The sequence below is a fragment of the Microcebus murinus genome, chromosome 19, assembly GCF_040939455.1.
Source record: "Microcebus murinus isolate Inina chromosome 19, M.murinus_Inina_mat1.0, whole genome shotgun sequence".
Classification (NCBI taxonomy): domain Eukaryota; kingdom Metazoa; phylum Chordata; class Mammalia; order Primates; family Cheirogaleidae; genus Microcebus; species Microcebus murinus.
In genome coordinates, this window is record NC_134122.1 from 50,367,050 (window position 1) to 50,612,576 (window position 245,527).

The following is a 245,527-nucleotide window of genomic DNA, read 5'->3' on the forward strand; positions in this document are numbered from 1 at the left end:
TTGGACAACTAAAAATATATAGAAAAAATTAGCCAGGCATGGTGGCGCATGCCTATAGTCCCAGCTACTAGGGAGGCTGAGGCAGCAGGATCGCTTGAGCCCAGGAGTTTGAGGTTGCTGTGAGCTAGGCTGATGCCATGGCACTCTAGCCCGGACAACAGAGTGAGACTCTGTCTCAAAAAACAAACAAACAGCCGGGCGCGGTGGCTCACGCCTGTAATCCTAGCTCTCTGGGAGGCCGAGGCGGGCGGATTGCTCGAGGTCAGGAGTTCAAAACCAGCTGAGCAAGAGCGAGACCCCGTCTCTACTATAAATAGAAAGAAATTAATTGGCCAACTAATATATATACAAAAAATTAGCCGGGCATGGTGGCGCATGCCTGTAGTCCCAGCTACTTGGGAGGCTGAGGCAGGAGGATCGCTTGAGCCCAGGAGTTTGAGGTTGCTGTGAGCTAGGCTGACGTCACGGCACTCTAGCCTGGACAACAGAGTAAGACTCTGTCTCAAAAAAAAAAAAATGTGAAAAGAATTATAAAAGAAAGTATTTCTAGAATTAACTATATTAAATGTTCTGTAGATAAGCTCAACACATGGTGTTTGAAATTTAAAAAAAAAAGAAAATAAAAAATAAAAAAAATAAAAAAATAAATGTTCTGTAGATTAAGAAGTAAACAAAACTAAAAGGTAAACAAAAACTGGACAATAATTTAGTACCAAATATGACAAAGGATCAAATCCTTTGTATTATAAAATACTCAAAACTGATTAAAAAAAAAAAAAAGCCCTGACCTTCCATTCAGCCCCAGAGTCTTTGGAGTGTAGAATACATGTTTGATGTTATCATCCTATATCCTTATTTTATCTACTGTAAAATGAACACAAAGGTGACAGTGACATGCCCAAGGTAAACAAGCTGCCCGTCCTGTCGCCTGTTCTTCCAGGGCCTTCGGAAAGGGGGGCTAGAAGTCAGCACCACCCACCCTCTGTTACCGCCCTGAAACCCTCACACCACACATCTCCCTGGGTCTTGGCTCAGCCCGAACCCATATTCCTGTCCTGTTGGAAATTCTTTCTGCTATTTCAGATTCCCCTTTGAGGATGGATTGAGGTCTGTCCCCCAAAAAGGAGAAGCGCAGGTGCCAAGACGTCTCCAGAGTCTGCCACCCTGCATGTGGCTTTTGGATGGGTGGGGAAGCCCAGTCTTTGTCACATTTTTATCCAAGCTGATGTCACTGCCCCTCGGGCCTCACATGGAGAACCGCAGCGTGTCAGTGGCTGCTTTCTCTTCCCCTAACCGGCAGGGGCGGTGGCGAGAAACTGACAGAAGGAAACGGCTTCTCCAAAGTCACAGGACATGGGGCACGATTCCCAACCAAGCCAAACGACAGAGCCCTGGCCCGAAGACCCTCAGTTTATCAGAGAACAGTGACATTCGCCGAATTTTGAGAAAGAGTGTGTCTCTCAGACTCCAAATGACACCTTTGTTTCCACCACGGACCCTCCTTGGCCACCCAGCGTGGCAGGCAGGAGCTGAGTGAGGAACCGGGAGCCCTTCTCCAGGCCGCAGCCACAGCAGCCGCGTGACACTGGCCGGGCGTGGGGACGGCTGTGGCAGTAGCCCTCGGCCTCCCCCAACATCGTGCGGAATAGATGGGGGATCCCTCAGCGCACAGCTCAGACTGTCATCAGGCTGACTCGGGACAAGGGTGAATAGTGACTTTTAAAGAGAACAGTAGGTAAAAATTCACCATTAAAAGATCTTGTCATCCCTTCAAGTACTTATTGAAGTTTCCACACACACCAGGCGCCTAATGAGTGTCCAGGAGTTAGGCATGGACAGGTGATTAATGTGCCTTCCTTGCCCCGGAACAGGTGACGACTCCTGAGAACTAACTGTTCAGCGTGGTGTGGGGAAAGAGAACTACATTAAAGTCGGACAGGACTAGAGTTCTAGACAGAGCTCTGCTGCTCACTGGAGTAAAACCTGAGCACATTATTTAATCTCTCTCATTGTTTTTTTGCGGGGCAGTGGGGGGGTGACAGAGTCTCACTCTGTTGCCCAGGTTAGAGTTCCGTGGCGTCAGCCTAGCTCACAGCAACCTCAAACTCCTGGGCTCAAGTGATCCCTCTGCCTCCCAAGTAGCTGGGACTACAGGCATGCACCACCATGCCCGGCTAATTTTTTCTATATATTTTGAGTTGTCTGGCTAATTTCTTTCTATTTCTTTTTTTTTTTTTTTTTTTTTTTTAGTAGAGACAGGCATCTCACTCTTGCTCAGGCTGGAACTCCTGACCTCAAGCAATCCTCCTGCCTTGGCCTCCCAGAGTGCTAGGATTACAGGCATGAGCTATGGCACCCGACCCTCTCTCACTGTTTTTCTATAAAGTTGGCATAATAATGAAAATCTCTACTGGATTTGTGAGGATTAAATGAGATGATGTAATTGATGTAATATAGTGCCTGGCATAACATAGTATTGGGCATGCATTAGACAGTCAAGAAAGGTGTGAGGCTCCAATCTCCACCCCTCCTTCAGTGTCCTCATCTTTAAAGTCTGTTATTATGTTGGCTTTCCCTATCTATCCTCTATGGACTGAATGTGTGTGTCCCCCCTCCTAAATTCATATGTTGAAGCCCCAATCTCCAATGTGAGAGTATTTGGAGGTGGGGCCTTTGGGAGGTAATTAGCGCATGAGGGTGGAGCCTCATGGATGCCTTAGAAGAAGAAACATGACAACAGGTGTGCTTGCCCTCTCTCTCTCTACAGGTGAAGATAACAGCAACCTGCAAACCAAGAAGAGCACCCCACCAGACACCAGATCTGCACACACCTTGATCTAGGACTTCCCTGCCTCCAGAACTGAGAAATTGCTATTGTTTAAACCACCCAGTATGGCTGGGCGCGGCGGCTCAGGCCTGTAATCGTAGGGCTCTGGGAGGCTGAGGTAGGAGGATCACTTGAGTTTCAGACCAGCCTGAGCAAAAACGAGACCTTGTCTCTACTAAAAACAGAAAAAATTAGCTGGACATGGTGGCATGGACCTGTAGTCCCAGCTACTCGGGAGGCTGAGGCAGGAAGATCATTTGAGTCCAGGAGTTTGAGGTTGCTGTGAACTAGGCTGATGCCACGGCACTCTAGCCCAGTCAACAGAGTGAGACTCTGTCTCAAAAATTAAAAATGCAAAAATAAACCACCCAGTCTGTGGCATTAAGTTAAGTAGCCCAAGCTAAGACACTAACTCACAAACTCAGATTGCACCGCACATAAACACGACAGCACCATACACACTAATTTACTTATAAGGATTGTCAAATCCTTATAAGTAAAAATTAAGAAAAAAAATTAAGAAAAAATTAAGAATTCTATTTTTTACGATAAGTGGGTACAACTGGCTGGGAATATGAATATACTCTGCAAAGATGGATGATGCACCTTTGCTTAGATATGGAATATACTGGAGAAAACTAAGTCAAAGACCAAGTCCTCTAAAGGCAACCAAAGATATAAAAAAATAACCAAAATAAAACAAACAAAAAACAAAGACCAAGTCCCCTATTGCAGAGCTCAGCAAACGTTGGCCCAAAGACCAGATCCATTTCCCCTTCTGCCTGTTTTTCTCAGTGAAGGTATACCAGAGCACAGCTATGCTCAGTGTATTTTGATGGCTACTAGACCCCAAAATTGAGTAGTTGTGACAGAGTTTGCATGGCCTGCAAAGCCTAAAATGTTGACTATCTGGCCATTAAAAGTTTGTCAACCCCTGGTCTACAGAATACCTTCTATTCCTCTATCATAAGCGCCCATGGAACTGAGGCCGAATGCTGGAAACTGAACTTTTTAGCTCAGAGTCAGTTAAGGTTTACAAAGCCCAGTGGCTGAAATTGAGAAATGAATCCGAAGGAGGGAAACCAGAGGCCTCTCTTTGGGTTGCCTCTTGCGTAGTACTGTACAGTTCTAAAGCAAACTGTAGATTAAAATAAGGCTTTAAAAACCAAACCAGCAAAATAAAAACGAGGTTTTCAAAAATGCCTGGCAGCAAAACGGAATGGAAGCAGCACTAACCTGAGCGTTAAGACAGCTGTGCCCCAGCTCCTGGGCTGCCACCAGCTAGGTGAGCAGCAGGGGCGGTGGCTCCCCGGGAACTGTTACTTTATATGTGAAAGACGGTTCAGCCATTCATTGAACATCCTTCAAACCCCTCCTACGGAGGACTCGCTGTGTTAGACATGGACATTTGGACCAGATAATCTCTAAGATGCCTTTCCAGCTTTAGAGCTCGATTTAAAGTGTTCAGTGATACGGTGTGTAGCCTCGAGAGTGATGATGTGAGGCGACAGGAGCTAAGTTCACAGAGAGCTTCGGCTTGATAGTGTTTTAATCTATTCACCATGGTAGTAATTCATCGCAAGCTCTTCTTTCCAAATAGGTACCGTATTAGCGTAAGTCCAGGCCATTGAGTGAGCCTCTCCCATCTGCAGAGGGGGGAGGCAGCCCTCGAACAGCCGTGGACGAGACCTTCAATTTGAATTATGCAACAGTCGCAGGAATAGGCAGACTGGCCTCCGGAATTATGCTCCCATAGACTGGCATTAACGGGAGCTTACATACCCTAAACTCCCACCAGCAGACAGCAAGGATGGCTTCAGCCCTAGAGTGATTAATCCACGTAGCAAAGGGGTAGTGAGGGTGCTGCCAACAGTCTTGGGTAATTGAGACCTTAGGGGAAATAAACCCTGCAGAACTGGGACCGCTGTCACTATCCCAAAGCCCCAAAGTGAGGACCACCTTCCAAAAACTCAGCATCCAAAGCCTGTTAATCCCCTTTGGTGGCGAGCCCATCGTGCTGGACCGCACACCCTAGCCTCCTCCCCTGGAACCCCCACTCAGGGCGGTGACCCCAGCTGGCGACCAGGAGCAGAGTGGACGGTGGTCAAATGACACCCAGATGAAAACTGCAGCTGATGGCCTGGCCTTGCGGGGCAGTGGCTGCTGTGCACAGCCCTCTCCCTGCCGCCTGAAGTTCAAATGCCAGCCCGATTTCTCCCTGGACGCGGCCCAGCCCAAACATGGAACAAAAGTTCCCTCTGACAAGCTCATTCGGGTTCCAAAGTATGTTTTTATGTTTGTTGGCAAATGGAACTGTCACCAGCAACAATAACAACAGTGTTTTCCCTCGACTGGAGCTACTTCATTTCTTCACATTTGTTCCAGGGCTGGAGCTGGACAGAGGAATAATGCAGGCGAGGCGGCTGGCCCAGTCCTGACCTCGTGCCTCCAAAAGCAAACACAGAGGTGAAAACGGAGACTTGTTTGTTTGAACTCTCACTGCCTAATTTAAAAAAGAAAAAGGGAAAAGAAAAACAAACCTCCCACCATCCTATTTCATCAGTGTAGACACTGAGAGATTTTGTTTTGTTTTGTTTTTCTTTTTCTTTGTGTGTGTGTGTGTGTGTGTGTGTGTGTGTGTGTGTGTGTGGTGTGTGGTTTCACTTCTCACTTTTTGCAACGAGGAACGACAGCCCTCTACTGGCGCCAGGAAGGAGGCCACGCTCGCCATCACCGAGGCTGCCCTGCCATCTTGTGGCCATGCCAGGGATGCGCAACTCCAGACCAAATCACCTGAGCGTCACGAAACGCGGCTAGGTATGATGTTTGAAGGGTTCTTCAAAAATATTTAGACAGGCTTTCATTCAAGACATCTCAGAAGGATATGTTGTGCTGTTTGGGGAAAACAGGGGTGGGATCTGAAGTCAGAATGTTGGTTCTACATTCAGGCGTCAATCAACTATTTGTGGCATCGTTCTTGAGCAAACCGTTTCATTTTCATGACTGTGTTTTCTCCTCTATAAAATGCAGGTTGTAATAAAAGTTTGATTCTTTGAGTTGTGTGAAGTTTAAGTGAGATAATGCATCGAAAAAGTGACTCGGAAACTTTCAAGACATATACACATAAATATTAAGATTCCCTAGAGAGAAGTAGATGCTGGCATCAGACTTGGCAAAACTTGGGAGACTCAGAACCTGTTTTGACGCCTGACCTTGCTGTAGTAGAAAGCCCCGACCTCAGAATAAGCAAAGATAAGGACGTCACGCTGTCATCTGCTTTCCTAACTATACACACTGCCAAATTCTCTCAGTTTTCATTTTTCTGATTTAAGTCAAGCCAGTCTCGTTGGCCTTTCTCCACAGGGCCACCAAATGCATCATGAGGAACGTAGAGGAGTCTTGGGAGGTGAAAAGTTGGTTTACATGGAATCACAAAGTGCCCACCAGTGTTGGGGCTTGGATATCCGGCTACCTCGTCTACTGGAAACAGCCCAAGCCAGACCCAGCAGCCTAAGGAGCCCCGAAGGATGTCACGCTGCCAGTGCGGACGCAAGGTGACTCAGCGCACCCGAGATGGGTCTGGCCTCTGCCTCTGGGCGGCTGGTTGGGGAAAGCCAGGCATTTCTGGTCCCAAGCTGCGGGGGCATGTGGTGAACAACCCCGAATTTCCCAGTCTTCACACCTCTTGCAAAATCTCAATTCTGCTTGGGTCGGCGGGCCAGCCAGAGCTAGGCCCACTGATAAAATGTCCAAGGCACTATCTGAGCTCAAAGAGGCCTCCCACTCCCAGGCTGGCCCTTTTTGTATCTTCTGCTTACTGAAGTCATCGCTCATCTCACTGATGCCCGAGGTAGGCTTGGGGTACGTTTGGCAGCAGGATCAATAGTTTTGCAAAGAGAAAAGAGCATGCCAGCCAGGGGGACATCAAACCCTTAGGTGAATTGTGAGGACACATGACTTGGGTTTCCTAGCCATCTTCCCTCCGGGCTGGGCTCTGCTACCTCCACGCTCACCTGCCGTTTCAAGTCTGGTTCGCTAGGCCCGTCCCCGGGAAGCCTCCTGTAAGATCTGGAATGAGTCACCCGTAGCCCCGTGCATTTTAGCTGGTGAGGAATATAAAGGAAGGAAGGAGGCCAAGTTTCCAGGAGGTCCTAGAGCAGGTTGGGAGTGGAGAGTGAGAGGGTTCCTACCGCCCTGCAGAACGAGTGTCCCCTCAGTCCCCAAGAGGTGACATGCTGGAACTCCGAAATCAGAGCAGCCCCTCATTTCCTTCCACCTAACTATGACTGGGCTGCCCAGGAATCTTCCAGACAGACCAGCTTATGGACGGTAGCTGGGACTTTCTCCTCCTCAGGCCACCTCTCAATATCGAGGTTCTTCCTCTTTTCATCACGGGGAAAGAGAGAGAGTGCGAGAGAAGTCAGAGTGTCCCCTCAGGAAGGTAGTATAAGAGGGCGAGGTTTTTCTTCAGAGCTTCTTCATATAATTTTATAAACTACTTCCATGAGCCAGATGAGAGTGGGAATTAAAAGTATGGCGGCCAAATCTTCTAAGCTGAAGCACCTATGGTTCTGTAAGGGCAAAGACGATGATGAGCACAGCAAGACTGCCATCAGAGTCCTTAGAGTTTTCTGAGATATGTGGGAAAAGATAGGCCTTGGAATTCAACTTTGAGTGCTAGCCACGTGGTCAAGAGATTGCAGACTGCCAGGGACCAGGGTGTCTCAGAATGGGCTGCGAGACCGGACACCTTCATGGTGCATGTGTTCGACCACGGTTGGCAAATGCACACGCCTAAGGTTGGAAAATGTGATAGCAAAACAACAGAAAAAGGGGAGCTGCCAGCTTTTAATACAAATCGATGAATTAATTGATTTGGAGAAATCATCTTATGTTTAGGATATTCTTTTAGATTTATTTAGGACAAATGTCTTAATATAATAGTTAAATAGTTAAAATACCTGTCCTCTATATCAGATCTCACAAAAGTTTGAGAAGTAGGGAGCAGGGGAGAGGGGTCAGGGGCTGAGGTTTAGGCAGAGACTAGACTCATAAGACTTGGAGTTTTCTAGATCAGGTATAAACTCCCTTATAATGGGTAGTTCTCAGGTTGGTAACAGGCAAAGGTAACCCCCAGCCCCAGTCCCCAGGACTAAGTTGGCTGCACACACCCAGGTGGTGATTCTGGAGTCCGGCAATGTTAACAATCAAACAACTCTGCTGTTATTTATACTCTTATCCCCACATCTGATACTTGGGCTTTAACACCTTTCAATGCCTAGTGTTCATATTGTTAGCCCTGGTAATTCTCCTGCTGTTCTACAGTCTCTTCTAAGCGTGAGAATTAACTCACTGGGGGCACCCAAATTTTTTTGATGAGAAGAAATGCCTTAGTAAATGATTGGGTAGAAGGTGAGCCCCACTCTTCAGGGCCCAGGTGCCAAGCAGCCTCACCCCTGCCGAGGACGCAGCCACAGCTCTGCATAAGCAAGGGGGAGGACTGGGCGGTGTGAAGCAGAAATGGGAGGGAGGGAGAGGACCTCCACGTGGCACCATCCCAAGACTCCAGAAATCTTCAGCAGGGTCTTCTAAACAGTACTGCTTCATGTGAGTGGTTTTTATTATTATTATTATTATTGTGAAACCCAAAGAAGGAACCCGCCTCATGTCAGGATAAACATGGTCCGGGACCAAGGCAGACCTGAGGGAGGCCAGACCCAGAGGCAAAGGAGGCAGGGAGACCCATTCCCCTAGCAGTTAGCAGAAACCTTTAGGATTTCCTTTGGCTTCCAGCCATGCCAGAATTAGGGATTTGGAGATAACGTCACCTGGAATGTCACAACCTTGACTTCAGGGTTAATCAGAAATTAACCCGGGAATTGGTGTAGAAGGATGTTTATCACAGAATTACATATGACATTGAAAAATTGAAAACCTAAATGTGCAACAAAGATCTGGTTAAATAAATTAAGGGAGAGCTAAATGATGAAATAATATGTAGCTTTTAAAAATTAATTTTTTTAAAGAGTATTTAATAACCAGGGGAAAGCTTCTGCTGTAAGGTCAAGAAAAAAAAAAAGAAAATTCAGAAAGTTTTGGTTGCTATTAGTTCTGTTTTGTTCTTTTTTTTAATACATGCTCTTTTCTTAAATTAAAAAGACTAAAATTTTAACATAGATCATTACAGAGTTTGTGGGATTATAAGTGACTTGTCTTTTTCTGTGTTTTATTTCTACATGATTTCCAAACTCTCTGTGATGAGCAAAGTAATTTCAAAATCAGGAAAAATAAACATTACTTTTGAAGTAGTTTGTTTGTGTTGGTTGGTTTACTTGGCAAAGACACAAGAGATCAGAAATTAAAAAGGAGAGGCCAACTAATATACATAGAAAAAACTAGCCAGGCATCGTGGCACATGCCTGTAGTCCCAGCTACAGGAGGCTGAGGCAGTAGGATTGCTTGAGCTCAGGAGTTTGAGGTTGCTGTGAGCTAGGCTGATGCCACAGCACTCACTCTAGCCTGGGCAACAAAGTGAGACTCTGTCAAAAAAAAAAAAAAAAAGAAGAAGAAGAAGAAAGAAAGAAAGAAATTAAAAAGGAGATATTACAACTGATACCACAGAAATACAGAATATCATCCATGACTACTGTGAAAACCTCTACACACACAAACTAGAAAACCTAGAGGAAATAGATAAATTCTTGGAAACACACACCTCTAAAGCCTGAATCAAGAAGAAATAGAAATTCTGAACAGACCCATAATGAGTAGTGAGGTTGAAACAGTAATAAAACAATCTTCCAGTAAAAAAAGCTCCAGCCCAAACAGATTCACAGCTGAATTCTAGTAGACCTATAAAGAAGAACTGGCATAACTGTTCCATAACATTGAGAAGGAAGGAAACCTCCCTAACTCATTCTATGAAGCCAGTATCACCTTGCTACCAAAGTTAGAAAAGGACACAAGAAAAAAGAAAAACTACAGAGCAATATCCCTTATGAACATAGATGCAAAAATCCTCAGCAAAATACTATCAAACCTAATTCAACAGCATATCAAAAAATCCACCTGGGGTTTCACCCCAGGAATGCAAGGATGGTTCAATATATGCAAATCAATAAATACAATTCACCACATAATCATCATATAAATGGGGGAAAGTTGAAAGCATTCCACCTAAGAACTGAGGCAAGAAAGATTGCCCATTGTTGCCACTTCTATTCAACATAGTACTAGAAGTCTTAGCCAGAGAAATCAGGCAAAAGAAAGAAATAAAGGGCATCAAAATCAGGAAAGAGAAGGTCAAATTATCCCTATTCACCAATGACATGATCCTATATCTAGAAAACCTAAAACTGACGTGTGAGCACACACACAAGGGTGAGGTGACATCTCCTTTCCATGTCTCCCATGAATTCCCTGGTATAAGTAAGGACAAGCAGTCTGGGGAACCTGGACCCTTGCCCTCCCCACCAACCCCCACAAAATTGAGCAACTCTTGATCATGATACTTAGCAGATTATAATGTAATAGTTTCCAAATCTCCCTGCTGCCAGGGAGTTGCATGAAGCCAGACTTGACATTTTATGATCCCATGATCCCAAAAATATTTCAGGAATAAATTATTATCAGACAATCTGGTGGAGCCAGATAATGCAACCAGAGACCAGTGCCCCATCCCCAACTGTGGCGTCTCAAAGACACAGCTGATATTGATATCAACCAGACTAGGACTAGACTCCCAAAACATCCCACAACTGATTTGGGAGAGCAGGACACGACTTCGAATCTTTGCCTGCACAGCCCTGGCCAAGCTGCATCACCTCCCCAGGCCTCCAGTGCCTTACCTGTGGGAGCAGAGCTCAGGACTAGGGGATTTCTAAGGTGCTTTTGAGCATTAATCGTCTATGATTCTTTGATTGTGAAATTTACATGCAAGAGAATATGTGCGTGCATGAGTGTGTGTGTAATGCTTATTTGCCCAAATGGAAGAAAACTAAGTGCATAGATGAAAATGTCAATGATATTTAATCCTAAGGGCAAAAGGGAAAGAAATACCATTTGTTAAGCAACTCCTGAGACTCTGGGACCATCCTGGGTATCTTTACCAAGTTACCTCATTTAATTCTTAGAATAACCCAAGCGACTCTATGATGTTGTTACACATTTTGCAGTTTGGAGGTGAAATGACTTGCTCAAGGTCATCCAGCCATTACAAGCCACAGACAAAAAACAATATCCATACTGCCTACCCCCAAAACTGTGAATCCCCGGTTCAGTATGTTTGGGGACCCCTCTCCTACAGAGGACCCCTGGGTGCTGTGGGGCGGGGTCAGGCACCACCCAGCCTTGTCACTGTGGTCATCCTCCGCCCTGACGCGGCAGTGCTGAGCTCACACCGTGTCTGCCACCAGCCCATGCTCGCGGCTCTTGCCAACACCCCGCCCGCGCCCCACCGCAGCTGCTGCCCAGGGGCCTTCAGGTTGGATGAAGAGTGACCGCAGCCGCAGGCCCCACCCCGACGGCAGCCTTGTTTTGCTTATGAAATGTGTGCCCCAGAGGCCGGAAAGAAGGGGAGTTGACTGAAAATCACACTGGGGACTAGACGAATCAGCCCCAGCCCACGAGGCACCTGGCCGTGCTCCAGGGCCGGCACCTCCCCGCTCGGGTCAGCTCTCTGCTTCCTCGGGGGAGGCGCACCTCCTACCTCCCACCCCGGAAGGGCTGGGGCAGACTCTGTGACTCCGTCCACCCTTTAGTGACCACACTAACTGCCCTTGTTGAGAATATGCTTCCGGTCCAGGGGCAGAGCGCAGGCACGACCCAGAAGACCAGAGTTCCGTTCCCTTTCCTGTCCGCCTTGCCACGCCGCCTCTCTAAGCTAGCTGCACGTGGAGGAAAGTAAATTGCAAGCGTTTGACATATGCTTAGCCATTTAGGGAGGCTAAGCCATATGGGAAAAGAGCATTTGACTAGGAAACCACTGGTCATCCAATTGCTATAATACTTACCTGTGAGACTTTGGGCGAGCCACCAACCCTCATTGAGCCTGAATTCCCACGTCTACAAAGGAAAGGTATTAAGAAAGGGGATCTCCCACACCTCTTCTATGTAGAAGTCCATGATTCGGCCAGGCATGGTGGCTCATGCCTGTCATCCCAGCACTTTGGGTGGCTGAGGTGGGAGGATCACACGAGGCAGGAATTTAAGACCAGACTGGGTAAGAGTAAGACAAAAAATAAAACAAAAACAGACCAACAAAAAGAATTAGCCACACTTGGGTGCCTGTAGTCCCAGGTGCTCAAGGGGCCTGGGAAGCTGAAGCAGGAGGATAGCTTGAGGCTGCGGTGAGGTACAATGACACCACTGCACTCCAGCCCAGGCAACAGACTGTCGCAAAGAAAGCAAACAAAGAAAACAAGGTCCATAATTTGCCCCAGACCATCAGCTTTCACCAGGTGCCTCCAAATTCTAGAGCCTGTATTTCGTTGAGTAACTCTGCGTTCACCTTTCATGACTTTTCTGAGTTTACTTCCTCCTGGCACCACCGAGCTCCAGCCTCCTTCTGTCGAGGAGTGTGGTTCAATGACTGCAGCAGCGACTGAGAGCGGAGCTGGAGGACCGCCACCACCTTCCACGAGGCCCCGTCTTGCCTGACACGGGGGCTGCCTGCTGACCTGTCCCCCAGCCGCTGCCATGTCGCAGCCCTCGCTGGCAGCCCTCCCCAGCGACGCGCAGGTGCTGCCTGCCACCGGCTCCCCCCCACTGGCCTCTCAGACACCGCCTGCAGCGTCAGCTGGCCCTGGCGCCTTTGCCACTGGGAATACTGGCACAGCTCTTCGGCGTGTGTTGAGCTGCGTACCCCGGGGCCGTCAGAGGTGCCGCGCACAGACGAGCTCCCACAGGGCGGATAATCTCACCCCATTTCACAGATGGGGAGCTGTGGCCGCAGGACCTCCTTGTCTTCCAAGAAGGAACAAAGGGACGGTGTCAGCCAGAGCAGAAATAAAAGCTTCAGCACTCTCCTGGAGCAATGCAAGCTCCCGTAATCGGTCATGCGTCTTTTTACCTTTTGAAACTTTGTCGGATTTATATATAGCCTCCATCCTGTCCCTCTGAACTCGGCAGGGCTCGCAATCAGTCACTGGGCTGAACACCTGGAACTCTGCGGGGATTATCATTAGAAGGATGCGAGGCCAGGTGTGGTTTTGGACCAGAGACCTATTGGAATAGGGAGCATTTCTCACTTTCCAAGTTTGCTCTGCTCAAGTTAAAACAATTAACCTCCTTTCCCCTTCAAACAACTGTTCTCTGGAGCTTTCTACTAGCTGTATCCAACCCAGAGACACAATGTCAAAGGTGGACTGTCTGCCCTTCAAAACCCTCGGCTGGAAAGGCAGACGACACCTGTCCCTGGGGCTCCTTTCTGCCATCGCTGCCTTCTTTTCCCCACTCATTCCACCCGCTCTTTCTTCACACTGGAACCTCCCACGAGCAGGGGTTTTCTCTGATGCAGAGGCCAGGAAGAGATTGTAGCAAGAGGGGGTCTGGCCGCAGTTAGGACCCCAGGCTCATCTCCCAAGAGCTTGCCAGGCCAGCCAGCAGGAATCGAAGGGCGGGTGGCAAGGTCGTTCCCAACCACTTGGAATCTCAGCTTTTTTAATGATGTAGCTGGTATGCAGGGCTCGGTGGCTCACGCCTGTAATCCCGACACCTCGGGAGGCTGAGAAGGGAGGATCACTTGAATCCAGGAGTTTGAGACCAGCCTGAGCAACCTAGCAAGACCCCATCTCTATAAAAAATAGAAAAATTAGCCAGTCGTGGTGTTGCCCCAGCTACTTGGGAGGCTGAGACAGAAGAATCGCTTGAGCCCAGGAGTTTGAGGTTGCAGTGAGCTATGATATCGCCACAGCACTCTAGCCTGGGCGACAGAGCAAGGCCCTGTCTTTAAAAAAAAAAAAAAAAAAAGACATAGCTGTTGGCACATTCTCCTTCTTGGGCTGTAGTATCTCCCAGGACACACACACACACACACACACACACACACACACACACACACCTCTTCGTGACATTAATATTCTCAGGAAATCGCATAGCTCTTCTCACATAATATTACAGCTAGCGTGAATTGGATTCTTATTCCATTCTGGGCACTGTGCTAGGTGATTTTCATGCACTAATGACTTCATTTAATCCTCACAATAATCCTATGAGGAAGTAGGAGGGATGAACTTGAGGCCCAAGCACTGAAGAACCCAGGCCACACAGCTAGCAAGCGGCACAGCAGGGCTTGAGTCCCAGTCTTATCTAACAGATGAGCTTGCTGGTGGCCTGAGACCCTCTCTGTGATTTGGGGTCAGCTGGAACTGTCAAGGCACTTCTGGTCTGTACAAGGCAGCCCGCCCACCCCTTGGCACCTACGTGCCCCAGAGGGAAGCTCACACTCCCATCTCACACAGCCTGGCTTCTCATGCCGTCACAGGGAGGGCGGCAATGGCCCGCCACCCTCGGAAAACACTGCCCGGTGCAGGGCTTCCAGATGACGGGAAGTACCTGGTCATAGAAAGTTAACTGATCATCTTGCAGAAATTGTCTAACCCAGTGGTTTTCAGACTTTGCTGCACATTAGACAACTGGGGAGGTTTTTAAATCCTGAAGACCAGGCCGGGCGAGGTGGCTCACGCCTGTAATCCTAGCACTCTGGGAGGCCAAGAGGGGGCGGATTGCTCAAGGTCAGGAGTTTGAAACCAGCCTGAGCAAGAGCAAGACCCCGTCTCTACTATAAATAGAAAGAAATTAATTGGCCACCTAATATATATAGAAAAAATTAGCCGGGCATGGTGGTGCATGCCTGTAGTCCCAGCTACTCGGGAGGCTGAGGCAGGAGGATCGCTTGAGCCCAGGAGTTTGAGGTTGCTGTGAGCTAGGCTGACGCCACGGCACTCACTCTAGCCTGGGCAACAAAGCGAGACTCTGTCTCAAAATAAATAAATAAATAAATCCCGAAGACCAGGCTGTACCCTTGTTACAGAATGCGTGGCTGTGTCCCCCCAAATGTGTATGTTGAAACCATAGTCCTCACTGGGACAGTATTTGGAGGTGATTAGGTCATGAAGGTGGAGTCCCCATGATGGGATCCGCGCCTTAGGAGAAGAGGTGCTGGGAAGCTGCTTCCGTTCTCTCTGGCCCCTGCCACCTGCTCTTCTGCAACGATGGCCGTCTGCGAACCAGGAAGAAGGCCCTGGCCAGAAACCAGCCGTGTTGACGCTCTGATCTTGGACTTACTATGAGAAATAAATTTCTGTTGCTGAAGCCCCCAGTCTATATTTTTGTTATAGCAGCCCAAACTGAGTAAGACATACCCCACACCATTTAAATCAACATGTAATGGGGACCCAACCATCAGAATTTTTAAAATAGTATTGCATATTTTCAAACAATCACGAATTTACAGAAAAGTTGCAGAAACAACGCAAAAACCTTTTTCCTGAACCAACTGAGAATAATTTGCCAAACTAATGCATCACCTTCCTATGCATCCTAGGGTCTATTTTCTACAAACAAGGACGTTCTCCTGTCCATAGCCTCAATGCACACACCAACCTCAGGAAGCCAACACTGTTACGTCCCTACTCACTAACCCTCAGACTCCATTAAGGTTTCACCAGCCATCCTAACAGCATCCTTTACTGCAAAAAGGTCCAGTTCAGAAGCACAAGTTGCGGAGGTTGCAACGCAGGTGTCAGGAGTCTTTGGTCTCCGTCAGTTGAGAATCATTCCTCAGTCTTTCCTTGACCTTCATGACCTTGACACACTGGAAGATTATTGTGCAGACTGCGCCTCAATTTGGGTTTGTTTGACATTTCCTTGGAGCTAGACTCTGTTTACTCATCTTTGGCAAGACCATCACAGAAATGATGCCGGGCTTGCACTGACTCCCATCGAGTTGCTCGAGATTTTGGTTTGCCCCACAACTGATAATTTTCACTTTGGTCACTTGACGAAGGTGGTGTCTGTGAGGCTTTTCCACTGTAAAGTGACTCCTTTTTCTTTGTAAATGGATTGATAGTTTATGGCGGGAGGTCAGAGGTAAGAGGTAAGAGGGTTGCACGGTGGGAGACTGGCCAGCCATCACTTATTTTTAACATGATGTTTCCAAAGCTCAGGTGATTCCAAAGTGCAACCGATTTTGGGAACTGGTGGCCTAATTCCTTCCTGTGAGTTAAGCATCGGCAAAGACAGAGATGGAGGGGCCTCTGTGGCGTGAGTTAATTATAATGACAGTTAACATTTATTAGCTAACACTATTGAGCCTTTATCATGTGCCATCCACTGTCCTAGTTACTTTATATGCATCACGCTGTCATTATAGCAGCTCACAGTTATTGTACATTCATTCAACAAACTCTTATTGAGCACCTGCTATGGGCCAAACACTGTTCTAGGAGCTGGGGTGTAGCCATGAACAAGAAAGGCACAAACTCCCTTTTCTCGTGGAGCTTACACTCTAATAGAATGCCCTGTGCCAAGCACTGTGCTAATTACTTTATATTCACAGTGATGACGACAACAATAATAACCATAATTTACCTTTATTGAGCACTTAAATGGATCTTGGAAAACTAATACAGTCCTCCAAAAATATTGCTGAGTGGGAAAAGTAAAGGCCTACAGGATAAACACCTAAACCCCTTAGCATAGCAGACAGCATCATTTGGAAATTGGTGGTGGTCTCGCCCCCATGCTGAACGACGTGTGGCCCCAAGCATGCCCTGTCCTCTCTCATTCTCGCCTTTGCCCGTGCACTCTCCTCTGTCTGAGATGCTTTCCCCATCTTGACCCTGCTGTGCAAGGTGGTCCCCACCTGGGCCTCTGCGCACGAGGGCTCAGGGGAAATTCCAGTGTCCCAGGATATGGTAAGGAAATAGCTGTTTTGGAGAAAGGGCAGGCATGGACCCCCTGACCCTCCCACCGAGAGGCATGAGAGGGCCTGGGTGTCAAAGGGCCCACGGGGGAGGGACACTGGCCCCTTCTCTTCTGTCTTTTACGGGGCAAGCTTGAGAAGCTTGAGAAAGCAGGCCTGTCTGTGGACGTAAGTCGACACAGGTCATTTAGGGCCAGGCAGCCAGATGGCAGGTGCAAGTTGTTCACAGGAGCTTGTCTAAGTTGCAACCCCCTGCCAGGTGGGGAGTAGGGACCAAGGGGATGGAGGAAGCATCTCTGCCCTAGGACGTTGGTGCAGCGCCTCCTGCTGGGGGGAGGGGTGGGGCGAGTCCCAGCTGACTCTATCCAGGCAATAAGGGCTCCCGGCTGCCTTGGAAGAGTTGTGCTCCTCTCTTCTCAGTCCTCGGATGCCCCTCATTCTTCCGGTATCAGCCAAGCCCAGCCGCCTCTGGAGCTTCTCCCTGACTCTCCCCTGGGGGCTCCTTCCCCTCCCCCAGCACCCTGCAGGTATCTGCATTTGGAGCATTTGGTCTGGTGGATGCATTTCTCTCTCCACTGGATGACTGTCTTTCATCTTCGAACCCAAGACCCCTGGTGCTTTGTACTTGATAGATGTTGGATATATATGAATTTGCAAAGGAGAAAGACCAGAAGAAAGGGAAAAAAATCTCCCAGATGTTTTTTGTTTATGTGTTTGTGTTTTTTTTTTTTTCTTTTTCTTTTCTTTTTAGAGACAGGGCTCTGTCACCAGGGCTCAGAGACAGTTGCTCTGTCACCAGGCACAATCACAGCTCACTGCAGCCTTGAACTTCTGGACTCAAGCAATCCTCCCACCTCAGCCTCCTGAATAGCAAGGACTACAGACACGAGCCACCACGCCTCGCTAATTTTTCCATTTTTATTTAGTAGAGATGGGGTCTCGCTTGTGCTCAGGCTGGTCTTAAACTCCTGAGATTAAAGCGATCCTCCCACCTCAGCCTCCCAGCGTGCTAGGATTACAGGCATGAGCCACCGCGCCCGGCCAAATCTGTTTTCTTGATGACTTCTACGGTGGCTGACCCTTTCTTCCCTGGGCCTTAACGCCCACTGCATTCTGGCCGCTTGTTTCCATGCACCGTTGATGGGTAACTGACACGTCTCTGGGCCTCACCCTCTCCTTTCCTTATAATCTTCCACAGCTCCCCCGGCCCTCCTGGCTCTCCCTGGCAGTCACAGCCCGGGAGAGTACCCCGTCCTCCAGGACTCGGGGCTCCCAGGAATCCCCCCATGCATCCAATCACTTCTTCCACGAGCATTTTTGAATAATCACAGCCCGGCACTGTGCAGGGAAATGCAGTAGGAATAAATCCAACACGGGGCTTACCGGCTAGCAGAGGCACAGATGTTAGACAAACACGATAAACACAGGATTGCAAATGGTGAGGAGCTGCCTGGGACACTCAGAGGATCCCGTGAGAAAAAGTAAGGATGGACCCTCATTTAGGCAGCCAGTGGAGGGGAAAGAGAAGGTGTCTCTGAGGAAACGACCTCGAAGCTGAGCCAGAAGGTTAGAACACGCTGGATGGGGAAAGGGAGAGACAGTCAGGTGCAAGGGCCCTGAGCTAGGAAGGCGCTGGGTGTGCTTTACCGAGAGAGGGGTGATCGCGTGGCTGGAGTGACGGGGCACAGCTGGGGCAGATCTGCCAGGCCTTTCTGCCACGGGGTGAGGTGTTTGGGGTTTCACCCTACTGTAGGAAAGCCACTGAGGGGCGTCAAGGTGAGGAGTGTCTGAATCATGTTTTACAAAGATTGCCAGGGCTGCCAAAAGGAGAGGAGGTTGCTGGGGGCCACAAGTAGAAAAAGCAGGGTCCCTTCTGGTAACCCCAGAATCTGTGCGATCTCTTCCTGGCTGCATTGTGAGTTCTGTGCCTTCATCTGTCTTTATCTTGATTTTCGATCATGTTAAAAAAGCACTCAGTTTCTTTGCAGGTTAAAAAAAAAAAAAAAAAGCAGGGACGACAGAGGCATTAGCCCACCTTCCGTTAATGGTCTGAACAGCTGCCGAGACACCCCTGAGTGCAATAAAGACTCGCAACAGGATGGGAACAGGTGTGCCCATCTTTTCTTACGCAGCAATGGCAATTTCAGTGGGTTGGCACCGATTGGTCTAATTGGCAAGACGCTGGCTGGGGTCTTCTGCTGAACGGACAGCAGGCCAAAGGGCCAGACCACGGCACAAGGACAGGACCTCGGCGCAGCAGCCAGTGGCCCCGCCAGTGCTACCCGCTGACGCCTTCGCAGCTACGTCTATCTTTCACACGGCAAGCGAGCTTCTAGAACCCCATGGAATCATTTCCAGGTTTTAGAAGCACCTTCCAGCTGAGCAAGCTGGCTCACACCTGTAATCCTAGCACTCTGGGAGTCCGAGGCGGGAGGATTGCTTGAGGTCAGGAGTTTGAAACCAGCTTGAGCAAGAGCAAGAACCCGTCTCTACTAAAAATAGAAAAAATTAGCCGGGCATGCTGGCGCCCGCCTGGAGTCCCAGCTACTCAGGAGGCTGAGGCAGGAGGATGGCTTAGGCCCAGGAGTTTGAGGTTGCTGTGAGCTAGGCTGATGCCACAGCACTGTAGCCCGGGTGACAGAGCAAGACTCTGTCTCAGAAAAAAAAAAAAAAGGAAGCACCTCCCTTCCCTATTTCTGCCCAGCCCCCCCAAAAAGCTTCCCAGGACTTACCTGGGACCCTATGGCCTCCTCACCAGTGATGGACTGGGCATCTCTTCGGCCCGGGGCTCTGGCCAGCCAGTGGTCCACCTTCCTGTCTTCCTCCTCTCTGCCTCACGCCCACCAACTCCCCTGAATGCAGCAACAACGGCACTGCAAAACAGGGGTACGACCTGGAGGCACGGACTCCCCCCTGCCAGTAAACCAGGACAGGCACACACAGGGCTGGAGGCTGGCCTCACCAGATAGGCGCTCCTGCCGGCTGGTCAGAAGGTAGATAGTGGTTGCCCAGTGCTGGGGTGGGAGGACATAGGGAATAATTGCTAATAGGAACATTGGTGTCTTTTGGAGGTGATGAAAATGTCCCAAAATTAGATAGAAGTGATGGTTGCACAACTCCATGCAGAACCTAAAACCCATTGAATTGTACACTTTCAAAGGGTGGATTTTATGGCATGTGAATTCTATCTCAATGACGCACAGATGCATCCATGCCTGTGCCCAACCCCATCTCAATTAAATCAGAATGTCTGGGTGCTAAAGCCCAGGCATCAGTGGGGTGTCAAAGCTCCCCAGGTGATTCTAATCTGTATTGATTACAGAGGACCACTGGTCTGGTCTAACCCTCTGTTAGGTAGCTGAGGACACGGGGCTCTAAAAGTTGCAGTGACTCTCAGTGTCATTTAGCGGAGGCAGGACTAGAACCCAGGCTTCTAAAGCCGGATTATCTCCAGCCCTGCTTTGTGCTCAGTCCCCTGATTGAATCCAAAACTCCGCGGACAGTTGCCTGTCTGACACCCCTAACTACATGCTTTTGAGCCTCCCAGCCCCCTGCAATGTCTCTTGAATCAGTCTCTTTCCAAAATATCCAAGCTGCCTCACTTGTCAATATCACTCTTCTAAACTCACCACTACCACCTTAGCTCGTCCACTGGTTCCGAGCTATGGCTCTAGCCGTTGTTCACGCTCCACAGCTCCCACCTATTCTGCAGCCCAGCTTGTTGCTCTCAGCTGTCCTGTTTCCTTCCGGTCAATTTCTTACCCATTATGAATTTGCATGTACAAATGCCTGCATTTACATTTAACACACAAAATCGGTACTGTCTTCACCTGAAAGGTTCCATCCATTCAGTCTTTAGTCAGAGAGGAAGCTATTCATCACAGGAGGTTGGAGCCCTTAAGGAAGCCAGTGTAATTGGCTGTTCATAATTCCCATTTTGAGTTAGATGGCTGTTTAAAATTTAAGGAATCTTGACTACAAATGAATCTCCAGGGTAAGAATATAAGAAGCTCGCATCTGATGTCATTGTCAGGAATGACTGCTGTCAGGAAACCAGAAACATGTTGTAACCAGGCTTTATGGAGAAAAATAAAAACAGGCAAACTGAGAGCTTTCAAAAGGAGGGTTTAAAAAACATTTTTTGGGACCAGGCACAGTGGTTCACACCTGTAATCCCAGCACTTTGGAAGGCCAAGGTGGGAGGATCAATTGAGGCAAGGAGTTTGAGACCAACCTGAACAATATAGTGAGATCCCATCTCTACAAAAAATTTAAAAATTAGCCAGGCATGGTGGCATATACCTGTAGTTCCAGCTACTTGGGAGGCTGAGTTAGGAGTATCCCTTGAGCCCAGGAGTGTGAGGCTACAGTGAGCTTTGTGCCACTGCACTCCAGCCTGGGAGGCAGAGTGAGACCATGTCTCTAAAATTTAAAAAAAAAAAAAAAAATTTAATGTAAATTTTTGTTCATAATTTGGTCAGTAAATGCATAGAGATTTGTGCTTCCTAAGCACTAAGATACTTGTAATACCTTCTCATCTGTAAAAAGTAAAGACAAGGGTTATACTGATTTACATCTGTATCCTTTTGTTGCTTTAGGGCTTTAAACTTTTAAGGGCTCGAACTTTCTTATTAATCTTCCTATCTGCCCCTCCTCACTTCTTCCACTGGAATCCAGTGCAGACTCAGGGATCAACAAATATGCTTCGAATGAAGCCAGCACCGTGTATCTCAGATGGAGACCAGGTACTAGGAAATGAGGAAGGGAATAGTGTAATCAGTATATGTAGCATTATTATATTACATACCACATCAGTTCACATGTATCTATTGAGCTCTGTGGGGTGAGAGTAGTTGAGGCAGGCCAGCAAGGAGGTCAGCTACTTCTCCCCACAGAGCCAGGTCCCTAAGATAGGGGTCGCCACAGAGGATAAGGAAATTGATAGGCAACAGAGAGAAATAAAAGAATACACACAGACTAAGGTATAGTTTATAGTTTTATATATATAAAAAGATCACATATAACACAGCAGGAAGTACCTAGGGGACTGGCATATCTCCATAACTGCCAGCAATATGGTTAGATTCATACAGGTTTTTATAATCACAGACATCAATTACCAGTTGTCAGGGTAACATATTTGCATATTAGGGAATGCAGTTGCTAGGGGATACAGGTAGTGGGTTAGGGTCAAAAGTCCTCTCAAGGGGCTTCTAATCTATCTCGGTGAACAAACAGGTACAAAGTCTTTCAGGGGCTAGCTTCTAAAGAGGTAGTTGTCAGTTAACAAAGACAAAACAAAAGAGGCATAGTGGCTCTATATATCTTTGATTAGTTATGGTGGACTTAAAGGTAGACAGACAGGAGAGAGCAGGAAGCCCATCTCTAATAAACAGGTTGTTTATAACCACTGGGGCGCTCCTCTGGGCAAAGTGCACTCATTGTCTCCAGCTCCCATCCTGTGGGCCATGCTTGTCTTGCCTTGTCTTTTAAGACACAGGGAAGCTCACAGATTTTGAGATACCGGGAAGCCTTCCTGGAAAACATCCCTACCAGAGATTTGAGAGCTCTCCCATGCGAGCAGCCTCTAATAAGTGAACCATTGAGTCCACACATTCCTCCAGGGCAAAACCCTGCAAACTCCTGTTTCTGTCTTTGATATAGTAATATTGGGTTATACAATAAAATAATGATCTTATGAGCCACATCTCATTAATTCCTCAATCATATTTTCTCAACAGAGCTCACCCTGTATGCCAGGCACTATTGTGGGCACCAAGGTGAGTCACTGAACACAACCGGCCCAGCTCTCCAGAAGCCTCCATTCTACAGAAAACAAACCTCCCCGCTTCGGCTGCTGGGATGTACGGAGTCTGCTGGACCCCGGAGAGAGAGCCTAAACCGCAGACACTTACCCCACTTGCTCCCACTCGCCACGATCCTTTCATGGGTCTTTTTCTTCTTGTAATTGATGAGAAAGAGAAAATAAATGATACGGGGGAAAACTACTCTCTGAATGGCCGCATGAAGTGTGCACCACACTGTCACACAGTTTGTGTCATTTCATGTCACCACCTGCGGAACAGAGAGCATCATTCCCTCTGTATGAGGGAAGGAAGCCCAGGTCACGGAGGGCGTTAACGTGTTCATGGCCGCAGGGCAGATAAGATGCAGAGCTGGGAGAGAGTGGCCCAGGTCACCGAGGCGCTAGTCTGTGTCTTCCATTTTACCACACGGTTTCCCGGTGAGACAAGGCAGCTCTGGGGGCTGGGGGTGGAGGAGGGAGATAGTTCCTCCTGGCCCGAACACTGAAATGTCCCTCTCAGAAACGGAAAAGAACAGCTGCCGAGACAGCGTTGTATTGGCTGAAACACTGAAGCTCTGTCCTCAGCCTCAAAAGTGAGACTATTTCATTACCTGAAAGCTTGGGACTCTTGTGACTGACCAAGTTGTGGGCCCCACCCAAGAGATTGCCCAGGAGTGGAGAAAGAATAGCTGATGAGATATACTGGAAGGCAGTGGTAGAAAAAATAAAAATCTTAAAGTCGTTTTCTAATCGTAAACTAGCAAGTGTCCAGGAAAGGCTGATTTATAACAAGGAGGCTCTTATGAGTGGCTGCCATGTGCCACTGTCACCGCTGTGTGGCCAGGCTGGGGTCAAGCTGTGCTTCTTGTAAAGGTAGAAGAGAAAGCCCCACCCCCTTCCGCTCTCTGTGCCGCATTTTATGATTAAATACCTGAGTACTGAGCACAGAAGTGGGACTCCTGGGTGTCCCCAGGAGTCCCCAGTGGGACTCTGTGTGTGCAGTCTCCGCCTGCCGTGCAAAGACACAGGTGTGGGAGGCGGATACCCGGGTTCCTTCTCATCCTCATTGTTTTTGTTTCAGTTCTTTTCCCCAGAACTCAAAACACTCTCCTCCCTCTGCTCTAAAACCAGAAAGCCCCATGCCTCTTCTCCCATTCTGCTGGCTCAGACAAGACTGGGTCTCAGCTTGAGCTCACTGAGAGTTTGGCTTCATCCAGCAGACGACAGGAAGCCTCTGAAGGGCTCTGAGTAGAGAAGAAATCACTAGGAAGAGTCATCTAGGCAGGCGTGCTCAAATGAATGGGGCAGGAGCAAACTCCATTCTATCCCAGAGTAGATTCTGGGAGGGACCATGGCACACTGGCGCCACCTGGAGGCAGCCAGGCTCAATTACATAAGTAGTTTTCCTGAGAGCTGACCGACTCCCTTCTGAAACCAAATCTGCAAAACAGAAAGTCATCTGTTTATTTGGACTAGGCTGAAAAGAACAAAGCCTTGGGGAAGTGGCTCTGCTAGAGACACTAGTGCCGGCCTGGGCCTCCATGTCCTCCCTCAGGAGAGGCTGATTTTTAAGGTGGTTCTTGAATTTCTTCAGTACTAAAACCTCCTAGGATGGGCTGGGGAGACCCCACCACCACCACGGAAATCTGTTTTGCGACAGATTTGCAAATCAAATACCTTTGCCAATCATTTGCAAATCACCTTCGCAAAATACAGGCTTGTCGTTTCTCAGAGGCAGGCGAGGCTAGTTCCTGTTTCAAGGGACAGTCACATTGGAAAGAGAAAGTGTCCCACTGAGCACTGAGAGGGTTGTCACAGGTGAGGCTGGCAGTCAGAGCCTGCCCTGTTAGCCTGCCCAGCCTTCTCCAGTTTGGTTTGTTTTTACCTAATGTTTTTACCCTGTCATTTACAACCCAACCCAGGAATTAACAAAATAGGGAAAACTAGAAATTGAAATGAAGCAGCTTCGAGAATTAGGACTAGTCCCTGGAATCCCAGATTCTTTCTGCCAGACTCCACTTAGAGACTTCAGTATGTAATTCTGGTCATATCATGTAATTTGTTTCTCTCTTCTTTCAGAAAAGGGGCAAACTACATTCCTTATCAGGTTTCTCCAGGTCACTAAGTCATGGAAAGTTTATTATGGCTAAACTTATTTTTGCCATTGGAGCTACCTCCTTCCTAATATCTAATGTTTTCTTAAGAAAGTCGTTCCGTGCAGACAAACAAGGTCATTTCTCAGAGTCTTTGCCAAATCTGCACTGGACTTTTGCTTCTGGAGGAGTGGGAACCTAGAAGCAGCCCGACATCAGTCATCCTGATTCGCTCCCTTAACACTGGCTGCAAATTCCAGACGTTTCTATTGTTATGTGCATTTTAAAGGTGATGAAATAAATGCTCAAAGAATAACCTGCCTTAGTACATGCAGCTAAAAGTAGAAAGACTAGGATTTAAAATCCTAACGTTGTGGTGGCTCCTGTAATCCTAGCATTTCTGGGAGGCAGAGGCAGGCGGATCGTTTGAGCTCAGGAGTTTGAGACCAGCCTGAGCAAGAGCAAGACCCTCTCTCTATCAAAAAGTAGAAGGAAAAACAAAAAGCAGGACATGGTGGCGTGTGCCTATATTGCCAGCTACTAGGGAGGCTGAGGCAGGAGGATCACTTGAGTTCAGGAGTTGGAAGTTGCAGTGAGCTACAATGACACCACTGCAATCTTCCAGGGCGACAGAGTGAGACTCTGTCTCAAACAAAACAAAACAAAACAAAACAAAACAAAACAAAACAAAACAAAACACAGGAGTTCAAATATCCAAGGGTTGCCTGACTACAGATTCACATTGCTTCCTACAGCACCTAGCAGAGTTTGACTTCGTAGAAGTCTAGAAGTCTGAGGAGAAGAAACCTGAAGGGTTAAAGAGGGCAGTGGTATCCCAGGGTAAAAGAAAATGGGTTGGGTGTGGGCGTCCTGGGGCAGGAGATTGGCTGGGAGAAGAAAAGGCTGGGGGGGGGGGAGTTGGGCCTCTTAACACATTTAAGGTGGGGAAAGATCTTGCCCCAAGGTCAAGTGTTGGAGCAGGTGCTGGGAAGATCTTGCCTCAAGGACTTTCTGAGAAACCAGTCTAATTGCCTTAGCTGCTACTGTGACCCTTAACTTCCCCAATATCTGCCTCTTCTCTCTTTCTTTTTTTTCTTCACATACCAATCCACTTTCTTGCTTAATTGTGGATATTCTAATGGAACTTTCGGGTAGGCAGTTGTCTGTTCTCAGTTCTTTGTGTGCTCTTGGCCTAAGAATGATCACACACCAAAGGCAAGGCAAGCGTGAGACGAAGTTTACTGGGCAAAGGCAAGATAGGTGTAGAGAGGGCGATGGCGGTTCACAGAGCAGAAGCCAGATACGTGCACCGCAGATGGCGAAGGAGCCCCCTGGCGTAACAAGAGGCTCTGGTAATGGTCCGGGGTCTTGTTTTATAGTGTCTGGATGGGGCCCTCCTAGTGGTTCAGACAGCACCACTGAACCACTTTGCACAGTTAACCACATGACAATTAGCCTTAGGTTACTCTAGGTCACTTTTCAAGTCCTGCTGTGCCTGGGCTGCCAGGCTGGGCTGGGGAATTCCCTGCATTCCTTTGCAAACGGGCAGGGTTCCTCTCTCTTCCCAGGTGTGGCACTTGCTCAGGGCAGGATTAAGGTGGAGCAGCACCAGGATGGGCCCTGCCTTTGTCTTCCTTCCCCAGGTGGAGCAATCGCTCAAAGCAGCACCCAGGTGAGGCACCGCTTTTGTCCCTAGGAGAGGTGGAGGTCCCTTGCTATCTACCTAACGGAACCAGCAGAACCAGAGAGAAATTCAGGCCTCTCTTCTTCTGACTGAATATCATGTGATGTCTTTCACTTTGTTCTTCCATTAAAGGCAAAGTATGTGCTATAAAATCAAAGTTCACATTCTGCGGCTGACTTTCAAGACAGTTGAGCCAACTGTACACTATCTTTTCCACGTTTTTCTTTTAAACTGCTTCAGAGCTTGCTCTTCCCTTCTATACCTTCTCAGGGTTGTCAGTGTGTCCAGGGGCTGAGCTGCTGGAGGTGTCTCCTCAGAGGCAGTGACAAGCTGAGAGGTTGGTTACATAGACTAAATAAGTAAATTGGGCAAATAAGGAAATCTACAGAGGATAAGGGGAGCCAGGTTGGAGACAGGACCAGAAGAGAAAGAGGAAGGATGGAAAGAACCCTAAGGTATTGGACTATGATTAGAAGTATCGCATGAATGCATTGTTTTTAAATATAGAAGTAAATGTACACAGATATATATATTCAGATATAACTATATGTGTGTGGAGGTATGTATATGTATATATACAAACAAATCCTAGCTCTATCAGCTGTGCAGGGCTAGAAATAATAACATCTCAGTAGCAATGATGAAAAGGAACCAGGAAATGGCTGCTTCTAGGGATGGGACAGGAACAAGGTGAGCCTGGAATATCTTCTTGTGCCAGAAAATAAGGAGATACTTAAAGAATGATGGGGGCATGGGCCAGGCATGGCGGCTCACGCCTGTGATGCTAGCTCTCTGGGAGGCCGAGGCAGAAGGATTGCTTGAACCTAGGAGTTTGAGGTTGCTGTGAGCTAGGCTGACACGATGGCACGCTAACCTGGGCAACAGAGTGAGACTCTGTCTCAAAAAAAGAAAAAAAAGAATGATGGGGACATGTCGAAAAGACACGGGGACCACCTTGAAGGAGATCCCATTGGCTAAATCTGGAACAATCTACACATCAAAATAAACATGATAGTGCCAGATTTCAACCTATTAAATAAAATTTGAATTCACATTGCTAAATATATGAATAAACAACTAAATAAATAGAGGAGTAAATGAAAGCTCTTTCTTACAGTAAAATGCCAAGTTACAAATATAAAAGGGATGACAGAAAGAGAAAACCACCATATCACACCATTTTGGTGATGACTGACTCAGATAAGGATTGTCCATGAAGAGTAAGGCTAAGGGGCGGAAGTTGATAAGAACCAATTTATCAGTCATAAAGGGGGAAACGGCGATTGTATGGAGGAGAAATCTGGAAGACACCCACACGACCAGGCGATCGAGGGTGACTGGCAGCAGCGGGACAGGACAGCACCCCATGCTGGACCGTGCAGAGGCACGTCCTGTCCACAGCGCTCCCATCGAGGATGCACGGGAGGGCTCGCCAAAGTGAAACCCAGATGGACCCAGGTCTAGGGGCACCCTGCACGTGAACGGCCTGCACTCTTTGAAACTGAAGCGTGTGGAAGGCAGGGAAAGTTTGAGAAATTATTCCCCACTAAAGGAAACCACCTTCCTCCAATATGGACATGGTGGCAACTAAAACAACGCAAGTTCCCAGATGGAATCCTGGACTAGAAAGGGGCCTGAGCTGGCAACACCTGCACGGGTCTGCCGGTTGGGCGGCAGCGCTGTGCCAGGGCCGATGTCCTCCTCAGAGGGTTTGCCTTCGTTTTCTGCACTGCCGTAACAGACTACCACAAACTGGGTGTCTCGAAGCAACAGAAATGTATCCTCTTGCAGTTCGGGAGTCCAGAAGTCCGAATTCAAGGTGTCGGCCAGTAGGGTTGGTTCCTTCTGGAGACTCTGAGGGACAAAGTACCCCAGGACTCTCTTCTAGCCTCTGGAGGATGTTGGCCAACTATTGGGGTGCCTGCATTTGTGGCCTCATAACTCTAATCTCTGCTCCATCTTCACTTGCCCTTCTCTGTGTGTCTCTGTGTGTCTCTGTGTCTCTCCTTGTCCTCTCCTCTTCTTAAGGACATCAGCCTATTGGATAGAGCCCACCATAAACCCAGGATGAACTCAACTGAGATCTTTAATTACATCTGCAAAGACTCTATTTCAAAATGAAGTCACACTCTGAGGTTTCGGATGGACGTGAATTTTGGAGGGACACTATTTAACTCATCACAAGGTTGCATCCAAAAACACAGCCTGGAGTGTTTGGAGGGGATCGGGCATTATGATTGTAACTTGCTTGCAAATGGTTCACAAAATGATCGTGGGGGAGTCAAGAGTTCTCCGCGTACTGTCAAAAGACAAAACGACACAAATTTAGTTTAAAGGTATTAGTTGGCTTTTAAGTACAATTCTAGAATCAGGCAACACGTCGTTGTATAATATAGAATGAGTGCTCCAATGAGCTGAGCAGAGGAGTTTGGCTTTATAGACAGAAAAGGCCTGAGGAGAGCAGAAACAGACCATAAGAAGTGGGTTGGTGGTTACAAAGTTACTTTCTTTGTAAAAGTTGAGGGACAGGGAGCTTCCTTCCTTCCTCTGATGTCTCAGAAGGTCAGAAAAACAACTTAGTTTGGGTGGGTGACATGGAACTTCAGCGCGAGTGACTCCATTTTGGTCTGGTCTGTGGGGCCGCGCGGGAGCTCAGTCGGGCGATGGCCTCCTATGGATCTTATTTAACAGTACGGTTCTTGCAACTGCTCTATACACGTAAAGTTATTTCGAAATAAATCTTTTACTTTTTTTTTAAATTTTGAAATTATTTGAAGGTTTTCATGAGGAAATAGGAGAGAATAAGATGAGATTCCAGATGTTTGCCTTCCACGGGACCTGCCACCGTCCTCAGAGATTAGCGCCCCCTGTCCTCGACTGAGCAGGAGCGAGGGTGAACATCCCGTGCTCTCGCCTTGGCGCCTGTCCTGTCTCACGGTTCTTCAGGAGGATCCAATGTGGATCCGGGGTGGACGAGATACATCTTCAGAAGGGGCGGATTTAGAATTTGGTCATGGCCATGAGAGGCTTTGTTCGAGCCAGCTGTGGGATTCGGAGTGGCGGGTCTGGTCCGGGTCACAGAGCTCGGAGCCCAGGGCTGGCAGCCCTGGGGAAGCCCGCGGCCCGCCCGGTGCCCGCCCCGGCTCAGGGCTGCTTATTGCTGGACGCGCCGCACGCCTTCAGTATTCCATTTTCAAATCTGACTTTCGACTTATGTTTAGCCTTACCATTCTTGCTTTGTCTTTCCTGGTCTTCTCCTCTTTTTATTCCTCTAAAAGAAGGAAAAATGCAATTCCTTTTTGCCTATTACGTCCATTTCTAATCTCAATCTAAAATCTGTCTTCCCTTTTAAACCTTCCAATTTAGCTAATAAATTTTAAAAAGAGTTTCACCTTTTGTTTCTTCTACTTTAAATCTCAGACACTTTATCGTTTATTTTCCATTAATTATCAGATATAGTGGGTTATTTATTTTTTTAGATTTCACTCTGCTTTAATTGGGTTTTTCTTACATTTAATTTTTACCTTTAATCTTCCCCCAAATTCCCATAGTCCCTTCATTTGCTGACTCTAATTTTCTTTCTTTCCTTTTTATTCCTCCTCTCATACAGTGATTAGCTTTGACAATGGCTGCAAAGAAGCGTAGTCCCAGGGGCGGTAGGAGTCCAGAGCTGATGACACAAGAAGAGGTTTTCTTCTCGGGCCGTGTCCAAAGCCGCCAGTCTGGCTCCCACAGTGGCTCCAAAGCATATCGAATGATGCCCTAAGAATTGTCACCCTGCAATTGAAGACTTCATCTGTTCTAGGGCTATAATTCTCCCTGAAATATTGTTTATATCGCACATAATCCCAGCCTCTGTGTTTTAAAATCAGTGGCCTTCAATATTTAGCGAAATTTTGTTAAGCAAACCACATCGGTGACAGGTCATAAGTCACGAGCCAGAGGACGTAGCCAAGGAGGTCACAGCAGCCTGGCGTGGCCTCAGTTGACCCACCCGCCCTGAATCTTGGAGGGGGTTTCTGACAGTCGTCAGGCCTAAGGCAAGACTGGTTTTCCTTTCTGTCTCCACTCTGCTTACTCCCCACTTGCAACACTGGCGGACTGTAAAAGGATGCGGATGGGTGGCTCTCTTGGGCGTCCTTCCCTCCTTACGACAGTCCTGGGAAAACCGGCCAATATGGAGATTATTCTGAATGTATTTTTAAAATAACTACAAGAAGAAAATACAGATAGGTGGGGCTCAGTGTCTCACACCTGTAATCCCTGCACTTTGGGAGGCTGAGGTGGGAGGATTGCTCAAGGCCAGGAGTTCAAGACCAGCCTGGGCAACAGAGCAAGATCCCATCTCGGAAAAATAAAGACAGAAAGAAAATTTCCCTTTCCCAACTTTGCATTCCACCCCTGTGTTAAAAATGTACCCAGGATTTGTTTTAATCAGGTATGGCAAGACAGCAGACATGGAAATGACCGTCACGAAGGAAGAAGTTTATACTCACAGAGCCTAGAAACGGGAGGCACGGTGCACCATGCAGGGCCAGTAAGGAAGGACCAGGGGGGGTCGGGAGTCAGAAGAAGAGGGGGAGCATGGCCCAGAGCCTTTAACTGGGGTTTTCTCAGGAAGGAAAGAGTGAGGCAGGATAAGTATGCTAAATATGTGTTGGATTGGATAGTTTGAATAATTTCATCAGGCTCAGGGCTATAGGGGTGGTCCTCAGTTTACCAGTAACTGACCTTGGGTGATTGAGGGTAGGGGGATTATTGGCTTGATGTTTGAGAATTTTATTTTTAGAGATGAGGGTCTCAGTATTGTTGCCCAGGCTGGAATGCAGATTCAAACATTGCACATTACAGCCTCCCACTCCTGGGCTTAAGTGATCCTCCCGTCTCAGCCAGTTCCGGAGTAGCTGGAGCTACAAGTGCACACCACCGCGTCTGGCTGAGAGTCTGACAAAGAAGACGGTTTGCAGCGGGGCTCTGGCTTGAACAGGTATGTCAAATGCATGTTCACAGGACGGTTATTTGCCATCTCTAGGGATTGTCTAGCCCTGGGAGTCTCTCCAGGATTAAGGCCCCAAATGCCAGGCCATCAAGAGTAAGAAAAAATAGTCAATACACCCCCAACGTCCCTCCCTACCCCCACTCCGTGATGCGGGATCTCAGCACCCAGCTCCGAGTGTCCTCTGCTGGCTCCCGCAGGGGGTGCTGGTGGCCCGCAGCTCCCTCTGTGTGGCGTCCTTTTTCTCCCGGCCAGGTCTGGCACTTGCCCAGGTGGGTCACAGAACGCAGGTCATGGCCAGGAGGGCAGGTAGGGGCAGACGCTGAGGAGGGCGCCTCTGCCTTGGGGACACAGCCACGGCACTGTGTTCAAGCGGGTGGGGTGGGCGCCAGCCCTGACATGGGCGAGGAAACCAGTCACTCGGGCTCACAGCGTTCTGGGGAATTGGAATTTTCAAACCCATCAACCCAAATGTCCCAACTTCCTATCTCCAGATTCCATTTTTTTTTTTCTAATCAGAGCCCTGACCTGGGCAGAGCAGACTTATCTACGCTGAAAATTCACTGAAAATTCAATCCTTTCTAGAATTCTGCTACTCTTACGATCACGGATCCTCAGCTTTTTCTGCCCTCTGGCTACTGCAGAATGGGATTCTGTCCTATGCCACCAAGCTCTCTGCTTTTCACACCTAGCTTGTAAGTTTTCAAAGCATCAACTGCCCCTTGGGACAGTCATCCAATTCCATCGTCCTTCTATCCCCCCACACCCCATATTTCTCAAATGCCTACTACATTTCACCGCTACTGTATTTCCTTCCACTCATTTGCCATCCAAGGTCACTACTGGCAAAAGTTTTACCAGACGCATTGCCACGTTCCACGGGGGCTAAGCTGTGTCCCACCTACCAGCAGTTACGAAGTCCTCATTGCCAGCCGGAACCGCAGGTGATTCAGCTACAGAATCCCGTTTTAGCATCTGCTTTTGTGGACTATTCCTGTTATCACCAGTGATGGGTTGATTCCCTGGAAAACAGACTCTGAGATGGAGATTAGCATGTAGGAAGGTTATTAGAGTGCTCTTGGGATTAACAGCCCTGGAGAAAGGGCAGGGAGTGATCAGAATGAGAAGTTGGACTGTGCTGTGGTCTCAACAAAAGCCTCAGCTGACCCCATGGGGACTTCTGATACTGCGATGGCCCTTCAGAGTCGTCACAATTTGGGACGAGTCCTCTGAGCCTTTATACCCCTGCAATGAGCAGTCATTGGATACAGGCTGCCCCAGGAAGAGGACATGACCTTAGGCAAGGGGATCTACGCAGCCAAGGTCAGTTTCTGGAGAGGGCGGGCAGCTGAAGGCTCTCAGCCAGCCGCGCTCCCAGAGCCCAGGTCAGCAGGTGATGTGGACGGTGCACCATACCATCCCACACCTTGCAATCTGGACATGATTTATCTTGGCGTGCTCATGCCCCCATCAAGATGCATGCTGTTTGCTTGGACATATGGTCTCTCTTTTATGATTATTTAACTTGTATTTCCATTGCATCTTCCATGGCAGAATTATTTCACTTAAGAACCTTAAATACCAGGATTTGTGGTGGACTCAGAAGACAAGGAATGGGAATGAAAACATCATTTCCCCACGGGTCATGTGTTTAGAAACAAATGTTCTAACCTAGATGGAATATTTATCACACTTATTTAGAAATAGAATCTGGAAGTTCAGGATACAGAAGGTTGACTGCTTTGATTAGAAGTACTTGAGAACAATTTTTGGAAAATGCTACCCACTAGGAATCTGGAAGAACAATGTGACACATTAAGTTTACATTTCGCCTTTGTAGATATGCTAATCGCTTGATAAGTTAGTTACCATTTGAGGTTCTGAATGTAGGTAAAAAGTGAATGAGCCTGGCAGGGTGCTGTGTGTCTGTAGTCCCAGCTGCTCAGGAGGCTGAGGCTGGACGTTCACTTGAGCTCAGGAGTTAAGGCTGTAATGTTCTTTGATCGCACCTGCACTCCAGCCTGGGCAACATAGCAAGACCCCATCTCTTAAGAAAAAAAAGTGAATGAAACCACCCTTCGACCATTCCGGTTCAGTTCTTAGAAGAGTTTTATGGGGAGGGGTAGCTCCTTTGCACAGAGGGAATATATTAAAAAGCATTGCTCACAGAAAGTCTTTGCCACAAAGGAATCTGGTGTATGTTTTCCTAGCCCCCGATCAGAGTGTCCAGGTTGCTCAGTTTCATTTGAGCCAGGCCAACACAGATGTGAATAAAAATAAACTGTCTCTAAGTTCAGCCTAAACCCATGAGCTATGAGGCTGTAGGGCGTCATTTTGACTCCCAAGACCAAAACAATGTGTGTATGGTAGCCATGGTACATTTATGGTCTACGGAGATTCCAGCACGTGCAGTAGGTTGATGTTCCACAGGGCTCAGGGGCAGATAACATCAGCCTTGGGTAGGAAAGAGGAGGCCTGAGTTTGTGGTTTGGGATTTGTTTGTTTTTTGTTTTTTTTTCATTTTGCTTTTAAATCCTAAGAAAAATAAATCAATCTTCAATTAAATTTTATTATCAATACAGCAGTATAATAATCTGTGCTTGTTATTTCCTTCACTCCCAATGTTCTTAACAATAAAAGGACATTGGTTTTTTTTGTTTGTTTTTTTTTTGAGACAGAGTCTCACTTTGTTGCCCAGGCTAGAGTGAGTGCCATGGCATCAGCCTAGCTCACAGCAACCTCAAACTTCTGGGCTCAAGCGATCCTCCTGCCTCAGCCTCCTGAGTAGCTGGGACTACAGGCATGCACCACCATGCCCAGCTAATTTTTGTACATATTTTTAGTTGGCCAATTAATTTCTTTCCATTTATGTAGAGACGGGGTTTCGCTCTTGCTCAGGCTGGGTTCGAACTCCTGACCTCGAGCAATCCTCCCACCTCGGCCTCCCAGAGTGCTAGGATTACAGGCGTGAGCCACCGCGCCCGTCCAAGACATTGGTTTTTAAAGATAGAAGAGAAAGGGACACGGAGGTTGTGAGTCGCACATGGGCCCCCTTTCTACATTGTTAATGCCCCTGAGGTACAGGGGCAGCTGTATTTTAGGGTGAAAAGATCTAGCAAATAGAACTACAGGTGCCAAAATTTAATTCAAATTAAATTTGAATTTCAGATAAACAACGAGTAGTTTTTGGCACATGTATATGCCAAATAGCACGTGGCATCCTGTAAAGTATGTTTCAAATGTTGCATGGTGTCCGGTATTTTCTCTGGCAACTCTATTGTTAATTTCCAAGGGAAAACTCTTCAGTTACGCAAGGGGACTGACAAGGTGAAGGGGACCAGCAACGTGGCTGCCTATGACAATATGAAAAGGGGTAATGAAGCCAAGGAACTATGAAAGGAGGAGTGACAACGAGGAAACTAAAACAGAGTTAGACAGCCGAGCAAAATTGGACTGCCCAATGAATAAAAATACGTTCAAAATGGAGTTTACATGTCACAGTGGACCAGTAGAACGGGGTGGGCAGACGACTGAAGCCAAGTGCAAATGACAAGCCCAGCGTCACAGTCCCAGAGTATGGGGCGAGGCAGGATGGCATGGCCAGGTCGATGCCCAGAGAGAAGTGGAGAATGTTAGTGTCGATCGGTGGTTTTGGGGTTTGAAAAGCTTGGGCAAGCCTCTATCGCGGTGAACTTACTCTCGATGGGGAGGACGGGTGCTCCATGAGTGGGGCGCTGACTCCGGGAAATAGGGTATATGAGGAAAATGGAAGAAACATTTGAGAACTGACAGCCCTGAAGGAAGCAATCATGAAGTTCAACCTACAAATCCTCTGAAAATTTAAACTTGCCTTCCTAGGCCAGCATAGAGGCCAATGCATATTCAAACTCATCAAGGGTTTTCCTGATTTCTAAGTCCCTAAAAAGTCTCAATGATGCTCCCAGCTCTGACAAATTTCTTTTCTTTCTTTCTTTTTTTTTTTTTTTTTTTTTGACACAGTCTTACTCTGTTGCCTGGGCTAGAGTGCCGTGGCGTCAGCCTACCTCACAGCAACCTCAGACTCCTGGGCCCAAGCGATCCTCCTGCCTCAGCCTCCTGAGTAGCTGGAACTACAGGCATGTGCCACCATGCCTGGCTAATTTTTTCTATGTATTTTTAGTTGTCCAGCTAATTTCTTTCTATTTTTAGTAGAGACAGGGTCTCACTCTTGCAACTCCTGGCCTCCAGGGATCCTCCCACCTCAGCCTCCCAGAGTGCTAGGATTCCAGGCGTGAGCCACCGCGCCTGGCCCCCACTGTGACTTTTAATCACAAGCATTCAATGCATAGAAGAATATAGGGTCTAATTCAGAAGATCAGGCTTTGTGATCTTGGCAAGTCTCAGCTGTTTCCTTGGCTTCCGTCTCTCCTAACACACGGAGGATGGACTAGCTGATTACTAAGGTCGCTTCTAATGTGCGCCTCTATGGTCTGAGATCACTGAAAGTGCATCTTTTTTTTTTTTTTTTTGCTCAGTTATCAGATGCAAAAGGACTTAAATACACTTTAATCAAAGCAGAGAAAATGCATCATCTGATGGCCCAGTCTACATTTGGGAGAAGCTGTTCAAACTTTTTGCATGAAATAGTGTCGTTATCATTACTATCTCTGGGTAATGTTCCTGGCTCTAGGAAAACAGAAACAAAACTAAACAACCTTAACAGAAATGACTTTGAACTCTCTCTCTTCCGTCTCTAGATTTTCTCTGTCCCAGGCCTGCTTGGACTTTCTGGGTTTAGGGAGCAATCCAGAAAGACGGGAAGCATCATTGGTATAAAACCATAGCTCTTATATCAATCATCAGACAAGAATAATTTCTCACTTGGATTCTCTCCCTTTTTCCTCTTGCACTGGGGCCTCGTTGAACTAGTTTGCCCAGCTTTGGAATTATTAATAAATCTTTGATTAGTTCTTGAGAAGACATTCAAAGAGCAAAGCTGGAAAGATAGCACGAGGCCACCTTTAAGTGTGGAGAACATTCATGTACAAACTCTGTGGCAAGCAGAGTCACATTTGCAAGTAAGCTATTGAAAAAAATAATGAATCAGAGATGACTACTACAGAAGTACATTCACTTTATTCAAACATTTGCTTGGTGGCTTGCAAAACAAAGTTGCTTTCTGGTTGGAGAACATGCCACAACAATGACTCAAGCCTGACTCACAGCTCCCTGACCAGTTGACTTCAAGGAGAGAAATAAACAATTCAGGCTGGTTAAGGAGGCCTCACACTGATCAGGCTTCCAGAAACCTGATGAAAGCAGTTCTCCCACCACAGAAAATGTGACTTTTCTTCATCATTTCCTTACTTTAAAAAAAAAAAGTCCCGGCCGGGCGCTGTGGCTCACGCCTGTAATCCTAGCTCTTGGGAGGCCGAGGCGGGCGGATTGCTCAAGGTCAGGAGTTCAAAACCAGCCTGAGCGAGACCCCGTCTCTACTATAAATAGAAAGAAATTAATTGGCCAACTGATATATATATAAAAAATTAGCCGGGCATGGTGGTGCATGCCTGTAGTCCCAGCTACTCGGGAGGCTGAGGCAGGAGGATCGCTTGAGCCCAGGAGTTTGAGGTTGCTGTGAGCTAGGCTGACGCCACGGCACTCACTCCAGCCTGGACAACAAAGTGAGACTCTGTCTCAAAAAAAAAAAAAAAAAAAAGTCCCTTTTGTAGAAATTTCCAAAATTAAATAAAACATGCTCTCTATGCCTCAGTTTCCACATCTATAAAAATGATGAGGGTTAAATATTCTAAAACACACGAAGTACTAAAGAAAGCAGTTGGAAAAAGAAGAAACACCTGCTCTACCAATGTTTGCCATTATTATGATTATTATTATTATTTTATTGAAAATCTTGCCAAGGTCTCTTTCTGGTCTCCCTCCCCTCGACCCTCCACGCTGCAGGCTGCACGGATCAGCAGCACTGTATGCCCCGCATGCTTGTTAAGTGTTAAATTGTAAATTCCCCCTTCCCCCCTAAAATTCGTATGTTGAAGCTGTAACCTCCAATACCTCAAAATGTTCTCTTACTTGGAAATGGGATTGTTGCAGATGTAATTAATTAAGATGAGGTCGGTAGGGTGGACCCCTAATCCATTATGACTGCTGTTGTTATAAATGCAGACACACACATGCACACACAAAAGACAGTGTGAAGAGACACAGGGCAAACACCAGGTGAAGATGAAGGCAAAGATCCAGGTGATGCCTCTATCAGCCAAGGAACAGCAGAGTGCCAGCAAACCAGCAGAAGCCGGGAGAGAGGCGCCGAACCCATTCTCCCCCACAGCCCCGGCAGGAACCAACCCTGCTGCCACCTTGATCTCGGACTTGTAGCCTCCAAAACTGAGAAACAAAGGTCTGTGTTTAAGCCTCCCCGTCTGTGGTACTTTATTACGTAGCGCTAGCAAACTAATACACTTGTGTTATGCATGGCTCGAGTGTTCCCACCTTCTCGTCTCTACCAATGCTATTAATATAACATCTAATTGGCAAAACCCTGTCTTGCTGCCAGTGGAAAACCAATCCATATTTAGTATGGTATATTTCTCTGCTCAGATATCTGCCATCAGAATTAACTCAGTTCCTATTGTTCCCTACATAATATGTCACTAATAGCTCCTACCACGATCCTTGTGTATTACTATTTTTACCCCACTGGGACTATACCTGTCTACCCCACCAGAGTATATTGTAGTTCTTGCTGTATACATTGCCTAGATCATAAATCACAACCCAATTTTAAGGACAAATTTTTTAAAAAGCTAAAGTACTTTTTTATCGGTAAAACCGAAATATCATAGGACATAAAATGCAAGTTGGCAGAGGAATGATGTTCCAAATTACTTGCAAGGCAATCAGTACATGTAGGAAAAGTCAATATTTCAGTAAGCTTAGCCACGTAAGCAAAAATATGTAACGTAATAGACATACAGATCATTGTAATATGAATCATTAATGCGTGTGAGTCAACTCCTTCGCAGAAGCCACAGGGCATCCAGACGCCATGCATCTGCTGTGGCGCTTTGTGCAGCCACCCTTGACCACGAGGAGCCAGCACCCTGTCTACTGTTTTCTTGTCTTCTAAGTAGGGCAGACTTGTGGGCTTCCTTTGGTATTATAGTAAGATTCCCTTCCTTTTTCCCAGGGTATTTTTACATCTAGATTGCATGTCAGTATTTTTTGGAGTCACAAAGGAGACACAGTGAGATGACGTAAACTTCCTCTCGAGGTGAAGCCAGTCCTTCTTTTTACATCTTAAATGTGATCACTTTTCCTTTTCCCAGTGTCCACCCAGAAACCACTGCTCCTTCCAGAGCCAGTGATACCCCTCTTACCTCTGACCAACAATCCAATGACGGCCGGGCGCGGTGGCTTGCGCCTGTAACCCTAGCTCTCTGGGAGGCCGAGGCAGGAGGATCGCTTGAGCTCAGGAGTTTGAGACCAGCCTGAGCAAGAGCAAGAGCCCATCTCTACTAACAATAGAAAACTTAGCCAGGCGTGGTGGCACACACCTGTAGTCCCAGCGCCTCAGGAGGCCGAGGCAGGAAGATCACTTGAATCCAGGAATTTGAGATTGCAGTGAGCTATCACAACACCACTGCACTCTAGTCTAAGTGACAGAGTGAGACCCTGTCTAAACAAACAAACAAACAAACAAACAAACAAAAAGCTTTCCAGAGGACAGGAATCTAGAAGTGTTAAGGAGAATGAAGAGTTAACGAGGCAGACAGAGCTTGTTTATGTGTCTGCCTCCCTTTTTAAATTCTAAACTCCATAAAGACAAGATCTACATTTGTTCTTATTTGTATTCCCAATACTTAATAATTATTTAAGTAAGTGAATGAGTGAAATTTAACAAGTGGAAAATAAAACAAAGGTCATCACAAGCTGGAACAATAAAAGTATTGCAACAAACTTTACAATGCGTTCAGGAACTACAAATAGTCTGGTGCTCGTAGAGTGTGGTGTCGGAGCTGGAGTAGGAGATAAGACCACAGTGACAGCCAAGGAGTTTGGTCCTTATTCACCAGACAACGGGCTGGGCGAGGTGGCTCACGCCTATAATCCTGGCACACTGGGAGGCCGAGGCGGGAGGATCACTTGAGGTCAGGAGCTCAAGACCAGCCTGAGCAAGAGCAACACCCCATCTCTACTAAAAATAGAAAAATGAGCAGGGTGTGGTGGTGTACGCCTGAAGTCCCAGCTACTCGGGAGGCTGAGGCAGGAGGATTGTTTGAGCCCAGGAGTTTGAGGTTGCTGTGAGCTACTCTAGCCCGGGTGACAGAGCAAGACTCTATCTCAAAGAAAAAAAAAAACAGACAATGACAGACCCCAAAAAGGTGTTGCAGTATTCCTGCTTTCTACGTGGCTTTGCATTCTACAGTTCCTCATGGTAAACCACAGTCCAAAAATATAAGTGGAAAATTCCAGAAATAAACAATTCATGAGTTTCGAATCACATGCTATTCTGAGTAATGTGATGAAATCTCTTTCCATCCCATCCTGTCCCACCCAGCACGTGAACCTGCCCTTCAAGCAAGGTTTCCCTGCTGTCTGTGCCGCCCACCCAGCAGCCACTTAGGTCGTTGTCATCAGCTCAGCTGTCACGGTATCACAGCAACTGCGCTCGAGTCATTTAAGATGGCTTCGAAGTGCAAGAGTAGTGATGCTGGCATATTGTTATAATCTCTTTTGTGATTAGTTATCGTTGTTCATCTCCTATTGTGCCTCATTTATAAATTAAACTTTACATAAGTATGTGTGCATAGGAGAAAACACCCATAGTAGGCCGGGCGCGGTGGCTCACGCCTGTAATCCTAGCACTCTGGGAGGCCGAGGCGGGCGGATTGCTCCAGGTCAGGAGTTTGAAACTAGCCTGAGCAAGAGTGAGACCCTGTCTCTACTATAAATAGAAAGAGATTAATTGGCCAACTAATATATATAGAAAATATTAGCCGGGCATGGTGGTGCATGCCTGTAGTCCCAGCTACTTGGGAGGCTGAGGCAGGAGGATCGCTTGAGCCCAGGAGTTTGAGGTTGCTGTGAGCTAAGCTGATCCCACGGCACTCACTCTAGCCTGGGCAACAAAGCGAGACTCTGTCTGGAAAAAAAAAAAAATGAAAAAGAAAACACCCATAGTGTATGTAGGGCTCAGTGGTGTCCGTGGTTTCAGGCATCCACTGGGGGTCTCGGCATGCCCCCACGGGTCAGGGGCTGATCATAGCGGAGCAGCAGGCCGGTGAGCAGAAGCAGCCGCCTCCCAGCAGCCGCTGCTTCCTCTGGAGTGACCATGAGCAAGTAACCCCACGGGAGGGTTTCCTATATTCATTCCACAGCTGCAGCTAAAAAGTATTAAAAAAAATAATAATAATACTTTTAGCCTCACAAATAAAGAATGGATTAACTCTGCAAATACTTAAAACTCGTGAAGTCCTAGACAAGCCCCGTTCTTCTGCCTGGCTGAGGAGGCCACACCTGCGTCCCAGGATTGCCTCTCCCAGGGCGTCCGCGCACCTTGCGCCACGCCCGGCCCGGGGTCCCCGCCACGAGCTGGCACTGCGGGCTCCCAGGCGCAGACTTGTCTGTGAAGGGGGCAGGACTCTCTTAGACACTTTCTCATCGCCAAAGAGGCAATGCGGGAGCCTTGGGAGAAAACAGCAGGAAAGGACAACGTAAACACACGTCTCAGCCGGGTGGCTTTCTTGGCATTGGAGCCCCTGTGCGGTAGGTGTGGAAGGCGTCTCTACTGTACCACCTGGAATGGATTCTGCTAGTGGAGTGCTCCCAGTAAATCAAGAATTTCCATGACTTTATCATGAATAATGGACATAGGGATCTTTTTAAAAGCAAAGAATGTAACACTGCAGGAAAGGCAAAATAGGATTAAAGAGAAGTAACAATTTGCTGTTTTTCTTTGATGCATCTAAGTAGTTTTTTTTTTTATTTTTAATTTCACAGGGTTGCAAACTGATGGCTAATAGGACACACTCAACTCTATGCCTTGCTCAGCCTGCTCGGTGCCCTAGAATTCAAGAAAGATCCCATTAAAAATCGGTTTTCTCTTGGCAAATGGGAAGATCTCAGGATAATGGACCATTTCCCCGCAACGGCACCGACGGGTTAGGCCATCCCTATAGCTCACCCCCGCCCGGCTGTGGTCACCAGCCACCTCCACTCAGTTCAGCTAAAATACACATCGCCCTGGGAGAGGCTACACAAACCTGGGGTTCCGTTAGGACCCAGACAATCAATGTCAGCTTCTTTCCTGGACGCTGGCTGTGGTCCGGGAGCAAAGAGGAGGGCGAGAGACGGAGGGAGGGCAGCCCGTCCTCCCGGGGCTGGCCCCGTCTGGACTAACGCAGGTGACCCGGCAACTCTCAGGTTGCCTTCAACTCTCTCGTGAAGGTACTCACAGGCGTCTACTTTAGTGTTATGGAATTTTATCTCTAAATTGATGAATTGCATTGAGAACTCTAATGTTTTTCCGGAGGAGAGATCAAAGTTCTGTCAGGCAAGAGAATGTCCCAAGAGAACCAGCCTCACGTCGGGGGCACCGAGCCGCGCCCGCGCTTAGTCCTCTGATCCAGGCAGTTGCCATCTCCCTGCAGGGGCCAGAACAGCAGTCCAGGGACTGAGAAGCGAGGACTTGCCACGGGAAAGCTCAGGCCGGGCCACCCAGCTGGCGCCCTAGGGCTGGAGCTGGCCCAGCCCGCAGCTAAGCCATTCCGTCTCCCCTGCGGGTCCTGGGTTCCTTCTGATCCGAAGCAGAAGGCCGTTGACCACCCTGAACTCCACTCTCCAGGATCTCAGCAGGGGTGGGGACCTGCTGCATTCTGATTCCAAGATTGTTCTTTTTTAAGCATCAAAGGAGGCAAGAAAAGCTTCCTCTTTCTCTGTTACACCCCTTTTAATGAAAGGATTCGTTCTGTAAAATTTGGTTTCAGTGAAAAGGCCTCACTCAAGGATCCAGAAGGCCACATGTAGCCCCAAAGCTGCCGGTTCCCCACCCCCGTGAGACCTTTTTCTAGTCACCTCCAGCACTTCCCATGCCTCCTACATCCAGGGCCCCGCCCAGCCCCTTTCTGAGGAAGAGGAGGAGGGATGCGTAACATTTGCCACGTGCCTTAAACACAGCAGCCACTGACCCTGAACAAGTTTCTTGCCTTCTCTGAGCCTCAGTTTCCTCATATGTATAGTGCGATGAGAAAACCTACCTGACAGAGTAGTCGCACAGACGCCAATCTCACTGCCCTTTAACTTCCCGCATTTAAAAGCTTGTTTCCAGCCTGGACAACATAGTGAGACCCCATTTGAAAAAAAAAAAAAAACAAAAGTGAAACCTTGTTTCTCTGTCTGTAAGCCCAGATCCATTGTTTAAAACTGAGTTTAGGCCGGGCGCTGTGGCTCACGCCTGTAATCCTAGCTCTTGGGAGGCCGAGGCGGGCGGATTGCTCAAGGTCAGGAGTTCAAAACCAGCCTGAGCAAAAGCGAGACCCCGTCTCTACTATAAATAGAAAGAAATTAATTGGCCAACTGATATATATATAAAAAATTAGCCGGGCATGGTGGCGCATGCCTGTAGTCCCAGCTACTTGGGAGGCTGAGGCAGAAGGATCACTCGAGCCCAGAAGTTTGAGGTTGCTGTGAGCTAGGCTGACGCCATGGCACTCACTCTAGCCTGGGCAACAAAGCGAGACTCTGTCTCAAAAAAAAAACAAAAAAAAAAACTGAGTTTAAAAAAAAAAAATCCAACAAAACCGAGATGACCATTGCAGAGGGTTTCGCAGATGATATTGCTATTGAAATCAGTAAATGGTATTGTGCACAAAACAGGATACGTAATGTCGTTGTGGCGTTTGTTCCTCGTGGGGCGATTAGGCGACAGAGGCCCAGGAAGAAACCAGGGCGTTCGCTGGGCAAGCACATCCCGTGACAATGTCTCTCCTCAGGAGGGGCCTCACGCCACCCCGACAGGCTTCTCCAGGCTCCATCAGTGTTTTTCGTTGTTTAAAGACACACATTAATGTAAAGTCTCCTCCCATTCTCTCTGTAAATTACAGCATTCAGAAGAAGTGGCAGCTGCTGTAATTAAGACACAGTTAATTGCCTATCTCCTTAATTGCCATGATAGGATTTTGACAGTTTGGTAAATAAGAATTGTTTGGTTTCCTCTGGCAACCTCAGCTCTCCCTGCAAGTGCTGAGTCACCCACTGGGGACAAAGGGCTGCCTGGGGCCAAGGGAGGCAGGAGGGGAGGGGAACCGCAGGCCCACAGGCCGGGGCGGTAGTGTTTATGGTCGCCTTAAGTGTCCTCCCTCTCTGGGGGAACCTCCCCAACGTTGCCTACTTTGTTCCCCAGTAAAATCCTCCCGGAGTTTTCTCCCACATGACTCAGTCATCACGCCACATGAGCCTACAGACAGGGAACCACGAGCAGGATGCCTGGGTCACGGGGCGATGACCTGTGGCCGGTGGCACAGGAGGGCGCGACCAGAAGCCCAGAGAGATCGGACACACCCGCAGGCCGGGAGCTCCGTGTGCGGAGCCAGCTGGAGCCACGTTCCTCCCACTGCGCCACCCCCCCCCCCCCGCAGCCTGAGGGGACTGGAGGTGACACAGACCTGGGTTCAGAGCCTGTCTTTCCTTTACGGCCTGTGTAACTACCTGCGGATACTGGATGTTTCCAGGCCGCCCCGCACAGCACCACCCAGATCTTTGACCTTATGCTGTCCTCAGAACAACCTTCTTTTAGAAAAGAAAGTTCTAATCAATAGATAGTCTGGATTATTTGCCTGCATGATTTTCCTTTTCACCCTAACTTTTGCCCTTTCTTACATGGATAGCTGGGCTCTCCTCAGAGACCAAAAAGTCTCTGCTTTTTGTAAACCCAAAACCTGAAAGCCATTGCCTAGCAAACCTTTCTACCCCACAGTGCATCACAATACCCTTTGAAAGATGTAAAGCTGCAAGTCCTGCAACTCTGCAGTAGCCTCTGCCACACCTGCCACGCCAGGAGGCAGAGAGCCGCCCTCACAGGACTCTTCTAAGAACGGGGAGGCCTCTACCCACTGCAGCCCGCAGCCCGCGCAGGTAACGCCCAGTGTGTCTGTAACTCAGGTGCCTGGCTCTCTTCTCACTTAGCGGTTGTATTGCTAAGTAGTGGATTGCGTTTGGAGGGTTCTGGAGACAGGAACCCACAATTTAAGGAAACTTGGTGGCAAAACTCTTTGTCAAGCTAAAATTTCTTTTAGGAAGTGAATTTTCATCCCTCTCAATTTTGAATTATTGCAATAGTTTTAGCTTAACTTTTTTTTTTTTTTTTTTTAGAAATGAGGTACAAATATACATAAGATATCTGATTCCCTATGATACAAGAAGACTGAAGTTTCTTGTTTGTTTGGTTTTTGGTTTTTTCTTTTCTTGAGACAGAGTCTCACTCTGTTGCCCTGGCTAAGTGCCGTGGCACCAGCATAGCTCACAGCAACCTCAAACACCTGGGTTCAAGCGATCCTCCTGCCTCAGCCTCCCGAGTAGCTGGGACTACAGACACACACCACCACGCCCAGCTAATTTTTCTATAAGACCAAAGTTTTAAAACTGTTAACTTCATACCTAATGGGTGCGTCGTGCACCATCTGGGGGATGGACATGCTTGAAGCTCTGACTCGGGTGGGGCAAAGGCAATATATGCAACCTAAACATTTGTACCCCCGTAATATGCTAAAAACAATAAACCCTGTTAACTAAATTACCAGGTTACCTAGTTGGCTGATTGATTGATTCTTTCATTTATTCATTCATTCCAAAGTATGCATCAGGGACTTCCTGGATGTGGAACATTTGGCCACACAATGAGATAGGAGAAGGACAAGGAGGGTGAAGATAGTGGTCACCAAAACAATATGGTTGCCAACATCTATCTAGGAGCTTACACCTTAGCTGAAGAGGCAAAGTGCTATACGAAACAGATGTCTTGTCGCTTGAAGAATTTCTAGAGCCCCTCTAAGGCCCAGTGCAGAGTTGTCACTCATTAAATATTTTCTTAAATACTAATAATAAAATGAATCAATTAATTGAGAAACCAATAAAACAAAGAGGAAAGGATTCAGAACTGAAATACAAAGTAGTTCGAAAGTGTTGGGATTATAGGCGAAAAACAAAAATAAATAAAAAGAAAAGAAATAAAATGCACAGTAGAATTTATCAAGGGCTCTGGGAATTCAGAGGCAGGCAATGGACCATTTGGAAGTGAGAAAAAAGGCCTAAAGTCCCCTTGTAGGGGACATTATATAGGACTTGAATCCGGCCCTGAAGAGTGGGTGGGCTGTAGACTAGAGGAGAAAGGGAAGAGCATCCAGGCAGCAGAATTCACAAGAGCATTGGGGTGAGAATGGGCGGAGCGGGGAACCAACCTTCCTGAACTGAGAAGCCTGGCTTCCTGAGGAAACGGAAATAATAGGAGACTGTCAAAATAACCAGTTAGGAAACCCTCTTTTACACATCCTCTTACCGCACACGTGCTCAAAGGCAGCGGGGAGCAGACATCCCGGCTACAGAAGAGTCCTGCAGTCAGCGAGGCTGCTGTCATGGGCTTAGCCAGTTGGGTCATGTCAGTTATGTCAATTCCTTTTCATTTATTTATTTATTTGAGACCGGGTTTTGCTCTGTCGCCCAGGCTGGAGTGCAGAGGGTGCAATTATAGCTCACTGTAGCCTCAGACTTGAACACCTTTTCAAGTAAGCCTCCTGCCTCAGCCTCCCAAGTAGCCGGGACTACAGTTACGGCCACACTGGGTTAATTACTTAAATTTTAGTAAAGATGGGGTCTTGCTATTTTGCCCGGGCTGGTTTCGAACTCCTGTCCTCAAGCACTCCTCCTGCCTCGGCCTCCCAAAGTGCTGAAATTACAAGTGTGAACCACCACACTTGGCCCAATTATGTCAATTCAGAGAAGCACCTAGTCCATGTACCATCAGATCACTAGGGCATGGCTTTCCCCAGAGGCTGAGCTTCTGTCAATGCCATGGGCACAGATGTGACACTTCCAAGAAAAAAGCCATTTTAAAATGCCACTAAGCTGTGAAGTCATGTACAACATCTAGACAGTAAAGAAAAAATTTTTTAAAAATAAGAAAATTATAAAATATTTAAAAAACAATAATAATAAAATAAAATGCCACTAAGCCAGGCAAGGTAGCATGCACCTATAGTCCCAGCTACTCTAGAGGTTGAGGCAGGAGGATCACTCAAGTCCAGGAGTTCAAGGCAGCCTAGGCAACATAGTGAGACCTAAAAAAATGATAAAAATTAAAAAGACACTCTCTGACTATACCAGAATTTTCCATCGAATACCTGAATTTTCCAAATCTTACTAGATAAATAGTGTCAAAGTCTTGGTGTCCCTACTCCCCCCACATTGAAAAAAAAACAAAAACAAAATCTTGGGGCCCTGCCTCTGGTAACCTGCCTCTGCCCCTTCCCTGGACACATCAATTGCTAACTTGCTGGTTATCATTTCATTTGGGGCCAGAAGTTGATTAAATTTACCAGGTAATTGCTACTAGCTCCACTTGACATTGTATGGGGGCACCCAACCTTTGGTTTAACAATATTATTTTAAATTAGTTCCTACCATAAAAATAGATGACAATTTTTTAAAATTTCTTTTCAACCAAGTCCTCAGAAAACCCATCTTTGCGAGAAAAGCTTCTCAAACGCTTCGTTTCAGGGAAAATGTCCGAGTATTGTGAAGTAAATGTGACTTATCTGCTCTTAGAGCCTTTTCCTGTAGAACTCTGAAAGAAGAGGGGACAGCCACCCAACTGTCTGAAAAGTAACTTGATGCCAAAGGATTCTGTTTTAGCAGTTGCTGCACTTTAATTTTGTATTCACTTGTGTGGCTCTATGATCAATGTCTGACTTCATCTCTTCCACCAGATTGTAAGCAGCATGACAGTGAAATCACATATCTTTTGCTAAATCCTTTCCCCCTCGTTCCTGACAGCATCAGGCCTGGGTAGCTAGTCAATAAATATTTGTTGAATGAATCAGTGAATCAGTGGTGCTACAGTAGAAGGAGCTTGGGCTTTGGAGTCAGAAAGACTTGGTTGTGTGAATTTAAACATGCTATTTAACATATTCTACAAATTAAGAGTAATAATGGGCTAGGTGCGGTAGCTCATGCCTGTCATCCTAGCACTTTCAGAGTCCAAGGAGGGAGGATCGCTTGGGGCCAGGAGTTCAAGGCCAGTCTGGGCAACATAGCCAGACCCTATCTCTACAAAAAGTTTTAAAAATTAGCTGGGCATGGTGGCACAAGCCTATAGTCCCAGCTACTTGAGAATCTGAGGCAGGCGAATCACTTGAGCCCAGGAGTTTGAACTATTATGATGCCACTGCACTGTAGCCTAGGTGACAGAGCAAGACCCTGTCTCAAAAAAAAAAAAAAAAAAGGAGTAATAAGGAACAACTTGCAGGATTTTTTCGAAGACTGAATTAAATCATAAGTGAAACATCTGATAGATATTGGGTGTCAGCTGAGGTTCTTTTCCACCTCTCCTTCTATCAGAGGCTAGTTGCTTTTTTTCAAAATTGTTTTGGCTATTTTAGTTCCCTTGCATTTCCAAATATATTTTAAAATAAACTTGTTTATATCTACAAAAAAATCCTGCTGGGATTTTGATAAGATACACCAAATCAATTTAGGAAGAATTTTTATCTTTATTATGTTGAGCCTTCCAATCCATGAACATTGTATATCTCTCAGGTCATCTTTGATTTCTTTTATCAGCATTTTGTAGTTTTCAGCATACAGATCCTGTGCATCTTGTTAGATTTTTATGTGATATTTCATTTTTTAAGCAATTTTAAATAGTAGTGTTTTACATTTCAGTTCCAATTTTTTATTTATAGTATAGAAAGATGAGGGGTTTTTTACATGTTGATCTTATATCCTATGATCTTCTTAATCATAGTTGTTAGTTTTAGGAGTTTATTTGTAGATTCCTTGAAATTTACCCCATAGACAATTATGTCATTTGCAAATACAGATAATGTTCTTCCTTACCCATCTTTATACTTTTTATTTCCTTTTCTTGCCTTATTGTACTGGCCAGGACTTCCAGTACTATGCCAGTGAGAACAGTGAGAGTAAACATCCTTGATTTGCTCCTAATTTTAGGAAGAAAGCATTTAGTCTTTCACTATTATTGTATAATATAACGTTAGCTGTGGGTTTCTGTAGATGTTTTTTATCAGGTTGAGAAAGTTCCCCAATACTTTACTAAGAAGTTTCACCAGGAATGGCAGGATTTTATTAGGTCTTTCACTCTGTTATTGTATGTTATAGAAATCTGGTTTAATCCATACTATAATACAATACCAAAAACTTGCTGAGAAAGTTGACAAAATAAATCTTACCTATTTGTTCCTGAAGTTAGCATGTTTTTTTTTTGTTTGTTTGTTTGCCTTTTTTGTTCGTTTGTTTGTTTGTTTGTATGAGACAGAGTCTCACTCTGTTGCCTGGACTAGAGTGCCGTGGCATCAGCCTAGCTCACAGTAACCTCAGACTCCTGGGCTCAAGCAATCCTTCTGCTTCAGCCTCCCGAGTAGCTGGGACTACAGGCATGCACCACCATGTCCACCTAATTTTTTCTATTAGTTGGCCAATTAATTTGTTTCTATTTTTAGTAGAGATGGGGTCTCGTTCTTGCTCAGAGTGGGTTTGAACTCCTAACCTTGAGCAATCCTCCCGCCTTGGCCTCCAGAGTGCCAGGATTACAGGCGTGAGCCACCACGCCCGGCCTGAAGTTAGCATGTTGAACATTAACTTTGAGGAAGTTTGTTGCAATGTATATTTTAAATTTATTTACTTTGGTTTACCTTTTGAACACAGGCATAATAAAAAGTTATATTATTAAATTTTAATGTCTGTGCAGTGGAAGTTTAGCTCAATGGTTTAGGAAACAACATTAATCAATGGAAGTGGCTAAAATCCTCGTAAGTATGAGGCAATGAAGATATCCAAGCCTCAACTAATTCTGAGGAATGTAGTTTAAGAAATAAATTCAAAAGAATTAAATATATTCATACAGATGTTCAGCATGACCAAAACATCCAAAATTAGGGAGTTGGGTTTCATAAATTATAACTCATTGTTATTCAATAAATATGCATTCAATATCTTCCATTTATTATTTATTTTCTATTTATTATCTTTGACTTTATTTATCTGTGGATTTATTATCTTGCACTTATAGCCATGAACAAAACAGACAAATCTCCCTACCTTCATAGAGATTATTTCTATAGGGGGGAGGGGCTGACAAATATGAATAAGACTCATAAGTAAATGTACAGTATGGCAAATGGTGGTAAGTGTTTTGGAGGAAAATTAAGGCATAGACAGAGAAAGGGAGTTCAGAAGTCAGGGTGAAGTGGGGTCCTATTTTAGTTTAGTTTAGGGTCCTTAGTTTAGTTTAGTTTATTTTGGGGGGGTCCTATTTTAAATAGGGTGATGGGTGGGTCTCACCAAACATGCAAAACAACATTAAATATTAGAATTAAGAATACTGTGTAGCAATGTGGGAAGAGTTTCATGACATATTGTTGAATAAAACCCAAACCACGGCCAGGTGCACACCTGTAGTCCTAGCACACTGGGAGGCTGGGTGGGAGGATTGCTTGAGCTCAGAAGTTTGAGACTAGCATTGAGAAAGAACAAGACTCTGTCTCTACTAAAAATAGGAAAATCACCCAGGCATTATGGATGCATACCTGTAGTCCCAGCAACTGGAGGGGTGGGAGGGGCCGAGGCAGGAGGATCAGTTGAGCCCAGGAGTTTGAGGCTACACTGAGCTATGATGACACCATTACACTCTAGCCCAGGCCACAGAGTGAGACTCTGTCTCAAAAGAAAAAAAAAAGGTATCCTAGGATTAATTTGAAATTGAATGAACATTAGGATAAGGGTACAAATAGAACTCTTGTTTGCTCTGGAAGAATTTTACTTGGGGCACATCTGAATGAGAATCTTCTATTAAGGCAACTAAAAAATTATGTATTTTAAGGGAGATAAAAGTTATGTTGTTGCTGGTGCTGAGAACAACAGTTGTACAATACCGTGTTTCCCCGAAAATAAGACCTGCCCATAAAATAAGCCCTAGCAGGATTTCTAAGCATCTGCTCAATAGAAGCCCTACCCCGAAAATAAAACCTAGTGATGGGCGTGGCTACATAGGGCATCTGCACAACCCATGCATTTCGTGGCGGAGTGGTAAAGAAGATGAGCAGCCCTTCTCATCTGCCCCATGAGAGCTCTATTGCTTGACATGAGAGATTGGGGCCAATGGTTCTAAAGGAAATAGAGTCGCAAGAAATTCAGGATGGAATTCCGAGTTTAGAGAGTTATGATGATGTTCCAGAAGAAGACAACTTAACTATATTTGAATAAATGTAGATTGTTGTGCCCTACTTAAAAAAAATAACACATCCCCTGAAAATAAGTCATAGAGTATCTTCTTGAGGAAAAATAAATATAAGACCCTGTCTCATTTTCGGGGTAACATGGTACTGGCCGTGGATATGGAAATGATGGTAAATTTACCATATGTTCATATTTAAGTTACCACATTCAGATTTGGTCTGTGGCTACATTTTTAAAGATTGACTAAAGTACTGATACATCTCACTTGAACTACATTTTCTTATGTGTCCAAGAGACAACTAATGACACGAAGTGTGGTCTGGTATCCCTTTTATAAGTAGAGGAAATTCTCTAAGGGTCCGTAACCACTCCCAGACTAGGATCTGTGATTGTTTGGGGAGCTTAGGCCAAAGCATGACAACCCATGATCTGTTTAGTCCCCATGAGGCTGATTCAGAATTTCTAGGCACTGAGCAATCACGCTCATCAAAGGCAGAGCCAGGGTTGTCTTTGTTATGAGCTCAAATGTCCTGAATACCTTGCATTCCTCTCTCCAGCATATCAATTCTGGCGAAGTAAAATCTCAACGGTCACAAAGCTCTCTGAGTTTGGGGCATCCAATTAAGCTAGAGCTCAACTATGTTTACCCAGATTTTCTCTTTTGTCTGTTCCTTCTTTTTTTTTTTTTTTTTTTTAATAATCACAACAGTGAAAATACATTAAAAAGTACAAACACATTATATAATGAACAGGCTTGGTTGGATAACCAACCATTCTGTTATAATGCCGTGCTGTTGAAAAGTGTCTAGTTGTTTTGAAAAACACACTCAGAGGCAAAATAAAGCAGCTAGCCAGCTGGTGGGCAAGGAGTTAAGTTTTGACTATAAAAGGGAAGAGAGGGAGGCATCACACACTTTTGTTCCAGTCCTTTCTGTCTCCTGGTTACTGCTTCTTTTGAATAGTCCTACTTTTGTTTTGGCCGATGGTCTGGGTGCTTTGTGAGTGCTTCAACAGAGCACAGTAGTCGCTGCAAATGCTTCTGGAGCCAGCGGGTCCCAAGCCTGGTTCCTTGGTAACCTTGTACATGTTACTTGACTTCTTAGTGCCTCGGGTTTTCTTGGGAGGGAAATAGTAATAAAACTTTGTAGGGCTGCTGGGAGGCTAATAGGAGTTTAACACTTATTATCTGACACATAATCCATGCTCATAGTAGGAACTCATATTTCTTCTCTCTCAAAGGTGTTTTCAAAGACAAAGAACACTCTCAAACACGTTATTGCCTCATTTAACCCACCAGAAAGTGGCGGGAAATGGCTTATTGCAGGTCACATAGGGTCTGGTTCAATGTTCTCCTGTTGCACTATTAGCCATGTTTGTCATAATGTATACATGTAGTGCAAAATTGGTAAGGTACACAAAAGGCAAATAATGCAAGGTACAGTGCTCTCCCACCTCTGTTCCCCAGCCACTCGGTTTCCCTCCCCACTGCTGACTCTTTCTCCTGTGAATATTTAAACGTAGTAGTTCACTTGTGCCAAGCCCTATTCTCCAATTAATAATCAGATGTCATATGGCATTTTAGACTAGAAACAATACATAGTATATGTTTAAGTCCCGGGTCAGTATGGGAAATAGACAGGGGTATAATACAGAGAATGAGGTGCTTACAAAATCATCAGAAAGGCTAGAGGAGTAGGCTCTGGGTGGGGTCCCCAGGAAGCTTCTAGAACACCTCTACAAAAATGAACCATCACTGGCTGTAAAAAGAAACCAAAATCTCAGGGCCACCCCCCAACTTCTTAAGCAAAAGAGAAGGTAAAGGCCTCAAGCACCTGTGAAGAGCTGGCCCCACAGATCACTCAGGAAATTCCTTGCTGACCTCCCATGAGCAAGAACATGCGAATTGTACCTACGTCCAGCACCTGAAAGTGACCTAATAATGAATTAGGAGTTTATCTTTACAGGTAAAATCGGGACACACAGGATCAGACCTTCTTCCATGTACCCAGGGACATCTACATAACTGATGTTTCCTTCACTCCCTTCTTCTCTTCTAACATTCTCCTTATTTCATGTAAAATGTAGATTTCCTGGGTCTCACAAGAATGTCATCATTTTTCCTCCCCAACTCTCTCCCCCCTGCTTTTTTTTCTGTCTCTCTGTGTGTCTTTAAATGCTGAAGCTTCCAACAGCCACAGGTCTGCCTGTGGTTCATGTTTTTCCTGGGCGAATCCTCGATTTGGCTTAACAAACCTCCATTGATTGAGATTTTTGCCCCAGTCACTTATTTGGGTCGTATGACACAGCTATGTCTGCCCAAATCAGGAAGCTGCTTCCAGATCAACTGAGTTCGAGAACCTACCCCGGAAGCCACTGGCACTGCCACTGCAGCTCCCTGTGCACGCACAGGAAGCTGGGAATGTGAACCCTGGGACACAGAGGTCAGCCCTTGCCTTCACAGCAACTGCTTCCTGACACCCCCAAGGATGAGCAGCTGAGACGCTGGCGTTCTGCTGCAGAACACACCATTGCTTCTCAGCCTGGCCTGCCAGTAGAGAAGGTCAAAGCGGCAGGAAACGGCCTCTGCCTTGTTTCCACCTTCCAAATCCCAAGCGAGTACCGCTGACTGCAGGACTCTAATCCATCCCCGGAACTCTGGTAGTGAGGGACTCTGGGAAATGTAGTGCCTGGCTTGCACGTTGGTGCAGGAGGAAGACCCACGGGGAAGTGAGACTGCTCAACTATCACGCTGAGCGCAGTACTTTTGGTTTTTAAAGGTTTGGCTTATGCTTGCCATTGCTTCTTGCTTCTTTTCTTGTCTTTTATTTCTTTCCCTAAATGGTCTAGAAGAATCTATAGAGACTCCTCCACCATGTCAGTTTTCTTACTGTGATTTCTTTCAAGATGGACTTTGTGGTACTAGATAGCTGATTCCTGGAAATATGTATAAACTTGCAAAATGAACCTTCACGCTATACTTTGTTTTTGCAGATCCCATCCACCATGACCGCCATCCGACTACGAGAATTTATAGAGCGCCGCCCAGTGATCCCACCCAGGTAATGTTTTTCCAGATGCAGAACCTGCCAGAGCTGAGGCCGGCCAGGCAGGCTCCTGGGGAACTGGCATTGCTCCCCGGCTGCTCCCTGACTGAGAGACCACTGTCAGAGTGTTTTCTAGTGAAGCGTCACCGAGTTTAAAGAAAGTTTTTAAAAAAAGAAATCCCACAGTCGTTGCAGAGCCCAAGCAAACAGCCAACTTCAAATTCCCAAAAGATTGGAAGGATATTGTTTTTTGCTTGGGAAGGGTGTTAGCATGAAGTATGAGGGACCCAAGTCCAAATTTTGGATGAGACCCCTTTACTCTGCTTGGGGTAAAACCGGCCACTCCAATGCTTCTGCAGTGCGGAGCTGACTGCTCAGGCGGAAACTGGGGAGGAGTTTCACTCTTTCTCCAAGTTCATCTATGACACTAGACATGTTTTATTGTGCTAAATTTGATATTAAATGACAATCTGTAAGACCTAACCCCGCTCTCCCCTCACCAGCTGCTACGGGGCCTGCAGAGATGTGGAAGCTTTGAACCTGGAGGCCGTAACCCTTACACTCTGATTTCGGGGTCGGCCTCTCCCAGCCTCACTGGTTTTGTGAATTTGAGCAAGCCTCATGTTTATTTTAGTATTTATTTATTTTAACAGAGTTAGGTCAACAAAGAGAAGCCCTTTTGCTCCCAGAAACTGTTGAAGGAGTGAGTGGAAGGATGCTTCCTCCATAGTACGTTAAGAATCCTCTTTTCAGGGAAAGTACAGAGCCTTCCCTGAAACCGGCAGGAGGAGGAAGAGGAATAGGGGTTGATTCCAGTATTTCTTTTTTTTTTTTTTTTTTGAGACAGAGTCTCACTTTGTTGCCAGGCTAGAGTGAGTGCCGTGGCGTCAGCCTCGCTCACAGCAACCTCAAACTCCTGGGCTCAAGCAATCCTCCTGCCTCAGCCTCCCGAGTAGCTGGGACTACAGGCATGCACCACCATGCCCGGCTAATTTTTCTATATATTTTTAGTTGGCCAATTAATCTCTTTCTATATATTTTTAGTGGAGACAGGGCCTTGCTCTTGCTTAGGCTGGTTTCGAACTCCTGACCTTGAGCGACCCACCCACTTCAGCCTCCCAGAGTGCTAGGATTACAGGCGTGAGACACCTCGCCTGGCCTGATTCCAGCATTTCTTGATTCCTCCCTCCCCATGAGCCGTTTGCTTTTTCTGTGACTTGGTGCCCCCACCTCTGCCCGCAGCACTCGTTGTCCAGTGGCTCTTTGCCGTTCCTAACCTTGCCAACACGAGGTCCAATCCAACACCACGAGCCACGCATTCTCCCTCCAGGATAGCTCTCCCACTGCCGCCGCGTGGTCGGGATCACCATTGCCTCTCCCTGCTCATCTACAATGACCCCTACTCTCCTCCTCCCAAGATCCATAAGAAATGTAAATTGAATGATGGCCCTCCATTGCCTAAAACCCTTCAACCCATTGCATTTAACATAAAATCCACGAAACTCACTGCTGTGGCCTACAAAGCCCTAGAGGGACGACCTTGCCTGTCTCTCCAGCCTTCTCCTCGCCAGCCCCTTGCCATGGCCTCTTTTGTACCTCAGGCCTTTTGGACATGCTGTTCCTTCTCCCTGGACTGCTCCCTACTCCCATGCCCTCCAGCCCTGTCACCCAGCACATCTCAGCTCTGTTCTCAACTGCTCCTTTACCCCCTGGCTAGAGGTCTTCTCCTTCTGCAACCTCTGCACCTTGGTTATTCCCTATCTCACACCATTTTTGATTTCCTTTATGACCTTTATCACAGCTTCCAATTATTGTTTTTTTCCTGCCTATCTCACCCACTGGAATGATAATGGTTAACACTTCTGCAGCTGCAACTGTGTGTCAAGCACTATTCTACTCGCACATCAACTGCTCATTTAATCGTTACAACTGGGAGTTTCAGATGAGGAAACTAAGGCAGAGTGTGGTTAAACCAACCACAGCTAGTGATCGGCAGAAGTGGGACCTGCCAATCTGGCTCCACCGTCTGTGCCTGTGGTCGCTGCACTTTGCTAATCTCCAGGTTAGCCTGCCTGGAGCAGGCCTTGCTTGCTCTTCTCTGCAACTCACTGTCATAACCTCTGCAGATGGCCGGTCCTGGTAGGCCCTCCGTGAGCAGTTGATGACTACATTAAAATGAATGACTGAGCAAAATGTTTCTGTCATTTTTGTGTGGTTTGGCCTCCTGGTGACTGTTGTTACCTGGGCCTGCCCTTCTGCTGTTCTGCACAAGCAGATATCCAATGCATCCTTAAATGCCCAACCCTTAGGGTTATGCTAGGGAAAACTGAATTACAAACCAGTTGGGGCACCTAATTAAAGTAACTATTAAATGGTTCACAAGTAGTAGTGACCACATAAAATTCTTATAATAATAATCGCACTAGATGCAAACATTAACTGTGTGCCATTTCCAAGCTACATATTGGAGACCTACTCTGGGGCAGGGCTGAGTGGTGCATTGGTTTGTGGATTCCAGCCAGTATGCTCCTGAAAAGATCACTTCAAGTGGATTTAATTCAGTGTGCTGTGGAAGATAAAAGATACAGAATTTGTGTGCAATTTACAATTTAAATGGATTTAAAGAATTTCGTTACCAAAAGTTCAGTACTTTTCCCCATGGCTAAAGGAAGAACCGGCAAATGAGGAGGATGGCAGACTCTTGTCTTCAAGGACCACTGTCCTATCTATAAGCAGAAATACAGAGCTTTTAAAGGGAGTTCTCAGTTTCAGGCTACTGCCGTTTAACTATAGCATCTTCAGTGAAGACAATCTCATGATTTCTGCCCTGACAATTCCATCGAGCCATCTCCTGGGGTACAAAGAATGAAGGACACTCTCCTGCCCCTCTGATTACTGGCATTGGGCAGGAATTCAGGTTTTAATTCCCAAAACGAGTGGGGGCAGGGGTTTAAAGGGACAACTTGTAATACATTTTGTCCTTTTTCAGACCTTTACCTCTGTTCCATTTTGGTTGGAGCAGTCTCTGAAAGACCCAGAGGCAGTGGTGGGGTCAGCTCATCTTGCTGGAATGATATCAACACCTAACACAAATGGGATATATTAGTCACCAAATACAATTGTCTCCTTTAATCATTACAATTGTCTCATGTAATCATAAGGAAGGCTTATGAAGCTTCCGGCTTCCTGGAGGAGATATCCTGAAGCCAGTAGAGCCTGAGAGATAAGGCCCACAGCCCAAGGCTGTGGGCCTGGTGGTCTCCCAGCCCCGCTTTTAATCCCATCTTCTGTACTTACTAGCTCATGTATGTCCTTAGTTAATCTACTTATTCCTTTGAGGATCAGTTTCCAAAGTGGTATAGCACTCACCGTATTGTCTGATTAGTTAGTTGCCTGAATATGGTTTCTTGTAGGATTACAAATGCTTGGGTAGAAAAACATTTATCATCACTGTATCCCTAGCACCCAGGGTACTGAAGACACATCAGCAGAGCTTGCAATAAGTACTTTTTATTGAATTGAAAGCATCTTCCAGCTACCATTGCTGTGTCTTTACGGCTTTTCTTGGAAGGCAGCTCTGCTCACCACTATGCTACCAACTGCTTTTCTTATTCTTTCGACGTATGATATCTACTACTTGTCTGCCCATAAGTGGGAGAATCCCTGAGTCCATACAAAAATAACAATAACTCCAAACTCTTCTGGAAGAAAGAAATCATCGCACGCACACATTGATGACTCTGAATATGACATGGTGTTTAGAGAACTGGGTTTGATTCATGTTTCTGGCATTTACTAGCCGGGGGATATTTAGAAAGTCCATTTAACCTCTCTGAGGCTCAGCCTGCTCTTATAAAACAGAGAGTTAATATTTACCTTGCAAGGTAACTGTGAAAATTAAATGAGATCATCTCTGTAAAAATGCTTTGTAGAGCATGAGGCACGGCACAGATGTAACGGAGAAGAGCATTGTCACAGCAACCCAGGCTGCCTCGGGCTGTGGGTCTGGGCTGTACAGGGATGAACACCCGACCTCCCTGTGTGTGTTGAGTCATGTCGGAGGATAAGCCCAGATCCTGCTCCAGTTACACTCACCCTCCCTGGGGACAGGGGTGCTCTCCTGTGGCCTGAACACATCGCCCCAAAGAGCCAAGCTCTCGGGGACTTGTAAATAATGCAGGGTGGCATCATTCACAGCCGACTGCCTGCTCCCACCCAAGGGGAAGGGAAGGGCTTTCCACGGCCGGTTCAGCAACCTTGGAAGCCAGGGCAGTGGAATCAGTCTGGGCAGAGCCCTGGGCAGCCCTGGGGAGTCCACGTGAGGCCGGGCACGGCACAGCCTCTGGTCAGGGTAGGCATTTCCCCTTAGGAGATAAAAATTCTCTTCTGCACGTCTCCCAGCCTGCCCTCCCTGCACAGCCATGACCTTGCACACACTTCACTCACGCTCCACTCCTGCCAAAACCTGCCAAGAGACACTCCCCAGGGGCTGCGGGCAGGGAGTGTCACTTCGTGCTGGGGAAGGGCTTCTCCATTCTCAGAGCAGCTTTTACAGACTGTGTCTGAGGAGCTTCGCTCCCTCGCCTGTGGTCAGCAGGCATTGGTTGTGCGCATGCCAGGGAAGAATCCACGGTCAAAACAAGCCCACTGCAGACAGCACAGCACCTGCGAGAAACCAGAGCGTCCCCTTGGAGCTCGGTGGGTTCTTAACTGACGTGGCCCTGGGGTGATAGGCCAAGGCAGGGCTCCAGGAGCTGGACGGCTGCCTGAGAAAGCTATGGCTCAGAGCTGTCATTTGTTCCCCTTACGGTGCCAATTCCTCTTTCTTCTGATGACTTAATCCCCTGCTGTTATTTACTCCTAGTCACTTAGTCATATTATTCCAGCCGCTGGGCAGGCCCAGACAGCCTGTGGTTTTTCTGGAAATCTGAGCTCCCAGACGCCGTTTGCACAGACAGAGGCAGAACCGCCTGCTCCACACCTGCCTTCCGTACCCACGGCCAGGCCGGCTGCGGCCCTCGCACACTCCACTCTGACCCCGCTCTGTCCGGGTCTTAGCTTCTGTGAGTCCCCTCACCTGCAGTCTCTTCCCCATCCATTTGCCTGCCCAAATCCTAGATACCCTTCCCTCTTCAGTGCCCCCTTGACCCCTCTATTCAGATCACTATTTCAGCGTGTAAAGAGCATTTTGGGGACAAGCACTGCTTCTTAGCTTGTGTCTGCAGAACGCAGGGGAAGGCAGGGTCACTGTGTGCATTCGTTCGTGATGTTGGCCAGACGGAAGGCAGTCTAAGTTTCCATCCATCATCTAACACATATTCGGCGAGATACTTCATGCAAAACTATGTGCTACTGTCTACTGACTTTATTCCGTGTCTATGGCCTTTTATGGCATCTACTGAGCACTCAGAATCTGGAAGACCCAAAAAAGACACCTTGTATCCAGGCATCGCAAAAACCGTGAAGTCTTCTTCCCAGTGACGGTCACCTCCCCGTGTTCCCTCTCCTGGGGAAGGGCAGGATTCTGCCCGATGCCTGAAGCCTAGGCCTTGTCGTGGGCACTTTCCTGTCTTTTACCCTCAATCCTGTTGCCTAAACTGTCCCCAGTCAGCCCTCTCCTCTCCATCCACGTCCCCCCAACAGAGTCCAGAGCTTCAGGGCGGCGGCCCACAGACAGCACTGCACTCGCCTCCTGCTTTCTACCAAGTCCAAGTCCTGCTACTTCTGCTCAGATCGGCCTCAAATTTGTTTTCTACACTGCCAGCAGAGAAGATCTTTCTACATCATGCCTTGAACCTTCTTAAAAATCTTAGCTACATCAGTGGTCTTCAATCTTTCAGACATAACACCCCTTTTTTTAATACCAAACATTTTGTAATATCTGTACTACTCTTCTGAAATAAAATCTGTAAATCATATAAACCAACTACACATAATTTTTAAATAGCAATTACGATTGTAACTATACTATAAAAGGAAAAGTAATTTATTATAAAATAAGACCTTTTTTTTTGTTTGAGACAGGGTCTTGCTCTGTCACCCTGGGTAGAGTGCAGTGGCTGACTGCAGCCTTAAACTCCTGCGCTCAAGCGATCCTCCTGCCTTGGCCTCCTGAGTAGCTGGGACTACAGACACACACCACGAGGCCTGGCTAATTTTTTCTATTTTTGGTAGAGATAGAGTCTCACTCTTGCTCAGGCTGGTCTCGAACTCCTGACCTCCAGCGATCCTCCCGCCTCAGCCTCCCAGAGTGCTAGCATTACAGGCTTGAGCCACTGTGCATGGCCTGAAATAAGACATATTTCAAAATGTAAAGTCTGAGCACCACTACCCTCTCACCTGGTCTTCCCCAACCCAACTACATTCCACTTGTACCAACCTCTCAGGTTCGCACTCCAGCAGCACTCCTTCCTGTTAGTTCTTATTTATGCTTCAAAATGTCCTCACAACCCAGCCCTGCTAGGCAAGACTAGAGTCCCTTTCCCAGGCTTACAAGTGCCTTGTGCTTTGACATCACAGTGCTGCTTCTAAGGCTTTATATTCCTAGTTACTACCATTTAAAAAACATTATGAAATTTTGTAGGCATATCAAAAGTAGAAAAATACAGTATAATAAGCCCCCATGTATCCATTCCCACCTTCCAGCAATTATCAACATTTGCCCCAGTGGTTTTCTATATCCTCTTCTTTTTTTCTTAATATTTTGCACCTAATACCTGATATGTTAAATATTTCCATATGAATCCTGAAAATAACTGACATGTTATTACAGACGCCACAGGTTATGGTGGGGGAAGGGAGGCCTGCAACTTCCATAAACTCAGGCAGTGGAAAGGGGCTTGTTATGGATAAAAAAAGACAGCCCTCTCAGGAAATCCCACAGGTTTTAGGTGCTCAGTGCCAGGAACTGCGGACAAAGATCAAATATTTTTTTTCTATCATACTATAGCTGGTATTCTTCTGTAAAGAAATAATTGTAACAATCGCTTTTTTTCTCACGTCTTCACTTTCTTCACTAGTTTATTTGTTGCACGCCAAGGAAAGGACGTACGAGGGTACTACCCGGGGCAGCTGGCAAGACTCCACTTGGATTACAGAGCAAAGCAAGCTCCCAGGTGAGACACCTTCCTAAATCTTCACTTCCAAGAATGTTACTGAAGTTAGAATGGTAAATGAAAAAAAAAAAAAAAGGGGATACACAATTTGTAATAATACTAATGATGGCAATAATAATAAGTATTATTTAGTTGATAGAAACGAGTTAAAAAGAAATACACCCAACTGTTAATAACTTTTTTTATGAGTGGTAAGATTTTTAGCATTTTATTTTTAAAATTTTTTCTCTATTTTCCAGACTTTCTCTAAGGAGCATGTATGTATTACTTTTGCAATCAACAACAAATATAGAATTTTACTAAACCATCAAAGAAATTTAAGAAATACCGTGAGTTTAGAATTTCAACTTGGTCAGATAACTTAAAATTACTGAGACTCAGTTGTTTTTTTTCTCAGTCACATTATGAATTTAGCCTAAATGATTTCTGTTCTTGTAGGTGTGGTTTTAACAAAAAGAAAAACAAACAACAAAAACCATAGGCGCTTTTATCCTATTTTCTAGTTTGGATAGGCTAGAAACCACAGTAGTTAAAAGCAGCAATTTGAGTAACTTACAATTGCTTTCTCTTTGGCAATTTTTATTCCTTCTCTGAGTATTAGTTGCCTTATCCGTTAAAGAAAATAACTGACGTAAAATTCCAGAATATAGTAAGCACTCAACATATGATTGCTATTATTTGAGTTCATCATCTAGTATATTTCACCAATTTCTTTTCTCATAATTGCCTTCAATATAGTCAACTCCTGATTATCCTCCATGCAAACAGAAGGGAGCCGTGGCATCTATGGTTTCAAACAGCATTCGTCCGAATGTAACAGATGGTCAAACTGAAGTAGCTTTAGAGGTCATTCTGATCCAGTTAGATGAATGAAACGTAGCCCAGAGAAGTGACATGTCTTGCCTGAGCTCACACAGTTAGTTGGGATAAAAGTGGAGCTTAAATCTGATTCCCAGTGGAAGGCTCTTTGTTCTAATGCAAATCCATACTATGTTAAACTATTAGGGCTATGTTCTCTGCCAGGGAATAGACGAGGAAATGACAAAACCCCACTGCCAGAGATGCTCATGGCCCACCCACATAAAGGCTCCTGCCATGTTGTGCCCTTCATGATCTCTGACAATTGCCTGAGTGAGGCTCTGTCTCAAAAACAAACAAACCAACAAACCCCAAACCACTTTGACCAACATTCTTATAGCTAAGTCTTCACTGACATCTCTATTGCTGTGACAAAACATATGCACATTTTTAAGGTCTTAATATATCACCAAAATTGTACCACTGAATATATATTTACATTCATATCAAAAATAAGTTGTGCTAGTGAATGTAAGTGTACTCCTACAAGTATATGAAGATATTTTGCCATTACATTTTGGCTCTCTACTTTTATCTTCCAAGGGTACCTATCTGAGGAGAGGTACTGGAAGGTTATAACTGACTTCAGGTCCATCAAACCCCAAGACGCACAATAGTGGTTGGTCTGGCCAAAAGAATGCACTGGCTCCTTGAAGGGAGCAGACGTGCATAGGAAGGTGACAATGGGAAAAGGCACCAGGGAGATCAGGAGTACAGGCAGTATCCATGCATGGGCAGATCAAGTGGAGATTTTGACGCAGGTCACCTTCTGTAACCTGTGACTGGGGAGGAGGGATACTAAAGGGAAAAACAGAAATCTATTTGCAACTTTGCCAGGGCTGGCCTTGGAGCTGTGGGAGTCTTGCCAATTCTATTCCATCTTGTTGGCCTTGTGGCCACTTCCAGAGAATGCATTTCAGCTGATGAGAAAACGGAATGCTTTTTTCCCTACTGGGTGCTCAGCAAACTATTTCTATTTCCATTTAGACCACTCATAGACTTGACAATTCCACCCAAGAGAAAAAGTCAGTATCAGCCTCAACTAGACCAACAAACGCTCTTTCGATATATTTGTTTTCGAAGACATGCAAAGCCTGCCGAACCGTGGTACAAAGAAACCACTTACCAAAGAGACTATGGTCTGCCATTTTACGAGATTGGTAAGTCAGGCTAACTGCTCTCAGCTCTCTGAGCTTAACCTTTCCTGGGGCACAGATCAGCATCTCCGATGGGCTCGCCGTCTCGCCATCTCACTGGGACCAGCCAGGCTGGGGGTATGGATCCGTGCATGTGTCTGGGTGCAGGAAGAATGCCGAGTGCTGCCTGAGGCTCCTGCCTCCCTAGCTCCCTGTACATGAGACTTCAGGGACGACAAGACGTAATGTCCTGGTCAGGAAGCAGGTTCATGTCTGCCCACTCTTCACTGAGCCCCTTGTCATGTGACAAAATCATTATGGAGCTTAAACATACTGTTGAGGGTACTTTCTTTTTTTGTTGTTTATTTGTTTTTGTTTTTTTGAGACAGTCTCTCTCTATTGCCCGGGCTAGAGTGCTGTGGCATCAGCCTAGCTCACAGCAACCTCAAACTCCTGGGCTCAAGCGATCCTCCTGCCTCAGCCTCCCGAGTAGCTGGGACTACAGGCATGTGCCACCATGCCCAACTAATTTTTTCCATATATTTTTAGCTGTCCAAGTAATTTCTTTCTATTTTCAGTAGTGACAGGGTCTCACTCTTGCTCAGGCTACTCTCGAACTCCTGACCTGGAGCTATCCACCCGCTTCGGCCTCCCAGAGTGCTAGGATTACAGGCGTGAGCCACCGCACCTGGCCCAAGGGTACTTTCTTATTCCTAATTCAACCACTTCGGTACTAGTGTTAACTGTAGTCGACAGCCACAGATGAACACGCACAGCCGAGCGTCGACTTTAGCCGACAGCCGTGATAGGACTTTTCTAATTTTTCATTAATCAAAATAAAATTGTGAACATTTTAAAATAAAGTCATGAAAACATACATGCATATGTTACCTATTCTGATTTACGTGACAAGTAAAGCTGCCTGTAAAGTAAAACAAGCTTTCAGTGCTTTCAAGCTTTCCTCATCACTCAAGAGCAAAACAGATCCGGCGTCAATGCACGGCACAAACTGGTGCGGACTGTGAGTGCGGCTATGTGCAAGGGTTCGCGGCCGGTGAGCACCCGACCGAAGTGGTTAAATGACTTTATGATAAATATTTGACATTTAGAGGTATGTTTCAAAAACTCTACATTCCCCTCGGTCGTTTGTCTATGCTGCAGCATGCGTGACTGTACAAAAAGGGACTGAGGCTCCCTAACAGATAGGAAGGACCCTGGGGTTGACATGAGGACACCAGTTTAAATAGTCCTGTGCTCTTGCTGTCATTGGTGCTTTGAATTTTAGGCTTTTTTTTTTTTTTTTTTTTTTGAGACAGAGTCTCGCTTTGTTGCCCAGGCTAGAGTGAGTGCCGTGGCATCAGCCTAGCTCACAACAACCTCAAACTCCTGGCTCAAGCAATCCTCCTGCCTCAGCCTCCCAAGTAGCTGGGACTACAGGCATGCGCCACTATGCCCGGCTAATTTTTTATATACATATCAGTTGGCCAATTAATTTCTTTCTATTTATAGTAGAGACGGGGTCTCGCTCTTGCTCAGGCTGGTTTTGAACTCCTGACCTTGAGCAATCCGCCCGCCTCGGCCTCCCAGAGAGCTAGGATTACAGGCGTGAGCCACTGCGCCCGGCCTGAATTTTAGGCTTTTGACTGAATTACTTCATTGACAGACTTTCTAAATGAGCAAGCTCCAGCGTTTTAGGGGCTTCCACTGGGGCAGGCACATATTTCATTTTTCACAGCAGCTCTCCTAGGTAGGCGCTATTAATGTTATTTTCCCATTTTACAGTAGGGGAAGCCAAGTTGCAGAGACAGTTCATTAACTAGCCTCAAATCACACAGCTGGGAGGTAGAAGCAGAATTCAGACCCAGGCTGAATTTCACTTCCAAGTACTTGACTCTGAAGCTGCACTGCCGCTGTCACAGCTGTCACCTGTACAGCAAGTCACTTCCTTTTCACTTAAAAAAATATAAGGGAAGGTTCTACCCGTCTTTTCTTCCCAGAGAAAGGAGTGACAGCTCAGATGGAATGCCAGAGGCGGCGGCCTGGGCTGGGACCCAGGGCCTCAGGTCCCCAGGGATCAGCAAACAGCGGGAATCACAAAGAGTGGGGTGGGGGAGACAGGAGGATCTCGGGTGGGTTGAGCCAAGGATAATGGTGCAATAGATGAGGATAGGGGCCAGAGACTGACAGCAGGGGTTTGGGATGAGAGGTTACAAGTGTAAAGTTTTCTGGCCGAGAAAGAAACAGATGGCGAGAGAGAAAGAGTGGGGCCAAACAACGTGGGTTTATTTAGCGCTCCTGGGTGAGGTTCGAGGGCCCCAAGAGAGGGAGTCCCGAGAAGTCACATCTGTTTGAAGGGGGTGAGGCCTTTTATATCGTTTGGGCTGGGCTAGGGACTTTTGGTGGGAAGAGCCAGGGTGACCTTGGTTGGTCATTGAGAAATAGGAGGGGCTGGAGGTATCTGTGGAACCCAGGAGCCGAAATGTTCTTATCTGGGTGGACCTCTGGGTGTGGTTCTTCTCAGCGGGGCCTGGCAGTTTGTCCTTGGCAGGTCTGGTCTTGTGAGCCTTTTCTTTTTGATCTAGGGAGGGGAGGGGGCCCGCCACCAGCCTTACAACAAGCAGGGCAAAACCAGGTTCTGGAAGCCCAGAGAAAGTTGGAGCCCGAGAAGGGAGGGAGCTGAGTGACTGGGGAGGAGGCAGGGGCTGAGATTAGGGTCCTTAGAGAAGGAGGTGCTGGGCAAGAGTGCAGGGTGGCAGGAGTGGGGTCCCCAAGGGTGCCCTGGAGGGTGGTAATGAAGGAAGGGAGTTGTTAAGAGGGCCATAGGTTGGGGCTAAAGGAAGTGTGAGGCCCGGGGCGGTAGAAGCTATGCAGGCTAAAGAGGGGCTTCAAAGAGGTGGTTGAGAAGTGTCAGTGGGACTCCCGTCCTCACAGAACTGGCTGGGCCTCTCCTGCCAAAGTGACAGTAAATAGAACCTTCTTTGCAGTTCCTCTGCTATGAGGAAATCTTGTTAGACACAAAAGGTGTTCTCCCTTGCTTATAAGTTCCTTATTCTTTCCAAATCTATTAAACCAAGTGAATGTTTAGCAAAGCAATTAAATATTTACCATCTACTATGTACCCAGCATCATGCTTGGTCCGTGGCAAGTTCAAGCTGTGGTTTCAGCCCTACAGGCAGCTCACGGTCCAATTGGGAAGATGAGGCACGACACAGCAACCTCTCAGGGGATGACTGAATATACCACACAGAGGCGCAGTTGAAAGATGAGATCACAGGGGCCTGCAACAGCCAGGAGAGCAGCGTGCACAAAGGGGGGCTCGGAGCTGGGCCCTGATGGGTCAGGTTTGCACAGTGGAGAAGAAACAGAGGACAGCACGGGGTGGGGGGCACTGCAACTGAGGACAATGGGGGATGGAGAGGCTTGTGGGAGAGTGGGGAGGACTCCAGCGATGTAGATGTAGGCCTGACTGGGGCAAGTGGAAAATAAAACGTGGACTGGCAGAGTAGGATGAGAGAATGCCTGCAACCACAGAGCAGCTGATGGAGTTTGGGAAGTCAAATTTGGACAATCAGAGCCATTGGAGGATCATAGTCAAGGAAGTGACCCAGTCCGCTTTAGAGGATATGATTCCTGAAAAATCTCTTAAATCATTAAAGATGAAATTACATGAAATCATTAAAGTATTAGAATAAAGAACTTGGAATTCTCAGCAAGTTGGTTGAAGTTTCTCCATAGTTCTCAATTAATTCTTTATTTTTCAATCATGCCTTTTGAAGGAGTCACCACCACAAATCCACATGAACAGTAATTGTTCTTTGTTGAATGGCAAGGAAATCCAAATAATCATTTCACACATTCTTTCCATAGTATCCCCAATCTGTATAGCACATTTCAGGCTTGGTAACATCTGCTGTTCTCAGAACATTTCTTGTTGGCTACACCTGGTTTAAATATGTGTATAATTCAATTCTATTGTAAATCCTACAAGGATCACTAAGAGCTGTTGAGCAGGATTCCTTATACTTCTAAACTACATTAACACATTTCCCTGAAATACAATGTGATTCTCAAGAAAGCCATAGCTGCTCTTTGACTCGATAATAAACTTTGAGAAGTCATATGGTTACTGACTACAGACAAGGTCACACTTAATTTAGTTTGAAAATCCTCCAAAGATGGCATTTCCAGTCATACTTCCTAGGTTAATGAAATGTTATCCATTCTTAATATTAAGAAATGTTCATTTTGTGAAATGCTATTAAAATGTTAAGGAAGGTGGGATAGAACAGTGAAAAGATTAGGTACTTTGGAGCCTGATAATTCTGAGTCAGAGGTGGGCTGCACCTCTCACAAGCCATGCAAATGCGGGCAAATTAATTAATTTCACAATATCAGTGTATTTCTGAGAGTTACTGTGAATGTAAATAAAGCAACCAATAACATAAAGTTTTGTTAACAATGCTATCATTGAAACACCTTGGTCTTTGGTTCATTGAACAATGATTATTGTATTCAACTCAAGCCCTTGAATTCTTACATTTTAGATAAGCAGAACTGTTAGCAATCATAGAAAAGAGGTTATAGGCTGGGTGTGGTGGCTCATGTGTATAATCCTAGCACTCTGGGAGGCTGAGGCGGGTGGATAGCTCGAGGTCAGGAGTTCGAAACCAGCCTGAGCAAGAGCGAGACCCCGTCTCTACTAAAAATGAAAACAAATTAATTAGCCAACTAAAACTAAATACAAAAAATTAACCGGGCGTGGTGGCCCATGCCTATAGTCCTGGCTACTCAGGAAGCTGAGGCAGAAGGATTGCTTGAGGTCAGGAGTTGAGGTTGCTATGAGCTAGGCTGACACCACAGCACTCTAGCCTGGGTAAGAGTGAGATTGTCTCAAAAAAAAAAAAACAAAGAAAAGAGGGAAAAGAGGTTATGGAATATAAGGGAACTCCAATGAGCATGAATTTAGGGATGGCAAAAAGTGAAGTTTATACAAAAATGATACAAAGTGGTCCTTTGATAATGTAGGAGTAAAAGGGTTTGGGGGTCTAGAATTAGGATATCAAAATGCAAATTTGTGATTTCATTTTATTTATATTTTTGCATAATTCAATAATATGCCCCTTAATCAGAAACTGAACCAAAGAGACATTTTAATTTTTTTCCATGTTTTAAATATATTCCTTTGTCTTAAATCCCATCGATTATTTTTGTTATCGTGTACAATTGTTGACGGGATAGAATGAGTCATCTCAAAATAAATCATTAATTTGTTTTAAATTCCAGGTTGGGACCAGAAATTAGCCACCATTTCATCGAATCCTAGACCACTTAATTCGCTGCCGGAGCTCTACTGTTGTGAACAGGGAAGTGGCTTTAAGACGTGCTTTTAAACTAAAATAACCATGGCATTCAAACAAAATGACATTTGGCATTCTTAGGCGACTCATTTAGACTAAGTTAATGGAAGCAGAACTACTTTTAATCTAAGTGTGTATAGAGGTGGCTATAATCCTAAAATATTTACATGTTGCACATTCTTTTCAGATTAAGTTTGTCAGCCTAGAACAGGAAATAAATATCCAGCCTTAAGAGAACCTGTCATATGGTCTTAGCCCCACTACCAGTCTTGTTGTTGATGCTGGCAAATCATCTTATATTTAGTCCAGTGGTTCTATGTGGGGTCACATAAGAATATAATTGCACCGGCTTAATAACTGCATCACTGTTGGGGGGAGAAAAAAAGAACCTTCAGGACAGAGTCAAGGAGGAAGATGGTTGATACCACAGACCCTTGAAGGAGTTCTGGATGCAGAAACTCAGGTATTGCTTAGGGCTGTAGAGAGATGTGGGACTGGTCAAAAGGATTAAGTGAAAGTCTGTCTATAGAAGAGTTAACACCCCTATCTCGGCAAGAAGCAGGCCTGACAACTAGGCAGCAACTCCTTAGGAAAAGGCTGGAGGATCTTCTCTAAAGAAAGAAAATGATCCTAAAGAAAAGAATCTTATATTCTGGCTGCTAGGCACACCCCCTTCCAGCATACTAGTTGGCTCTCTATTTATTCACTCCAAAGGAAGCCTATCAGTTAACTTCCCCCAAGAACGCAGAGTCTCATATAGCTTTCCATTGCCTTAGTCTTACATGTGAAGAGTCACCCCATGATCGATTACCAGATATTTGAAAAAATAATGCAACATAACATTATAAGTGACTCACACCTACAATCACAGTACTCTGGGAGGCCAAAGCGGGAGGATTGCTTGAGGCCACAAGTTTGAGACCAGCCTGGGCAACAAAGTGAGACCATGTCTCCACTGGGGGAAAAAATAGCCAGGTGTGGTGGTGTGCACCTGTAGCCCTAGCTATTTGGGAGACTGAGTGAGAGGATTGCTGAGTCAAGGAATCTGATGTCACTGTGAGCTATGATTGTGCCACTACACTCCACCCTGGGTGACAGAGCAAGATCTTGTCTCTATAAAAGCAAAAAAACAAAGACCAAAATAAATAGAATAAATGACTCCAGGGGAAACAGAATTCAAGGAACACAAAAGAACACAAAATAAACTAATAAAACAACTTTTATTAGTTAGGGTTCTCCAGAGAAATGGACACACACACACATACAATTTATACATATGTGGATTTATTTTGATGGATTATTGGTTCATGTGATTGTGGAGGCTGAAAGTCTCATGCTCTGTCGTCTACAAGCTGGAAGCCCACGAAAGCTGGTGGTATGGTTCTAGTGTAAGTCCAAAGATCTGAGAACTTGGCGGGGGGGGGGGGGGGGGGCAGAATGGGTAAGTCCCAAGTCCAAGTTTGAAGGCCCAAGAAGTAGGAATGTGGATGTCAAAGGACAGAAGATGGGTATTCCAGCTCATCTCCATTTCCCTTACAGAGAGGGGCGGTAGCACTTCAGCTATCACTTTAAGATGGTGCCCACATAACATACAGAACCATCTGTAAACTAGGACCAAGGCTTCTTTTCCTATGTCCACTGACTGGGCACTTGCCATGAGGACACAGGTGCAGGCTGAGAGAGAGAAGGCAGTGAAACAGGAGTGGTGACTAGGGACATTCGGACCACTTCTTCATGTAACTTACTCCAGCTTTCAGGGCTTATTATGGCCTAATATGTACATAACACTTCTATTTGGTGATGGAATGTTGTCTTGCTGTACACATCCAACTTTATGAGTTGGTGAGTCAAATAATACCCAGTTCATGATGTTTTTAAATTTTTTTAAGAGGGTCTCACTCTATCACCCAGGTTGGAGTGCAGTAGTGCAATCATAGCTCACTGAAACCTTAAACACCTTGGGCACAAATGATCCTCCTGCCTCAGCCTCTCAGAGTAGCTGGGACTACAGGTACATGCTCCCAGGACTGGGTAATTTTTTTTTTTTGGTAGAGAGAGGATCTCACTATGTTGTCCAGGCTGGTCTTGAACTCCTGGCCTCAAGCAATCCTCCCACTTCAGCCTCCCGAACTGCTGGGATTATACCGGTAAGTGTGAGCCACAGTGCCCAACAAGAATGAGTTTTTAATATCTGTTTTTGACCCATAACAAAAAATAGATTTCAATAATGCAAAGTTTATAGTGAAGATAAGAATGTGGACTTTAAAAGCCCATTCAATTTCTATTAGGATAGAAATCATTTATTACATAGTAAATATAAATTATTTTTACATATAGGTCATTATTGATCAGTAGTGAGCTTATAGGATCACCTATATTATTGTTCTTTACTTACTGAGTCCACCGAGGCTGCTCCTATTTCAGAATTTTTCTTGAACCAAGTACTAATAAAAATATATAGTGAAGATAAAAGATACTTAGAACCTTTCAAAGATTCTATTTTTGATCTCTCCCTACCTTATCCCCACACACTGCAGAGATGAAGTTCCTTCCTACATAATAGTATTGACTATTACTTCTCTCACCAGAACAAAAACACAACACACAAAGCATACTAGAAATATTTGGTTCTTTTTAATCAGCTATTGATGGTATAATAAAATAAATTTAAATTATAAACATTTAAAATAGTTCATTGAAGGGTAATCTACAACACAGTATGTTAAGCCTAATTGTCAGAATAATATCTTTTTTTTTTCAGGAAAGGAGAAATAAAGGCATGATCGAAATTATGGCCAACAATTTGGGTTCATCTGGACACTTATAGATGATTTCGTAGGCATGTTGGCAGGCACAATGTTGAGAAACCAATCCAATAGATTTAGAAATAATAGTAAGATAAAAAAGAAAAGATATATTTTTCAGAGGTAATGTCTGAAATTAAAGAAAAATATCCACCAAATATCACAACAGATCTTTTAATGACTAATTACTTTTAACATTAAGATTGTTGTTTTGGGGGACATCTTTTCTCTTTGAACATTTAACTAAATGCCCAATGTATTAAATAATTTACAGAGAGAAATAAGTTCTGTGTTCTGTACAAATTAAAGGACCCGTGAATATAACCCCCTTCTCTCCCGCCCCCGCCAAAGCTCAATTTTGCAATGGTCTCAGCAGAAAATAAACAGTTCACAATTTAAACAAAATTTATAGCATTACAAAAGTTTACAGAACCCCTATCTTTTCATCATTTTTCTAACAACAACGAATACAATGACAGAATTGAATGATCAGAATGTAAAAATATATGTGCAAAACTGCATTAATTGTTCTTATCAGCTATTATAATAGGGGCAAAACCTAAGAACACACAATGACAATAATGAAGAAAAACTACATTAAAAGTAATTCTATGTTAGATCTGAAACAACAATGGATTATCCTATTACTAAACATTAAGAGAAAATGTGGCACCATGAGCAGCAGGAGCAACAAATGATTTGGCAATCATGCCAGCCAAGGAGAAGCTGACACTGGAATATGCCAAAGTTTACCTCCACAAGAGCCATCCATTAAGACTGGAAACAACTGTAGGGCTTAAAACTCACTTCAATGTCTTTATTCTTGAATTTGCAGGTCAGAAATGAAATATTTAAGGAAGTCTTTTCCCTCCCTCTCAAGGAGTGCTTCTCACGTTACTAGCAATCTTTAAAAGAGTTGAATCATAGACTCTCTGGATTTACCCACACCAATCCATTTAACTAGAACAAAACAAAAAGAATAAGAATAGCATTAATTCATTTATAATTTTCAATTTTGAGGATTAAGATAGGTGGTTCCCCACTTTTCTCAGCATCACCATTTAACTTTTCCCCACATGCCTTTTTGCTGTTTTCTATTCTGTTAGCAGACTCTGCCTATTTCTGCAGACAAGGTCTAAAACAGAGTAGTTTGCCTTACTGTTCCCTGTTTTAATTGCACGTTATTTTCAACTGCCTAATTCCTAATGACTAGAATACTAAAATATTGGCCCAAACAACCAGAGACCTAAACAGCCTCTGATCAAATTCCTGACAAGTAGGAAAGATAAGCTTCTTTGATAAGTGGATAATGCTAAAAGGATACTGAAATGCTTATGTAACTTTTATAGCTGAAAAAGGTAGAAATATCTAGAAGAGAATATGATTTGAATTTGTGTAGTCTTAGAAATTGCCCACTATACCAGTCTATGGGAATCTAATAACCCGTATTACATGGTTTTAGATTATTTACAAAATTACCATGTTCCATAGGTAATGTTAAGATCAAGCTGTATGGTATTTTACAGAGGTCTTTGTTAGACTCACTGCTGTTTATATTTCAAAAAATATTAACAGCAATAAGCAAACATGCTTACTAAATTTGACATCAACTTCGGAGGGGCAGCTAGCAATTTAGAAAACATGAGTCATGTTTGAAATGAACCACAAATACAAAATCAGAACAAGTACACAATGGATTTTACATGGAAGATACTTCCCACCCACTTCACTTTTTCTCATCTTTCAAATTTCCATCAATGCAAATAAAAGGAAAAAGCAATGTGTTAAAACAATGACTTCACATAACTAGATATAGCTATAACTTTGCTATGTCTAACTCCTTTGCCATCTTGTATTTGTTTTTTAATATAAAAGTTTTATCCCTTCTTTATTCTTTCCTCATATGTTTCTTTCTAGTAAGATCTCCAATTTTATGTACTTATTATTTTCTAATGTCTATTCAAGAAACTCTCCCAATTCTCCAGGGTGATTTAACTCAAATAAAAAAATCCATAAACCAAAATTTTTAGTGGTGGTGAAGATACAAGAGGATTTGTTATTAAGGAGAAAAGAACGAGAACGAACATCACAGGGTAAAAAAAACAGGCTAACAGAATTAAAGACAAGGTCAGAAAGGGTGAGAGGTAATTTATTTTCATTTATTTTCTTCTATTAAAGATGAACACTGTATTTACTCTAAGGCATAAAATTATTATTTTATATTTTCCTGGGCATTTATGAAAATCATGAGCATCATTGCAAAGTAATAATGATCTTTCCTTTATTTTATTTTAAAGGCAGATAGCTAAATTAAAAGTAGAAAAGTAAAGAATGTTTACCTGGAATTTGAAGCTCGTCTTCAATAAATCGAACGTAATTTTGTGCATTAACAGGTAGGTCTTTAAACGTTCTTGCATTGGATATGTCTGTGTTCCATCCTGGCAGGGTCTTATACTGAACTTCGACTTTATTTAAGATTTCTTGTTTTGCTAAAAGTTAAAGAGTGTATTTGTTCATGTTATGTACTGCCTATTATCAAAAAACTTTTTGATATAGCACATGTTCACAATCTCTTATCAAAAATCCTTATAGCCAGATGTTTTGGAATTTAGAATAACTCAGGTTTTAGAAAGGTTAAACAGTGCATATACCATCTGGGATAGTATTCTATAATCAAATATATTTCTGCAGCAACACATGTGATCATTCACTATAAGTGGATACAGATTATGTAATTCTAACATTAGTTCAAGTCACGTTTTGCCATCAAAGGAGTTTTGGTACCAAACTTAAAACTTCATTTTTAGAGCTTTTTGAATTTCTCTACTATCCATTAGAGATCAGCAACCACACAGAAAGAACTTGCATGCCTGCTTTCTTATGAGAGATCTTCTCTTATTTCAATTGAAATTTTCTGCATTATTCCACCTAACCATTTTCTCTGTATCACCTAATGGAAACTGAAAATATACTGTAGATGACTAAGAATCATTTCTTTGACAGACAATACAGTGGCTGCTACAGTACATGGTACAGATTTCTCTTCAAGACTGAGAGCTAGGGGAGTTTTTGTCTGCTGACCACTCACAGCTCAGAGCCTCCCCAGGACTCACCCTCCACTGAAGAGACTGCTACCCTGGAGCAGCTCATATCTAATAACTTGTTGATGTGGGAATACAAACAACCTGGCCACTAACCTTAATTTGGGACCAGTCTGAAGGGCTATTCTAGTTCCAGAGCTCACCATGGGATCAGCTGAAAGCTTTTTTTATGCAGTCTTGCCTAGCTAGGGAACTCAGTGTAAGACAGCTGGCACCAGGAGCATCTGAGGAAGATGGCTCTCACATGGGAACTAAGAGGCTCAATCACTGACCAGCTGGCTGGCCATGAGGACTGTCATTGGTAGTATGCAGAGCATGGACAGCCTCTGGCATGTTGTAGAAATACAATTTCTAAAACTTTTCATGCCTTACTGGTGGAAAGTAAGGCACTGGCAATATCTGAGGCATTGAGAAATGAGCGCAATGGAACAATGGAATTGGATGGTTCTCGATGCATTCACGAACTGGAGAAAGACAACAGAAGACTAACAGCCTTTCATCAGTTTAAAGCAAAGTGTGAAAGTCAGAGGGCCTTCCTGGCAGCATTTAGGGAGCCTCTCATCTTCTGTAGCAGACAGCAGAAAAAGATGATTAAAATGGGAAAGCAATCATAGATTTAGCAGAGCTCCCATGACAAGGCCAGGGCCCTAGTTAGGAAAAAGTGGGGCCCTGAAACTTTGGATGGAACAGATTGATGCACTTGAAAATCCTGAGTCACCAGATTCACTGAACCCTTTGGGTCTGCAGAGTGCCCTACTATTTCTTATTAAAGGCTAAGCCTTCCCATTGCTTTAAGATGATGCAGAGGCCTCTGCCTTGCAAGTCAGCACATGCCCATCTCAGATCTACCTTTACCTTTCTGCCTTGCTAGTGAATAGTATCTAAGGTCAGATCCCAACACAACCTGGCTAAGGAAGTGTGGGGCCTCTTAAGGGAAGAAAGGGACTATGTTCTAAAAGATCTGCAGGAGCAGGCCAACATTTACCAGTAAGCATCAAGAGAAAGGTAAAGAACTGGATCCTGAGGGGTCCTGGATCAAGGCGAACAGCAGGTGGTGGAACAAAGTTGAATCAGAGTGCATTGGTATGGGAGTATAGCACACCACGACACATGACAGAGATGATGAAAACATACTGCTAGGGGTGTTCTTGGCAGCTTCGAAAAAGTGATGAATCATACTAAGTGATATGCCAGAACTGCTGCAATACATGGTAGGAGAAATTCAGACACTCAGTGGGACTTCCATTTCTAGTCATGATAAAATAGAACAGTTCCAGACTAGCTCTCAAAATACATGACAGCTTTTTTTAGGAAGTTGACTATAGGCAGCACAAAACCATCGTCCCTGAGAGAGAAAACTCACAAGCATGTCCTGAAGTCACTGAACTTTCTGCCTAGGGACAATTTCCTGACCACAGTTCAGGAGTCAACAGAGAATGGCAGCTCCCTTGACCCGGGGATGTGGATATCTGGTTTCAGGGAGGCTGAAGCAGCTATAATCAGCAGGGTTAGGTATCAGAGAGGAGGGAGCTGTGAAGAGAGAATCCCCCTGTCCCCACTGCCAGCAGCCTGCATGAGAGTCCCATGGCTAAGGTAGGACTCTACATGCAAAGAGTGGGATTATTGGAGGCGTACTGGACATCAGCTGCTACACAGTTGAGGGTGGGATAAAGACTCAGTGTCAAGCAGTGTGGGTGGAAAGGAAGGGACAGGACACACTGGAGCTCCAGCGCTGCTGAACTGGAGAGATTTCATTAACGTATCTTGTTAATTCTCCTGGCATCCAGGTGAGACAACAGAAAGGCTGCTCCCTAAGAATAAAAACCATACCCTCGAGTAGAACCTACTACAAACTCCCCATAATGAGGTCTAAAACCAAGCTCTGCCAAAATCCACACAGGAGAGTGAATCTAGAGACTGATATTCCAGGTTAGGAAGGTTTGGGAACATCTTGGGTTTTCCACATAACCACACTAACAAAGCATAAAACCCCAAGCTATACAAATTCAAGATAATCAGTCAATAATTCAATTGTCCCCCTAAAACTAAACTACATTCAGAAGAAGAAAACAGAATCTGAGTCTCTATAACATATCATCCACAATGTCCAATAACCAACCAAAAGCCATTAGCTACAGAAACAGCCATCCAAACTCAAGGAAAAGAATAGTCAAAAGAAACCCAACTCAAGATGGCCCAGATGTTGGACTAATAGGAAAAAAAAAGTAGCTAAAATAAATCAAGAAGATTTGATTGTTAATGAGTGGACAGGTACATAATCTCCACAATAGAGAAATAGCAAGTACAGAAAAGATCCAAATAGAAATCTAGAAATAATAATTCACTGGATAGGTTTAAGGGTAGAAGAATGAGTAATCAATAGAAATTATCTAAAGAAAAGAGAAATGAAGTAAAATGAACCTCAAGGACTGATGGAATGCACGCAGGAAGGCCAAGGTGGTAGGATCATTTGAGCTCAGCCTGAGCAAGAGTGAGACCCTGTCTCTACTAAAAATAGAAATTAGCTGGACATCTAAAAATATATAGAAAAAATTAGCCAGGCATGGCGGTGCATGCCTGTAGTCCCAGCTACTCGGGAGGCTGAGGCAGGAGGATCGCTTGAGCCCAGGAGTTTGAGGTTGCTGTGAGCTAGGCTGATGCCACGGCACTCTAGCCTGGGCAACAGAGTGAAACTCTGTTTCAAAAAAAAAAAGTCTAACATAACAAAAGAGTCAGAAACTAAGGCCAGAAAACCCACCCAGTGATCAAAATAATATGGGAGTGTCTAGAAGGAACTCTTTAGCAAAGTGCTAACACTAGCACTGGTGAAAAGGGCAGCAATACTGTTGAAAAGCTCAGTGATGATTACCTTCTAACCTTGAAGGCTGATGGAAGGAGATGCCATTATGAGACTGAGATACCTGAAAAGCAATGGAGATGACAGGATCCCCAAAAAATAAAGGCTAGGCAGCAGCACTTAAACCTTCAGAAGCAAGGTGGGCTTAATTATTAATACCATCATAAGCAGCAGCAGAATGACAGCAAAGAAGGCTTGACTATCAGAGAGATAAGGAGTCAGCTAGAAGCAAGATAGATAGTAAACAAGGACATTAATCTGTAAATCAACTTTAGTAAGTTTCAAAATAAATTCAAGGATGAATTTTCAAGGGGCTGAGGGCAATGCCCCAGTGAAAAGTAATGACCACTTAACTAATTTCCAGACCTGAACCAGCTTTCCTAGCTGGGAATCAGTGTCCGAGAGACTAAATCCCCAGGAAGTGAGATTCTGCAACTGCACTGTCTACAATAGCAAGTGTATACAGTAATGATACCCCACTGTACTATCAAGGAAAGGAGAATACCCAATCATTTTGAGGATGTTAGACACAAAGTTCAAGCTGACACTGACACCATGGGACCCCTGTTAATAATGGATCCAAATAATAAATGAAACTTAGCCCAAGTCCAACTCATCATGAGTTCACTGGATTCAGATTCACCCAATAGTCGTGTCTCCAGTCACTGAATATAAAACTGGAATAAACATACTTGGTAGGTGCCAGAACCCCCATATTGGTTTCTTGGCCTATTATAGTAGAAAAGCCTTTAAAAAACACATTTCACCAGGAAAACCACCTGTACCAGTAGATGTGTTAGCTGAGGGTGAGGGGAATCTAGAATCAGTAGTAGAGGATGATAATCAGATAATCAGCATCAACTGGGGGTTTAGACCCACGTACTGAGGGGTCTGAGTCTGCTCCTCATGCCCTCCTCAGGCCTTGGCTAATTGTGATTCATTTGTTCATTTGCTGTCAGTGAAGGGCAGGTGAATACCAAGAGATGCCCAAGTATCATCTGGGTGCCAAACCATCCTTCCCCACTTACACTGTGGAAAAATGGCCCTAACCTCCTCTCAATTACCTCTTCCAGGGACTCCATTCCTTGTCATCTGGCTTTTGGTACACAAAATCCTGTATCCCAGGGCACAACCTTAGCTTAAAGTTTAATGAGACTCTTGCTTTTATTTTCCCATTGTGATAACCACAGTAGGGGTTAATTTCTACCACTAACCTTCCTCTTCTAAGTTTCCCTAGGAAAGACAAAAGCCAGAATCTATTTTTTTTTTTTTTTTTTTGAGACAGAGTCTCACTCTGTTGCCTAGGCTAGAGTGCCATGGCATCAGTTTAGCTCACAGCAACCTCAAATTTCAGGGCTCAAGCAATCCTTCTGCCTCAGCTTCCCGAGCAGCTGGGACTACAGGCATGCTCCACCATGCCTGGCTAATTTTTTTTTCTATATATTTTTAGTTGGCCAATTAATTTATTTTCTATATTTTTTAGTAGAGACAGGGTTTCACTGTTGCTCAGGCTGGTTTTGATATCCTGACCTCGAGCTACCCACCCGCCTCGGCCTCCCAGAGTGCTAGGATTACAGGTGTGAGCCACCACGCCCAGCCAACAGCCAGAACTTGCAGGAGCTATTCTCACATGGGAGTCAACTTATTTTATAGTGTAAAAACATCCAACAGGCACAAGAGTGTACAATATCGTGGTGCGGTACCCAGAATACCTCCTTTAAGACAGAGGCACTCCCCTGCTGCTAGGAGGGAATAATGCATGTTGATGACTCAGAGTTCACTGCACCACTCCAACCTGCACCCCTGGCCCCCAGGAACTGCCTTTGGCCAAAGGGGGCTACCTCATCCAAGGGACAGTCCTCATTTCCTGGCTAGCTGCTGAGAGGTATAAGTTTTGACTATCTGCCTCAATTTGGGACAGCTCTTATGGGCCATCCTAGTTCTATGGTTCCCCATGGAATAGGCTGTACCACATTTCAACTAGTCTCTCTGCTTGTTTCACAAGTGATATTGCTGAAAGCATTCTTGAATAAACTTCTCGGATGCAAATCTCCACCTCAGAGTGTTTCAGGGGAACCTGAAAAAGACAGCTAACTCAGCTTTAAAAACAAATTCTTAAAATTGACAAATTTTATCTGTTTTGTCAGCTTTTAATATTTTAATTAAAAGAATTTGCTGTCATGTTCTCTATGGTAGACCTTGCCACATGTCACTATATTTGGTTATACTATTCTCTTTGGTGTTTGAGTTCATAACTCTTGAAATACTTTGTAAATACAATTAAGAATCAGGACATAACATATACTGGAATAACCAGTTTTCTAAGTGAATATTATCCTATGATGTCAACAGAAATCTTTTTTTCTTTAAATGAAAAGGAAAAAGAACACACGTTTAATTCCTAAGAACTTACAGCTATCCTCAATTCCTAAGAACTGGCTGTAATTAGAAAGTCACAAAACCTACCAGCTCACCAAGTTACATTAAGCTAGTCAATATTCCTTCATTTAGCATATTCCTAGTCCTTATTAGATGATGAAACTAAAAAATTAACAGTCTCTAGTTCTGGAAGCTGGAAACATTTATATAACTTCCTGAATAACTGAAGAAATCATATAGCTAAAGATATCCCTGAAAAAACGCATTGTTTCAAGAAGGAAGTCTCCCTATAACCACCCACTTTAGGCACAGAATAGAGCTTAGAGAATTCATGGGGCTTGAAGAATAGGGTGAATTACTGTACTGAGCACCAGCCAGCTTACCAAGGCAGGCAGGGCACTTCCCCTACCCCAGTGTTCCCTAGGGAGGGAGAAACACATCCATGGAAATTACTTTCAAAACAGGGAAAATGGCCAGGTGCGGTGGCTCACGCCTGTAATCCTAGCACTCTGGGAGGCTGAGGTGGGTGGATTGCTCAAGGTCAGGAGTTCGAAACCAGCCTGAGCAAGAGCGAGACCCCGTCTCTACTATAAAATAGAAAGAAATTAATTGGCCAACTAATATATATAGAAAAAATTAGCCGGGCATGGTTGCGCACGCCTGTAGTCCCAGCTACTTGGGAGGCTGAGGCAGGAGGATCGCTTGAGCCCAGGAGTTTGAGGTTGCTGTGAGCGAGGCTGATGCCACGGCACTCACTCTAGCCTGGGCAACAAAGTGAGACTCTGTCTCAGAAAAAAAAAAAAAACAGGGAAAATGAGACTCAGGCACAGCACAGCTGTGCTCAGAGGTGCCATGTTCATTCCTTCCTAGTTTGAGTTTGAGCACATGCCTGTTGTGACCCAGCACCTAGATGTATAGTAGTTACGAATCAAATGCTAATAAGCAAACACACCTGCACTATTCACAAAGGGCATATCAAGCCTATAGCTATCTATATATCAGAAATTATACCAAAGAGCTTTATGAAATTGCTCTAATACATTCACTTTATAATACCCTTTAGATAATGCCTAAGTAAGTACCTGGGAAATGAGGTATGATTTCACCATCTAACTTGTAAGCAACTCCAACTTTGATTTCTGTAAACTTGTCCAAAATATCCAACTTGGTAAGTGCCAACCTAATTTTGGAAGAAAAGGCATTGTTAAAATAGCAAATTCTTAAAGGTCCTAACATCTAATTTGATTGATGAAGGAATAAAGAAAAATTCATGCAAAGCTAAAAGTTCCAAAGCAACTCTGAAAACTGGTTAGAATTAAATTACAAAGCGTGCCACACACAGAACACTAGAGGACAATGTACTGCTATATATTCTTAATAATAAAAAAGGGACTCAACTGACCCACCACTGAGTTACTTTTCTAGTAATTATAACAGATTTTCATTGGTGGATCCACACACTCTTGCTTAGCTTTGTTGTGACTGATTAAGGACACATATTTGTGGGAGGGCTGCCTGCAGTCAAGGATGCACTCTGTGGCCGTGGCACACAGCAGAACTCACTGTTCCACGTGGATGATCACAACATATATGTACATTTACACACATGCCATCATCCCTCAATTCTTCACTCTGGTTACCATCACCTCCACCCTTGTGGTCAGAAATAGTCAAAGAAGAGAGAGAAAACCACATCAAGGACCTCTTCATGATACATCAGAATTTTCCTGATTAACTGACTGGAAAACAGGTTTTTAAGGGAAAATCTGTGGAAATTAGATAAAACACTAGGTTTGGGATTCTCATCCATAAATTTTTATCCTTTATTCTGCTATTTGCTAGATGCTCAGCCTAATTAATACAGATATGAACACATTTATTTACATATTTATGTATATGTGTTAATAACAACTTTTACGGAGCATTTTCGGTGAGCCAGGCAGTGTGCTATAGCTCTCACTACATTTCTCAGCTAATTTTCAAAACACCCCTATGAAGTAGGTAATACCACTATCTAGATTTTAAGAATATGAAACTGAGGCACAGAATGATTAAACTCTCCCAGACACAAAAGCACAATGCATGGATCTGAGATTTGAATCCAGGAACTGAGACATGAAGCCTATGCACTAAATCACTGTGCTGTATTATTCCTCCCAGCCCCCATGTATGCACTGTGCTCGCTCTATCTACCCATCTTTCCATCCATCCATCCATCCACCTATTTTGCCTCCCTCTATAAACATGGAAGAGTATCATGATTGTCTCCTACCAACCTTAGCTGTCCAGGAAGATAACTTGAGGTCCCTCTCCTTGCATACCCTTTCCCTGTATCTTGGTCTACTTCTATCTGAATCTATAATTTCAATTTGGTGGATGAAGAGTGACATTTTCCAATTAGGGTACTACCTCAAGTTTACTCTCCACAAAATTAAAGCTGTGGTCATGAATTGTCTATGATTTCCTGAAATGAATATTTCTGAAAAATACTCACGCAGTAAATCCATTGATCATATGAGCATATTTGAGCAAAACAAGGTCCAACCAGCCACATCTTCTTTTCCTTCCAGTAGTTACACCAAACTCTCCACCTCTTTTTTGTAATAATTCTCCAATTTCCTAGAGAACAGAAATACAACTTTAGGATTAGAATACCAATGCTATAAATCTAATGGAATTATACTAGACATCATATCAAAGCCAATGTTTGAGATAAACATCTTTTAGAAAATAACTAAATTAAAGATAGAATCCCATAGAGATGATGGATTTTATCTGAGGAACGCATTATTTGGAATACATCTGTTAATGAACCCACAAAGGGGGTTTTTCTAGGCTTAATTGTTCACCGCATAGAAAGTTAATTATAGAGACAATGAGCATTGTCAAGGAAGAAAGAAAATTGTGGAGGAGGTCAACCAGAAGGTGGGAGGACCAGATTGTCTTAAATCTGTCTCTCTGGCTGATGGGGTCAGGATTCTTTTTAGAAGTGAAATGAATAATATGTGAAGTGAGTATTATATATTTAGGGTGGAGTGTAGGGCATTTAAGTGCAGTGAGAAATTATATTGGTACATATATTATATGACTAAAATATGGCATATAAGCCTCTTTTAGGGTGGAGATTTTAGTATTAAGAGTATAATGAGCTAGGGGTTAAGAATGGTTTGTTTTGTGGTCTTGTGTGTAAGCAGGATGTAGGGAGTAGGTTGTTTAGTGTCTTTGGGCAAGATTTGTGGTGGGGTATTTTTACTTCGTCTTTTTTTAAGAAACGGGTAGTGTAAGTCCTTGTAGTTATTTCATGGCTATAAGGAGGCTTTATCATTTTTGAAAAAAAATAATAATTTAAAAGGGAATAGATTCGTGAAATAGAAAGTTAAAAAAAAATTGATGTGCCTATTATAAAAAAAGAGTCATTAAAAAAATTTTTCCAGGCCAGGTGCAGTGGCTCATGCCTGTAATCCTAGCACTCTGGGAGGCTGAAGCAGGCGGAATGCTTAAGGTCAGGAGTTCAAAACCAGCCTGAGCAAGAGCAAGACCCCATCTCTACTATAAATAGAAAGAAATTAATTGGCCAACTAATATATATAGAAAAAATAAGCCGGGCATGGTGGCGCATGCCTGTAGTCCCAGCTACTCGGGAGGCTAAGGCAGGAGGATTGCTTGAGCCCAGGAGTTTGAGGTTGCTGTGAGCTAGGCTGATGCCACGGCACTCACTCTAGCCTGGGCAACAAAGTGAGACTCTGTCTCAAAAAGAAAAAAATCCCCTTTGCAGGCTCATTAACAGACCTATTTTGCCTTTTTTTACCAATGTTTTTTACAACGTTATGTGGGTAAATTCCTAAAATTCAGATTGACAGATAAAAATATCAATTAAATGCTGCCTATTAAGAATAAGTTGTTAACAAGTATTTACTAAAATGGACAAATCTAGCCAATTCTTTCGAGAACAACTATAGTTTCACGTTTTTCCTGAAAACAATAAGACAAACACATCTAATAAGTAGTTGCTGATATCATAATGCCCCTTAGATGAAAATTAAGATTGAAAACAATGCTCAAAGATCTAAGCTACAGCCACTCCCTACAACCTATTTTTCCTATCTATATCCACCTATTCCCTAATTTGCACCTTTCTTATTAAAGCTACCATTTCATTATTTCTTATACTCTGACATCATTATATCAATTTTTAAAAATATTGTTGTGATCAATCTTGCAAATGAAGCAAAAGACATAGGAGGTAAGAATTCACTAAGGAAAAAAACTGAACCATGAGTATTTACCTACCTGTATTTTTTAGAGACAGGATCTTGCTGTCACCCAAGCTGAAGTGCAGTGGTATAATCATAGCTCACTATAGTCTCAAACTCCTGCACTCAAGGGATCCTCCTATGTCAGCCTCCTGAATAGCTAGGACTATAAGCCTGTACCACTACACCTGGCTATTTTTTTTTTTAATGTAGAGGTGGGGTCTTGCCCAGGCTGGTATTGAAGCCTGGCCCCAAGCAATCATCCCCCTGTCTCAGCCTCTCAAAGTGCTGAGATTGCAGGTGTGAGCTACTGTGCCCAGGCTTGAATACTTATTTTAATACTTTTTGAATTAGATTTACTGAGAAATATACTTACATTGTCTTGCTCTGTAGGAAAGGCACCAATACCAACTCTAGTTGTGTAAACTTTCACAACTCCATATACTTCCCCAACATTTTGAGGGGGCATACCCAAACCGGTACAAACACCTCCAACAGTACAGTTTGAAGAAGTTACAAAAGGATAAGTCCCTAAAAATAGAAATAAATATTACAATACAGTATACATACACATCTTAAAACAGAATTACCATTGAAATTCTGCATTTGAATATATTCTAGGTATCTGACACATTTGAACATAACTGTTAACCACCCTCTCAAAACCTCAGTGTTTTCTTTTTCTTTTTTTCTATAATGAGATAAATGCGTAGGTGGTTAGAGCTTTAACTGAAATGCTTACACTGGAGAGGCTCCTTGACTGCACACACAGTCACTAACTCAGCACTATATGGAAGGTGCTTACTTAATGGACTATGAAAGAATTGAATGCCAAAACCCATCTACGTATTTTAAGTCTCATGTTAGTTTAAAACAAATTACTACCTGACATGAATATTTAAGGTGCCGCAGCAACCTGGAGTGGCAACAATACACTAAGAATTTTGTGGTATCCAACATTTCCCCAGCTTTTAATCTCTGTTCAGGAAATAACACCCACATTACAAGAGTAATTTAAGAGTGGCATAATTGCATAATTTTTTTGCCCCCAAAGGTCTCCTTCATACTTAATTATTCACTCTGCTAATCAGACATTCTGCTTTCTTTCCAGATTGGCTAGGCATATTATGGTATCCAAAAACACATAACTACTAAATAGAAATATGTTTTCTTTAATTGGTTTACTTGGAGTCATAAGCCAATCAACTGTCAGTAAGAGCTGAGAAAAAATCAGATTAATCATGAGAAAGCATGTTAAGATGAAATGGTCAACAAACTAATGGGGCAGTAGTAGTCTGAAGAAGTATTAACCTTTTGAAGAAGTAGGAAATGCTCTGAATCCATCCAGAGCGTCTCATGCCCAGGGAGTTATTAGGTTGGTGCAAAAGTAATTGTGGTTTCGGACCGTGAATTTTAAACCATTGTAACTAGGCTCAAACTCATCTTTATTAATCAAAATAGGAACCATTACAATCAACACATTTTTGCCAATGAGAAATAAGTTTGTTTATCCCTATAGCATAAAAATCTGTGCTTCAGGATTCGACGAGCTCTTAGAAGGCATTTTCTGAGTCCTGCTGATTGTGGAAGTGTTTTCCCTTGCAAAAATTGTCAAGGTGCTTGAAGAAATGGTAGTCGGTTGGCGAGAGGGCAGGTAAATATGGTGGATAAGGCAAAACTTCGTAGTAGCCCAACTTGTTCAACTTCTAAAGCGTTGGTTGTGCAACGTGTCAGGCGTTGCTGTGGAAAAGAATTGGGCCCTTTCTATTGACCAATGCCAGCTGTGGGTGTTGCAGTTTTCGGTGCATCTCATCGATTTGCTGAGCATACTTCTCAGATGTAATGGTTTTGCCAGGATCCAGAAAGCCGTTGTGGATCAGGCCAGCAGCAGACCAACAAACAGTGACTGTGACCTTTCTTTGGTGCAAGGTTGGCTTTGGGAAGTGCTGAGGAGCTTCTTCTCAGTCCAACCACTGAGCTGGTTGTCATACAAAACTCACTTTTCTTTCTTTTTGAGACACAGTCTCACTCTGTTGCCCAAGCTAGAATGCTGTGGCATCAGCCTAGCTCACAGCAACCTCAAACTCCTGGGCTCCAGCAATCCTTCTGCCTCAGCCTCCTGAGTAACTGGGACTACAGGCATGTGCCACCATGCCTGGCTAATATTTTTCTATATATTTTTAATTATCCAGTTAATTTCTTTCTATTTTTTTAGTAGAGGTGGGTCTCGCTCTTGCTCAGGCTGGTCTCGAACTCCTGACCTCAAGTGATCCTTCCACCTCAGCCTCCCATAGTGCAAGAATTACAGGCATGAGCCACCACATAGGCCTCTAAAACCCACTTTTCGTCGCACGTCACAATCCGATTGAGAAATGGTTCTCCACTGCACACAAGAGGAGAAGACAACACTTCAAAATGATGATTTTTGAAAATTTTTGGTCAGCTCATTATTGAGCTTTTTTACCTTTCCAATTTGCTTCAAATACCAAACAACCGTAGAATGGTCAACGTTAAGCTCTTCAGCAACTTCTTGTGTAGTTTTAAAAGGATCAGCTTTGAACATTGCTCACAATTGGTCGTTGTCAACTTCAGATGGCCAGCCACTGCGATCCTCATCTTCAAGGCTCTCGTTTCCTTTGCAAAACTTCCCGAACCACCACTGCACTGTTAGTTTCGTAGCAGTTCCTGGGCCAAATGCATGTTGATGTTGCAAGTTGTCTCAGCTGCTGTATGACCCATTTTGAACTCAAGTAAGAAAATCACTTGAATTTGCTTTTTGTCTAACATCATATTCATAGTCTAAAATAAATATAAAATAAACGGCAAGTAATAAGTCATTACAAAAAAACCATAAAGTGAGAAATGCACATTAAAATGATGTATAACATAACATTTATTTAAGAATGTATTCCAACATCAAATTTCAACAATGCTAAAACTGCAATTACTTTTGTACCAACCTAATAATTAATATTAATGTATTAATATAACTAGACTTGTATATATCTTAGAATATGTATGTTCAATAATAATGTATATTTTTAAAAAGTGTTTAATTAAAGATGAAGATTCTTTCATAGAATTCATCTTACCATCTTACAGTTCCAGGAAAATGAGGTCTGGAATTGAACCATGTACCAAACAATGAAAACCCCAAACCCATTGAACCCAAATGATTTCATTCTTCTAATGGACCAGAAAACTTAATACATGTATTGTGTTTTCCATAATATTCCTTTAAAAGCGACTGGCATAAGATGACAAACTTCCAGCATTCCTGAATAAAGCTTGTGTATTGTTTTAAAACTCCTTAATGCTAACATTAATTATTTATATCCTAAGTAGTTAGGGCTTAGTTAAGCTCCCTTAACTGTAAATCATGTCTCACTTACCAAAATCAATATCTAATAATGCTGCATTTGCCCCTTCTACCAAGATTTTCTTTGGTGGTCCATGTAGGGCCTCATATAGAAAATGAACTCCATCTCTCACCATTGGTTTAATCCTTTCCATATAACCCTATACACAAAGACAAAAAAAAATTTACAACATAACCAGTATAAATATAAATGACCTGACTTAATGACTGAAAACTGACAAATGCAAAAGTACTCATACTTCATAAACCAGCTTTCAGGAAAATAAAAAGAAATGACTATGTATACTATACATTATGCTTTTTAAACTCTGTGAGGTATCTGAAAAGCTGTATTTATAATCCACGTAAACATGAATTTTGAAACTTGCATCAGTTATTCTCAAAATGTGGCGAGGGCCACAAGTTACACTGCCAAGCATGTAAATAGCAGTGATGGATTATATTATTCATTTTCATTGCATTCCACTACTGAAATATCTCTGCAGTATTACTATATAACATCAAGTACTATTTTACATAGGAACATTATAAAAATTTCTCAAAACATATTTAAAGTGTTAGTAATACTACTTACTTTTAAAAATTCAACTTAAAAAAATATAATACAGGCCAGGCGCAGTGGCTCACGCCTGTAATCCTAGCTCTCTGGGAGGCCAAGGCGGGCGGATTGCTCGAGGTCAGGAGTTCGAAACCAGCCTGAGCAAGAGCAAGACCCCATCTCTACTATAAATAGAAAGAAATTAATTGGCCAACTAATATATATACAAAAAATTAGCCGGGGATGGTGGCGAATGCCTGTAGTCCCAGCTACTTGGGAGGCTGAGGCAGGAGGATTGCTTGAGCCAGGAGTTTGAGGTTGGTGTGAGCTAGGCTGATGCCACGGCACTCACTCTAGTCTGGGCAACAAAGTGAGACTCTGTCTCAAAAAAAAAAAAAAAAAAAAAATATATATATATATATAATATAAATAAGAGCTTCCCCTAAGGCCTATGGTATTTAACTGTAATAAAACCTAGTTTCAACTATGCTTAAATATTTAGAGTAGTATGCAAATTCTGGAATCCATTCATCAATCCACCTCAGTATGTAATTCCCATTTATGAATGTATAGTCCCTCCTTGGCTCTAATTTCTAATCACTTGCTTATTTCTGTTTTAGTTCTTTTTTGTTGTTGTTGTTGTTGCCTGAAATGACCACACCATATATCATGTCCCTTGCTCCCTAAGGTCCTGGTTAACATATATCACCTATAAGAATCTTATTACCCAATTCTGTTTATTATTCTTCATCTATCACTTTATATTCACATGGCACATTTATAAAATGAAATTAAAAAGCCTTACTCATACTTTAGCACATACAGATTTCCAAGTAGCTAGTAAGAAATTTAAAATAGGCCAGGCACAGTGGCTCATGCCTGTAATCCTAGCACTCTGGGAGGCCAAGGCGGGCGGATCACTCAACGTCAGTTCAAAACCAGCCTTAGCAAGAGCGAGACTCCATCTCTACTATAAATAGAAAGAAATTAATTGACCAACTAAAAAAAAATATATATATATAAAATTAGCTGGGCATGGTGGCACATGCCTATAGTCCCAGCTACTAAGGAGGCTGAGGCAGTAGGATTGCTTGAGCCCAAGAGATTGAGGTTGCTGTGAGCTAGGCTGACGCCACGGCACTCACTCTAGTCTGGGCAACAAAGTAAGACTCTGTCTCAAAAAAAAAAGAAATTTAAAATATTTGTTGCATAACACAAAGAAAAGAAAATGGCAGTCTATTCTAAGCAACAATTAGTGCATTGAAATACAAATACCTAATATTTAGAATGTTCCTTGGAAGCCATTATCTTTTAGAACTTAGTAAGCAGGCAGACCTAAGGTCTGCAAACATTCTAAAACGGCATATGATATTTGTAGATTCCTAGTCAGATGTGGAAATGATAGATGGAAGGAATAATAATCAGATTTGAGATTCACCACAAATAGTGGGGAATAGAAGGGTAAAGAAGACAGAAATTTCAACTGCTGACTAGCTTAGGCACCACTGACAACTAAGAGTTGCCAACTGGGGCCTAATCTTTGACCAATAACCTTATTTGTCTCTTAAGAGTATAGTGTTAAAGAAACTGACCCTATGGGGTATCATTTCTAAGTGGTCTGGTTAGCTTGAAAAGTTATCTTTAACTCATCTCTTTGTTGACCTATCTTCCAATTGCTATCAGTGATTTGTATGTAATACAAATCTAGTCTTCTTTCTGCTCAAAATTACCCCATAGCTTTTCATTATCTCTAGGATAAAAGCTAAACTCCCTATCATTACACGTAAGACGTCCCTTCTTGTCTGCTTTTATCTTCAAGTACTACTCCTAGTCCCTGCTCCCCACCCAGAATTCTGTCTAAGTCATATTGTGTGAAGTCACTCAAACATACCATATCCAGGACAAACAATTTCCTTTACCAGTTCTTACACAAAGCCTGAATAAATGAAAGATCTAAATGCCACTTTGGCAAAAAAGTGTTAAAAGAACATTAAAGAGGTCAGAAAGTATTACCTTCAGTTTTTGTAATTCACCTTCAATGTCTATTTCCAAAGTGGGGTATATAGATTTGTAATGGTTAGCTAGAACTTTGAACCTGAGAAATACAGATAAATCAAGACATTACCTCTCTTTAAAAAAGTATCTCAAATAATATTGTACAATTCAAATGATTTCTGTAGCTGATAAATGAAGCTAAATTTACCTTCTAAGAAATAAAATCTAACAAAGGAGATCAGCCATATGAATAAATGATACACTCAAAATATTTTTTACTCAAGTTTGGGAATATCAACAATATAATTAGGGTGATGTGTGTGTAGGAGGAAAGAAGGATGGAATGATTGCAATCTATAAACACAAAAGACTTAAATCTGAATTAATTATATTAGACTGTATAAAAAACAAAAAGGGATAGTCCACATGATGCTCATAAAAGAGTTTGTCTCTAATATTCTACAGTGGAGGTATCCTGCCAGTGCAGGCAAATATAAACACTTGATTGAAAAGGGATACAACATGTTATTATATCTTTGATGCCAACTTATTATTAAACACAGCCAACTAACTCCCTATGACTAAATCACTGTTTAGCTTTTTGATGATTATTAGGTTTCCCACAGAGATTTGTATACAGAAAGTATGTGTCAATGTAGCATTTCTATTTTTCAAAGTAAGCCCAGCATATAACAATTCACTAGTACCTGAGAGGCTAATGGGAGGACATAACGGAGTCTTTGGACCTGAAAATCCAAGGATTAAACTCCAAATGTAGTGACCATCCCAAAATGCTGCCATACCCCTCAGAATCATTCTATTTCTCAGTAAACCATTCTATATCTGATCCTTAAATATAACTCTGGCTTTGTCTTCCTAGGATACTACTATTAAATCATCATCATGTTATTTTTCATGAAGTTAATTTGAAATTAAGGACCAATAAATGTAACAAAAATAACCAGTATTTCAAATTTTAAAAAAGCCAACCACCACTATTTAACTAGAATACTGATTTTATCATCTTGCACTCTGGATTTTAAACATTCTAAAAACCCATTCATTCTTTCAACTTTGAAACACAACTTAGTTACCTCTCAGAGAAGCCATCAAAGTCATAAACAAGATCGCACATCCTAAGTCCACTTCGAGCAGCTTTGGAAGAATAAACTGGGCCAATGCCCTTTTTTGTGGTACCCAAACTTAAAAACAAATCAAAACAAACTGAGTCAGATGAGAAAGAAGTAATAGGTCTTGTGGTCATATCATCACAAAAAATAAAGTTACATATGATTATTTTCTGTTTATGCTATTTTCTATAAGCATATTTTCACAATCCTATTGATTTTCTTTAAAAGCTAAACAGGATATTCCAATACTTATTTTTCTTAAACTTAGGACCTAGAATTTAAATATAAGATCTGAATATGCTTAAACTGTACCCCCTCTCTCCTTCCCCCACCAAAAATCATACTTTTTTCCTGCCTGTTCTTGTCGCTGTTGTTCCTGGATGCCATCAGCAGCTTGATGAAAGTCAAACACTAAGGGGAATAAAATAAAATCACAGTTGTTGAAACAAAGATAATATAAGAAAACAAATCATATTGTATTTATTGTTGCATTATGAACAATTACATAAATTTTTAAAAGTGATAATGGCAGAAGATTAGATTGCAAATAAATATGAAAATATGCCTGATCTTTCACTCTGACTTAATGTAGTCTGTTATTTTAAAAGTGAGTTAATAAAGGCCGGGCGCGGTGGCTCACGCCTGTAATCCTAGCTCTCTGGGAGGCCGAGGCGGGCAGATTGCTCGAGGTCAGGAGTTCAAAACCAGCCTGAGCAAGAGCGAGACCCCGTCTCTACTATAAATAGAAAGAAACTAATTGGCCAACTAATATATATAGAAAAAATTAGCCGGGCATGGTGGCTCATGCCTGTAGTCCCAGCTACTTGGGAGGCTGAGACAGAAGGATCGCTTGAGCCCAGGAGTTTGAGGTTGCTGTGAGCTAGGCTGACGCCATGGCACTCACTCTAGCCTGGGCAACAAAGCGAGACTCTGTCTCAAAAAAAAAAAAAAAAAAAGTGAGTTAATAAGAGGGTAGGTAATTTTGGAACACCCTATCCTAAAATTCTATAAGTCTCAGTTTACAAAGACATCCTCTTTTCTTGTAGTTCTGGCCTCTATAAATCTAAGGATCATTTTGACAGCTCCTTCTTCTTCATTAGTCTCAAGCTTCCATCATCTCTCACCTAATGTAGTCTCTAAATTCTTTAACCACTTCCAGACCAACGTCCACTATAGTCAATAGTCACGGATGAACACGCACAGTGCCTTTAGCCGACAGCCGTGATGTGACTTTTCTAATTTTTCATTTATCAAAATAAAATTGTGAACATTTAAAAATAATGCAATAAAAACATATATGTATATGTTACCTATTTTGATTTACATTACAAGTAAAGCTGCCTGTAAAGTAAAACAAGCTTTTAGTGCTTTAAAGCTTTCCTCATCACACAAGAACAAAACAGATTCGTCGTCAATGCACAGCACAAACTATCGTGCGGACTATGACTACCGGCTGTGGGCAAGGTTTCGCGGCCGGTGAGCACTGTACTAAAGTGGTTAATAATGCAGCCAAAAGCACCTTTCCAAGACAGAAATATGATGTTACCACTCCCCTGCCCTTAAAACTTAATGGTTTTCCATTGCTCTACAAAAAGAGACAAAACTCTTTTATATGGCCTCCTTGCATAACCTGAGCTTTCATCTTGCACTATGCTCTGCTGTGCTCTCTCCCTCCACTCTGGTCACACTGGCATTCTTTACAGTCTTCAGCTACCAGGCATAATATACTACCACATGAACTACGCCTCCTCCTAAACCTACATGCACGCTCATCCTCTCTCTCCGAGCAATACTCTATTGGGACCGTGCCAGTTTAGCTTACTAGTTGATTTCCTGCGCCAACAATTTCTCAAATATTTCACTGATTGAATAAATAGCTAGTTTATAGATGAGGTGGACCTATAATTTTGGGTCTCTAAACTTTTATCCACGGTTTCTTGTTTCGTTTTCTTTTGTTTTTAAAAGGTTTGTGGGAATATAATTTACATACCATAAAATTCACCCATTTAAAATGAACAATTCAATAATTTTTAGCATATTTAATCATGGCTTCTTTTCACTAATAATGTCATTGTTTCCAAATAATTAAGTTGAAATGTGTAGATGCTAAACAGACTGATATAAGGTTCTTAGAATTAGTGGTAGCATTTACAAAAGAACTATTAGAATGGCCGGGTGCCAAGGATTGCACTCTGGGAGGCCAAGGGAGGAGGATCACTCAAGGTCAGAAGTTCAAAACCAGCCTGAGCAAGAGTGAGACCCCATCTCTACTAAAAATAGAAATAAATTAATTGGCCAACTAAAAATATATAGAAAAAGTTAGCCGGGGCATGGTGGCACATGCCTGTAGTCCCAGCCACTCGGGAGGCTGAGGCAGAAGGATTGCCTGAGCCCAGGAGTTTGAGGTTGCTGTGAGCAAGGCTGACGCCACAGCACTCTAGCTTGGGCAACAGAGTGAGACTCTGCACCCACACACCCCCACCAAAAAAAGGGAACTATTAGAACACTAATGTTGTCTAGATGGTGAAGCTATAATAGAAAGTATGATAAAACTACCCTTTAATTAACCCTAGCCCCTAACCCATGTAAGTACTCTTCCCTAATTCCCTCCTTTTGAGACACTACTATAACTGTCAAGGTAGTCCTCCCCCATTTGGCAAGGTTAGTAACCAAAGCTTTGGTTTTTTTGTGGTTTTGTTTGTTTGTTTGTTTCTGAGACAGAGTCTCGCTCAGTCACCCTGCCTAGAGTGCAGTGGCATCAGCACAGCTCACAGCAACTTCAAACTCCTGGGCTCAAGCGATCCTCTTGCCTCAGCCTCCCAAGTAGCTAGGACTACAGGTGCTCACCACCATGCCCGGCTAATTTTTTCTATTCTTAGTAGAGGCGGGGCCTCACTCTTGCTCAGGCTGGTCTCAAACTCCTTAGCTCAAGTCATCCTCCCACCTTGGCTAGGGAATCCACAGTGCTAGGATTACAGACATGAACCATGGCAGCCAACCAATAACCAACGAATAAGCTTTGTATGACCAACAGGTTTCCCTGGTGCTCTTAGCAGGGGAGTGTTGTCACTTTGTACACTGATTAGTTATATTACAGAAGTTAAATTAGTACTATGTAATTTAAAATTATCTAGTAAATTAGTATCTGTCTCAGTGCCACAGAACTAAATAACAGTAACATCTTTAAAATTATATTGGCATACTGTGCACCAAAAGACATCTACAAGAATGTTCAGAGCAACATTATTTATAATAACTCAATATTGGAAACAACTCAAATTTTAATCAATGGTAGAATGGATGGATAAATTATAGAATATGCATATTATGGAATACTATGTAGGAATAAAAAAGAATAAAATACTGTTCTATGTAACAATAATGAATCTCACTATATTTTAAGGTAGATAGTGATTAAATGGGCAAAAATTGTGCATTTTGTTTTATTAGGTAGTACTTTAACACGTTCACTTACTTCTAAAACATAGATTCTAGACCTTGGCCAATAAACAGCTATAATATGCTAGAGGGATTAGTTTATAATCATGTTCCCATCTTGTTGCCCAGACAATAACCTTACTTATTTACTTGAGGGGCCAGAATAGTTCATAAGAGCTGTTATTAACCCCTGACTTTGCACATCAGTTAGGACAAAATTGAGACCTTGGAGTATGTCATTTCATTTCTTGTGAATAAAAAGGCATTTGCATTTAAATATTCATTTTATTTTCTATGTTTAAAGAAGTTAAAAAGGCAACTGACAAGCCATAAATAAATGATAGAAAACAAGTGAATCATATTTTTTTAGAAATTAACTTAGTACCCTGGCATAAAGCTAATGCTTTCCTACATTTTTCTAGGCCCCAGAAGCTATCAGTGTAATCAGAATAATTACTTTTGCAGGGCTTCACCATGGCATGGAGCCTTAATGCTTCCATTAGTATTGTTTTGAAATAAAAGTCTTTCTCTGAAGTTGCTTTGAATATTTCTTCCATTTTCTACAGCCTAGATATTGAAAACAAAAAATGCTGCCTTGGGAGTTCAGTATAAGTGTAAAACTAAAGATAATTGTGATTAGTTGAGTATGGTGGTATGTGCCTGTAGTCCCAGGTGCTCAGGAGCTTGAGGTTGCTATGAGCTAGGCATATGCCATGACACTCTAGCCTAAGGGGAGGGGGAGGAGGAAGGGGAGAAAGGAGAGGGGAGGGGAGGGGAGGGGAGGGGAGGGGAGGGGAGGAGAGAGGAGAGAGGAGAGAGGAGAAAACTGTGCACCTTTAATAGTTAAATTTTATTGCCACCATTTTATTTATTTTTATTATTCATTATAATAGTTAAGTTTTAACATGATTAATGTTATACTATATTCAGTGTGAGCCTCAGAACATTTAAAATCCACTTTGCTTGCTATCTTACACCTTGGAGGTGCTTACTCAACTGTCACATCTCAGTGAAGCCTCCCCAACCACTTTACCTAAAAGTTGTAGGTCCCCACCCACCTCTTCCAAACTGCCTGATCCTGCCTAGCTCCTTCTCCGATGTACTGTATCTCCTCAGAACTTGTCACTATGTGCCACGCTACATTTTACATATTTGTCTTGTTTATTATTTCTTTTTACTACTACACTATAAGCTCCATTAAGGGATTTTTTTTTTGTCCTTTCTACTGCTAAATCCTTAGTGTCCAGCACCACCTGGCAGAGAAGGCATTTAATAGATTTATTTATTTATTATTTATTTATTTATTTATTTATTTATTTATTTATTTATTTATTTATTTATTTATTTATTTATTTTTTTTGAGACAGAGTCTCGCTTTGTTGCCCAGGCTAGAGTGAGTGCCGTGGCATCAGCCTTGCTCACAGCAACCTCAAACTCCTGGGCTCAAGCAATCCTGCTGCCTCAGCCTCCCAAGTAGCTGGGACTACAGGCATGCGCCACCATGCCCAGATTAATTTTTTTCTATATATATGTTAGTTGGCCAATTAATTTCTTTCTATTTATAGTAGAGACAGGGTCTTGCTCTTGCTCAGGCTGGTTTCGAACTCCTGACCTCGAATAATCCGCCCGCCTCGGCCTCCCAGAGTGCTAGGATTACAGGTGTGAACCACCGCGCCCAGCCTTAATAGTTATTGAATGAAAGGACAGACACCAAACAAATCTGGATTTCATATTTTTAAAAGTTTTATAATAGTCTCAACCATTTCTCAGGCCATATTCCCTTTATATTACAAATTTAGTTATGAGATTCATCAAAAGATTAATGTAATAGGTCCTTGCATAGTTGCTTAAGTATGTTAATGTAAAGAACTGGCCAACAACTTTTAAATTTCTCTACAAAAATTGACTGTTTTAAGCAAAAATGTTAACAATGTTATCATGGAGTTTATAACATAATATAGAGGTAAAATGTATGACAATAGCACAAAGGACTGGACAAGAGAAATGGAAGCATTCTATCGTAAGAACCTTATATTACAAGTGAAATATTATTAATTGAAGGTAAATCATGTTAAGTTAAAGATCCATATCATAAACCCAAGAGCAACTACCAAATTTCATAAAATAAGAGGTATAGCTAATAAGCTAAGAGTCAACATAATATTAAAAATACTCAGTCTAAAAGAAAACAGGAAAACTAAAAACAATAAGGATAGATGAAACATAGAAAACAAAGCAGATATAAATCCAACCATACTGACAATTAACTACACTAAAAGTAAATGGTCAAAATATTTCAATTAAAAGGCAGATTGTCACAATGAATAAAATGCAAGACCCTACCATACTTTGTCTACAAGAAAGGCACCATAAGTCTAAAGACACAAACAGGTTAAAGATTATTAGAGGATGGAAAGAGATTATATCATGCAAATATTAATAAAAAAAAAAAAAAAAAAAAAACTCTGGCCGGGCGCTGTGGCTCACGCCTGTAATCCTAGCTCTTGGGAGGCCGAGGCGGGCGGATTGCTCAAGGTCAGGAGTTCAAAACCAGCCTGAGCAAGAGCGAGACCCCGTCTCTACTATAAATAGAAAGAAATTAATTGGCCAACTGATATATATATAAAAAATTAGCCGGGCATGGTGGCGCATGCCTGTAGTCCCAGCTACCCGGGAGGCTGAGGCAGAAGGATCACTCGAGCCCAGGAGTTTGAGGTTGCTGTGAGCTAGGACGCCACGGCACTCACTCTAGCCTGGGCAACAAAGCGAGACTCTGTCTCAAAAAAAAAAAAAAAAAAACTCTAGTAGCTATAATAATATCAAAGTAAATTTCACAATATGAAATGTTACCTTAAAGAGGACATTTCATAATGATGAAGGGGTTAATTAAACAAAATCAGAATTTTAAACATGGATGTACCTATTAGAGCTTCAAAGTGCATGAAGCAAAAACTAATAGACTTGAAAAGAGAAATAGAAGAATCCATAATTATCATTGGAGGTTTCAATACTTCACTCTCAGTAATCAACAGAGAGTGAAGATCAAAAATCAGCTGGGATGTAGAAAATTTGAACACTATTAAATTATTTGATTTAATTCACATTTAAGGAACACTCTACTCAACAAGAGCAGAACACATATTCTAAGTGTATGAAAAATATTAACCAAAACAGACCATATACTGGGCCTTAAAATGAGTCTCAACAAATGTAAAGAGATCGAGATCACACAGAGTATATTCTCTCTTCACAACAAAATTAAATTAGAAATAAATAATAGAGTGAAATCATGAAAATATTCTAATAATTGGAAACATAAAATCATACTGAATAACTTATGAATCAAAATACAAATCACAGCCGGGCATAGTGGCTCACACCTATAATCCTAGCACTCTGGGAGGCCAAGGCGGATGGATTGTTTGAGCTCAGGAGTTCGAAACCAACCTGAGCAAGAGCGAGATCCCGTCTCTACTAAAAAAAAAAAATAGAAAGAAATTAGCTGGACAACTAAAAAAAAAATATATATATATATATGTGTGTGTATATATATATATATATAAATTAGGCATGGTAGCGCACCTCTAGCTCCAGCAACTCAGGAGGCTGAGGGAGGAGGATTGCTTGAGCCCAGGAGTTTGAGGTTGCAGTGAGCTAGGCTAACGCCATGGCATTCTAGCCCAGGCAAGAGTGAGACTCTGTCTCAAAAAAATAAATAAAAATCACAAAGAAATTACAAATTATATTGAACCGAATGGAAAGAAACATACAAAATGTCATTATTTGTGGAATGTAGCTAAAGTAGTGCTAGAGGAACATGTATAGCTTTAAATGCTTACATTAAAAAAGAAAAACCTACAGTTAATAATCTTAGCTTCTGAAGATGGCGGACGAATAACACTGCTAGACAGAGTGTCTCTGCAGAAAAGACAGATTCTAACAGAAATTAGAGGAAAGCAAGAAGACGAGCATACAGCGGACAAAGGCCGGAAGGAGGGGTACCTGAGACCCCAGGAGACTCCACGGGAGGAGGCTGCGGAGGAGAACTGGAGGCTGAGACCACCGGAGCAGCCCGGAGACCAGCGGCAAGGGAAGGTGGATTTGCTGTTTCCCCTCCCCTGCATTTGGGACTGCTGGTGGGCTCCCCAGCGGGTGGAGAGACCTGCGGACACCAGCCTAGAGACTGCCGCCGCCTGCCAACAGTGAGCCTGTAGCAGACGTGGCACCAGGTTCCCAACTTCCTCCGGGCACCTCCGTGCGCACAGACCCGAGCCGCGCGACAGGCGCCATATTGCGTCCTCCTCCCCTCCGCAGACCCTACCCGCGGCTGCCCAGAGAGACAATACAGCCACCAGCCGGAGGCACCTCCAGGGAACGGGACCTTCCCGTTTGGGACCCTACACCTGACTCAGGGGAACTCAGACTGTGAAATCCCTACCCGCCCGCCCTCCCAGGTGCTGCTGGCACCGTGTTCCCAGGAGAACGGTGCCGACTCAGAGGCTGAGAGACATAGACCCAGCTTGGGCTCCTTGTGGGTGAATTGGGACCGGAAATCCTCTCCCTGGTGGGGATACAGTTTGAACTCTGGGACCCAGAGGTCGGACCTGCAGACCAGATCCCCTGCACCAAGGGCTAGCATTGCCCGGGGCACAGAAGGGTTATATGTGAACAGCCTACTGAGGTGTGTGTGCCTCCAGGGGCGGATCGGCGTCCTAGAGGGCAACCCTCCTCCCAGGAGGAGGCCGTGCACCCAACCCAGGTGGCCTTCCTGTGCAGGGAACCTCCCCGCCAGCATCACAGTCCGGGGAGGCCTGGTGGCTTGTGGTCTGGCCTGCTGGCAGAGGCCCAGGAGTAGCTGCGGAGTTGGGGAGGGTGGAAAGAAGCCAGGCCCGCTCCAGACTGTGGGTCTCAGACAGCGCCACTCCCACACCCAGACTTTCTGGCTGAGCGGGACCATTCCAGCCCCACCCTGACAGCTTTCCCTGGAAGAAGAGAACAGAACTTTGACCCCTGCTAACGGCCTGAGGGCAGGCTTACCCAACCCAGCTCCGCCCAGAACAAGAGCTGATAACAGGACACAAAATCAACAGTATAGCCTGTTCCTCCAAGCAAACGCCACCTACTGACAGGGACGGCATCTTGCACAGCCTTTCCACGGCACCCACTGACTCAATATACAGGGAGTGGCCCAATTTCACCCACAGACACCACCTAACGCCTCAGAAACTAAACAAGGTGTGTGAATACCCAAACAATAACCTAAGGAAAGAAACAACAACTGATTGACATGGGAAGAAATCAGCGAAAGAACTCAGGAAATATGAAGAAGCAAACGGAAAACACACCCCCAAAGAGGATCACCAGCCCCCTAGAAACGGACACCAACCAAAATCAGGCAACCAATATGACAGAAGAGGAATTTCGTATGTGGATCATAAGAACACTCACCCAGCTGCAACAACAACTCAATAACCAACACAAAGAAACCACAAAAAGTCTCCAGGATATGGGAAAAGAAATAGACACAATGAAGAAAAGTGTAACCGAACTCCTGGAAATGAAGAATCAATTCAAGGAACTACAAAATACAGTGGAAAGTCTCAAGAACAGGGTAGATCAAACAGAAGAAAGAATCTCAGAGATTGAAAATAACACCCTCCAATTAAATAAATCAGTCACAGAAATAGAGCAGAGAAACAGAGAAAAGAGCAAAGCCTACAAGAGCTGTGGGATTATATGAAGAAACCTAATGTGAGAGTCCTAGGGTTACAAGAAGGGGAAAAAGACAACACTCAAGGGTTGGACAAGCTGTTTGAAGATATAATAGAGGAAAATTTCCCAGGCCTTGCTCAAAATCTTGATATACAAGTTCAAGAAGCTCAGAGGGCCCCTGGGAGATTCAACGCAAACAGGAAGACGTCACGACATGCAGTCATCAGACTGACCAAAATATCAACTAAAGAGGCCCTTCTAAGAGCTGTAAGACAAAAGAAGCAAGTAACATACAAGGGAAAGCCAATTCGAATAACATCAGACTTCTCTAATGAGACTTTACAAGCAAGGAGAGACTGGGGACCCATTCTCACTCTTTTGAAACAAAACAATGCCCAGCCTAGAATATTATTCCCTGCAAAACTAAGCTTCGTATATGAAGGATAAATAAAAACATTCTCAGACAAGCAAAGGCTCAGAGAATTCACCAAGACAAGACCAGCCCTACAAGAAGTACTTAAAACAGTGTTATGCACGGAACATCATAATAATAACCCACGAATATAAAAACAACCAAAACCCAAAGATATTAAAGGCCAGATATTACAATGGCTCAAGACAGAAATCATAGCAACAATATCCAACCCAACAGAATGATCAGTAATCTACCTTACCTATCAGTTCTCTCAATAAATGTGAATGGCTTAAACTCTCCACTCAAGAGACATAGGCTGGCTGAATGGATAAGAAAATACAGGCCAAGTATATGCTGTCTTCAGGAAACACATCTAACCTGCAAGGATGCATATAGACTAAAAATAAAAGGGTGGAGATCAATATTCCAAGCAAATAGAAGCCAAAAGAAGGCTGGTGTGGCAGTTCTAATTTCAGACAATTTAGTTTTGAAACCAACAAAAATAGTGAAAGACAAAGAGGGTCATTATATAATGGTGAAGGGCACAGTCCAACAAGAAGAGATAACAATTTTAAATATATATGCACCCAACTTAGGTGCACCCAGATTCATAAAGCAAACCTTACTGGAGCTAAGCAAATGGATTAATAGCAACTCCATAATCGCCGGAGATTTCAACACCCCACTGACGGCACGAGACAGATCCTCCAAACAGAAAATTAATAAATAAATAATGGACTTAAACAAAACTCTAGAACAATTGGGTCTGACAGACATCTACAGAACATTCTACCCAAAATCCACTGAATATACGTTCTTCTCATCAGCTCACGGGACATTCTCTAAGATTGACCATATCCTAGGACACAAAGAAAATCTCAAGAAATTTAAAAAAATAGAAATCATACCATGTACCTTCTCAGATCACAGTGGAATAAAACTAGAAATCAACCCTAACAGAAACTCACATTTCTACACAAAAACGTGGAAATTAAACAACCTCCTACTAAATGATTACTTCGTAAATGAAGAAATCAAGACGGAAATAAAAAAAGTTCTATGAAGAAAACGACAATGGAGAGACAAGTTATCAACTCCTCTGGGACACAGCTAAAGCAGTTCTGAGAGGAAAGTTTATCTCCATAAATGCCTATAACCAAAAGACAAGAAGATCACAAATAGACAATCTAATGAAACGACTCAAAGAGCTGGAAAAAGAAGAACAGACCAACCCCAAACCCAGCAGAAGAAGTGAAATCAACAAGATCAAATCAGAATTAAACGAAATTGAAAACAGGAAAGCTATTCAGGAGATTAATAAAACAAAAAGTTGGTTCTTTGAAAAAATAAACAAAATTGACACACCATTGGCTAAGCTAACGAAAAGCAGAAAAGAGAAATCTCTAATAAGCTCCATCAGGAATAAAAAAGGAGATATCACAACTGATCCCAAAGAGATACAAGATACAATTTATGAATACTACAAAAATCTTTATGCACACAAACTGGAAAATGTGGAGGAAATGGACAAATTTCTAGAAACACACAGCCTCCCTAGGCTCAACCAGGAAGAAATAGATTCCCTGAACAGACCAATCTCAACAGCTGAAATAGAAACAGCAATTAAAAATCTCCCTAAAAAGAAAAGTCCCGGTCCAGATGGCTTCACACCTGAATTTTACCATACTTACAAAGAAGAACTAGTACCTATCTTGCAGAAACTATTCCACAACATCGAGAAGAACGGAAACCTCCCCGACACCTTTTATGAAGCGAATATTACTCTGATACCCAAACCAGGAAAGGATGCAACAAAAAAAGAAAACTACAGACCCTAATGAATATAGATGCAAAAATTTTCAACAAAATCTTAGCTAACCGAATCCAGACGCTTATCAAAAAAATAATCCACCACGACCAAGTGGGCTTCATCCCAGGGATGCAGGGATGGTTCAACATACGTAAATCTATAAATGCAATTCACCACATAAACAGAAGCAAAAACAAAGACCACATGATCCTTTCAATAGATGCAGAAAAAGCTTTTGACAAAATTCAACACCTTTTCATGATACGAACACTTAAGAAAATCGGCATAGAAGGGACATAGCTAAAAATGATACAAGCCATATATGACAGACCCATAGCCAACATCATACTGAATGGGGAAAAATTGAAATCATTCCCACTTAAAACTGGAACCAGACAAGGCTGCCAACTATCTCCACTTCTGTTCAACATAGTGCTGGAAGTCTTGGCTACAGCAATCAGACAGGAAAATGGAATCAAAGGTATCCAAATAGGGGCAGAAGAGATCAAACTTTCACTGTTTGCTGATGATATGATATTATATTTAGAAAACCCCAAAGATTCAACCAAGAAACTCCTGGAACTGATCAATGAATTTAGTAAAGTCTCAGGATACAAAATCAATACACAGAAATCAGAGGCATTCATATACGCCAACAACAATCTAATTGAGAACCAAATTAAAGACTCAATTCCCTTCACAATAGCAACAAAGAAATTAAAGTACCTAGGCATATACTTAACCAAGGAGGTAAAAGACCTCTACAGGGAGAACTATGAAACACTGAGGAAGGAAATAACAGAGAATGTAAACAGATGGAAATCCATACCACGCTCGTGGATCGGCAGACTCAATATCATCAAAATGTCTATACTACCCAAACTGATCTACAGATTCAATGCAATACCTATTAAAATCCCATCAGCATTCTTCACAGATATAGAAAAAATAATTTTACGCTTCGTATGGAACCAAAGAAGACCCCGAATATCAAGAGCAATTCTAGGCAACAAAAACAAAATGGGAGGCATTAATATGCCAGATATCAAACTATACTACAAAGCTGTAGTAATTAAATCAATATGGTATTGGCACAAAAATAGGAATATTGACCAGTGGAACAGATCTGAGAATCCTGATATAAAACCATCCTCATATAGCCATCTAATCTTTGACAAAGCAGACAAAAATATACGCTGGGGAAAAGAATCCCTTTTCAATAAATGGTGCTGGGAAAACTGGATAGCCACCTGTAGAAGGCTAAAACAGGACCCACACCTTTCACCTCTCACAAAAATCAACTCACGCTGGATAACAGACTTAAACCTAAGGTATGAAACTATTAGAACTCTAGAGGAAAAAGTTGGAAACACTCTCCTAGACATCGGCCTGGGCAAAGAGTTTATGAAGAAGTCCCCAAAGGCAATCACAGAAACAACAAATATAAATAAATGGGACATGATCAAACTACAAAGCTTCTGCACAGCCAAAGAAATAGTCATGAAAGTAAACAGACAACCTACAGAATGGGAGAAAATTTTTGTATCCTATGCATCCAATAAGGGACTGATAACTAGAATATACTTAGAACTCACAAAAATCAGTAAGAAAAAATCAAATAACCCTATTAAAAAGTGGGCAAAGGACTTGAACAGAAACTTTTCTAAAGAAGACAGAAGAATGGCCAACAAACATATGAAAAAGTGCTCAACATCTCTAATCAGGGAAATGCAAATGAAAACCACAATGAGATATCACTTAACCCCAGTGAGAATGGCCTTTATCAAAAAAACTCCAAACAATAAATGCTGGCATGGATGCGGAGAGAGAGGAACACTCCTACACTGCTGGTGGGACTGCAAACTAGTTCAACCTCTGTGGAAAGCAATATGGAGATATCTTAAAGCGATACAAGTGATTCTACCATTTGATCCAGCAATCCCATTGCTGGGCATCTACTCAAAAGATCCAATGACACTCTACAAAAAAGACACCTGCACTCGAATGTTTATAGTAGCACAATTCATAATTGCAAGGCTGTGGAAACAGCCCAAGTGTCCATCAATCCAAGAATGGATTAATAAAATGTGGTATATGTATACCATGGAGTACTATTCAGCTCTAAGAAACAATGGTGATATAGCACATCTTATATTTTCCTTGTTAGAGCTGGAACCCATACTATTAAGTGAAGTTTCCCAAGAATGGAAAAACAAGCACCACATATACTCACCAGGAAATTGGTATTAACTGAACAGCACCTAAGTGGTCACATAGGTACTACAGTAATAGGGTATTGGGCAGGTGGGAGGGGGGAGGGGGGTGGGTATATACATACATAATGAGTGAGATGTGCACCATCTGGGGGATGGTCATGCTGGAGACTCAGACTTGTGGGGGGAGGGGGGGAAATGGGCATTTATTGAAACCTTAAAATCTGTACCCCCATAATATGCCGAAATAATAATAATAATAATAATAATAATCTTTGCTTCTAAAGAAGCTAGAAAAGAGCAAATTAAAACCAAGTAGAACGTGCAAAGAGCTAAAACCAATGAAGTAGAAAATAGAGAAAATCAACAACAAAACCAAATGCTTATTTTGGGTGGGGGGGAATCAATAAAATAGATACCAGGAATGAAAGAGAGACATCACATACAAAAGTTAAAAGGATAATATGCCAATATTATTGAAAACCTTATACCAATAATTTGACAGGTTAGATGAAATTCCTTAAAAAAACATAAATTATTAAAATTGACACAGAAAATAGGAAAATATAAATATCCCTATATTATCTCTCAGGATAAAAAACAGTACATTTTGACCAAGTTGGGTGGGGCACCTGAGTTAGGTGCAGGGTATATACATATATATATTAAGAAAACATATACAATTCTTTCCTTCACAGACACAACCTTATGTGAGATGTTGTTTCTGTTTTACTGATGAGGGAGAACAAATGCCTGGGAGGTAAATAACCTGCCAGAGGACACATAATAAAAATTTGGATCCAGATCCCTAAAATTCAGAAGCTTATAATTTTTTTCTATTATACTATATTCCATATCACCCATCACACTTTATAAAGACTTAATCTCACATTATGGGAAAAAATTTTAAATCCTTAGAAATTAATATTTTAAGCATCTATGTACCAGATCCCGTGCTCAGTTCTGAAATGAGTTCTAATGCCATACATTACAATGGAGCTTATATTAAAGAACTGTCCTTTCGGTCCTAGATTAGAGGACAAAGTCCCTGAAGTGGTTTTACAGCAATGCTTCTCAGCCAATTTTCCAGCTATTTGATTTTTTAAATGACACCATTCATTCCATGTCCCCATTATAGAATCGAATATATTAAAATATATGTTTTACAGGCTTTTTAATACTATACATTTTAAGGTATACACATATTATTACACGTTACTATTAACACTTAAATTTTAGTCTGAGCTTATCTTCTCTAGGCTCAGTTCTCTTCTATCAGAAATACTTTCCTTTAAGGATATACATTTATGAAAAAGAAAAAATAAATAAAATACTTAATGATAATATTAATTCACCTTTGTTATGGTTTAAACCACATTATTTTCCTGTTACTCTGAGCCTTTTGACCCCTTGGCATTACTACTTTATTTGTTTTTTGGTAGTCTAAAGTAGTTAAGTAACTTGCATAACCACCATGTTGTACCCAAAGATGCAAACTGTCAAGTGATGATCCAAAGCATTTGCAATGAAGAAGGAAGGTGGAGAATCCAGATGCGAACACAGATATGTCTCTTACCACAATGCTCTTTTCAACAGACTGATATCATCAGTATATATTTATATACAGCCAAACTATTTGATAATATACACAAATGCAATATGTTACTCAAAGGACAGATATTAGGTATTATCCTGTTTTGTAATCCTAAATTATAGTATGCTGATTATGATACTGAATTTCACAGAGCAGACAACAAAGGACCATCAGAAGATTCTGAAGATAAGTAGTTTTTATCATCTAACACGGTGGCTTATTTTATCTACAAGACTGGGGTAATGAATACCAAAAGACTACACATAAAAACCATGAAAGGAAAAGATGTCTATTGGTAACAGAATAAAATAAAGTTAATGAGTAGTGAGTGTAAACAGACAAAAATACCACAAAAGTACTTCATGAAAGTATTTTTCCTTACATACCTAAGAGACTGTTGGTACAAAAAAATACTAACACTATATTGCTTTTTATATCACAGCACTACAGTGAGACATAAAAGTTCTAAGATAAGCTAATAACCAAAAATATTTTTAAAATCAGAAGCTTAAAATGGGCAACAAAAATGACAACCTCCTTCCTCTGGAAAGCAAAACAAAACACTTTTGTCCTTATCCAAATTGCATGCTATTATTGGGACTGCAAAGCTTCTTTATTTCTTTTGTTTTTGCTCTTGGTTATGTATCTATGCTATTAATTATTCCAGAAATATAAAACATTCCATTTAAATAAAAGTACTACTGATAATATTTTCATAGTTTAAATACAGCCAGGTGAAATATAAACCACACACAAGCCTATTTTGTTTTATGGAAAATATGGACACATTCCACATTTTATCCAGTCACACTAACAAACAGCTATCAAAGTCTTGTGTTCAAGGGTAACCAGCCTACTCAGACAATATATTAGATTATATATATTAATATAAAAATGTTTTGCAGTAAAAATTAAAAATTGTTCTTTTCAGATTTTATAAAATAAAAAGAAGCCTGTGGCAAACAACGTAATGAAGAAGAGGACATTTTCACATAAAAACTTTATGTTAAATCCAGTACAGTTTACTTCAAATAAATGACTTTATTGGGTTACTAAGATTATGCACAGGATTTAAGTCTACAGCTCTTATCTAGATGCACTGTTATTTAATTTCTGTACTTGACTGAGAAATACTGTAAGAACCTTGAGGAGCTTGCCTTTTAAATAGAGGTCAGTTACTAAAACTAGAACAGCTATTGCCTCAGTACAAATACCTATTTAAATATAATTTAAGAGTTTGGATCAATCATATAGTTGGTTTATACTACAGCGTTTATACTTCTTATTTCTCTTCCCTGATTATTCCTGTGTATAATCTTAGCACCCCAATAAAATAACTTATTTGAAGTAAATAATCTCTTAACCATGACATTTTATAACTCCAGAAATAGGATAATAGGGAAGAAGACCCCAAATTTATTGGTAGTGGTTGAAATGAATAATTTTAGAATCCAGTTTGCTCTAACTAATGGAGAAGAATAGTCTGAATAAAGTCTGAATCATTTAAAAAGCAGTAATTATTACTAGGTGTTGAAGACTCCAAAGGTGGGTAGGAGGTAAGGGATGAAAAGTCACCCATTAGGTACAATGTACACGATCTGGGTGACAAGTGCACTAAAAGCCCATACCCCACTACTATATAATATATTCATGTAACAAAACTGTACTTTAAGAAAAACTATTGAAATAAATAAAAGCTAAAAAGCAGTAATTATTACATTTTAGGCACAGAATCATTATAAATATTTGCCAATGATAGACTTATTTTTACATAAGCATTACATGTTTAAATAAATGTTCTTTGCATTTTGTATATCTTATTTTTTAATAGAATTAGAGATGTCTCATGAAATACTGCTTATATTACAAATTTGCTTAGTTAACTTTTCTTTAGAAATAAGTAAATTTTAACCTGGCTAAAACAGAAAAAAGAAAAAATTAATAAGATTATTTTGTATTTGGAACCCAATTATTACAATCTATCCTACTTAGGTTAAATAAAAATAAAATACAAAACTGGTTAATAAATGCTGTCATTTGATAAATTTCTGATGAAAAGATAGTTATAAATAAATGCAATATGTCCTCCTTACCAATATGAGCTCTGTCAGATATAATAAGCCTTTTTTCCCAGCCTTCTAGTCCTAGAAGGAAGGGGGAAAAGATATATTTAATCAAATATTTTTGTAACAGTTTTTAAATCTTAATTCCTTCAGAAATATAATGTCTGAAATTGTTTTTGATGAAGCAATCATTTTTGTATCTTTTCTTCTGCACAGGAAACATCACATCTAACAAGAGTTTTCTTACTTATTCATTCTATATCCACATCGGTCACACATCAGTGTCTTGCTCTAAAAAACTCCAAACTCAAACCAGTCACATCCACATAAAATATTTCCAGGAATCCAAAAAGTAAATGGTGTGAAAATAACATTTTTTGCAGTTGGGGTTGGGGTGGGGGATTAGGTACCTAGCAGGAGCACTTTGAGAGAAGGGAGTTAATTTTAGGAATGGTAAGAGAATGGTGCCCTTTCTCAAAAGATAATTATAAAAACATGATTAAATAAAATACTGATATTCTCACTAATCTCTTCAAAGTACTGTCAATTACTGTACTTATTACACTGAATTGTAATGAGATATATCTATCTATTCCACTTAACTGTGAACTGACATGATTAAGAGATAGTTTACAGTATTTTGTAACTATAACTGCAGAGGCTATGAATTATCATAGCATGGGGCCTATTATCCAATAAATGTTCAAAAAAAAATGATTGTTACATGAATAAATGAATGCAAATGTATGTTTTTCATTAAAGACGGTACTTTAAAGCAGGCTATATGGATTCTAAGGATAAACCATCAAGCTCCAAACATTGTCAAAATTAATCTTGGGACATTAAAAATTAGTTGTTACCTTAATATGCAAAAATTTGTTTTGAAAATTTATTCCTTATGGATTAAGGTGGAGAATTCCCTCACTAATGTACTAAAGGTAATGTACTAAAAGGTAAACCTCTATTAAGCACCCTCCTCTACAGTTGTTATGACATGTAAATACATACTCTAAAGTTAGTGTAGGGGATATTATAAAGAAAATCAAACAAAAAAATCCAGTAAAGAAGATTCAGCAGGGTCAGGATAGACCAGAATGAAAAACGGAGTGGGGCAAAATCATTAATACTAAAAGGGATGAAGCAGAGCAGAGAGTAGCAGGGGAACCTCTAGTTGACCGATTTAAAAAGCGGAGACGAGAACATAAGTATAAATGCAGGGAGTACGACAAGAGATAGTAGCAAAGACAGGGTTCTGTAAAGTCAGATTTAGTTGTTAGGAACCCTTGAGGATAGATAGCTACTTGTAAACCTGAACAATAAACTTTAACAGTAATATAATTCAATATTTTAAATTTGAGCTAATCCAAGGGGAAACTATACTAATGATTTTCCTCAATTGTGTATTTTAGGTTGAGTATCTCTTACGTGAAATGCTTGGAACCAAAAGTATTTCAGATTTCAGATGCTGAAATATCATCATACTGGGGATGAGACCAAAGTCTAAGCATGAAATTCATTTATGTTTTATATACATCCTACACATGTAACCTGAAATTAGTTTTATACAGTATTTGAAATAATTTTGTGCATGAAACAAAGTTTGTGTACATCAAAACATCAGAAAGCAAAGATATCACTATCTAAGCCACCTGTGAAGACAATAATCTGTGGTTGTTTGGCAACACCATCATCCCTGACTTTGAATATATATGCTACCAATAACTGATCAATTTCTTACACTTACTCACACATAAGTACTTAACAGTAAAAAATATGACATACCATTAATATAGTGAAAAATAATGTGTTCAGGGTAGCTAGGCAGCACAGAGGCACCACCAGAATACCTGTATATCAGCTAATTGAACAACAGCAACAGAAACAATGGCAGGCTTTCAGTCTCTCCCTATAGTGCTGTCTTGTGATTAAAAGTTTACCGTATGCTGTATTTATTAATGCCGTTGGCGCATCCAGCCTGCACATGTGCCATTTTATTACCTTCGTGGATATGCCTGCATAGGAGAATCTGGGTGTGTGTGGAAAAGATATATCATAGCTAAAAGGGGCTGAGGTATTTTTTCCCTTGGGAATGCTGAATAAACCTATGTGTTATATGCCTGCATTTTGACTGCAGCCTATTGTTTGAGGTCAGGTGTGCAATTTTTCACTTGTGTTATCACGTCAGTGTTCAAAAAGTTTCGGATTTTAGAGCATTTCAGATTTCAGATTTTTGGATTAGGGATGTTCAACCTGTATTTATAAAGTCAAATTGCCCTCATAACCTAATGAGGTGGTCAAGTTGGATGTAAACAGAACTCTAAAAATTCAAGAGATCAGTTAAGGCAAGAATCCAAGGTTATTTCTTTTAAGGAGATGGGAATGGATATATTGCATAAAAGCAGTATTTCTCTCCTTTAGAAGGAGGGACTTAAACCCCTTTTTACCCCTGGTTTGTAGCAACCATGGGAGAGCTCTAGATCCTCTAGGAAACAAGATTGATAGTGTGCAACTCAGGAATTTCCTTGACTTTTGCCACCAATATATAGTAATCCTAACTACCTTAAGATAAAGTTTGCAGATGACCTACGTGTAAAAAATCAGGACTTACAAATGACATTATTATGTCTTACGTCTTGTCTAAAATTATGATTATAATGAATAAAATTTAATAACTGATATTAAAATTTTATCCTATAATAACCTAAAATTTTAAAACGTAAGACAAAGATGTTAAATTTGTTTGGCATGAGATGCTAATAAAACCTCACAAAAAATAACTGGTTACTAGACAGACTCATTCTTCCATACCTTTTCCTTTTTGAACATTTTTCTCTGCTTCTTCAAACAATCCAGGTAGATGAATTACCACACCATTTCCTAAAGGAAAACAAATTCCAACCTTAAACATCTATAATTATAGTGTAGCATATATAATTTATATGACATTTTGATTTATCAGGGAGTTATCATGGAAATGATTCCAAGTTTTAAATAGTAGTATAATATAAATATATAATAGAATATAACACAGAGAACATAAAACACTAAAATTACATTCAACATAATTTGAAATTTCTTTGAAACAAAGTGAAACATGTTATTTTGAAAGAAATACTTCGAAGGTTATGTATTTTTAGGCAAATGGAACCTGTTCACAGTAGACTGTAGATCAATGTTTTGGTTTTTTTTATTTCCCCAGAGATGGGGTCTCCCTGTGTTGCTCAGGCTGGAGTGCAGTGGCTATTCACAGGCACAATCATAGCTCATGGCAGTCTTAAACTTGTGCCCTGAAGCCATCTCCCACCTCAACCTCCCAAGTAGCTGGGACTACAAGTGTGTGGCACTATGCCTGGCTTCTAGATCAGTGTCTTTCAAATTAGGGAATCACACCCTATTAGTCATAAAATCAATTTAGTGGGTTGTGATTAATATTTCTGTGAGTCACAGCTAAAAGCATCCAGAAAACTGATTTGATGATGTAATACTTCTTTACAGAATTAAGACTGCCAATGATCACAGATAAATGCAAAGTAATCTTTCCAAAATGTATTACTGCTAAAAGATCTAAGAGTTACAAACAGCCAAAGTTAGGTATATTCTAGAAGGTATCAAGGTCAAAATTAGTAAGGGATTAATGAACCATTTGGTGAAAGAAATTGGTTTTTATAATAAAAATGAATATCATGATCAATCAGGAAGGGAAAATGAACAACCAGTTCAGTTTATATACTTACCAATGAATGCAGTAACATTTGGATTAATTATTCCACTGGGTAAAAGATGAAAGTCATATTCCACAGAATCTACAACAACTGTATGGCCAGCATTATTCCCTCCCTGAAATATAAGATAGGAGAAAACTGAGCATGGCAATAAATATGAAAAATAACATACCTCCTTACAAAGTAAATTAATCACTTCCTGCTAAAATGTCAATATAACTTAAGGAAGCCCAAATGTTTGCCATGTATACTGATTTGTTAAAGCCTTCATAATAGTTTTGCTCTTTCCTTTCCGTACTACAGTACTCTTGAGTGATCATCCTCGAGTATCTGGAAACTGGAGAATTTAGGTTTCTGAAAGACAGAAAGTCATGTTCCTTTTTAAAAGACAAAGAAAAGTAAAAAAACATACAGATAGCCATTAGTTGTTAGTCTGTCTTTAGCACTATGTAGGAGGTGCAGCAATCTAATTATTTATAATTAGATCATTAATTAACTGCTAATTGATTAGATTAGCAATCTAATTATTAATAATTATCCACGATATTTTATCTACAAAAACATGTCTCTAAGATAGAAAAGAGTAATCTATCCAGTTACCCTAACTTAATGTAAATGTTCATATAATTCCCATTGTCCTTAGAGTGTGTCAAACAACTGTGTGACCTGAAATTTGTATTCTTACATGGAAATCAATAATTAGAATCTCCCCTAAGTTACTTCCCCAAATATTGGTTATCCTGGGACTCAAATTTATAAATCAGCCTTGTGAGTTTGGTTACTGACAGAATCTGCTCATCTCTGGATAAAGTAATATATTGCTGGGTCAAGGAACCTCTAACACTGAGACTCATACCATAAACTCATGGTAAAACTTTCCACTCTATGAAGTTTGTGCCCATGTAGCAAATAAATAGTAAAATGTACACAGAATTAAATCATAAAAATTAGGTACAAAGGAGACTGAATATTAAGTGACCAAATATTTTTTCTAAGTTTACTTTTTTCTTTTTCTTTTTTATAGAGACGAGGGTTTCACTATATTGCCCAGGCTGGTTTCAATCTCATGGCCTCAAGTGATCCTCCCACCTCAGCCTCCCAAAGTGCTAGGATTACAGTCATGAGCCACTGCATCCAGCTCTAATTTCTAAGTTTAAAAAACTATGGAAGAAAACACAAGTCAATTGACTACATGTATGTTTAAACTTCTATACAATAAACTAACTCTTAAAAGTAAACAACAAACTAGGAATATATTTGCAACAAATAAAAACTTTTAACAACATCCTTATGTGACATTAAAAAAATACCAATCAAAACCGTATCTCCTTATCTCAAAGAGCTAAAAATAGAAATATCATTCGACCCAGCAATAGCATTATTAGGCATCTACCCAAAAGAGCATAAGACATTCTATTATAAAGACATCTGCACTTGAATGTTTATGACAGCACAATTCACTATTACAAGGATGTGGAAACAACCCAAGTGTCCGTCAATTCATGAGTGGATTATTAAAATTTGGTATATATTTACAATGGAATATTACTCAATTCTAAGAAATGACAGTGAGCTAGCACTGCTTATATTATCCTGGATTCAGCTTAAGCCCATTATCCAAAGTGAGGTGACACAAGATCAGAATAATGGGCTCCACATGTACTCACCATCAAATTGGTACTGACTGATTACTGCTCAAAGGGTGGTGGTGTTCACCAGGGATTCGGGGGTTGGGGGTGTATTCCCACATCTGAGGGATGTGGTGAGCATTGTGGAGGGGAAGGGCATACCTCTAACCCTTGTTAGGGAGAGGCAAAGATATAAAATGTAACCAAAATGTTAAAAAATATATATTTATCGAGTACCAGGCAGGTGGGAGGAGGGATGGGTATATACATACATAGTGAGTGTGATGGGCACCATCTGGGGGATGGACAAGTTTGAAGCTCTGACTCGAGGGGGAAGGGGAGGCAAGGGTTACGTAACCTTAATGGTTTATACCCCCATAATATGCTGCAATAAAAATAAATAAATAAAATAAAAGAAGTTGTGAATAAAAAAAAAAACCAGATTGCCTGAGAATGACTAGTTTAACTTGATCCAAGGTTGTTTTTTACAAACTGAATGTTATTCACTTTTTATTATACCAATTCATCACCAATCATGAGTTCACAAAAAAGCTAGAAAAATAGGTCCTGCTAAAAAAATCTTCAAAAAGCAAACAATTTACAATGTTTTGCACTGTATAAAGCAAAGAACTCTTTGCCTGAAGACTAATGTATATCATGTACATAAAAGAAAAAAAAAAAGACTGGTGAGCTATAATCTACAAGATGACAGGTGAGGGCAAGACACAGGAAGACAGAAGCAGGAACATTAAGCAACACCTTCATGTTATAACAAGGGGACAGGTGAATATATTTTACTATTGATTTTTTAATAGAAAACGTCCACCTATGATACAGTCTCCAAAAGGCACAGAAGCATGGTAAAATGTGAAGTCTTTCTCATACCCTTGCCACAAGGCAACCAGTTATATTCTTAAAAGATTTTTCCTGAAAGTTTGGAATGGGTTTCCTAAGTCAAAAAACACTTTTATAAAAAGGCTCATATTGCCATGAAGGATAAAGGGAAACTAAAATACAGGTAAGAATTGTCCTATGAGTCATTTTAAAAAGACTAAGTTAAGATCACTGTGTTCATTTGGTATGTAATATATATCTAGGATTCTGTCAGATTTGGTGATAAACTTGCACAAGCACATAAAATAATAAAACTATATACCAGGAAGTTTATTGCAACATTGTTTATAATGGCATTACCAGACCAGTTAAATTATTATATGTTTATATACAAAAGAAAACAATATAGCTCTTAAAAGAATGAGGTGATTCTGTTTGCAAGGTTATGGAATGAGCTTTAAATTTCGTTAAGTAAAAAAAGCAAGGGCCGGGTGTGCTGGCTCATGCCTGTAATCCTAGTCCTCTGGGAGGTCGAGGGGGAGGATTGAGCTCAGGAGTTGGAGACCAGCCTGAGCAAGAGTGAGACCCGGTCTCTACTAAAAATAGAAAGAAATTAATTGGCCAACTAAAAATATATGGAAAAAATTAGCCGGGCATGGTGGCGCATGCTTGTAGTCCCAGCTACTTGGAGGCTGAGCTAGGAGGCTCGCTTGAGCCCAGGAGTTTGAGGTTGCTGTGAGCTAGGCAGACGCCATAACACTCTAGCCTGAGCAACACAGTGAGACTCTGTCTCAAAAAAAAAAAAAAAAAAAAAAAAAGAATATGAAGCCAATTAAAATGTCTTTAGTCCCCAGGAAAATGCTAATTTGTTATTATCATAATCATTTAATTCTAAATTGTTATAAATTACTAAGTTTAATAAATTTTTATGAATTGTTATAAAGTATTGGTAACTTTGAGACAAACAATGAATAACATTATCATCTAAGCAAAACCAAGGCTTTCTTTTTTAAGAGTTGGGGTCTCACTATGTGGCCTAGGCTGGCTTTGAACTTTTGGGCTCAAGCAATCCTCCTGCCTCTGCCTCTCAAGTAGCTGGGACTAAGGTGCACGACACCACACCTGGCTAACACCAGTCTTTTAAAATCCATCATTTGTTTAATGTAAAAAACAAACTATCTACTCTGTCATTGTTGGAATAGGCCATTAAAGCCAAAATTATTTTCATAGATATACCAATATAATCATTTGGTGAAATAATCATTAACTTGGTAGTGCATGACAATGTTCTTGTGTAACAAAAGCCTACTTTCTTAGCTAATATTTTACTAAGGCAGTAATGATAGAAGTAACGATAAAAAAGAAATGATGGCTACCATATATATGTGTGTGTGTATATATATATGTAAATAAATTGTTTTAAGCAGATGGTTATGATAGATGACTAATTTTAGGAGGACAAATTGGCTTAATTCCTTAAGTTCATCCATATTTATGCATACCGTGTTTCTCTGAAAATAAGCCAGGGTCTTATTTTTATTTTTCCTCAAGAAGACACCCTAGGGCTTATTTTCAGGGGATGAATTATTTCCCCCTCAAAGCCTCAGCTTGCAGCATGCACAGGATGGCTGGGACCTGACAGGGGGAGCCGACCTTGTTGGTGGGGCTTCCCCTTACCTTTCCGGTCACCTCTAGGATAGAAGCTGTCACGATGGGCAGATGAGAAGGGCTGCTCATCTTCTTTACCGCTCTGCAACGAAATGCATGAGATGTGCAGATACGCTGCGTAGCCATGCCCATCACTAGATCTTATTTTCGGGGTAGGGTTTATATTGTGCAAATGCTTAGAAATCCTGCTAGGGCTTATTTTATGGGTAGGTCTTATTTTTGGTGAAACACGGTAGTTCAGGCTGGAAAAGTTCAGCTGTAAAACACTTGAAATCACTTTACTATAAAGCTTGTTCACTCAAATATTGACCAACATTTTGCAATAACCAATGTCACGTTAAAGATTATTATATAGTTTAAATATCATTTAAATTATTTCATTGAGTATGGATAGATGGTTAAATATACCCAGAAAACCCCTAGATTATCCTATGAAGGATTTAGGGAGAAAATTTAAGTGCTTATTAATATTTGGTCAGTAATGCCCTATGGGAGAACTGGAGCATGATAACTTTTAATCTTGAAACACACTGTGCAGAAGGGTCCTCAGGTAAACTGATAAGGTGCTACTCCTAAGGGGTTACTTATGAGGTTATCTATTCATGAATTAAGTTTTAATATATTGGATTTTATAAAATGCAACAGAGGGAGTCAAATTTGAAGTGTCTATTTGTATGCTAACCTAAATATTGTGTGAAATATGCAAAATTCACCTTGGGAGTGCCTGCAATTGTCCTCGAACACAGATTATACTGGTTCAAGGAGAGGTCACATATTTTAGCAGAGAGCAAAACAGGAGTTTCAAATATGAGCACCATTACTGACCACCACTTCACTCTCCCATCTATAAATTATAAGGGCAGATGGAGCTATTTCCCACATAGGCAACTCTATGCAGCATATGCCAGCATGAGCAACAGCAAGGATATGTTTGTTTAATTGTGTTTAATGATTCCCTTAAGTAGCTCTGGGTAGGCCAGATAGCACTAAATAAATGATGAGAGATATTTTGTTGTTGTTGTTCCACTTTCAATAGAGACATACTACTGCCTTCTCAATCCAAATTTTCCTCAATCCAAACTTGATGTTATCCCCCAAAACCAGCACTAATCATATATTCACATTAATAGTTACATATAATTACCTCCTGCTGATTTGCTAAATTCCCATAACACAATCCTAGTCACTCATTTAGTATTTAACAAGTACTCTTAATTATCACAGCCATATGCTTTATGTTACCTAACTAGAAAAATAGAATATGTTCAATTAATAGTTATACAAAGAGCTGTGAAGCTCAATGTTGCTTTCTGGATCCATTACATCAATAGGGAAAATATTTCTCAATGATTCTTGATGACTTAATTTTTCTAACAATTTTGAAATATACCTCCCTAAACCCAAAGAAACAAAAAAACAGTGAGTACGAAAGTAGCTGCATGTTATGTGGTAGGTTTCTTTGAGGAAAAACATAACGCTTTACATGATGTTCTTATTATATTAAATACCAAGAATAAATGAAAATTAATTATTTTAAAGTAAAGAATATATGAAAGAAAATTTAATTAGTTCTCATCACAGTCACAAAACATTCCCTAATATGGTATATATTAATATTTCACCAATTTTGTTTGACTATTATCCTTACATTAAGATTAAATACAAAGAAATATTAAAGAAGGCTCTTGATTACAAAAAAGAAAAGTGTATCCCACTGCAGAGCTATGAAATAAACTGGAACATTGGGATAGAAGAAAAGCTGAACTAAAAGTCTATGCTCTCAAAGCTGAAAGGCAAAGTTTCAGATGTACCTTTTTCGTTTTTTACAATCAACATACAGCTAATCTTCATTGCTTTAATTAAGGTTAAAATAGTAAGAACTAATTTAACTCCAAACATTCTTTCCCTCTAGAAAAGCACTAGAGGTCTACAGTATATCAGCCTGTTGGAAAACAATTTACAAATAAGAATAATCCAGAACGAATGTTTCCTCATACTTTATTTTCCTATATGAAATTAACTCCAGGTCAGTTACAGCTTTGCATGTTAGGTCCCTCTTCTTTTCCCTTTCTTTGCAAATCACAACAATCATCCCCCTGGCCACTGTGAGTGATCTAGATAAGGAAATCTCATCCAACCTGAGCCAATCAGCTCCTCTCCCTTGGGAATTTGATGTTGGGTATTAAGAAAAGCAGTTACTAGTTTCAGATGCCTGTTACCTAACACAAGCATTCTAAAGAGAAAGGCTGCCAATTCTAGCTGCTGAAATTCTAGGAGCAGCTTTTGTCTTAGGCCAGCCTTACGCTTGGCCATTCTGCTCTTTCTTCAAACAAATCCCCATTTTGCTTAAGATAATTTCTTTCCATTGATTGCAAACAAAGAATCCAAATGATTCACAAAACAAATTTATTACAACATAGTACATATATACCTTGCTCCCTGAGTTCACATCTTGTATTAATGATAACTGAATATAAAAATGATTAACTGCTAAACATTAATAACATTTTATACTATCAAGGACAAGACTTTTAGACATGGTACTGCAGGGTATAGGAATGATATAATAGTACTAGTTATTTTGTAACTATTCTCAGTTTCTCAATGCATTCTTTTCTTCCTAATTTGATGTTAAGTTTAAGGATGTCAGAAGACAAGTATTTTGAATTTTCTTTCCATGGCTTCTCAGAATCAAAGGCTGTCAAGCTCAATTCTAGAATAAAATTTTGGATCATGAAATGTTAATATGTGTAAGTTTCTAATTTAGAAGCTCCAAAGGTCCAGGGAGGTTAAAAAAAATTATGGGAGGGTATGAAAAAACATTAGTTAACAAAAGTGACTCTTAATTCTTAACTTGGTTTGCTATCAGGCCTTTTCCTTCTCCAAATCACCCCCTTCTTCACTGCCCCAAATAAAGGCAGTGGACACCTCTGGACAGTGTTATAAACCTGAAACAACAATATCTCTTCTTCAGCAACAGTAGAGGCTTAAGTGTCAAGGGCTAACCACTGCTTGCATATAGCCCAGAGGCATTTCTCAGGCCATTAAAATAGTCTGTGTGTCTTCTCTGTGTCCTTTTTGCTCTGAATACTTGAGCAATGTACTGTAAACACAGAGCCCAAATTGAACATCAATTAAGAAGTTAGAGTTAACTCTGTGGATTACAGCAGAGAGCAGCAATGCCTCAGACCCCAGGCATTTGACCTATTCCGCGACCAAAAATGGGTTGCCATATTTTATCTAGTCTTCAAGCTTTTTAAGACCCTAACAATCTTTTGAGTCAATGCTTACTACCTATGCTGCTTTCTTGGTAAAGACTGTAAGACCTATTTCTTCCCCCTTCCAGATGAAACATTTCCCTATTTACCAAAACTAAAGCACTTATCAATCTACAGCAATAAAGTCATTATAAATAAGGATAGAGCAGGTTAAGTTACTACCAGTAAGTTGATCAAATTAAACTATTCAGCAGTAACCAGACACACTAGACAGGAAGAGAAAACATATACAGGGTATCTGAATTTCTTTTTAGCAAAGACATTTAAGTGCACTGCTCAGTTATCTTTTAAAGGCTTAAAGATACCCACTTTACCTTACATTATTACAACTACCTTCCAGTTTCTTTCTTTTAAAAATAAAGTCCCTGTTGGTCAGGCGACGTGGCTCACACCTGTAATCCTAGCACTCTGGAAGGCTGAGGCGGGCGGATCATTTAAGCTCAGTAGCTCAAGACCAGCCTGAGCAAGAGCAAGACCCGTCTCTACTAAAAAAAAAATAGAAAAAATTAGCCAGGCATGGTGGCGCATGCCTGTAGTCCCAGCTACTCGGGAGGCTGAGGCAGGAGGATCACTTGAGCCCAGGAGTTTGAGGTTGCTGTGAGCTAGGCTAACACCACGGCATTCTAATCCGGACAACAGAGTGACTCTGTCTCAAAAATAAATAAAAAAACTAAAGTCCCTGTTAAAGCATGACCAAGTTTCATACACACATAAATGTCACACAAATAATGAAAATCTCAGGTACCTTGTATTTAATACCTTAAATTGCCATTATAAAACAAATTCTCACCATGAAAGCGGAAAGGTATTGCCTTGGAGGATCTTAGGTTCCTAATTAAGAAGATTTAGATTCTAGGTACCAAACTCTAATATACACACTTGCTAACCCAGCATCATAGATGGGAGTATGAGACATGCAACCAAAAAATGTATAAACCAGTGACTTTATACAGCTCTGTGTCAATGCTTGATAAAAATTCACCTAATCACTATATTCATGAAGGTATTTTCTTAATAACATACTGAAATTAAAGATCTCTACTGAAATTAAAGATCTCAAGTCAGAAAAGTTTTTTTAAATCATTAAAATTCTTCCTTTAAATGGATTTTAAACACTTAATATAAACAAAAATCTCATTTTTAGAAATTTCATGGGCCTCCTTTTCAAAAAGAATTTTATTATATTGAATCAAATATAATTAAAAGTTAGTTCAATGTAAAGAACCATCTCACCCTAGAGCCAGAGTAGCCATGGGAACTCCTCCTCTTCACTTACTGTTCTTTTCCTTGCTTTCAGCAGGCAATATGAAAAACATCTCAATGTCCCTTTTTCTATTGATCAAAGTCACCAATTTTCACTTATCAATATGTAATAGCTCATCCACACTAACCTTTGGTGTCAAAATCTGAACATATAGTTCCTGAGAAATAATATGTATTACATCTTATATTGTAACTAGATTTGTATCCAGTTACAATATAAGTAAGCTCTTAATATTAAGTACGTATCAATTTACTGGTTCACTCTAGATTTGTTCTAGGCAACAGTTTTTCCTAGAGATATTTGAATCTATCCAACTAATCCATTTGTTCCTACGAAAATTCAAGAAACAATAATTTTGATCAGATACTACTGAAATGGTCTCATATAACTTAAAAATTAATGCTTCAGAAGTAGAGATGATGGTATAACACATGTATTAATTGCAACAGACTTAAATAGTGAACAACATGGGGCACCTTCATTGACCAAACTTTGAGATTTACTGCCCTCAGCAGAGAAAAACTAGTTACTAGAACTGGATATGACATTCAGCTGAAATACGTTGAAGAGATACATGAAAAAGATACAAATATCAGTTGTCTATTTTCTCATAGATACAAGAGATAAGACTTAACATAAACAATTAAAGCCTTTGAACATAATGGTAAATGTAAGAAATACTAGTTAAAATACTAAATAACAAATGTTAATCCAAGGAATGCTGGGGATTCCACCTTAAAATCATGCCAACAGTCAAACTGTCCAGAGAGATGTTAAAATAATTGACAGAAAAGGGTTAAACTACTAATTTCAAAGGGATGATCCAGCCATCCAGAATCCACTAGTTGAGTATTTTCTTTCTACATCACATAGTACAGATGCAATGAAAGAAAACAAAAAAATGAACAAGCCCCCCTTGAGAAAACTTATATTCTAATAGGAAAAGCACAGTAACCAAAGAGAACAAGATTTAACCAAGAATAATATACTAGACATATGTAAATACTTTTATACTAGGGAAATACTATAAACTGTATAAAAGCAACCCTGACTGCGCTCTTCGGCAGCACATACACTAATAAAAAAGCAACCCTGATAGGAAATAGAAATAGCAATTGTTATAAACCTGGTTTACCTTAAATGCGAATCATTTACTACCTTTAATATTATGGGAAGTAGTCTGGGAGATCATTTTAGCAGTACAAGATCAAGGCCTTAAATAACACTAAAGTTACTTCCTTTTAAAGAGAGAAAAGTTTCAGTTTGCTGCTGGTACGTCTTTTTCACCTACTAATGGCTGGTTTCAGACCCTCAGCAGATACCAGCATCTAGCTACAAATTAGTAACATTTTTTTATTGTGTTTATTTTTATGGCAAGCTTGTATATACATATAGCAGTGATACAGTATAGGTTCCCTTATGATTAATTTTAGTTATTATTTTCAAAGCCCTGAAAAAAAACATGAAGAAATGGAATACTGCTCTAGCCTTTCCTAATCACAGGCAACTTCATGCCTGTCATCGTACCCAGACCACCAAATTTCTTTTCTCCAAGAGCAATAAATAAGCAATTGCTTAAGGCCTAGTATAAACTGCCACAGTTAAAACGTCACTGTAGTTTCTGCTCAATAAAATAAAGAAAACAAAGTATAGCATTTTACTTTGAGAGGATTTGAGGGAACAAACAGTAACAAGCTTCCTAACAAAACTACTTTTGTGCTGCCAAAAAGGAGCCTTCCCGGTGTTATACTTTTACCTCTTGAAAACCTACACTAGTATCCTTCTCCACCCCTACCCTTGCAATACTTGCTTACATAGCAGTTGTCCGCTAGATTGTGGGCAACTTGTAGGCACAATCCCTGCCTTTTTCAGCTTTTTGACTCTGGACCTAAGTGGTCCCCTGTTGATACTCAGTATGTGTTTACTGGATGAATGACCTGTATCTGGAGTTGGTCCTATACTTAATTCCTCTTTTTCTTAAAAGACATATCAATTTAATATTAAGTCATCAGTAGCAGCTGTCCTTTGATGCAAGTCCTACATACTTATTTATGGATCTAGAGTACCTACCAAAATTCTTCATAAATCCTGAATCTGAAAGACATAGGCCTTAAGTGCTATAATAATGAAAATGCCAATAGCTTTGCATCTATTCTTTCCAAAAAGACATTTTATATATTAGGATACATAGTTACATGCAATGTGTCAGCTTTTCTTTTTAAAACTACATTTTATATTGGGAGAAATTCTTTGATTCCACTGGTGAAATATGGATACATTATAGATATACTACTTCTGGACAAACAATGCTGTACAAAATTTAAGTTCATGACATGAATATGGTAAAAAAAATATTAAACTCTAACAAAGGACATAGTTTTAATAACACAAAACTTGAAACATCAAAGAAGGCAATCCAAGATCAAAATGTGTCCTTCGATGTTGACTTTTCCAGCTCTCTATATATACTTATTAAGAATTTCAACATTCCATAGCACATCTTATATTTTCCTGGTTAGAGCTGGAACCCATACTATTAAGTGAAGTTTCCCAAGAATGGAAAAACAAGCACCACATATACTCACCAGCAAATTGGTATTAACTGAACAGCACCTAAGTGGTCACATAGGTACTACAGTAATAGGGTATTGGGCAGGGGGGAGGGGGGCGGGTATATACATACATAATGAGTGAGATGTGCACCATCTGGGGATGGTCATGATGGAGACTCAGACTTGTCGGGGGAGGGGGGGAAAATGGGCATTTACTGAAACCTTAAAATCTATACCCCCATAATATGCCGAAATAAAAAAAACGAATTTCCATATTCTTCAAGTGTATAACCTAGGAGAACTTCATTAAACTTAATAGGGGTGACCAAATATAAAGTTACCAAGGTGAATCACAAAAGAGATATGCTTAAATCTATTCATTACTTACCTACTTTTCACTAACAAGACCAATAAGGAATCCTAATGATCCCTTAAAAGGCACTAGAAGAATATAAAGATTCTATAAGCAAAGTAGGATATTAAGTCAAAAACTTACAGGTGAGGAAAGTCTCCTCATTTGCCTGGCTACTATCTTCAGCTGACATTTTAAAGCCAAACTTGTTTCCCTCTCTATCACTTCTCTAAATTTTCCAAGAGCATCAGTTCGGATTGGTTCATGACTTCCTTCAAGATTATTTTCCCAGTAACAGTTTCCCATCTACAAACTAGGTCTAATATTTTTCAATGGAATATTAAAATTGAATAAATGCCATAATGGTTGTTCCCCAAACCTTCTTACAATCCATAAGGTAGCTCAACCAAGTAAGAAAAGAGAATGCCAAGAATGACAGCATGAAGGGGATAAACAGGCATCAACCTCTCTCCCCTTCTAGGCAGCAAAAGTTAGGTATTCTTTTTTTTTTTTTTTTTTTGAGACAGAGCCTCACTTTGTTGCCCAGGCTAGAGTGAGTGCCATGGCGTCAGCGTAGCTCACAGCAACCTCAAACTCCTGGGCTCAAGTGATCCTCCTGCCTCAGCCTCCCGAGTAGCTGGGACTACAGGCATGCACCACCATGTCTGGCTAATTTTTTTCTATGTATATTAGTTGGCCAATTAATTTCTTTTTTATTTATAGTAGAGACGAGGTCTCGCTCTTGCTCAGGCTGGTTTCGAACTCCTGACCTTGAGCAATCAGCTGGCCTCGCCCTCCCAGAGTGCTAGGATTACAGGATTACAGGCATGAGCCACCGTGCCCGGCCAAAAGTTAGGTATTCTTATCTGTCTTTCCACACTGCATGGCCAGATCTGATTTTGAGACAAAAGGAAGGTAAAGGATGGGCTTCTGGAGCAGCACCTAAGGCAGTGTGGGGTGAGAATTCAACAGTGTTGCCACTGCTTAACAGCACTTGGAAGTGCTATTAAGTAAGGCAGTATGTATGTTGCCAGAGAAGTGGAGGAATACCATGTTTCCCCGCAAATAAGACCTACCAATAAAATAAGCCCTAGCAGGATTTCTAAACATTTGCACAATACAAGCCCTGCCCCCAAAATAAGACCTATTGATAGCTGTGGCTATGCAGCGCATCTGCACAACCCATGCATTTCATCACATAGTGGTAAAGAAGAGGAGCAGCCCTTCTCATCTGCCCCATGGTGACAGCTACTATCCCAGAGGCAACCTGAAAGGTGGGGGCAGCCCCACCAACAAGGTCGGCTCCCCCTGTCAGGTCCCGGCCATCCCGTGTGTGCCACAAGCTGAGACTCTGAGGGGAAAATAACACATCCCCTGAAAATAAGCGCTAGGGTGTCTTCTTGAGGAAAAATAAATATAAGACCCTGTCTTATTTTCGGGGAAACACAATAGAAGGATGGAAAGGGAGGGAGAGGTGGTAGTGCTGGTGCCGGTGGTTATACTAAGAGGCAATTGGTATAATAGCTACCTTAGCCAAAAAATGGGCAGAGTGGATTTCTCCATGCAAAAAGAACAAAAAAAAAACAAGAAAAGTCAGAGAATATTTGCACTTGGCTTTTTGCATACCTGTGTTTTCTGTTTCTGCATGCTCAAATGATATTCAATTTTAGATAGAAGGCTTCCAATCAAGTGGGCCTACTAACTTTGAATATCTACAGCATGGCATCATCATATCATCAACAAGAAATATTCTTGCAACCTTAACAGACAGCAGTTAGCTTCAAAGAATAGATTTTGTTTTGAATGTGGTTACTGTTCATCTATTTCGAATTCTGAAATTGGATATTATCTGAGAGTCTTTACATAGGCCTCCCCTCTAGGCTGCTTCAAAGTAAACGACAAATAGGAAGAAAGTGTACACTGAAAACCGCGTGTTTACCGTTAAGAAGTACATTACCAACCCATTTCCCAAAAGTTCACTTTCAATGTGACCATAACAATGTAAATATTTCCAAATACCCAATTTGATGCCCATGTATCTACTTTCCTCACTCTTTTTAACAGAGCTGGCATTTTTTTCCTCTACGACCAACGAGTAAAAGTAATCTCCCCTTAATATTAATTTACAGAGTACGGAGTACCAAAAAAACAACAACAACAAAAACCACAAAACAAAAACAAAAAAATAAACAGGGCTCTAAAACCGTCCACGCCGAAAGGTGGGTTCTGATGTCAACAAACCAAGTGGACCGGCGGAGGCAAAGCACTGCATGCCACGGGCCTGCAGGTGGGGGAGTGGTGAGTCTAGATTTCAGGGCATTTGGGAAAATCCACTCCCACTCTGCAGCCCTGGGTGGGTGGGTGATGGGCAGGCAGGTCGCGCGGCCGCCTGGGTCTCTGCCCTCAGCCGGGAGAGTTGCGAGCAGGCCTCGGGCGGCAGCTCCTCAAACTCTGACCGCATCCCACCTCCACCCTGGCCTTAGTCCTGGGGCTGAGCGCCGATCCCAGACCGAAAACTGCAACTCCCCAGGCATCGCACGTCTCTCAAGGGCTCCCCGTCATCCCGCATTTTCCTTCAAAAGCACCCCAAGCTTCACCCCAGACCCCAGGTTGGGGGTTCCTGACCTCCCGCCATTTCTCCACGTCGCCGCAGCTCGGAGCAAGGAGAGAGCCTCAAGGTGACACCTCATTTTGGCCGGTGGGTCCCGGTTCTGGCCCGAGTTGTTGGGCACTAGAAGCCAGGAAGCCCGAGCTCCCAGCCCCGCTTCCCGTCAGGGCGCCGTCGCCTCACCTGGCAGCGGCACACGATGTCGGCGTCCTGCGCCAGCAGATCCACCACCTTCCCTTTGCCTTCGTCGCCCCACTGCGCGCCGAGCACCACCGTCACCCGGTTTCCTCCGGGCCGCGCCTTAGGGCGGCCGTAGTCGCCGTTGGGCAGGGAGGATGCCGGCGGGTTGGTCTCGTCGAACGACATGGCTCCAGCGACGCGAGGAGAGCCTGAAGGAGACACCGTCGGCGAAGAGTGCGCGAACTGAACCGCTCTGCGGCCGCCAGCCACATGCGGAGGAAGAAGAAGCCAGAGGCCGGCCCCGCCCCCGTCGGGCCACCACCCTCCAGCCAGGCCCCGCCCCGCTCGTCGCACAGCCCACTCAAGGGGGGACCATGACTGCCCCGCGCAGGCCTCTGCAGCACCGCCCGCAGGAGGAAGCCCTGGTGGCTGCAACCGCCGGCACCCTGGACCGAGGCCACGCCCCTTCCGCAGCCAGGCGCGCCACTCCTGTACGAACCTAGAGAGCGGAAAAGGGCAGGGGCGGGGCTTCGAGCACGCTTCGCCCTCAACGTCCCGCCTACCGGGTCTCCCTCCAGCTTTCAAACTGGAGAGGCGCGGAGCTGCGTGCCGAGCGTCGGACTACAACTCCCGGCATGCAGCGCTCCGGCTGCGGCGACCTATTCTGGTGCCAGTGAGGCGGCCATCTGCAGTTTTGACTCTGAAAGCGTTCGTGTGAGTGTTCGTTTCGTAAAATTTTTTTTAAGATTTATGTTTATTGAGGAATGAGATAGCGTGTCCAAAATACAAAGTGTGGAATTGCAAAATACAAACAGGATGGAATTTGAACTTATAAGTTTAGAATTGGAAATTAAAGGTCCAGAAGTAATAGAGATAGGAACAGGGATCAAAAAAGACAAACTCAAAAGTAAGGCTGTAAGGTAGAAGACGTTAGACCTGAAAAGCTATAGCTCAAGTAGAATCTTAACCCTTCCCACTTAAACATTTACACAAAGGCTCAGAAAGGAGTGAATTACCTATGTCATATAGTACATATATGCAGATACTGTAATGCACTTGGGGTTTTAATCCCCACACCGTATAAGGTAGGTCATCCTGTCTTGTCCTTATTTTATGGGATTTAAGATCTAGGTAACTTGCTCTAAGGAGGCTTGAATTAGTACCTAGACAGCCTGAGTCCAGAGCCCATGCCCTTCCCGTATGTTCCACTCCTCCTGTTGGTATTTCAATTGTGGCTAGACTGGAGTACACCTGTTGATGTAATGCTCTACCAACCGCAATACAAATTATAACTGACGTCTAATTCTAATAAAAGTTGCTTCGGAAGAAAGTGGGAGTAGAATCACATTATATGTGTCTCCCAAATCGTATATGCTGTTATGTTCCCTAATGGTCCCTGGAGCGCATTTTAATATTTTATTATTTCTATTAAATGTGTTACATAAATAAACATTTGAGAATTCACTATAACCTAAGGCTGACTGTACTGGACACTGATAACATGGGAGGAATAAAGATACGATTTCAGCCCACAAAGATTCCAATTATTTGGTCCATCAATAAATAAATATAATACTATATAACTGGTGTTTATCGTGACTTTATCACAAACCATTTATAAGCAAGAATACAGTCATATTTTATATTCTAGTGCCCAAGGTAGTGTTGGGCATATAGTAGATACTCAATAAGCACGTTACTATTCATTTCTGTTTAATTTTTTAAAAATCATTTATGGCGTGCCTTCTCCCAGGAAGGCACTGCCAGACAATGTATTTGCTATTGCAGTGTCTACATACAGTGACACGAAGATTGGGGCAAAAAGATAAACCTAAAAGTTTCACCTTCATTCAGGCAGCTCGGATTTTTCGAAGGGTTTTTGCTATCTCACTCCAGGAAAGCACGGTTCTGCTAGTTTACTCGCTGTGCAAAGGGCGACCCCGCCCAGCAGCGCCGGGGCCTAAACGCCTGCGGGCAGACGCCCAGCTGAGCGCGCGTGTCCCCGGCGGCCGCGGAGGAGGCAGTTGGGCCGAGGCGGAGCCAGCGCCATGTCTGCGTGGGGAGTGGCGGTGCTCCTGTCGTGGCTGAGTTGCTGCGGCTCGGCCTTGTGGAGGTAGAGAGACGCCAGCCGCGGGCGGGCGGACCGGGCGGGCATCGCCTCTGGAGCTGGGCAGGCGGGGCCTTATTCCCGCCTCTCCACCGCCAGCGTCCTGGGGCCGCTCGCCCTCGCCGAGCACGCCTCATCGCCTCCGCTCCCCAAACGCCAGCACCGGCGTCCCGCCGCTCCCGCCCGAGTTTTCCATGAAAATGAAAACTGAGGGCGGAAAATGAGGGGATGCTGTTAGCCCTCTGCTAATCTGTTCAAGTTCCCGCAGAAGGGTCGTGGTGCCCTCACACTGCGGTCCTCTGAACGACTGGGCCCCTCTGAATTGTTTCTGCCAGAGAGGAGCGAATGGAAACCAAGAGGTCGTCACCAGAGATTGGCAGGCGCTTTACTGGGGTAACTAGGTCGCTGGTGGTTTATATGAGGTAGTCGAAGCTGAGTGATTTGTGAGGAAGTGCTTTGTAAAATGTAAACACTGCACAAGTGTAAGGACATATAATCCCTGTATAAAGTGAGTTGATCTGGGGAATGAAGACGTTTAAAGTTCTGAGAGAGATCGTCGATGCAAGTTTGATTTGTGTTCGGTATTCGGTAACTGCTGCATTGGAAGGTGTATCAAAATATTTTAGGCTTTCGGCGTAGGTCAAACACAGATGCTTAACCAGAAAAATCACATTCCACGAATATTCTGTTTTTGTTACAAGAAATAATGATTACTCTCTAACATTTCTTCTCTATGAAATGGAAATAATAAAATCTGTCTCCTGGGGTGGTTGAGAGGCTTAAATGCTATGATATATAGACACAAGAATATATTTTTTCTATTATCTGTTCCTGTATTCCCATTCTACCACGTCCTCAATATTTAAGAGCATTCTTGACCTTTAACCCTTCCTTCATTTCCTAACAGATATTTAAGTCCCTCTTTGACTTCACTTTCCTCTCTCTACCCAGCGTATATTAATAAAATATGTTCTTTGAGTAAACCATTTTCTCTCAAATCCCTTACCTACTTATCCTCCTATACCTATCCAGGAATTGGTCTTCGATACATCATAGTCTTAGGCATCTGACATAAGCTGATAATTATTTTATACTGATTATATGTTGAATAAAATATTAAAAGTTAATTTCATTTCACCTGTTTATTCTCACACTTTTGGTGGCTACTAGAAAATTTGTAATTACGTAGATGGCTTGTATCATATTTCTGTTGGACAGTGAGTGCTACTTTAGATGGATCATATAGACAGAAATTAAAGTACCTTGGATAATTGTTCATTATCACAAAAGTGATAATGAACAAGGACTGACAGAAATTTGCTGTTTATTTCAGTGTTTAAAATAAGAAATACTGGTTTTTGAAGTTCCAGTCTTTTTTGTTTTTGTTTTTGAAATTCCAATCTTTATTATTCTTATTTTAACTCAGTTTGTAAGTGAAGGAGTTAGAGCCAGTGTTCTTCAACAGTTTTCAGCATACCAATAAAAGAATTAAAAGATGAGTACTTACTTCTCATCTCATTTTATTGTCTTCAGATACTGAGCAGACCCAAACACACCTAGAATGATGGGTAGAGGTCACTGATAGCCCAAATTTTAGCCCTGAGTTTACTTTCCAGGAAGGGACTTAGGCAGAAAGGTATAGCTCTTGGGAGCCCAGGTATGCCCTGACCATAATAGAATCACTCGTATTTAGAAAAGAAATTAGTTTTAACATTCGTATTTGTCTTTTTCCTCCACAGGTATTACAGTAACAGCCCAAATTATAACATTTTTAGTACCAGAAGTGCAGTAAGTATTGAATATTTGTACAAGCCATAGTTAAGTATTAAATTTTTTGAACTTGAGAGCAGAGTTCATCATACTCAGTTTTACAGCTCAGTGTCACTCTTTTATTTCTATCCCACTCATCATCCTTATATATTAATAGGTCCCCTCTTCAACACATGTCCCTAAATATGTGTGTAGCAAAAAGAGTGTTGTTTTGAGTGTTTTTGTGACTTACTAATAATATTTACAAAATATTGTTATAGATAGAATTACCATATATATTGTCTAGACAATTGAGAATGTGGGTGCTATTAATAATTATACACCATATATAAACTGGAATTATCTAGACCTATGGTCTCCAACTCCCTGGCCTCAGACCAGTACTGGTCCGTAGCCTGATAGGAACCGGGCTGCACAGCAGGACGTGAGTGGTGGGCCAGCAAGCTAAGCTTCATCTGTACTTAAGCCTTCCCCATCAGTTGTCTTACCACATAAGCGCTGCCTCCTGTCAGGTCAGCTATGGCATTTAGCTTCTCATAGGAGCGTGAACCCTACTGTAAACTGTACATGCAAAAGATCTAGGTTGCATGTTCCTTAAGAGTATCTAATACCTGATGATCTGAGGTGGAGTTGAGGTGGTGATACTAGCACTGGGGAGCAGTTTCAAATGCAAATTACCAGTAGCAGAGAGGTTTGACTGCACAATAAATGTAATGTGCTTGAATCATCCCAGAAACCATCCCCCATCCCGATCTGTAGAAAAATTATCTTCCATGAAACTGGTCCCTGGTGCCAAAAAAGTTAGGGACTGCTGATCTAGACAATTGAGGATGTATTGTCACACAAACTATAGACATAAAAGGCAAGAGTGTAAGCTGTTAGAACCAATGATATTGCAGTTTGCTTGAAAGCAATATTAAGAAAGAAATATTGAATGTACAGAAGGCCCTTTAGGAATTAAACTTTCCATGATTATTCTTCACAGAAAACATTAAAAAAATTCATCTCCACTCTACATGAATTGAAATGGTATATCAGTTTTCTGTTTGAATACCCCCAAATCACTTAAAACACTGGAAATTGTTAAGTATAGTGGAAACATTCTGTAGGTACTTGTCTACATTTAAGCTCATCATTATAGAGGTTTATACATAAGCTTGGTAATTTCCATAGAACTTATTCTCTGTTTTGAACTTAGATTTTTAAAATATTTTATTATGGAAACATTTAAATATATTCAAAAGTATAGAAATTAGTATAATTTAGACATACACAAAAGTATAGAGATGGATATAATATGTCCCTGTGTATCACCCAGCTTCAGTATTACCAACTCATGGCCATTTTTGTTTCATTGACTCTACCACCCATTTTCTCCCCTCTTGTATTATTCTAAAACTATCCCAGACATATCCTTTCATCCATAAATATTTCATTGTGTATCTTTAAATGATAAGGCCTTTCAAAAAAATGACCACAGCCATGGCGATAAGGCAAGAAAATGAAATAAAAGGCATCCACTTCAGAAAGGAAAAGATAAACTATCTCTAAGTGCAGATGACATACTCTTTTATATAGAAAGCCCAAGGAATCCACTACAAAACTATTAGAACTAATTAATGAGTTTAACAATTTCATATGGAAGTTCATAGAGAATTTCATATGAAAATTCAAGAGCACCAGAACAAACAATCTTGAAACAGAAAAAGTTGTAGGACTCACAGTTTCAGATTTCAAAGCTTACTTCAAAGCTGCAGTAATTGAGATAGTATGGTACTGACATAAGGGTAGGATTATAGATCAGTGGAATAGAATTGAGAATCTAGAAATAAAACCTCATGTTTATGGTCAATTGATTTTTGATAAAAATGCCAAGAAAATTTCAGTGGGAAATGAATAGTCTTTTCAATAAATGGTGCTGACACAGCTAGATATCCACATGAAAAAGAGTGAAGGTGGACCCCTACCTCAGACCACATTAAAAAATTAGCTTTGTGCAGTGGCAGTATTGTAGCCAATGAGGTTTATCCAAGGCGCAATTATTGCTAATTGAAAACTTTTCCCAATACCCTGCCATGACAACTTGAAATATAGTCGGCATTGGCAATTTTGGACAATCTCTATGGAGACTGAATTTAAAAAAAATTAACTCAAAATGGATCACAGATCTAAATATAAGAGCTAAAACTATAAAACTCATAGAAGAATATATAGGGAAAAATCTTTGTGGCCTTAGATTAGGCAATGGTTTCTCAGATATAATACAAAAAGCACAAGCAATAACAACGACAAAAATAGATAAATTCAACATCATTAAAATTAAAATCTTTTGTGCTTTTAAGGACATCATCAAGAAAGTAGAAAGTCAACTCACAGAATGGGAGGAAAAATTTAGAAATATCTGATAAAGAACTTGTATTTAGAATATATAAACAACTATTATAATTTAGTAATACAAAGACAAACAGTCCAATTTTTACAATAGGCAAAAGATCTGAGTAAACATTTCTCCAAAGAAGATATCCAAATGGCCAATATGTAAAGTCTTCATCAGGGAAATGGAAATCAAAACCATAATGAGATACCGGTTCACAGTCACTCAGATGACTATAATCAAAAAGACAGCCAGTAACAAGTGCTAGGTTGTGGAGAAATTGGAGCATTTATACTGCTATCAAATGTCAAATGTTGCAGCCACTTTGAAAACAGTCTTCAAACAATTAAACATAGTATTACCAATATGGTCCACACATTTTACCTCTAGGTATATATCCAAGAGAAATGAAAACATTATGCCTACACAAAAACTCACACAAAGAAGCATTATTCATAATAGCCCCAAAGTGGAAACAACTGAAATGTCTATCCGTGGATAAATAAAATATGGTATATTCATGTAATGGAATATTGTTTGTCAATAAAAATGAAGTACTGATAATGCCACAACATGGATAAAAATATTATGCTAAGTGCAAGAAGCCTTTCCCAAAGGACCACAAATTGTATAATTTCATTCATATGAAATGTCCAGAGGAAAATGCATGTATAGAAACAAAGAGTAAGTTAGTAGATGCCTAGAGCTGGGACGTGGGAGTTGGGTGGCGACTTCTAAAGGATGTGGGGTTTTTTTGTGAAATATTGAAAATGTTCTAAAATTGATTGTGGCAGTGGTTGTAGAACTATATGAAGATACTAAAAACCATTGAATTATACACTTTAAATTGGTGATATTTCAATAAAGTTTTAGAAAAACCATAACTACAATACTCATTAGCACACTAAAGATTAATAAATAATTCCTTAATATTATCAAATATATAATCAGTATTCAAATTACCAGTGTTCTTAGTCTCACTGTTCATGTTGGAAAAAAAAACAAATTACCAGTGTTCTTATAAATGTCATTTTTTGTTTGTTTATGTAAATTGGGATCCAGATAAGGTTTATATATTATGATTATATAATTTTTTAGTTCTTTCTGTGAAAGGTAGGTTTATTGAATTATTTACATACAATAAAATTTACTCTGTTTAAGCACATAGTTTGATGAGTTTTGACAATGCATATTGTGGCATAATCACTACAATAATGAAGATATAGAATATTTATATCACTCCAAAAAGTTCCACCATGTGCTTTACAGTCATGCTGTACCCTCCCCACCATCAACTATGGGCAGCCACTAATCTGTTTCCTGTTTCTATAGTTTTCCATTTATTAAATAGTCATGTCAATGAAATCATACAGTGTATAGCTTTTTTGGATCAGTTTTCTTTCACTTGGCTTGCCTTCAGATTCATCCATAATGTTGTATATATAAGAACTTTATTGCTTTTTATTGCTGAGTAGTATTCCTTTGCATTCATATATCACAATTAGTATATTCACTTGCTGATGGGCATTTGGATTATTTCCAGTTTGAAGCTATTTCAAATAAAACTGCTGCAAACATTCATGTACATATGTGGGAACATATGTTTTTATTTCTTTGTTAAATACGTAGGAATGGGATTGCTGTGTTAGAAGGTAAGGACATTTTTTTACATCAAATAAGAAACTACAGAATGTTTTCTGAAATAGCTGTGCCAAATGGTACATTCTCACCAGCAACACAGGAGAGGTCCCCTTGTTCTGCATCTTTCATACATTTGGTTTGAATTCTCTTTTATCTAATACCAGGCTTACAATCCCTGCTTGTATATTGATTCTTTTTGACAGGACCATTTGCCTCTTGTACCTTTGCCCATTCTTTATATTTTAAAAAATTTTTATAGTTAATAAACTTCATTTTTTAGACCAGTTTTAGGTGTACATAAAAAATGAGTAGACAGTATAGAGAGCTCCTATAAAACCTCCCCAGTTTCCCCTATTATTAACATCTTGCATTAGTGTGTTACATTTGTTACAATTGATAAGCCAATATTGATACGTCATTATTAATTAAACTCCAATAGTTTACATTAGGGTTCAGGCTTTGTATTGTACATTCTGTGTTTGGACAAATGTTTAATGACATGTTTCTACCATTACAGTATCACATAGGATAGTTTCACTGCCCAAAAAATCTTCTGTGCTCTGCCTTTTGAAGCTTCCCTTCCCCTAACCCCTGGCAACCACTGAACTTTTTATTAAATACTTTCTGCATAGTTTTGCCTTTTGCAGAATGTCATATAGTTGGAATCATACCACATGTAGCCTTTTCAAATTGGCTTTTTTCACTTAGCAATAGCATTTAAGGATCCTCCATATGTGTATCGATATGGCTTAATAGCTCATTTCATTTTAGTGCTGAACAATATTGCATTGTCTAGATGTGCCACAGTTTATCCATTCACATAGTGAAAGACAGCTTGGTTCCTTCCAAGTTTTGGCAATTATGGAAAAAGCTATAAAGATTCATGTCCAGGTTCTTGTGTGGACATAAGTTTTCAACTCATTGGGAAAATACCAAAGAGCAAAATTGCTGGATTATATGGTAAGAGTATGTTTTGTAAGAAACTGCCAAACTATGAAAGTGTCTATACCCTTTTGCATTTCCATCAGCAAGGAATGAGAGTTGCTGTTGCTCCATATCCTTGTCAGCATTTGGTATTCTCAGTGTTCTGGATTTTTGTGAGTCCAATATGTATGTATCATACTATCTCATTGTTTTAATTTGCAATTCTCTGATGATGTATGATGTTGAGCTGCTTTTCATGTACTCATTTGTCAGCTGTATATCTTCTTTGGTGAGGTGTCTGTTCAGACTTTTTGCCCGTTTTTTACATTGATTTTTTGCTATTGTTGAGTTTTAAGAGTTTTTGGTATATTTTGTATACCAGTCTTTTGTCAGATACAAGTAATTTTGCAGATATTCTCTCCCAGTCTGAGGCTTGCCTTTTCATTCTCATAACAGTGACTTTTACAAAGCAAAATTTTAAAAATTTATTTATTTATTCTTTTAACAAGTAATTTATTGAGTGGCTGCTCCTTACAAACCACACTAAAGGCATTGTTGTTACTCTCCAGGAGCTTGCAATTTAATTAGAGATAAACAACGGACAGAATGTCTATTTCTGGCACAGATAATAAGTACTATAAAATGTAATGTAAAGAAAAGTTACTTTGTGTAAGAATTGGGAAGGGCGTCATATATCGGATAATCTTAACATTAGAATAGCAACAGGTGACTGGGAGCTAAGTGATGAAAAAGGTAAGGACAGGTAGAAAAGAACAGGCTGTTTGGAAACACTGGGTAGAGTGGCTGGCTAGAGAAAACAAACTGAATAAGAAAAGGAGCATTCAGGGAAATTTGAATTGGGATGGGGCCTTACACAACTTCTATTTTAGGCTTACCTATCTAAATTGTATTCATCGCTTGTCTACCAGTTTAACCCTTATCTTCTCCAAGTGGATTCTCTCCATAGCTTTTGATCCCTTGGAATTCTCAACCTTCCCAGCACTTGTAATTGATTACAACCCTGAACACCTGATTATGACCATTTTTTTCAGGTAACCCAAGTCAAGACATTTTAAAAACTATAAACACCTGTAAAAATGCTAGCTATTATCATTATTCTCTACTTCTTTCACTACTGATCTTTATAAAACTTGTAAATCTGATCTTGCCACATCCTGCTTAAAGTCTGATAATGGTGTCCCATTTTTCTTAGAAAAAAGACATAAATCCTTTAAGTGTCCTGTACAGATCTTCCAATGTCTGGTTCGTGCATACCCTTGTGGTTTTTTAAGGAGATACACTTTCTCCTATCACTGAGCTTCTGCACGTGCTGTTTCCTCGGGAAACCTCATGCTCTGCTCCTATTTTGGCCTACTTACCTTTTACTTAACCCAATTCTGTTTTTACTCTCAAAAACTGTGTTCCTTTGTGTTAAGACAACTCATCTCAGTTTGTGTTTATGCATCGTTTGTTCGATTATTGAACTGATTATCTCTCCCACTAGAAAACTCCCTGAGATCGCGGACATTGCCATTCCTATGACTGGGAATAACAGGCACTCGATTGATACCTGTCACGTGAGTTAACGTGTCAGGTTGTCACTACATTGGCAGGCATCCTGTTGCCTGCTTTTGATCTCCTTGCATGAAAAGGCATTTTACTAACATGGGCCTACTAACAAGACTCCACAAACAGCTGAGAAGTGCCCAAAAGGTCCTCGAATTGAGACACGAACTTTTAACTTCCTAGAGACTTGCACTGGACTGCGCTGGGAGTGGCAGGAGAAAGGGGCCGGCGGGACTTGGAGGAACTAGCCCGCCAAGGAGATTCAGAATTCGAAAGAAAAGTTTTAAATCTGAAACCTTCCTCAAACTGCATTCAGCTTCTCTGGTCCCTCCCAGCTCAAGCTATGCTCTTAGGGGATGCTGGTGGAAGGCTTTGGCAGAGAAATGCAGACATGCGGATCCACACTCGCCCCCAGCGGCTGTCCGGATCCTGGAACTGGGTCGTCCCCACCGGACACCAACAGCTCCAAGCAGCTTCAGGTCCCGGAGCTGGATCTTGTGCGGCTGAATGACGCCGGTGCCTCGTGCCGAGTTGCCCGAGGTCACAAATGTGGCACTGCAGGGCACCCACGGACAGTCCCGCGCAGTGTACTTGAGCCCTTCTAGATGTGGCGATGATCTGAGGCTTCTCGAAGGCCGACCTGGTCCAGCCGATTTCCCCTCCCAGGCCCTGACAAAACACCAACCCAGAAACCAGACTCCAAACATTAGAGGAATTTTTTAATTTTAATGAAGTCTAATTTATCATTTTTTTGATAATTTTTTGTGTTGTATCAGCCAGATTAATTTTCTCTTTTTAAAAAAGTGTATTTCAGAAGGTTTGTACTTTTAGTGATTACCTTTGTATTTATACCTTTTGAACATGTTTAGTGTCTTGGTCTCTTATTTATTCTTTTACTATCTGGTTTCTTACTTTTTAATTTATCATTTGATTTCCACCTATTCCCTGGGCAACACTATCCAATCCAATATAGTTTGGATATTTCTCCCCTACCCAAAAACCTCATGTTAATATTTGATCCCCAGTGTTAGAAGTGGGGCCTCATGGGAGGTGTTTGGGTCATGGGGGTTGATCCCTAAATTCTTGCCATTAAAAATGTTTTTTTTAATTAGCCGGGCATAGTGGTGTGTGCCTGTAGGCCCAGCTACTCCAGAGGCTGAGGCAGGAGGATCGCTTGAGCCCAGGAGTTTGAGGTTGCTGTGAGCTAGGCTGACGCCATGGCACTCTAAGCCGGACAACAAAGCCAGACTTCGTCTCAAAAAAAAAAAAAAAAAAAAAGTTTTTTTGGCAGGAAATAAAATCTTTGGATCACACTTTATTTTCTTGAACTTATTGTTAAAAGATACTTCCTTATGACTTTGCTTTATATGTTGCTTTTGAGAAGTCTGATGCTGTCGTATCTTATTTGATCTTTTGTTGGGAGGCCTAAAGATTTTCCTTTATCTTTAAAGTCTAACATATTAAAGATTATTTTTGAAGTAAAATAAAATTAAAGGATTATAGTTTTTTGAGAGACTACTGAAGTGTCCCAGAAGGGTTAATTTACTTTTTGTTTGTCATATTACTTTGTACTATTTCAAAGGAATTTAGTGGTTCTTTTTTTTTTTTTTTTTTTTTGAATGATAATATTGAACCCTATGACTGAACACTGAGGGGAAAATTTTGGAGCATAGCTTTTGTTTGAACTCTTACTTTCTTTTTTAGATTAGGTTAGAGTATGAAGGAACATCATTTTCTGAGTGGAGTGTGCCAGAAACTTGTTCTATGGAAGATAAAAGGTAAGATTTTTGCCATGAATATCAATGTATGTGTATATTTACAAGTAGAAGAGCATTCACATAGTATGGACATTTAGATTCAAGGCTGTGATTTGATGTAAATTTCTTTCCATTAAATAAACATGAAAAGAAAGACAAAAATCACTTTGCACTAGGATTAGAAGTAAAATATTGTTATATTTAAAAATTTCTCTTTTCAGCAAATAATGGAAATTTTTAGGCTTAAAAAATAGAAGGGAAATTTTTATTAATCTCATATGCATCTATAGTTATTTCTTCTTCCCCATTTTTTTAAACACTAGATCACCCACAACAGAATTGCGTTGTTCTTCTCCTGGTATTCAAGCTATAAAACCAATTGTTACGGGCCCAGTAAGTTGATTTTAATGATAAGTTATTAAATCTTGAATAGTGATCTCTGTTACATTTTATTTTTCCATTCTTTGAGCTTTTCAAGCTAACTTAACCTGCTTTAAAATAGTATTGATTGTAACTCTAAGCAAGAACTATTTTTGAATTATTGTCAGTATGTCAATTTTTAGATATATCTCATATCAATTGTAAATTATGAAATGGTATACAATTTTTACCTTAGCCTTTTTATTAATAAGTATGTTAAAGTCCATAGCCACCACCTTATTGATAATAGTTCTCTCAGGTGAATGGATCATATACACTCCTATGCCAGTACCCAGGATCAAGAGCAATTTCTAGCAGATTTGTTTTTACTCCACTGTATTTTCTTCAGTTCTGGAAAACATGTGAATGCAAATGAACTACAGTGATATTGAATCCTCTCTAGTTTATCAAAAAAAGAAAAAAGAAAAAAAAGAGCCCCAAACCCCAAACCAAAGTAAAGTATTTTAAGACATTGGCACTTTAATAATTAGTAACAAAGTACTGGCCACATACCTCACATCTGATGTTCCTATGCAAGTGTGTCTGAAGCTACTGCTAAAGAGACTCCATGTGACAAATCCTTCCTTTACTTAGGGCTTGTGCCTTCTCTTTAATTAAAAAACTTTATTTTCAAGGCACAAGTAGACAGAGTGATGTGGCAGAGGCCAGATGAATATTAATTCATTTTTTTAATCCCTATGGAGTAAAAATTATTTGAATTTGTCTTTTTGAGTCTTTTAGTATTTACCAGTTTCAAGAACACAACTCATGAGGAAGTAGAGGACTCCTTTCCTTTTTATTTATGTTAGAAGCCCATATAAATGTATAATGTTATATTAAAACACACATACATGCATATATGTAGGAATATTTTTGTCATTTATGTACAGTGTCATCAGATCCTACAACCAGCTGCGGAGGTACACCTGACTCTTAAAATACACTCAAAAGCACTCGGTTATAACAACCAAAAGCATCTCTAAGCATTGTCACAAGTCCTGGAGCAAAATTACCCAAGTTGAGAACCGATGAATGAGAAAACGAATTGAATTGTATTTTAATGAGGAAGACAAATATAATAGAAACAAGGATAGCAAGCCATCAAAATGTCTTCTAAATTTGTCCCTCATGATAGTAAATTCTTAATTACAGAGAGTAGCTAAAGAATTGAACTAGTATTATATGTATATTTTAAAATTAGAATTATAAAAAAATATTTAAAAAATCAGAATTATATTCTGAAATTTATTTATTCTTCTTCCTCTAATATTAGATAAGTAACTTAGTTCTCCTGTGACTTTTATGCCCATATCCACATTTGTATTTTTTTTAAAGTTAATCTATCATAATTCTTTTGCATTTTATTTTAGGATGAAGAAGAACGCTATTTATATGTGGACAGTTCTAATACTTGCTTTATGTGGCATTATAGAGCTATGTAAGTAAAGCAGTGTTGAATATAAAGGTAATTAATGCTTTTCAAGAGTATTTAGCTTCAACTTTTAATTAACCACAAATGGATTATCTGTATTATGGTTTCCATACAAATTTTCATTCACCAACCAAGATATTCCCAAGTATATTACCAAAGAAATAACTGAAGAATAAACAGTAAAAATAACAGTGGCAACCATTACATGAACACATACTTTGTCTATAAGTTCATATTTTGGAGCTCTAGTGGCACAATCCATTAGCAGTACTTATATGTGTTCATATTTTTATATACATTATCTTTCTCAATTTTTATAATATCCATGTAAGTATAATTCTTTATAGATGAGAAAACATGAGCTTGGATGTTAAATAATTTGGAGAAAAATAAAAGGCTACTAAGAGACAGTATTGGGATTTGACTCTTGTTTTTCACACTACAGGGCTCTTGTGTTTCTATTCTAAACATTCCAAAAACACTGTCTTTGTATTGGGTAGCTCTTTAAACCCATTTTAACATGAGAGTGAATGAATATGACTAAGAAGGAAAAACTGGTACAAGAATACATAATTAACTGCATTATAAAATCATTCCATAAGTTAAGAAAGTGTTAATGAATCAGAATATTATTTAGTATCATAGTGAAGGAAATATTCCAAACACTGTGTAGGATATAAAGAAGTGTTTTATGTGGTTCCTGCCCTCCAAATGACTGGAATGTACCTATTTATTTTTATCTACTTAACATCCATTCCCTTGGGGAAACCATTCCTCCCTATTCTATGATAATATTGTTAATTTCATGTGATTTTTATGGTATTAACTCTCCAAACTCACACTCCATTGGCTATAGTTATTAGTTGAGGATTGGCACATGACACAGGCAGAACCAATCAGAATACTCATCTCTTCAATAAAGCATAGTTGTTATGGATGGCTTCATTGTCCTGGTCCGCATGTCTCCTTAAAGTCAGATGCTTCTGCATTGTATGTGCAGTTTTTGAATTGGAACTCCTGAGGCAGACTGCAAGTCCTGATAATGAAGACTCAGCAAGCCCAGCAAGGAGCCACATTGAGTCGTTCTTCTCTAATTTACTACCACCTTCCCAGAGTCTTATTGAGAAGCAAGAATTAAGTCTCTGCTACTCATGAAACTGTCATGCTTCTGTCCTTGTTGGCAGTTTCAGAAATGTCCATCATTAACTTTCTCTCTACGGCTTCCAAACCAGTTGAGAAATAGACAAAGAAAAATTTGAGGATAAAAATTACAGGTAGATCTGGATTGGAAATGCAAATTTGATCTCTGACTCACTTCAATGTATTTTTTATGTATGGTGTAAGGATGGGTCAAAAGTTTTATTTTTCCATTTATGTTATATAATACTTGTTACAGCATCATTTGTTGAAAAGACTTCTTTTCCTAAAAAATAGCTTTGTTACCCTTGTCAAAAGTCAATTGATGGGAACTAATTGATGGGCACACATGGACACAAAGAGATGTAAAGTTCATTGGAAGTCAAGAAGGGGAGAGCAGGAGGAGGAGAGGGGTAAAAACCTACCTATCAAGTACAATGAACACTATTTGGCTGATGGATACACAAAAATCCCTGACTTAAGTATTATAAAATGTATCCATGTAACAGAAACATTTGTACCCCATTAATAAAGTCAATTGACCTTGTAAGGTCAATTGTCTATGTCTGGGTCTCTATCTGAGTCTATGTCTGGACTCTATTTTATCGTTCAATTTATGTATTATTAATGCCAATACCACACACTCTTGATTATTCCAGTTTGTTATTAAGTTTTAAAATCAGGCATTGTAAGTCTTCTAGCTCTGTTCTACTTGTGAAGAATGATTTTGGCTATTCTAAATAAGTCCTTTGCAATTCTAGATAAATTTTAACATCAGATTATTAATTTCTACTAAAAGGATGCTGACATTTTGATTGTTATTCCATTGAATTTATTGATCAAGTTAGAGAAAATTGAAATTTTAATAATATTTGGTCTTCTAAGTCATGAACATTATATATATCTTCATTTACTTGGATCTTTAATTTATCTGTTCATTGCTTTATAGATTTCAGATTAGAAGTCTTATGCATCTTTTTTAAACTTTATTTTAAAGTAGTTTATGTTTTTGATGCAATTTTAATTGGTACTGCAAACTTTGGAATTAAAAAATATCTTTACATTCTTACTGAAAAAAATATAAATAACTTTACCTCCCAGTATTCCCTTCCTGGTTTATGGCTTACTCTTCTTTATTATTTTGGTGCTTTCTAGTTGTTTCATTATCCTTCAAATTGGACATTTTTTTCAGTCAATATTTATTTTGATTTATCCACAGGCCTTCCATTTCTTAGTTCAATAATGCTTCTTATATCTAAGAGATTCTTTCTCATATTACTTTCTCTTCTTGAAATATATCCTTTAAAGGTTCCTTTAGGGAAGATTTCTTAGGAATAAAATTTCTCTTATTTGGACCTCTGAAAATATCTTTATTTTATCCTCACTCTGGAAAAATAGTTTCTATGGGAATACAATTCTAGGTTGGTGGTTGTTTTCTGCCAGTATTTTAAAATAATTTTTTCATTGGCTTCTGGCTTCTGCTTGTGTGGAGAAGTCTGCTATTGTTCTAATGATTTTTCCTTTTTAGGTAATCCGTATTTTCTCTGTGGCTATTTTAAGATCTTGTCCTTATCTTTGGTGTTTTACTATTGTAAATTTCTTTTTATTTGTCTTACTTGTGATTTCTTGCAGTTCTTGAATCTGAAGATTGGTGGTTTTACTCAATTCTAGAAAATTCAGTCATTATCTTTTTTAAATACTGGTTCTCCCTCATTCTCTCTCTTCTTTCTTTCAATAATTTTATAATAGGAATATATGTCACCTTTTCATTCTATCCTTCTTGACTCTTAAAATCTTTTCATATTTCTCCATCTTTTTGTCTTATTATGATTCATTCTAGACATTTTTAAATGTTTCTCTCTGTTTACTAATTTTCTCATCATCTGTGTCTAAAATTTTTTAATCCCTAAAATCTTAGTACCTAGAGTAACTACCATACTATACAGTTCTGCCATTTCTGCATCACTGTATCCGAAATTGGCTACATTGTGGGGTCCAGTGCAAAATAAAGTGTGAAGCTCAAAGAGCAGGGGAAAATACTATTAAATGTATTAAATATAAAGCTTTTCTTTCTCCCATAGTTGCTTTCATTACCTGCCATGGTAGTTTTTATTTGCAATTGAACGTCATACTCCCTTGGGCACAGAAATACTCATGAGCCAAGTGCAGACCCTAATAGTCACCTGGTGATTCAGCGTGTGCACAAACCATCAGCTGACAGGTTTCCCCTCTCAACTGACCTATACATCATGACCCAGCCAGTGGTTGGGTCTGAAGTAGTTAAGCCATGTATCATCCCTTCATGAGCCTACCATCTCAGCTCATAGCAGATGAGCAACCCCCAAGGGTACTGCAGCCTCTGCACTGGAACCTGCTAGACACCTGGATTGGCGATGGGCAAGAAGCTTACTCTTGCCAAGATGAGTCCTCCATCAGTCACACCATGGTGCTGCCAGTCAGAAATGGGACAGCTACTGCTGACGATCCCCACACCTGACCCTAGGCCCTTGCCCAACTCAGAAGAAAAGGCGGAAGCAAAGGCTGATCAGGACCCACAGTGCTGGAACATGGAGGAATGGGTGGTAAAGAATTGTCCCAATGAGGCAGAGAGGAAGCAGGAGGCGGGACTGTGCCTGAGCCAAGGCTTCACATCCCCAGTGCATGCTCTGTAGTCCATTACACTTCACTTACAAGACAAGTCAGTTGAAAGATAAATTAAGAATTTCAAGACAAATACACTTTCTGAGCACTGACCCTCCCTGGGCTCTTTAAACCTATTGACTCTGTTAGAGAGGAGAATTCATGAAACAAGTATCATGTTAGCATCTAAACTCTCTTGGTTTCTTCTTTCTTTCCTTAATTCTTAGAATAGAGAATAGGAAGAGAGAAGAATCCATAAGGTCATGCTCAAACTGCCATCTTTCTCAAGTTCATGTGACACTTTTCTACTTTATCAGTCTATCCCACCACCATCTATTAATATCTGAAGTCACTGAAGTTAATTGCTAAATTTAATGGAATTTTTTTGACCTCTTACTACTTGACCTCTATACCACATTTAATAGTAAGTATCACTCATTTCTTCTTGAAACTCCTTCCTTCACTACTCATCTAATACCACTCTTACTTCTTTTGTCTCCTGGACAAGTAGCATAACACAAGGCAGGGCATATCAGCCCTAGAGCCAGGGGTCTTTCTGGTAGACTTTGGACTTTATTTGAACTCTGCACACAGTTTACCTATGAAGATTTATAGTACCTGTGTTTAGGAGTTTTCTAACATACCAGACTGAACCTATATTATGTTTACTATATGGTTTCATAAAATCACTGCATGCTCATTTACTGATTCAAAAAATATTTTCATTCTATTTTGTGTATAATAATGTACTGGGCACTGTGCAGCTATCAGCAAATGGAAGAATATAGTATTGACTTTGAGAAATTATATATCATAAAAAATACAAGTAACTTTAAAGTGAAAAAACCACTTTCTAAAAAACATACCACTAAACATACAAATGAATATCGTTTCTTTCAGGGATGGTGAATGAAAGATTTGTAGTGCTAAAAGATGAATTTGAATTTGACATAAATTAAAACATGTAGGATTTCTTATGTGGAATGATAATATCATTCAACTTTGATTATGTGGACTCGCAGTATTGTTAAAGAAGCATGCACATTCAAGCCACTCAGCCTTCTGTGATGAAAAATGAGAATCAATAAATATATTGATAAATAAATAGAAATATGTAGGGCTTTTTACATTTAGTCTTTGATTGTTTATATATCTGTATTGGAATATAAAGAGAATATTCAAAAGTTTAGAAACATGTATATTGAAAGTAGAATATTCAACTAATATTGAACATACTGTTCACTGAAATATGTTTCCTCTTTTTCCCAACAGACCGGTCTTTGAAAATTTAACCCACGTAAAGTATTTTTAAAATTTTGTATATCCTTCATATTTTGCTACTATATTTTCCCCCTCTTATCTTCCATATTTACCAGATAAGGAATTTTTCAAACTAATTTTACAATAAAATTTGCTTAGAATAGTGGTACTCAAGGTATATTTTGAGGACCCCTAGGGCTTCATAATACCTATTGGGGGGGTCCATGATATTCACCCTTTTCCAAGCACATATCTGTGTGAGGATGTATTTATTTCCCATATGCTTCCACCAAAACATACATACACTACCACCAGCTTGAATGCAGGAGCAGAGATGATTATTCATCTCTTTTATTAATACAGATATTAAGGTATTTTTAAAAGGATTAAACAGCTATTCTTATTAATTATTTTTTTTGTTTTGGAAAATACAGTTATTTTTCATAAAAACATGTTAGTTAAGGTATAATAGGTTTATCATAGTTTTAAAAATAAATAATTTTAAATGTTCTCAGTTTTAATTTGTGTACGGTAAATATCAATAGACCTAACCAACATAAAACAAAAAAAGCCTTGTAAGATTCCCAGTAATTTTTTTTTTTTTGAGACAGAGTTTTGCTCTGTTTCCTAGGCTAGAGTGCAGTAATGTCTGTTTTGGTTTTTAAAACAAAGTGAAATTAAAATACTAGACAACAAAAGAATGAATATGGAGGGGATTTGAGTTTGAAACTGTCTAAATGCTTGCAAATTTCAGGAGACGGATACTGACTAACTTTAGTCTATATTAAATATCTATGAAAAAATTTAAGGCTGTGCATTAAAGTAATATAAACAAATGTATAATTCCTAAAAAGTAGTATTCTAGAAGAAGAATTAAGGAAATGCTACCAATCTAATAGGAGGCAATAAAAAAGAAAAATGAAATGAAGGAAAATAAAAACATAGGAAATAGGAACACAAAAATTAAGAAATCATTTAAATTAAATCGGTAATTAAAATCAATGTGATTGGATTAAATGTACCTATTAAATGACAGAAACTTCAGAAATCTGATTTTATAAAAGTTACATACTGTAGTTAAAGAATAACACAAAATTTGGAAAGAAAAGGATACAGGGGTAGGTGTGGTGGCTCACGCCTATAATCCCAGCACTTTGGGAGGCTGAGGCAGGAGGATCACTTCAAGCCAGGAGTTGAAGACCAGCCTGAGCAACATAGTCAGACCCTATCTCTACAAAAAATAAAAAACATTAGCCGGGTGTGGTGGGACATGCATGTAGTCTCATCTACACGGGAGGCTATGTCAGGAGGATTGTTTGAGCCTAGGACTTAGAGGTTGCAGTGAGCTTTGATCATGCCACTGTGTTCTACCCTAGGCAACAGAGTGAGATTCTATCTCAAAAAAAAAGAAAAATGAAAAGGATGCAAACTATGAAAAGAAAACTGGGGTAACAATATGAATATCAAATAAAAAATATGTGAAGATTAAAGACATTAATAAATATAAAGAGGGAAATTATTTTATAATAAATAAAAAGTCTACAAAGAAGATGAATTATGATATTGTATGCACATAATAATATCTCCCCTCCATCATAAAGAAAGATGGATAGTTCCACCAATTCATTTTCTGAATCCAACACAACTTTAATACTGAAAGTAGACAAAGAAAAAGGAAGGAAGGGAAGGAGGTAGAGAGACAGGAAGGAAGGAAGGGAGGGATGAAAAATTGTAGACCAATACACTTATATATAGGCACAAAAACTCTACATAAAATATTAGCAAATGGAATCCATCAATGTAGCAGAAAAAATTCAAAAGGACCAGTCTGCCAAAAATGCAACATTGGTTCAATATCAAGAAAACTGACAAACCAGATACTTCTCTAAAAAAAAAGAAAAGAAAAGAAAAGAAAAAGGAAAACTGATAAAAATATCCATTATATCAACACAATAAAAAAATTATGTCAATAAATTAAAATTTCCACAGCCATTCCTAATGAATTGACTTAAGTCAAATAATTGTAGAAGGGACTACTTAATTCTAATAAAAACATTTATTTCCCAAATGGCTAATAATAATTATTATAAATTAAGAAATATTTCTAATTCAGTTAAAATCAGGAAGTGGACATATATGCTTACTATCACCATTGTTATTTAATGTTTTGAACATAATTGTGTTAGTAATAAAATAGGAATAAGAAATTTATAATATTATTAACTTTATAGTAACAATAAATAAAAAGAAAAAAAAACATAGAACCTGTATCAAGAACCACTCTCACATCTTTTATTTTATTTTTTGAGACAGAGTCTCACTCTGTTGCCTGGGATAGAGTGCTATGGTGTCAGCCTAGCTCACGGCAACCTCAAACTCCTGGGCTCAAGCAATCCTTCTGCCTCAGCCTCCCAAGTAGCTGGGACTACAGGCATGTGCCACCATGCCCAGCTAATTTTTTCTATATATTTTTAGTAGTCCAAGTAATTTCTTTCTATTTTTAGTAGAGACAGGGTCTTGCTCTTGCTCAGGCTGGCCTCCAACTCCTGAGCTCAAAGGATCCACCCACCTCGGCCTCCCAGAGTGCTAGGATTGCAGGCTTGAGCCATCTCCCCAGCCTCTCACATCTTATTGATGACATAAATAGATCTAGTTTATAAGACTTAATCTCACAGTATCACTTCTCTCCAAATTAATTTAAAAATTTAATGAAATTCTAACTGGACTCCAAATGGAGTCCAGTTTTTTGTTTTGTTTTGTTTTTATTTTTGAGACAGAGTCTCACTCTGTTGCCTGGGATAGAGTGCCATGGCGTCAGCCTAGCTCACGGCAACCTCAAACTCCTGGGCTCAAGCAATCCTTATGCCTCAGCCTCTTGAGTACCTGGGACTACAGGCATGCGCCACCATGCCTAGCTAATTTTTTCTATATATTTTTAGTTGGCCAATTAATTTATTTCCATTTTTAATAGAAACGGGGTCTCACTCTTGCTCAGGCTGGTCTTGAACTCCTGATCTTGAGCGATCCTCCTTCCTCGGCCTCCCAGAGTGCTAGGATTACAGGTGTGAGCCACCACCCCCGGCCAGAGTCCAGTTTTAATTGTAAAAATATCTTAACATTTATATGGAGTATAGCATAAAAGCTATCCTCCTGGAAGAAAATAAAAGTGGAATCTTCTCTTATACCATATACAAAAAATAAATTCCAATTGCATACAAGACTTACCAGTAAAAAGAAAAAATTTTTCAGGAAAATATTGAAGCTGGGAGAACCCTACATTAATAGAATCAAGGGAAATCCCAGGAGCTATAAATAAAATGTAGTCATAATTGATATTATAAAAATTAAAAATTTTCATATTGTTAATATACTATAAACAAAGTCAGTTTTGACAACAAGGCTATAAAAATATTTCACAACATAGATGACACTACACAGCTATTTTGAAAGAGCTGGTGAGGATGTAAATTCATGTAACCATTTTTAGAAATGATTTCACATTATCTTGTAAATTTATACATACTCTACTATTTAGGAATTATACTACTGAGCACAAACTCAAGAGAACTCTTGCACTCATGCATCAATAGCCATTTTCAAAAATGTCCATAGGAGAACTGCTCATATAATCCACCTCCCCCAAATAGAAAGGACCTGGTGCCCATTAACAAAATAGTGAAAAATTTGTGGTATATTCATATGATGAATTTAAAATAGCAATGAAAAAGAATGAACTTAGTTTTAGGCAATAACATAAATGAATCCTAGTTATATAAATGTTGAAAGAAAAAAACAGTTCCTAAGGGGCAATGTATGCGATGATCAAGTTCAGAAATAATTAAAATTAAATTACCTAGATAAATAAAAGATATTTGTAAGGTTTTATTTCTTGCATTGCGTAGTGAGTTCCTGGTTTCCATTTTAGTGTAACATTTAAATAACTGCATAATAGAGGGTCATGCCTGATAATAACAATGTGTCATGAACCAAGAATTGTGATTATTCTGATTCTGTATCTGGGTACCTGAAGTCCAACAAAACAAAGAGTTCTTACAAACATATTAGAAAATGTAAAGGGAGGGAGGGAGGGAGATATGGAAGGAGGTAGCTAGTGTGACAATATATAGGGACAATATACAGTAGTCTGTGGCAAATGGGTTTAATAGGATGAAGAAGGCTGCCATGTAATGATATAAAGAATAAAAATGCCAAAAGATACAAGAATGAGTTTGTATTTATAAGAAATAATGCAGAAACTGGAAGAATTACAAGGGAAAACTGAGATAATATCCTAAAACAAGGATTTTTTTTTTTTTTTTTTTTTTTTTGAGACAGAGTCTTGCTTTGTTGCCCAGACTAGAGTGAGTGCCGTGGCGTCAGCCTAGCTCACAGCAACCTCAAACTCCTGGGCTCAAGTGATCCTCCTGCCTCAGCCTCCCAAGTAGCTGGAACTACAGGCATGCGCCACCATGCCCAGCTAATTTTTTCTATATATATTAGTTGGCCAATTAATTTCTTTCTATTTATAGTAGAGACGAGGTCTCGCTCTTGCTCAGGCTGGTTTCGAACTCCTGACCTTGAGCAATCCGCCCGTCTTGGCCTCCCAGAGAGCTAGGATTACAGGCGTGAGCCACCGCACCCGGCCAGGATTTTTTTTTAATGTGGAAAAGTAAGTAAGCATAAAGTTTGATGAATTCTGTTTTTCACACACACACACACACACACACACACACACACACACACACACACACACATTTACATAACACCACACACAGATCAAGAAACAGAACATTTCCATCACTATAGAAAGTTTGTAGTCTAACAACTCCCTGTTTCAGAGATAAAAGATTAGTTTTGTCTGTTCTTGAACTTCCTAGAAATGAAATCTTGGAACAATTTTTTAAAAGCTTCATAGCATTTTACTCCCCACTAACAATGTATGAGAATTCTCTGGCTGTGTCAACATGATATGATAAGTGTTTTCAGTGCAAGGTTTTTTTAAGGCTTGCTTTTCTAGCAAGGATGTGTTGAGTTAAGCAGAACAAAAATTGATGAAGTTACAGTACATTTGCACAACACAATAGCAGTAGGTACTGGGACCAAAGGGGAAGTTCCCCAAACCTAATGAAATTAAATTATACATAAATGAAATAACAAAAGTGTTATTTATTATACATAAATGAAATAATCCAAAGTACAACCATATTTCTGAAAGTAGAGCCACACCTCTAGAATTAGAGCAAAAATCACATTCAAAATTACAGAAGATTTAGAACTGAACAATAACACAATATCAAAGTTTGTGAGGACTTAATATCATACTTTTTTTGAGGAAAAGAAAAGAAAAGTTTATTAATTTGCTGGCAAATGAGAAGGATGGCATACTCTTGTCTTAAAAAATTATCATCCCCATTAATATCATGCTTAAGAGAATTATACTTAGTATATTATAACTTTAATATGCTTACTGTTAAAAATAATAAAAATTAAAAATAAATAAGTAGAAAAGGAAACAGAGATAATCCAAAGAAAGCAGGGTAAAGATAGAAGCAAAATGTTAAAAAATATAAAATTTTTGAGAAAGAGATGATCATCCCTCCAAAGTATGTCTTTGAAAAGACTAATAAAATGAAAAAAATGTTTAATTCTAACTCACAAATGGATATTAATAATAAAAAGAGGACACAACTACAGATGACAGATAACTTTAAACTCATAAGAAAATATACAACATTTCATCTATAATTTTGAAAACCAACAAAATCTAAGAGAATTTGTTGCCTGCATAGCTCTACTGCAACAAATCTTAAAGGAAGTTCCTCAGGCAGAAGAAATATACCAGACATATGTAGATCTTCTAAGAAAAATTCCTCTGGAAAGGTAAAAATGGAAGTAAATATAAAAGATGCTTTTCTTAGTTGCTATAAAACATAATGGACAGTCTAAAGCCAAAATAGTAACAATGTATTTCGGCGATTATAACATTTATAAAATATACAACAATGGCAAAATGGATGGGAGGGACCATACTGCTGCAGGTTTCTTACAATATGTGTAAAATGGCATACATGGCGATACACCTAATATAAATAGTGATATAACTAATAAGCCACTAGTAGGAATGAAATGGAATTATAAAAATTACTTAATCCAATAGCAGTCAGAAAAGATTTTAAAAAATAGAAATGAGGAACAGATGTAACAACTAGAAAGCAACTACTGTATTTCCCCTAAAATAAGACAGGGTCTTATATTTATTTTTCCTCAAGAAGACACCCTAGGGCTTATTTTCAGAGGATGTGTTATTTTTTTTAAGTACAGTATAATAGTCTACATTTATTCAAATATAGTTATGTCATCTTCTTCTGGAACATCATCATAACTCTCCAAACTCTGAATTCCATCCTGAATTTCTTTTGACTCTATTTCCTTTAGAACCAATGGCCCCAATCTCTCATGTCGAGCAATACAGCTCTCATGGGGCAGATGAGAAGGGCTGCTTGTCTTCTTTACTGCTATGCAACGAAATGCATGGGTTGTGCAGGTATGCTGTGTAGCCACGCCCATCACTAGGTCTTATTTTCGGGGTAGGGCATATATTGCGCCAATGCTTAGAAATCCTGCCTGCTAGGGCTTATTTTATGGGTAGGTCTTATTTTCAGGGAAACACGGTAGCTATGCATTCAACCAGTACTGAATATCTAATCTCTGTCAGCTTTTAGCCTAGTTGCTGGCCACACAGTAGCAATGAAGAAGACAAAGTCCCTACTTTCATTACTAAAACTACTACAGGCCATTGAAGACATTATAGAAAGCTCCTCTTTCAACTTATAAATCCAGCATAACTTTAAAACCAAAAACCTGGCCGGGCGCTGTGGCTCACGCCTGTAATCCTAGCTCTTGGGAGGCCGAGGCGGGTGGATTGCTCAAGGTCAGGAGTTCAAAACCAGCCTGAGCAAGAGCGAGACCCCGTCTCTACTATAAATAGAAAGAAATTAATTGGCCAACTGATATATATATTAAAAAAATTAGCCGGGCATGGTGGCGCATGCCTGTAGTCCCAGCTACTCGGGAGGCTGAGGCAGGAGTATCGCTTGAGCCCAGGAGTTTGAGGTTGCTGTGAGCTAGGCTGACGCCACGGCACTCACTCTAGCCTGGAAAACAAAGCGAGACTCTGTCTCAAAAAAAAAAAAAAAAAAAAAAAAACCAAAAACCTGATATGGTTTCAAAAAATATTGACATCCCTTATTTTTGAAATATATGCAAAAATTGTGAATGAAATAATAAGTATCCAGAAGACTTCAAAAACAATGATATACCATGATTAAATGGTATTCCAGAGATGACTTAATTGTTGTGGATCAAGAAATCTGTAACTATCACCTGTCATCAAAATAAAGTATATAAAACATATTACCAACAATATTTAGGAGATCATGACTAAGATTTTTCCAAAAATGAAGAAATCCATATGTTTAAGAGACCCTAAGAAAGAACCACAATAAAAAGTAAATAAAAAGAAGTCTACAACTAGACTCATCATAATAAAGCTGCAGAGAAACAAAAAGAAGCTTTTAAAAAGACAAATTATCAGTAAAGGACAACTTAATAGCGTTATTAAGTTATATAGTAAATAGTGTTATTTTTTTTTAAGTACAGTATAACAGTCTACATTTATTCAAATATAGTTATGTCATCTTCTTCTGGAACATCATCATAACTCTCTTAAACTGTTAAAACTCTTAATAGCTGTTTTAAAAAGCAGATAAAAATTGGTAGGAACTATAAAATATTCAAATACAATTAACAAACTTGATCAAATGGATATACAATTGACCCTTGAACATTGTATGACTGTATCTAGAAAACTGCACTTAATATCTCAGAATATATATTTTTTCCAACACACAGCTTTCACAAAATTTGAACATATAAAGCAAATCTCAGCAAAAGTCAAAGACTGAAATCATAGAGAGCATGTTCTTTGACTACCATGCAATTAAGCTTGAAATCAGTAACAGAATTACCTAGAAAACCCCCATGTTAGGGAATTTAAAAACTTCTGTATCCAAAGGTCAAAAAAGAAGCCAAAATTAAAATTAGAATATATTTTGAACTAAATAATTAAGACCTCCAAGCAGATACACAATGATATAAAAAACATTCATTCCAATTTTAACAAGAAATCACATGATAAATTTTTTAAAACCTTTAAAGACTCACAAGAGCTGTGGATAAAATGAAATCTAAAGGCAGTATATTCCAGAAGAATAGGACCTTGCTAGGTGAGCAAAAACTAGAGAATGCTTTCATACCTAGGCCCAGTTGCTAAAGTTGGAGGTGAAGCAGATGAACAAACTTGCCAGGGATGCATAGACTTTGCTGAGATGAGGTGAAACCATTTGAACTTTTGACAACATGTGAGCTAGTGTATCTGGTTTGAATCTGAAAGAGTCCCAAAACAAAGATAATTGTCTTCATTTGTTAATCTCTCACATGGAAGTTTTACTGAATAAAATGTACAAGACCTGTATGACAAAACTTTAGAACTCTTATGAAGGAAAGGCATACTGTTATGTTCCTTAATAAATATACTCTACAACATAAAGATACAAATCTTCTTTAAGTTAATTTACAAAGCAGTTCCATCTTAATGTAAAAATACATTTTTCCAGAAGTAGACAAGGTGATTCCGGAGTTCCTATGGATAAACAAAAACAAACAAACAGTGTCCAGAAAAACACTGAATAAGAACAAGGATAGGGCACTGGTCATACCAGGTATTAAAGTGTACTCTGAAGCCTCTGTATTTATAAACTATGAGTTACTAACTCTTGAAAAGACAGTCAAGATCAATGGAACAGCATAGAAATCCAGAAATAACCAAAATACATTTAAGTCTTTACTAAATAATGAAGGTAGCATCTCAAATCAATGGAGAGAAGATGGACTAGTCAATAAATAATGCTGGGATAACTGGGTAGCCATCTGATTATTTAAAAAAAAAATATTGGCATCATCCTTCACATAGCACACCAGAATAAATTTGAAATGGGTTAACTATGTAAATACAATGAATCCAGTAACAACTGAAAAAAATGTAGAATTCTCTTACAACTGGAAAATTGGAAACCTTCCAAACAATGTCACAAAATCCAGAAAACAAACCAAAATATATGATAATTTTTACTAATAAATAAATAAAATGATAGATAATAAGGCAAAAACAAATACCAAAAGGTCAAAAGAAAATGGAATACAGGTGGAAAAATACAACCTGAATCAAAACCAATATCTTCTTAATACATAAAAATTTCTGAAAATATATTAATAAAAGACTAGCAACCCAGTAGAAAAATGGGCAAAGAAAATATAAGTAGAACTTGAACATACGGGAAATTGCTGAAACTTTCTCAAAAGAGAATTGCAGATTTAAACTACAGCAAAGTACCATTTTTCACCCATCAGACTGGCAATACCCAAATGTACAGTAACACATGATGTTGAGAAGGCTATGAGGAAAGAAGAAATCTCATACATTGCTGGTGAGAGGGTACCTTGGTACAACGGCTATGGAGAACAATTTAGTAGTATCTATCAAAATTACAAATGCATTTACCCTGCGATTCAACAATTACACTTTTAGGAATGTGCCCTATCAATATGCTCAAAGTTGTACAAAATTGCTCAATGTAGCATTGATTGATCATAATGGCAAAGGACTGGAAACATATATTTACCCATAGGTTACTGATTAAATAAATTATGGTTCTTCCATAATTTGGAATAATATGCAACAGAAAAATTAATGAGAATATGTAAATATCTCTAAGATTTTAAGTAAAACATAATATTCAGAAAAAAAACATATTCAGCATGCATTTGTGTCAAGGGAGGAAAAATATCTTTATTGGTTATGCACAAAAATTTTATAGAAATATAAGCAAGAACTCACTAATAATAGTTACCTCCAGGGTAGAAGTGGAACTGAGTGATGGAGTACAGGGTAAGAGGGACTATTTTTGCTGTATTTTTAATATAATTCATTTTAAACTGTGCAAAAAATGATCTATTCAAGGAAAAATAAACAAGAAAGAAAACAACCAGTTCTATATCTATTGAAATGGCCATGCATCAAGTGACAAATGTTAAGTTACAAATTACATGTATAGAATGATTTCACTTTTGTAAAAAGTATATGAGCTGCTGTATCTATTTATGGGTGTACAGAAAGATATGTAAACATTCATATGAAATTTTCACATTAGTTAAGCAGTGTAGAGGGATGTTACTCTTCATACATCTTTGAATGGTTTCACTTACAGAAAATTGCTTTTCATTTTTAAAAATGGGATAATAAAAATTTTTAAAGAAATAAAAATATTTTTATCATTATGTTTTGTCACAACTAAAAATGAAATTTGTACAAAATATAAAGAAATGCAAACACATTTTATTTTATAGGTTCTCATTATATGGGTATTCGATCCAGAAAATGCAGATCCTGACGAGTTGCTAGGGACTGCAGAAGCACCTTCACGAGTAGGTGGAAACATGATTACTGTCATAGATAAAATAGTGTGCTGCCTTTCTTTTCTAAGGACTGTGAATAATTTATAATCAGTAGAAAGGATTTTAAGCTGCCCAGAGCTAACTAACTACATTTTTGTTATCCATTTTGGTTTAGACATTATAATGATTTTGAACTTGTGCTTGATTGCAACAATTATAAAACTTTTTTTAGAATTCTTATTGAGTATATTTTATATTTTCTGTGAACCTTATTACTTATGAAGGAGGGCTGACCATTCCAGTACTTTAGAGATGTTCTTTGAGCATCTATATTGAAGCCTTCCTTCAAAAATCAGTCTAATCCCTGATTGACTCCTTTATCACTTGAGACAAATCAATTTTCTAAAGGTGCAACACAGTGAATGAATAAGTCATTTATTTATTTGTTACAAATTTACATCTTCCAAGATTTAAATTCTGTCTTCTGTTACAATTAAAATATATTAAAGATAAATCTAAAAAGAGCAGTTATATTAGCTTTTCATGGGACTTTTGACATCTTAGTGAGTCAAGATCTGTCTGATTTTTAATAGCATGTTATCATGACTCACAGTAATCCAATTCACAAGAGATGGACTGATAAATCAGAATGACAAGCAATTAATTTTTTATGTGGCAGTCAACTTTAGAAGGAATAAAATTAATTCATGATAATTAAATACTTTAAGCATGATTATAACTTAATTTCTAATCCTTTAAAGTGAAAATATGTAATTTGAACATTTAGTTCACACATATCTAATACTTTTCTTTTTTCCGTTTCCGTGTTTATCCATGACCATGTAATTTCCTTAAAAACTTTCTATGGCTCCCCATTACAAACAGCACAGATTTTTAACTCCTAGGCTCTTAACATGGAATACAAAGCCCATGATGTCTGTCTGTACCAATCTTCTCTGGCCTCAGCTCTCCACAAATCTTGCCTCCAGCAACTGGACTCTGCCCTCTGCACACACTTGCTGTTCCATGCATCTGTGTCTTTGCCTATGCTCTTCCTTCTACATCAATTGTCCATCCCTTTTCTTCATCTAGGTAACTTCTACTCATGTTTTAGGACTTCAATCAGGTATCACTGCCTCCAAGATGCCTGCCATGACCAAATCAGGATTTTTTTCATGTGAGCAATTTGAGGGAGTTATTTTGATGCCTCAGTTTTGATCAATCATCAAAAAGTAGCTCTGGCAAAATGTAAATTGTCTAGTAATGTGCATAACAGTTACTCAACCCCTAGTTCTATCCCTGTCTCTTCCTTCTTCATTCTCTTCCTTAACCATCCCTGACTTTGAACGCTAAATAATCTCTTCTCTTTAATGCATTCCTGTATTTTATTCCATCTTTGAACCTTAATCCATCCCTGCCTTTCACCTTATTAACTCTCTCTCTGAGCCTTACTCCATACCAAGGAAAGGAGCACCAGCAGTGGGATGAGGCTCAGAGATGAGGTACTGGATAACTGCTTTTTACAATCTGGTTAAAAAATATTAAAACTTTCAGAGCTTTAGTTTCTTTTGGCCTTTTCCTTTTATTACCATTTTTAATTGTGAATTATAATACCATACAGAAAAAAACATAAAAGCTAAGTATACAGTTTGAAGAATAATCATGAAGTAAATAGATATATAACCACTATCAAGAAATAAAACACGGTACACAGACCCGAGCCGCACAGCAGGCTCCATATTGCCTCATTATCTCCTCCCCTGTCCCTATCCATGGCTGCCTAGAGAGACAATACAGCCACCAGCCAGAGACACCTCCAGGGAACGGGACCTTCCCTTTTGGGCTCCTACAGCTGACTGAAGGGAACTCAGACGGTGAGCTCCCCACCCGGCAGCCCTCCCAGGTGCTGCTGGCCCGGTGATTCCAGGAGAATGGGACAGACCCTGAGGCTGAGAGACTTCAACCCACCTTGGGCTCCCATTGGTGAATTGGGACTGGCACTCCTCTCCCTAGTGGGGTTAGGGATTGAACTCTGCCACCCAGAGGCCAGACCTGCAGACCAGATCCTGTGCACCCAGGTCTTGCATTGCCCAGGGCACAGAAGGGATATATGCGAACAGCCTACTGAGGTGTGTGTGCCTTCAGGGGCAGATCAGCATCCTCGAGGGCAATCCTCCTCCCACAGGGGGGCCATGCATCCAGCCCAGGCGGCCATCCTGCTCAGGGAACCTTCCGGCCAGCATCACGAAGCCAGGGGAAGCCCGGTGGCATGAGGTCTGGCCTGCTGGCAGAGGCCCAGAAGATGCCGTGGAGTTGGGAAGGGTGGAAAGGAGTGAGGCCCGCTCCAGACTGCGGGTCTCAGATGACCCCACCCCCCAGACCCAGACTTTCTGACTGAGCAGGGCCATTCCAGCCCCTCCCTGACAGCTTTTCCCAGAAGCAGAGAACAGAAGTTTGACCCCTGCTAATAGCATTGGTGGTGCCTGAGGGCAGGCTTACCCAACCCAGCTCCACCCAGACTCACCCCAGACCAGGCCTCACTGAGGGGGAAAAAAGGACACACCTGAAAGACCCAGAGCCCCACTGACCACCTGAGGCATTAGAGTTCGTCTCCAGAGGAACAAGAACTAAGATACAAGACCCAAAAGCAACAGTGTAGCCTGTTCCTCTGAGCAAATGCCACCTACTGACAGGGAGGGCATTCTGCACACCCTTTTCATGGTGCTTACTGACTTATCATATAGGGTGTGGTCGAATCTCACCCACAAACACCACTTACCGGCTCAGAGACTAAACAGGGCGTGTCAATACCCAAACAAAAACCTAAAGGCAAGAAGCAACAACTGATCCAGATGGGAAAAAATCAGCGAAGGAACTCCGGAAATATGAAGAACCAAATGGAAAGCACACCCCCAAAGAGGAGCACCAGCCCCTTAGAAATGGACACCAAAATCAGGCAACCAAAATGACAGAAGAGGAATTTTGAATGTGGATCATAAGAAAATTCAATGACTTGCAAGAACAACTCGATAACCAACACAAAGAAAACACAAAAAGACTCCAGGACCTGGAACAAAAATTCACTAAAGAAATTGAAACAATGAAGAAAAGTTTAACTGAACTCCTGGAAATGAAGAATCAATTCAGGGAACTACAAAACACAGTGGAAAGCCTCAAGAACAGGGTAGATCAAACAGAAGAAAGAATCTCAGAGATTGAAGATAACACCGTCCAATTAAATAAATCAATCAGTCACAGAGATAGAGCAGAGAAACAAGAGAAAAGAGCAAAGCCTATAAGAGATGTGGGATTATGTGACGAAACCTAATGTGAGGGTCATAGGGTTACCAGAAGTGGAAGCAGACAACACTCAAGGGTTGGACAAGCTATTTGAAGATATAATAAAGGAAAATTTCACAGGCCTTGCTTAAAAATCTCCAGATACTAGTTCAAGAAGCTCAAAGGACCCCTGGGAGATTCAATGCAAACAGGAAGACGTCATGACATACAGTCATCAGACTGACCAAAATATCAACCAAAGAGGCCCTTCTAAGAGCTGTAACACACAAGAAGCAAGTAACATACAAAGGAAAGCCAATCCAAATAACACCAGACTTCTCTAATGAGACTTTACAAGCAAGGAGAGACTGGGGCCCCATTTTCACTCTTCTGAAACAGAACAATGCCCAGCCTAGAATCTTATTCCCTGCAAAACTAAGTTTTGTATACAAAGGAGAAATCAAGACATTCTCAGATAAGCAAAGACTGAGGGAATTCACCAAGACAAGACCAGCCCTTCAAGAAGTATTCAAAACAGTGTTACCCACGGATCAGCACAATAAACATTCACGAATGTAAATCTACTCAAAGCTAAAGATCAAAGCCCAGACACTGCAATGGCTCAAGAGAGAAAACAAAGCAACAAAATTCAACCCAACATAATGAACAGAAATCTGCCCCACCTATCAGTTTATCTCAATAAATGTAAATGGCTTGAGCTACCCACTCAAGAGACATAGGCTGGCCGAATGGATAAATAAAACACAAGCCAAGTATCTGCTGCCTTCAGGAAACACATCTAACCTGCAGTGATGCAGTTAGACTAAAGGTAAAGGGGTGGAGAACAATATTTCAAGCAAACAGAAGCCAAAAGAAAGTTGGTGTGGCGGTGCTGATTACAGATAACTTAGTTTTTAAATCAAGAAAAGTAATAGGCCGGGCGTGGTGGCTCATGCCTGTAATCCTAGCTCTCTGGGAGGCCGAGGCGGGCGGATTGCTCGAGGTCGGGAGTTCGAAACCAGCCTGAGCAAGAGCGAGACCCTGTCTCTACTATAAATAGAAAGAAATTAATTGGCCAACTAATATATATAGAAAAAATTAGCCGGGCATGGTGGCTCATGCCTGTAGTCCCAGCTACTTGGGAGGCTGAGACAGAAGGATCGCTTGAGCCCAGGAGTTTGAGGTTGCTGTGAGCTAGGCTGACGCCACGGCACTCACTCTAGCCTAGGCAACAAAGCGAGACTCTGTCTCAAAAAAAAAAAAAAAAAAAAAAAGAAAAGTAATAAAAGACAAAGAAGGTCACTATATAATGGTGAAGGGTACAGTTGAACGAGAAGACATAACAATTCTAAATATATATGCACCCAACCTTGGTGCATGCAGATTCATAAAGCAAACTCTAAACAAATGGATAAACAACAACACCATAATAGTCAGAGACTTTAACACCCACTGACAGCACAGGACAGATCCTCCAAACAGAAAATCAACAAAGAAATAATGGACTTAAACAGAACTCTAGAACAAATGGGCCTGACTGACATTTACAGGACATTCTACCTCAAAACCACTGAATATACGTTCCTTTCATCAGCTCATGGATCATTCTCTAATATTGACCATATCCTAGGACACAAAGCACGTCTCAAACAATTTAAAAAAATAGAAATTATACCATGTATCTTTTCAGACCACAATGGAATAAATGTAGAAATCAATCCTAACAGGAGTTCTTATTTCTACACAAAGTCATGGAAACTAAATAACCTTCTGCTGAATGATCACTTCATAAATGAAGAAATCAAGATGGAAATCCAAAGATTCTTTGAACTGAATGACAAAGATGACACAAGTTACCAAAACCTGTGGGACACAGCTAAAACAGTCCTGAGAGGAAAGTTTATTTCCATAAATGCCTATATCCAAAAGTCGAAAAGATCACAAATAGACAACCTAATGAATTGTCTCAAAGAGCTGGAAAAAGAAGAACAGACCAACCCCAAACCCAGCAGAAGAAGTGAAATCATTAAAATCAAATCAGAACTAAATGAAATTGACAACAGGGGAACTATACAGAAGATTAATAAAACAAAAAGTTGGTTCTTTGAAAAAATAAACAAAATTGACACACCATTGGCTAGACTAACAAAAAGCAGAAAAGAAAAATCTCTAATAAGCTCCATCAAAAACAATAAAGGAGAAATTACAACTGATGCCATGGAGATACAAGATATAATTTATGAATACTACAAAAACCTCTATGCACACAAACTGGAAAATGTGGAGGAAATGGACAATTTCTTAGAAACACACAGCCTCCCTAGGCTCAACCAGGAAGAAATAGAATTCCTGAACAGACCAATATCAAGTACTGAAATTGAAACAGCAATAAAAAAAATTCCTAAAAAGAAGAGTCCTGGATCAGATGGTTTCACACCCGAATTTTACCACACCTACAAAGAAGAACTGGTGCCTATCCTGCAGAAATTATTCCACAACATCGAGAAGGATGGAATTCTCCCCAACACATTTTATGAAGCGAACATAACCCTGATACCAAAACCAGGAAAGGATGCAACAAAAAAAAGAAAACTACAGACCAATATCCCTTACGAATATAGATGCAAAAATTCTCAACAAAATCCTAGCCAATCGAATCCAGGTGCTTGTCAAGAAAATAATCCATCACAACTAAGTGGGCTTCATCCCAGGGATGCAGGGATGGTTCAACATATGCAAATCTATAAATGTAATTCACCATATAAACAGAAGCAAAAATAAAGACCATATGATCCTCTCAATAGACGCAGAAAAAGCATTTGACAAAAGTCAACACCCTTTTATGACAAGAACGCTCAACAAAATAGGCATAGACAGGGCTTACCTAAAAGTAATACAAGCCATATATGACAAACCCACAGCCAGTATCATACTGAATGGGGTAAAATTGAAAGCATTCCTACTTAAAACTAGACAAGGTTGCCCACTATCCCCACTTCTATTCAACATAGTGCTAGAAGTCCTTGCAACAGCAATCAGAGAAGAGAGCAGAATTAAGGGCATCCAAATGGGAGCAATAGAGATACAACTCTCACAGCTGATGACATGATATTATACCTAGAAAACCCCAAGGATTCAACCAAGAGACTCCTTGAACGGATAAATGAATTTGGTAAAGTCTCAGGATAAAAAATCAATACACAGAAATAAGAGGCATTCATATACGCCAACAAGAGTACAAGTGAGAACCAAATCAAAGACTCAATTCCCTTCAAAATAGCAACAAAGAAAATGAAGTACCTAGGAATATATTTAACCAAGGTGGTAAAAGACCTCTACAGGGATAACTATGAAACACTGAAGAAAGAAATAGCACAGGATGTAAACAGGTAGAAGAATATGCATGCTCATGGGTTGGCAGAATCAACATTGTTAAAATGTCAATACTACCCAAAGTGACCTACACGGTCAATGCAATCCCTATTAAAATACCATCATCATTTTTCACAGATATAGAAAAAATAATTTTATGCTTCATATGGAACCAGAGAAGACCCCGTATAGCAAAATCAATGCTAGGCAATAAAAACAAAATAGGAGGTATCAACTTACCAGACTTCAAACTATACTACAAGGCTATAGTCATTAAAACAGCTTGGGACTGGCACAAGAACAGGGATATTGACCAGTGGAACAGAAGAGAGAACCCAGATATAAAACCATCCTCATATATCCAATTAATCTTTGGCAAAGCAAACAAAAACATACACTGGAGAAAAGAACCCTCATTCAATAAATGGTGCTGGGAAAACTGGATAGCCACATGCAGAAGACTGAAACAGGACCCACACCTTTCACCTCTCACAAAAATCAACTCACGCTGGGTAACAGACTTGAACATTAGGTGTGAAACTTTTAGAATCCTAGAGGAAAACATTGGAAATACTCTTCTAGACATTGGCCTAGGCAAAGAATATATGAAGAAGACCCCAAAGGCAATCACAGCAGCAACAAAAATAAATAAATGGGACCTCATCAAATTAAAAAGCTTCTGCACAGCCAAAGAACCTCTCAAGAGACCAAACAGACAACCCACAGAATGGGAGAAAATTTTTGCAAGCTACACTTCTGATACAGGGCTGATAACTAGAATTTATTTAGAACTCAGGAAAATCAGCAAGAAAAAATCAAACAACCCTATCAAAAAGTAGGCGAAGGACATGAACAGAAAATTTTCAAAAGAAGCCAGAATAAAGGCCAAGAAGCATATGAAAAAATGCTCAACATCTCTAATCATCAGGGAAATGCAAATCAAAACTGACTGCAATGAGATATCACTTATCTACAGTAAGAATGGCCTTTATCAAAAAGTCCCCAAACAATAAATGTTGGTGTGGGTGCAGAGAGATAGGAACAATCCTACACTGCTGGTGGGACTGACTGGTTCAGCCTCTGTGGAAAGCAATAAGTAATTACCTTAAAGCAATACAAGTAGATCTACCCTTTGATCCAGCAGTTTCATTACTAGGCATATACCCAAAAGTTCAAATGACACTCTACAAATGGGACACCTGCACTCGAATGTTTATAGCAGCACAGTTCACAATCACAAAGGTGTGGAAACAACCCAGGTGCCCATCAATACATGAGTGGATTAATAAAATGTGGTATATGTATACCATGGAGTACTATTCAGCTTTAAGAAACAATGGTGATATAGCACCTCTTGTATTTTCCTGGATAGAGCTGGAACCCATTCTCCTAAGTGATGTATCTCAAGAATGGAAAAACAAGCACCACGTGTATTCACCAGCAAATTGGTATTAACGGATCAACATTTAAGTGGACATATAGGAATAACATTTATCGGGTGTTGGGCAGGTGGGCATGGGCAATATGCGTAACCTTAACATTTGTACCCCCATAATATGCTGAAGTAAAAAAATAATAAAAAAGAAATAAAATACTGACAGCAGTACAGAAGGCCCCATATGTGCTTATATGAACACAATTTCTACCTCTGCCCTAGAGGTAACTGTTATTCTGAATTTTATGGTAATAATTGCTCTACTTTTCTTCTTAGTTTACCACATGCATTCCTCAGCAAATGCAGTTTAGGGAGTTTTGTTTTGTTTTGTTTTGTTTTACTTTATATAAATAGAATTGTGTTTTATATAGAGTTTACATTTTGCTTTTTTTTTTGGTCAACATTATGTTTGTGAGTTTCATCCATATTGTGTATATCTATATTTTGTTTGTTTTCATTGCTGTATGGCATTCCATTTGTTTCAGCATACCACAAATTATCCATTCTACTTCTGATGAATATTTAGGTTGTTAGAGTTTACAAATTTTAAAGCTTTGAACATTTTCATGTCTCCATGTTTATTCATGACCATATCATTTCCTTAAAACCTTCCAATACCTCTCCATTACAAATAGCATAGACTGTTAACTCTTACGCTTTTTAATGCTTGTAGGATTAGGCAGATTTTCCATTTCTACTTAAGTCAGTTTGGTAAGCTACTTTGGTAAGTTTTTAGAAATTTTTTCATTCTAAGGATAATGACATTGGGATTTTTTAGATTTTTCTAAAGTCATTGTGATACATTATTTATTAAAAAAACAGTTGTTCATTCTAAGTAATTTTTAAATTTTTGGCACAAGGTTTTTCATAATGTAATCTTATTTATTTATTTTTGAGACAGGGTCTCACTGTGTTGCTTGGGCTAGAGTGCAGTGGCAACACCATAGCTCACTGTAACCTCAAACTCCTGGATTCAAGCTATCCTCCTGCCTTAGCCTATGAAATAACCAGGGTTATTTAATTCAAGGATTCCCATAGTTTCAGATTATTCATTCAAGATTCTGATTGTGAATGGTGTTTTTGGCATGTTGGAAACTGTATTATGCCTTATTTGTAATTCATAAAATTCCAAAGGAGAGGAGGCTGTATGGTAGAAAAAACAAAGCTGAATCTTGAAAATGTGGTAAATTTACAAATATAAAAATATCGTAACTAAATTAATACGATGTAATTGCAGAATACTTTGGCTATGGAGAGAGTTAAAAGAAAAATTTTATTTTGTTTTTACAGAATTCCATAGTACTCTCCACACAGTTGGCTACGTTGGGACAGAAGCCTACAATATTTACAATTTTGAGGAGAAAAGTTTATATGGCAGATGCGAACATGAATGATGGGTATTTAACTTTTAAATTTCAAATATAAAATTCAGATTTCAAATTCAAAACAATAAATTAAAAGAGATTTGAAAACCCTTATGTAATTTTATGGAATATATCTTACATGTAATTTGCAAGTGCCCTCTTTTATGATATACAAAAAATTGTGATAATCACAATTAATTACCAACTCAGAAAATGGCAATCACACTCTTGGATTATAATTTTACAGTTTGTGTTAATACCTAAACTTCAATCCAAGAGCCTCATTTGGGATGGTGGCAATCCTGTCAATATCTCAAAATGTTTCCTCCTGGTTCATAAAAGTGAGTGACATGGTGTGATGGATGTCTCGATTACTACCGCACCAGTAAACATTCACACAGACTCACACACAAACACACACCCCACAAATTCTACCTGAGAAGTAACATCTATTACTGTTAAAATTGGTAGGTTATCACAAGGTGTGTTAGCCAGCTTTTCTTAATCTGTTGAGCAGCAAAGCAAAGGGCAAGGTGCTTATGACTAAAGATAAAGTCCTGTGCTCAGTGACCTCACAGTAGTGATAGAGAGAAGCAAACAAAGGTGAGCCTAAGGTTCAGTGAAACTCAAAAAGTGTGCACCTCTAAACTCTGGTTTAGAGGAGAGGGCATCACGGAGGACTTTCCTAACAAAGTGATATCTGCATTATTGAAAAGAAATAAAAGTTAGCCAAGTGGGGGAATATTCCAAGCAGAGAAGGTGACATACAAATAATGTTGTTTTTTATAATATTGAGGAGAAAAAAATCGATTTTCATCCAGGGCCACTGTCTGTATAGAGTTTGCCAGTTATCCTCATGTCTTCGTGGGTTTTCTCTGGGTACTTCAGTTTCCTCCCACATCCCAAAGCTGTGTGTGTGATGTTCACTGGCATGTTCACTGGCACAGTCCCAGTTGGAGTGATTGTGGGTGTGAGTATGAGTACACCCTGCCATGGAATAGCGTCTCGTCCAGAGTTAGTTCCTGTCTTGAGCCCTCAGCTGCTGCTCCAGTTACCTGCAACACTGAACTGGAATAAGTGCAGTTGGAAATGAATAAATGAATACAAATTATTATAAAATAAGATTTGTAAAGTATACAATAATCATACAAATGCACAACAATAAACAATGCAGTGTAAAAGCGTTCAGGAGCCACCATATTTGTGATTATTTTTGAACTACTAGGTGGTAGGTGGTGTCTCTTACAATTTTTGCTTTACGAACATTTATTTCTTGACTTAACCCACCATAACATTTGCAGAAATACAGACCTTTTAAAGGATGGGTTCTCAGCTTTAGGCCATTAATGTTTACAGTTGATAATCTGATCATCCCATCTCCACTGAAGACAATCTCATGACCTCCACCCAGGATCTCCCTTTACCAGGTTCAGCTAGGCCATCTCCTGTTGGACAAACAAACAAAAAATTTATCCTGTCCCTCCCAACCACTGTTGTGAGGCAGGGATGCAGGCTTTAGTTCTCAACAAGGAGTGGAGGATGTTTTTAACAGAGACAGAAAATATTTTTACCATTTTTTTCCAGGCCATTCCCTCTGTTACATCCCTAATCTACTATCTATCACGTGTGTGAAATAAAGATATTTTCAGATATTCAGGGTCTCCAAAAAATGTGTATTCATATACCCTTTCACAGGAAGGTACTGAAGAACATGCTTGAGCAAAACAAGAAAGATCAGTAAATGGTAGCTTAGACCCAGAGAGTAATGAAACAAGTAATAGAGTACCTCTACATTTACCACAGGGAAAATAGTAGAAACACTATTTTAACTACCTATTAGAAAACTTAGAAAACTAAAAATTTTTAATGAAATAATTATTAACTCGAGGAAACATTTTAAAAAGAAAACATAATCATAGTAGAACTGGCTCAGTAGTAAGCAATATTTACATAGTTGTAACAATATAAACACTCAGTTGATTTAACTAAAAAGTTAACATAATTAATTTGAGAAATGGGGAGAAAATGTATGGGTAGGCATGATATATGAGAGCTACACCTTCAACTGCCCTATAAGAAGTCTATAGATGATGTATTAAAATTCTATATTAAGAAAGAGCAGTATAAAAGTATTTATTTGATTCTGTGTGATTGCTATACAAAAAAGAGGGGAAAAAAGAGTATTTATTTTAGAATGTGGAGACACTGCAGAAGAAAGACCTATAAGAGTCAATTGTGAGGCCGGCGCGGTGGCTCACGCCTGTAATCCTAGCTCTCTGGGAGGCCGAGGCGGGCGTATCGCTCGAGGTCAGGAGTTCGAAACCAGCCTGAGCAAGAGCGAGACCTCGTCTCTACTATAAATAGAAAGAAATTAATTGGCCAACTAACATATATAGAAAAAATTAGCCGGGCATGGTGGCGCGTGCCTGTAGTCCCAGCTACTCGGGAGGCTGAGGCAGGAGGATCGCTTGAGCCCAGGAGTTTGAGGTTGCTGTGAGCTAGGCTGACGCCATGGCACTCACTCTAGCCTGGGCAACAAAGTGAGACTCTGTCTCAAAAAAAAAAAAAAAAAAAAGAGTCAATTGTGTTTGAAAACAAAAGATTGTTTTTCTTTGGGACTAAAGTGAAGAATGAGAAGAAATCTGGCAGTAGTAGCATTATAGTATTATTTTATTTGTTTTATCCATGTTTATGTTGATTAAATATTTTTTTAAGATGATAAATGTCAATACTGTGCAAGATGGATCAGAAGAGAGAGAGATCATTTTTTTTTTTTTTTCTCTTCATAGGACCTGGCGTATCACGGTCCCAATGACAATAGATGATGTGCTAAAGGAAATTAGAGGAAATCAAGTGACTTTTCAAGATTGCTTCATTGCAGATCATTTTTTCCTGCTGATTTCTTCTTTGCCGACCTTCCCTGAGATTCCTGGTTTTTTACCAATCTCTTCACAAGCTGGTAGTCAGTTAATATCTTCCTGGAATCCTTGTGTTCCTTCATATGCTGTTGTAGTAGCTGATACAGAGACCTATCAAACAAATGACTCATTCCGTACTTGGACTAGAATCAGAGTGCCTCCGAACATTCTGAGTGATGATGAAAGACAGAGTGTGTCTCATGTGACCCTGTTTCATAGTGGAATATTTTTTGTAATAAATGGCATTCTTTACCTAAAACATTTTCATGCATTTAGAAGACTAGGAAGAAATGAAAATATTCCTGATGATGGAATTATGGGCATTACAACAAGAAAATGGTGTTGGATCAATTATTTACTCAAGGTTAGTAAAAGATTATATATATGCATATTGCACATGCACATTTAGATATATTTACCATACCATTTATTCAGTAATATATCAGAGACTATGATATGTATCTTCTGCACAGTTATTTTATCTACGTCTATAAACAGCTCGATCTTTCTGACCCAGCTTCTCAGAGCCCTCTTTATAGTAGAGATGCACCTCCAACAACAAAAACTAAGATTAATCTTGTATGTTATTATGTAGTTCTCTCATATTAAGGAAGCTTTGTTTTTCCTTAATATGGCCAAAAGGCCCCCCAAAAATTATTTTCTCCAAAGACTCTAGGAGCTCTCAAAAATGGATTAAATCTTCCACATCCAACAATGTGGTGGATAAGATGTCTGGAATCTTTCCTATTACAAAACACCTAAAATGCTGTGTAAAAATTTTAAACCTTCTTTTAAGTACATTTCAGGGCTTGTGTGAAAGTAAGGGAAATCCTGGAAGAAAGGAAGATATCCTGAGCACTAGTCCACAGGCACAAGAAAATTCTAAACTCTCACCTCCTTCAGGTCATATGCTTATCCCAGGCAATTAGACCTCTGGTGCCAGGATATCTCTGTTTAGAATTCATGAGGAGATGCCAATTCACATGCACTTTGGAGCCCAAATTCATAGTACCTAAATGGTTAAAAAAAAAATCATGAAGCCAGGCATCAAGCAGAAGAAAACACAAATCCTATCTGGAAAAATAAATCTTCAAGTCACATTTTGAAGAAATTCTATAAAGAATGTTCCCACAAAATTGAAGTCACATTCAAAAATGGTAAAACATGCAAAGAAACAAGGTACCACGGGAGTCAGCAGAAATAACAAAGAGCAGAATCATTCCTGTAAAGACATCAGGTGTTGGAATTGACAGAACATAAAATATGTTTAATAGATTTAAATGAAAAAGAAAATGGATTAGCCAAATACGCCAGAAGTGAAAATAAAAAAAAAAAAAAAAAAAAAGAAAATGGAAAACATAAATAAGGAAAAAAATAGTCTATCAAATGGCAAGAGATAGTAAAACTAAAAGCAAGGAAGCTATTACTATAAAATTTAGCATAGTGGTTATCCTAGAAAGGAAAGGTAGTGATTGGGAGAGGGCAGAAGTAGTGATTTGTAAATTCTGGCAATATTCTATATCTTAATCTGTATAGTCATTACACAGATGTTTGCTTTGTGATAAATCTGAGCTGTATGCATTTCTCTTTGGGACGGTGAAGGTGAGGGGAAACTTCCCCTTTCCCACCAAAAATTCACTGAAAGATCAACTCAAAATTGATGCAGATTAATAAGAGAAAGAAGTTTATTTACTGTGCACACAGAGAGAGTCCCAGATTGATTACCCCCTATCCCAGTGGGGTCCAGAAATTTATCTACCCTCCTTTTCGAGGGGAGGGAGAGATGAGGAACATAGATAATTCTGTTTAGGGGCAATAAATGGTTGCTAGAGAGAATGAATAGATACTTGGGAGAATGAATGGATGGGGGGAAACAGACTGACTTGTAGTCAGTCTGAGAGACTTAGAATGATTTGGGCCAGCTCTGGTTGCATTCTTGATCTTCCTTCCTGCAATATATTGAGATAACAGGGAGGGGAAGGGAGGTCAATTGTTCTTATTGAGGGGTCCACCTGGTTTATGCAAATAGAGGAGAAGCCCCTTCCAAGGCCTGTTGATCTCTAAGAGCCTTTAATTCAAAATACTCTTCATACCAAGGAGTCATATTCTGGGGATTGAGGTCTTGAGTGCCCAATGTCTCTTTCATTCCCATCCAGGCACCAGGTCCCTTCCATGGAGCAGGCCATCTCGGGTTTGATAGGCCAGGGCTGGTCTCTGTTTCCCACCCCATCTGGCTCACACACAGCCCTGCAAGTGGGGTCACCAGACCAAATTGCTTGATGTTGGAATGCAAGATGAGAGGCCTTATTGGTGACCTGTCATTTTCACTGAGGGATAGGCATGGAGAGGAACCAGAGTGGTCAAGGTGTACAGCGTGCCCTTTAACTGTGGGCAAAACAGGCTCCTGCCCTAGTGGAGGACGGAAGTTACAAGAAATGTACAAAGTACTGGGAGGACAGATACTGGCACTTGCTGTCACAGGGCATGGGGGTTAGGAAGGCATTCCTTGGAAAGTATGGTTTGAACTCAGAGTCAGAATAACTAGGAGTTAAGCAGACAAAGGAGGTGAGGTGGTAACTGGAGAAGAAATAAATCTTTCCTGTGCTAGGAATAGATTACCCTATGCTAGGCAGTGCTAAGCCTGTCCCACATCACCCAAGGTGGGATAGTGGATGGATAAGACATGTGGGCTCTCAAGTAAGACTAGCAGATTTTGAATCCTGCCTCTGCCATTTTTTGGCTGTGTGGCCTTGGGCAATTTATTATACTTGTCTTTCTGATGCTTCTGATAGAAAAGGGAATGGTGAGAGTTGAAGAGAGACAAGGTTAATCCCATTTAAGGTGCTTTCTTTGGTTGCAATGTGGAAATTGGATTAGAGCAAGGGTTTAAGGAAGAGGAAAGAATTTTAGTGTTTCAGATAAGTCAAGGTGACTCCAGCCAGGTTAGAAAGTTTGGGATTTGGCTGGTGAGGGGATGGTCAAGGGCGACTCCCAGATTTCTGGTTATGTTATTATAAGTAAGACAAAAGAAGAATGGATGAACTTCATTAATTTACTTTCTATTTATTGTGATGTATTTCATACTGGCAAAAAATATTTTGTATATATTGAATTTGAAAAATAATAAAAATAAAACTTATTTACCCCTTAGGTCACTTGGGTAAAAGAATTTGCTAAGACATTTAAAGCCTTTGAGCTCCCCATCTTTCTCCCCAGAGGTAACCAATATCCTGACTTTTGATTAATCTTGCCTTTGCTATTTGTTATTTTACCATGTATGTATCTATTCCTAAATAATACAGTGATTGGTTTTATATGATTTGGAACTTTATGTTTATTATGTTTGGGGTTCATTGAACTTTTTCAATCCAAAGATTTATAGTCTGAATAAAATTTGGAAAAATTCTTTTAAAAAGCAGATCCATCAAAAGAACAATTAACTTACCTTCCCCTCCCTGTTATCTCAATATATTACAAGAAAGAAGATCAAAATGCAACTAGACCTGGCCCAAATCATTTTAAATATAATACCTGTCTCTCAGATTAATTTAATTTGCAAAGAGAATCATTTACAAATCAATCTGTTTCTCCCCATCCATTCATTCGCCTAGTTATCTATTCATCCTGCCTAGTAACCATTTATTGCTCCTAAACAGGATCACTGTATTTCTCATCTCCCCCACCCCTCTAAAATGTGGAAATATAAATTTCTATACCCCACTGGGACATTGAGTAATCACTCTGATTCTCCCCATGTGCATGGTAAATAAATTGCTTTCTCTTATTAATCTGCCTTATTGTGAGTTGATCTTTAATCAAACCTTCCAAGGCAAAGGGGAAGTTTCCTTATACCCACACAAAATAAATGTCTAATGAAGTTTATCAGGTGGAAGGGAAGTGGAAAATTTAAAACTTCAGGAATGAAAAAAGAGCAACAGAAATGGTAATGATAGATATCTGGGTAAATATAATAGAATAGCTTTATATCCTTAAGTCTCTTAAAATACATATTAGAGATGAAATCAAAACTTAAAACATAATACTTTCTGAAGTTTTTAATGTATATTGATATAATACATATGTCAAGTATAACTTAAATGGGGGAGAGTAAAGAAACCTATGGGGTAGTGAGGTTTCTACATTCCACTGGAAATGTTAACGTATTAATTCTAAATAAATTATAAAAAGTTAAGGGCATATATTGTAACCCTGAGAGCAGCCATTAAAAAAATTATACAAGATAGAGTAAAAAACCTAATAGATAAATTAAATTGGAATACTAAAAAAAATTTAATAATCCAAAAGAAGACAGAAAAGGGAAACAGAGAAGCAAAATCCAGAGGATACAACAGAAAACAATAAAATGGTAGAGCTCAATCTAAACATATCAATAATTATATTAAATGTAAATAGCCTAAAAACACTCATTAAAAGGCAGAGATTTTCAGATTGGATTATTTTTGAAAGACCAAACTATATGCTTTGTATAAGAAGCCCACTTTAAAAATAATGATATAAGTGGATTAAAAGTAAAACATTGTAAAAGGATATATCATGCAAGTACTAATTAAAAGAAGCTGGGGTGGCTTTATTAATACAAGCAGCTGTGGGACTGGGAACTATCCTGCCCAACCCATTGCAGCTACCAGTAACACCAACACAGACTACTTGGATCTTAGTAGGTAACTCCACCACCACTACTGCCACATCCCATATCACACCAGATGCTCAGGGGCCTGATAACCCATCCACCCATCCAGCTCTCAGCTCCAGCTAGTAGCATCTGAGCAAGCTACCTGAAGGCCCAAGAATTGTGTCCCCCACCCCAGGACACACTAACACCACTGCCAGTGTAATCTGCTTTGGGGCATAAAATCAGGTATCTCAGCCTACTGCTTCCACCACTGGAATCCAAAGACTTTCTCACCTGGCATTCAAATCCCCAGCAAAACTTCACCACAGCCTTAACTCATAAGTGATCCCTAAGCCACCAGGAAATCACAGGTACCACTGACCCTGTGTACTGCCTAAGAAGTCATACAAAGATCACACTACTGCAAGCACCCAAAATCAAAGTCAAAGTGTCCTACTCAACCAACAACATATATACATCCTCAGAAAAAAATTCTACCATTTGAAAGCAATTTTAAAAAACCAGAACAAGCAACTGCTACATCAGATGTGTAGATATCAATGGAAAGACACAGGAAACATGAAAAAGCAAAGAAATTTATGACACCACTAAGGGACCACAACAACTGCCTGGCAATGAATCTCAATCAAAAACAATTTTTTTGGCTCACACCTGTAATCTTTAGCACTCTGGGAGGCCGAGGCAGGTGGATTGCTCAAGGTCAGGAGTTCGAAACCAGCCTAAGCAAGGGTGAGACCCCATCTCTACTAAAAATAGAAAGAAATTAATTGGCCAACTAAAAATATATAGAAAAAATTAGCTGGGCATGGTGGTACATGCCTGTAGTCCCAGCTACTCGGGAGACTGAGGCAGAAGTATCACCTGAGCCCAGGAGTTTTAGGTTGCTGTGAGCTAGGCAGACGCCATGGCACTCTAGCCCAGGGGACAGAGTGAGACTCTGTCTCAAAAAAAAAAAAAAAAAAAAAGAATTTGTTATAATGCCAAATAAAGAATTCCAAATACTGATTCTAGAGAAGCTCAATGAGATGCAACAGAAATAAAGTTTTTAAACTGAATGAAAATGAGAATATAAGGTATCAAAATTTTATAGAATGCTGCTAAAGCAGAGCTTAGAGGAAATTGTAGCATTAAATGCTTATATTGGAAATATCTCCTTTAGTTAAGATGGAGCAACAAACAAGGACTATATTTACCTTCTTGCACAAAATTAAAAAAATGAAAAAAACATGAAACAATCCTTCTCAAAACATTGGAAATCAAGATGAACCCTTCAATTGCTCCAACTTAATTCCCGAGAGAGTTCCCAAATCATGGAACAGTAACCAGGGAGACCAGGACAGAGTCCAACAGATTCCCTGAGTTAAGGAGTCCCAGTCAAGAGAGACTAAGGTAGCTGGCAAGAGAGAATATTAGAGATGAAAGAGCTTCTACAGATAGAATTCCAGAGATCTGCAAAGGGCCCTCTTCATGTTTATGGCACAGTACTAGTATGAGTATGCATGTGACAAAACTCCAAGTTCAGGGAAAGAAACAACTGAAAGGATTGTGGAATACAATTTAGACCTCACACAGGGATGAGGATAATACCTATTATAATTAGCCAGATTTTAAAAACTCATAATGATTCATGAAGCATTAGGTAGAGTGCAAGGATGAATCTTGTCTCAGTAGAGGGAAATAATTATCACTAGAGTAAATGCTTCTTTGATCCAGCCTAATAAATCTCAAAAGCAAAACCCAAAAGGATCCAGCTGTTCTCCCCAGAATACTCAAGAATATTTATAAAAACAGCCATCACTTAACAAGAGAATAGTCAGAATTTCTGGTATCCAATCAAAAATACTAAGCATAAAACAGAAAAGAAAATATAATCCATAGTGAGGAGAAAAATTAACCCAATCAAAATTGAACCCAAACTGACACCAAGGTTAGAATTAGCAAACTAGGACACAAAAAGTTATTATATTTCATCTATTCAAAAAGCTACAGAAAAAAAGAACATGTAAAGTAGAGATATGGAAATATTTCATATTTAGAAATACCTAAATTAAACTTTTAGATGAAAAGGTCTATGCCTCAGAGTTTACAAAAAATGTTTTAAGATAGTGAATAAGATTACCAGGTGATTAAACATTATTGAAAAAAAGGATTAGTGAACATGAAAAAACCAGTAAAAACTATCCAAAATACAATATATAGAGAAAAAGGATATATATAAAGAGCATCATGATGAGCTCTTGGGCAATTTCAAGTAGCCTAATATGGATATACTTGGAATCCCTGAAGGAGGCAAGGAGGAACAGGAAAAAAGATTTGAAAAAGTAATGGCCAAAATGTTCCAAATTTGCTTGAACTAAAACCTAAAGGGAGTGATGTCAGCAAGATGGTGAAATAGGAGATACCAGCCTTCTTTTCCCCAACTAGAGAGCTATACACAAATAAAAGTAGCCCTGGGAATGATCAGGAGTCCAATTAAGAACCTACAGCAACACAGTGGAACAATAAATAAATAACTGCACAGAAAGGGTCACTGGAGAGATTGACTTAACAGAGAGATCTGGAGACAGCTACAAAAAAAGAAGGGTGGAGGCTATAAGTATTAGCTACATGGCAGGTGCCATCACAGTCCTTCCTCTGTGGAAGAGCCTGGCAGCCCTTGCCACTGAGGACCTCCACAGTTCCTGTGACAGCTGCAGACTCCCTGCAAGTTTCACAGTGGAAGATCCCTTTGTGTTCATTGGCACTGACCTAGAAGCCTGCTTTGCAGAGGACAGCTTTCACTGCTGAGGTAACCAAAAGCTATTGCCATAGCAAGCCTTCTGGAGAGGGAAATACTGCTATACCTCCCACCCCACAAGGGGATGCTGATGTGCTGCCCTGGGACCAGAGCTGCTACCATCCTTCAACCCCTCACATGCTCTGAACCCCAGTTCTGCAGCTGTCCAAAGGCACCCACACTCCAGGCCATGGCTCCATGGCAGCTCTGCCCATGCCTATGCTCTAGACCTGGCTGTAATGCTGCTCCACCTGCACCCAACTCTCAAGCACCAGAGTCTCCACCACTACAGGTTATCTGGTGCCCCAGACCTCAGAACTACTGTCTCTTGGTGCATGTCTAGTCTCCCGACCTTGGCTCTGTGGCTGCTCAGCATATGCCTACATGTCAAACACCAAAGCCACTGCTACTTCAGGCTAGCCAGCTGTTACTCTGCAAGCACCTGCCATCACAGCCCAGGCTACTCCATGGGTATTCACGCATCAGACACCAGTGCCACCACTACCACAAGGTCACCACCAACTGGACCCTGCACCAAAAGGGATCCCCTTGGGCATGACATTCCTTATGGAGAAAAACAGATCAGGAGATCCCAAGCAGGCTTCACCACCAAATACCTCAACAGTCCTTGCCACTACTATGGATATAACAGCCTTGTCCATTGATGACCACTGAAATCTTCACCAGTGCTGACAGCTGATGGAGCTTCATGGAGGTTACACCACTGGGCCTTTCCCAGAGCCAGAACTGCTACATCCCATCCAGCTGATGCCCTGGCACCCACCTGCAGTTGAAGGTCGCTCCCCACCAAAACCAGTCTGTAAGGCCCGAAAGAGGTAACTGCCCCCATCAAATGAAAAGACATTAGCACAAGGCTATAAGAAATAAATAAAAAGAAATTAAGAAAACATACCACCAAAGGAACACAATAATCTTCCAGTAACTCACTACAAAGAAATGAAGATCTATAAATTGATGGGAAAAGAATTCAAAAAAAATTATTTTAAGGAAGCTCAACAAGCTATGAGAAGACAACTCAACAAAAATCAGGAAAACAATATACAAACAAAATGAAAAGTTCAACAGAGGGATAGAAATCATAAAAAAGAACCAAACTAAAATTCTGGAGATGAAGAAAACAATGAATGAAATGAAAAATTCAATAGAGAATACCAACAGCAGACTTGATTAAGCAGAATAATTTGTGGACTTGAAGACAGGTCATTTGAAATTATCTATTGAGAGGAGAAAAAGAAGAAAGAATTTAGATAGAGTGAAGAACATCTATGGGAATTACGGAATACTGTAAAATAATATTATCATAATTAAAGTTGCAGAAGGAGAAGAAAGAGAGAAAGTGGCAGAAAAAAAGCTTACTTATAGAAATAATGGCTGAAAACTTCCCAAATCTGGAAGGAGATATGAACATCCAGGTACATGAAGTTCATGCTTCTCCAAACAAGTTCCACCCAAAGAGGACTTCACCAACACACGTTATAATAAAATTTTCAAAAATCAAAGACAAAGAGAATTTTGAATGTAGCAAGAGGAAAGAAACTGATCTCATACAAGAGAACTCCATAAGGCTGTCAGCAGGTTTCTCAGCAGAAACCTTGCAGGCCAGGAGAAAGTGGAATGATAGACTCAAAGTGCTGAATGAAAAAACTACTAATCAATAATATTTTACCTAGGAAAACCGTCTTTCAGAAATAAAGGAGAGATACAGACTTTCACAGACAAACAGAAGCTGAGGGAGTTAAACCTGCCTTATAAGAAGAGAGGTTATTCAAGCTGAAATCAAAGGACACTTAATTAGTAACATGAAAATATATCAATGTATAAAATCAACTGCTAAAGGTAAATATATAATGAAATTGAGAACACTCTAATACTGTAATGAAGTTCTTTAAATCACTTTTAAGCCTATTATAAATGTTAACAGACAAAACTATTAAAAATAACTATAGCTACAATAATTGTTAGTAGATACACAATATAAAAAGATGTGAATAATTACATCAAAAACATAAAATAAGGAGTAAAAAAGTAGAGTTTTCTATGTAATTGAAGTTAAATTATTAGCTTAAAATAGACTTTTATAGCTAAGCTTCATATTAACCACAAAGCAAAAACTTATAGTAGATATACAAAAGAGAGTAAGAAAGGGATCAAAGCATATCAATAAGGAAAAATCATCAAATCACAAAAGAAAATAGCAAGAGAAGAATATGAAATAAAGGTACTACATAGTAGTACAATTAACAAGATGACAACAGTAAGTCTTTACCCATCAATAATTACTTTAAAATGTAAATGTATGCCATCTGTATTGTATATCCAAAATAAATAAATAAATAAATAAAATAAAATAAAATGTAAATGTAAATTCTCCAATCAAAAAATAGAGTGGCTTACTGAATTTTTAAAAGAAACCTAACTATATGCTGCCTACAAGAAACCCTTTTCATCTGTAAGGATAAACATAGACTGAAAGTAAATGGATGGAAACAGATATTCCATGTACATAAAAACCAGAAGACAGTAGAAATAGCTATACTTCCATCAGACAAAATAGACTTTAAGTCAAAACAAAGATTATTGTATACTGATAATGGGGTCAAAATATCAAGAGGACATAACAATTATATGTGCATCTACCATCAGTGCACCAAAATATTAATATATTAAGCAAATATGAACAGATCTGAAGGCAAAAATAGACAACAATGCAATAATAGTAGGGGACTTCAATATCCCACATTCAACAATGGATCCAGAGAGAAAATTAATACAAAAATATTAGACATGAATAACACTTTAGAGCAAATAGACCTAAAAGATTAGATACAGAACATCCCATCCAATGTACCAGAGAATACAGTTTCTTCTCAAGTGCACACAGAACATTCTTTAGGATAGATTTATATGTTAGCCTACAATACAAGTCTTAACGAATTCAAGAATATTAAAATTGCATCAAGTATGTTTTCTGACCACATGGTATGAAACCAGAATCGGTAACAATATTAAATCTGGAAAACTTGAATATGTGGAAATTAAACAACATATTCCTAAACAATCGATAGATCAAAGAAGAAATCAGAAGAGAAATTAAAAAAAAAACTAGACATAAGCAAAAGTGAAAACACAACATACTATAATTTATGGGATGCAACAAAAGAAGTTCTAAGAGAGAATTTTATAGAAATAAATGCCTACAACAATGAAGATCTCAAATAAAAAAATGTAACTGTATACCTCAAGAAACTAGAAAAAGAAGAAAACAAAGCCTGAAGTTTGCATGAGGAAGGAAATAAATCTCAGAAAGGAAATGAATGAAATAGAAACTAGAAAAATAATATAAAAGATCAACAAAATAAAAAATGGGAGATTATTTTGCAAAATATAAACAAAATTGACAAACCTTTAGCTATACTAAGAAAAAAAGAGAGAAGACTGAAATAAAATAAAAATGAAAGAGGAGATCTTATAACTGATACCACAGAAATATAAAGAATTATAAGAGCATAAAAAACTACTATAAAAATTCTATGCTAACAAATTAGACAACCTAGAAGAAATGGATAAATTTCTAGTCACATACAATCTATCAAGACTGAGTCATGAAGAAATAGAAAATCTGAATAGACCTGTAACTAGTAAGGAGATTGAATCAGTATTCAAAAATCCCCCAACACATAAAAGCCTAGGACCAGATGGCTTCCTGGTAAAATCTGCCAAACATTTAAAGAAGAACTAATGCCAATCCTTCCCAAACTGTTCCAAAAAATCAAAGAAGAGTGAATTCTTCCAAATTAATTTTATAAGGACAGAATTACACTGATACCAAAGCCAGGAAAAGATACTTCAAGGAAAGAAAATTACCAACCAATATCCCTGCTGAACACAGATGCAAAAATCCTCAACAAAATACTAGCAAACTGAATTCAACAGCACAGTAAAAGGATCATGCAACATGTTCAAGGGGTATTCATCCCTAAGCTGCAAGGATGGTTCAACATACACAAATCAATAAATGTGATACACCACCTTAGCAGAATGAAGGATAAAAATCATATGATCATTTCAATAAATGTGGAAAAATTATTTGACAAAATATAATATCCCTTTATGATAAAAATTCTCAATGAATTATATATAGATGGAATATACCTCAATATAACTAAGGCTATATATGACAAGCCCACAGCTAACATTATAATCAATGGTAAAAAGTTGAAACCCTTCCCTAAACAGGAACAAGCCCCCTGTCACCACTTCTATTGAAGATAGCACTGGAAGTTCTAGCCAAGCAATTAGACAAGAAAAAGAAATAAAATATATCCAGATAAGAAAGGAAGAAGTAAAATTGTCTCTGTTTGCAGTTGACATGACCCTACTAGTTATAGGTCTATTCAGATTTTCTATTTCTTCATGATTCAGTCTTAGTAGATTTTATGTCCCTAGACTCTACCAAAGAAATTATTAGAACAATTAAATAAATTTAGTAAAGTTGCAGGATACAAAATCAATCAATAAAAAACAGTTGCATTTCTATACACTAACAACACACTACTCAAAAAAGAAACTAAGAAAATAATTCCATTTATTATAGCATCATTATTAAGAAAAAATACTTAGGAATAAATTTAACCAAGTGGGTAAAAAAAATCTATACACTGAAAATTATAAGACATCAATGAAAGAAATTGAAGAAAACACAGAAATGGTAAGATATGTCATATTCTTAGGTTGGAAGAATTAATTTTGTAAAAATGTCCATACAACTCATAATATCTTCTGTAGACTCTGATCTACAGTGTCAATACAATCTTTTTTTTTCCCCCAGGGGCAATGCTAATCTTCTCTGTATTGTTCCAATTTTAGTATATGTGCTGCTAAAGCAAGGACTCAATACAATCATTATCAAAATTCCAATGGCATTTTTCACAGAAATAGAAAACAATTATAAAATTCATATGGAACAACAAAAGACCTTGAATAGCTAAAGCCATCTTGAGAAGAACAAAGTTTGAAGTTTCACATTTTCTGATTTCAAGCTATTTTATAAAACTGTAGTAATTGAAACAGTATGGTACTGGCCTAAAAATAGACACATAAACCAGTGAAATGGAATAAAGAGCCCAGAAGTAAACCTATGCATATATGGTCAATAAATCTTTGACAATAATGCAAAGAACACACAATGGGTTAAGATAGTCTCTTTAAAAAATGGTGTTGAGAAAACTGTATACTCACACTCAAAAAAAAAAAAAAAGAAGAAGAAGAAAAAAAAAAAAAGAAACTGGATCCTTATATTACACCACTTATAAAAATTAACTCAAAATGGATTAAAGATTTAAATCTAAAACTGTCAAAATCCTAGAAGAAAACAGGGATAAGTCTCCTTGGCATTGGTTTTGGCAATACTTTTTTTGGATATAACACCAAAAGCATAGGCTATAAAAGCCAAAATAAATAAATGGCACTATATCAAACAAAAGCTTCTGCACAGCAAAGGAAACAATCAACAAAATGAAAAAGCAACCTATGGAATAGGAGAAAATTTTGGTAAATTATATATCTGATTAGGGGTTAATATTTAAATATATTAGGCACTCAAACAACTCAATAGCAAAAGAAACAATCTGGTTTTTAAATGGGCAAAAGACTTGAATAAACATTTTTCATAAGATGGTCTAGAAATAGTCAGCAGACACATGGAAAGTTACTCAACATCACTAATTATCATGGAAATTCAAATCAAAACCACAATGAGATATCACCTCACATCTTTTAAAATGGCTATAATCAAAAAGACAAGAGATAACAAATGTTGGTGAGCATAGAGAGAAAAGGAAACCCTTGTACAATCTTGGTGGGAATGTAAACTGGCACAGCCATTATGAAAAACAGTATGAAGTTTCCTTAAGAACTTAAAAATAGAACTATCATGTCATCCAGCAATCCCACTTCTGGGAATATATCTGAAAGAAAGGAAATCAGTATCTCAAATAAGTATCTGTACTCCCATGTTCATTGTGACATTATTCACGATAGCTATGATAGGGAAACAACCTAAGTGTCGATTGATGAATGACTAACGAAAACATGGTGTGTGTGTGTATGTGTGCACAATAAAATATTATTTAGCCATAAAAAAGAAGGAAACCTTGATATGTGTGACATTCACGAACCTGGATGGCATTATGCTAAGTGAAATAAGCCACACAGAGAAAGACAACTACCATATGATATCACTTATATGTGGAATCTAAAAGAAAAAAAGTTAAACTCATAGTAACAGAGTAGATTCATGGTTGCCAAGAAATGGGGAAATGTTGGTCAAAGAGTAGAAACTTTCCGTTATAAGATGATTAAGTCCTGAAGATCAAATTACAGGATGTGGCAATAGTTATGCACAGTACATCAATGGTTTGAGAAGTTCCATTCTGGTGATTTTAATCTTGAAAATGAGCCATGTGGGTGACCTGAGACCAAGGTGGACAATGATGAAAGCTGTAATGGAAGTGAATCCATTTCCACCTACGCAATAATTAGCAACAAGGTTTGACATTATTATTCCAACACTATTGAACCATTTGGAACAAATCGGCAAGGTAAAGAAACTGGACAGAAGGGTTCCATGTGAATTAAACAAGCATCAGAAGAGAAATTGTCTCACAGCCTGCCTTTCTTTTCTGTCATGACATAAGGTGAACCATTTCTATACCATATTGTTATATGTGATGAAAAATGGATTATTTTTAACAATCACAGACATTCAGCACAATGGTTGGATAAAGATGAAGTGCTGAAGCACAGTGCAAAACCAAATATTCATAAAAAGTCGCTAATGGTGTTTGTTTGGTGGTCCAGCACTGGTATTATCCAGTACGGCTTCATGAAACCTGGTTAATGTATGGATGTGTACTGCAACCAATTGGACAAAATTATGAGGATGCTTGCAATTAAGCAGCTGAGATTGGTCCGTAGAGACAGGCCAATCCTCTTGCAAGACAATGCTTGACCACATGTCAAACAAACAATGCCACTCAAACTACAGAGGCTGGACTTGGAAACTCTCTGTCATCCATCATATTCACCTTGCATCAACTGACTACCACTTCTTCCAGGCTTTGGATAACTTCTTGCAAGGAAAAATATTCAATTCTCAATAAGCTGTGGAAAATGCCTTTTGTGATTTCATTGCCACTCTCTCTCCAGGCTTCTTCACTGCTGGCACAAACAAGCTACTGTTAAGGTGGCAAAACTCTGTTGATAGTTTAGGCACATACTTTGATTAATTGTACTGCTTCTTGTTTGAGATAGAAGAAACTACACTTTTGATCTGAAATCAGACATTTCATATTTAATGACATAATAATAATAATGTATTGTATACTTAAAATTTTGCTAAGAGAGTAAAGATTATGTTTTCACTAAAAAAAAAGTAACTGTGAGGTAATAGATGTTATAATTAACGCGACTGTGATAACCATTTCACAATGTATATGCATACCAAATCATCACATTGCACATTTTAAATATATGCATTAATAAACCTGAAAAAAATAAAGTAAAAAGTAAATGTCTAAGTTGCTCAGTAAACCCCAATTACAAGAAACATGAAGAAAACTATGCCAAGTTAGCTCAAACATTCATGTCAAGAGGAAAAGAAAGGGCAGGGCATGATGGCTCACGCCTGTAATCCTAGAACTCTGGGAGGCCGAGGCAGGTGGATTGTTCAAGGTAAGGAGTTCGAAACCAGCCTGAGCAAAAGTAAGACCCCGTCTCTACTAAAAATAGAAAGAAATTAATTGGCCAACTAAAAATATGTAGAAAAAAATTAGCTGGGCATGGTGGCATATGCCTGTAATCCCAGCTACCTGGGAAGTTGAGGCAGGAGGATTGCCTGAGCCCAGGAGTTTGAGGTTGCTGTGAGCTAGGCTGACTCCATCCCATGGTACTCTAGCTCAGGCAACAGAGTGAGACTCTGTCTCAAAAAAAAAAAAAAAAAAAAAGAGGAAAAGAAAGAAGAAAAAAAAAGAAAACGATGCCAAGGCTCATAATTAAACTGCTCAAAACTAATGATAAAAAGGAAATTTTTAAATCAGCCAGAGGGAAAAAACCATGTTACTCAGAAAAGAACAAAGATAAATACGCCATCAGAGTTCATGTTGGAATCAATGCAAGTGAGAAGACAAAAAGCAATATCTTTAAAATATTTTTAAGCCTTTCAAACTAAAATTGTATAACCAGGAAAATATCTGTCAAAAACGATGGGCAAAATAAAGACTTTTTCAGACACACAAAAGATGAGATAATTCGTCACAACATAAAAACACTGGAAGAAATTTGTTAAATCAAGACCTTTAAACACAAGAAAAGTTATACCAAACAGAAATATCAATCTACACAAAGTGAATGGTGCTAGAAATGGTAACCACAGCTTACATATATTAATATTTTTTCTTATTATTTAAATTTCTTTAAAAGATAAGTAACTATTTAAACAAAAATAGTAACAATGTACTGTGGAGTTAATAATATATGTAAAAATGAAATGTATGGCACAAATAGCACAAAATGCGGGGGAGGAGTAGAAGTATACTTTTATAATGTTCTCATACTATATTTGAAGTAGCATAATACTACTTGAAGATCTGTGAGAGAATAAGGATATATACTATAAATTCTAAAGCAACAACTAAAATAACAACGAGTTATAGCTACATAATCATAAAAATGTTCAATTAATATAAAAAGATAAAAAGAGAAGAAAAAGGAAATGAAGACTACATGGGATAAATAGAAAGCAAATAGCAAGATGGTAGATGTAGACAAAACCATATAAATAATTACATTAAATGTAAATGATCTAAACACTTTAATTAAAAGGCAGAGGTTTTCAGATCTACTAAAAAGATCAAGCCCCAGCTTTATGTTGCCTACAAGAAACATTTTAGCCTCTTTCCTTCATGTGCGGATAAAAGAAGTTGACATTCTATAATTTGAAAGAGGGCTAAAAAACAACAACAACAACAAAAATAAACACATTTTAAATGTGAAGACACAAACAGCATAAAAGTAAAAGGATGGACGAAACTATACCTGATAACATTAATTAAAACAAAGCTAGAGTGGCTGTGTTAATATCAAAGTATTAAGTATATTTCAGAGTATAGAATATTGCCAGGGGTAAAGATGGTCATTTCATATTAATAATGTAATTGATTCATCAAGAGCACATAAAAACATAAATATTTATGAACCTAGTAACAAATCTTCAAAATACATGAAGCAAAAAGCAATGGAACCTTAAGGAGAAATAGATAAAATCCACAATTATAGTCAAATATGTTATTATCTCTTATCAATAACTAATAGAAAATCAGTAGAGGTTTAGAAGACTTAAACAACACTATTAGCCATGTAGATCAAATTGACATTTATAGAACACACCACCCAACAACAGCACGTTTTTTTCAAATGAACTCAGAATATTTACCAAGGTAGATGACGTTCTGGGCCACAAAACGAATCTTGATATGCTTAAAAGTTTTCCTAGTAATACAAAGTATGTTCTCTGACAATAATGAATTAAGTTAGAAACCATAACAAAAGATATCTGCAATGTCCTCAAAATATTAGGATACCAAATAACACTCTTCCAAATAGCCTATGAACCAGAGAACACATTTTAAAAGCTAATTAAAAGCGTTTTGAACTGAAAGAAAATGAAAACAAAACATGTCAAAACTTGTGGGATGCTACTAAAGCAGGACCTGGAGAGAAATTTATAATATTAATCCTCTATATTAGAAAAAAAGAAATGTCTCAAATCAATTATTTCCACTTCCACATTAAAAACTAGAAAAAAAAGGCAAGTTAAACCAAAAGTAAGCAGAAATGATGAAAAGTAAAGGAAAGTACAGGAAATGATGAAAAAATCACTGGGTAAATTAATCACATAGAAAGTAGAAAAACTGCAGAGAACATTAATGAAATCAAAAGATGGTTCTTTGAAAAAATTGACAAAATTAACTCTTTAGCCAGACTGATATGGATAGAAGGAGAGAAGACACAAATTACCAATATCAAGATTGTGAGAAATAGAACTACTACAAATTCTCTTGCTGTTAAAAGGATAATAAAGGAATGTTATGAACAACTTTAAATAAAAAGTTAAAACAAATTTTCAATAAATTCAAAACATAAATGAAATGGACAAATTTCTTGAAAGACACAAACTGCCAAAGCTTACTCAAGAAGAAATCGATAACATGAATATCCATATCAATTAAAGGAATTGAATTTGTTATTAAAAACTTCCCCATAAAGAAAACTGTTAGGGCTGGGTATGGTGGGTCACACCTGTGATCCTAGCACTCTGGGAGGCCGAGGCAGGAGCTCAGGAGTTCCAGACCAGCCTCAGCAAGAGTGACACCCCATCTCCACTAAAAATAGAAAGAAAGTAGCTGGGCAACTAAAACTAGGAAAAAAAAATAGCTGGGCATGGTGGCACAGGCCTGTAGCCCCAGCTACTTGGGAGACTGAGGCAGGAGGATCACTTGAGCCCAGGAGTTTGAGTTTGCAGTGAGCTATGATCATGCCACGGCACTCTAGCTGGGACGACAGAGTGAGAACCTATCTCAAAAAACAAACAGACAAAAAGAAAATAAAATTATTGGCATAATTTATTTTTATGATTATATGTAGTATGATATGTTTCTATTTAATCTATTTCTAGGCCTGAAGAATTTATTCAAAAATGCACTAAAATAAAAGAACCTCAGTAGTTACTACCTTTTATTTTTACAGATACCAAATTAGAAGACAGGAGTTGTTAGACTTGTCTCCAAAATCAAAGATATTTCTAATTGTTTTCAATTTTGTTACAGAATGAAAGAAGAAGAAGCGAAGTAGTACTCTGGACAGAAAACGAAGTTTACTTTGGATATTTTGCTCTTGAATTTGTGAGAATAATAACTACTGCAGAACTGAAAATACTTCTAAATCTACCACCATCTGCTACTCTGACGGTACACAACGTTGAGTATACAGGGCACCCTCTGGAACTTGCCGTGTTATTAAATTATTGCACTACATGTACTGTCACCAAAAGTATTTGTATAGTGATATATAATGAAGATTCAAGACAGTGGGCGTTCCAGGACTTTACATTAGATGTCCCTATGGACACTTTTTTAGTTCCACATTTTCTATTTGCCGCGTCACCAGAATTGGTACTACATGACAAACATAGGATCTACTATTGTTATCATAATTTCACTGTTACTGGGGTTTTACAAACACCTACAGAAAATGGAAATCTATCAATGTTATCAAATGAGAGTATTATTCATGAAGTTTTTGTAGGTAAGGCATTCTCATAATTCTCATTCTGCTAAAATTATTCTAGATTTTATTATAGACATCTTTAAAATTATGTAACAATTTTTAATGCACCAATATGTAGCGCTTTTGGTTGTTAAAGGTCAACTTCTTAGCACTGAAAAATGAATAGATTTTAAATTCAACTAATGTTAACTATTATCTCACATAGCAAAAGGACAAACTCAAGTTCTTTTTTTTTTTTTTTTTTGGTGTTTCAATTTGATTAATCAGCAAACTCTAACTAACCAACTTATACATACATCAGCAGTGTAGAAGGTGCTGTGTTATATTAGTCTCCCAGGACTCCCATAACAAAGTACTGCAAACTTAGGTAGCTTAACACAACAGAAATTTATTGTTTCACAGTTCTGGAGGCTAGAAGTCAGAGACCATGGTGTTTACAGGGCCATATTCCCTCAAAAACCTGTAGGGGAATCTTTCTTTGGTTCTTCCGAGTTTTTGGTGACTTGCTGGCAAATCCTTGCCATTCCTGGCTTGCAGCTGCATCATTCCCATCTCTGCCTTGTCATCTCATAGCCTTCTCCCTGTGTCTCTGTCATCACATAACTTATAAGGACAATAGTCATATTGGATTAGAGGTCTTTCCTACTCCAGTGTGACTTCATCTTAACTAACTACATCTATAATGATCCTATTTCTAAATGAGACCATATTCTGAGGTAGTACTGGGGGTTAGAACTGCAGCACATCTTTTGGAGGGGACATATAGTTCAACCCATAGCATATTTAGATAGATTTGTGTTGAAATCTACGAACAAGTCATTTAATCTCTCTAAGCTTCTGTTTTCTAATCTGCAATACAGGACTGGCATGTTGAGTGGATAAGGGATTGTATATAGAAAGCTTAAACATGCTTGACAGGTAGTAAACCTTCAATTAATAGTAGTTATTCTTGATTTTATTATTCATTCCCTCTTGAGTCCATTTTAGAAATTTTTATTTTCTAAGAAATCATTTATCTAGATTTTATAATTTATTGGCAAATATTTCCCTTGTTAACTCTTAGATTTCTTATGTGCCAGTAATTATATTCTCTTTCTCATTTATAATATTGTTTGTGCCCTACCCCATTGTTAGTTTGGCTTGCAAGAGACTGTTTATTATTTTAGGGGGTTTTGTTTTTGTTTTTGTTTTTTTTTTCCTTTTAAAAAGCTATCTTCATTTTATTTATCAAGTCTACTTTTTAATTCCTTAATTTCTGCTTTCCTCATTATTGATTCTTCACTTCTGCTTTCTTTTTCTAACTTTAGTAGTCTATTGCCTGCTCCTTAAGTTAAATGGTTAGTTCATTTATTTTTAGTCTTGTTTTCTAAGCATTTAAAGCTATAAACAAGCATAAGGCTATGAACTTTTTTCTGTATGTCTTTAGCTGCATCCCATGAGATTTTACATACAGTGATCTTATTGTTACGATCTTTTAAATCATTCTTAATTTTCATCTAACCTTCATATTTAATCCAAAGGTCATTTAATAATGTTTAATAATGTTTTTCACCAGAAATGTGATCAGCAATAGAGATGGTGCCATGTAAGTATATATAAGGAGCATCAAATCCAGGTTTATGGGATCAGAAAAATAGGTGTGCGGGAAATTACTTCTAAAATGAAAACCAGGGGTAGAGTATATATATTAGAAAAATGATTTCACTGGTTAGGATAGGAGATTGAGGTAGCATTCCAAGTTGAGAATGTAGCATGTGCAAAGCTCTGGAGATGGGGGAGAATATGGCAAGGTTAGGGAACTGAAATTAGGTCAGTATGACTAGATAATAGAGTGTAAGGCAAAAAGTGGCAAGAAATAAACCTGGGTAAGGAAAAGAGAGATCACATCATGAAGCAATTTGGACACTATGTATAATCCAGAAATGATATATTGTTTTGTTTCATGAGGTTTTACATTTTATATATCATTACACTGTATATATCCTGCAATTACTTTTTTTTTTTTTTTTTTTTGAGACAATCTCACTCTGTTGCCCCGCCTAGAGTGCTGTGGCTTCAGCCTAGCTCACAGCAACCTCAAACTCCTGGGCTCAAGCAATCCTCCTGCCTCAGCCTCCCAACTAGCTGGGACTACAGGCATGCGCCACCATGTCCAGTTAATTTTTTTTTTCTATTTTTGGTAGAGATGGGGTCTCACTCTTGCTCAGGCTTGTTTGAGCTCTAACTCCTGAGCTCAAACGATCCACCCATCTCGGGCCTCCCAGAGTGCTAGGATTACAGGCGTGAGCCCAGCCGGCAATTAGTCTTTCATTCAACATATATATTTTATTATGTCCTCCACCCACATGTTTCTCCCTTTCCACCTTATGATCTACTTGCATGTATTTCTGATTAGGTAAAATTGAGTAGAATATAATTTGTGATAATTTGTAAAGAAGTCACTGATTTATTCAGATTCCAAATGTAAGATGTGTAAGTGCAACACAACCTGAAACTCCCCGACTATGAATTCATCTTCCTCCTTTCAGCCAGTCCTCTCTGAGTGTTGTCTTTTGAAAATTCAAGAAGGTATACCCCTAGGCTGTACGCAGAGAACATCATATCTTGAAAGGAAGCTGTGAAGTCAGCTAGTCCAACTGTTCATTTTACAGATAAGGCAACAAAACCAAAGAGGTTAAGAGAGTCGCCCTCTATGAGCCACTATAACTTAGGCAGAACACTCTATTAAAGTGGGGAAAGTTGCTTATCTGCTATGAGTGAACGTGCAGAGGTAGGCTATGCCTCACACTACTCCCGCCCCCATCACCCCAATTTATTCATCCCAATTGTATCAGTCTACTAGGGCTGCCATAACAAAATACCAGACTGGGTAACTGAAGCAACAGAAATGTATTTTCTCACATTTCTGAGGGCTAGCAGTCCAAGATTAAGGTACTGTCAGGATTGGTTTCTGGGGTGAGGCCTCTATTCTGGTGTTTCTTCCTCTTCTTGTAAGGGCATATTGGATGAGGACCCCCTCCCACCCCCCCCTTACAATCTCATTTAACCTTAATTGCCTCCTTAAAGGCCAAATGTGGTCATATTGGGGATTAGGGTTTCAACATAAAAATTTGAGGGGGACACAATTCAGTCCATAACCAACACTTTCTAATAATACTATTCCTGCCATGCTCATCCTCATTATTACTTCATATACTTATTCTAGCTCTTTTCTCTATGTAAATTATGTGATACATAAAAGTGATATAATAAACATAAAAGAGAAAATGCATTCAATAAGAAAACTGAATACGCTGAAGTGAGAGAGAAGTTCTCCAATTTACAGTGAAGTTATAGGTTCATGCCTGCACACTCTGATTTTCTCGAAGAACATAAATACTTAATCATTATAAAAGAAATTCTTTTGGTTAAAAGTACACTTAAATAAAACAGTGTGATTTATGGTTAGTTAGAATAATACAAACTTTTCTCTCTTTTTTTCCAGATTATTATGGAAATATTATGGTGAAAATGGAAAATAATATAATATTTTATTTCAAGATGAGTATTACAGATGCAGTAAAGCTACATGAATGGGTAAACAACACAATAAGAACCACCATTCTCTTAAGTACATCTGGTCATATATATATCCTGTGTGCTCTCGACAATGACACGATATATGCACAGGAATATCCCTTAAAGCTGGAAGCACAAAGTATAGCATTCAAGACAGAAGAAAAATGCCCATACACTGCATTTAATAATGATATTTCTCGCATTTTTTACTTTTTGGACAAAGGAGATGTCCTGAGGTTGTGGACTCAATTAGTTTATCCAGATAATGTTGGTCTGTACACGATTGTGGAATACTATGGCCCCAAAATATTGAAAATAAAACGATATACTCACTATGAAATTGCCTTTGGACACTGCACTAAAACTCTGGTAATTTAATATTTTAAATTTATTTGATTTTATTTTTAATAAGTGAATTGATTTCCCTTCTAGGTTCAGCTGGGGAAATGTTGAGGACTGTATTTTTATTTTTTTACTCTTTTGAGGCAGAGTCTTGCTCTGTTGCCCAGGCTAGAGTGCCATGGCGTCAGCCTACCTCACAGCAACCTCAAACTCCTGGGCTCAAGAAATCCTCCTGCCTCAGCCTTCCAAGTAGCTGGGACTATAGGCATGCACCACTACGCCCAGCTAATTTTTTTACTTTTAGTAGAGACTAGGGGCTCACTCTTGCTCAGGCTGGTCTCAAACTCCTGAGCTCAAGCAATCCTCCTGCCTCAGCCTCCCAGAGTGCTAGGATTACAGGTGTGAGCCACCATGCCCAGCCTCTATGAGTTTTAATAAATAATGATGTAATAAGCCATTAATTCTCAGGCCACAATTTTTGTTTTTAGTATCCAAGCCCTCTTTGCCACCTAAAAACATATTCCTTCAAAACTCCTTGATTGTCAATTGCATTATTCATTTCTCCTTTTTTTTTTTTTTAATGTATGGCTTTTCTGTAGACTTTTGTTATCTCTTGTAGTATAATAAACTACCTCAAAACCTAATTATTTTACACAATGACCAATTCTGTGGGGCAACAATTTGGGCCCTGACTAGCTGGGCAGTTCTGCTGGTTTCATCTGGGTTCATTGATGTGGCTGTGGTGATCTGGCAATTCATCTGTAACTGGGTGATCTAAGATAGCCTCCTTTGTCTGAGGGCCTCGAACATAACACTTGTCTCTGCTCCATGTGGCCTCTTATCTCCAGACTGGACTGGCTTCTTCATGTGGCAGTCTCTTTATACATTTATGACATAACTTTTTCTTAATTTTTTTCAATATTTCTAGGCTACACAGTTTGTGAGTTTTTTTCCAAATTTTTGCAAATCTCCAAAAAAACTTTCTGATATATTTATTGAAAAAAAATCCACGTATAAGTGCACCAATGTGGTTGAAACTAGTGTTGTTCAAGGGTCAACTGTATATTTGTCCATTTGCAACTTATCCCTTCAAAATACTAGTTACCCATCAAAATATATAAATGACCAATGACTATGAAACATCAAAATTTGCATTTTAATAAAATGCTGGCTCTACCACTTATTACCAAATGACATTGAGCAAATTTTTAAATCTCTCTTTTCCTTAATTTTCTCATCTGTAAATTGGAGATAATAATAATAATAGTACCTACCTCATAAGGTTTTGATGAGGATTAAACAAGTTAATATACATAATGGAATTAGGAAAGCACCTGGCACATACACTATGCGTATCATTACTACAACTACCAACACTATTACCACTGTTATACTACTATCACTGTCACCACCATATTTCATCAATTCTAGGGCACATTTTTTTTTACATTTAACATCTCTGAAATCAGTATGAGTCTTATGGCATTTTAGATTTAATGAATCATATTATTATTATAGCACCTTGCTTAGATGATGCAGATTGGGTCACTATAACTTCACAGACCAATTATTACCTAGTATGATGATAAGCATCATCATTCCTTTTTGTAAAAAAAAAAAAATGAATGTAACACCCATATACAAAAGTGGATAAAACATTTATGAATAATTTAGCAAATTATTATAAACAAAACACCCATGTAATCACCATTCAAATAAAAAAATAGAATATTAGAAGCACCCAAAGGCCCCTTGTATCTTCCTGATCATAATCTTCTCCCTCTTCCAAAAGCTAAACACCAGTCTGACTTTTGTAGTAATAATTTCCTTGCTTTTCTTAATAGTCTCATCATATATTAATACGTATGCATCACTAAATAATATAGATTAGGTTTGTCTATTTTAGAACTTCATATGAATGGAATAATTACATATATGTTAAACACACATACATAAATAGTATACACATATATGTATTTATGTCTTCCTTTTTTTCTTTGAATATTATGCTTGTGAAAGTCCATGTTGTTTAGTGTAGCTGTAATTCATTCATACTCACTGCTCTATAGTATTTCTCTGTATGAATATACTATAATATATACTTATTTATTTTACTGTTGATGAACATTGGGGTGTTTCTATTTGGGGGCTACTCTGAATAATGCTACAATGAATATTTTAGTATATACCTCTTGACAAACACATACAAATATTTCTATCAGGTAGAATTACTAACTTTTATGTGAAATTCTTGGGGAGGCTGTAAATTCCGTTTATAATTCTATAACATTTTATTATGAAAAAGTTCAAGCATACAGAAAGTTGAAAACATTTTGCAATTAACACCTCTACCTAGGGCCGGGCACAGTGGCTCACGCCTATAATCCTAGCACTCTGGGAGGCCGAGGCGGGTGGATCGTTCAAGGTCAGGAGTTCGAAACCAGCCTGAGCAAAGAGCAAGACTCTGTCTCTACTAAAAAATAGAAAGAAATCAATTGGCCAACTAAAAATATATAGAGAAAATTAGCCAAGCATGGTGGCGCATACCTGTAGTCTCAGCTACTCAGGAGGCGGAGGCAGAAGGATCACTTGAGCCCAGGAGTTTGAGGTTGCTGTGAGCTAGACTGATGCCACAGCACTCTAGCCCGGGCAACAGAGTGAGACCCTGTCTCAAAAAAAAAAAAAAAAATCTCTACCTAGATTCTACATTAACATTGTACTTGCTTTCTTATATATCTATACATCTGTCCATCCACCAATCAATCTTACTTTACAAGTGTTCAACATTATTATATATCCTAGTGAAGGCATTTTGAGTGCCTGGATGTGGAAAACCCAATGCTACTAAAGTGAGATCCCCATCCTCAATTTTCCTGCTTTAAATAAACTTTTTAATTTTCTTTTTCAGACACTAACATTTTTTCAGAATATAAATTACGAGGGAGTAGATAATTACTTCCAGTTGCAGTAAGTATGACTTTTAAAATAACTTACTCAGTATTAAATATGCTACTTGGGTTATTGATTTGTAGGTATTTATTTAAATGGCCTTATATCTGTTTAAATATCCAAATTTCAAATTCCTTTAAACGTCTGGATAGATGTAAAATTAGTATTTGAGTGTATAGAATGTAAATTACACCTTGTAGTTTAATGGAAACATGACCTATCTGAAGTTTCTCATTCATCCAAATGAAGATGCAAAAAAATGGGCTATTTATTAATCCAATAATTTTCAAGCATGTTGTGTCACTAATTCCCATCTCAAAGTTTCTATCATTACTATGTACTATCATTAAGCAAAAACAAGAACTCTAATATCACAGAAAGTCTCTGTGAGTAAAGTCAGATAAAACATCATGTTTGACTCCTGGAATAAGGTAGCACTTAAGCATTTAATTTCTGAAGGAAGACAACCAACTTGGAATCCTGTGTTAAGGCATGTATATGGTTATCATTACAGCCTGGCAATATTTTCTGGGGAAATACCACTTTTTTTCCTAGGAAAAAGTTCCATTTTTCTTTAGTCTGCTGCTACTCCAAGTGAATTTGAGCTCTATGCCATGAGCTTTTTAGGTGTTCAAAATACATGGTGAACAAGGAAGATAAAGTACTGGTGTCATGAAACATATCTCCAGTGGGAGAAGACAAACAGTAAGTAATCAAATAAACAAAACAATTCCAAATACTGATAAGTGCTATTAAGAAAACAGAATGCTGTCATAGAGTCTGATCAGGAAGGGTAGGGAGAAAATGCCACTTTAGACACAGTAGTCTAAACTGAGTAGACTCAACTCGTTCCTTTCCCCTTCATCCATTGAGTTTTTGCTTTATACTTCTAATGGTGTGGGTTCCTTTGAGTATTTTTGGTTTTGTGGATATTTACTGAGATTTCTGTTGCTATAGAATGCACATAAAGTGTCCAGGATTTTTTTTGTGTTTGTTTTTCCCCAGTGTTTTCAAAAAGTAAAAACCTTAGCAGGGGTGGGGTATGAATCAAGCTTTCAAAATTTCTCCTTCTGTCATTTTTGAGCCCTTGCATTTTGCCTGAGCACAAAATGATTCATGTGTACTTTTTAGTTGAGAAAGGCATTATGTCTGACCTCCCTTTCAATTCCACTCAGATCAAATTACGCAGCTTTATGTAGTTCAGAAAACTAACTTTACAATTTACTCTTTATTGTTCCAAAGTTGTTATAGACAGAAGGGAAAAATGGTTCCCATTGTGCCAACCCAGTGGTGGCCAAAATATGGGGTACCATGAGGTGATAGCCACTTTACCACATGACCACAGTGCAGAGCTGCCTTAGCAGAAGCAGCGAGCAGTTACCGCCAGCACCAGGCCTCCAGGCTTCGTCATGGTGGTTCCGTCACATAGTGTGCATGGGACTTTTCATTTGCTCTGCAGAAAGGCAGAGCCATGTCTACTTGTCCCCTAATTCTGTAATAACCTATGTGAGTTGTTTTTCCTAGAGACCAGAACACAGGTCTCCTGCTTGTTCAACTTCGACCTAGTGCATATTCAAAAACGTGTACAAGAGCCCACAAGGTAAGTGACATAGTAGTAAAGACCAAAAATTTACTTCAAGAGTATACAGGTGGCAAACTAAATAATTCATATTATCTCCATACAATACCACTCCCCTAATACTTAGCCACGTTTTGTAATGTTTAACTGTAAAGATAGCATTATTTCATGTTGAAGACAGAAGATAAGATTTTTGCCTTCTGTGAGTTTATCATCTAACGTGGGATATATAAACATATACAAAAATGTAAAACTATTAGTTTTTGAAGATTTGAAGATAAATAAAGCTGTGTAAAGGAAAACTGAAATCAATGGGAACAATTTAAGTTGGATATAGTTTGTCATAGAAGACTGACAGTCATGTCCATATTTATCCTGCATTCATTCATTCATTCAAAATATCATTCATCCAAAACCAATGTACTGCATACCTACTATGTTTCCGTGTTTCAGTCTGGGTGCTGGGTAATGGGAGTTACAAAGATGAAAAGACAGACTACCTTTCCTAGAAGCAAACATAAACTGGCTTATGAGAATGTGGTATACACAGTTATCAAATTGCCCAGGGGAAAGTGGGAGCAATTTTCATTGGGTAGGGAAAGGTGAAAAAAAAGGGATACATAACATGACTATTGAGGAATAAGTGGAAGTTCAGCAGGCAGACGCAAAGGGAATTCCAGGAAAGGCACAGGCAAAAGCAGAGAGGCATGTAACAACATGAGGGTGTTAGGTAACTATGAGTATTATGGAATTAAACACAAATTCTTAACAACCCCTTCCTTTGAGTCTATGTTCCACATTTGGGGATGCCTTTTCTCTATTCCTTCTCAGCCTAACATTCAGTAAACATATATTGAGCACCTACTGTATATCAGGCATTGTGTTATACATAGGGAATAATAAGTGAAATAGGACTTAGTCCCTCTTCTCTAGGATGCCAGCACAAGGAACCTATTCCTACCAGAGCAAGGTTCCACGAGTTTAGAGGGAGCCTGAACTAAAGCATGTGTGATCCACCCCTGAGTACTGCTGACACACACCGCTTCCCCAGGAAACTGTCTTCAGTTGCGTACCCACAACTCCAGTCTGCCTCCCATGCCACTCATTGACTGTAACTGCTTAGGAAGCAAGAAACTGCAACCTCAGGAGTTCCTGCCCTAGGCTAGGTTTTCTATCTTTTATCTTTTTTTATCTTTAAGTGCATGACCCTATTTCTTTATGGATGCTTTCCTAAAGCACTGTGGTTTTCTTTACCCCTCTCTAATGTATAGATTTGTTAGGGATCCCTATTCACTCTATCCTGCCAGGCATTACAAAGGCAAGTTCATCTAACCTGAGTTCAGATCCAAGCCCTACCACCTACTGGCTTGGACAAGCTACTTAAACACTCTGAGTCTCTGCTGCCTCATTTGTAAAAAGGGAACCATAACATCTATCTTATGGAGTTATCAAGAGTATTAAATGAGATCATTCATGCCAAGTACCCAATACAGTGCCTGTTGCAGAGTAATTATCTAATATTACTTGTTTCTTCCTTCTTTTTCCTCTTTAGCACCCTATAGACAAGGATAGTTCAAATCTAGCCACCCTCTGGGCCCACTGCAGATGGTTTATATTGACCCACCAACTGAAATAGAATGGAGAAATATGCAATAGCCCTTTTAGGAAAATGTGGTCTTTTGGAGGCAGGTCCTCTAATTAGCCAAGGAAATCAAACCTGTAAATAACCACAAGGTATGCTTTCAACGACAGGTTCCATTCTTGGTGTTCTCATACTCATGAGTAAGTCATCAGCTCCCAGATAAATAGTATAGAGACACAGGGCCCAGCTCTGTATGTACACAGAACCATGGCCTACAGACTCCTTCTCCAGTTGGAAAAAGTTAGGCCCTTGTTAAATGTGCTGGATCAAATGGCAATGGACCGTGCTATCTGAATAAGAGCCCACTGTCTTTGTCACTTAGTCTTCATAGCCTGCAGCAGGGCAGCATATAGAACTGGCAGCTCCATCAAAGCTGCTTCTCACTTTTTAACCATGCACCAAGAACTGGAAATGCAGAAAGGTAGGCCAGCCCCCAGAGGGCCTTATTAATTCCTTCCAGGATGAATTTTCCCAGGAAGGGATGACTATAACTCTTGTCTAATACATTATCTACCAGCATTTGTGTGGAGGGACTTTAGAATCCCTGTCTCAGATCAGTTGTTCTGTTTCCTTCTGTCCAGTTAGAGGGAATTTGCTGTCTGACTCTCAGCTAAGGCAGGAGCTGTCCTGCCCTGTCTCTGAACCAAGGAGAAATGTTTTCATTTAGGCTATATGTCAGAATCTCTCTAATTAGGTATCCAGTCCTGGGGAGCATGTGTCAGCCCTGTAGCAGTAGGAACTCTAGAAAGCAGATTTATTCATACTTCCCACACTCTGTACCTACAACTCCTTTTCGATATCCACCTGCAGGCCAACTCATATTTTTAATCCTAGCTGTGGTTGTTGATTCTGAGGCTTGGGGTTATTTTTGTCAGTGAGGACAAGGAAGAGAAGAAATATTACAAATGAGGTCATCAGGTAATGGTGGGTCCTGACTATGAGAGATTGAGGACCTCAACCAATCCTGTACATTATATGGATAATTTAATAAAGATAAAGGGCAAGCCCATGTTTCTGAACATATTTCATGGGAAAGCAAAGGTTTAATGATAATGGGTGGTGAGGACTGTGGGTAGAGTTGTTAAGAGAACAAATCAAGTCCTGTGGGTACAATCAGGTGATTCAGGAAATAAAATCCATGAACTCCCACTGTGGAGCATGTTTTTGAAATGAAGCCTGAAAGGTCTTGGTGTAGCAGGGATGACTCTTCATATTCACTAAACTTGGCTGGATATTATTCCTCTATCTCCACCTTCCTGACTCCCTGGTCCTTCTCACAGGGTAGGGAGTATTAGGGTTCTTTTCCAGATTTGCCTTGTGGAAATGTGCCATATACAGGGACATGTTAAGGCAGAATGCAAGTGTCTAGACCCTACTTAGCCTAGTGGCGGGGCACAGGTCCTGGAGCCAGGTAGAAATAGAAGTAGGCACCCAGTTGAGGGGGAACCAGGACTGGTTAAAAAGAAATCATGACCCCCTGAGTGAACATGGGCAGTTCTTAAAAGTAAATCTAAAGCATTCATCCATCTTATTTTTAACTCTTGCTATCTTGGTGACCCTTCCTTTCATGTTTATATAGTAATTAATTGTATTTTTATTCTATATAACCTGTATATTAATTTTAAGCAAGATATATCTTAAACATTTACAGGCAGGATAAGACATTTGGCATTTTGCAACAGTTCATTTTCTTTTTTGTTTTCTTTTTCTTTTCTTAGTACTCACTGGTTATAGCAAGTTCATTTTCTTAATAACAGAGATTTAATGAAGTTAATAGTCTTTCAACTTTAGATTGAAATTTTTGCTACATTCCAGCTACCGGATATAACCTATCTTCTTAGCACAGCTACACAAAACTCTATTTTAATTTAATTTTTGTATGTAATATTCATTCTACTCTGTTCTTACTGCAAAAGTATTGAATTTGTTAAAAGAGAAAGGAAATATCACTACTAACGTAGAGGTGTATTTGGAGTTAAATGCAATAAATATACTTATTGCATCAGACTTCAGTGGGATTTTATTTGGTTGTTTTAATGCTAGCCTTTTCCACATTAAATGCCTTTCTTGGGCATTTCCAGCCCATGAAACAAGGCATTATGGCACAGCATGTCTATGTGATGCTATTGTTGGATTTTGTCCTTGCCTTCCTCACTGTATCCCCAAGCTTACTTACAGAGAAGCATGAGCTGTGTTAACAAGGCATCTCACCTGCGGCAGACACTGCAGGCTAATTTCTAACTTCTTACATGTTACGCTATATTGTCCAGGTAGTTTGTTTTCAAACAATGCACAGATGTGCTTTTCTTTAAAAAAAAAAAAAAGCAGTTGTGAGTAATGCTTAAAATAAATATCCATTAAACTAGAACAGGGGTTTAATATTTAATAATTGGCCTGCTGCCAGTGCTCCTTTGAATACAGGGTAGTGCTACTTAAAGCAGGGATAGCAAGAGTAGGATGCTATTTTACATGACGCTACTTAATACTCTGAAAAAATATTGGTCTATTAAAGTAGGGGAAAAAGTCAAATTAGTAGCAGGATATCAAAACCTGCGAGGAGTCAGAAGTGCAAGCCGGAAGTATGAAGCCAGTAGTCACGGCTGTAGAGGGGAGTAAGAGATGGGATTGGATCAATTCCCTGGGATAGATAAGAAAGCAGAGATCCAACCTTTGGGCCTCATGAGCAGTGAAGACAAAAGTAAGGTAGCAAAGAAAAGGCACTCAGAGATGAAGAAGCACAGATGCGACAGCACAGAGCAGTCGCATGATAGAACCCCACATTTAAAAGGTTGTTATCTCAAATCGAAAATGTAACTAGTTTTAGCCATGATAATATTTCGGATCATGTGAATCAGACCAACTGAACTCACTACCTAAATTACTTCATTTTAGGTGTTCCAAATCGCTATTGGATGTGATATGCATAAATACATTAGAGTTAAAGGGCAAGTATATTTTTTGACCTGTCTTATATGCTTTCAGTTTTAAAACAAATGGTGAACTAGATGATAATTACTAGTGACAATATTAGCCTAATGATGGACACATCCACAATGAAATCCAGAATTAAATTGACATTGATGTCCAGTTTCAACTTTGCCAAGTTAAAAACATTCAAATCACACTAAAAATGAAAAAAATAAGCTTTTTCTCTATTATCAGCATTTTTCTCCTCCTTTTTTTTTTTTTTTTGAGACAGAGTCTCACTCTGTTATCCGGGCTAGAGTGCCATGGTGTCAGCCTAGCTCACAGCAACCTCAAATTCTTGGACTCAAGCAATCCTCCTGCCTCAGCCTCTCAGGTAGCTGGGACTATAGGCATGCACCACCATGCCCGGATAATTATATATATATATATGTGTACATTTTTTTTAGTTGTCCAGCTAATTTCTTTCTATTTTTTTAGTAGAGACAGGGTCTCGCTGTTGCTCAGGCTGGTCTGGAACTCCTGTGCTCAAACGATCCTCCCACCTCGGCCTCCCAGAGTGCTAGGATTACAGGCGTGAGCCACCATGCCCAGCCCTCCTTTCCTTTTAATAAGCGAGTTTCTATCTTTCATCATTTCATCAGCTCTTCAGTGTATAGCTCATTCCCAGAGAAGTGAGAGGGAGAAACGCTGATCTCTGTTTTCCACCCTACTCAAATCACTTGTAACTTCACTTCCATCGGACAATTGCTTGCCCCCATATCAGAGGAGCCTCAGTTTTCTGCACCATTTTCTATGGGAAATTTTTTAGAGCAAGCCTAACAGAACCACCGGTGGTTCCTCCAGAGAACCCCAAGGTATGAATTTTATCGATCCTGCTATGGTTTACAATGAAGCACGTTGGATTTTGTGTCCTCCATTTGCCGTGGCGCTGTCTTCTACTTGGGAACGACACGGGCAGCATGTATATACTAATCTGTGTATCTGCAGTTAAATGTACGATGCAGACAGCAATTTGTTGTTATTCCTTTCGATAGGAGTGTGGTCGAGAGTGGGGGAACATTAACTCTTATCTGAGCATAAAATGGCTTGCTCTCATCCATTCCTCTGTCATTCTGATAATCTTTTGATTATTACTGAATTTTAATAATCACTTGCTAGATCAACAATTAAATATTTGCATCTCATTTACCATTTGCTAAATTTGCATTTCCTAACACCTTTGCACTCATAATTGCTTTTCCAGGAAACACAAAAAGGCTAACTGGGCTGGGTATGCTGGCTCGTACCTATAATCCCAGCACTTTGGGAAGCTGAGACAGAAGGATCACTTGAGTCTAGGAGTTTGAAATCACCTGGGCAACATAGCTAGACGCCCTCTCTAAAAAAACAACTGTGTGTATGTGTGTGTGTAAAAAGCCAGGCATTGTGACACACATTTGCAGTCCCAGCTACTCAGAAGGCTGAGGACCCTGGAGGATCACAAGAGCTCAGGAATTTGAGTTTATAATGAGCCTGGGTGACAAAGCAAAACCCTATCTAACAACAAAAAAAGAGTATACAGCCTGTACATCCTATTATCCTATTTCTGGGATTATTTACATTTTTTGCTCCTCAGAGTTTGGCCTGTGGACCAGCACTGGCATCATCTGAGAACTTGTTATAAATGCAGAATCTCAGGCCTTATCTCATACTTGCTGAGTCCTGAGTCAGAATCTGCATTTTTTAAAAATTTCCAGGAGATTAGTAGGGGCATTAATGTTTGAGGATATCTGCTGTAAGTAAGCAACATGTTACCAAAACCAATTCCCAGTACCACTGCATGCAGAATTCTTTCTCAGCCCCCTGATTTCCTTCCGGTGTGAGAGACAAAGCAGCTTGAACCAATCTATTTCTGGGAAGCTCCAGATAGTAATTGTCAAGCTTAGTTGCTCATCAGAATCACCTGGAGAGAATGTTTTAAAAACAGATTTCAAGACCTTACTCTAGGCCTCTTAATCAATAACCCATTGCTCTGGAACTCTAAAAACAGCTTTAATACCTTGGACTCAGGTTGCAATGGGCCTACGATTTTCATAGTCACCAAGGGAGACCTGGAACAGTGTGGGGTCCATGGCATTTCAGAAGAGTTGTCAGTGAAGGGGAGTTGTCATCTCTTGGGAGCCAATTTGGGTTCACAGTGGGGGATGGTCTAGACCTATAATATTGATCTAAAAATGATGGTGACTAGGGTTCTTTCTAAGTTACACTGGAAGCAGCTAGCTAAAGTGGTCAAATGAATAACTTTAACTAAAAACTGTATAATTTCATAGACCATTATATCCTCTGTCTGTATGAACCCTAACTAGAAATTACATGAATCCTTACATGCACAACTGAGTTTCTAGTAGCAACTAGAAATCTTGTTTTTAAAAAAAAAGAAAAAGTTTATGTAGAGTAAAACAGTCCAAAGAAATTTGTCTTTATTTTGTTAGATTTTCTATGAATTTTTATGTGTGTATGTGTATGTGTTTTAGAATGGTGACTTTTTAAAAATTGTAATGAAAGGTACACAACATAAATTTACCATTTAATTTAATTTATTTATTTGTTAATTTAAGACAGAGTCTCACTCCATTGCCCCGGCTAGAGTGCCGTGGCATCAGCCTAGCTCACAGTAACCTCAAACTCCTGGGCTTAAGTGATCCTTCTGCCTCAGCCTCCCAAGTAACTGGGACTACAGGCATGTGCCCCCATGCCCAGCTAATTTTTTCTATATATATTTTTTAGTTGTCCAGCTAATTTCTTTCTATTTTTAGTAGAGATGGGGTCTCACTCTTGCTTAGGCTGGTCTCGAACTCCTGACCTTGAGGGATCCTCACGCCTCGGCCTCCCAGAGTGTTAGGATTACAGGCGTGAGCCACCACGCCTGGCCAAATTTATCATTTTAAAGTGTACAATTCAGTGGCATTAAGGACCTTTATAATATTGTATATCTAATGCCACTATCTAGTTCCAAAGTATTTTCTTCTTCTTTTTTTAACTTAATTTAATATTTTTTTAAAACAGAGATGGGGTCTTACTCTTGCTCAGGCTGGTCCCAAACTCCTGAGCTCAAGTGATCCTCCCACCTCAGCCTCCCAGAGTGCTAGATATACAGGTTTGAGCCACCACACCTGCCTAGTTCCAAAGTATTTTCATGATCCCAAAAGGAAACTCTGTACTCAGTGAGCAGCCACTCCTCATACTCACCTTCTCCCAGCCGTTGGCAACTAGTAACCATTGTCTCTATGGATTTACCTATTCTGGATATTTTATATAAATGGAATCATATAATATATGACCATTTGTGTCTGGCTTCTTTCACTTAGCATGTTTTTGAGGTTCACTTGTCCTGCGGCATGTATCAGTACTTCATTCCATTTTATGGCTGAGTAATATTTCATTGTATGGGTAAACCATATTTTGTTTACCCATTCATCAGTCCATGAATATTTGGGATGTTTCCACCTGTTGGCTTTTGTGAATAGAGCAGCTATGAATATTTGTGTACAAGTTTTTCTTTGAGCACCTGTTTTCACTTATTGTAACTAGAAGTGGAATTGCTGGGTCATATGTTAATCCTATGTTTGCCTTGTTGAGGAACCACCAAACTGTTCTCTGCAACAGTGTAACATTTTACATTGCCACCAGCAATGTGCCTGTGTTCTAGTTTCTCCACATCCTTGCCAACATTCGTTCTTTATGTTTTGGGGTTTTTGTTTTTTAAACTGACAGATAAAATTGCATATATTTGCAGTGTACAACATGATGTTTTAAAATACATTGCGGAATGACTAATTTTAGCTAATTAACATATGCATTACCTCACATTGTTATCATTTTTGTGGCAAGAACACTTTATATCCACTCTCAGCATTTTTCAAGAATGCAATATATTATTAACTATAGTCGTTATATTGTATGATAGATCTCTTGAACATATTCTTCCTATCTAACTGAAATTTTGTATCTTTTGAGCATCCTCTCCACACCCGCCCCCCACTTTTCTACACATTTTAAATTTAATAAACATGTATCAAATACAAGAGGTAAATCAGCAGATTTCAATTCTGGTGTTTTCTGAAACACTAGTGAACTTGATTTTTTTTAAATAGAAATGCTACCCTGGAGATTCTAATTCAGTAAATGATTCTTTAATGCTCTCCAGTTGGAGAATGGCTTTGTTAAATGATTAAATGTTTATGTAAATACATAAGGAATGATATTACAAATTTATTATGTTTCATTTTTTGTAGATTTAGCAAAAATGAATGTCTCCACCACGATTTTACTTATGTGATTGAAAAGTAAGAAAATTTTTTTAACATAAGACTGAGTTTTATATTAATGCAGTACCAATTATTTACAATCATTACTTATTCGTTGAATTCCTATTAGCATCCTTGTGTTTGGTTTGACACTGTGCAGTTTTAGCATTAAGCAAAATGTGTAGACACTATAACTTTTCTGAAACGTGCAAGAGAGAGTCCTAGCTCCTCCTTCAATTTAATTGGATAAACAAAGGAAGCCTCATTTACATATGTGCCATAGCCTCAAATCCCATATTATTCCCTCTATTAAGGAAAACACACAAGAATTTTTTCCTATATATATTTCTTCTCAAATTCTTTATGACTATAGTTAAGCTAGTTAGAAGTTATAAATTTACCACGAAAGTCCTGACATCAAATATTCTACTAACTCATCTTTTTCTATATTTTATATTTAATCTTATACACATTTATTTTTAATAGTGCAACCTATTAAAGATGTAACTAAACAAAATCTGATGTTTACTTTTGTAAGATAAAGATCTTTATAAAAAATTTAAAATATTAGGCTGTCAAAAGTATAGAAGTCCATAGCCTCTGAAATATTTACAAGAGTCTTTGAAAAGCTACAAAATTGTCTAATTCTATTTAATTAAATAGAATTTATTTATTCCAATTAAATTATTTATTCTAATTAAGTCATGTTTAACCACTGGGTATATCCCTTAAGTAATTTTATTAAACTTCAAGGCAAGGTGGAGGGATGGAAGAGCCTAGATGCTCCAGACTGTAATGCTCGGTGAAGTCAGTAGGTGAAATAGAAGGGGTGAGAAGAAAACGTTTAATAATGGGTGAGGGCAGCACCTTTTAGTGTCTGTGTGGTAGCTGGGCCTGAAGATTAATAATATGAAAGAGACTATCCTCTATGGCAGGAATTTCTCGAGTGTGTGCCCTGAAGCATGATAAGACATATGGAGAATGTGGCCAGTAACAGTGACTCAGATTTGAGGACTGACAAGACAGGAAATTTGTGAGGGAATATTCTGAAGGGAATATGTGAAGGAATAAACCCTGCAGTTCATGAAGGGGAGGGATTCTATTATAGCGAGAAATCTAAATTAAAGTATGCATCCATTGTTACTGATTCTGAAGGAACTTATTCTTTCATCTATTAATATTCTGGAAAGAACTGCATTGGAATGGCACAATGAACCTGGGCTTTATGCTCATGCATCCTTCGTGGCAGTAAAGCAAAGTTTCTAGCCTTGAACAATCTCTGAGAATGGTTCTGTATCTACAAACAGAGGACAATAATTCACACTGTGTTGGTTTTGTAAGAATGCATTAATATATGTGGAAATATGTGTAGAAGGAAAGTACCTGAAACAAAGCGCTCAGTATTTTATAATTGTTTCTCTACTTGACTTTGGTGATACTTCCTTACCTAGCCAAAGTCATGGTTCTAGTTTTTCAGTTAGAAAAGAGGAAAGAGAAATAAATTATGAAGAATATCTTTTTTACAGGTCATATCTGAGGCACCGACCATCTGAAAACTTGGTAAGAAAATTATAATTTTTTTTTCATTTTTAGAGACAGTTTTGCTCTGTTTCCTGGGCTAGAGTGCTGTGCATCAGTCTAGCTCACAGCAACCTCAAACTCCTGGGCTCAAGTGATCCTCCTGCCTCAGCCTCCCGAGTAGCTGGGACTATAGGCATGTGCCACCATGCCTGGCTAATTTTTTCTATTTTTTTAGTAGAGACAGGGTCTCACTCTTGCTCAGGCTGGTCTTGAACTCCTTGAGCGATCCACCCGTCTCGGCCTCCCAGAGTGCTAGGATTACAGGTGTGAGCCACCACGCCCAGCCAGAAAATTATAATTTTTATTTTCTGATGCTGGGCACTAAAGAAAAAAAAATTTTAACAGAAAATTATAATTTTTTAATAGACCAAATATGTAAAATAACTAAAGCACTTTTTCTTTTCTAGAGAATAAGATATGAATGGGAAGATTATGGCTGCCCATTACGACTTGAGGCCACAGACAAGTTTCAACCTGTGATTCAACTGTAAGTCTATTCTCATCAAAATTTTTACCTGATTTTGAAAGTTTCAAGATGAAAGTATTAATTAATCATGCATTTATTAATACATTTTTGAGTACTTCATATGTTGGTTTTCAGTCCTAGTTATACCAAACTGGGCAACCATGATCTTTACATGTTGGGGGAGGTTGCAATTTAGCAGCCGAGACATAAGTGGGTAAGAGAGCTGAGGGCCTTCTCAGGCCTGCCCTGCCGGCAGCATCTGAGCACTTCCCTTACCCTCTCTGAATCTCTCCCCTAGCTCCTACCGCCACTCCTGCCCATTTGGTAGGAACTATCTTCCCCAAGTGACATGATTTTTCTTTCTCTGTGCCAATAATAAATGAAAGCTCGTAAGGAAAAAAAACTAGATTGCTGATAAGTCCATTAAGGAGATTCAAAAGTAACGTCCCTGACTTAATTCTTATAGACATTTCATAATAATAGTATGCATAAAATGCTAATAGGAAGGCTTTTCCAAGTAATTTTGTATTTGTTTGCTTTTGTCTCTGACTTTTTAATTCTTGGATTATGATTATAAAGGTAACAGGGCTCATTACAAAATTTAAAATATAGAAAAATATAGGAGATAAATGACCCCTATTTCTAAATTTTTTGCTATTATATTATCAAATATCTATTTATGTACCTAGTCAGACGCTGGTCTGGTTATGCCATTAGAATAAATTACTGGAAGTAAAATTTAGGTGTTAATTAATTAATTAGCTTTGCAAATCAGGCAGACTTTAATTAATTGAGCTTTGAGAATCAGTGGCAAGGCTGGCTTCTGGGAAATGAGTCTATAGTCCCGTCCTCTGGATTATAATAAATGCCTTACCTTTATAGGGAATGGCTCAGGAACAGGTTGGGCAGAATTTTTCACCATCAAAAGCTAGTAAGAGTGAAGCAAGTCCTGGGAGTGTGATCCAACTGGGAACATAAGTCCTATGATCCCAGTTGGGTCACGGTTCCAGGACTTGCTTCACTCTTATTCGCATTTGATGGTAAATCTATTTTTGTCCCATCCCAAACTAGAATTTGGTGCCACAGAAACCACCCCAGAGGAAACAGCGAAACACAATTGTTCTGTTACTATGCAGGGAGTTCAAGAGCAAGTATGATGGGTGTTTTAAGGATATCCAGGATTTGTTTAAATCAAGCATGGTAAGACATACAGACATAGAAATGACTGTCATGAAGGAAAAAGTCTATTATACATACAGATCCCTAGAAACTGGAGGCAAGGCATGCCACACAGGGCCACATAGGGAAACACCGGGGTCAGTCAGAGGGCAGAGGGAGTGAGGGGAAAATGCGGGCAAGATACCTTTTGTAGTTTCTGTGGGAAAGAATAGGCAAGGTACTGGCCGGGCGCGGTGGCTCACGCCTGTAATCCTAGCACTCTGGGAGGCCAAGGCGGGCGGATCGCTTGAGGTCAGGAGTTTGAAACCAGTTCTCACAAGAGCGAGACCCCATCTCCACTAAAAATAGAAAGAAATTATCTGGACAACTAAATATATATATATATATATATACACACACACACACATATATATGTGTATATATATATATATATATAAACAATTAGCTGGCATGGTGGTCCATGCCTGTAGTCCCAGCTACTCAGGAGGCTGAGCCAGAAGGATCGCTTGAGCCCAGGAGTTTGAGGTTGCTGTGAGCTAGGCTGACGCCACGGCACTCTAGCCCGGGCAACAGAGTGAGACTCTGTCTTAAAAAAAAAAAAGAAAGAATAGGCAAGATAGGATAAGTAGGTTTGGGATTGGCTAGTTTGAATAATTTCAGGGGGCTCTGGGAAATAGGAGCTATCCCTAGTTGTCTGAAATCTGGTTCTGAGGTGATATGGGCAGGTGGACAGCAGCCCAGATTATGAGAGCCCTTAAAGGAGGTGGTTGTAGGTATGGGCTCTGGACTGGTTGGTTTCCATATGAGAGGGGCTCCTGGAAGAGTTGTTTACTATCTCTAGGAATTGGCTAACCCAGGCAGTCCTTGTAGGGTCAGCAAGGCCCCAGATGTTAAAGCGTGAAAATGCATAAAGTAAAAGACGTGATTAATACAATGGGCTATCCGCAAGGATTGTGTCTAGTGAATTTGCAGATCAACAGAGAGTTCTCTCTTTCCCGGTTTCGAAAGTGGAACTGCCATGGTGAAGTTACAAATTGTAGGAAAGAGTTGCCAACTAGTGACATTTCTGAATTTCTCAAGTTTAATTAATATCATATCTTATATTAGTAAACATTAATGAAAATAAATTATGCTTACATAGATAGTATATTTGTCATATATTTTCAATGAAATAAATAAAACATTATCAAAGATGAATTATGAGTCATGCAATTTTTGCTTATTGCCACTAGATGACACTGTAGTTTATTTCTCTTGTGAGAGTTGAGGAAGATGCCAGTTTAGTTCAATTAAGATGTTTTTGTTTTTATTTTAAGTAAAACATATGGGTTGTAAGTAGTTCTTAATAATTCAAGAATTCAAGAGTCTGATGACTTTTGGAAGATGCAATAAAATATCCTGCTTCTTCCAAAGCTGCTAAAATTAGAGCTTTGCTAACCCTTGTCCCAATCTCTGAAACTACGAAAGTATGCGCATGTACACACACACACACACACACACACACACACACACACACGCGCGTACTTTTTTCTGTGGAAAGAGGGTGCAGAGCTCTCATTTGAATTTTAGCATTCTCTTTGGCCCTCCTCCCCCACCCCAAGAAAGAAGTAAAGCACTAATAATCCAGTGCCTGGCTGGGCGTGGTAATCCCAGCACTCTGGGAGACCAAGGTGTGTGCATCATTTGAGCTCAGGAGTTGGAGACCAGCCTCAGCAAGAGCGAGACCCCATCTCTACTGAAAAAATAGAAAGAAATCAGCTGGCAAATTTAAAAAAAAAAAAAATATATATATATATTTAGCTGGGCATGGTGGTGCATGCTTGTAGTACCAGTGACTCCGGAGACTAAGGCAGGAGGATCGCTTGAGCCCAGGAGTTTGAGGTTGCTGTGAGCTAGGCTGATGCCATAGCACTCTAGCCCAGACAACAGAGTGAGACTCTGTCTCAAAATAAATAAATAATAATCCAATGCCTACCTAGTCATGCCTGTGTGAGAACTCACATTCTGAGTGTATCTCTTTATAATTTCTCAAAACTAATTAGGATGGAAATAAAATAACTTCTCAGACACCACTTTTTGACACTTAAAATTTTTGTACCCAGTTTGGGAGATTAGGACAATAACTGCATCTTATAACCAGGGAGGGTTAGATGATAGCAAATAGTAGCAGACCTGAAAAGCCAGATACAGCTACTACAAGGGGAAGCAGAGATCTGGGCAGTGAAAAAAAAAAAAAAAGACAATGTAAAGGGCCTATGAGTTTTTTATGAATAGACACAGAGCTGTGAAACAAGAAATTATATCAGAAACTGGGGCAACAGTCCAAAAGTCGGCAGCCTAGAAGCATGTGCCTGAGACCAAGGTCCCAAATGAGAATTTCCTCCCAAGAGATGTGGGGGACAATTTCATTCAGAAATAAGGGTAGTAACGGTTCGGCCTGGTTAATACTTGGAAGGGAGAAATAAGGGTAGTAACTGATGGAAAAGGAAGATAAATAACCTTAACATATTTTAAAGTCACAAGTTCTGGTATGCAAAGGTATGACTTTATCAATAACTAAACTTTAGTTTTGGTCTCAAGCCTGTATTTTCATATGGTAGTAAGAAAAAATAATCTTATATGAAGTACCACATCTGTTTTAAAACTCACTGAGTTTAAGGTAAATACTCTAAGCTCAATGGGACTTACATATCCAGTCCCAGGATCATGGGAGGATCATTCTGTCCATGTTGCACTCTTTGCTGTTGGTAGAAGTCATCTTCCATTTTGGGAGCAAGGGCTATGCATGACTGTCGCTCCAGCGAGCTTACACACTACTGCTTCTCAGCCCCACCTCAACTTACCAAAGCTGCTCCTTTGAGACTCAGCCACATCTTCCATCTGGTTCCTCCTGGGGGACCTGCCAGCATCTCAGTTGTCACTGTAGTGACTCAGTGGTTTCACTCTCCAGTACATAATAAGCAACCAATGAATATTTGTTGATCAAATGACACCTTTCTCCATTCATCACATTCTTCCATCTTTCTTCTGGTGAACATCCAGAACAGCAGGGCTCAGGCTACCCTCATCTTATCAATACATGGTCCCTATCAAAGTGAAGAGAACATATGGTTCCAACTGTTTAAAAAGTGAACATTTTCTACTTTGTTACTATTAGGCATTTATTGCACCTATTTTGACACCAGTTACTCATTCAGCTGTCAAAATAGACCATACAGGCACTATTATTATTTGACAGATCAGCAAAATAAGACTTCCCCAGGGTCACAAAGTTATTTAGTGATAAAGACAGGATTTAAACTTAAGCCCATTTAATTCAAAAGCTGAATTCTTAACCCCTCTATTTTACACTAAACTATTATTTTTGTGATTGTTGTTTCTTTCAGATTCAACGATGATGGCTTTCTTAAAGATGTTCAAGTAAATTTCATAGTGTGGGAAATACATGGCAGGGATGACTATAGCTTCAATACTACTATGAAGGAGGTATGACATCTTTGAATATAACAGAATTTAGCATGCAGTTAGACATGTCTTTCAAATTTAAAACTATATACAAATGATCTAGAGAAAATAGAACCAGGCAGCAATAGGTAGAAAAACACGTTTTTTCTATATTAAATTATTAATATAGAAACCCCTATATTAAATTCTATGACTACTAAAATTCATTTATGAAAAAACAAGCCAGTCACATAAAACAGCCATAAAGGAGTCAGAAAAAATAAAATAATGTTTATAGTAGGATGATGCAATTATATATGAATATTTTATTTTCTCTCCAAACTGTATTTAATATTTGATTATTTATGATTCTGCCTTTGGCCTTAGAACATTTACTGCATGTGTGCTAAATCAGATGGACACCCTTTAGGCTTCATCTCACTTGACTTCTCTGTATCATTTAACCCTGCTGACCTTGGCTTCAATGTTCCTACTCTCTCCTGGTTCTCTTCCATTCTCTATGACTGGTTGATCTCAGCTTCCTTAGTGAATCCCCCTTGTTCTGTCCTTTCACATAATAGGACACAGCAGAATGTCCTTACCATTCCCAGTCACCACACTCAACCTCCCTATTTGGGCCTTTCTGCCCTGTGGGCTTCCCATCATGATGGCACCTCTCTAGAAGTTGCCAGCATTGATTCCTAAGATTGCCCAGAGATCTTACTCTCAAAACCAGGGATGTCTCCTTCCAAAGTAATGTTCTCTACCAGAGAACTTAATTATCCAAGAAGTATAACCCACCTAGGTGGCAGCCAAGAGAAATGAGTTCCACCTTCCACCCCCCAGAGTACTGCAAGAATTAATTGTCTTGGCCAGGCAGAGTGGCTCATGCCTGTAATCCTAGCACTCCGGGAGGCTGAGGTAGGAGGAGTGCTTGAGCTCAGGAGTTCGAGACTAGCCTCAGCAAGAGTGAGACCCCATCTCTACTAAAAATAGAAAAAATTAGCTGACTGTGGTGGCACAAGCCTGTAGTCTCAGCTACTTGGAAAGCTGAGGCAGTAGGATCACTTAAGCCCAGAAGTTTGAGGCTGTGGTGAACTCTATGATGACACCACTACACTGTAGCCTGGGTGACAGAGCAAGACCCTGTAAAAAAAGAAAGAAAGAAAGAACAAACAGAACTAATTGTCTTTGAATTATGTAACCAAATAAATCCATTCTACCACATCTTCCTCCTGTACTTGTTCAGTATGTCTGGTCTACTTCCTCCCCCATAGTCTCATCCCTGCACTGTTGTATTTGTGTTCTACCTTGGTCCAGATTGCCAGTACTCTGTTCCTTCCCAAACATTTCCATTATACCTTAGTGTAAATGTTCCTAGATCTTTCTTCAAGAAAATTCTGCAGAGGATATCTCATTTCATACAGTTTTATCAAACCAAGGGTATTCTTTCTCCCACCCCATAAACTTAAGGATGAGATTTTGGTTTGCTATTCTCCCTAATCCCTAGTATCATTTCCAGATCATTATCTATTCACTCTAAGTAAAAATTCCTTTGTTTCAGGTTCCTGCCATTCAGTCAACAACTGCCTCATCCCTACTTACTGATGTCATATACTCAGAACTTGATCATTTTTCCTCATGCCTTGTGAATGATTACAGCTGACTCCTGAATTCTGCCATCCATCATATAGGGGTATTGCTGGGAAGGTTTCTAAACAGGGACTACATTTCCCAGACCCATTTGCATCTAGGTGGGGCCATATGACTTGTTCTCATGACTAGAATATGAGCAGAAGTTATGTGTCATTTCTAGATGAAGTGCTTAAGAAAGAATCACATAAACTCCCATGCTTCCCATATTGCCTCACATCAGTTTATTATAGCAACCATTAAGGATGGAATAAATAAGAGCTGGATGAAAATGATCCAGTGGAGAGACTTCAAGGAGCCACTAGATAGAAAAAAGCCTGGATTCCTAATTCACTGTTTTGATGAGAGTCACCCATAGGAAACATCTAACCAGGGATATCTCCAAGAATTAAATTTTTATTGTGTAAATCCTCTGAGAGTTGCAGTTTACCCTTGTAGCACCACAGAGACTAGCTTGACTAATGCAGCTTCCCCTATTAAAATTGCATTTAAATTCAAACATTTCAGCCTCTGACCTCAACCTCTACTCCCTTAGCTCTCTCACTGTTATTCCAACTATTCTGTAGTCTCTCACTTTTCTCACATAATCTAGACACCTACTATATTGAACCCTCTGCTTTCTCCCTCTCCATCACTATCATCTTTCTTCCTATCCTTTCCTATCCAGCTTGAGTTCCAGAGTTCAGTTCTTCTGCCACTGTGTTGCCAAGATCTATTACTCTGTATCTCTGTCTTTCATTTTCCCCAGTAATGTCTCTGTTCGCTGTTAGGGCAATGCAAAACGCTCTTCTTTCTGCCTTACCTATGCCTATATCTGAGTTGTTCAAGACCTATATCTGAGTTGTTGATCACTGGTATAATAGAAAAAAATTAAAATTGCAATAACTGGCATTAGGAACTCAATTATTGGGTGTAATGGCTAAAGAGAAACGTATTCAACTAAAAGAGATGTCAATAAAATATCCATAATCAACATGAAGAGATAAGATGATACAAAATAGAGAAAAAGCAAAAGGGACATTGGGGATTCAGTACTAAGATCTAAGAATTGGAGCCCTAGTAAGAAAGGAGCGAGATTGGAGGGCAGAAACAATATTTTCCAAAACTGATGAGAAACATCAAGCCACAGGAAAAAAAGTAATCTGCATTCAGAAACACCATAATAATATTTCTAAAATCATATCATCGCTCTTCTGGACTTTGTCCTAATGGACTTTGGAGCCTTTTGCTTCTAATATATTCAAGTCTGATAGAGTCAAGAAAAAATGTCTTTAGCCATATAGTTTGAATTTATTCCTTGTGAAGTATTTGCTTTCTGTAATCTCTAAACTGAATGACTTTGATCTTTAATTTTTAAAAAATCCATTATTGACCTAAAAAGAAGACAAAGAGAAAAAATTTTTAAAGCAGCCAGAGAAAAACTAAATTACTTTCAAAAGAGTAACTATAAGATTTAAAGCGGACTTCCCAATAGAAATAATGAAAGCGCGAAAACTAAAGTACCTGTAAACATCTTCAAACTGCCAAAAGAAAATAACTTTCAACCTCAAATTCTATACCAAAGAAGATAGCCTTTAAAAAAAATGAAAGTGAACAATATATAATGCCTTAAAAGATACACAAAATTAGAAGAGGGAAAAAAAGTAAAAGGAAATGAAGGATTGATTAAATAAAAAAGGATTTGAGAGAAAATGACAAATACTGAAGATAGGCAATCCACAGATGTGTGGAATGCCTAAAAAAGAAAAACAAAGCAAAGGAATGAAACCAATACTAATACTTTAATTCAACAAAACATCACTTCCTAAAAAAGATTTTGAAACCATATACCATGTACTTGAGAATATCAAACCAGAACAACTAACCCAAGCACGCATCTAGGCAAAGACATGAGCAGTGTACAAGAGAAATAAAATTAGATTATCATCACAGAGAATATCATATTCAATAGTCAACAGTGAAAGACTTAGAGCTTTTCTTTTCTCTGAGACAGAGTCTCACTCTGTCGCCCAGGCTGGAGTGCAGTGGCCTGATCATAGCTCATTGCAACCTTGAACTCCTGGGCTCAAGCAAACCTCCCACCTCACCCTCCCAAAGTGCTAGGAATACAGGTGTGAGCCATTATGCCTGGCTGAAATCATCTTTTTTTTTCATTATGAATTATATTATGGGGTAACCAAATAGTAGATGAGGGGAAGCATCTCTTTATAAAATTATTCCAGTTGATAAATGAAAAGGAAATAATAAAATTGGAACATCCCATTTTACAACCCCAATGAACTAATTGGATATAGACATTGAGCATCAATAGCCAGTAACGTCACTAAGAGAAAATCAGACATTAATGTGCATCCTGATCAAAGACTGCACCATCACCAAAGTCTTGCCAAAGAAAAATAGCTGCCAGATAGGCCGCAGGATCCAAAGGACTGACCAGACTCAGGTTCACTCCCTGCATCATCAAACGCAACTCACCAAAGTTTCTTGTGTCACAAGAAAAAAATAGAAAACTCTAAACCGAGATGATTTTCCTGAAGTCTACCAAACATTTAAGGAAAATTTTTCTCTGGCCTTCTAAAAACTCTTCCAAAGAACTAAGTGGGCAGATGGTAGGACTTCCCAACTCATTTTGTGACTCTTAAAGACCTTAAAAGAGAAGAAAAATTATAAACATAGATTCTAAACAAAATATTAGCAAATCAAACACAGCAATATATTAAAGAATAATACATCCAGACCAAGTTTCATTTCATGAATGAAGAGTTAGTATATTATTTGAAAATCAAAGTAATTCACTATATTAACAGAATAAAGAAGAAAAGGCATAATAAGATTATTGTAATAGTTGAGGAATAGTTATTTGGCTAAAAATTTATCACTTATACATAACATTTAAAAAAATCTTAGAAGATTATAAATAAATAGTAACTTACTTAACCTAATAAAATATAAATAGAAAAAGATTAAAGCAAATGTAGTTAATGATGAGAATTAGAAAGCCTTGTCTCAGAAATCAGGAACAAGACAAGGGTAGCTATTATCACAACTTCTATACAATGTTGTTTCTGAAGATCTTTGTAATAAGGCAAAAAATAAATAAAAAGTATAAGAATGGGAAAGGAGGAAATAAAACTCATAGTCACAGGAGACACAACTGTTCATGTGAAATAATTAAAATTAATAAGTGAGTTTAACAAGTTCTCTCCATAAAGGTCCATATACAAAAGTTAATTAATTGTTCCCCTGTATAACAGCAAACATTTAAATAATGAAATTTTTAAAAACATAAAATGTTCAAAGGCATCACAATATATTAAGTACTTAGGAATAAATGATATGAAAACTTCTACATATCCACATACATGTAATCTTTTGACAGAGTGGTTGTGTAAATGAAGCGCAGACATGGAAGTCAATGATTGAGCTTAACAAGGACCTCCCATTAGAAGAAGTCTGGGGACCTCAGGTAAGAAAAACATTATCTTGCAAATTCAGAAATCTGGACAATAACTGATGGAGAAGGAAAATGTGTAACCAATTTTGTAGTCACAAGCTCTGGTATGACAAGGTGTGACTTCAGCGTTCAAATACTTTATTGCAAATAATGAGTTTGGCATTTGGTATTAACAAAAACTTGATGAAAACACTTTGGATTTAAATTTGTTTTGTTAAATCAAAACTTCTTTTTCTATCGAATTATATTACAGTATTTCAAAATGCTTCACCTTAATTTCTGTTTCATCTTCCATTGATTCATGTAAGCTCCATGAGGGATCGGAATTTTGTTTGTTTTGTTCACTGCTATATCCCCAGCATCTAATCCATTGTAGGTGCTCAATAAATATTTTTGGAACTAATTAACTAATTATAGATTATGCACCTATTATAAAGAGTACCATTCCACTGCTTAAAAATCAGAAGGAATTAAACTGGTAGTGAAATTGGTTAAAACAAAACCTACCCTCCTGACTTTTTGTTAAAGGGCATCCAAGGGTCCAGAGTTGGGGATAGGGTAAATATGCTCTACTCTTACAAAGAGAAGTGTTAATTTATATTTAATAAATTTAAAGGAATTGGACCCTAATAGTAGTAGGTGATATGAAACAGCTTTTTTATCCTACATGTTAACCTGGCTGTAGGTGTCCCATTTTAAGACCTGCTATTTAAGAAAGAACTTATGTTCTTCCTTGGTGCTCCTTGGGAACACTTACTTCAGGCTCTAAAGGGCAGGGGGTAAATAACTTTAGAAGACTGATAACAATGTCACCTAAATTTGAAATACTGAAAAAAGATTAGTGTTCTCAACTTGTGAAATTTAGTTCTCCTACTTTCTCAGATGTAATCCTAGGAATCTTGCCTACAAACAAAATGTTTCTGGGCCAGGAATACCTCCTCTCAACACAGCAATGCTTCACATTACATTGAGTGCTGCAGGTTCCATCATTTCTAAAGGACAGAGACATAAATGACAAATAATGGCATATAAAATATTACAATCTACCACCTCAAGAAAACATTGTTCAGAGCTTGGAGTTTTAAGTATTGATTGCAGTTTTGTTTTGAAAAGAATGCTACATTTGCATGGTTTTTATTTCTCATGTTTATATTAAAAGAAAGCTAATAAACTCTATTTTAATTTTTAAAAAATCTTACAAAGGGCACCTAAATGCCCAAGATTCTGCCAAAATAACATACTCCAAAAAAGCAATGAGCCAGGTGGGTAATGACCAATCATGGAGCTTGCCTCCATCAGTGTGACACAGTACAGTGGTTCCCAACCCTTAGCATGCATCAGCATCACCAACAGGGCCTGTTAAAATAGATTGCTGAGTCTCATCCCCAGAGTTTCTGATTCAGCAGATCTGGGGTGGGGACCAAAAATTTGCATTTCTATCAAGTTCCCAGGTGGTATTGATACTGATGATCTGAGAACTATATTTAAGAACCACTGAAATAATGGCTTACATTCTAGAAACATTCTAGAGTGCCATGCCGATGACTAAATGTTCAATTCTGCTGTATTAGAAACACAAAGCTCACCACCAAAAGGGTAAATTCAGTCTGGACTCTGAATATTATAGAAAGCAGGTACCTGCAAAGACTAGCTACATCCTAGTGAATAAGGCTGCTCTCGCTGAATGGTGTCACTATATATTAACTCAGCATGGCAATCAGGGGTGCTTTCTTCCTGAAATGTATACCTGCAATGAAATAGACTTCCAATTCTCGGAGCTGCACTGATTGCAACAGAGTTGCAATCTGATTCTACAAGGATGAATGACACTTGCATAAAAAATCTGGGAAGTAGCTCTAGAGACTATACATCCTCAGGGAAAAAAAACTGAAGGACTTATAAGCAAAATGTGGCATTTTCATAGGTTCTTCCAAGTTGGTTGGTGTTGGAGATTGAGAAGGAAAGGCAGAAAATGGGGACTGAGTGGCTGGCTACATACATATAACATGAGATGGAATTAAGATTCTGGACGTGGCTGAAAATACTAGACTGAGAAGGCCTTGGCTAAAAATAGAGTATAATTCATGAGGCTAGGGGAGATATGTTTTCTTTGAGACTAGATGACTTGATCAAATGGGCTTTCAAATGAGAAAGAAGAGGGGAAAGATAGTAATTGGGAAGGGGGAGCCTAATAATATCATGGGAAATATTAGATATGACACAAAAATAGAAGCAACAGTCAGCAGGTCTCATCATTCATACTAGGAAAGAGTTGAATAGGAAATTACAAACAATATAAATATTATCATATATCTATATATTAAAAACATACGATATTAAAAAAAATATACCAGGGCCAGGCATGGTAGCTCAAGCCTGTAATCCTAACACTCTAGGAGGCTGAGGCAGGTGGATCGTTTGAGCTCAGGAGTCTGAGACCAGCCTGAGCAAGAGTGAGACCTAGTCTCTACTAAAAATAGAAAGAAATTAGCTGGACAACTAAAAATATATAGAAAAAATTAGTCAGGCATGGTGGCACATGCCTGTAGTCCTAGTTACTTGTGAGGCTGAGGCAGGAGGATCACTTGAGCCCAGGAGTTTGAGGTTGCTGTGAGCTAGGCCGATGCCACAGCACTCTAGCCTGGGCAGCAGAGTGTGACTCTGTCTCAAAAAAAAAGAAAAAACGTACCAGGTGAATAAGTCCTTATTAGCAACGCTTCGTTGTGATGATAGATATATAGTTCCTGCACATATCTAGCACACACCACATATTTTTTCAATTAAATTCATGGTCCCATATAAGGACGAACTTGGTAGGACAAGAAGTTTCATAGTTCATTGTTGACCCATAAGAACCCTCCACAGAAAAATATGAGACGTTTTGTGTTTTCAAGTTAGGACTCATCAAAAAATAATGAACCTTTTGCTTGATATTCATTAATCTACACTTAACATATCACTTTATAAATGATTGCAGTGGTACAAAGGTAAACAAAACTAGAGATTGCAGTGGTACAAAGGTAAACAAAGACAAGACAAAATGATAGAAGACAAAGATTAAAAAAAAAAACATGACCATCACCATCATGATGGGTGGGGTGAAAAGAAAAATAATAAAAATTATACAATAAAATAAAATTTTAAAAAGACTAGAATTATTTTTGCAGTTTATCAAGACACATAATGATATTTCATTAAATTAAATCTAATAAATAGTTTTAGGGATTGCATTTATGATTAAAATATAATTAAAGAAAGATTCATCTACATAAAATGACCTGCTAAGAAGGAAAGTAGAGGAATTTTTAGTATGAAGGCAATATTCACCTTCAAAAAAAATTTACAAACAGGGAGGTAAATACTGAAGAGTATATAAATGGAGATAAAATGAGAGCTCTATAGAAGGGATTGCTGTGTATGCCAGAGATTATGTAGCTCAATAAAGGAACTATATTGTGTGTTCCTGATTACCTCCCAAACTTAGTAAAGATAGAATATTGTATCTGCAATATCACTGAATTGACAAATGTCATAATGCAGAGAGAATGTGAAGAATGAGAAATAAATACCACTTGGATAAATCCAGTGGCAGTTATTTATGCAAAGGCTATAGAAAGACTTTGGCCACAGTGAGAATACATGACAGGGAGATGAGCAACATGATCCAGGACAGATTTGCAAACTTCTAGACTCCAAAAGATTTACCAGGTGCATAGCTGTAGATGACACTCACTTTAAGTGAGTGACAGTCACATCTATCCTTTCAGAAGTATGGCAGTCTCTCTTTAGGTGCAATCTCACATACATATGACTGGAACAGTTTTACAGATGAGGTAGTCTGGACAGTTGCTCTGCTACTGTGGCCATTTCCATGGTAAACTTATAGATTGACACCATGTTCTTGCTCCCCCCACTTTTCAGCATTTATCCTTCCACTTAGAATAATCAATCCTGATCTGTATCCATTGAGGCTCCTGTTCCTAGGTTCCCATTCCCAATCCTGGCTTTCTAGCAACAGGGATATAGTAACCCGTATGCAGCATTCCCTCAAAAATTTTCCCTTGGATGATTGGTCAGTTCTGGTATCTGAATGCCAGGCATTCTCAGTTATGGTGTGCTATGGTTTGAATATTTGTCCCCTGCAAAACTCATGCTGAAATTTAATCCCCAATGTGGCAGTATGAAGAGGTAGGGCCTTTAAGATGTGATTGGATCAGGAGGGCAGAGCCCCATCAATGGATTAATGCATTCATATGTTAATGGATTCATGGGTTATGATGAGAGTGGTACCAGTGGTTTTATAAGAAGAGGAAGAGAGACCTGATATAGTACCCTCAGCTCCCTTGCCATGTAATGCCTTGTGCCTCCTGGGGACTCTGCAGAGAATCCCCACCAACAAGATGGCTCTCACCAGATGCAGCCCCTCAACGTTGGACTTCTCAGCTTCCATAACTATAAGAAATAAGGCCGGGTGTGGTAGCACTCTGGGAGGCTGAGGCGGGAGGATCACTTAAGGTCAGGAATTTGAAACCAGCCTGAGCAAGAGTGAGACCCCGTCTGTACTACAAATAGAAAGGAATTACCTGGACAACTAAAAATACATAGAAAACATTAGCCGGGCATGGTGGCACATGCCTGTAGTCCCAGCTACTCGGGAGGCTGAGGCAGCAGGATCGCTTGAGCCCAAGAGTTTGAGGTTGCTGTGAGCTAGGCTGATGCCATGGCACTCTATCCTGAGCAGCAGAGTGAGACAGAGAAGGAAAGGAAAGGAAAGGAAAGGAAAGGAAAGGAAAGGAAAGGAAAGGAAAGGAAAGGAAAGGAAAGGAAAGGAAAGGAAAGGAAAGGAAAGGAAAGGAAAGGAAAGGAAAGGAAAGGAAAGGAAAGGAAAGGAAAGGAAAAAAGATTTCTTTTCTTTCTAAATTACCCATTTTCAGGTACTCTGTTAAAAGCAACAGAAAAGGGACTAACACACAGTGAAAGGCCCCTCAGCTCAACACAGGTTGTTCAGCCTGTGTTCTCAGAGCTTCTGCAGCTCACACCACGTGGCACATGAGCCAAGTTGTTGAGTCACTTACTCTGCTTCCTTAGGGTTTCCTTCCATGAAAGAGTACCACCAAACAAGGTGACTGTGGCAACATGGGTGCACAAAATATTTGGATTATTTTTTTCTTTTTAAATAGCTTTATTGAGATACAATTCAATAAAAATGAAATTCAATAAATTACATATACAACTCACTCATTTATAGTGTACAATCATTTTTAGTATATTGGCAGAGCTATGCATCACCACAATCAATTTTATACTTTTTTACTGAATATAAAATCTTCAATTTTATTTTTTTATTTCAAAATATTAAGGAGGTAAAATGTTTGTGTTACTTAAATACCTTGTATAATACTTAAGTCAGGGCTTTTAGTATGGCTGTCACCATAATAGTGTTCATCGTACCCAGTAGTTTTTACCCCTCATCCCCCTCCCACTCTTCCTTCTTGGTTTCCATTAGCTTTTACAGCTCTTTGTGCCTGTGTGTGCCCATCTTTTAGCTCCCCATCATTAATGTTTTTCCATTCCTGAGGTACTTCACTTATTTAGGATAATGGTCTCCAATTCTATCCAAGTTGCTGCAAAAGACATTTTATTCCTTTTTATGGCTAAGTAGTACTCTATGGTATATATACATCACATTTTCTTAATCCACTCATGAATTAATGGGCACTTAGGTTGATTCCATATCCTTCCAATTGTGAATTTTGCTGTGATAAACTTTTGACTGCAGGTATCTTTTTGATAAAATGACTTCTTTCCTTTGTGTGGAGACCTAGGAGTGGGATTGCTGGATCAAATGATAAGTCTACATTTATTTCCTGTTTTCCATAGAGGCTGTAGTAATTTACAGTCCCACCAACAGTGTATAAGTGTTCCTTTCTCTCTGCATCCGTGTCAGCATATGTTGTTTGTTGACTTTTTAATAATGACAATTCAGACAGGGGTGAGGTGGTATTTCGTTGGTTTTGTTTTGTTTTGTTTTGTTTTGTTTTGTGGCAGAGCCTCACTCTTTTGCCCAGAGTAGAGTGCATTGAAATCATCATAGCTCACTGCAACCTCAAATGCCTGGGCTCAAGTAATCTTCCTACCTCAGCCTTCCAAGTAGCAGGGACTAAAGCATGTGCCACCATGCCCAGCTAATTGATTGTGGTTTTAATTTGCATTTCCCTGATGATTAGTGATGTTGAACATTTTTTGTATGTTCATTGACAATTTGTCTATCTTCTTTTGAGAAACTTCTGTTTGTATCTTTTGTCCGCTTTTTAATGGGTTTGTTTGTTTTTTGCTTGCTGATTTGTTTGAGTTCTTTGTAGATTCTGGATATTAGCCCTCTATTGAATGTATAGTTTGTGAATATTTTCTCCCATTCTGTGGGTTGTATCTTTTTTACAATGACTCTAACTAAAGCCAGAGGATATGTTTTATCTAAAAATTCCTCGACAGCACAGGTTAATACAACTCTCTATGTACAACCCAATTCTGTCCTCCTTGTGACCTCATCCTTTATTATATAACTATCTTCCAAACTTTTCCCAGAGCTTTCCCGAAGTAGAGCTATTAATAGAACACATATATGTTCTGCCACAGATTACTATTTACCTCATTTAGTCTTTCATATCATACTATCACTAAGATGAAGAGGGGACCCACAGCAAAGGCAATCAGCCAGTGCTATATACACGGCTGAGTATCAACTGGACTTTCTACTACATTTAGTCAAATTGTGTTCTTGGCTCAACTCATACTTGTGGTTACCAGAATAGAAATAGTAGGGATTATATTATATAAATTAAGCATTATATCCTTCTCATCTTGATGATCTAACATCATAACTTGATGATCTAACACATCACATTTTTACCTGAAATGCCTTGTAGCCTAAATTTTGACTCCAAACAATCTCCTTCAACCTGGCTAGGGTACTGCCACTGTGATGAATTATCTTGAAACATTACTCCCATTGTTGCATCCCTCATTGTTAATTCAAATTCCTGGAAGAGAACTTTGACTGGTAGAATTGAGATTATGAGCTGCCCCAACCAGGGCCCACCTATATCCTGGTGTAGGGAGCAAAAGAATCTGTGCCTGTCACCTTCTGTCATGAAAGGTGGGGACTTGGAATTACCCTCCCACTCTGATGATACCCAATAGGAATCAAGTTCCTATCGAGAATGGTAATGGACTCTAGGCAGACCAAAAGACAAGGCAAATATCCGCAAACTCTGCTGTCAGGAAGAGGTGATGCTGGAATTCTCATTTAATTAAAAGCATACTTCTAACTACAGACGTTGATAACAATTTCATCTCCTAGGATAAATGAAGACTACAGTCATGCATTGCTTAACGATGGGGATGTGTTCTAAGACATGCTTTCTTAGGCAATTTTGTCATTGTGCAAACAGCATGGGGTATACTTACACAAACCTAGACAGTATAGCCGATTGCTCCTAGGCTACAAACATGTATGGCAGATTACTGTATTGAATAATGTAAGGATATAGTAATATAGTTGTAAGTATTTATGCAATACGAATTTTTCAGCCCTATTGTAATCATATGGGACCACCATAATATATGTGATCTGTCATTGACTGAAAAATCATTATGCAGTGCATGACTGCTATTGATTATTGGAATGGATGGAAGTAACAGTAAGTGGGATGTGTCCATATCCTTATCTTTCATGATATCCAGGGAAGCAAAGACAAGTGTAATCAGAATTGTACTTCACATCTGAATAAAGCAGTTTTGAAAAATTTCAGAGAAAACTCTTTGGGTGGTATGGTCAATACAAAGGCCCCCAGAGAAGATAGAGAATGGTTGCCTAGCATACCAAATGGCCTGACCAAATGAGGGTGGATCAGAAATAACACTCTCATAAGCCTGTAGTCTCAGCTACTAGAGAGGCTGAGGCAGGAGGCATGCTTGAAACCAGGAGGTCAAGGCTGCAGTGAGCTATGATCACTTCACTGCCTGGGCAACAGAGTGAGACCCTGACTCAAAAAAAAAAAAAAAAAAAAAAGAGGAGGAGGAGGGGGGAGGAGGGGGAGGAGGGGGAAGGAAAGAGGAGGGAAATAGAACTCTCAGTAAGTTTTTGATTTGGGTGGATAAAGCTAACCCAAGACACCTATTATCAGGTCATTCAACTTAGGTACAGAGAAAGATGTTGCAGGTACAGACAGTGCGGCTGGATGGGAAATATTTTTTAAAAACTAACTTTAACAATGTGTCAATTTAAGGCTCAATATTAATTCAACAAATATATGTTGATCATCTACTGTTTGCCAGACTAGGGATACAACAGTAAGCAATAAGCTTACTTTTAGAGCTTATCATTATCACCATCTAATCATGATAATATTTTTTTTCATGGAGTTAAAGGGTCTCTTCTGTACCTTTGAAACCATGCAACAGCTGATTGATACTAAGGTTCTATTGACTGGGAAGTTATTCATGGAAAAGATACACTTCAAGATAGAAAAAAGAAAAATACCATTGTCTTAGTCTGCTTTATGCTGCTGTATAATAGAATGCTTGAGACTGGGTAATTTATAATGAACAGCAATTTATTAGCTCATGATTCTGGAGGCTGGAAAGTCCAAAATCGAGGCATTGACATCTGGTGAGGGCCTTCTTGCTGCATCACCTCATCTTGCCAAAAGGCAAGAAAAGGTGAGGGCAAGGGCAAGGGCCGGCAAGAGAGGCTGAACTCATCCTTTTATAAGGAACCCACGTGATTAATCCAGTCATGAGGATGGTGCCCCATGACCCATAGAGCTAATGGGACCCATTTTGCCCCACCTCCCAACACCTTCACATTGGAGATCAAGTTTCCAACACATGAACTTTGGGGGACACATTCAAACCATAGCAAATATGAAGGATGTTGATAGATGAAAGCTCAGACACATCCAAAGTAATTGCCTCACAAGGCTTCTTATTTCCTTCAAAGGAAGAGCTTCTAGTGAGCAGGAGTGGTAGAGGGGGAGTCCATTAAGTAGAGTTTGAAAGCATACATGGGCCTTAAAGAACCCAGAAGCAATGCTATGTATAGTAGGATCAGATATCTGCAAGTTTTAATAATATTTTATTTCATTTTCTTAGTTTTAATAAAGTGACTTTAAAAAATATATAGGCTTAGGCCAGCCACAATGGCTCACACCTGTAATCCTAGCACTCTGGGAGGCCAAGGCAGGTGGATTGTTTGAGTTCCAGACCAGCCTGAGCAAGAGCGAGATCCCGTCTCTATTAAAAATAGAAAGAAAAATCACTGGACAACTAAAAATATATATATAGAAAAGGTTAGCTGGGCTTGGTGGCGCATGCCTGTAGTCCCTGCTACTCCAGAGGCTGAGGCAGGAGGATTGCTTGAGCTTAGGAGTTTGAGGTTGCTGTGAGCTAGGCTGACACCACAGCACTCTAGCCTGGGCAACAGAGTGAGACTCTGTCTCAAAAAACAAGAAAACAAACAACAACAACAACAAAATATATATAGGCTTGTTTCATCTGGGCATTTTAAAAGGAGAGCAGGAGATAATTTGTATCTTGAGACCCACAGAGAGACACAGTAGTAGTATGGGGGTAAATAAAAGTCCTAGAGGAAGAAAAAACTCAAGGATGTACCATCTTGACTGTTGTGTACATACCTTATGATCAAAATAGTTTCTGTCCCCAACTAAGCATTTTTGGAGGATTTTGTGCTTTGTTGATTTAGGAAAATAATACACTTAAATACCCTTGACATCCTAATTTGTTTATAAATACAACATTTGCTTTGACTAAGCTTCACTTTTTACCAAACTTTTACCCAGTATAGCCTCTAAAAATGCTATAGAGCACTGCAATGATAGAAGGAAATAGCCATTACCTTTAAATAATTTTTCAAGACAAATATATGAGAATATAATTTTGTTTATTAAAGTCAGAAAATGACCTTAAGGTTTTTGTCTTTGTTTCTTGTTCAGAACTATAGACACTGTTTTTCTTATGTTATTGGAAAACCAGGAGACTTAACACAACCATATGAGATTATAAACAGTTCCAATAATAACTATATAATTTGGCCTCTTGGCCTATCTGGAATGTATGTGTTTCGTGTGAAGATCCTGGATCCCAACTTTAGGTGAGTGTAAATGTTTTATGATAGTAGTTTTAGCATTAGCTCCTCAAAATTAAATTTTTATCTTTTAAGTTTAATTTGATGCCACCTAGATGTCCGATTCTTGTTATTATTGTTATTTACATATTTTCTTTTTTAATTTGTAGCAATCACACTAAACATTCTATGGGGACAGGAGATTTTACATTAAATGCTAATTAAATTAACCAATTTACAATTACATTCTGAATACTTTACTATGTTCAGTTGCCATGATAGATCCAAATATCAACATAATCTCAGCCTTCAGGGTACTTATAATTAAGCAGCTTGGAAAAGGAGAATTGAGGGGAGACACATACAAAACAACAAAGGCTAAATCAGAGCAAATACATGAGATATTTTTCAAACATAATCATTAGTATTATTGATAAGGTGAAAACTGAAAATTAGTTCAAATATATGACAGCAGGGTAGAAGATAGGTACAGATGTTATATTCTGAATATCTATATCTAGTCATGAAGCTATAATTGGTATTTTTTACTTTCTCCATTTCCCAACCTATGTTCCCTATGTCTTTAGCCAGCACTTCAGGTTTGTTTCCTGGCAGATTAACCTTAATTTTTATTCCTAAGGAATCTGAGCTCTTAACAATCCCTACCTGTACATGCCTGAGGTTTTAAGTGAAATTCCAATCTCAGGTCTATCACTTTGATTCTCAAACTCATGTATTCTGGCTGTGGGAGAAACACCAGCAACTAAGTTTATGACTCAGTTTATCTACTGCATTCTAAGGAGAATTCTCCAACCTCACAGGCAACCTTTTCTGCTAGCTTTATAGCTTTTATTGGTATATAACTTATCATCCAAACCAGAACACTTCTGAGAGTAAAATAAAAGTTTATTAATTTGACACCAGAACAACAAGTGTGTACCAAAAGTGTCCTAGATAACCAGTGATTATGCTTACCCTAATAATAAATAGAATCCTTGAAAATCCATGCTACTATTCTATGAAACCAATGAATTCCATGAATATCAGCCCTGTGCCTTCTTTTGCTATAAAATTGAGTTATTTGGTTAGAAGCAATATTGTATGGGATAACATGACAATGTATATGACATTTAGTGTGTCCATATATGGTATTGGCAGACAAAAGGCATATGGAAAAGGCAAATTCAAATCCTAAACATGTCACAGGAAGAATAAATCACTGTCCCTTCCATGATATAGTTCATCTGGCACCCGGTAGGTATTTGATACCACTGGATTAATCTACTTATGGAAGGTTTATTGCAGGTTCAATTCCAGTCCACCATAATACAGTGAATATCGCAATAAAACAAGCAAATATTTTGGTTTCCCAGTGGATATAAACATTATGTATATAATACATTATAGACTATCAAGTGTGCCACAGCATTATGTCTAAAAAAAACAGGCCGGGCAAGGTGGCTCATGCCTGTAATCCTAGCACTCTGGGAGGCTGACACAGGAGGATCGCTTGAGCTCAGGAGTTTGTGACCAGCCTGAGCAAGAGTGAGAACCCGTCTCTACCAAAAATAGAAAAATTAGCTGGGCGTGGTGGTGCATGCCTGTAGTCCCCAGCAACTCAGGAGGCTGAGGCAGGAGGATCGCTTGAACCCGGGAGTTTGAGGTTGTTGTGAGCTAGGCTGATGCCACAGCACTCTAGCCCAGGTGACAGAGCAAGACTCTGTTTCAAAAAATACAAAATAAAAAAAATAAAAATGTGCATACCTAATTAAATGCTAACGATCATATGAGCCTTCAGTGAGTCATAATCTTTTGCTGGTGGAGAATCTTGCCTTGATGTTGGTGGTTGCTGACTGGGGTGGCTTTGGCAATTTCTTAAAATAAGACAACCAGTGAAGTTTGCAATGGACTCTTCATTTCATGCAATGGACTCTTCATTTCATGCAAGATTTCTCTGTAGCATGCAATGCTGTTTGATAGCACTTTACCCACAGTAGACCTTCTTTCAAAATTGAACTCAGTCCTCTCAAACCTTGCTGCTGCTCTATCAACTAAGTTTATGCAATATTCTAAATCGTTTGTCATTTCAACGATATTCACAGCAACTTTACCAGGAGTAGATTTCATCTCAAGAAACCACTTTCTTTTGCTCATCCATAAGAAGCAATTCCTCATCTGTTCGAGTTTTATCGTGAGATTGCAGCAATTCAGTTATATCTTCAGGCTCCCCTTCTAATTCTACTTCTCTCGCTATTTCCACCACATCTGCAGCTACTTCCTCCACTGAAGTCTTGAACTCCTAAAAGTCATTCATGAGGGTTGTAATCAATTTCTTCCAAATTCCTGTCAATGTTCTTATTTTGACCTCCTCCTATGAATCACAAATGTTCTTAATGACGTCTACAATGGTAAATCCTTCCCAGAAGATTTTCAATTGGCCTTGATCAGATCCATCCAAGGAATGGAATGAAATATATTTATGGCAGCTATAGCCTAATGAAATGTATTTCTTAAATAATAAGATTTGAAAGTCAAAATTACTCCTTGATCCATGGACTGCAGAATGGATGTTGTGTTAGCTGGTGTGAGAACAACATTCATCTCCTTGTACATCTTGTACAGCTCTTGAGTGACCAGGTGCATTGTTAATGAGCCGTAATATTTTGAAAGAAATTTTTTTTTCTGAATAGTAGATCTCAAGAGTGAGTTTAAGATATTTAGTAAACTATGTTATAAACAGATGTGCTATCATATCCAGGCTTTGTTAGTCCAGTTTATAGTGCACAGGCAGAGTAGATTTAGCACAATTCTTAAAGGCCCTAGGATTTTCAGAATGGTCAGTGAGCATTGGCTTCAATTTAAAGTCACCAGCTGCATTAGTCCCCAACAAGAGAGTCAGCCTGTCCCTGGAAGCTTGGAAAGCAGGCATTGACTTTTCTTCTCTAGCTATGGAAGTTTTAGATGGCACCTTCTTCAGATATAGGGCTGTTTCATCTACATTGAAAATCTGTTGCTTGTGGAGTTACCTTCATCAACTATCTTAGCTAGATCTTCGGGGTAGCTTGCTGCAGCTTTTAGATTAGCACTTGCTGCTTCACCTTGCAGTTTTATATCATGGAGATGGCTTCTTTCCTTAAACTTCAGGAATCAACCTTTGCTAGCGTCAAACTTTTCTTCTGCAGCTTCCTCACCTCTATCAGCCCTCATAGGATTGAAGAGACTGAAAGCCTTCCTCCATATTAGGCTTTGGTTTCAGATAATGTAGTGGCTGGTTTGATCTTCTATCCAGACCACTTTCTCCATATCAGCAGTAATGCTGTTTCATTTTCTTATCATTCATGTGTTCACTGGAGTAGAACTTTTAATTTCCTTCAAGAACTTCTTTGCATTCTTGTTTGGTGCAGGAGGCCTAGTGTTTAGCCTATCTCAGCTTTTGACATGCCTTCCTCACTAAGCTTAATCATTTCTAGCATTTGAAATGAAGTGAGCAACATGCAATTTTTCCTTTCACCTGAACGCTTACAGACCATTGTAGGGTTATTAATTAGCCTAATTTCAATATTGTTGTGTCTCAGGGGACAAGGAGTCCTGAAAAGAGGGAGAGAGACAGGAGAATAGGGTCAGTGGAGCAGTCAGAACACACACATTATTTATCGATTAAGTTTGCTGTCTTACGGGTACGCAGTCTGTGGCATCCGGAAACAATTTCAATAGTAATATCAAAGATCACTGATCACAGAACACCATAATGGATATAATAATAATGAAAAAGTTTTAAATATTCTAAGAATTACCAAGATGTGACACAGAGACACAACATGAGCACATGCTGTTGGAAAAATGGCACCAATAGACTTTCTCGACACAGGGTTGCCACAAAGCTTCAATTTGTAAAAAAAAAAACACAGTATCTGCAAAGCACAATCAAGTGAAGCACAATAAAACAGGTATGCCTGCATAGTGTTTCCCCCTTATCCATGGTTTCACTTTCCATGGTTTCTATCACCCTTAGTTAACTAAGGTCCAAAAATATGAAATGGAAAATTCCAGAAATAAACAACCCATAAGTTTTGAATTACACAGCATTCTGAGTAGTGTGATGAAATTTTGCACCATCATGCTCCATCCTGCCTGGGATGTGAATTATCCCTTTGTCTAGCATATCAATGCTGTATACTCTACCCACTCATTAGTCCCTTAGTAACTGTCTTGGTTATCAATTGCTATGGTATCATAGTACGTGTGTTCAGTAACCCTTATTTTATTGCATAATGGCCCCAAAACACAAGAGTAGGGATGCTGTCATATTATTATAATTATTCTATTTTATTATTAGTTACTGTTGTTAATCTCTTACTGTACCTGATTTATAAATTAACCTTTATGACAGGCATGCATGTATAGAAAAAAACATGCATAGTGTTCAGTACTACCCGAGGTTTCAGGCATCCACTGGGGGTCTTGGAATGTGTCCCCCAGGGATAGGGAGGACTACTGTATGGTACTTTGTAGTGGTAGTATCCAGGTCAGCCTTGGTGAGGGGAAAGCCCTGCATATAAAGCCATCCCAGGCACCATGGCCACGTTGTTTATGAGCCCATAAACAATGAGCAAGCATTTGAGTAGCTGGAGAAAGAGGCTAACCATTTGGTGGCCAGGTGATAAATTAAGAGCCTCCTCTCTAGTAAAGGTCTTTTGATAAACATTCATATGAGACCCAAATATTCTAATAATCTAGTCTCATTCCAAGAAGTTCATCTACATACATTTTCCCTAAAATTTCTTCACACCAACTCTTATTTTTTTCCAAGTCTTGGCCTCGCAGCCAAACATTTAGCCCCTGCCCATGATTATGCCTCAGGCCATCATTCCTGTTAGGAAAAGTGAGAAAAATAGATACTATTAATATTTACAGTTTTTTACACTGGGAGGCTTTTCCTTCCCCATTGTTCCTCAGGACTGTACCTGAATGGAGCTTCAGTGCCCCAGCTGTCCACATCTGGATTCAGAGCACTCTGTGAATCTTTCTCATATCTTTTTCTTTACAGCCTTCATATAAATGTATCTATTCTGTCCCTTGTCAAGAAAATGACGCCTTAACTAAGATTATATATGATTTGATTGTTACCATAGAGATGTGGAAGGAGTTTTAAAATACATGGTACTTAATTTAATCTTTAATATTATTTTTCTAATTTGCAGTTTCTGTAACCTAACAGCTATATTTGCAATAGAGACCGTTGGAGCGATTCCCAGGTAATGAGCAGTACCCATTAGGCTTTAATAAGAGAATTTCTAAAAGACATGAGTGGCAGCTAAAAACAGAGCCTGTGCCATTGCTCTTCAGGGTCCCCCAACCTAAATCCTCTCATAAAAATATTATTATATGGTATATAATGGAAATGAACACTCAAAACAAAACAAAAAAACTTATATGATGTGTTCATTGCAAAATCAATGGCTTTTATATGTCTATGCTTAGATTTTTTTCACTATCTATGAAATCTGTCTTCCTGAATGACAGAAGCTTGCTATTTTGCTTCTGCCCTACATAGACATCCTAAAAGTTGTATGTGTGTATTATACCAGGGATACAGCAGGAAGGAATTCCTGAGAACTGCTACAGCAGCAAGAGTCCCCTTTTGTTCCATCCTACTCAAAGCTACTGTCTTCCTATCAAACATGTCTTTCAACTCCGCCTACAGAAGGCAGCAGTGGGGCTTGGGAAGGGACGGTAGCTGTGCCCTCCGCTCTGAGCCTGAGTCCCCTCTCAACCACGACCATCATGCCGACCATCATGCCGACGCATGCAGGACACAGCTGGTGAAGGCATTTCCCTGGACTCAGAAACACCTCAGAAAATGCTCTTGTTACTCTGTTCCCTTGCAGAACAGAGTGCAAAGTCTTAATACTGAAGTTAGCACCTTAAATGACTTTGCTTCTCTGCCCTGGGCCTGGTGTTTGGGATTTGGGTTTATTTTGTAAAATGTTAAACAAAAGTGGACGAAAAACAATTAAGTTGCTCATGGCCCTGCCATAGGTATTACTGACTCCAGGGTTTTTTTGTGCTAATGGAAGGTTAGTGTTGTGAATAATCTGCAAATGAGATAAACCAAGAGTTGTTTCCAGGTAACTTTGGGAAATGCATATAGCCTTTTGCAGTGACTTCTCTTCCTCATTAGGCTGGTATATTTGATTTAGGTGAATGCTAAGGTACGTCCACCCAAGTACCCACTGGCAGGAGAGGGAGTTGAGTGAGTTAGGGAGGAGAAAGAGCAAAGGAGGAGGATGTCACCTATCCCCCTCTCACCTGCCAGCAGCCAAGGACTACGGGCACAGCATAGGGGATGATCCATTAGGTTAGTGAGTTTAGCTTAGCCTCTGTTAACACCTGGGCCCTGAAGGCTAGCTGGGGGTGAATACCGCCTAGTAAGGCAGCGCTTTTCATGAACAGTGACTGGAGATCAGTTTGTAGGAGCCAGAGAGCTTGGTACTCCCTCGCTTCTAGTCCAGGCCACAACTCCTCCACCACTTTCCAAATTTCCCATTTTGCCCTCTGGAATTGCCACCACTTAACCAACAAACTCGCCTAAATCCTCAAGTGTCCTCTGAGCCCTCCCTCTATCTCTGTAAGGAAAGCAGGATCTCCCCTGGGGACACTGCCTCCCCTCAGCCCTCTCTAGTAATGCAGTTTTCACACACACACACACACACACACACACACACACACACACACACACACACTCACACACACACACACACACTCACACACACACACACACACACACACACACACACACACACACACACAGGCACCTCAGGGCTCTGGTATCACTTCCAGAGCATTATTTATCCTCATTCTTATAAAACAAAACAAAACAAAAAATCCGAACAAAACATACCCAGACCCTCTGAGGTCGTGGCATGTGCTACAGGCCCGGCTCTCTCTGTCTTGGTTGCTATGTCTTCTCCAAACTCCACTTTGTTAATTGGCGACTGTGGCCCCATCACACTGTTTTCCTCTGCACGTCAAGCCCCAACATCAGTGTCCTCATCCAGGATCCAACATCATGGCCTTTCCTCCTCCTTGGTGACCTCCTCTACTGCAGTTCAGCCATCCACTCCAATAGTCACACCTTGGACACTGTCATTACTCGAACTTGTCTACTTCCAGAACCCATCAGTGCAGACATCCCATTCTCTGAGCAGGAGTTCCTGTCCTTCCAGCTTGTTCATTCCACTGTGCCCACTACGACCCTTCTTCAACCTCACTGGGGATCACCACCTCTACTTTCAATCCCTTTTTTTTACTTTCCTTTTCTTTACATTTCAAAATCCATAATTTCAATAACACCAGTACTCCCTTACCCCTCTGGGACTTCCTGCAGAGGGCAAATCCCCAGCTACCTACTCTCTCTGTGACTGCACAGCCCAGTTGCCCAACAGGGCAGATTGGTCACCAGCTTTAAGCAGGCCACCAAATTGCCTGGGAATCTTACTCTGGTCAACCAATGCTTACTTATACTCTGTAACAACTATTTAAGACTTTATCTAATTAGCTGACCTGCTTTCCTTAACAATCATCACATGAGCTTGTTTTCACTTTTACAGAGAAATTGGGAACTCTCTCTACTCCTGATTCCCAACATAAAATCTACTAACACCCATCCTGCCTCCTTCCACCCTGTTACAAAAAAGGAAATGGTATTCCTCCTCTTTAAATATAATTCTTCCACCTGTGCTTTATGCTCTATCCCTTCCCGTTTTCTAAGGAAGATTTCAAATCAATTATTCCTTCTTTCTTCTGTATCTTCAGCTTTCCCTCTCAGCTAGATCCCTCCAATAGGTTAATAACCCTCAGGTTTCTCCTCTGTAGGACAAAACTTCTCAAAAGTCTTGTCTATACTAACAGTCTCCATTTCCCTGTAAGCAGCCCGCTTTCTACATTCCATCCAGTCTGGTTTCTATCTTATCACTCCACCAATCAGTTCTCATTAGAATAGCTTTGGCCTATATTGAGCTAATAAGATATTTTTCAGTCTTATTTTATTTGATCTTTCATAGCATTGACTCTTCCTTTGGCTGTTGTATCATTCTATTGGTTTTCGTAGATGTCTATAGCCACTCCCCCTCTCTCTCTAGTAAGGAGGGCCTCCCCTTCTTCACCAGCTATTAAATGTTGACCTCCTCTAGGCTTAGGCCTGTCTTCTGAAGTCCTCACTCTGGCAAGCTCATCTATAGCCATGACTTCAATTAGCATCTATACGCACATGACTCTCAAATCATATCTCTATCCCAGAGCCATACGTCCCACTGTCTACTTACCCGCTTCTCTTAGATGTCTTAAGGACCAGTTAAACTAGACATGTCTAAACGCTATCTTACCACCCACTCCCCTACCCCATCATTCGTCCCATCTTAAAACTAATCCACCAGGGTAATTTCATCTAGCCATATAGATTGTTCTTGCACAGCTCCAAGAGAATCCACTCATATAGGCTATGATGGGAATGGGAATCACTAACTACCCTCTGGAGTTGTGGTCCTGTTTTCCAATGTTCCCTTTCCCAGACTAGGACTCAAAAACCTAAAATTCACATTCATTTCATTTCATATTCTCTCTCTCTCTCTCTCTCTCTCTCTCTCTCTCTCTCTCTCTCTCTCTCTCTCTCTCTCATCCCAATCATCACTGGCTCCTATTCATTTAATCTCTAAATAGTCTTGAATGGATCCACTTCTTATTAACTCCATCCAAGCTACCATTATTTCTGCAATAGACCTAACTGATTGCCCCTCATCCATTCCTATTTTCTTCTAATTCATTCTCCTCACTAGAGTATTTTTTTTAAATTCTAATTTTAGTAGCTTGGAACTACTAAGTTTCTTTCTCTAAAATTAAAACTCCTTAACGTGGCCTACAAGGCCTTGCATGATCTCACCCCTACCTACTTCTCTAGTCTCATCTTGGATCATGTCCCCCACATTTTCCCAGCTCCAGACCCACCAGCCTTCTCCCAGTCCCCATCCCTCTCCACACTCGGTCTCATTGCAGGACTTTTGCACATGCTATTTCCTCTATTGGGAAACTCCTCCTTCCCTTCTTTACCTGCTTAACTTTACCAACTGCACTTCTTTTTATTCTTCAGATTTTGAAATGATGATCTTTTGCCCATGAAGGCATTTCTTGATCCATTCACCATGTTAAATCCTGCTATAGTAGTAAGCTTTTGTTGCGTTGCATATCTTTCCTTCTTAGTTCTTACCAGTTGCAATTTTATATTTATTTGCTCATTATTTGATTAACTATGTCCCCACTAAAATGAAAGTTCCCCAAGGAACTTTCTGTTCCTTGTCTGTTTTTATTCATCATTGTGTTCCCAGCACCTTGCACAATTCCTGGCAGATATCTAGATGGTTAAGTGATTTAATAAAGTTCTAAGAAGGAAATCATTCACTGGAGCCAGATTAAGTTGATAGCCACAGAGGAGAAAGGTCAGGCAATGGGGACTGGAGACCTGGGGAAACACTGAAAACGAATAATTATGGATTAAAAGGGAACTAAAAACTGTCAGATACAGGACACCAAATAGAAAACAGCACAGTGTCTGGCTTAAGAAACCAGTCCACTCTGACGGGAGGTACCCCTGCAGAGTCCCAGGTGGAGAGGCAGATGTCTGGCACCCACCTGAGAGTAGCATCGGATAAATGGTGTATACACACACACACACACACACACCCTACGTAGTTGACCCTCAGGTACCTCAAATTCGATATGCATGAAAGTAAGCCAACCATATTTACACACACCCTCAACAAAGTGCTCTTCCCTCTGAATTCCCCATTTCAGTGAATGGTAACACAGTCCTCCCAGTAATCCAACCCCAAAACTTGGGAGATATCCTTTATTCCTTCATATTTCTCAAACCCCCCATCTTAACAATCACCAAGACCAAGCCAATCTAACTTCTAAATATATCTTAGATCTACCCACTTCTCTCCATTTCTTCAGCCAACAATTTTGTTAAGACCATCATCATAGCTTACCTGGATTGTCACAACTACCTCATAACTGGTTTCTCTGCCTTCACAGCTATGCTTCCCTTCCATCTATTCTTCACACTACCATCAGAATCATCCTTCTAAAATGTCAATCCTATACCATACCTCAGAAACTCCCTCTTGCCTTTAAGCTAAAAGCCACACTCTCTCCTCTGGCTCCTGCCCACCCCTCATTCCTCATTTCTCACTGCTCCAACTGGACCTGAGCCTGGTTATACCATACTAGTTTCAGTTCTATAATGTCTAGGAGTGGCCTTGAGGTTTTCTCATGCTTCCATGCCTTTGTATATATATCTCCCTTTGCTCAAAACACTGTCCCAGCTAATTTCTCCTCCCACTCCTTCTCATAGCAAGCTAACTCCTACCCACACTCAATGCAAGGGTCCTCTCCCCTGGAAGGCCTTCCATGATGGTGGCTCCCACAAAACTTTAAGCTTCCTTGTCTGATTATGTTGATCACACTCTCTAGTTTCCTCCCTGGTCAGCCTCAAACACTAAGAGGTAAACACTTTGAGGGTAGATGTCATGTGTTATTAATCATCTTGTCTTTGTTCTCTGTCGATGGCTTAGTAACTAGCTATTCAAAAGTTGTTTGACTACGTAAATTAACAACCAGAGTGTGAAAGATGACTTCTAAAGACTTTTTTTTTTTTAATCTTATTTCAGTCCAAGTGCCTACCTGGTAGCTGCTTTCCTCTTTATCCTGATGCTACTGGTCTTGACTCTTCTTGTTTTGAGCTACTTCCGGTATATGAATATTTATAGACAACATATTTATGAACCACTTCACAAACCTCCAAAACCAAAGGAAAGTTAGGAAAACTGAAAGTTTGATTATATGAATACATGTATGTAGAGGGAGTTTGCAGATATACTTATATTAAGAGTATAACTATTTGACCAAGAAATACTAAATATAAGTTTCATATATCACCAAATTTAAGAAAAATGTTCTTAAATTATCCCAAAATAGAAATATTTTCATATATATAGTGTGTTATTAAACTAATCCTTAATATGTTTGCATTCATTTTAAAGGTACTCTATATACTCTTACATGGCATTAAAAAAAAAACAACTAAATTTGGCTATTACAATCCCTCCTAAGAATGAAAGTAAATTTTTGAAAATGTATAAATGTGTCAAATATTATTATTTTGCACAGAACTTTTCATATGAAACTTTATATGGCTATAGTTAATTTATGTATAAATGACTTAATAAAAATGTGTGGATTTAAATAATTTGTCTTAAACAGATTTCACAAGTTTTTCTACTGGTAGAGTCACATATGAAATGTAAAGCTTATATTAAGAATGAATAGCTGATGTTCTAAATTTTAATTCTAATTGTTAAAATTTGATTTTGAGACTCAAAATAATCTCCTTAATTTCTCCAAATATCATCACAGCTTTCTAAACAATCAACATTTGCATCAGAGTTCAACCAGAAAAGCAGAACCTGTGTGTGTGTACATGCATGTGTGTGTATAAAGAGATTCATTGTAAAAGAATAGCTTATTGGATTGTGGATACTACTAAACAAGTCTGAAATCCACAGTGCAGGCAATCCAGAATGAAAGATCACAAGCAAGATGGAATTCCATGGGCACAGACTAAAGCTGTTGTCCACAAAGAATTTCTTATTTTACTGAAATCAAGAACAAGACAGGGCTACCTGCAGTTCATCACTGTTTTGAAAGTTCTGACATCAAAAGAGAAGAATAACCAGTATACACATGGGGAAAAAAGAGATAAAATCTTTTCTTTAGATAATATTATATAACTAGAAAACCCAAAATTTATAACAAGCTTTACTAGAATAAGAGACTTTGATGGCCCAATACTACACAAATATTTAAAAATCAATATCTTTCTATAATAGTTATAATCAGCAATAGAAATAATAAAAAGTAATCTATTCATTGTAGTGATGAATTATATAAATGTATTTATTACTTATTTTTTCCCTTCAAGTAGGACCTAGGGAAGAATTATATAAATTTAATATGAAAAGTACATGGCCTACATGAAGAAAATGTTAAAATATTTAGTGAAAGAGGTGAAATACAGTCTGAAACTTGATAGGGGGGAAGAAAGACAAACAACCCAATAGAAAATGAGCAAAGAATATAGTAATTACACATAAGAGCATATCCAAACAGCCAATAAACGTATTTAAAACAACTATTTTTTTAGTGGTTACTACATGCCAGGAACTATTTTAATAACTATAACTATTCTAATAATCCCCCACAACAGCCTTATAAGATGAGAAATATTATTATACCATTTATAGAGATGAGGAAACTGGCACATAGAGGATAAATAATTTTCCTAAGGTCACAATAACTGGTAAGTGATGAAGCTGGAATTCAAACTCAGGTGGACTGGCTTCAGAATTAGGTGCTTTTGTACTGAGGACTCTCAACCTCACCAGCAGTGGGAAAGATGCAAACCGATGTTACAATGAGCCTGCATTTCTCCACTGATGGCAAAAATTCAAAACAGTAAGACTCTTGAGAAAGACTGGGGGTCAGGGATGGGAAAGAAGTTCTCTTGTATTTCTGAAGGAAATGTGAATTGTTAACAGTGTTTTGGAAAACAGTCTGGCAAAATCTATTAAAAATACATATTCTTGGGGGAGAATCAAGATGGTAGACGAGAAACACCGCAAGACAGAGCATCTCTGCAGAAAAGACAGATTCTAGCAGAAATTAGAAGAAAGAAGCAAGAAGACGAGCATACAGCGGATGAGGGTCGGAAGGAAGGGTACCTGAGACCCCGGGAGACTCCACAGGAGGAAGTTGCGGAGGAGAACTGGAAGCTGAGACCGCAGGAGCAGCCTGGAGACCAGCAGGAAGGGTAGGCTAATTGGCCAAGTTTCCCCTCCCCTGCATCTCGGACTGCTGGTGAGCGCCCCAGCGGATGGAGAGACCTGTGGACACCAGCCCAGAGACGGCTGCCACCAGCGAGCGGTGAGCCTGTAGCGGACGCAGCACCAGGCTCCCAACTCCCTCCCGGCACCTCCGTGTGCACAGACCCGAGCCGCACGGCAGGCGCCATATTGCCTCCTCCTCCCCTCAGCCGACCCTATCCGTGGCTGCCCATAGAGACAGTATAGCCACCAGCCGGAGGCACCTCCAGGAAATGCGAATTCCTTTATAGGACCCTACAGCTGACTAAGGGGAACTCAGACTGTGAGCTCCCTACCCGCCAGCCCTCCCAGGTGCTGCTGGCACGGTGATCCCAGGAGAATGGGGCAGACCCTGAGGCTGAGAGACATAGACCCAGCTTGGGCTCCCTGTGGGCGAATTGGAAACGGCACTCCTCTCCCTGGTGGGGATATAGTTTGAACTCTGGGACCCAGAGGTCAGACCTGCAGAGCAGATCCCATGCACCCAGGTCTCGCATTGCCCGGGGCACAGAAGGGACATACGTGAACAGCCTACTGAGGTATGTGTGCCTTCAGGGGCAGATCAGCGTCCTAGAGGGCAACCCTCCCCGCAAAGGGAGGCCCTGTGCCCAGCCCAGGTGGCATTCCTGCGCAGGGAACCTCCCCGCCGGCATCACAACCAGGGGAGGCCTGGAGGCGTGTGGTCTGGCCTGCTGGCAGAGGCCCAGGAGTAGCCACGGAGTTGGGGATGGAGGAAAGAAGCGAGGCCCACTCCAGATTTAGGGTCTCAGACAGCCCCACCCCCACACACAGACTCTCTGACTGAGCAGGGCCATTCCAGCCCCTTCCTGACAGCTTTTTGTGGAAGCAGAGAACAGAACTTTGACCCCTGCTAACGGCATTAGTGGTGCCTGAGGGCAGGCTTACACAACCAAGCTCCACCCAGGCTCTCTCCTAGACCAGCCCTCACTGAGGGGGAAAAAAGGACACACCTGCAAGTCCCAGGGCCCCACCCACCACCTGAGGCACTAGAGTGCCTCTCTACAGAAACAAGAGCTGATAACAGGACACAAAAACAACAGTGTAGCCTGTTCCTCCAAGCAAGTGCCACCTACAGACAGAGAGGGCATCCTGCACACCCTTTTCACAACACCTACTGACTCATTATACAGGAGGTGGTCGAATCTCACCCACAGACACCACCTACCAGCTCAGAAACTAAACAAGGCGTGTGAATGCCCAAACGAAAACCTAAAGGAAAGAAACAACAACTGATCAACATGGGAAGAAATCAGCGAAGGAACTCCAGAAATATGAAGAACCAAACAGAAAACACACCCCCAAAGAGGAGCACCAGTCCCCTAGAAACAGACACCAACCAAAATCAGGCAACCAAAATGACAGAAGAAGAATTTCAAATGTGGATCATCAGAAAATTCAACGACCTGCAAGAACAACTCAATAACCAACACAAAGAAACCACAAAAAGCCTCCAGGATCTGGAACAAAAGTTCACTAAAGAAATAGACACAATGAAGAAAAGTTTAACCAAACTCCTGGAAATGAAGAATCAATTCAGGAAACTACAAAATACAGTGGAAAGTCTCAAGAGCAGGGTAGACCAAACAGAAGAAAGAATCTCAGAGATTGAAAATAACACCCTCCAATTAAATAAATCAGTCACAGAGATAGAGCAGAGAAACAAGAGAAAAGAGCAAAGCCTACAAGAGATGTGGGATTATGTGAAGAAACCTAATGTGAGGGTCATAGGGTTACCAGAAGGGGAAGAAGACAACACTCAAGGGTTGGACAAGCTATTTGAAGATATAATAGAGGAAAATTTCCCAGGCCTTGCTCAAAATCTCGATATACAAGTTCAAGAAGCTCAGAGGACCCCTGGGAGATTCAATGCAAACAGGAAGACGTCACGAAATGCAGTCATCAGACTGACCAAAATATCAACTAAAGAGGCCCTTCTAAGAGCTGTAAGATGAAAGAAGCAAGTAACATACAAGGGAAAGCCAATTCGAAGAATACTAGACTTCTCTAATGAGACTTTACAAGCAAGGAGAGACTGGGGCCCCATTCTCACTCTTCTGAAACACAACAATCTCACTCTTCTGAAACACAACAATGCCCAGACTAGAATCTTATTCCCTGCAAAACTAAGCTTCATATATGAAGGAGAAATAAAGACATTCTCAGACAAGCAAAGTCTCAGAGAATTCACCAAGACAAGACCAGCCCTACAAGAAGTACTCAAAACAGTGTTACGCACGGAACACCATAATAAAAACTCACGAATATAAAAACAACCAAAGCCCAAAGATTAAAGGCCAGATATTACAATGGCTCAAGAGAGAAATCAAAGCAACAACATCCAACCCTACAGAATGAACAGTAATCTACCTTACCTATCAGTTAGAGAACTGATAAATAATAAATGTGAATAATATAATAAATGTGAATGGCTTTAGCTCTCCACTCAAGAGACATAGGCTGGCTGAATGGATAAGAAAATACAGGTGAAGTATATGCTGTCTTCAGGAAACACATCTAACCTGAAAGGATGCATATAGACTAAAAATAAAAGGGTGAAGATCAGTATTCCAAGCAAGTGGAAGCCAAAATAAAGCTGGCGTGGCAGTTCTAATTTCAGACGATTTAGTTGTTAAACCAACAAAAGTAGTGAAAGACAAAGAGGGTCATTATATAATGGTGAAGGGCACACTTCAACAAAAAGAGATAACAATTTTAAATATATATGCCCCCAACTTAGGTGCACCCAAATTCATAAAGCAAATCTTACTGGAGCTAAGCAAATAGATTAATAGCAACTTCATAATCACCGGAGATTTCAACACCCCACTGACGGTACAAGACAGATCCTCCAAACAGAAAATTAATAAATAAATAATGGACTTAAACAAATCTCTAGAACAATTGGGTCTGACTGACATTTACAGGACATTCTACCCAAAATCCACTGAATATACGTTCTTCTCATCAGCTCACGGGACATTCTCTAAGACTGACCATATCCTAGGACACAAAGTAAACCTCAAAAAATTTTAAAAAATAGAAATCAAACCATGTATCTTCTCAGATCACAGTGGAATAAAAGTAGAAATCAACTGTAACAGAAACTCACATTTCTACACAAAAACGTGGAAATTAAACAACCTCCTACTAAATGATTACTTCATAAATGAAGAAATCAAGATGGAAATAAAAAAATTCTATGAAGAAAATGACAATGGAGAGACAAGTTTTCAAATCCTCTGGGACACAGCTAAAGCAGTTCTGAGAGGAAAGTTTATCTCCATAAATGCCTATAACCAAAAGTCAAAAAGATCACAAATAGACAATCTAATGAAATGACTCAAAGAGCTGTAAAAAGAAAAACAGTCCAACCCCAAACCCAGCAGAAAAAGTGAAATCAACAAGATCAAATCAGAACTAAACAAAATTGAAAACAGGGAAGCTATTCAGGGGATTAATAAAACAAAAAGTTGGTTCTTTGAAAAAATAAACAAAATTGACATGCCACTGGCTAAGCTAACAAAAAGCAGAAAAGAGAAATCTCTAATAAGCTCCATCAGGAACAAAAAAGGAGATATCACAACTGATCCCAAAGAGATATAAGATATAATTTACGAGTACTACAAAAATCTTTATGCACACAAACTGGAAAATGTGGAGGAAATGGACAAATATCTAGAAACTCACAGCCTCCCTAGGCTCAACCAGGAAGAAATAGATTCCCTGAACAGACCAATCTCAAGAGCTGAAATAAAAACAGCAATTAAAAATCTCCCTAAAAAGAAAAGTCCCGGTCCAGATGGTTTCACACCCGAATTTTACCACACTTACAAAGAAGAACTAGTATCTATCTTGCAGAAACTATTCCACAACATCGAGAAGAATGGAAATCTCCCCGATACCTTTTATGAAGCAAATATTACTCTGATATCAAAACCAGGAAAGGATGCAACAAAAAAAGAAAACTACAGACCCATATCCCTAATGAATATAGATGCAAAAATTTTCAACAAAATCTTAGCTAACCGAATCCAGACGCTTATCAAAAAAATAATCCACCACGACCAAGTGGGCTTCATCCCAGGGATGCAGGGATGTTTCAACATACGTAAATCTATAAATGCAATTCACCACATAAACAGAAGCAAAAACAAAGACCACATGATTCTTTCAATAGATGCAGAAAAAGCTTTTGACAAAATTCAACATCCTTTCATAATACAAACACTTAAGAAAATAGGCATAGAAGGGACATACCTAAAAATGATACAAGCCATATATGACAGACCCATAGCCAACATCATACTGAATGGGGAAAAGTTGAAAACTAAATTCCCACTTAGAACTGGAACCAGACAAGGCTGCCCACTATCTCCACTTCTATTCAACATAGTGCTAGAAGTCCTGGCTACAGCAATCAGACAGGAGAGTGGAATTAAAGGTATCCAAATAGGGGCAGAAGAGATCAAACTTTCACTGTTTGCTGATGATATGATATTATATCTAGAAAACCCCAAAGATTCAACCAAGAAACTCCTGGAACTGATCAATGAATTTAGTAAAGTCTCAGGATACAAAATCAATACACAGAAATCAGAGGCATTCATATACGCCAACAACAATCAAATTGAGAACCAAATTAAAGACTCAATTCCCTTCACAATAGCAACAAAGAAGTTAAAGTACCTAGGAATATACTTAACCAAGGAGGTAAAAGACCTCTACAGGGAGAACTATGAAACACTGGGGAAGGAAATAACAGAGGATGTAAACAGATGGAAATCCATTCCATGCTTGTGGATCGGCAGACTCAACATCATTAAAATGTCTATACTACCCAAACTGATCTACAGATTCAATGCAATACTGATTAAAATCCCATCAGCATTCTTCACAGATATAGAAAAAATAATTTTACGCTTCGTATGGAACCAAAGAAGACCCCGAATATCAAGAGCAATTCTAGGCAACAAAAACAAAATGGGAGGTATTAATATGCCAGATATCAAAGAAAGCTGTAGTAATTAAAACAATCTGGTATTGGCACAAAAATAAGAATATTGACCAGTGGAACAGATCTGAGAATCCTGATATAAAACCATCCTCATATAGCCATCTAATGTTTGACAAAGCAGACAAAAACATATGCTGGGGAAAAGAATCCCTTTTCAATAAATGGTGCTGAGAAAACTGGATAGCCACTTGTAGAAGGCTAAAGCAGGACCCACACCTTTCACCTCTCACAAAAATCAACTCACGCTGGATAACAGACTTAAACCTAAGGTATGAAACTATTAGAATTCTAGAGGAAAAAGTTGGAAACACTCTCCTAGACATCGGCCTAGGCAAAGAGTTTATGAAGAAGTCTCCAAAGGCAATCACAGCAGCAACAAAAATAAATAAATGGGACATGATCAAACTACAAAGCTTCTGCACTGCCAAAGAAATAGTCATGAAAGTAAACAGACAACCTACAGAATGGGAGAAAAATTTTGCATCCTACACATCCGATAAGGGGCTGATAACTAGAATATACTTAGAACTCACGACAATCAGCAAGAAAAAATCAAATAACCCTATTAAAAAGTGGGCAAATGACTTGAACAGAAACTTTTCTAAAGAAGACAGAAGAATGGCCAACAAACATATGAAAAACTGCTCAACATCTCTAATCATCAGGGAAATGCAAATCAAAACCACAGTGAGATATCACTTAACCCCAGTGAGAATGGCCTTTATCAAAAAGTCTCCAAACAATAAATGCTGGCGTGGATGCGGAGAGAGAGGAACACTCCTACACTGCTGGTGGGACTGCAAACTAGTTCAACCTCTGTGGAAAGCAATATGGAGATACCTTAAAGTGATACAAGTGAATCTACCATTTGATCCAGCAATCCCATTGCTGGGATCTACCCAAAAGATCCAATGACACTCTACAAAAAAGACACCTGCACTCGAATGTTTATAGCAGCACAATTCATAATTGCAAGGCTGTGAAAACAGCCCAAGTGCCCATCAATCCGACAATGGATTAATAAAATGTGGTATATGTATACCATGGAGTACTATTCAGTTCTAAGAAACAATGGTGATATAGCACATCTCATATTTTCCTGGTTAGAGCTGGAACCCATACTACTAAGTGAAGTATCCCAAGAATGGAAAAACAGGCACCACATGTACTCACCAGCAAACTGGTATTAACTGAGCAGCACCTAAGTAGACACATAGGTACTACAGTAATAGGGTATTGGGCAGGGGGGAGGGGGGAGGGGGCATGTATATACATACATAATAAGTGAGATGTGCACAATATGGGGGATGGTCATGCTGGAAACTCAGACTTGTGGGGGGAGGGAGGGAAAGGGCATTTATTGAAACCTTAAAATCTGTACCCCCATAATATGCCGAAATAAAAAAAATTTTTTAAATTTAAAAGATAAAATAAAAGGAGTCATAAGACCTGAAAAAAAAAAAAATTCTTGGTCAGGTGCAGTGGCTCACACCCCTAATCCCAGCACTTTGGGAGATCAAGGCAGGAGGATTACTTGAAGCTA

At 39.9% G+C, this 245,527-nt stretch overlaps 3 protein-coding genes, 1 long non-coding RNA gene, 1 other non-coding gene and 1 pseudogene across 5 annotated transcripts; 3 read left to right on the top strand and 3 right to left on the bottom strand.

Moving 5' to 3' along the window:
* Positions 1 to 43,142: 43,142 nt before the first annotated feature.
* Positions 43,143 to 44,286, bottom strand: LOC105863743 (uncharacterized). The gene is made up of 2 exons (XR_001150609.3): positions 43,990 to 44,286; positions 43,143 to 43,450 (listed from the first exon to the last, which is right to left on the bottom strand). It is a non-coding gene; the product is annotated as an uncharacterized LOC105863743 (long non-coding RNA).
* Positions 44,287 to 44,356: 70 nt separating this feature from the next.
* Positions 44,357 to 68,363, top strand: SPMIP3 (sperm microtubule inner protein 3). Its single transcript, XM_012751303.3, has 5 exons — positions 44,357 to 44,458; positions 53,783 to 53,850; positions 60,855 to 60,950; positions 62,796 to 62,968; positions 68,228 to 68,363. The coding sequence occupies exons 2-5, from the start codon at positions 53,795 to 53,797 to the stop codon at positions 68,332 to 68,334; spliced, it is 432 nt and encodes a 143-aa protein (XP_012606757.2). The 5' UTR covers positions 44,357 to 44,458; positions 53,783 to 53,794; the 3' UTR covers positions 68,335 to 68,363.
* Positions 68,364 to 70,913: 2,550 nt separating this feature from the next.
* On the bottom strand, positions 70,914 to 126,465 carry ADSS2 (adenylosuccinate synthase 2). Its single transcript, XM_012751300.2, has 13 exons — positions 126,072 to 126,465; positions 111,717 to 111,819; positions 110,791 to 110,859; positions 108,013 to 108,063; positions 91,082 to 91,148; positions 90,702 to 90,809; positions 89,626 to 89,707; positions 87,088 to 87,214; positions 84,072 to 84,226; positions 81,937 to 82,061; positions 80,525 to 80,622; positions 73,445 to 73,594; positions 70,914 to 72,065 (listed from the first exon to the last, which is right to left on the bottom strand). Exons 1-13 carry the CDS (start codon positions 126,252 to 126,254, stop codon positions 72,013 to 72,015), a joined length of 1,371 nt encoding a protein of 456 aa, XP_012606754.1. The 5' UTR covers positions 126,255 to 126,465; the 3' UTR covers positions 70,914 to 72,012.
* A 323-nt stretch (positions 126,466 to 126,788) lies between these two features.
* CATSPERE (catsper channel auxiliary subunit epsilon) lies at positions 126,789 to 237,084 on the top strand. The gene is made up of 22 exons (XM_012751298.3): positions 126,789 to 128,181; positions 129,915 to 129,963; positions 138,155 to 138,228; positions 138,531 to 138,600; positions 139,998 to 140,065; positions 145,109 to 145,133; positions 155,561 to 155,638; positions 164,985 to 165,091; positions 167,848 to 168,340; positions 186,311 to 186,788; positions 190,255 to 190,697; positions 193,579 to 193,637; positions 195,144 to 195,219; positions 199,733 to 199,785; positions 204,043 to 204,093; positions 205,581 to 205,614; positions 206,043 to 206,122; positions 210,667 to 210,766; positions 215,757 to 215,843; positions 225,845 to 226,002; positions 231,177 to 231,230; positions 236,700 to 237,084. Exons 1-22 carry the CDS (start codon positions 128,117 to 128,119, stop codon positions 236,848 to 236,850), a joined length of 2,853 nt encoding a protein of 950 aa, XP_012606752.2. The 5' UTR covers positions 126,789 to 128,116; the 3' UTR covers positions 236,851 to 237,084.
* LOC142862532 (U4 spliceosomal RNA) lies at positions 131,934 to 132,074 on the top strand. The gene has a single exon (XR_012913611.1). It is a non-coding gene; the product is annotated as a U4 spliceosomal RNA (small nuclear RNA).
* On the bottom strand, positions 180,253 to 180,313 carry LOC142862482 (uncharacterized; annotated as a pseudogene).
* Positions 237,085 to 245,527: the final 8,443 nt, after the last annotated feature.

What these genes read in the sequence shown, in the direction of transcription:
- ADSS2 (XM_012751300.2), bottom strand. Translation starts at nt 126,254, where the DNA reads ATGTCGTTCGACGAGACCAACCCGCCGGCATCCTCCCTGCCCAACGGC. An exon ending in CAAGAACAGGCAGGAAAAAA is followed by an intron (nt 90,810 to 91,081) that starts GTATGATTTTTG and finishes TTTGTTTTTAAG; the next exon opens with TTTGGGTACCACAAAAAAGG. An exon ending in ATTATTAGATATTGATTTTG is followed by an intron (nt 84,227 to 87,087) that starts GTAAGTGAGACA and finishes TTCTATTTTTAG; the next exon opens with GGACTTATCCTTTTGTAACT.
- SPMIP3 (XM_012751303.3), top strand. Translation starts at nt 53,795, where the DNA reads ATGACCGCCATCCGACTACGAGAATTTATAGAGCGCCGCCCAGTGATC. An exon ending in CGCCCAGTGATCCCACCCAG is followed by an intron (nt 53,851 to 60,854) that starts GTAATGTTTTTC and finishes TTTCTTCACTAG; the next exon opens with TTTATTTGTTGCACGCCAAG. An exon ending in AGAGCAAAGCAAGCTCCCAG is followed by an intron (nt 60,951 to 62,795) that starts GTGAGACACCTT and finishes ATTTCCATTTAG; the next exon opens with ACCACTCATAGACTTGACAA.
- CATSPERE (XM_012751298.3), top strand. Translation starts at nt 128,117, where the DNA reads ATGTCTGCGTGGGGAGTGGCGGTGCTCCTGTCGTGGCTGAGTTGCTGC. An exon ending in GGATCAATTATTTACTCAAG is followed by an intron (nt 168,341 to 186,310) that starts GTTAGTAAAAGA and finishes ATTTTGTTACAG; the next exon opens with AATGAAAGAAGAAGAAGCGA. An exon ending in AAGAAGTCTGGGGACCTCAG is followed by an intron (nt 215,844 to 225,844) that starts GTAAGAAAAACA and finishes TTTCTTGTTCAG; the next exon opens with AACTATAGACACTGTTTTTC.